Source organism: Onychostruthus taczanowskii, unplaced genomic scaffold (genome assembly GCF_017590055.1).
Source record: "Onychostruthus taczanowskii isolate IOZ18803 unplaced genomic scaffold, ASM1759005v1 scaffold74, whole genome shotgun sequence".
Taxonomy (NCBI): domain Eukaryota; kingdom Metazoa; phylum Chordata; class Aves; order Passeriformes; family Passeridae; genus Onychostruthus; species Onychostruthus taczanowskii.
In genome coordinates this window covers 1009837-1290251 of record NW_024505229.1, presented here as the reverse complement: position 1 = coordinate 1290251, position 280415 = coordinate 1009837, and the positions used below count along the sequence as shown (strand labels likewise).

Genomic DNA, 280415 nt, shown 5'->3' with positions numbered 1-280415 from the left:
GATAATTCTCCAGATAAATCTCAAGCTCGTGTCATGGCTTGTGTTATCAAATGAGCACAGCCAAGATTTTAGATGTTCAGCTGCCTGTGAATCCCCCAGATAATGCTGGGAAGGAATATTTTGAACCTCTCAAGACAGCTTTTGAGGCTTTAATTCTTTGAATGGTGCCAGCTCACCCCACTGCAGCTGGAGCCACGACAACAAACTCCCATTTCCCCCTCAACAGGGGCAGCCACACCAGGGGGATGGAGCCCTGCTGCCCTGGCAGAGAGGCTGGGGGGCTGCCAGGGGCTGCCAGGGCTCTGCCACCCCTCTGGAGAGCTTTGCAGTCTGCAGCAGCACCCTCAGACAGCACCACCCCTGCAGCTCAGCCCGAGGAGTTTCACTAGGACAAACCCAGTGGCACCAAAGGCTGTGATTTAATTTTCTTGCTGGCCTGATCCAGCAGTCCTTGTGCTGCCAGGTTGTGGAGCAGTGACCCCTCTGCCTGGTGCCCCCGTGCTCTGTCCACACCTGCACTGGGTGCCCTTTGCCTCTGCTGCAGGGACACCCTAAATGCAAACAAGAGAAGGATCATTTGTTAGGAAATGGAAAGAGTGAAAAGCTCATTTTTCAATTCCATCCTCCCCCAGCAATCACAAGATGACGACCTGAGCATCCAGCTGCTCAGCTCCGACCTGCTGGAGGAAATCAAGGTAAGAATCTCATTCCCTTGTGGGTTCCTCCTCCTTCCCCATCCTGGGGCAGGCGTTTCATTAGAAGGAAAGCCAGCTGGAAAGGGGGACATATGCTGCTGCCACACCAGGCTGGCCCTGCCACGCTGCAGGGCCACATGTGGCTGTGGCAGGGCTGGCACGAGGTTGCCCCATGGCCAGCGTGGCTCCCACACCCTGCTCTGGTTTGGACAAACCCACCCCTGGTGCTGGTGGCCGTCCCCAAGCAGGTGCCCCTCGTGTCCCCAGGGGAGCCTCGGCTGCCAGTCGGTGTCGGAGATGATGGGGTTCTACGTGGACGAGGTGCTGCCCAGCGCCATGAGGAGCAGCACCCAGCACCAGCACAGCATGGGCGACCTGGGCAACCTCCTGCTCAGCCTGAGAGCCATGATGAGGCGCTGTGTGAGTGGGGCTCAGCAGCACGGGGACACTGCTGGGAGCAGGGCAGCTCCGGGCGTGGCGTGGGGTGGAGGAGCAGGGGTCCAGGCAGGCAGGGTTTGTGGGGTCCAGGATGGGGTTTGTGGGGTCCAGGATGGGGTTTGTGGGATCCAGGTGTCCAGGCAGGCAGGATCTGTGGGTCCAGAATGGGATTTGTGGGATCCAGGAGTCCAGGCAGGCAGGGTTTGTGGGATCCAGGATGGGGTTTGTGGGGTCCAGGATGGAGTTTGTGGGATCCAGGGGTCCAGGATGGGATTTGTGGGATCCAGGGGTCCAGGCAGGCAGAGTTTGTGGGATCCAGGGGTCCAGGATGGGATTTGTGGGATCCAGGGGTCCAGGCAGGCAGAGTTTGTGGGATCCAGGGGTCCAGGCAGGGAGAGTTTGTGGGATCCAGGGGTCCAGGCAGGCAGGGTTTGTGGGGTCCAGGATGGAGTTTGTGGGGTCCAGGAGTCCAGGATGGGGTTTGTGGGGTCCAGGATGGGGTTTGTGGGATCCAGGATGGGGTTTGTGGGGTCCAGGGGTCCAGGATGGGGTTTGTGGGATCCAGGTGTCCAGGCAGGCAGGATCTGTGGGTCCAGAATGGGATTTGTGGGATCCAGGAGTCCAGGCAGGCAGGATTTGTGGGGTCCAGGATGGGATTTGTGGGATCCAGCAGTCCAGGATGGGATTTGTGGGATCCAGGGGTCCAGGCAGGCAGGGTTTGTGGGGTCCAGGATGGAGTTTGTGGGGTCCAGGAGTCCAGGATGGGGTTTGTGGGGTCCAGGGGTCCAGGATGGGGTTTGTGGGATCCAGGATGGGGTTTGTGCTCACAGCAGTTCAGGGATGATGGTGTAGCCAGCCCTGCACCAGCCTGGCAGCAGACGCAAAGGGAGGGCAGGAGGGGATCTGTCCCTTACCTGGACGCTGGAGCTGCTGAAATCACTCCTGGTGTGGCCATGAGCCCAGCATGGGGGCAGGTGGGACAAACCCTGTCCCACACAGGGAGCTGCTGTCCCCAGGGACTGGCAGCAGGGACACAGGGCTGGGGACAGGCTGGGAGCCCGGGCTGGGTCACTCCAGGCTCCTTCCAGCTGGAATTGCTGCCTGCGGGCACACAGGGCAGGGAAGGTGGGGAGCAGCAGTGACAAGGGACAGGAGGAGGGGACAGCCACCAGTGAGCCCTGGGGAGGGACTCCTGGGGCTGAGGCCGTGCTGGTGTCCCTTTGCAGCACAGATTCTTCACCTGTGAGGAGAGGAGCAGGAGCATGAAGCACGTCAAGGAGACCTTCAGCAGGGTAAGGAAAGGGGGGAAGCTGCTGCCACGGCAGGGCAGAGGCTGAGAGGGGGAACAGAACCCAAAAAAAGTCTGGAATCACACAAATTCTTGCAGCAGAGAGCAAGAATCTGGTGGGAATTCTGGAGCAAGGGTGGGAATTCTGGAATTCCCAGGGGATTGGGCAGAGAAGCTGGAGGTGTCCATGGAAGGAGAATTTGTCCAGGCATTGGACATCCCATATCTGTGCCAGCCACACTGAACACCCCTGGCTTTCCCTGCAGATGAAGAAGAATGGAATCTACAAGGCCATGGGAGAGTTTGACATCTTCATCAACTACATTGAAAAATATTTAACAATGAAGAGAAGGAGCTGAGAGCGCCCCTGGGTCTGCATTTTCCACACCAAATCCTGTTTAAAAATCACTTCAGGCTGCAAGAGCTCAAATTAAGTTATCTCAAGGTTCAGGTTAAGAGTTACAATAACTTCCAGCTTAATATTGTATTTAAGAGCTATTTTTGTAATAGTTGAATTTATTATTTATTACTTCTAATACCTCAGTGTTGATGTTTACAGTATGTTTTGAAGAAAGGAGTGATGAGCTTGTAAATTACTATTTATTGTTCAATATTTTAATATTGTTTATCATAGTGCTATTTTATTCATAGCTTCAAAACATCCAAAGCAGTGTTTTTCTGGAGGGCAGACAATGAGCTGAGCTTATCCCGAGTGAATTAGGAGCAAGGCCAGCTCCGAGTTCAACAAAATTTCATTTGAGGCAAATGACCCTCTCCTCATATCCTATATCTCTGTTTATTTATGCAATCAGATGGTTTTATGTTTAGGAGGAGAAAAAGCCACAGCAACAGCTTGGCTGACTCCACTTTAGACTTCAGCCTGTAGATTAGTCCAGACTAATTTAAAAAAAAAATTAATAATAGGAATGAAACGTTTGGTTCTAATAGAACTTGGCTTAAATATTGCTCACTATCTGCCTTCCAGAGCTGCTGGAACCCTGCACTTTCCAAAGTTAACCTTACTGTTTTCCAGTCTCTGACTGGGTTTTCCTCACTGTTTTACTGCTGTTCGTTTTCTTTTAGAAGTTAGAAGATAATTAATTAACCACCATTTTAAGGTGGCTAGGGTAATTTGCATTCAAATCCGTGGGCCTGCTCCCAGCACTGCTGGGATTGGATTTTGGATCCCCACCAGCACTGGGAGCAGCTTCAGTGCCCCCAAAAGTGGCTGATTTTAGGGCTCAGCTTCCTCCAGTGGACCCTGAGCCAGAGGAAAATGCCACAACCCCAGGAGAGGCTTTTACTTCTAATATTTAGAAGTTTAAAGGCCCCCAGCTGATGAAACACTGCCAGTTTGGTGTTTGCTGCGCAAGTTCCAGCTGAGGAGAGGTTATTTATATGGGATTTATTCTGTGTGGACATTTCTGGTAGCAGCAGGGGATTGCCTGCATGAAAATTGGATATTCCAGAGCAGGGCAGGAATGCTGCTCCATGGGTCGCTCCTCCTGCTGAAATCTCAGGCTCAAGGGCAGCCAAAGACTGTAAAACTTAAATTAAGCTTCTTACAAAGCACATTAAGCTCCCGTTGAGCCAATTCTGAGCTTGTGTTTCCCTCCAAACACCTTCGATGTTGTGGGAGAAGCAAGGACAGCCCTGGAGCCAAGGACAACATCAGCACGGCTTGTCACTGGGTGAACTGCCACCTATTTATCTGAAATGATATGACAAGAAATCCTTTATGTTTGCTAATAAAGACTCTCTAATGAAGGCAGCCTCTGTCCTGTCCTTGTGGGCTCTTAGCAGGGCTGTCAATCAGCTCCAGCCCGGTGTCACCAGTGTCACCAGTGTCACCAGGCTGGGACAGAGCCCAGCGGGCACAGAGCCAGGTGGGAAGGAACCTCAGGGACACCTTGCTTGTGTTAACACCAGAGAAGTGAGAAAACCCGAGGCCACCACATTTAAAAGCAAATTTCTCACCAAATTCCTGGCATCGATCCCTTAGAGCAGGGAAACACCAGGGGAGGAGCAATCCCATCAATCATGCAATGCTCCAGCAGCATTTTCCAGCGCTGGAGCTCTGTCCACAGAATGCACTGCTTAAAAAAAACAAAACAGGGGAAAAAGCCCAAATGGCAGCTTGGAAAGCTGGGAGATCCAGGGCATCATCACAAGTCATCCAGGTGACCTAATTCCAGCTGGAATCCTGGCACCAGCATCACCCAGCATCCCTCCAGGCTGCACCTGACCTGTGCTGGGTGTGGGCAGCAGCTCTGCAGATCCCTCAGGTCCAGCATCAACTAAGCCCAAAACATCAGTGTTTGGGGAGAAAAAAACCACCACAAACCCAGCTTTTTGCTCCTCCTGCCTCCCCAAAAGCTGCTGTGAGTCCCAGCAGGGCTCCTTAGCCCCGGTGCTGATGCAGTTCCTGCCAATCTCAGTGGCAGTCTGGGTGTTACAGTAAGAGCACGAAGCCGTGGCAGAGATCAAAGGTGGTGGTTTCTGGTTTTGTTATCCCACAGAAGTTGGGTTTCCTTGCTGGGTGTCCTCTCCCTGAGAGCGCTGCCTGCTCAGCAGCCCCAGAACTGAGAGCCTCAATCACCTCCTGACCTCGCTGCTCCTGCTCGCCACTCAGCTCAAATTCTGCATCTCCACCTGGGGCTGCCTCGGAGCTTTCTGCTGCTGCTTCTGCTTTTGCTTTTTCTCTCTTTAGACACTTTCCTTAAAGCCCTACTGTGCTGTACTTGCTTCCAGGGAAGCAATTAACTTTCTTCATCATCTCCCCTTGGCCAACATGAGGAGGGCAAATCCCAGCTGAACACCAGGGTGGAAGTGTGTCCTGAGCACAGCAGGACAGACAGACAGACACCTCCTGTCATGTGCTGGGACTGAGGAACCAAACCTCCCTTGGAGCAGTGAAAAAAATTGTCTCTTGTCACGAGGAAGATGAGCATGACCCTTCAGCCTCCCAGGGTGCCACAAAGCCCAGGGACAAGCCTTGAGGTGAAATGAGGGACCTTAAGCACAAAAGGGGCAAAATTAAAAGAAGTAAACTCTGCTGTAACTCCATTTGAATTGCAAAGCTTTCAGAACTTTCCTCATTTTGTTGTGGTTGTAGTTTTAACGCTTGTTATTTAACTCAAACCGGCGGCACCACTCAGGCCCACGCAGCTCCTGCCTCTCTGTGTCCTAGATTTTGGCAGCACGTGACTGAATTTGGGGCTTTTGCTGTGAAAGAGGCCAGGGGGAGCAACAAAAACAGGGCTGAGAACCCCAGCTAGGCACGTAGGTCATGGAGGGGAGTGGAGGGCACAGCCCTGACTTTGCAGAGCTGCCAATTCCTTCCCTCTGAAGGAATTGCTGAGTAATTACCAGAGCTGGGTGCTAAAAACGGGACCACACTCCCGGTAATAAAGTGATTTCAGCATTTATTATAATAAAAAGAAAGGCCTAAAGCCAGGGGTACTAAAGGTGATTTCAGCATTTATTTTAATAAAAGAAAGGCCTGAAGCCAGGGGTACTAAAGGTGATTTCAGCATTTATTTTAATAAAAGAAAGGCCTGAAGCCAGGGGCCCGGGCCGGGCAGGAGCGCTCCCGTCCAGGATGCTGCAGCGCCGGCGCCGGGGCTGCCTCAGCAGCGATGTCCCCGAAGTCCCAGGGGAATGGCACAGCTTCCCTGGGTCAGATGCCCCTTTTTATCCTGTTTTTTGTCCCTCTGGGTTGGTTTCTGTTTGGATCCTTCATTTGCATGAAGGTTTAGGCGCTCGATGGGCCCATGACAGCTCAGTCCAGGCTGGCTCGTTTCGTTGGTGTGGTGCACTTTGCTATGGTGCCATTTCTTATAACGACCCTTTTAGCCCTTTTTACATGGAAAACCGAACTAACAGCACACGCTTAACAATTATCAACTATTTTACAATAGTTTCTAAGCTATTTTTAGCACTGGGATTGCTAAAGATGCCACAGCCCAGTGATGCTCACCTTCACCCCCGGGGCCAGCAGCCCAGCGCGGGGCTCTGCAGGCACCCAGCTGCTGCTCCAGGGGATGGAGAGGGGAAGCTGGAGCTCAGGAGCACTGGGATGGCACCCAGAGCTCCCCAGGGACTGCACCGCCAGCACCCCAGGGATGGCACCCAGAGCTCCCAGGGACTGCACCCAGAGCTCCTCAAGGACTGCACCCCCAGATCCCCAGGGACTGTACCCAGAGCTCCTCAAGGACTGCACCCCCAGATCCCCAGGGACTGCACCCCCAGATCCCCGGGGACTGCACCCAGAGCTCCCCAGGGAGTGCACCCAGAGCTCCTCAAGGACTGCACCTCCAGATCCCAAGGACTGCACCCCCAGCTCCCCTGTACTAAACCCCCATATTGTAAAAGCAAGGTGCCCCCGAGCAGGAAGAATGATGCCTCTGGCTCCATGATAATTAATTACTTTATTATACTATATTACACCATATTACACTACATCTACACTGAAACTTCACAAGCACTGAACTCCACAAAATCTCGTGACTGTCTCCCGACAGTCCTGACACACACACGTAGATGCAGTTGGTCACCTCAGGTAGACAATCTCCAGAACACGATCCACATGAGCACAACAAGAGGAGCAGCAATTGAGCTGAGAATTGTTTTTAATTTCTCTGAGGTTCCTGGCTGCAATTCCCAGAAAACATCCTTGGGAAGTTGTGCCTTGCTTTTTTCTGTGAAGAGAAATGAGGCCAGACCCTGGGGTTCCCCCACCGGCAGTGGGGGTTCATCCCAGCAGGAGCATCCCAGGGAGGAAGGGATTCAATCCTGCCACATCAACCTGGCAGAAGCCTTGCCCCATCCCTGCTGCTGCCAGAGCCTGCTCAGAGCAGAAAAATAACAGATGAATGGTGGTTATGGGGCAAGCAAGGCCACACAATCCTCCAGGCTGGCTGGCAGACAGGGCAGGGGCTGTGCGGGGCCGGTGGGAGCCGTGTGCAGGTTCCCTGCAGGTTCTCAGCAGGCTCTCACCAAGTTCTCAGCATGTTCCCAGCAGGTTCTCAGCAAGGTGCCAGATTCCCAGCAGGTTCCCAGCAGGTTCTCACCAGGTTCTCAGCACAGGGCTGGGCCGTGCCACAGCTGAGCCCCTGGCAGCCCTGCAGCCCCAGAGCTGAGGGTTTCACAATGACTCAGGGCTGAGAGAAGAGGAGCCCAGGCAGGCTGGTAGAGCAGCACCCCCAGGGGCAGCACCCCCAGGGGCAGGCACTGCTCGCTGTCCCCTCTGTGCTGTCGCTGCATCCCCACACAGCCTGGGGCTCCACAGAGGACTCCCATCCAAACCTGAGCCCCAGGGAGGCTCCTGATCACAGAATGGTTTGGGTTGGAAGGGACTTTATTGATCAAATTGTTCTCACCTCGTGCCATGGGCCAGGACACCTTCCAGTATCCCAGATTGTTCCAAGCCACATCCAATCTGGCCTTGAATGTTTCCAGGGACAGATCAGGCACCACCTCTCCCAGCAGCCTATTTCAATGCTTTACCACCTTCCTTTTAAAAGTATATAAAGGATGCTTATAGAAGGCTAAAAAGCTAATAGTGGAAACTTGTAGCCTTGACACAGCTTGGCACTGATGGCCAGAGAGTCAAAACAACTCACAGCAGAATCCAATGAAACAACCACCTGTGGGTCAATAATCCCAAAACACCTTCCAAAGGAGCAAAACACAGGAGAAGCAAATCAGATAATTACTATTTTCCTTTTTCTCTGAGGCTTCTTAGCTTCCCAGGAGAAAATCCTGGCCAAAGGGATTTTCCAGAAAATGTGAATGTGACAAGCCCCTTTAGGTACCAAAAGCCCAGGCAGCAGCAGTGGCAAGGTGAGGGCACAGAGGTGGCACCCTGGGACATTTCTGAGTGCCATCCCAGCCAGCAGTGCACTCCTGTGTAACATTAACTAACGTGTTAACTAACATGCATATGGGACAGGCACTGCCCCTCCTGGGGCTCTTGGAGGGTGGTGCAGAGCGAGGGAGGGAGTGGAACTGCTCCCCATCCCTGCCCCACTCCAGGTGCTTCAATCAGAGACTGCTCTGGGCTTTCCAATGGAAAAGGAGCTGGAGATTCCAGCCCACGGTGCAGGGAGAGCACCTCAGCTGCTCAGGGGTGATGATTTAGAGGCTTAACATCACCAGTTCTCATTTTCTGCCTTGTGACCTGTTGCCTTTGGCCTCTTGGCAGGGTCTCTCCATCATTTCATCACACCCTGAAGCAACCAAACCATCTCCTTTGCTCCAGAGCTGGACTACAAAGTTCCTTTCCTGGCAGCAGCACCAAATTTACTTTTTTCCGAGCTGAAATTCGGTTTCCTGACTCTTTTGCAATGCTGAGCCCAGCTGCTGTGACTGGCACATCTCACACACCCCCTCCACAACCTGCTGGCTCTGATTTTCAGAGCACTGAGGAACAGCTTTGCCTTTCCTGGTTGGAAAAGGCGCTGCAAAAGCCTAGAGCAGGATTCCTGTGGACCTGTTACAATTTGATGGAGCAACGTCTGAAGAGAACTTCACTCTGAGTGAAAATCACATCTCCTTCTTCTGCTTTTCACACCAGATTTCCATCGCCAGCTGTCCTTTTACAGCCAGCCCTCAGCAGGATCCCTGCAGCCCCAGGTCTGAACAAGCTGATGCCAATGGATTTTCAAAAATGCTGGATTTTCTGACCATTAAGATATTTAGCCATGAGCAGGCCAAGCCTCACTCCAGGAAATCCTGACATTCCCCCAATGTGCCTGTTCTAATCCTTAGAAAAATACAGCCATCAGCTGATTTTGCACAGAATTTTTGCCTTTTTGAGTTGTCCAGCTTATCAGGAATTATTCCCAGGGTACAAACCAAGCCAGGGCAGAAAGGCAACCAAGCCAAAGCCTCCTTGGCCAACAGAAGGAGGCAGCTGGCTGCAGAGCAGCTCTGCCAGTCCTGAGAGCCCAGGCATGGAAAAACAGCCACCCTCAGAGGTAAATTAGGGCAATAAACGGTAAATAACCCCCATCCTCACAAAACAAAGGGCAGGAGTGAAACAGCAACCAGCTGAGGGCTCCTCAGTGCCATTGCACAACGCTCCTTCCTCCTGCACATCCACACCAGCCGCAGGACATTTTGTCCTCCTGGGGCTGTCCAGAGTTGACCAACACCAAGGGAGCACAGCAAACCACGGCTGGAGGAAGGGGCTTCACCCCCATCCTTGCAAGAGCAGCAGACACTTCTTGTGTGGACAGATGAGAACAGAGATCTTTGTGATTCATCCCTCCCCAGTGATTGGCCTGGAGCAGAGCCAGACTTTTGATCAAAATCACCTCAAAAGCAAGAAATATATTTTTTTTTAATTTTTTTTTTCCTTAGCAGGAAGCTGGCTGCTAAAAATAATGCAGGTGGGGTGAGGAGAGAGGGGTTATTTTTCTACTAACTACTAAAAATTTCAGATGTTGCGCTGAATTGTTCACTAATTCCTTTGCAGTCAGCAGGTCACAGGTCCCCCCAGGTTTCCATGCCCTGCTCCCATTGCAGCTGACTCCTGCAAATAATTGTGGCCATCACCCCCCACAGATCCCAGACCAAGATTTTGGTCCTCAATCCAAGATTTTATATCCTGGCTGCCCTTGGGTTGTTTTTCCCAAAGGTGATGGAACCCCGGAATGAGTCTGGAAGGGACCTTGAATCTCATCTCCTTCCAGCCATGACGTGTGAATCCATCTCACCTTCCCCAGCACAAAAACTGGATTCCTCCCTGCTGCTTTTCCCATCCTTACCTGCTCCCAGGGGGCACAGAGCCCCCAGAATTCCAGCACCTCTCCTCTGCCCTCTCCGCTGCTCTCCAGCCAATTCATTCACAGCTCCCTGTGAGCAGATCTGCCCCAAAATTTGGGTTTCAAACCTAAAAGCAACAAAACACGGCCCCGTGTGAGTAAGCCCGTTCTCACCCCCACCCACACTGCCCCAGCTATTCCTCTTAGCATCAACAGCTTCACAGAAAGCAGCCCGGGGTTTCATCCACCCAGGCACCGAAAGCTGTGACAGAAAGAGAGAGCCTGGGGCCAAAACCCCTCCAGAGGGACAATTCTGCTGGGGAGGGAGGGACAGTGAAGGCTGGAGGGGGTGACACCATGGGCAGCCTTCTTCTCCAGGGGTGGGGATGTTCAGGAAAGCCTGGGAAGCTCCAGGACCACCCTGGGAAGCTCCAGGGCCACCATGGGAAGCTCCACGACCACCCTGGGAAGCTCCACGACCACCCTGGGAAGCTCCAGGACCATCCTGGGAAGCTCCAGGACCACCCTGGGAAGCTCCAGGACCATCCTGGAAGCTTCAGGACCATCCTGGGAAGCTCCAGGACCAACCTGGGAAGCTCCAGGACCATCCTGGAAGCTTCAGGACTACTCTGGGAAGCTCCAGGACCCATGGGAAGCTTCAGAGCCACCCTGGGAAGCTCCAGAGCCACCCTGGGAAGCTCCAGGACCATCCTGGAGACCTGGTGTCCCCTGCTGGCTTCAATCCCAGTGCCCAGCTGAGGGGAATGGAGCGGGGAATCAGCCATGGGTGCCGCTCTGCTCTTCCCTCCCCAAACACACACAGAAAACATTTCAAGCCACATTTCAGCTCTTCCCACAGGGGCTGAGGTTTGTGTCAGTGAGCACCGTAATTTCTAGAGCAGGATCTCTGTAACGAAAGGAGCCTGAACCTCATCCTGCCCGAGGCAAGCTGGGGGTTTATTGCCAGGACTCGCGTTTGTTTAGAGAATCTTTGTTGTTTTTTTCCAAAACGTGGAACCTGCGCAAGCCCGCGAGACCTCGGGGGATGGAAACTGCTGCCCGTGCTTCACGCCTCTGCCGGCGTCTCACACCTCTGCCGGGCTGCAGCAGCCACGCTTCCTCTCCTGAGGACAGCGGGCACGGAGCACGGCCCGGGGCAGTGCCAGGGATGAGCTCCCTGCTGGAGTGCCAGGGATGAGCTCCCTGCTGGAGTGCCAGGGATGAGCTCCCTGCTGGAGTGCCAGGGATGAGCTCCCTGCTGGAGTGCCAGGGATGAGCTCCCTGCTGGAGTGCCAGGGATGAGCTCCCTGCTGGAGTGCCAGGGATGAGCTCCCTGCTGGAGTGCCAGGGATGAGCTCCCTGCTGGAGTGCCAGGGATGAGCTCCCTGCTGGAGTGCCAGGGATGAGCTCCCTGCTGGAGTGCCAGGGATGAGCTCCCTGCTGGAGTGCCAGGGATGAGCTCCCTGCTGGAGTGCCAGGGATGAGCTCCCTGCTGGAGTGCCAGGGATGAGCTCCCTGCTGGAGTGCCAGGGATGAGCTCCCTGCTGGAGTGCCAGGGATGAGCTCCCTGCTGGAGTGCCAGGGATGAGCTCCCTGCTGGAGTGCCAGGGATGAGCTCCCTGCTGGAGTGCCAGGGATGAGCTCCCTGCTGGAGTGCCAGGGATGAGCTCCCTGCTGGAGTGCCAGGGATGAGCTCCCTGCTGGAGTGCCAGGGATGAGCTCCCTGCTGGAGTGCCAGGGATGAGCTCCCTGCTGGAGTGCCAGGGATGAGCTCCCTGCTGGAGTGCCAGGGATGAGCTCCCTGCTGGAGTGCCAGGGATGACAGGGATGAGCTCCCTGCTGCTGCCTAAGGGGCTCCTCCTGGCAAGGGAGGCTGGAGGAGGCAGCTGGAGCTCCTCCGGCTGCTCCCACCTCGCAGCATCTCTGTGGGGTTGGATCCCCTGCAGCCCCTCTGTGCTTAGGAACACAGGCACGGACTGGTTTGGGTGGGAAGGGACCGCAAAGACACCCAGTGCCACTCCTGCCATGGCAGGGTCACCTCCCACTGTCCCAGGTGCTCCAAGCCCTGTCCAGCCTGGCCTTGGGCACTGCCAGGGATCCAGGGACAGCCACAGCTGCTCTGGGCACCCTGTGCCAGGCCCTGCCACCCTCCCAGGGAAGGATTTCTGCCCAATATCCCGTCTATCCCTGCTATTTTCCTGTTTAAAGCCGCTCCCCTGCTCTGCTCCTGCAGCAGGGATGCTCAGAGCACGGCAGGACCACAGGAGGAGAGGAGGGTGAGGAAGGCACCTGGGGACCTCCCCCCTCTCCTCTCCTGCAGCAGGGACAGGGCACAGCCCCGGGGTGACAGCGGCGACCGGGCACATCCCCGGGGTGACAGCAGGGACCGGACACAGCCCCGGGGTGACAGCGGGGACAGGGCACAGCCCCGGGGTGACAGCGGGGACAGGGCACATCCCCGGGGTGACAGCGGGGACAGGGCACAGCCCCGGGGTGACAACGGGGACAGGGCACAGCCCCGGGGTGACAGCGGGGACAGGGCACAGCCCCGGGGTGAGAGCGGGGACCGGGCACAGCCCCGGGGTGACAGCAGGGACAGGGCACAGCCCCGGGGTGACAGCGGCGACCGGGCACATCCCCGGGGTGACAGCAGGGACCGGACACAGCCCCGGGGTGACAGCGGGGACAGGGCACAGCCCCGGGGTGACAGCGGGGACAGGGCACAGCCCCGGGGTGAGAGCGGGGACAGGGCACAGCCCCGGGGTGACAACGGGGACAGGGCACAGCCCCGGCGGGCCCGACACCAGGCAGGCAGCCTCTGCCTGTCTGTCTGTCCCCTGCCGGCACCCGCAGCCCCGTGTGCCACAGCATCATCCACAGCACCCCACAGCAGCATCCCCAGTATCATCCACATCACCCCACATCATCCCACAGCATCATCCACAGCACCCCACAGCAGCATCCACAGCATCATCCACATCCTCCACAGCACCCCACAGCAGCATCCACAGTTTCCACAGCACCCCCACCATCCTCCATCACCCCACACCCTCCCACAGCATCCCACAATACCCCACAGCACTCCATACCTTCCCAAAGCACCCCACATCACCATCCTCCATCACCCCACAGCACCCCACAGCCCCCGAGCCCCAGCCCAGGGGGACACGTGCTGGGCAGGGAAGTCCCTGTGCAGCTGTCCCCATGCAAAGGGATGCTGTGTCCCCAGAGAACAGCCAGGGGAGCTCAGCCTTTCTGGTGGAAAAAAGAGCAATTTTAGGACACAGGGAGAGCAGCTGGAGCACTGGGGGGGGGTTCTTCACAGCCACACAAGCAATAGGAGAGACTGGGTGACTCTTTAAGTGTCTTTAATCCAAAGGACTGAAGAGCAGACTGGGAAGATTAGTATAAGCCAACAGACAAAAATAATTAAAAAAAATTTAAAAAAAAAAAAAAAGGGGGGGGGGATAAAAACCAGTTTTCAAAACAAATTAAAATTCCATACAGTGTCTAAAAAGATCACCTAAAAACTAAACATCGCTTTAAAAAATTGTTTTTCCCCATTCAAACACATTTAACGAAGTGAAACATCGTGACAAATAATAATAATAATCATCATCATCATCATCATCCGTGGACTAAAGACTTCAGAGCAGCTGCAGGAGCCACACTGGGGGCACAGCAGGGAGGGGTCAGTGCTGTGCCACCTCCACCCCTGCCCTGGCACCCCCTGTGCCCAGGGACCCCCCGGGGCAGCAGCACCTCACTGGGGACGGGGTGAGGGGGGGACACATCCCTGCAGAGCTGGGGGGACAGCACAGCCCCCCCTGCCCCCCCTGAGGTCAGAGCTGCATTCCAGGCCACGCCGGGGCAGCCAGAGCAGCTGCAGGCCCACGGACAGACACACACCCCACACGGACAGACAGACGGCGCTGCCAGGCAGAGCCCCAGGGAGGGCTGGGGCGCTGCTTTTTTGGCTCCTGTGCTCGATTTGGTGGCCACAGGGACCCCCCCCCACCCAGGGCAGCAGGACAGGGGGGAGGGCAGCTCTCCTTCCCTGGAGCCTGTCTCTAGCCAGCATCCACACAGGGTTCAGCTCTACAGTAGTTTTTAAAAAATATTTATATGTTATATACCCTAAAAAGGTCACCACAGGAGTTTCCATGTCTTTGGAAGGAAGGAGGAGGGAAAAGAGAAAAAAATATATATATATAAATCAAAACGGTTTCACAAAAGAAAAATAAAAATCCAATTATTGGCGGCGTTCACCTACAGGACAAAAAAATTCCTGGCTGCAGGTGTGGATCTGAGGGGGCATCTCACCACCTGCTCCAGAAAGGTCAGAAACACAGGTGAGTAGCTAAAAATAACTAGTCTGGTATAAATGTCTGAATTCCATGCGCTCGATAGAACAGTCTGTTTCTTTTTGTCTTTTTTTTTCCTTAAAAAATATATATATATAGTTATTGCTTTCTGGAGGGCTGGCGGGCAGGGCCCTCAGTGGGGCAGCGTGGTGGGCTCAGGGGGGTTGGCTTTCTTCCTCCTCTTCATCAGCAGAGGGTTCGAGGAATCCTCGATTTTCTTGATCTTGATTTGTTCGTAGTCCACTCGCATGGTGGCCAGGGCACTGGTCATCTCCTCCTGTGGGCAGGGGGCACAGAGCCATCAGCAAAGCCCCCCCAGGGTGGAACAGGGGTCTCCTCGAGCCAGGGCTCAAAGCTCTTGGAGATCTATTTCACACCCAAGATAGCCCAGCTACCTTAGAAGGCATAAGATCAGAAGGATGTCTTCTGTGTCGGTGTTGGAACCAGAAGAATTTCAATAAAAGGCAAAATAACCAAACTCTTTACAGAGAAAAAACGAGCCAGGTGCAAGAGGTTTTGCTCCTGGTAAAACACCTCACAAAAGCAATTAGTTTCTTTGTTCTCTTATTTTTCTATTGCTTAGGTGGGATTTTTTGGCTCCTGTCCAATTAGCTACCCTTAAGTTTGAGGTGAAGTCCCCCAGGTCCTATGAGGTATCTTTTCACTAACCGAGGAGAAACTTCTGGGCTCTTTTCCTTTTTGAGGAGACTAAGGACAGTTTTGTCACTCCATCAAGCAGGGGCACATTCCTATACCAGGGTCCCCAGAGCAGCTGGAATAAACTGCAGCAGGGCCTGAGTTTTGTCCCACTGCCACATTTTCCAGCTCCCTCCCAAGCACAGCTCTGCCCCAGAGCCAGCACGCCCACACCAAACTGGAATCATGGAATTGTTCAGGCTGAAAAAGCTCTCCAAGATGATGGAGGCCAAGCACGCTCTGCCCTGTGAGGTGGGGAGGGGCTGGGATGGGATTCCCAGAGCAGCTGTGGCCACCCCATCCCTGGCAGTGCCAAGGCCAGGCTGGCTTGGAGCAGCCTGGGACACTGGAAGGTGTCCCTGCCCTGACATTTGAGGTCCCTTCCCACCCAAACCATTCTCTGATTCCATGGTTAACCCAACACAGCCACTCCACACCACATCATGTCCCCAAGTGCCACATCTATGCAGTTTTTGAACACTCTTAGGGACAGTGAACAAGCCTGGTCTGCCACACCGCAGGAGAGGACATTCCCCAGATGACAGAGGGGTGCAGAGCTTGCAGACAGGGACACAGAGAGGTTTTACCTTCACGTCCTCCCACAGGTCCTTCTCCTCCTTCAGCACACGGCTGGTGTGCAGCGGGGTCTGGGGCACCTGCATGGATTGCTGCCAGGAGAGGGGAGGAGCGTGAGCTGGGAGCCACAGGCATCCAGCCCATGGATCCCATCCCCATGGATCCCGTCCCATTATCCCATCCCATCCCATGGATCCCGTCCCATTATCCCATCCCATCCCAAGGATCCCATCCCATCCCATGGATCCCATCCCATCCCATCCATGGATCCCATCCCATCCCATCCCATTCCATGGATCCCATCCATCCCATGGATCCCATCCCATGGATCCCATGGATCCCATCCCATGGATCCCATGGATCCCATCCCATCCCACCCCATGGATCCCATCCCATCCCATGGATCCCATCCCATGGATCCCATCCATCCCATGCCATCGAACCCATCCCATCCCACGGATCCCATGGATCCCATCCCACCCACCATGATCCAGGGGTGGTTCATGAACTCCGTTATTGTCATGCGCTGGGTCGGGTCTGTCTTCAGCAGGTTTCGGATCAGCTGCTTCACTGCGGGGGTTGGGGCAGGGTCAGGGGCCAGCAGCTCCTGGGGGGCTCTCCTGAGCTCCAGCCCCAGCCCCAAAACCCCAGTGTGCCCTCCCGAGTGCCCCACACCCGACCCTGCACAAACCCTTCAGCAAAAGCCTCTCCAGCAGAGGTGGAGATGCTGAGAGGTGACCCCTGACACTCCCAAGCTCCTCCCAGCCCCCAAAAGGAGACCTCAGCCTGGGCACAGCACCCCAGGCACCACGTTTACCTTCCTCTGACACCTCGGACCACTCGGGATTGGGAAACTCGTACTGGCCCATTCGGATCCGCTTCTTCATGCCAGGAGAGATGGCCAGCCCGTGGTTGGAGTAGAAGGGGGGGTACCCACACAGCCTGCACCAGGAGGGGGAACAGAGTCAATGTGCCACCCCAAAAACCTCCCCAGGAGCACCAAAAGGCACAAGGCAGGGCCAGGAGCAGGAGCTGAGCCTGGCAGGAGGGAGAGGAACCCTCAGACTTACAGAATATACATGATGACACCCAGGGACCACATGTCACAGGACTTGTCGTACTTCTCTGGGCCCAGCACTTCTGGGGCTGGTAAAAACAGACAGAAAATCCTAAATCTGAGTGTCAGCACCGGGTGAGAGGGCTCTGACAGCCCATGGAGACACCAAGAGCCACTGTGGGAAGTGCTGCTGGAGCACCCCCCAGCTCCTTGCTGCAGCCTCCAGGCTGGATGCAGAGGTGATGGGCTGCTCCAAACCCCCAGCTCTGCCCCCCAAACCCTGCACACCCCCAAGCCCAGCCCCCCAGGCACTCACCCACGTAGTAGGGCGTGTAGCAGGGCGTGGCCAGGGAGTTGTGCGTGGTGGTTTCCTTGGCGAAGCCGAAGTCGGTGAGTTTCAGCACGGCGTTGGGCCGCTTGGAGGTGTACAGGAGGTTCTCTGGCTGGGAACACGCAGGGGGCAAGGAGTGAGCTATCCATGCCCACAGGGAGGGGAGTAATGTGCTCTGACTCCATGATTTCAGGAGGCTGAACAAATGCTTTATTATATAATTATATAATGCTTTATATGCATTATAATTACATAATGCTTTATTATTACACTAATACTATATATTAAAACTATACTAAAGAGATACTGTATGTGAAAAATGCGTATTTTATGATTGGCTTTTCGCAAATATTAAAATTAATATTATATATATTATATAATTATATAATGCTTTATATGCATTATAATTACATAATGCTTTATTATTACACTAATACTATATATTAAAACTATACTAAAGAGATACTGTATGTGAAAAATGCGTATTTTATGATTGGCTTTTCGCAAATATTAAAATTAATATTATATATATTATATAATTATATAATGCTTTATATGCATTATAATTACATAATGCTTTATTATTACACTAATACTATATATTAAAACTATACTAAAGAGATACTGTATGTGAAAAATGCGTATTTTATGATTGGCTTTTCGCAAATATTAAAATTAATATTATATATATTATATAATTATATAATGCTTTATATGCATTATAATTACATAATGCTTTATTATTACACTAATACTATATATTAAAACTATACTAAAGAGATACTGTATGTGAAAAATGCGTATTTTATGATTGGCTTTTCGCAAATATTAAAATTAATATTATATATATTATATAATTATATAATGCTTTATATGCATTATAATTACATAATGCTTTATTATTACACTAATACTATATATTAAAACTATACTAAAGAGATACTGTATGTGAAAAATGCGTATTTTATGATTGGCTTTTCGCAAATATTAAAATTAATATTATATATATTATATAATTATATAATGCTTTATATGCATTATAATTACATAATGCTTTATTATTACACTAATACTATATATTAAAACTATACTAAAGAGATACTGTATGTGAAAAATGCGTATTTTATGATTGGCTTTTCGCAAATATTAAAATTAATATTATATATATTATATAATTATATAATAAATATATAATTTTATATATTTTATATAAAATATATAAAATTATATATTTATTATATAATTATATAATGCTTTATATGCATTATAATTATATAATGCTTTATTATTACACTAATACTGTATATTAAAACTATACTAAAGAGATACTGTACGTGAAAAATGCATATCTTATGATTGGCTTTTCGCAAATATTAAAATTAATATTACATGTGTTATATTAGGAAGTTAGGCTGTATTAATTTTCTTAAGTAGTGTGTGAAATATAGTTTTAGGTTATGACATAATGTTAAAATAGAAACTATGCTATGTAAGGTACTTCTTTTAAGAAAAGACTGGCACTGGGATAGCAGCCACAGGACACCTAAATCTTTCAGAAAAAAAGAATTTATTGCTCTCTTATCAAGTTCTTCCCACCTTGCTCAGCCCTGAAGATGCCGTTAGGATTCAGAGGAAGAAGCTGACACTGACCAGACAGAATCCTTTGTTTGAATGGAATTTATGCATCACGTATGAGGTGTATGAATATGCAACAGGCTGTTGTTTTTAAGGGTTAATCCTCTGTAAACGTGGGTCCTTTTTTGGGCTTATTTTGCCCAGAAAGAGGTACCCAGACTGTCCCTAACTCTTTGTTTTTATTGTCTCGTATTGTCCTAAATCCTAATTGTCCAAATTTTTATCACTCTAATCATATTACTATTTTTATAACCATTTTATTACTATTAAGCTTTTAAAATTATAAAAGTGATCGGCGTTTTTCACACTACACTAAAATGATACTACACTAAAAGGACACTACACTAAAGAGATGCTACAGAAAAACCCGTGACTGTAGAGATGCTACAGAAACAACACCTGACTGTCTCCAGACAGCCACAACACAGCTTTTTCCTAATCACTCAGTCATTCTAAACAACCATCTTCTTCAGTAAACAATCTCCGTAACACATTCCACATGTGCCACACAACAGGAGCAGCAAGCAGAGGTAAGAATTGTCTTCCTCTGAGCTCCTCACTGCCTTCCCCAGGAAAAACGCTGGGAGAGGGAATGATTCTCTCTCTGTTGAGAGAATGGGAATGCCGCGTGGAGCAGCAGGGCTGGCGCTGCCAGGGCGGTACCTTCACGTCCCGGTGCGCGATGTTGATCGAGTGCAGGTACTGGATGGCTTCCCCAATGCTCTTCATGATCTCCGAAGCCTCTGAAGCAGCAAAGAAACCACCAGGAGCAAGTTAAAAAAGGGCACGGCACCCTGGGGAGCTCTACAAACCAGGAGCCAAAGAAGCTGGCTGAGGTCAAAGGGGTTTGCTCTGCTTGAAGATTCCCTTTCCGTGGTGTCTCTGCCACTCCCCATCCCTGGGTAAGCAGCCTGCAGCTCCCAGAAACTCCAGAGGAAGGGATGGGGCAGAGTCCAGCCCCTGGCCCTAATGGCCAGAGGGGCTTGCACTGTTTAGGACACTCAAGCACCAAGGAATCCAGCTGGGAAAGGTTTTCCCTTAGGATGGGAAGTCAAGGGGGCAATGGGTCAGAGTTTGGGTTGTGTGGTTGCTTTTCCTGGCCAGAGGAGTAGAGGGAATGAGATTAATGAGATCTACAAGACCCACAGCCCATGGACTTAATTTTTTGAGGGAGGTGGGTGTTTTTGACAGGAGTGGAATGGACAGAGTGTGGGAGCAGCTGATAAAATACCCCCTAACCCTATTCTCAAGTAAACATGAAAAGCAGGGCCCCTTGCACCCACATCCTCTTTCCCTGAGTGCAGAACTCTGCTGGGGATTCAGAAGAGTCCCTGAGGGGATGGAGGGGATGGAAAGGCCAGCAGGAGGTGGGCTCCATACCCCGTTCTGTGAAGGCCTGGTCTCCCCTGTCCTGAATGCGGCTGAAGAGCTCCCCGCCATCCAAGCTGGAAGAGAAGAGCGGCTGTCACACACCGTGGGTCTATCTCACACCGCCCCAAGCTGCACCAAACCCTCTGCTGCTGGGCAGGAAACAATCCCCTTGGCCATCCCAGTCTTTGGTTGGTGCTTCTGGGGCGTTTCAGAGCCTCCTCCTTCCCGAAAGGAGCAGAGCTCTGTGCGGGTGTGGCCGCCCCAGCAGCCCACAGAAACACATTTACAGTAAAGGCAGCAAGTGTGGCTTGAAATTGGTGAGAGCACTCCCAGCACACGTGGCCTCCTTTTGCTCACAAGCCAACTGCCTCAGCAGCACCATGACCCAGCACAAAGTGCTGAGCAAAGCTCAGGGCACGGTGAGATATCAGCAGTGTCACAGCGGGCTCCCCAGGCTGGGACACAGAGGCTGGACCCCACTGCAGCACGGCCAGGTCCCATGGGAGGTGCTGCAGAACCTGGTGGGGTTCCCTCCCCAGGTACCCTCAGGGAAAAAGCAGCTCCCACAGAGATCAGGACTGAGGTATGGGATAATTCTCCATGAGAGCAGGGATAATGGCACTTCCTGCCCTTGCCTTATCTGCCTGAAGCAGATAAGCAGGAACAGTTTGGCTTTCCCAGAGCTGATAGCATCTCTGTGACATTCACTGACATCTGCAGTAGCAATAGCCTGCAGCCCTTGGGACCCTCTGCTGCACAGAGCCTGTCAGGAGGGATCCAGAGCAGTCAGGAGGGATCCAGAGCCTGAGAGGAGGGATCCAGAGCCTGTCAGGATGGATCCAGAGCCTGGAAAGATGGATCCAGAGCCTGTCAGGAGGGATCCAGAGCCTGAGAGGAGGGATTCAGAGCCTGGGAGGATGGATCCAAAGCCTGGGAGGATGGATCCAGAGCCTGGGAGGATGGATCCAGAGCCTGCCAGGAGGGATCCAGAGCCTGCCAGGAGGGATCCAGAGCCTTGGAGGATGGGAAGGCAAATCCTGCCTTGCGATGGGTGTTATCCCAGAGCATCCCTCAGTCACACAGACGGTCCTGGGGACTCTCCTCCTACCCCTCAGCCATTCTTTCTTTCCCCACTGCCCCCCCTTGCCCATCCCTGGCTGCCCAGAGTGCCAGGGCTGTTCTCAGTTGCCTGTTTCCCCACAGGAGCTGCTCTGGGGGCTGCCGTGCCACGTGCCCTGGCACTGCTCCTGCACCCGCTGCCCCCCCGGGCGATCTACCAGCTTGCCAGAGGAGAGGTTTTGGCAAGGAAGCTGCATCAAATCACAGCTGCGGTTGGGATGTGGTTTCAATACTTTCCCCTTCATCCCTCCTCCTCGTCCCCAGGTTAATACCAAGCTCTTACCCAAAGCAGAGCCGCTCAGCCGCTGCTGCAGGCGCTGCCAGGGCAGCACCAGTACTGCCAGCTCGGTCACTGCCCCACCGCAGCCTGCCAGGAACCCGCTGCCTACCCCAGCTTTTGGTGGCCAAAGGCAGTTTGGTTATGACCCACCTGTGAGAACCACAGGCCCCGAGCTGAGCGTTTTCAGGATGACTCAGAGGCAGCAGCCCTCGCTGTCCCCGTCCCTCCAACGCCAGCGCTGCCGCTCCTCTGCCATCCCCACAGCTGCATCCCCCTGGCATCCCCAGGGCTGGAAGGTGCCCACCCCACTCCTGGCAGCCCCCCAGCAGCCTGCAGTGCTCCCGGGCCGGGCGCTCACCACTCCATGACGATGAGCAGACACTTCCTCCCCTGGTAGAGGTTCTCGTAGACGTCCATGATGCGCACGATGTGCGCGCACTGCGACGCTCGCCAGTGCAGCTCCACTTCCCTGCGGGCCTTGGGGCAGTCCTGCAGCATCTGCGGGAGAAGGGACACCCTGTCAGCCCCGAGACATCCCCGGGCAGCTGGGTCATGACCCCCGGCTGGCACCGTGGCCACCAGAGAGGACGCGGGGGCGAGGGCCGGGTGCTCCCTGCGGGCGCAGCGAGCGCTCTGGCAATGCCTCCATCCCCATCTAGTGGGAACTCTGAGAAGCCGCTTGCCCTCGGCTTGCCCTTCCTCCCGAGGTTCATAAAAGCTTATTCGGTCTGCCTGCCACCTCCCAGTGCCCCACCAGCAAGATCTGCTGCACTTATGAGCCATTCTGCACCCCTGGGTGCCACCGAGCATCCTCACCCTCAACTTTGCTTTGCTGCCCCCATCATTTCCCAGCCTGCTGCTCCACGGGACCCTCCAGACCACAAAAGCTCCCTCACCACAAATTCAGAGCCCACCAGCACCCGTGCCTAGGGAGGGAACACAGCAAACATCCATATGTTCCCTAAATTACAGCTCTTTAATGAGCCCCCTGCCCTTCCCAAAGACAGCTCAGAGTTCCCAGGTGCAGGAAGGATTTGTTTGTCTGCCATAGACTATTAGTTATGATGTTTGTCAGGGTAAACAGCCAGCCTTAATTATTGTGTTCCTAAATATAGAACAACAAACGTGTCTATCTTGAGCACAGTTCATTTTCCTTCCTCTCTCCAGCAGCCTTTGGGGCCGGGCTCAGCCTCTGGAGCAGCTCTGCCCCTTGGAGCAGAGTGAGCAGGGGGATGTGGAAACACACCCCCACCCTGCAGGAAACAGCAGGTTTGGTCATTTTACCAAGATTTAGACAGAAAAGTCCTTCTGACCCCTCTGAGCTCTCCCCAGGAGCAGAGGAGCACCAGCCCTGGGATGCTCTGCAGGACCAGGGGGGCTCTCAGCACAGTGGGGTGTAGTGTTTTCTGAGACCCCGTCAAAGGGAGGAAAATGATGGTCTGACTCCATGTTCTTAGAAGGCTAATTTATTATTTTATGATCTATATTATGTTAAAGAATGCTATACTAAAACTATACTAAAGAACAGAGAAAGGATCCAGACAGAAGGCTAAAGGACACTAAAGAAAAACCCGTGACTCTCTCTTCAGAGAATCCGACACAGCTGGCTGGAGTTGGCCAATAAGTAAAAACAATTCACATGAAACTAATGAAACAATCACCTGTTGGATAAACAATCTCCAACCACATCCCAAAACAGCAAAACACAGGAGAAGCAAATGAGATAATATTGTTTTCATTTTTCTTTGAGGCTTCTCAGCTTCCCAGGAGAGAAATCCTGGGCAAGGGATTTTTCCAGAAAATATGACGGTGACAGTGGGGATCTCACAGAAACAATAATTAACTCCCAAAACCCACACAGTGCCCGTTTCCAGATGAAACACTCACTGATGGTGCTGCCCTGGCAGAGTAGCCCTGCCTAGAGCAGCAGCTGTCCTTTGCCACGGGGAAAGGCACAGACAGGCTGTGCCCTTCAGCCACCCACCCGTAACACCATCCCCAGCTCTGGTCACACCTCTCCCACCTCCCCAGGCAGAGGAAACCTGTGGGAACCTGTGGGAGGCTGCTGGCACCCAACCACCAGAAGCTCTGCAAGGAGCAAAGTGCCCAAAGCCAACCTTTGCACAACTTGACATCGCTCACACCGGCAGCCTCAGGGCAAAGGAAGACAGGGCAGGAGGTTGGACACCCTCTCCTTGTTCCTCTATTGCTTAATTACCCTAAAAACTACATCCTGCAGAAGCCAAAACCATAAGCAAGAGCAACACCAGCCCCCCGAGGAGCCATGCAGAGGGCACTGCAGAAAAGCCTGGCTATTTGCAGCCCCACTCTGAAGAGCCTGGCGTGGGGAGCCAGGAAGCTGAAGAGAAAAGAGAAAAACAAAACAATTTGTAATTATGCACCGGGAAAATGGACCAGCAGGAAGCAGCTAGTTAACATCATCCTGCACAAAGACAAACAGCAGAGGTACAGCAAAATACATCCCATTTTTAGAGGTCACTCTGAGTGCTTTTATAGGAGATTAATTGGATTTCTAATGAAGTAGGAGGCAGCAGCCTCCATTACCTGCACCAGCAGGGCCCTGACGTTTGTTTTTGTACCCAGACAAGCCCTGGGAGCAAAGAGCTGCCCCGGGGTTCTCAGAACACCCAGCTGTGATCCAGCTGCTCCCTCCATCCCCTGCTGGCTTTGCATGGACAGGTGATGGAGAGGCTTCCAGAGGAGCAGATTAGGCCTCATTAAGGCAATGATTTGGTTAATTTAGGAAATGTTCCCAGTGGCAGCGGTGTGAGGGGGAGCTGAAGGCCAGATGCACTCCCCGCTGCTGCTGCAGGAAGGAGGTGGAAAGTATAATTGACTCTTATGACCTAACACTGTCAGGTTGTAAGAATATTTCCTCTATGATTTTAATGAACTCTCAATATATTTAATGCCATTAAGAAAGCTGATAAGCCAAGAAACACTTATAGTGTATTGTAATCAGGAAATAGTTGGCTTCTGATTGTGATGGTGTGAATTGTAACACATGTGCTGTCTCACCCTTCACGTGAGACTGAAAATGGAATAAAAGTTTTTAAAACACCTCTCAGTTGCCCCATCTCTGGGTCAGAAAAGAGCATAATCCGACAGGCAAGCCATGGCAGAGGCAGCCCACAGCCCCAGCAGCACCCCAAAGCTCCTGCCCTGGGGTGCCAGGAATGTGCCAAGCATGGCACAGCAGTGGGGCAAGAGCAGCACTGCCCCAGTCTGTCCTCTTCAGGTGGGAGCCAGCAGCTCCCAGAGCTGCCAACCTTCCCTCCCACTCCCCAGCCAGCGGTGAAAGCTGGGGTGGGTGATGTCCTGTCCGTATCCAAGGTGTTTGGGGTGTGACAACGCTGCCCATGTCCCCAGTTCAGCCTCTGGCTGAGGCAGGATTTGTATTTCCTGGCTCCCAACAAGGAGGCTGGGATGGGAAAATCACCTCGTGTTTCCCCTGAGCTTCAGCAAGGATGAATGCCCCCATCCCACCCCAGCTGATTTTGCAACTCGGTAATCTGGAGCACAGCCAGGGTTAACCCTTCAATGGCCAAGCTGCTGAACTGCAGCAGACAGCTGCTCTCAGTTCGGCTTTTCCAGCTCTTACCTCCTGCTCCCCTTCCAAAGAAGGGCTTCTTGGGGATCCAACTGTTCATTATTTCAGAGGGAAAACGCTGCCCTTCCTGCCTGCTCCTGCCGGAGAGGAGGGCTCCCAGCCCGAGGGCAGTAACCGGATCCCGAGTTACACAAGTGTCCCCGGCAGGGCACAAGGGCAGCGCCGTGGAGAAGCTCTGCCACCACCTCCGAGCAGATCCGGGCAGCAGTCAGGCAGGAGGAGCTGCATCCCTCTGCTGGGTGCTCCAGGTGCTCAGATCTGCAGCCACTGCACATCTCCAGACATCAGCTCACTGTCACAGAGCACCCCAGGGTCCCTTCGGCATCGCAGGGGACAGGGGACAGCCAGGAGAGCTGTGCCAGCCCAGAGCTCTGCCCCATCCCATCCCTGCTTCCCACTGGGGCACCTCCCTGCAGGAAAGGAGCGGGAGCAAGGAAAGAGCCACTCCACCCTGCTGGCAATTAGGGAGGAAATTCAGCTTTCAGCCGCATTCCAGCTCCCCTCCCAGCAGTCTGACACCTCTGAGATTTGGGCAGACAGCGTTTGCTGCCATCCTGTGCCTTGGCTCAGCCCAGCTCCCCCAGGAGCCTTTCCATGCTGCGAGAGAAATTAGTTCTGTGCTCCTCTAAACGCCCTCATTAGCTTCATTAGAGCCCCCACACTGCTGCCATCAGAGGATGGCACAGCCCAGCCTGATGTGCTCAGGACCCCGAGAGCAGCAAAGGCTCCTCACGAGCTCCAGCAGCACCTCTGGGCTCTTCCCCACCTTGGAAACACAAACCCTAGAAGCAGCTCCTGAAAACAAAACAGCTCATCAGGGCTTCTGCAGGGGAACAGCACCTCTCTGAGCAAAGCCAAACCCAAATCCAGGCTCCAGCAGGCATCAAAAATCAGCTCAGCACCACACGCAGCAGAATTTGGCCCCCATCAGCTCAGGACAAGCACAGCACAGGTGGGTGGGCACGGGGAAGGAAGGAAGGAAAGCTCTGGAGCAAAGCAGGGGCTGGAGCCACCCACGCTCACGTTCCTCTCCCAGCGTGTCCTCAGGCACCACTGATTCAGTCTCGCCGCCTCCTCCTGGGATGGTGCTCCATGAGTCACGACAGGTTGGAAAAGGAAGCTCCCTCCTCCCCTGGCATGGCAGGAGGTCGCTGAGGACACTGTCCCACTGTCCCTCCTGTCCCACTGTCCCTCCTGGCTGTGGGTGCCACCCCAGCCCCAAACTCTGCTGCCCCTCGGCGAGCCAAGCACACTCAGACGGGCAAGACATCCCTGCAGGAGGGAAAACTCACCTCCCACGGGCAATTTCCATGGAAAGTGAGGATCAGGCTCCCACTGGGGTGTTGAGCTGTCCATTTTCCAGGGCTGCCCCACGCTCACCCCGGGCTCTCCAGCTGCCCTTGCGGGCAGGGTGGTTTTATTTCCATGTGTATTTTGATCCCACTCTATTCTCCTCAGTCCCCAGCAGAACAGCACAGGCCTTGCAGCACCCACCCCTTCAACAGGGCGTTGTACCCAGGCCCCAAACCACCCCCAGCAGCCCCCCTCAGAACCTGTCTGCACCACAGGGGTTAAAAGAAACTCTTCTTGAGTTGCAGTAAGAATAAACCTACAGCGAAGAGAGGCAGGCTGTCATCCCCCAAATTATCAGCAGGGAAGCAAAGCAGAGCTTCCCCCTGCCTGGAACACACACGCAGGCTTTGGATTCCCCTGACCCGGCTAGCACAGGGCAAGGAGCATTTTTTCCTAATAAAGCAAAAGGGTTTCTCTTCAAAGGATTTTCCTCTTCTAATCTTCCCCTGCAAACTCGCTGCCAACTGGCGTCAGCTGCTTTACACATTTGTAGGGCCAGTGCTGGATGCTTTGCACAGGCTGTTCCCAGCTCTCCCTGCATTGAGCTGAGCCTGTAATGCCAGAATATTTGGGGAGCCCACAGGTAATGAGCCCAAAGCCACCCCAGACACGGCTGGGAGGGAGAGGGCAGCAGAAGGACGTGGAAGCAGCAAAGCTTGGTTCCGCTTTTGCTGTTTATGAGCTACAAAAGAGAAATAAAATCACGAGTCCCAGAGCCCCTGAGAGGAATTGTGTTACCAAACAGAGGGAAATTCATGGCTGAACCACAAGGCAGTAACAATTAAACGTGCAGCTCAGGAAGCCTCCCCCACATCATCGTGGCTCTTACATAAATCTTTACATTAACCCCATCCCCGCTGCTTACACCCACCACAACCTGCCCCGCTGCCCTGGTGACGGGACTTTCCCAAGCTGGGCTTCATTTCTGCTCTGCCCACGCCCAAAGAGCCACAGAAAGAGTCTGAAGCCCTAACAGAAGAGGTGAAAGCCTCATCCTCACGTTTGTTTTGCCCGGGGAAAGCCAGCAGCTGAGGTGACGTGTCCGGAGGAGGAGCAGAGTGGGTCCAGCAGCATCCTGCCCGCAGCGTGCCCCGTCCTGCCAGCCCAGGATGGCTCTGGGAGGGTGGCTCTGCTCCTGCCTTCAGCCAAGGTGGTTTGCCAGGTGACAGCAGCAGGCAGCAGCTACCCACCTTGCAGAGGGATGGGGCAGTGCCACCAGAGCCGGGTGGATGCTGAGTCTCCGACCCACACGATCGGCTCCATCCTCGAACGGAAAGGTTGGAGAAAGGATCCCATCAAGAGAAGATTGTTTAGATGAGAAAGAGCTAGACAGGAGAGGCAAGCGAGGCCGAGCAGAGGCAAGCACACACACACACACACACACACACACACACACACAGACACACACACAGAGCTGGAGCTGCTCGGCTGCATTCTCCCAGCCTGAATGATCGCAGCGCTCCGAGGAACACCCGGAGCTGGGGAGAGCCTCCCGACTGACTGCACAGCCCAGCCGAGCAGCCAGCCAGGCGTGAAGAGGCTGCGAGAGCCAGGGGACAGCTAAAAACCCTGCCAGGAGCGGCGCGGAGGGAGGCAGATGTGGCAGCAGGGGCAGATGCGGAGGGGGCAGATGTGGAGGGAGGCAGATGTGGCAGGAGGAGCAGATGTTGCAACGGGGACAGATGTGGCAGAAGGGGCAGTGGAGGCAGATGTGGCAGCGGGGCAGATGTGGCAGCAGGAGCAGATGTGGCAGAGGGAGGCAGATGTGGCAGCGGGGGCAGATGTGGCAGCAGATGTGGGGCAGATGTCACAGCAGGGGCAGATGTGGCAGAGGGGGCAGATGTGGCAGCGGGGGCAGATGTGGCAGCGCGCTCTTGCCACTCCTGCGGCCGGTGTCGCAACGGGGCGGAGATGCAGACTGGCCGAGGAAGAGGCAGCCCTCACACGGCGCTTTCACAAGAGCCTCGCTCGCCCGCCAGCGTTGCACAAGCCCCGGGTCCCCTCCTGTGCTCCCCTCCTCGTGGGGTCCCTGCCCGGTGGGCGATGCTCGGCACCCCCCGCCCCGCAGCCCCCCGGCCCGGGGCATCTGCTGAGCATTTCTCTCCCCCTGCGACAGATGCAGCAGCCATTGAGCCTTTTCAGGCGGCAACAAAAGCCTCTCGAGGCACACAAAGGCGAGGAGCAGAAGAGAGGCCTGGGTTTAAATAAGAGCCACCTGCCAGGGGCCCGTGCCCCCCGCCCGGCCAGCCCCATTTCCCAGCAGCAGAAATGTTCTCGGCACGTCCTGGAGATGAAATGTCCAAGTGGGGATCCAGGAGCAGCACCCTGGATGCTGAGGGAAGGGTCCCAGCGTGGTGGAGGCGTTGGGGATGTGGCTGGAGGGAGGAGATGGAGGTGGGTGGGAAGGGGCTGTAAAACTCACAGGAAAAAGTCAGAGCAGGTAAATGGCAACAAGGCAGCAGCACGAAGCATCCCCGCTGACTCACACCCAGCAACAGGCTGGGGCTGGTGTTTAAAGGAGACAAATAAAGAGTGTCGGCTTCATTTATCTGAGAAAAACAAAATTAGGGGCCTATTCAGTCCCATGTTTTTGTTTTGGGAGCCTCCCCTTCCTTCCAGCCCTCAGCAGCAGCCAGTGCTGGGTTTGGCTGACTCACCCCATGCTCATCTCTCCAGGAGTGAGGAGCAGGAGCAGCCCAGGCACGAGCCACGGTCACGAGGTCCCATGTCCTGCTGTGCTGGAGTGACAGAGCCACCACCCTGCCAGGACCTCCCCGTGAACCCCACAGGGACAAACGGGGTCACAATGGCCAAAACGCTCCAACCCAGCCCATCCCATCCCATCCCTGTCTAAAGACCAACAAATGTCACTGCCCACCAGGAGCCACCACAGCAGGGCTGGAGCAGGGAAGGGGCCTTGGGGCCAGAAGAAGGCACAGCCCAGCTCTGAATGGAGCCATTCAGGGCACGGATGCTCAGATGCTCTCTGCAAACCAAACCCCTGATCCCACACAGCTCTTCTGCCTCTGCCAGGGCCTTCCATCCACACAACACAAAGTGAAAGGGAAATGAGGAGCCATGGGAAGGGCAGAGATCTTCCCAGCCACACACAGCACCTCCACCTTCCCCCTCTGTGAGGAGCTGAGGGCCGGGGTCAGCTCCTCCTCCCCACCCCTCTCCTTGCCAGGTTTGCTCTCGGAGCTTACAGCAGCACGAACGGAAAAGCACACATGTGCTTTTATGATAGGAAGTGGTTGATATTCGCAGGTGTGATTAATACCCAAGTAAACACTGATGTAAACCATTAACTCAGGGCTGACCTATGGCCTCTGTGCTTCCCTCCCACAGGCAGAGCTTGAAAAAACCCCTTATCAGCAGCACTGCATGGTGCTGCTCCAGCAGCCCCAGACCCACAGCCAGGGGCTTCCCCTCACGTCAGAGGGACCCCAGAGCATCTCTCTGGGTCCTGGCCCCACCAGCCTGCCACCAACCTGGGGACAACCCTGCCTGACCTTCCCGCTACCTCTGATCCCAGGGACAGCTCTGGATCCCCCACACCTACATCCCAGAACTGCTCTTATTTCTGGATGTGCACACCCATTCCCTAAACGTTTCAGCTGGAAGTGATTTTGGGGAGAGGCCCAGACCCACGCCTGCAAGCAGAGCAGCTGTGAGGCCCTGCCAGAAGAAGCCCCACAACACTCACTGCTTCCCAGCAGCTCCTGGGCTTGAGCTCTGCCCAAAAATGAGATTTCTCAGGGTTCAGCCCATGGGCAGGACAGAAGAGAGGCTGCCACCAACCCCCCAGCACGGGGATCCTGCCTGCGCCCTCTCAACACAGATCTTTGTGCAGCATAAATACATGTATATTTAAAGAAAGACAAAAAAAAAAAACAACTGAAACACAAAGCTGCATCAAGGCCAGCCCCTCCTGAAGTGCCACTCACCCCTGGCACTGGGAGCAGGATGGCCTTGGGACGTGTTTCCTCCACCAGTGCCAAGCCTGAGGAGGGTTTCATTTACGCAGCCCCGAAGCTCGGTGACGACAGCCCCGTTTTGCATCATCCTATCTTCCTCAGCTGTTTGTTTAACACAGTTTCACCCCTGCCATGGCTCTGTCAACACCAGGGCACAGCAAACACCTTGCTGAGATCAGCCCGGTTTGTGCAGCTCGGCAGGGACGCAGAGCAGAGCATCCCCCCGGCTGCAGGGACCCACCTTGGCAGTGCCAGGGGGCTGGGCTCACAGAGCCCACAGCAGGCACCGTGCCCACGCCGGCCTGGAGGCTGCCAGAGTGCTGGGAGCAGGAAAAGGCTGGGCCAGGAGCAGCTCAGGGGTTTCATAACAGGGCTTTGTGTGCGCAGGTGCTCAGAGAGGCAGGGGCCCCACGGCCACCAACAGCCCTCCTCCTCCTCCTCCTCCTCCTGCTCCCCTCACATGGCACAGCAGCCACAAACCTCTGTCACCACCAGCCCCCATGCTGTCAGGAGGGGGGATGGCAGTGAAGGGGCAGAGGGACAAGAGGGGACTGAACCCCGCTGGGTGATCCAGAGCTGGCCAGGGGCACACATCCCCCTCAGCCTCTCCTCTGCCATCTCCCCAGCGCTCTCAGTGCAGTCTCCAGGCTGTCCCTGCCCCACAGGCCTCCCTCCTCATCCTGCTCCCATCACACTGTTTGTACAGCCCCAGCAGCCAGCAGGAGCTGCAGAGAGCTGGTGGAAACCCCCGTTTGCCACCAACCCACGCGGGTGAAGAGCCAAGCAACACCCCAGGCTCGAGACCCAGCACTGCCTAAGGCTGTGCACTCCCACTTTACCTACAGCAGGCAGCATTTTAGGGGAAATCCTGGGCTCTGAAGCAATGCAGTGAAAACCTGAGAGCCTCCTGCCAACCCAGGAGCCAAGCAGGGCTCTCCTCCTCCAGCAGCCACCCCGAGACTCCTTCAGCCAGCAGGAAAACACAGTTGTGTTTCTATTTTTAAAAAAGCCCTTCTCTGCATCCTGCTGGCACCACATTAAAGCTCTCAGGACATGGTGGCTATTCTCAGCTCCCTGCAGGCTTCTGGCAGCCCCAGGAGCCTCCACAGCACCTGTTGGCAGCAGCAGCCGTGTGGCCCCAGGGCTGGGGAGGTTTGGTGGAGCTGGGACAGAGCCTGGACCAGCAGGGTACCAGTCAGCACCATCACCTCGAAACACCTCGGCCAACAAGTGTGAAAAACTCACTACAAAGTGCCTGGGGGCACAAACTTCTAAAAATACCAGGGGGGAAATCTCCCCGCTGTTGGTGTTACGGAGGCTGGGCTCAAGGCAGAGCAATGAGTCACTGAACCATGGAGTGGTTTGGGTTAAAAGGAACCCTAAAGATCATCTCATTCCAACTCCTGCCATGGGCAGGGACACCTTCCACCAGACCAGGCTGCTCAGAGCCCCATCAAAACCTGATCCAGTTTTGTACTCTTACTTTTTCAATATACAGCAAAAACACGTGTGGAGAAGTCACAGGAAAGAGTCACTGATCCTCCCACGGATGCTCAGTACCCCACTGCTTGACAGTGTTTACCAGCAGGCTATTTGATTTCCTATCAAATCCCACAGGCAGCAAGTGGTTTGCACTCATTCTGCCTGCTAGATTAAAACGGAGACGCGATAAAAGGATAAACGCACGGACATTTAAACAAACCAACAGAAAAATCTCCTCCTGCAGCTACTGCTGCTCCCTTGGCAAACAGCCTGCTCTCCTTGGGCAGCTTTTAAGAGGAACCCCTGCTCCCAGCCAGCCTCACACACTCCCTCATCCCAGGGCAGTTACCCGGGATCCCCGGCTGCGGGGTGAGCAGGGGGCAGCTGCTCCCTCCGGGTCAGCCGGGGGCTCCTGGGCCCTGCTTTGCATGAATTTAAGCTTTTTCAATCCCACTTATTCACGAGAAGAGCTCAGGGCTGGGGGAAGCCGAAGAGCAGACAGGGCAGCCTTTGTGTGGCTCTGGTGGGCTCGCAGCCCCCGCGCCCCCCACGCCAGCCCTGCAGCAGAGCCCGGGGCACTGCGGGGGCAGCGGGGCTGGCACGGCCCCACAGCAGCACCTCAGGCAGCACAGCCTTCTTTCCTTACAGAAATGGGGCCTTGAGGAGCACCCTCACTGCACTGCCCCCACCTCCCACACAGGGCAAGGCTTAAAAAAAAACAACCAAGCCTGGATGTGGCACTGGGTGCCAGGGTTTAGTTGGGGTGCTGGGGCTGGGTTGGACTTGATGATCTTGAAGGTCTCTTCCAACCTGGTCATTCTGTAAATTGTTTTTCCAGGGCTGCATTCGAGGTGGGTACAAGATCCAGATGTGATGGTCAGCAGCTCAGTCACTAAAACCCTCCAAGCATCAGCACCATGGCCCAGGCCAACCCTGCTGCAGTGACGTGTGCCTGGTTGTTCCAGGACAATCTTTGAGGAGAAGGAAACATGAAAGGTCAAACCAGAGGTGCCTGACCTGCTAAGAACACGCTGCCCTTACTGCCAGAGCCTGGCAAAACTGAGCTAAAGGGATGTGCTGAGCTTCCTAAACCCTCTCCTTGCTCTCATTAGCTGGACCCACAGGGCCATGCCTGACCTGCAGCTCCTCCAGGCAAGGCCCAGGAGTGGGAATATCCCCCCAAAGCACTGCACTGAGGCACTCAAACATCACCTCCCACAGCCACCCCAGACTGAGGCAGAACCTCAGAGCTGCTCCCAGGAAAAAGCAGCTCTGGCTCCCACCCAGCCCGAGCTGCTGCTCGGTGGCACCCAACCCATTTTAACCCATTCAGAATCTCCTCATCATCTTCCTCACTCAGCTTTCATCAGCCCAGCATCGCAGGGCTGGCTGTCTCCTCCAGCAGCAAGCAGCTGGGGAATGGGACCACCAGGACATTCAAAACTCCCAGGGACCTGGAGCTGAATTCTACCAGCCAGGGAACATCTCATGTCCTGGCAGAGCTGTTCTTTACAGCAACTCTTCCTCACCACAAGAGACTGGGAGTCTGAGCTCTGAGGTGGAGTGAGCAGGGTGGGAGGAGATGGAGAGGAGATGTCAGTGTGCTGCTCCACTACAGCAGGGTCATTCCTCCTGGGAAACACTGAGGACAAAAGCAAAAGGCTTCCCAAACCTCTTCCAAGCTCCTGGGCCACCAAGGGGCAGGTGTTCTCTCCAGGAGCCCAGCAGGACTGCAACACCTCCAGGCTCTCCAAAACAGCCCTGTCCCCGTGCCAGCACTGCTCTGCCGGAGGCATGGGAGGTAGCATGCCAAAAATGCCAAATTCACAGCTCTGATCACTTCCAGGAGATAACCTGAGTTTAAACTTCCTGGCAAGCCCGCCCTTCCCAGAGCCTCTTGCGCAAGAACCGCCTGCCCGGGGCTCCCTCGGCAAATCTGCCAGGCACAGCCAGGCTGGGAAATGGCCCAAGAGGAAGAGAGAGGCACAGCAGAGCCCCAGGGGATCCGGAGGAGGCTGCTCCAGGTGACAGAGGCTCCTTCAGCCCGGCTCTGGGGGCCACACTGAGTCGTGGTGACAGCTCAGTGACACCCACAGTGGGCTGCTCACTGGAACAAGTGGGGACAGAACAAGTTTGAGCTGTTCCTAACACCGAGCTGGGAGATGCCACAAGGCTCACTGCCGCTGGAATTCAAAACCATCCCTGCTGCCACACACCTCCCCTGCTCTTGATTTTATTTACTGCTCTTGTTAGACTAAGCTGAGCATAACACGCATACTTTCGGGTTTGTTTGGGCCTGATTGCATCTGCTTTTCACCCGGCCCGGTGCAGATAGCCGGGATTCCAGCCCCATTCCCCCGGAGCTCCCGCCGGCACCAAGGGGCACGGGAGGAGAGGAGCTGCCGCTACTGGAACTGCAGCCCGAAGGGGACACGCTGCCAAATTTCCACAGCGGTCCCGGCCTGTGTTCCAGCCACATTTCCCTGAAAACACACACTTGGCAGGACATGCGAGGAGCCTTTGGAGAGGCTGGCCCAGCTTGGTGCAGGGCAGCGGGCAGGGCTGTTCAGGCTGCTCCAGCTCAGAAGATGCTCCCAGTCCAGGAGATGCTTCCCTGGGAAAGGGACAGCACTAAGGGCCCCAGTCCCTGAGTGCTGCTGTGTCACCTTGATTTTTTAAGATTTTCTAAGCCTTCTGATGTTTACATTCTTGTAACGAACTTTCTCACACACTTTCTGTAAATAACTTATTGTTTTACATTCTTTTATGGAAGAAGAGAAATTTGATGGATTGTTGGTTTGCCCAGTGTCATTAGAGAAGTGACACTTTCACCTTCCAATCCACTGTCACTTTTAGAAATCTATAAATGTTGGAATCAGAAAATAAACTACCCCTTTTTGCCTCAAAAACAGCAGCATGTTAGCATTGTGTTTTTTCGTGTCTTATAGTGACACTGCTGGACCTGAGATGACCTGAAACAAAAAGTTTTGCTGGAGGTGCTGTGAGGCACAAAAATGTCACGTGGAGAGTGTCACTGGGAGGGGGACACAGGATTTACTCTGGGAGTCCCAGCCTGCTGTGACAGAGGTTTAGCCTGACTCAGAGTGTGAGGCACAGAGTGACCCCAAAGCTGCCTGAGCCCCATCTTCTGGGGCCAGCAGAGCTGGAAAGGATGTTGGAATCAGAAAATAAACTACCCCTTTTTACCTCAAAAACAGCAGCGTGTTCACGTTGTGTTTTTTCGTGTCTTATAGTGACACTGCTGGACCTGAGACAACCTGAAACAGAAAGTTTTGCTGGAGGTGCTGTGAGGCACAAAAATGTCACGTGGAGAGTGTCACTGGGAGGGGGACACAGGATCTACTCTGGGAGTCCCAGCCTGCTGTGACAGAGGTTTAGCCTGACTCAGAGTGTGAGGCACAGAGTGACCCCAAAGCTGCCTGAGCCCCATCTTCTGGGGCCAGCAGAGCTGGAAAGGCTGAGCTCAAAACGGGCACCCACCTGCAGCCAAGGGCACAAAGCAGCAAACTTAATTATGGTGACAAAGGAAATTAATCCGTGCCTCCCCTGATCCCCAGTCTATAGGCCAAACCAGACAAGGACACCAAGAGCAGAGCAGCAAAGCCCCAGCCTGGCTGGGAGCCCCAGGAACATTCAGATCTGGGTTTGTATTTTGGACTTTATCTCTGGTTTAGGCTGCAGGGCAGCCAGGCACGGAACCACGTGCGGCCCTGACGCCAAGGGCCTGAATAATCTCATTACATATGACAGCAAAGGCTGTGCCAGCTGCACAACTGCTGAGCCACAGAGCTCACCTGCCCTCCCCACTGGGACAGGGCACGTTGGCACAGCACTGAGGGAAGGTCCTCACCCACAAGAAGATGCCACCATCCTTCCTGAAAGGTGGCTGTGCTCAGCTGGGGCTGGGCGCTTTCTCCAGGAACTGACACAACCAGGGCACACAGCCTCAAGCTGCACCAAGAGAAATTTAGGCTGGATATTAGGAAAAAGTTTTTCACACAAAGGGTGATAAAGTTCTGGAATGGCTGCCTGGGGAGGTGGTGCAGTCACCATCCCTGGGTGTGTTTAACAAAGCCTGGATGTGGCACTCAGTGCCAGGGTTCAGTTGAGGTGTTGGGGCTGGGCTGGACTCAATGATCTTGAAGATCTCTTCCAACCCAGTGATTCTGTGAATCCTCCTTGGCAGTACCAGAGTGAAGATGGAGCCACAGGGGAACTCCCAGAGTGCTCAGAGTAGATCCTGTGTCCCCCTCCCAGTGACACTCTCCACGTGACATTTTTGTGCCTCACAGCACCTCCAGCAAAACTTTCTGTTTCAGGTCATCTCAGGTCCAGCAGCACTCGGGGACTGGGTGCCTCAGTCCCCTCCCCAGGCCACAAAGGAGCAGAGTTAATGCAGCCATTAAACCTGCCAGCCCCTGTAACCCCCACCTCAGATTGGTAGGATCTTAAAAGGCTGAAATCTCTGAAATGACTCAGCCACGGGGTACAAAGGAAGAACAGTTTAAAAGGCTGTTAAAGCTCTCTGCTTTCAGAGCTGCTCTTGCTCCAAGCCCTGCACGCTGCTCCCCATCCATCTCCTTTGGGGAAGGGCCACAGAGCTGAGAGCTCTCCCCAAAATGAGGCCCCAGGCACTGGGCACACTCACAGCCCCTGTGCCAGCCAGAGCTGAAAGGAAAAGATATTTTCAGAGAGCAAGAGAGTCACAAATGGTTTGGTTGGAAGGGACCTTGAGGGTCACCTCCTTCCAATCCCCCTACCATGGGCAGGGACACCTTCCACCAAACCTGGCAGGTTTTTTTCACCTTGCAGCAATGAGGATGGGACCCACTTTCAGTGGGATACAGACCTCAGGGTTATGTTAAATTCCACACTGGCACCCCCAGACATGACCACGATCCTGACTCAGTGGGACTGCCAAGGCTCCAAACTGGTTTTTTGGGGAGTGGTCAGGCCAAGCTACATTCCCATGCCAGCCTTGGAGGTGGTGGAGGGATTTCTCTGGTCCTGCTTCAAACTCTCCCTTCTCCAAAATCAGCCTGCAAGATCAGCCAGGTCCTGAAGACCCTCCCCAGCTGCTGTCTCACCTCTGCAGCCCAGAGAGGAACTGAGCAGCCTGGGGTGGGCAGGGGGCTACCTGGGACACCTGGCACAAGCCAGAGCCCTGGAGCTGGCCTGGGGTGGGCAGGGGGCTAACTGGCACACCTGGCACCAGCCATAGCCCTGGAGCAGGTTTGGGGTGGGCATGGGGCTACCTGGGACACCTGGCACAAACCAGAGCCATGGAGCTGGCCCATGCCAGGCTGTGGCAGCTGCCCTGGCCCCACAGGCAATCCCAGCACAGCACAGGGGAGGCAGAAAGGGAGGCAGAAAGGGAGGCAGAAAGGGATTCTTGGAAACCAGGAGGTGAGGTCATGCTGCCTGAATGCTGCAACTTGAGGCCAGACGAGCGGGGCCAGTTGTGCTTGGAGAGGAGCCTGCCTGCTGCAGCGAGGCCGTCTGCAGGTCGGGAGGCTGCCTGTGCTCCCAGCAGGAGGAAAGGGTTTCTGAAGGAAGGAGGGCTCTTCCCTGGGACACCTGGCACAAGCCAGGGCCATGGAGCTGGCCCATGCCAGGCTGTGGCAGCCGCTCTGGCCCCACAGGCAACCCCAGCACAGCACAGGGGAGGCAGGCAGAAAGGGAGGCAGAAAGGGAGGCAGAAAGGGAGGCAGAAAGGGAGGCAGCACGTTATTCTTGGAAACCAGGAGGTGAGGTCATGCTGCCTGAATGCTGCAACTTGAGGCCAGACGAGCGGGGCCAGTTGTGCTTGGAGAGGAGCCTGCCTGCTGCAGCGAGGCCGTCTGCAGGTCGGGAGGCTGCCTGTGCTCCCAGCAGGAGGAAAGGGTTTCTGAAGGAAGGAGGGCTCTTCCCACTCAGTTTCTCAGCAGACAGCAAAACCACAGCAAAAGGATGGGTTTGGAAAGAGGCAAGCTCTCGGAGCACCCTGGCGTGGGGCTCAGGAGCCCAGCAGGAAGGCTGAGGAGATGGCAGACCATAAAGCTGGAGTGATGCTGCTCCTGTGCCACAGCATCAGCCCAATGGCCACTCCTGAGCCCGCCGCTCCTCCAGGTGCCTCCCACGTACCTGCACCGCCCTGCAGCCCAGCAACAGCTCTTCCATCTCATCACATACCACAGCACATCCCACAGCTGTCTGTGAAGACAGAAGTCGCCAACCTGATCCTTCAGGCTTCCTCACCAGGAACCTTCCAGGAGTTTTCACCACCTGAAAATGCTCCAAACATGCCAGGAGACCTGGCTCTCAGGCTGCACAGCTTCAGCTATTATTTCAGTATTATTTCAGGTATTATTTCAGGTATTCTGCCCCATCTGTTTTGGTTGTTTCAGAGTATGGCAAAGCCCAGCCTCTGTGCTCCATCACTCACTACCCAAGGCACACACATCACCTCCACAGCCCCGTGAACCAACACTGCCCTGTAACGAGGCTTTCCTGCTCTGTGTGTGGAAGTGATGGCACACACAGCACTAATCCTGCCAAAGGCCAGCAGGGCTCAGTGTGAATGGCAAAACCATGGTTTTACCTGGTGCTATCTGGCTGTTAAATCACACATGCAGGGGCTGTGTTCCCACCCTGCGTGCCACAGGCAGCTCAGCTCCCCAGCCCGGTGCCGCCTCTGACGTTCAGTAAATCACTGCATCTCAGCTCCCCGCCTCTGAAAACATGGGAAACATCTTTTGCAAGACCCACGGCTGATGGCATTAGATCATTATGGAGAGGAAGAGCCCTGCCACTTCCTGAGCACGTACCAAAGAGAAAGCCCCTGCTCCCGGCCTTATCAGTCCATCACAGTCCTAGCTCTGACTGCTCAGAATGTGTGAAGTGTTTAACAGAGATTATGGCAAATCCTAAATCGTTTAAACAAACTCAAACCCCAAGTCAGTAGACTCCTTTGGTCAATGAGATAATAAACCACAGCTTTGGAAAAGTCCCAGTGATATCACTGCAGTTTCCACAGCTTTTCAACCACATCTCGCACAGAAGGCCACAGCGAAGACATTTCTGATTATATAAAATACATGGCAGAGCTAATTAAAAAAACATCTCTCCACTGAGAGAGGGACAGAAGAACAGCAGACACAGCAAGCTGTTTCCCATGAGCACGAGCCCAGGATCTCCATTTCCTCCCTCACTTCAGGGATGTTTTTCCAGATGGATTTTTGGAGGGACACAGGGTGCTTTGGCTGCACCAACTCACTCAGCCATCAGCTCCGAGCTGCCTGCCCTAATTCCACACCAGGCACCTTCCCAGAACGGCAAACCACAAGCACCATCCTCCTTCCTCCTTCTCCACCAGGGGAACCATCACTCATGGGTTATCAGATGAGGCCAAGAGCGAGACCGAGAGTTTCGCAAACACGCCCCAAAGCACCAAGGATGCTGCAGAAAAAATCCACGAGCAGCCTTCACAGCCCTGAGCTCCCCAACCCTTCTAAAGCTCACCAGTCCAGGTGAGGCTCTCCTGCTTTGAAGGTGAAGTCAGCAGCCAGGTCTGTTAATTTATTTTAGAGGAAACCTGCTCCACAAAGAGCTCCATCATGCAATGCATACAATAGAGAAAAACTCATCACCTGAAACACCAGTCCCCACTCTCCAGCCTGGCTTAGCTGCCATTTCCTCGTAAAATTAAGGCAGCCAGCCCAAAGATTAGTCTTAAAAGTGGAATTTGCAGCAGGCAAAGAGCCCTCACTCCCAGCCCCACCACTGCAGCCTGACCACAGCCAGCCCTGCCAAGTCAGGCCAGCAGTGACCTACATACAGCAGCCTCCACAGAAATTACAAGCCTAATTTTGCCTAATAATAAATCACACCAAGGTACAAGGAAGAAGGGGATAAGGAACCAGGCGTTTCAGCTCCATTCATCACCTCTCCCCAGGCTTTCTGCTCCCACCCTGCAGCAGATCATCGAGCTTCAAACAGGGTCAGGTCATGGGTGACTGGGACCATCCGTGGCTGCTTCACACCAGATAATTCAGGGATGCCATGCTTCAGGTACCAAAAAAATACAATAAAATTGGGGGTTGGAAACAGAAAGATCAACAAGAATCTATATGAAATGTAGAGGAATCTCTTGTTTTCACCCAGGTACAACACAGCAAGCAGAACTACCATCCATTAACTCTCACACAGCATCATTTTGTTTAATGATGTGTCTCTGCCATGGACTATTGCTCTGGAACGAGAAGAAAATTGGCCCTTATGTTTTCACTGCTGCTAGAACACTTTCCCCAAGCTCAAACTCTCCTGGAGCACTGAAAAGTTCTCTTCAGCAAAGTGGCTCTAAGCAAAACCCTTACCAAAAGCACCTCTTGATTTGGGAGGAAGAGCTTTAACAACACAACAGTTGCTCGTGACCCAAGAGGAAGCACAAGATGACCAGAAGACACCGTTCACATCAGGGAGGGACACAACCATGTCTCACCCTCCAGTGAAGGATTGCATTGTTATACAAGATTTTGGAACAGCAAACCTAAAGAATGACACTTCAAATGGAAAGGTTCACTGCACAACCAAAGCAGGCAGCAGACAGATTTCAGCTGTGGCTCCTGGCGATGGGCCATCAGGATTCTTTTAAGCATCATCTGAAACATGACAACTCGATGCAATCACTTCTGTGGATCCTGCTTTAGGTCATCTTTCCACTCTGCTGCAGCCCATGAGTAATTTGGACCCAAATACCTCTCCACAGGTCTGTAGCAGAGACGTCAGCCCGGCTGTGTACCCGAGGAGGGAATGAAGTCAGCACACATCATGTCTAGGGCAGTCACCCACACCAAGTTTGGGCTCTGCAGCTCAGTCCAAACATCCCAATGGAGTAAGGCAGTGCAGCTCACACTCCTGAGGGCAGGAGGAGTACCCACGGGCTCGTCCCAGAGCCAAACTCCCAGCAGAGCAGTTTGGAAGGTGCTGGAGGGAATCACTTACAGTAGCAGCTGTGCTGCTCTTTGAGAAGCCAGGGACACGTCCAACCACTCAGCTGAACTCGTCCCTCCCCATCAGGGACGCCAGGAGAGGCCAGGACAGGGGACAGGCAAGACAATCCCTTTTCCTACAAGAGACTGGGTGTCAAATATTCCTCACCCCGCAAGAGCCACATGGACACTCTGTGTCACCCTCCTACATCCCAGCCCTGCACTCCAGGAGGTTTTCAGAAGCCAAGGGACCCGTGTGACACGTGACAAACCCTGACCCTCTCTCTGGCACGGGCAGGGTGACAGCAGCGGTCCCGTGCCCCAGCCACGGCGGGCAGAGGAACCTCCGGCCTCGGCCTCCTCCTCCTCCATCCTTCCTCTTTCAGGGCTGCGAGAGGGAAGTGCTGGGATCTGTGCTTTAAATATGTGACTCAACTTCAGAGGCGAGGAGGAGCCCGTCTGTCAAAACAGAAGAGGATTTCGCTAATTTTCAACCCGACGAGATGACAACACAATGTCACCCCGGAGTACGACGCGGGGCGGCTCATGAGCAATGTCTTCGGCATTTCTGAAGGAAAAGCCAAACTTCTATCACCTAACTGACCCCACTTCCTCAACCACAGACATTCAGCACCATACCCTGCCCACCCCACCACCCCTGCAGCACAACTTGTACCCCTAAAGCCCCACCTCTGTTCCCTCGCTCGGGTTAGGAACCCCAGACACCAACAGAGGGGCAACTCTAAACACAAAAGAAGTGGGGTTACGGGTTTAGGTGGGAGTTACAGGTTTAGGTGAGGGTTATGGCTTTAAGTGGGGTGTTTTTAGCCTTCCCAGTTCTCGGGGTGACGCCAAGGATTGGAACAGCTCATGTGTGGGCGCAAATTGCACGGATGCTGGAGAACACGGCGCTCCCAGCCAGCAGCCAGCCTTGCTCCCGCGTCACCCGGCGTGTCAGGAGCCATTCAAACTTCCCCGAGCCTGGCTGACAGGGAGACACGCTCCCCTCTTTGCCCAAAAACCTCGTTTGAAAACAAGGGGAAGGGCCGCATCACCCAGAGCGGGCTCAAACACACCCTGTAGCACTGTTTATCCACGCCTGTCAAAGAGAAGCAAGTTAGGGACAAGGGGTAACATCGTAACGCTGAAATATTCCCGGTGGGAAGCGGGGCACGACAGTCGCCGCTTTTAGAGCCGGCGACTCTAGACAGGCTTTTAGAGCCGGGAGGGGACACGGAACGGGGACAGCGAGCAGCTGGGGGTGCTCACACCACACACCACGAACGCCCCACGGAGGGAACCCCAGATCCCCCGGAGTGCCCCCCACCCTCGGGGATGCATTCCAAGATGTGCATCCCCCGGGGGGATCCCAGCCAGGCCACGGTCTCCTCTCCACTCCTGCTCCCCCTAAACCCCCTCGGGCTACGAAGATGTCATTTCGCTTGGTTTCCCACTACAAAGCTGGAAAGCCGCGTCTCGCTGCTCGTAATGGGGGGAAAAAGACGAGATTAAAGCGCGGCCGGAGGGGCGGGCGGCAGCTCATTGTCCGGCCGGCCCCGCTGCCGCCGATGCCCCCCCCGGGACCCCCTTCCCCGGCAGCAGACACCTTCCATCACTGTCAGCAGCGCCGCTGCCGCTGCCCGGCCCCTCCCGGCCCCGCGCCCGCGCGGTCCCCGCGTCCCCCCCGGTCCCCGGCGCGGGGTCCCCGCGCACCTTGAGCGCGAACTTCTCGCCGCTCTTCTTACTGAAGATCTCCAAAACTTTCCCGTTGATGCCGAGCCCCAGCACTTGCGTGGTGACCTTGTAGTCGTCCGTGATGGCATTCTTCCGGATCTGCAGGCCGCCCTTCCCCGGGAACGGCGGCGGCCCGTGCGGGGGAGCGGCGGGCGGCGGCGGCGGCGGCGGCTGCGGCGGCGGCTCCTCCTCCGCCTCCTCCTCCTCCCGCCGGCCCGGCTCTGATGTCAGCGCCCCGGCCGCCGGGGGAGGGACGGGGCGGGGCGGCCCCGGGGCTGAGTCTGCGCCCGCCGGACCGGCCCCGCCGCTGCCCGAGGGGCGCCGGGGGGGGTTGGTCCCCCAGGGGTACGGGAGACCCCCGGCCCCGCCACCGCCTGTGTCCCCGGTGTCCTGGAGGCGGAGGTGGGATGGCAACAGGTCGCGGTGTTGCCGGTGACGCTCCGGTGACAACAGGAAAGACTGCTGGAAAAAGCGTGGAGCGACAGGACGGGGGGAATGGGCTCAGGTTTGAAGAGAGAAGGGTTAGGCTGGATATTAAGAAAAAAAAATCTTCTCTGTGAGCCTGGGGATGCCCCGGCACAGGATGCCCAGAGAAGCTGTGGCTGCCCCATCCCTGGCAGTGTCCCAGGCTAGGCTGGAGCAAGCTGGGACAGTAGAAAGTGTCCCTGGCCATGGCAGGGGTGGAGTGAGATGATCTTCCACGTTCCCTCCAACCCAAACCATTCTGTGATTGCACTTTTCAACCAGTAACAGTGTCCCATCCATGCCTGGCATCTCCTCTCTGCCCTGAGAGCATCCTGAGGTGACAAAGGGCTGCTCTGGGGATGGGTGACTGCTGGTGCCCAACACCTCATCCACCATCGCTCCCTCTACAGCCACTTCCCAGGAAGGCAAGAGGTGTAACCAGCACCACAGCACAGAGAGCACCAGGGCATGGGAAGCAAGTCCAAAAAGAGAAAAGCCTGATATCAGCCTGATATCTTCAGCCATGTCCTGATGGTAACAAATTAACTCCTATGTCCCTGTTCATCCCAGAATCCAGCAAAGGTGAGTCTAAAAGAGAAGAGATCTACACTGAGGTGCAACCTGCCCTTGAGCTGCCTGACATCCAGTGAGCATTCCTTCTGCTAGAGCGTCACAGGAAATCAAGGTATTTCATTTATGGATATAAAAGGCACCCTGATAATCCCTGTTTTCTAAGTAAAGAGCATGTGTTTTCTGACATCCATCCCTCTCGCCCAGCTGTCCCACAAAAGGCAGGGAGTGTGCCCTGAGGAAGGGATGAAGGAACATCATGGTACACAGGATCTACACCACGTCCTCCACAAGCAGCTGCCACCACAAGAAAGAAGAATCCAGGTCCTAAAAAGGGACAGGACAGTGAAGGGCAGGACAGGGAAGGGCACGCTGTGGCCTCTGCGTGTCCCTACACACAGGCAAGGCCACCCTGCAGCAGGAGCCATCTGCTCCACCTCTGCCACCTCAGCACCTTCTGAGATCAATAAAATCCTCTCAGGTTTTTTAATCAAGCCAATAAAACTGCTCCCAGTTTTACATAGGCAGTTCTTCCCCCGTGGCTGATCAATAGCTGGGTGAAGCAGCGGATCCAGCTAATCAAAGTACGTCATTAGCAGCAAGAGACTGAGCGTCTGTCAGGAGGTGGCAGTGACAGTCACCAGATGGGAGAGTGAGTAAACCTACACCAGGCGCTGGCAGCTTTATAAATAAAACTCTTGTCGAGCTCCCCGTGCCTCTCCCTGAGTCCTGAGTTTCCCTGAGAAACCTGGAGAGCAGCAGAGGCCTTCCCCCGCTCCTGGCTGAGCGTTGGCTGTGAGATTTCCCTCTTGGAGAATGGATTCATTCTGGGCCTTGCAGCATCTCCCAGAATCTGATCCTGCACCCTCCACCCCAGCTAACAAGGCGTTTTTGGGGTGGGAGTTAAATCCTACAGACCCTGTAAGCACAGATCAAAGCTGCTTCAAAGCTGCTGCTGCTCGGTGGGGTTTTCCCAGCTTTGGCGTCCCCTGGCTTGGGCTGGTCTCAGCACGTCTGGGGAAAGGAGCCTTTCAAGCCAAGTTTTTCTCCACAGAGGAATCTGGTCAAAGGAAAATGACTGACCCATTTCGTTGCTCCGTTTCCTTTAGTTTCATTCATATTTGCTTTGTAACCCGACCCTGCAGCTATTTCAAAGATAAACAGCAGTCCAGAGGAGGCACAGTTTGGGAGCCTCGGGTCCTGGGTTTCCCATGGAGTCCTCCTTGGTTACTCACCCGAGGCGAGGGCTGGGCTGGCTCCTGCTCACAGCCTGGGCCCCCTGGAGCTGGGACAGCAGAGCCCCACTTCCCTCTGCCTGCAGACTTGGGGGAGTCAGGAAACCACATCAATTAATCACAGAATTGTGGCAAGGTTTGGGTTGGATGACTTTAAAGCTCATCCAGTCCCACCCCTGCCATGGCAGGGACAGCTTCCACTGTTCCAGCTTCCACCACTTCCACTGGTGGCTCCAGCCTGGCCTGGGACACTCCTCCTCTGTGACAGGGCCTCCCCACCCTCACAAGGAAGAATTTCCTCCTATACCCAATCTAAACATCCCATCTTTTAATTTAAAACCGTTCCCCCTGTCCTATCACCAAGCCTCTTCAGGACCTTTTCATTCTCCTTAATTTCTAAGGTAAATCTGATGCTTGCAGGGAGTTTGTCCTTGCTCTGTTTCAAGTCGTGCTTGTTGATAAACTTAAGCTTTCTCCTATAAATTCATGTCATGGGGACAGATGTTTCTCTCCATCATTGCACCTTTCACAAGGTAAATGCAATGACAATCTTCTGCTGGAGCCAGTGGGAAGCAGTGAGCCAGTCGGTGTGAATTTATTAAGAAATAAAGAATTTATTAAAGAAATAACCGTGGAGGGGCAGGCAAGAGAAAGCCCAGTGTGACCATAAATATTTAATTTGCAATTCTCTGCCCCTTAGAGCGAACCTGAGCAGCGGAGCCTCGGGGAGACAGAATTAGCGAGATTTCCCCAAAATGATCCAATCTCTGCTACAGACGGGACAGAGGGGTGCCGGCTCCGTGCTCCGGGGTGTCGGGACTCCCTGCCCGGCCCGGAGCTCATCGCCCCGAGCCACCACGAGGTGGCCCCCGGGCCCCGCCGGGCCCCGCTGCGCCCGGGGCCGCGGGACGGGAGCGGCGCGGAGGCTCCGGGGGTGTCACGGGACACGAAATAAAACGACGCGGATGCAGGAATGGTAAGGTAAGAAGAAGGGAAGTTTATTTTATGATTCTAATATTTATAGACTGTCAAAAGTGACAGTGGATTGGAGGATGAAAGTGCCACTTCTCCAATGACGCTGGACAAACTAACAGTCCATTAAATTTCTCCTCCTCTAGAGGGGAATGTAAAAACAATAATTATTTACATAAAAGTGCGTGAAAGACCTCATTACAAGAATGTAAACATCAGAAGGCTTAGAAGAACTTTGAAGCGACACTCCGGGGTCCCCAGCCCTGCTCGGGGTGGGGACCCTGAGGTGCCACCTCTCCCCTGGCTCAAAGGAACTGTCCTGGTTCTCCCCACAGCACGTGTTCCCGCGGGAATGGGGTCAGAGGAGGGTCAGGCTGAACCTTCTGAACTTTCTGAACCTTCTGGATATCAGAAGGTTCTTCCTCCCGAGGGTGGTGGGGGCCCACGTCCACCCAGTGCCCTCCCCACACACCCCACGGATTTACACAGCAGAGGAAGAGCCACCATGTGGGGTCCAGCATGGGAAAAACCCATCAGATTTTACTCCCTTTTTGTCAAAAAACAAACAAACAAACAAAAAAAAACCCCCCCCCCCCAAAAAAAAAAAACCTAAAAAAAAAAAAAAAAAAAAAAAAAAACAATAACAAAACAACAAAAATCCCCAAACAAACCAACTAAAAAAACCCTCTATGAACACCAAACCCAGTGGCAGTGACCTCCAGTTCTCAGCCAGGAGAAAAATCATCCAGATGAGAATGGAAACTGATTTTTCCCTCCTTGCACTCCCATTTCCACTGGGGAACAATCACTGGCTGGCAGCAGGCTCAGCCTTTACGTGACAGAAGTGGCTGATCCATGAACGTGCTCTCCATGGCAAGTAATAAACCAGACTGTTATTTAATTTTAGCAGAGTTACCAGGAAAAATACACCACGAAGATGAGGGTAATGATCATTAAGGCTCTGTGCATCCTGTTCTCCCTGGGTGGATTTGTGGGAGCACGAAGCTGGTGAAAAGTTATCCCACCTAAAAAATGATAATTCCTTTAAATAATCTTTTTAAGAGAGGGGTAATAGAGTTGAAAAGACGCTGTTAATCACCATTACAACTATCAATGCCACCTGTAAAGCAACGGAAGGATGGAAATAAGCACAGGAGGCAGCACTTGAAGTTGCACCGAGGTTTTTTTCCAGCGTTCCCGGAGCTCCAGCTCAGCTCCCGGCAGCTGCTCCGCTCTCCCAGGAAGCGGCTGCATCCCCGTGCCTGGAAGTGATCCTTGTGCCTGGCTTGCAAATCTATTTATAAAGCACTGTGGGATCCTTCAGGATGAAAGGAGCTATTCTAACTGGCGTTTATTTCCCAAAAATGCAACCACAAACTTTCTCACGCTGCTCCACCCAGGACGAGTCTGAGAAATCACATTTTTATGGAGACCCTCTCTCCCACCGGGGCACGGGGTGGGTCTGGCTGGCAGCACCAGCCCCTTGCCAGGGATATTTACCCCGGGCAGCACCTTTCTGCGGCAGCAGGAGATGGAGCGATGCCCCTTGGCACGCGGTGGGAAGAGGCAGCAGCTCCAGGGCCGGGATTCCCGTCGGGGATTATCACCCCCGGGCTCCGGCGTTGCTGACATTCCCGAGCGGGACGGCTCCCCAGCCCCTTCCCGCTGGGCATTCCCGAGCTGAGCCCATGATTGCGAGACATGTCAGGAAATACTGCTCGGGATTAGAGCTGTCTGCCTGCTGGGGATGAGGATTTTCCTGCCCCTTTCCCGGCCAGCCCGGTGCCAGGCACAGGGCACAGGACAGGGGACACAGCACGGTCCCTGGACTCAGCAAGGCCTAAGGGACAAACCAGCATGTCCTGGGTGTCCACCTCAATCAGTAACGCCCCCATCCAGGGAGGGTTTAGCACAGGGCAGGAGAACACTAAAAGCACAAAAAATCCCCCAGCACTGACCCCTTGCTCTGCTTTTCCCAACACAAGGATTTTTCCAGCTGGAAACTGGATGCTGATTCATTGCCAAATGATGCCAAATGTACTTCCCCAAGTGACAGTCACAAAAACCACCACTCACAAATACAGAAATGTACAGGCCCTGAAATAATTGGCTTTTAAAGGGATGGAGCCCAGCTGACAGGTGAAACCACAGAACCCACACCAGGAAAAACCCAAGGCACAGGCTGGGGCAAAGGGAGCTGGCTTTAAGGCCAGCACCGCTGTCCCTGGATGGCAGGTCCCCCCCTGCCACAGAGGGGTGACAAGGTAACACCCTGGAGCAGGAGGAGGATTTTACCACCTCCTGAACTCAGCCTGGCACAGCCCCTGAGCCCTGCATGTGCCTCCTGTCCGTGCCACCTCCCAGAGCCCTTCTATCTGCTGCCATCCACACATAACCCGAATCCCCCTGCTCTGCCAGCTCAGAGGAGGCATTTGAGTGACAAGATTATGGAGATTAGCCCCATTAGCATAAGCATCTCCTGGGCTGGCCCTAATCCAGAGGGACATATGCAGCCCATGCTGCTGCTGCTGCCCTGGCTGGCCAGAAGGACTTGTGGCAGCTGGGGGACACGACTGTCACCCATGTCCCCGTGCCAGGGTGGGCACTGTGCGCCGGCAGGGAGACACAGACCCTCCCAGCTCAGCCCAGCCCCTGCAACGGGCTGGCCACACTGGGACAGGGGTTGGGGACAGTCTGAGAGGTGGCAGTGACCCCACCCCAGCAGCACAGCCCTGGGTGAGGGGTTGGGGACAATCCCAGAGATGGCAGTGACCCCACCCCACCAGCACAGCCCTGGGTCAGGGTTTGGGGACAATCCCAGAGGTGGCAGTGACCCCACCCCAGAACAGCCTTGGGTCGGGGTTTGGGGACAATCCGAGGTGGCAGTGACCCACCCCAGCAGCGCAGCGCTCCCCCCACGCACAGGTGCTGGGGACAGCGGGGCTGTGTCGGGGTTGGCGAGGCTGTATCGGGGCTGGTTGGACTGTCTCGGGGCTGGCTGGGCTGTGCACCCCACCAGCATAGCCCTGGGTGAGGGTTTGGGGACAATCTGAGAGGTGGCAGTGACCCCACCCCACCAGCATAGCCCTGGGTGAAGGATTTGGGGACAATCCGAGGGGTGGCAGTGACCCCACCCCAGCAGCGCAGCACTCCCGCCCCGCACAGGTGCTGGGGACAGCGGGGCTGTGTCGGGGCTGGCGAGGCTGTATCGGGGCTGTGTCGGGGCTGGCCGGGCTGTGTCGGGGCTGGCCGGGCTGTGTCGGGGCTGTATCGGGGCTGGCCGGGCTGTGTCGGGGCTGTGTCGGGGCTGTGTCGGGGCTGGCCGGGCTGTGTCGGGGCTGTGTCGGGGCTGTGTCGGGGCTATGTCGGGGCTGGCTGGGCTGTATCGGGGCTCCTGCGCAGGCTGAAAAACCCTTGGGCCACCGAGCGAGGCTAAAAGCGGCCGGGTCAGGGCCAGCAGCTGCCGGGGCCGGGCCGGGGGGACCGAGCTCGGCGGGGCCGGAGCCCCCCGTGCCCGGCGCAGCGGGGATTGCATTGCACAGCCCGGAGCTGGCATGCGGGCCGGCCAGAAATAAACCTGTGTGTGTAGCAACTGCAAACACAGCAACGGCACGAGGTGAGATGGGACTCTGGTTTGGGTGTGTGTTTGGGGGGTTTTTTTGGTTGGTTTCTTTTTTGGGTGGGAGAGATTTGTTGTAAAAGGTTTTTGCCTGGGATGTGAGCTCCTAAAGCATCCACAGGTTGGCGGTGGCAGCAGGATGGCTCCACGGGGGTATGGGGCTCCCAGCAGCATCTTCACTGTCTTTTCATGTACCAAGGTGGAGCTCTCTCTTTTGGGTGTTTGTTCGGGGGTTTTTTTTCGTTGGTTTCTTTTTTGGGTGGGAGAGATTTGTTGTAAAAGGTTTTTGCCTGGGATGTGAGCTCCTAAAGCATCCACAGGTTGGCGGTGGCAGCAGGATGGCTCCACGGGGGTATGGGGCTCCCAGCAGCATCTTCACTGTCTTTTCATGTACCAAGGTGGAGCTCTCTCTTTTGGGTGTTTGTTCGGGGGTTTTTTTTCGTTGGTTTCTTTTTTGGGTGGGAGAGATTTGTTGTAAAAGGTTTTTGCCTGGGATGTGAGCTCCTAAAGCATCCACAGGTTGGCAGTGGCAGCAGGATGGCTCCATGGGGGTCTGGGGCTCCCAGCAGCATCCTCACTGCCCTTTATGTACCACAGGCTTTGAGATGCTGGGGTGAGTGGAGAAATGCTGGATACAGCACAGAGCAGAGCCAGCAGGATGCAGGGACAGGCTGGAACCAGGTGTATCCCAATATTTGGGAGACATCACTGGCCTTGCTCTGTTCTATTCCCTTTCCAGCTGTTACTGCACCTTGTGGACAGGGAAAGGGAGTCAGGAATGATTTGGGCTGCTTCAGATGGAGTCAGGAGCCAGGACTGTGCCCACAGAGCCCTGCAGTGGCACGATGCAGGAGGACAGAGCAAGCTCCAAGGTCAGCAGACAGAAAACAGGGAAGATGGCCTGACTGAAGTGTCCAAATGAGTTATGTATAAAATATCCTTCCTGCAAGCACAGGATGAAGCACAAGGTCACCCCATGGCTGGGACAGAGCAGTGACAAAGCTCCCACCTCTCACACCTGCCAGCCCTGCTGCTGGTGGCACTTAATCCCCTGGCAGTGCCCTGTGGGAAGAGCTCTGCAAATGGCATCAGGGAGACAGGGAAAGGACTGAAACTGAGCCTACCAAAAGCTGCATTTGTTGTGGCCCTGTGGGAAGGTAAAACATCTTTCTGTAACGCTGCCAGAAAGGGCCGTGGAACAAGACCAGAACCTGAGAAAGCAGCTCAAAAAGGCCAATTTGTCCAGACCCAGAAGTGCAGGTGATGCATGAAGCTCCAGTTTAGTTTAATAGGGGAAGAAAAATCATCAAGGAATATTTAGAAAGGTTTGTGTCACTCTGGTGCATTTCCCATCACATGAGGATATGTCAAAGGACCACGCTCAGTCCTGCCAGTGCTGAAGAGGAGCCTGGAAATAGTTACACCAAAGCATGTGATCCATTAGACAGGGGGAAAAAAGAAGAAAAGGCAGCTTGGAGATTCTCTCTTACCTCTCCTGTCACCTTTTTGCTCCTCCTGGAAGCACAGCCAGTGTCCCTGATGAGGAATGAGGTGGCCAGGGAGGTGAAACGCTGCGGCCAGGCCGTGTCACCAAGGCCTCGTCAGCTCAGCTCCACGCAGCTGGCACTGCTAAAACCTCCTGAATCAGCACCAGCTGGCTGGAAAATGAAAGCTGGCCTGTTTGCTCCCCTCTTGCACCTCCCAAAATAACCAGCAGCTTCCCTCTCCTCGTCCCCTCTGACCACACACACCCCCAGCAATCAGCGGGCACTGCCAGCCTGTCCGACCTCCTGCTCCCTGTGCCCCACCAGTGACCACCTAAAGTGGGCATTTTTGAAGATCACCAGGCTGCAAATGTCTGAGAAGTGCTGGAGAACACAGCTCCCCCCTCCCAGGGCCCAGGGTCCCGTGGGGAGGTCGTGAGGTGCTGTGGGGCACATCTAGCAAGGAGGAAAATCATCTCAAACCACCCTCATTGTTTCCACTTTTATCTCATCCAAAGAAGAAACAGAGCATAAAAAGGTGGGCAGCACATTTCTCCAGGCTCCTTCAGAAGTCTGAGGAGTTGCAGGAGCTACCCAGCTCCAGCTTCTTTCTGTCCTGGGTCAGACAGGACTCGACAGCATCCAGCCCAAACCATGCCAGAGGCTGAGCTCCACACAGGACAACAGCAGTGAAGGGAATTGTGCAGGGGATCTGCAGCTCCTGTCTCAGAGAGTCAGCCTCAGACAAAAAAAATCATCCCCCTGTGCTTGCCTGCCTGTATTTATCCGTGCTCGTGGCTTTGGGAGCAGAGGAGCTCTGGTGTAAATCACTTGCACGACCTTTCCTGTTTGATGACTTTACAGCTGGCTGCTCACACCTCACATATAATTCCATTTATGCCATCCATCATTAGCACCTGCTGGAGAGCCTGGCAGCTCCTGTGGCTGCTGCTGCTGTCACAGGGGGCTGTGGCAGTGGCAGGACACAGGACGGGGTCACAGGGAGGTGGCACTGCCCTGCAGAGCCCCGGGCAGGGCAGGACACGGCCAAGGACCTCGGGCATTCTTGGTCAGACCTGGCACAGGATTAAATTAAATCCCTCTTTTGTCTTCTCCTCATTTTCCACCCACTTTGAGCTCTGAGGCTCTTGCTGAGTGTGGCAGGGAAATAATTTTCCCAACTCCCTACGAGATCATCCTCACGTGGGTGCCCACCACAAAGCCCTTGGAGGCCACAGCAGCTGAGCTCCACTCTGCCAGCAGCTTCTTGGTTCTGAGCTCTGGCATTTCCATGTCCTCAGCCTCACAGCCAAAAACCACGCAGGGCAAGACCTGGCTGTGTCATTTCTCATCTGGAGAGCCCCTCGCTCACAACCCCCCTACCCAACACACTGCAGGTGAGGTGTTCCCGCAATTAAAACGAAATAAATTCCTATTAAGTCCAGCCCGGATTGTGTCACAGCAGCCCTTTCTGTGGGCTAATCAGGCATGCGCTTTATTGCTCTCAACCCCTTCTCGGCTATGCTTAATTACATTTAATTGTTATAATCCCGCTCTGTGCCTTCCTAGCTTGCAGCCCGGCAGCCAGCGCAGCAATCCCGGCGATAGCGCAGTGCTTGTGGAGCCGAATTCCGGAGCTTCCGAGCCGGCAGCAGGAATGCAAACCCTTACATGGCTCTGCTCCTCTGCCAGCGGCTGCCTCTCCCCGGGCTTTAGAAAGCTCCTCTCAGCGTTTAAGAATGGACAGACTTAATTCGGGCAGCTATTCCATCCCCGCAGACAAAGGGAACGAGCCGGAGAGCGCTTAAGGAGCAATTATTTAAATCCCCGCGTCTGCGAGAGGCGGGGGAAGCTGCCCGTGCCAGCAGTCCCCTCTCCCGACAGCCACAAACCAAACTCTCCTGCCACTCCTTATAAGTTCAGCTTTCCCCAGATGTCTCTGTCTGCATCTGCACCCAGGAAATCACATTTGTCATTCCTCTATAAACTCTGCAGAGAGAGGGATGGGACCACAGGAAGAAAATCCGGTCAGAATATGAGTTTATTCCTGGGTTTTACACCCAAAATCAAAGTGAAGAGAGCAGTCTTCACAGGGAAAGGCGTTTCTGAGCATCTGTGCACGTGGCTGTCCCAAGAAGTGTTTGCAAAGCTCATTAGGGCAATTTGACAAGAGGAAAGAAAACAAACCCCGAGCTGCCACCACTCCCTCCTTGCCTGAGCCGCTGAGCTTACAAAAACCATCAGATTTCTGTAATCATCCCAGCACCAGCACTCCGAGCCTGCTCGCTGGTGCTTAAAGAAAACATGATTAGGGGCAAAATTCTCCCCTTTTGTTCACACAGCCATGGGCAGGGACACATTCCCCTGTCCCAGGAGGCTCCAAGCTCCATCAGCCTGTCCTGGGACACTTCAGGGATCCCGGGGCAGCCACAGCTGTGCCAGGGCCTCCCCACCCTCAGTGAAGAATTTTTCCCTAATACCCAATCTAACCCTTCTCTCTTCCAGTTTGAAGCTCTTCCCTCCTGTCCTGTCACTACAATAATTAACAATAATTGGAATACACCACAGGAGTAACAAACTCCAGGCTTCTGCTCCCATAATGAGGGGTTTGGAACACAAACCGTGTGAGGAACCACCGAGGGAACTGGGGGTGCTCACCTGGAGCAAAGGAGACTCAGGGGTGCCCTCCTCCCCCTGCACAGCTCTGAAAGGTGCCTGTGCTCAGCTGGGCTGGGCTCTTTCTGCAGGAACTGACAGAGCCAGAGCACACAGCCTGCAGCTGTGCCAAGGGAAATACAGGCTGGATATTAGGAAAAAGTTTTTTACAGAAAGGGTAATGAAGTTCTGGAATGTTCTGCCCGGGGAGGGGGTGCAGTCACCATCCCTGGTGTGTTTAACCAAGCCTGGATGTGGCACTGGGTGCCAGGGTTCAGTTGGGGTGTTGGGGCTGGGCTGGACTCAGTGATCTTTGAGGTCTCTTCCAACCTGGTCATTCTGTGATTCTGTGAATCTTTGTGCAGATTCAGGTTTTTACCAACATCCCTCAGCAGGATTTTGCCAGGCAGAAAGACACGGGCTCAGCTTTGGTGTTGGATTTCCCAGCCCTCCACTGGCACCAAACGTTATTTCCCCTCCCAGCTCCCGGTGTAGCTCAGACAGCAGAATTTGGGAGACAATCCCTTATCATGTTACATCAACAAGCATTACAGCAGGGCAGATAAGCTTATTTTTTTAATCTGAGGTGCTGTGCTTGAGAAAATGCCACTCAGAGAGTGTCCTGTGGACTCATGGCAGGCTGAACACAGAGCTACACATTTATATACATATACCACAAACTAAGACATCTAAATCTCTACATATATATTTTTTTACTGTTTTCAGCTTGCAAACTTTTTAACAATCAGGTATTTGTTGTTCACTTCATTTAAATGAAGTAAAAATTCACTGTGTTGTCTGCACACTCTGTGTGTGTAACACACATGGTTTAATCACCCAGGTTGTAGCTGGAGACCTTTTATTGGAGCATGATTTCATCTTCAAACCATCCCAATATCCACTTGTGTACAGTAAGTTACCCATTTATAGGTTTCTAATAAAAGCAAATCTTCCCTAAGTGGCTATTACTGGATTTCTCCTCTCAGCCTGGGGATAAGCAGGATTCTGGGCTTTAAAAAGCTCTCTAGTGGGCTGAATAAGAAAGTGACAACTGAAGAATGTCATGGCAAAACTCTGGTGTGTTCTAATTACAGCACTGTTAACGAGGGGAACATTTGTCAGACCAGAGCTTCATCACGTTTAGCACAGACACAGAAACCTCCCACTCACAGTGACAATTTTCTCTCCTCTCTAGGCAGATGCCACAGGAGGTGGTGTCTGCCAGCACAAGGTAACTTCCACCATCTGGAAATAATTATTATTTTCCTTTTTAATCAAGGACTTTAAGGAATTCGCACACTCGATTGCTAAAGAAAATGATGCATTTATTTTCTTTCAAAAATGACCCAAAGTACAACTTCAAGAAATCTGCTCATTACATTTAGATACATAGTTTGAGACTGAGTGATTTCCAGAATGTTCCTCCACAGTTATATCCACATGCACCTCCAATGTTTTCCACATTCCCCACCCTATCACACCTCATCACAATATTTCTAATAAAAAGGCAAACCTGCAGATTCTGAGCACGCTGACATTTAGCTGGAACATCTGCAATGTGTAAGAGCCCCTGAACAGGAACGTGGCTGAAGTGAGGCAGATGGAGGCTGCTAAAACCCTGAGTGCTGTGTGTGGGGAGGCTCTGGGACAGCACAGGCTGCCTGACCCTGCCAGCCCCTCTGATATGGAATAAAAAAACGAGGTGGGGATCAGGCACAGGGTGGAACTGATGATCCTGGAGGGCTTTTCCAGCCTCACGATTCCAGGATTCTGGGAAGCACCAAACATAAAATCACAGTGCCCAGCACCAAAGCTGCCAGGTACCCACAGCTCTGAGCACGCAGCACGTGCAGAAGCCCCAGGATTTTTCATTAAAGTCTCTGAGCACAGTTTGTTTTCAGCCTCAGCTGGTGCTGCACACAAGGCCCACAGATCTTTCCATATTATTTCGGCTCTCCACTTCCACAACGGAATTAAACTTTGGCAGGCAGGGGATTTGTATCATTTCAGCAGAGATCTCTGGGTGCAGCATCAGCCTTTTGCTTGTGTGCCTGGGATTAGCAAGACATTGCTGAGATCATCATATATATGTTTCACAGCCAGGACAGCTTTCGGTATTAAACAAGAAAAAAACCCAGGAGAGCTGCAGCCTGCAGCCCTTTAGAAAGGACCCTGTGTTTGTTTGAGAGGTAGTTCTGAAGATGACCATCACTGCAAAGAAGTTCTGCAACTGCTTAAAAAGTTTTCAATTGCAAGAGGTAAAAAAGATTGTAAGCAATCACTCACTCTTCTACAAACATTATATTAAATCTGTCCCATTAATCTGCTGTGAATTCTTGAATTCTGTCACTGGTCAACCAGGATTGCCATTCCAGCAGGCTGTGAGGATAAAAAACACCAGTGAGGAGCCTGTGGTACCCAGAAAATCTCTAGATTTAGATTTGTGTCTTTTAGATGTGCTGCTCGTGCATTGTCATTGATTTATATAAAAATATTGCTGAGCCAAACAGCTGGAACTGCAGCCAAAGAACATTTGTTATTTGCACCTCTCACAGGGCAGTAAAACACTCTAAGGAGTGTTTTAAAACAGGTTTGGGTGACTTTTAGAAATGCAGTGCCTGATTTGCTGTAAACACAAGTGATTTGCATGTGTGCTGAGGGAACTCCTGAGAACAGGACTGAGGTGCCAGTGCTGGCAGCTCAACAAAGCAAAGCTCCCTCAAAACCAAAACCTGCTCTTTATCTATTCAGACATTGCTCATTTTAGGCTACTTCCAACATTCTCAGCAGTAGCACAGCTAACGATGTGATGGTTTCTGGTGATTTCAGAGCTCACCAGGGTTTGGCTTTCCCAAAAACAAGTGTGGCTGTGAGGTTTGGCCGTATCTGGTGAGCACAGGCACCGTGACTGCCCCTGATAAATGACAGTGACACAGCCCAGGGTCCCCACGTGGGGCTGGGACAACTCCTGCTCCACTTCACAGGGAACTCAACCACTCCAGAGTTTGCAGGGATGATTCCTCAGAGGATATTTACTGGCTCACCTGGAGGGCTCTCCCAGTTTGGGAATCTTCATCAAACAATTCACCAAAAGCAAATGTTTTATGAAGAAATTGGGGATTAGTGACTGGAAACAAGACTCCAATATTCTCAGCTGTGTTTCCTGGGTTAGGAAGAAACTTCCAGCCCAGTAAATATCTGCTGAGGCTGCTTTTCCTTCTCACCCAAATTAGCAATTCACTTAACTACATATTTGATTTTCAAATATGGCAGTACCAAGTAAGTGAGAGCAAGTCTTAAACAAACACCTTCTGCAGTCAGGCCTTGCTGAACACACTTTCTAGATGAAAAGCCACAGCTTTGCCAGTTAATTGCTTTATCTGCAGCTTCACAGCCCCAGCCTTAAGCAAAATTACTGAGTGTGCACCAGAGGCTGCCACAGGAGGAGTTCCCTCACAGCCACCTCTCCCCAAGAGTCACAGAATTATCAATATTATTCTACATTTCTATAGAGAGAATGGTTTTGAACCAGGACCCTGCTGTTCCTGAGCCCTGTTTGTGCAGCTCCCAGCACACCACCACTGCTCCTTCTGCCAGGCTCCAGCACCACCACCACCTTATCTTCTCTATAAAATCCTTTTCCATGCATCTTTCCTACCAAGATATTGCTCCTGAAAGGTTCCTTCTCCTCTCTCACCTGGTGTGTTTTGTTAAAAAGAAATGTAAAGGGCAGAAAAGGAAGAAGAAGATTTCTGGCTTCTGAAAATGTGCCAAATCTATTAGAGATTCTACTAAAATCAATGGTATCTTCTGCCTCTTCCCTCCAGAATCCACTTCCCTGGTTCTTCATTCAAATAAAACTCCACTCAGCCTAGCAAAATAAAAAATACCAGCCATGTGTTGTTGTAAGTGACCCATGGCCAGCCCATCCATGCTGGCTGCTGCACGGATAAGGGCCAGACTGTTATTTTAATATCATTACTAAGCTCACTGAATTGACACTTGCTCAACAAAACAACTCAGAAAAGCCCCACACACGAGAACCTCCATTTCAGCTCCTGGAACCTCAGTTTAAAGTCCTTTGGAGCTTTGGCTGAGTCTTTCTGAGGTTTTCTGCAGGCTCCACCCAGTGCTGTGATGACCCAGAGGGGCCAGAGCAGCCCCATCTCCTCAGGGGAAGGGTCTCCTACTGAACATTTGCTCACTTATCTTTAAAATCACCCTGGTGACTCCTTTGTTTGCATACTGAGAGTCTCCTTCCTTCAGCATTCAAAACCTGCTGCAGAGAAAGTCATTACACTTAAAACTTCTGCTCATAAAAGCTCTAAATTGCATTTAAAGTCCTGTTCAGGCACCTGGCAAGGGATCAGATGGGTCTGGAGATGGACTCAGGCCATGAGGCTGCAAGAAGGAACAACCCCAACAAGCTGTGCTGTGGCTGTGACAGGTCACACCACCCTGGCATGTTCTGGGAAGATAAAGGAAGAGGAAATACAAGCTCATGGAGTTCAAGAATGAAAAAATGTAGGCACCCAAAGGCCTGAAGGAAGGCAATTAGAAACAAAGCAGCTCTTCCCATAAAATATTTCCATTTGGATCCGCCAGTTCTTGCACTTTATCAGTCCTTCCTGGTTATGTTTCCAGAGATCTTGCTGAGATTTCAGAGCACACTCCCAACTATTAACGTGTGTTTCCACCCTCCCTCATTTTCCAATCACAGCCCTGGGCCTGAAAAAGTTCTACTTGTCTGACAGGGGTGGCATGTTTGCATTTTTATTAAAAGAGCTTCATGTAATTCAATGGAATTCACTCTACACAAAGAGATAATTTTTTGCAATTACCAGAATCTCAAACATGAATATAAACCAGCTCTTGAAGTTCAACATTTTTGTTTTAGAAACACAGGAAAAACAAAGACACACACCTGGCAGAACTGATGATGGAAATCTGAGCTCCAAAGAAACAGATAATTCAATCATTACCTGAACAAACTGGCCCACACTTGTGATGGACCAGACCTGATCCCAAATTCCCCTACAAGCTTCCCATAGATTTTTAGGGGGAAATAGCAAGTGTTACAGAAATTAGTAGTTTTATTTAGATATATCCTGTGTTTCATGGCATTTCCATGCTGCTTTGAAATTTTAACATCTGAGTATTTTCTTTTCCAATAACAAATTCCTTTGGTGTCTACATCCCATCACAGTTTTTAAAATCCCAGGATAGATAAGGGAAAAGCAAGGCAGAGAAATAAAATTCTTCAAACTTAAGCAATTTGCAAGTAAGTTCCTAATGCATTACATTAATGCATTTGTGCTTTTGACAAGAAATTTAAAAACTTTCCCCTGGAACAGAAAAGAGTTCAGTTAGAGATAACTGAAAACGTGGTATAACAAAGTTTAAATCAAGTTCCTTTCCTGCCTTAAGCAACAGAACCTGTTGAACCATGATAAATGGTTTGATTTCTAAACTAGCATTTTTAAACAGCACATCAGCCAAACTGTCTCTGTACTCCCCAGCCGAGCTGAACCCTCAGCAGTGGAGTATGCACCAGGTGTGAGTGAAGCAACTGGATAAAATCAGCCCTTTAATGTGCACATTTCTGACTGATCTTCCAATATTCCAGGCTGAGCCCCTAACAAAAAGTAAATCCATTAAAACCCCCTGCAACTGATGTCGTCCCACAGCATGAACAGACAGTTAACACGCACGGGGTGCGTCCTGGGAAGCCACCTCTCCCCACTAGCTGACCAGTTTGGGGAGCACAGCACACAGAGGGATGTTGCCACTGGGCTCAGCGGCCAGACTGGCCCTCAGCTTGCTGGGGACTGCAGCCACAGGAGGCAACTTGTTAGCAATTCCTTGGAAGGAACCCGAATAGCTGGAAAGCCGCCTGCCGGAGCTTTTCTCCAAGCCGGCTGCTTTGGGCACCCGTTTGCAGATCCAGGGGTGCCGCAGGGCCTGGCTGGGAATCATGCGCGTGGAAGGATCCCAGCTGAGGCAGTCCTTCAGGAAACCAGTGAACAAGGGGTCATCACAGCCCTTCAGAGCTGTCACCCAGTCCTTGTTCCCTGGGGCACCCCGGACCTTGCCCCGGCGCGAGCGGCTCCCGCTCAGGGTCACCTTCCCGTCCGGCTGCGTCAGCACCGTGCAGTAACGGGGGTGACCCTTGGAGTTGATGAAGTTCTTGGCTCGCTTGGATTGATCCAAAAGCTTCTGAGGTGGCATTCCAAGAAGTTCCATGATACAGGCTAGTTGGTCTGCCTCGTCCTCTCCAGGGAAAAGAGGGTAGCCAGTCAAAAGCTCCACCAGAATACAGCCAAAACTCCACATGTCTATGGGCATCCCATAGCGGCTCCCCAGGATCACCTCTGGCGCCCGATAAAACCGGGACTGGATGTAGGTGTAGACTCTTTGGTGCTCAAAGCAGCTGGACCCAAAATCTATAACCTTGATTCCACTCCTCCCTTGCTGTTTTAGGAGGATATTTTCTGGCTTCAAGTCACAGTGGATGATTTTGTTTCTATAAAGGGCATCCAAACACTGCAGGATGGAGTGAGCGAACTTCCGAACCAGCTGGAGACTGAAACCCTGAAACTTATTCCTTTTAATCAGCTCATACAGGTTCATACTCAAGAGTTCAAAGGTCATGCAGATGTGGTTCCGAAAGGTGAAGCTTTCCAGCATGTGGATCACATTCATGCTGCCTGTTTTATCCTGCTTCTTCAGGTGCTCCAGGATCCTGATCTCCTCAGCAGCTTGGCGATGGAACCTCTTCTCATTGCGAACCATCTTTAAGGCCAGGTGTTGGTGGAGTTTGTGATCATAGACTTTAGCAACTTGTCCAAAACTGCCCTTGCCAATGATTTTGAGCACCTCATACCTGTAAGCCAGGTGGTCATGGGGCACGTGGATGTAGCTGCCTTGGTCGTCGTCGTAGCCGCTGTTGTTGGGGCCACCGACCACCCCCTGCCTCTTTTTGGCAGATGGCCCCACAAAGTAAATCTCAGAGAAGCTGAAGATCTCCTGCTGCTCATAAGCTGATAGCAGATGTTTGAATTGTTTAACAGCTTCCTCTGGAGCTTGGGAGGCAGATTTATATGATTTCAAGGAGCTTCCATTGCTTCTAGCACCCAGGCTCTCTAGGGTTTTCTCTTTTGTCAGGGAAGGGAGAGATCTTTCTGGAGTAAGGCCTGCAGACTGAAGAGCACTGCTCCTTCTGTTGCCAGAGTCCTCAAATAACTGCTCCACTTTGACCTGATTTGCAGCCAGAGAGTGATCCTTCATTATAAGTTTGTTGATAGAAACCTACAAGGGGAAAAGAAGTTTAGTTTATCTTTTAAAACACAGATTAAAAATAAAATCACTACCAAAAGAAAATCAGTAACACGGATGAGTTTGGCATTTATTAGGAACAAATATAAAATGCTGGGCTAAATTAAGTCACAAGCATAGTTATAGAAGGGTACACAAAGAGAAAGCAACTCCCTGAAAAAGCACACGTGCTTTTAAATCCAGAAAGGGAAACCCTAGCCAGCCAAAGACTCAAACAACCACAAAATACCTATCTCCAGTCTGTGGAGGGCCAGGGAACAGCTATGTTTAGCTTCAAACGTGGGTGCAGCAGCACAACCACCAACAGATGCAACTTGCACCTGTCTGGAGCACGGAATGGAACGTGGATGTGCAGAGAAGTGGCAGGAAGATTGCACAGCCAGGCTGCCAAAGGAAGACAAAGCAACACCAGCAGGTGACATATGGCTGGTGTGAGGCAGCTGCACGAGGAACAGAAGGGCAGGGCAAGGCAAGGTAAACCACCCTTTAGAAAAAATTAATTGTGGGGTTTTGATTCCAAGGGGAAAACATCATCATATCCACACCTCCCTTTGATATCATGGTGGAATTACAGGATATCCTGAGCTGGAAGGGACCCACAAAAATCATCAAGTCCAGCTCCTGGCCCTGCACAGGACACCCCAAAATCCCTCCCAGTCCCTGAGAGCGTTGTTCTGGAGCTCTGGCAGCCTTGGGGCTGTGCCCACGCCCTGGGCAGCCTGTTCTGTGCCCCACCACCCGCTGGGGGTAGAACCTTTATCCAACCTAAACCTCCCTGACACTGCTCCAGCCATTCTCTTGGGTCCTGGCATTGTCACAGAGGGAAGAGAGAGCTGCACAACTATTTTACACAGACTCGAATAACCAGGAACAACTCCCACTCCAACTCAGCTGAGAGCAGTCTGCAAGCACTCCCTCTTACCGCCATGTGCTAAAATATTTACTTCTGAAACAAACCCATACAAGGTGAGAAAAACACTGTGAAATTTTCCAGGCTTGTCAATTTTACTGTTTGGTAAATGCTGAACACCCCGGAGGTCAGTTCCCCACCAGCACTGCAGTTTTTCCTTTTCCTGCTTGCTGGCACTCCTTGCTGAGAGGCAGCACAGAGGTGTTGTCCCATCCCGGGCAGAACTGAAGAAGCCCTGACTAAAGCAGCAACATCTGTTTTCCATTTTGTCCTTTAATCTAAAAATAAAGATCTCAGACACATGCCAAACCAAATCCCTGAAAACCAAAATAACTACACAGGAATCAAACAAAAAATATAAATAAACCTGCCGCCCCACGGCAGTAAAACTAAATTCCTTTTTAGTTACATCCAGTCCAACATCTCAGCAGGGTCAGCACATAAGGGAAGTCAATGTTCTCCCCAAAGCCAACTACACACAGCTCATAAAAGACTCTCTTGGTGCCGCCCTGAAATGCTAGTTCTTGCTTACAAGCCCCAAAAAATGGGCATTTCCCTGCAGAAGTCAGCTCTTATCAACATGGAGAGATCCTACCAAGTTCCACTCCTCCTATCAACCCCAAAATGCAGTGTGCTGGGAGGGACACGCCTAGCCAGAGGCTGAAATAAAAACAACAGAGCCCAGCCCTGGTAACTCGGAATAAACGCCTTTTTCTTGGAGCCTGGCTGAACCTCCCAGATAAGAATGACATTTTTTTCAGAGCTGGCTCAAAGACTCCTCAGTCCAGCAGACCCAAAGAGAAAGTTTACAAATAAACAGAAGACATAAACACAGAACTAGGGTCATGCTTGTTTAAATATTCCCTACCTAAGAGCAGAAGCAGCTCTGCTTGTGCTGCTGCTCATAGCAAACATTTTGTACCTTTGAATCCCTAAATAAACCAGCAATTCATGATTCCATTTATCCTGGAACGATTTCTTAATGAAGGAATTATGGCTTTGGATTTCAAACCTGACTCAACGGTAGTAAGGTCTCAATTTTCATTCTTAGAGGACTCCCAAAATCAGTTGCCACATGATGGTGAGACACAAATATAGCTCCATCTTCCCCTGAACTCAGGAGAGCTGCACTCAGATGACTCCTGGGTAACACCAGCTTTCTTTCAACAGCTTTATTTCACAAATCCCAGCCTCCACAAGTTTTTGGTTTTATTGCTGAAGTGCAGGCAAGAAATGAGGCTGACAACACCAGTGGCACCCTGTTGAAAACTCTCCCTGACAAAACTTCATTTTCACTGACAAGGAAACAGTTACTGCAATTCCTACACAAAGTGGCTTGCAGAGATGCTCTGAACACTGAATTAAACAGACTGAATCCAGCCCATGTGTTCTCAAAGCAGAGAGACTTTGTGTTCTCCTGCAGGCTCAAGAGAAGGAATGGGCAGCTGCAGTCACCAAGACTCCTCAATTCTCATGTAACATTATGTAATAATAAAACATCTTGTAAGAAAACTAAAACTCCAGGTATTTTCCCATTAAAACTCAGCATCACCATTTTCAGCCTCAGCTCCTGCTTGCCTGATTCCACTGAGGTTGGATTTTATTGATACATTACCATGCAAACTGCAATAAATCCTTAATCTTGCCCTAAGAAGTTAACAGGCTTTAAGGAAAAAACACAGATGAAGACAAATCAAACAAAATATTCATGGCTTTATATTTGTATTTCGCTGGATAGTTCCACTCTACTGACTTGTATTCAGTTATGAACAAATGAAGTCACAGTACAGCTTAAAACATTGCAGCTGAAATGTTTCCATATCCCTGCACACAAAAACCCCCAACCCACTACTCTTCAAACCCTACTGCTCAACAGAACTCCAAATTCCTTCTGTTCCCCCTCAACATTTCCAAAAAGGGAAAAAAAAACCCAGACACACGCCCCTGAGTTTGCACAGACCGAATTTGTTACAACAAAATCCCACAAGGTGATGATTTTCAAATGCATCTTACTCAGGGTAATGTCTATTTTCACTTTTTAGAAAGTGAGAGGGGCTTTTTTTAAGCTTAAGCTCCTTCCCTTCTGCCAGAACTCAACAAGAGCCAGAACACATTTAAAACCCATCTAAAGGACAGATCAGTGGACAAAAGTACAGCTGAACATGAGCACTACTGAACCAATTAAAGGGGAAAAAAAAACCTCCCAGCTCCACATCTGCTGAGGGAACAGAGCCCTGATGAAAGAGCCCAGCAACACTTTCAGTTCATAAGGACTATTTTGGTAGCAAAAGAAATGACAGATAATGCCCAAGTTTTCAGAGCAGAAAGATACTTTTGTGAGCTGTTTGGCAGCCACAGAGATTCACACTGCTCCTTCTGCTGCTCCACCAGTACTCACCCGAATTTTCATGAGGGAAACTAAAATGGAAACGTGCAGGAGGAGGCAGAGCAGAGCGTGTGCGGCTTGACTTATCAGAGTACAAGGTGACACGGCAGAACGCTTCAACCCTTTGTGAAGTAACTTTTTTTTTTATTAAAACACGAGCTGAGGGCAGTAAGATGGGATTCCTGAGGCTGCCAGCAAGCTCTGCACCGAGCGCAGCACATCATTTTCATGCTCAGAGAAAACAATAATGTCAAGAAGCCTCCACAAAGCTGCAAAATCCCACTTTTAAAATCTATTCTCTGTAGGGAGGTATCAGACCCCAGCACAGTTCTCACTCCCACACAGCACAATGTAAAGACACAGATGATTTAAAATACTCACATGAGGTCTTGAGAGGGAAGGAAGTCCCGAAGGGCTCCGTTCTTCATTTGTAGGCTCTGGGTATCTACACTCATCTATCCTCATATAGGAGTCGTATAATCCATCTCCAATCCTGCCTGGAACGGTCCCACACACAAACCAGTTATTCACAACAATTCACACCGACAGAGACACAGCCAAAAGCTTAAGTGCACATTTTAGTCCGCAAAATCATTGATTCTCTTTCATTCATTAAATGATCTTTGGAATTCAACTGAATTTTCAAACCGCAGGAGTGCGATGCTTCTGGGAAATCTTAATTCGAGATACTTTTAATTTAGAGGGTCTTTTTTGTTAATCAACTTCTGCACTGCAAAAAAAAATACATCCCTGAGAATCACTGACCACCATTCTCCCCCCTTCCCCTTAATCAGGATAATCCCAAACGAGCAGAAAACGAGCAATCACTTGATAGGACTACCCTTTAAAGCAGGTTATCCCTTAAAAATGAGATGTGCGAATTACAGCTGCAAAAGCGTGGGGAAGGAAAAAAAAAAAAAAAAAAAAGGCGGCCCCCCCCCCTTTCGGCCCCCAAAAAAAAAAAAAAAAAAGGCGGCGTCTCTCGCTGTCGGCTGCTCAAGAACTTAAAATCGCGACGCCTATCGCGACAGACCCGACGGACGGCTGGGACCACGCGGGGGGCTCGGCGGCCGCCGACCCAAACCGCATCCCCGCCTTTCCCCCAACCCCGCGGGACCCCAGCACAGTTCTCACTCCCACACAGCACAATGTAAAGACACAGATGATTTAAAATACTCACATGAGGTCTTGAGAGGGAAGGAAGTCCCGAAGGGCTCCGTTCTTCATTTGTAGGCTCTGGGTATCTACACTCATCTATCCTCATATAGGAGTCGTATAATCCATCTCCAATCCTGCCTGGAACGGTCCCACACACAAACCAGTTATTCACAACAATTCACACCGACAGAGACACAGCCAAAAGCTTAAGTGCACATTTTAGTCCGCAAAATCATTGATTCTCTTTCATTCATTAAATGATCTTTGGAATTTAACTGAATTTTCAAACCGCAGGAGTGCGATGCTTCTGGGAAATCTTAATTCGAGATACTTTTAATTTAGAGGGTCTTTTTTGTTAATCAACTTCTGCACTGCAAAAAAAAAAAATACATCCCTAAGAATCATTGACCACCATTCTCCCCCCTTCCCCTTAATCAGGATAATCCCAAACGAGCAGAAAACGAGCAATCACTTAAACACTTGATAGGACTACCCTTTAAAGCAGGTTATCCCTTAAAAATGAGATGTGCGAATTACAGCTGCAAAAGCGTGGGGAAGGAAAAAAAAAAAAAAAAAAAAGGCGGCGTCTCTCGCTGTCGGCTGCTCAAGAACTTAAAATCGCGACGCCTATCGCGACAGACCCGACGGACGGCTGGGACCACGCGGGGGGCTCGGCGGCCGCCGACCCAAACCGCATCCCCGCCTTTCCCCCAACCCCGCGGGACCCCCGCTCCTCCTCACCCGCCGCGAGAGGCCCGTCCGGCTTCCTGCCGAGCAGCATCGTGTCGGGGGGGCCCCGGCGCGGGCCCCATTCCCGGCGGGTGCCGCTGCCCAGCGCGGCCGCTCGGCCCCGGCCCGGCCCGGCCGTCCCTCAGGGAAACCCGCCCTACGGGACCCCCCTCCCGGGGCTGCGGAGCTCCAGCGCTCCCTCGCTTCTCCCCCCAGCTGAACCCGCCCTAGGGGACCCCCGCCCCCGGGGCTGCGGAGCTCCAGCGCTCCCTCGCTTCTCCCCTGAGCTAATCCCGCCCTACGAGATCCCCTCACCCGAGGCTGCGGAGCTCCGGCGCTCCCTCGTTTCTCCCCTCAGGGAAACCCCCGCACACCGCGGAGTGCTCGGCCTGGGGGAGAGAAGGCCGCCGGGGCGGGATCGCGCCCGAGGCTGCGGAGCTCCAGCGGTCGCCTCGCTTCTCCCCTGAGCCAAACCCCACACCCGAGGCTGCGGAGCTCCAGCGATCGCCTCGCTTCTCCCCTCAGCCAAGCTCCACACCCGAGGCTGCGGAGCTCCAGCGCTCCGTCGCTTTTCCCCTCATCCGAACCCGCCCCGCGGGGCCTCCACACTCCGCGGAGTGCTCGGCATGGAGGAAAGGAGGCTCCTCGCACAGAGGTGTGGAAGGAACGCTCAGTAGTAAAGCAGTTGCAAAGAGGCGGATGGAGGCAAAAGGCTGAGTGCTGCATGTGGGGGGATCTGGCACAGCGCAGGCTGCCTGACCCTCCCAGCCGCTCTGCAGGCAATTTATTCCAAATTGATTTGGAATAAAAAGTCCAGGGCAACGTTCTGCTCCCCACGAGCAGCCATGGATTTCCCCTGGTACGGAGGGAGTTACAGAGCTGGAGGCATCGGTGGCGTTTTGGAACATGAGAGCTCTCTCTAATGAGATGTAGGAGGTGTATTTATTTCCACAAACTGCCCTTAAATTAATAAAAAAATAAAAATCAAGTGGAGTCTGACTTTCTGGCTCTGCACAACTCCCTGCGAGGAGGGGACAGCCAGGGGGAATTTGGGATCTTATCCCAGGGAACAGGGACAGGAGGAGAGGGAACATCTCTGGTTCCTCAGGCAGGGTTGGGGAGGCTCGGGTTGGACATCAGCAGGAATTTCCTCATGGAAAGGGCTGGAAGGGGCTGCCCAGGGGGGTTTGGAGTGCCCATCCCTGGAGGGGTCTAAGGAAGGATGGCTGTGGCACTCAGTGCTCTGGGCTAAGGACAGCTTGGACATGGGGCACAGATTGGACTTGATCCTGGAGGGATTTTCCAGTCTCCATAACTCTGTGATCCTGGGAAGGCTGCTACAGTACTCCAGTAATACTCCTAGCCATGCCACACTCCTCAATCTCCAGCTAGAAATCGATCAGGCACACTCGAGCAAATGTATAAATCACAGCAAGAATGCCCCAGCTGCCAGGGCACATTAACCAGAAAACAGCTCAGAAATTTAAGCACAAAATAAACCCCACATTTCTGAGAACCCCTCGTGTGGAGGAGCCCGGGGGGCGCCATGGCAGGACCCCAGACCCTGGCAGGGAGACCAAGACCCCCTCAGTCAGCCGGCGTTTGGGAGACCGGGACCCCCGTCAAGGAGCTGGGGCGGGGGTACCGGGATCCCCTCAAGGAGCTGGGGCGGGGGTACCGGGATCCCCTCAAGGAGCTGGGGTGGGGGGACCGGGACCCCCTCAGGAAGCCGGGGTAGGGAGACGGGGATCCCCTCATGGAGCCGGGGCAGGGTGAGCAGGACCCCTCAGGGAACCGGCGTCGGGGGGACCGGGACCCCCTCAAGGAGCTGAGGTGGGGAGACCAAGACCCCCTCAAGGAGATGGGGTGGAGGTCTCCAACGCGGGCGGGGGGGACCGAGACCCCCTCAAGGAGTCGGGGCAGGGGAGGCCGAGACCCCCTCCAGGAGCTGGGGCGGGGGGACCGGGACTCCCTCAAGGAGTTGCGGCACGGAGACCGGGACCTCTGAGGGAGCGAGCGCTGGGGGGACCGGGACCCCCTCAAGGAACCGGAGCTGGGGGACCGGGGCCCTTCAGGAAGCTGGGGCGGGGGTCCCCAAGCGGGCGAGAGGGTCCGGGAGCCCTGAGGGCAGCGGGGCGAGGGTCGCGGGGGCTCGGCGCGTCCGGGCGCCGTTTCCAGCCGGACGCTTTATGGGCGCGGACGGCGCCATGGCGGCCGCCGCGGGCTGAGGGGACGGCGCGGGCCCGCCATGTTCGCCAGGGCGTTCCGCGTGAGGGCCAACACCAACATCAAGGGCTCGGACCGGTGAGTGCCGCGCCGGGACCCCGCAGGGACCCCCGCCGGGCCGGGGGGGCGCGCGGGGCTCGGCCCCGGGGTCGCGGTCGGGGGCGGCGATGCCCCGGGAGTAGCTGCTTTCACCCCCTGCTTGTGATACACTCCCGGCCTGAGCACGGAGTGTGCGTTTCGCTGGAAGGTGCTGCCGTAATTAAGCCAGGCTTAATTGAAATGTTATGCCGAGGCCTGGATGAGGCCTTCTGTGCTTATTTATAGCAGCGTTCAGTGTCTAACGGGGCTGTAAGTGAGCTGAAGAGGGGTTTTGGATAAGAGCATGGAGTGACAGGACTAGGGGGAATGGCTTTAAGCTGGAGGAGGGTAGGTTTATATTGGATATTAGGAAGAAATAATTCCCTGTGAGGGTGGAGAGGTGCTGGCACAGGGTGCCCAGAGCGGCTGTGGCTGCCCCATCTCTGGAAGTGTCCAAGGCCAAGCTGGATGGGGCTTGGAGCCACCTGGGATAGTGGAAGGTGTCCCCACCATGGCAGGGGTGGGACTGAATGGGATTTAAAGTCTCTTTGAACCCTAACCATCTGTAATTCTCTAATTCTTTATGTTCCTGAGCAGCACTGCTGGGCTGACCTCGTGATTGTTCAGGTTCACTGAACACTGCTGTGAATGACCACAAACCCCTGTGCTGGTCACTGGGGCTTAAACTTCAATTACAACTGTGGGACAGGGAAATCTGGCTGTCCCCTGCTCCAGCTGTGTGTGACAGGCTGGGCAGAGCCAGTGTGGCACTCCCGGGTTGAAATCACAGCACAAAACAGAGGCACAGGCAGCAAACAGAAGCTGAGAGCAGATGTTTAAAGAAGATAGGAGCAGGGCAAGTGTATTTAGCCCTTTCATGGTATTCTTACGTGATTTGTAAACCCAGACACAAATGCTTCAAATTATCACCTGTGAAGAGGTGGGAATCTGAGGAACAGCCGACAAAACAGTAACAGCAGATGTAGGAATTAGTTTGAGGGATGGCTAGGCAGCTTTGTAACACATCTGGGATTTTGTCATTGCAGGAGGAAGCTACGGAGTGATGTGGCAGCAGCTTTTCCCAGCCTGAGCACTGAACAACTGGCTGAGTTGGTTCCAAACAAGGAAGAGCTCAATGTCATCAAAATATACTCTCACAAAGGGGAGGCCATCACTGTTTACATGAACCACAGGAACCCAATACTGTTTGAAGTTGAGAAAGTTCTGTATCCAACAGGTAGGGGGAAGGGATTGGAGTAATCCTCCCTCTTTGCTTACCTTCCCAGTTAATTATTGTGGCGTTGTTTTGATTTCACATTTCTTTATTGTCCAATTAAGTGTTTTATTATCTAATTAATTTTAATCTCCTTGATCATCCGATGAGAGTTTAGTCTTAAATATGAAAAGAAACAGCATCTAGAGGTGTTCTTAATGATGCATTTTTAAATGTACTTCTGTTTTGGCACAGTGTACACTCTGTGGGTCTACCCAGACCTTCTCCCTGCCTTTGCAACATGGCCCCCAGTGCTACAGAAACTTGCAGGAGGTGCAGGTAAGAGCACCAGAACTTTGCACTGCAAAAAGGATTTGCCTTCAGGGCTTTTTAGGTGTTTTCCTTCAAAGTTGCAAAAAATGTACCTGAAACAAGTAGAAGGAACAAATACTCAAAAACAGTTTGTGGTAGTGGTGCCCTAGAAAGTAAATAAGTCAGCTGTAAAAAGAGTTAGTGGATGAAGGAAAGTAGGTGAAGGTGTTTAAGGGCAGTAACCTGCTCTGTGTGGGAGGCTTGGGTTTGGAAATCCCTTCTCAGGGTGATGAGCAGCCCTGAACTGGGACACAGAGCTGCCCGTGCCATTGCTCTGTCCCTTTTGAATGTTCCTTTGCTGCCACCCTGCCTCCTGTCAGTGCCCAGGTGAACAAGCTCGTCCTGTGGATAGGAAGGAAATTTATTTTGGAAGCTGCAGTGCAATCACTGTCAGCCAGGCTGTGGATTGTGCAGGTGGGTTGGAGCTGAATTCCTGGGTTACTGGCTCTACCACCTCATTATGGATCAAGACTAACTGGAAAGGAGTCTGTTTTCTGGAACCTGCTTTGGATGTAGTTCAGACTCAAGAGAATCAGCCCATTATAAACTTTAAATTGCTGAACTGCTCAAGCAGAAAAAGATTAAATTTGAGCTGCTGCAGCCTTGGTCTCTACCTGGACGTGCTCACGTAGGAAGGGCTGTCTTTTTCCATGACACAGCATCCAAAGTGGAACTCAGGTCTCTGCTTTGTTTGCTTTTGGGGAAAATAAAGTGCTCGAGTGTGGAGCTGTGATAGACATCTGAGAGAGCCTTGCTGCTGACTTGTAATGACCCAGTTTCTGGGGAAAAAGACTTGCTAATGGGGCAGGACATTGATGAAAGAGGCCTGCGGGTCATTCATCGCCCCTGGCAACCAGGCTACCTCTGTGCAGGATCCCAAGATAAGGAGCTGGCCAGGAGACAATGGCCACAAAGGCAGGGGGAGAGGTAGAGCCGGTCCTCAGGAGGGAGAGGAAAGGCACCGGGCTCTCCAGCGATGCACACTGGAGCACTGGAGGAGATTCAGTTCCTAAAACAGCATGTTTTGGGATATCTCTTCCATAAATTCAAATACCTGCTGTCTGCCCTGGTAATTTACATAATTTAATGCTGCTTATTTCGTCACATTAAGGCCTTGATGTGGTTTCTGTCCCCAGCCATGTGGAGCTCTAGTGGCAGTTGCAGAGTTCATTCTAAACTTGATAAAAATAGTTGTGACAATGATCAGGGGGAAGAATCTTGGCTTTCTTCAGGCTCCACATTAAATCAGGGATGCTGAGAAAAATGTGAGATGCCTGCAAAGCCAAGGCATGGAACAGCTCAGACTGGAGGCTGCAGAGAGCTGCAGTGAGGGAGAGCAGCTGCTGTTCCCATCCCTTGGTGAGGACATCGTGCCACGCCTGCAGCGTGGAAAGCTCTGCCTTGCTCACATTCCAGTCTGCTCATCCCAGGTGTGGGAAGCTGAAGGAAGCAGGGGTGTAGTTTCTGTCCAAAACAGCAAGGAGGCAGCTCCCTGAGAATTCCCAGCTGGCTGCAGCTGATGTGGCACATTCAGGAGGGATGGAGCAGCAGTGGCAACTTTGAGGCAATGCTCTCTCCTGGGAAAACTGCTGGGGTAACCTTCCCTTGGGAAGGGTAAATGGGTTATTCTTGATACATCTCCTTGTCCATTTCCCTTTCCATGCCGTTAATGAAGAGCCTTGCTTGGAGCTTGTTAAAAACAGACCCTCAGGTCTGACAGGGCTGAACAAGCTTCACTGCTTTGCAGTTTTTTAGGATGTGCCCAGCAGCCTTATGGATTGGATCCCGCACTCCACGGGGAAGAAGCGGTGCTTTAGGAGGAGAAACAGAGAATCCTGTTCTCCCTGGCGTGTGCTCGGCTCGTGTTTTTGCTGAGTAACGGGAGGGAGCGGGGCGGAGGAGGCGGTGCCTGAGCGTTTCATTGAGAAATGGATGCGCTTCATTCTTCCCGCAGACCTGATGCTGCCAGGAGTTGTGGTGCCACCTTCTGGCCTCCCTCAAGTGCAACGGGGCACGCTCTGTGCTGTCACCCTGCTGGGAAACAGGTACAGAGGATTCTGCGATCCACAGCCTGTCCAGAAACTACAAATGGAGTGAAGGACTTTGGGGAAAACAAAGCAGGAGTGTTGTCGTGCATATGATGCACCGGGAACCTCAGCAGTGGAAGATACAGCAGGAAAAAAACCTTAATTTTTTGGGTTAGGATATGTTTGAACTGAAGTGGGAAGCTTTGTAAATTGGTTCTTTTGGACCAGTTTGGACCAATATTTTTAACAAAATGTTGTATTCTGCACAATTGTCTTTGAGTGTATGTGGAAATTCTGAGTTGAGGGAGTGTTAAAGCCATAGGTTTCCTCTCACTGCTGGTCTCTTCTGGCAGTGCATGTGCTTCTTGTAATTTATTAAAAGCAAGAATGTGTTACTGCACAACCTTCATTTCATCCAGGCTTGGGATTCTTTGGAAAACCTTATATACCAGAAGGACAACAAAAAAATATGTAGATGCTTGAAAAAACCCCACATTGTAAAGAACAAGGAGGTTGTAAAATAAATTCAGTCTGACACATTAACACACCCTATGTGCAGTAGCACAACATGTTTGTGTTGTCCTGCTCCAACATTCCCTTCTTTTTCCAGAGCTCCCGTGGCAGTTGGAGTTGCCACCATGTCCACAGAGGAGATGCTGGCTGCTGGAATGAAAGGGAAGGGCTTTGCTGTGCTGCACACTCACCTGGATCACCTCTGGTGGGTAATCTTGGGGAAAATGTGCAACTGGTCTCATGTGTTTACTGAAATCCAAATCTCTGCCCCACTAAGATGAATCTGTCAGGACAACTTAGTGAATGGTTTGGTACAGCTTAGATAGGACCTTTATTTAGAATTTATGGAAGAAGATGAGTTCAAAGTAAATTTTACAGTTCAGAGATTACATAAAAAGACCCCTGCAGGTGCCCGTTCCTTTATTCAAAATGACATCTGTTCACTGTCCTGTGGTTGCAAGCAGCAAAAGGAAAGCTGTGTTCTGCTTTTTCTTCCTTTTGTAGGGAATATGGTGACAAATCTTCTCCTCCTACCTTAGCTCCCTTGGTAACAGATTCTGCTGCAATGGAGAGCGCTGGAGACAAGGAGGAGCTGCAGGGGAAGGAGCCTGGCAGCAGCTGCTCCCCTGAGCCAGAGCAGCACGTGGACATCAGGGATTTGAGCCTGAGGGACAGAGACACTTGTGCAGAACTGCTGGGGAAGGAGGAGCTCCATGAGAACAGAGCTGCAGAACCAGCTGAGGATGCCAGCACAGAGGACCAGCAGGAGGCTGAGGACAGCAGGACCCCACAAGGTATTTTTGGATCCCAGTGAAACCAAACCATGCCCCTTTGGTTTGCTGAAGCCCACAGACAACTCACTGCCTGCCTGTCCTTTTTTCTCCCTGCAGAGCAAATGGATGCATTGTTTAATCAGTGCTTTTTCCATGCCTTAAAATGCAGAGTAAAGAAGTCAGATCTCCCTCTGCTCACCAGCACATTTCTAGGCAGCCACATGGTCTCCTGCTGGTACGTGGGAAGGAGATGGAATTGGGATTTGCATGCTGGGATTTGGTCTTTAAAACGTGGAGAGTGTGTGGGATATTTAGGAAGAAGGTTTTAAGTAAAATATAAAATCCAGTTCTTTAATAAGGTTATGCTCACTTCTGCCCTCAAGTACTTTGATCAAATACAATCCTTATATTAAATACTTGGATGTAAGGATTGTCCAGACCTGGATTTGCACTTGGGAGCCAACTTGACTTGGCTGAGATTGGTTTCACCATGTTTTAGTCACCTGAGTGGCTGCTTGCCTGCCCACAAGATCATCAGCACTAATTTCACTCATCACATTCTGTTTATCAGCTTCTTTGGAGTAGTTCTTCCTCTGTGTGATTTGTATTCCTGCTGTTAAGAAACTTCTAGCATAAGTAGCAAGATTTAAGAAGAAATGAAGGGTGACTTATAACTAAAGAACTTTAAAAAAATCCATTTACAGCCCTGCTGGAAAACAACTGGACATAAAGAAATCAAGCTATAAGAAGGTGAGATTTTTCTGTTGGTTTGGGTATTTTTTTAAAATTAATTTTAATAAGTAACAGAAGAAGAGAAAAAGTTTAAAACACAAGAGAATGAGATTAAAATGCTTGACTCCACATTTCTGATTTTTGCTTCCTTCAGTTCTCTAAATTCCTGCAATGCATGCAGCACCAGAGGATCTTACAAGTGAAGGAGCTGAGCAAAGGTGTGGAGAGCATCGTGGACGTGGACTGGAAACACCCAGAGTACGTAGAATGTCACAGTCTTTAAAAGAGCTGGGGGGCTCTGAAAGAAGGGAGTGGAATCTGCTGCCTCCAGCTCTGTTTCCATCCCTTCTACTCACTCCAAACAATTCTTGTGGCAGTGTTAAAGCATTTGCAGTGCCTGAAGGATTTTCCTCAGCCTCTACTGCCCAAGACAGCAAAAGTGAAGACAGAGAACAAGTGTACCATGCTCCTGAAATCATTCCACTCTATGGGGTCTCCACAAAAATGATCCCACTCTTTCAGGAGTCTGGACACAGGTAAGCACAAAAAAAAAAAAAAAGAAGAGAGAAACTAACAAAACTGCAGTTGCTGTTTCTCTCTTACTGCCAGAACCCAACACCCAAATACTTTGAAGTTAAAAATTCTCTTTGTCTTCAGAAAAGGCAGCGTCCTCTCAAGCAGTGAGGTGAGAAACATCATCATTAACTACGTGAAGAGTAATGAGTTGGTTGATGAAACAAACAAAAAGTGAGTACAGGTGGAAGTTTTCCTCCCCTGCTTCCACAGGAGAGGCTGAAATGAGAGGAAAAAAAGTGACCTGGTTTGCTCCTGTGTGCTTTTGTTTTGCAGCTTTGTAAAGGTGAATGCCATTCTGTGTGACTGCCTGTTGGATAAATCAGAACACGATGAGATCTCACACCTTAAATGGGATGAACTCTTGAGCAGGTGATTGTTCTCTCAATATCCCTTCCCAGAACTGCACAGATTTATTGCCTGCAACTCAAACCCCGTGGTGGGAGCTGCCTGAGCTGTAATTTCCTGGAGATAAATGGGAACAAGATGAGATCTCACACCTTAATTGAGACAAGCTTTTGAGCAGGTGCTTGTTCTCAATATCCATTCCCAGAATAACAGATTATTGCTTTGTCCAGGTGCCTGGAACGACTGCAGCCCTTACACCAGGTGACATTTTCTGGACAAGAACCTGTGGTGAGGAAAGGAAACATTGAGCCCATCGACATCAGCATAGCACAGAGATCATCAAACAAGAAGGTGAAAAAAGACAATTAATTGAGCAGATGAGATCCCAGATCCTGAGGGATCTTTGGCAATCATTTTTAAACCCTCAGCAGTGATACTTCCAGTCCTTACTAGTTTCCAATCATTATTTAACCCTTCAGCAGTGATGTTTCCAATCATTATTGATCCCTCAGCAGTGATGTTTCCAATCATTATTAACCCTTCATCAGTGATGTTTCCAATCATTATTAATCCCCACAGGTGACAATTATCAAGAACCTTGAGCTGTATGGTCTGGACCCACAGTGTGTGGCCAACACTCTCCAACAGAAGGTCCAAGCCAGTGCCACCATCAGCCCAGCACCAGGAACAAAGGACAGAGTCCAGGTCCAGATCCAAGGCAACCAAATCCATCATCTTGCCAAGATGCTGCTCGGTAAGAAGATTCTGGAACTGGGCTGGTTGCAGCAAAACAGATTTTAATTCTTCTTTAACTCTTCCTTACCTGAAGTGAGCTCTTGGTTGTGTTGCAGAAGAATATCAGCTACCTCGGAAATACATCCAAGGCCTGGAGAAGGCTCCAAAGCTTGGCCGTAAGAAGTAGGAGAAAAATCGACTGTCAGGATTGCTCAGCTCTCATTATTTATAGAAGTGTTTGCTGCCAGCAAATCAAGAATCATGCACAGGCCCTGCTCATTCCACAATGAGTCCTGGACGTTTACAAGGTCTGGAATTCACCCAAATAATAATAGTGCTCCAGGTGTTCATTTTTCATAAAAAATAAAAAGCTCAGTAAACCTCTTGGCATTATCCTCTTGTGATTTTTTTAATGGAAATTGATACTGAAGCACTGGATGCTACCGTGGCTTTTGGGTAGTTTAACATTCTTGCTTTGCATCTTTGATCAAGGATGTGGAATAAACCTCCTCTGAAATATGAGAAAAATACATTCCAGCACAATCCTGGGGCAGTGCAGTGTGTTCTGCCATTGAGTAAAACCCACTGTGGCTTAGATTTTATCCTTTTAAACATTGCCAGATACTGAATTCAGACATTTCAGCACTGAGAATTAACTGCATTAGCTGCACTTCTGTAGTTTATATTATTTTTATATAAAAATACATTTTAATGTATGACATGAGCTGTAATTTATCACAGGTAACAGTTCTGTCAGCCCCAGCTAAAAGATTAAATGAATGGAACACTTTGGTCAGGTCTTACAGATGTGGATGTTCTTTAGCTCTTTAACAGTAGGTTAGGAAATTTAAATTCACTTCTAGGAAGGATTCCTGTATTTCCCTTTAGACTAAATGCATTAAAGTTCCATAGGAGGGCACCAGAAAAAGAAGGTCAAGAGATTTCTTTAATTACTGACCGTTTTATTGTTATTGTCTCTTACACTGTCTGCATATGAACAAATAGTTCCAGAACCTTCAAAAAAAGCTGAGAGTGAGACATTTTGTAAAAATGCCATAGAATCACTAGGGAGTAGTAAAAATAAATTACAGCATTGCAAAAATGCATTTCACTTTGCCATAGAAGCTCTACTATTCCATCCTGTACACATTATTTTACAGGTTTTACAGTAGCCATGGAAAATAAACTCACACGACCTAGGCGAGACAATTGCTAACCAAAGGCACTGCCAACAGGATTTGCGCTTAAAGAAGGGGCAAATACTTCTAAAAACAGCTCAACTGACCCATGAGAATTTGAGTTTCAACACCCACCAACTCTTCAAATGCCCCTCATGTTGAAAAAAAAACCCAAAAGAACGAGCCCTGCTGGTGGCAGGAGGTTTTCAGCAGCATCCACAGTGATTGCATACGAAGCCATGCCTTCTACAAACTGTCAAAGACATGCTGGGGCCAGGAAGGGAGAGGGGACACTCACCAAAACAAAAACAAAAATAAAAAAAGAAAAAAGGAAACCTGCACAACTTTCAGCCAGAAAGAAAAGGGATTTCAAACCAAGCGTGTGGCTCTTCCCTCTGAGCCACCGGCAGTTTTTACAGCGCTCTTCCCCACAGGTGGAACTGAAGTATTTATACGGTGCTGTCAAGGCTCAAAGCACCAGATAAACGGTATTTAAATGACTCCACAAGTGAATAGTGAAGTGCTAAGTCTGCTTGTAGCTGGACAAACAGCCCCAGAGCACGGCAAGTGCTGCTCTGGGGCTGCCAGCACTTGTTAAAGGTCGTTGGGTGTAGAGTACAGTACAGCTGGAGGCTCCTCTGCACCAGAGCCCTGCGAGCAAACCCTCACTGCTGACCAGAACAGGAGCTGCAACTGAGCTTGGCAGAAAGTGGCTTTCACACCAACCGAGGGCTCCAAGTGATGCAGTTACTCTCATAAGGTTTAGAAACAAACATACTCAAAATCTGGAAAAAAAAAAATCCCAAGCAATCACCTTCCAGAAAGAAACAAAGCAGTTCCTCATCCCTCCCCGGACACATCACACCAGTGCTGTGGGGACAGGAGGGACAAGGCCTCTGCACAGCTTCCTCCTTAGCCCAAATGCAAAGTTTTCACACTTGAGGGAAAAAAAAGGCACTGAGGTAAATTTGAACTCCTCCCCGTTCCCCAAGAACTCGCTGGCTCCCCTCCCACGGGGTGCAGGTGGGATCCCAGCAGCCACAGTGAGCTCCATGGAGCCCACACCATCCCCTGTCCCTGCTCCATCCCAACCCAGGGCTGACATTCCCTGGTCCCTGGGCTGTGAACAGAGGGAGGGCTGGCCCTGGTGTGTGCAGTGTGCTCAGTATGGAGCACTGAGGGTAAACATGGGGCCCATCCCCTCCCCTGGGATCCCTGGAGCATTCCCAGCCTGGCAGAGATCCTGGCATGGCCTCAGCACCAGGAGCAAGGGCAGGGATGAGCATTCCCAGCCTGCAGCTCGAGGACTTTGCTGAGGGATGCTCAGGATGGCGTGGTGGCAGCCCTGAGACAGGCAGAGAGAGACTTGCTGTCCTCTCCTGGCTCCACAGAGAGAGCAAATCCTGGGAAGCTTCCTGGACGGGCAGGACAGCACCAGTTGAGAGTGGGGAGGGAGAACAGGGCACAGGGACAGCAGGGCTGGGACAGCAGGAGAAGGAGGAAGCCCAGGTGGGGTGAGCAGAAAGCATCCAAGGACAGTAATTCCCTTCCTTGGTGCCACCTCCATACCCCAGCCCTGGATGGGGCTCCTCTCCCTGGGGGCCAGGCGTGTTCACAGCTCAAAATCTGATTTGTGAAGGGGTTTTGAGCTTTCCTGGGTTCCTCTGATGGACACATATTGCTAAGCCTTCAACACTGAACCCTCAGCCTGTGCCCCAACCATCACCTTTACACTTTTCAAACAGAATTTCTGGAAACATAGGTCCCAATTCCTACCGAGTAGAGAACTGGTGAAACCCTGGCTAACTTGGCTAAGCATCAGGGACAGTTACTGTAATTCAGCTCTTTCCAAAATTAGAAGTCAAATAGAATCAAAATGAATTATTTTCCTGGGAATTACTATCACCAAGTTGCAATAATATTTACTAACAGACTGTTGGGGTGTTGCAGCTGCCTTGGTGTCCTAACCTGGCATTTCCCTGGCTGCCTCAGCCCTGAACAAGTCCAGGGCTTGGTCAGAGCTGCAACACCCACGTGGTTTGGTGCAACAACCTCCTCCCCTTTCCCTGCTGTTTCCTGTGCTCTCCTTACGAAACCAGAACTGGGCCACGAGGGCACTGTGGGCCACAGCACCTCCAAACAGGAACAAGCAGCTCGCTGGGAGGAGCAGGAGCAGCAAGAGCTGCCCTGCTCCAAACTTCAGCCAGCAGAGGGGTCCTGTTGGGTGTCACACCGAGAATTTTCCACGCAGCCTCTCCAGAGGACGGCACAGCTGGAAAGCCAACCAGCAGCTGTGTTTGCTTTGTTGAAGCTGTTTTAAAAACAGGCTTCCCGTTCTTGGACCAGCTCTGGTCCTGGGAGAAGAGGTTTCAGAAGAAGAAAATGAAATAGGATCATTTTAGGGGTGCTGGGAGCCAGTCCTTATGGAAGGTTGAAGAGGGAGAATGACTACTAAGGTGTCCTGAGAAGTCTTTTCATTAAAAACAGTCTCTAGCTTAGTCTAATGCCCAGTGCCTCCTGAAGGTTATCCAGGTTTGCCTCTGGCCTCTTTCAGGGTCTGTTGCAGTCTCTGTTTGAACCTCTCGTACTTCTTGTGCACTTGCTGGATTTTGTCCTTCTCCTCTTTCTCCAGGATCATCAGGAAGTTCTGCAGCTCTGGGATGGAGAAGGCGTCCCACTGCAAAACCAGCAAGAGGCAAAGTGAGCACTGGGCTTTGTGGGTTCTTACCTCTGAATCTGTGAGGAGGAGCAATAAAATACATTGAAATGTATCTGATCTCCAGGGATTTAACCTCGAGTGGTGAGGGATGGGATGAGGGACTACAGCATGAAGGACCATCCCAATCCTCCCACCCTACATGGGAAGCAGAATCCTGCAGGATGCAGCAGCTCCCAGCATTAGCTTCACTGTGGTGGGGAGCAATATTTCAACCAAAAACTGACTGTGAATTTATTACCTGAGTGTCCCTGGCTTTTACTTAAATTAGTGGATTACTTATAACAGTGCTCAGCTAATCTAATTAGTGAGGATTAACCCTGGGGTGGCACTGCCGGGTTCCATAAACAGATTATGGAGTGGCCATCAAAACTGGCCTCAGCATTTTCACAGCTCAAGTCTGAATTGTTGTAAAAACCCAGATCATTTAGGAGCAATAAAAGACCTCTTAGAGGGAAACAGCCCTTTTTGTGGTGCCTCTGCTACGCCTCTCCCAGCTCTGCCATGTGCTCCACATCCATGTGAAAACCAAGTCACCAAGGTACCTCAACTTCCCCGGTTTCGTTTTCCTTCAGCACAAAGCTCAGCACATCGGTGTCAGGGCCTGCCAGCAGCCGCAGGTACAGCGGGTACTCGGTGAGAGGGAGCTTCTGGAAGAGCACTGCAAGGACAGCAGATACCCCCCGTGAGATCAGGGCTGCCAGGGCAGAGGGAAGCTCAGGGGATCTGCTGGGGCATGGAAAAGGATGCTCAGGATCACAGGGCTGAGTCTTTATCACAGATTTACAACGATCCCCGTAAGGTTTCAGGTGGTTTCACCCCCTCAGAAATCATAACTCCCTGTTAACCCAAGCACCATCACCTCCTGCCGAGGTCTGGCCTTTGATTCACCTGGATTTAGGCTCTGCCTGCCTGACACCCCAGTGAGTCCTCCAGCACACCAACCAAAAGCCAAACTCCCCACCCCAGGCAGAGCTGCCAGGCCCTGAACTCACCTTGCCCATCTTTCCTCATCTCCTTGAAAAGTGCAAACTTCTGGGGGTTATCCACCACCATGAACTTCTTCAGCAGCGCCTGGATCACCTGGCCCACCGTGGTGGTGCTGCTGATGTGCAGCTGCTTGACGGCATCCAGGGGCAGGTAGAAGGAGGTCCTCTTGTCTGTCATCTCAGCCAGGTTCACCTCGTGGAGGGCATCGTAGATGGACTGGGCGCGGATCCCGGCCGGCACCGTCACCGGGCGCCGCAGCTTCAGGTGCACCTTGATGAACCCCGTGTAGGTCCCGTCGTCGTTCTGGGGCAAAGCACACAGGGATCAGGCTCCAGGCAGCTCTTCCAGCACATTTCCCACCAAAAGAAGCTGGGCTGCAGCGTGGGGTGACAGCAGGAGCTGCCCCTGCTCCGGGAGTTCCAGCGTTTCTCATTAATCATGTCAAAAATACCCAGTAATTTCGGGACAGTCACTGCTGGTTTTCTCTTGGTAATGACTCATCCCTTCCTCTCGCCTGTGGGATCTTGTTTTATTTCAAACCAGCCTTGCTACGAGGCAGTTATGGAAATTCCATTGCATGGAATTTGTAGTTGCACTTAATATGGATTTGAAACCCCTGGTTCAGCAGGATCTCCCAAACTTATTCCTTATGTTTTACTCCCCATGTAAGGGATTCTCACATCTCCACCTAACAGATCATCCCTGAATATCAGCTGATCCCACCACAGGTCTCTTACCCCACCCTCAGCTCCACAAGTTCAGGAATCAGGAGAAGAGCTGGTTCTGCACAGTGCACCCAGGAAACCCGGCAGTGGTGAGGGCAGAGCTTCTCCCTCTAGAAAGGTTTTGTGCTCCTGAAGCCACTTCCAACAGCTCACAGCCCCAGTTCCCCCGACTCAGCCCCACTGGGACAAGGCTTTGTGGCAGCTCCTTGCCAGAGATCAGTGCCAGCAGGAAGGGATGGAGGCAGGGAAGGGTTCCCTGGAGTGCCAGGGACACTGCAAAGCCCAGCAGCAGGAAAAGCAGCTTGCCAGCCACCCTCACCCCAGTGACACCTTCCCCAGCCACCCTCACCCCAGTGACACCTTTCCCACAGGCTGGCCCCGTGCAGGGCCCACAGGAGCCAGCACCAGGCTGTGTGTGTGAGGGGAAACCGGCCCAGGACGTACCAGTTTCATCACAAGGCAGTTGGTGACCTTTGCATTGTACTTTTCAATCTTCTGTTTGATCTCCTGGATGGTTGGAGGCTCAGGTTTTTCTTCTTCTACCGTTTGTGTCACATTCTGCAATCAGAAGAGTGGGGCTTTAGCTGCTTTGTGTGTTGGGTAATGCTCCATCTGTTCAGCCCCTGAAAGCAGGAACGGATCCTGCTCAGATCCTGAGCAGTGATGACGCAGGTGGGGAAGGTCCCAAATGTGCAGGATGCCACATCCCAACCCCAAATCACCTCTGACACCAGTGACAGGCAGTGGAGGGCAACACAAAATGCACCAGTTAGTGGCATGGAGCAGTAAAGCATCCCACTACAACCAGGGCAAAAAAAATCCAACCTTTAAAACCCACTTTCAAAGCAAAGCCACCTCCAGCTGCAAGCACTTATTTCCTTTTTGTAATGCAAGAAGAAAAAAATCCCATCCTATTTCCAGTATTCACGGCTCTGACTCCCCAAAACTCAAGCAGTGGGTTCACCCAGGCAGAACCTGGAGTTAAATCTCTCACTGCTCTTGTCCAAAGCTTGGGAAATTACAGCTCAGAGCAACAAAAGCACACGAGCAGCAGGCTGCCTGTGTGACTGATGATAAATCAGGCACTGCAACCCAGTCCAGGCATCCCAGCCCGTGGCAGGAACTGCTCGGTTCCCAGAGGGGAACAGAGGCTGCTGCTCGCCCAGCTTTGGGGGAATTTCCTCCAAAACCAACGGGTCTGACCTGTAGGTGGGTTCTGCCTGAAGGCCAGCATGGAAATGTCACTAATGAATAATCACAGAGTCATTGAGGTCAGAAAAGATCTCTGAGATGGAGTCCAGCTGTCAACACAGCACCATGAAGCCATATCCCCAAGTGTCACATTCAAAGCCTTTTGAACACTTCCAGGGATGGTGATTCCACCACTTCCCCCTTCCATGAAGAAATTTTCATTCCTATCCAGTCCAAACCTCCCCAGGCTCCCCTCCAGCCAGGAGGGCAGGTCTGCTCCACAGCCCTGCCTGCTTTATCTGCTCAATCTGCAGCAAACAAGCCTCTGTGTGTCTTGGGCAATGCTCAGCGGGCTGGATCTCCCTGCTCAGAGCTCTGCTGCCTCCTCAGAACTCACCACCTCCCCTGGTGACAGCCTGGAAATGCATTTTGCCCAGATTTTATGTGGGCTTGCTCAGAAGTTGGCATTAGCAAGGAGCAGGAAGCGTGAAGGGATGTGCCATCAAGGCTGGGAAGGCTCAGAATGAAAACTGTAACCTCTGAGAAGGAAAAAAAAGGGGAAAAAAGGCAGCTTGGGGAGCAGAGCTTGTTTCTTCTCAGGCAGCCCCAGAGCACAGAGGACAAAGACAAAGCAGGCTGTGAATAAGCCAATATTGCCCAAGGCTACCCATGGTATTTCTTTCAGGAGGAGAATCAAGCAGAGGACAATCTGAAACCATGGCTGCAATCTGGCAAGGCAGCTGCACTGCTGGGACTGGGCAGCCCTGGATTCACCGAGGCCATTCCCCAGTGACAGCTCAGCATTCCTGCATTTCCACCCCAGAGCAGCAAACAGCTCCAGACCTCTGGGTCCCCTCCATGGAGCAGGCACCCAGGGGACAGCAGTGACACTGGGGTGGCACCCAGGGGACAGCAGTGACACTGGGGTGCAGCCCAGGGGACAGCAGTGACACTGGGCTGGCACCCAGGGGACAGCAGTGACACTGAGGTGGCACCCAGGGGACAGCTGTGACATTGGGGTGGCACCCAGGGGACAGCTGTGACATTGGGGTGGCACCCAGGGGACAGTGGTGACACTGGGGTGCAGCCCAGCCTCCTCGGTCACTCCAAGAGAGGGAGAGGGGCTTTAAACAGGGGCATGGAGTGACAGGACAAGGGGTGATGGCTTTGAACCAAAAGAGGGGAGATTTACATGAGATATGGGGAGAAATCGTTCCGTGGGAGGGTGGCAGGCCCTGGCACAGGGTGCCCTGAGAAGCTGTGGCTGCCCCATGCCTGGAAATGTCCAAGGCCAGGTTGGAGCACCCTGGGATAGTGGAGGGTGTCCCTGCACATGGCAGGGGTGGGACTGGATGAGGTCCCTTCCCCCTAAGCACTGAAGGTTCTTTCCAACCCAAAGCATTCTATGACAATAAAAGCAAAGCTTTCCTGGGTTATTTGAGAACTGCACATAAAGTTTTTTTCCAGCAAGGTGATAAAGTTCTGGAATGTTCTGCCCGGGGAGGTGGTGCAGTCACCATCCCTGGTGTGTTTAACAAAGCCTGGATGTGGCACTGGGGGCCAGGGTTCAGTTGAGGTGTTGGGGCTGGGCTGGACTCGATGATCTTGAAGGTCTCTTCCAACCTGGTCATTCTGTGAATTCCCTGAATTCTGTGAAATATCCCTTTATCAGAACTCCCCAGTCTGTCAGAGTCCTTTGGCTCACACTATGCCAAGTCTTGGCCACACAAAGGTGCTGGGCTGGCAGGGCAGTCTTTAAAAATCATCTTTAGAAACCATGTTGAGGGTTGAGATTTTGAAAGTAGTATGATGGAAAAAGAAAAAAAAAAAAAAAAAGAAAAGCAACAAAACCCCCACATCCCTTCCCTATAAGTTAGCAGAAGATGAACTCTCAGAAAGCCTGCACTTCCTCATGTCACCCATGTCGCAGCACTGAGCCAGGCACAGCTGTGCTGCCCCTCACAGCGCTGGCCCCACCCCAACCACGCAGGGAGGGAGGGCAGGGGACCCCCAGGACTGTCCCCTCCTGCACACAGAGGGCTGGAGCTGCAGAGATGAGGGCACCATAGCATCATCCCTGGCACAAACACAGCCCAGCACAGAGAGCATCCATCCATCCATCCATCTATGGATCCATCATCCAATATCCATCCATCCATCATCCATCATCCATCCATCCCCCATCCATCCATCCTATAAGTTAGCAGAAGATGAACTCTCAGAAAGCCTGCACTTCCTCATGTCACCCATGTCACAGCACTGAGCCAGGCACAGCTGTGCTGCCCCTCACAGCGCTGGCCCCACCCCAACCACGCAGGGAGGGAGGGCAGGGGACCCCCAGGACTGTCCCCTCCTGCACACAGAGGGCTGGAGCTGCAGAGATGAGGGCACCATAGCATCATCCCTGGCACAAACACAGCCCAGCACAGAGAGTATCCATCCATCATCCATCCATCCATCCATCCATCCATCCATCCATCCATGGATTCATCATCAAATATCCATCCATCCATCCCCCATCCATCCATCCATCCATCATCCATCCATCCATCTATCCATCCCTCCCTCCCTCCCTCCATGGCAAAAGCAAGCCCAGCAGCTCTGCCTGTCCCTGTCACTGCAGATTTTCTCTCCCCAGGAGGGCAGGTCCCTCTCCTGGTGACATTCCCAGCAGAGGGACAGTGCCAGCGGTTCAGAGCAGCTCGGTTTCCATGGAGGGACACGGCACAGCAGGGCAGGAGGAGCCCCAGGGCCTCACAGCAGGCACACAGCACACGAGGAGAGTTTTGGCTTCCAAGAAACCCAAAGCACTCCCAGCAGGAGGAGGCCTGGCTCAGGAGCGCGTCACCGGTGTCACACGATGTCACCGATGTCACCGCACACTCCAGCACTGCCCAGCTGTGCCATCCTGCCTTCCCCACACTGGGCAGCTCAGGGGTACCTGCAGCCTGCCCAGCCCCCTCCAGCTCCCCCTCCTCCCACACCCTCCCGCTCCAGGGAAAGAAAGTTCTGATGATTTCCTTCATGCATCCATCCCACCATGGGCACAGTGACAGGACAGTGTCCTGATGAAACCTGGGGACACGCAGTGAAGTCAGGGGAGAAAAATGAAGGTAAACTCCAGCCAGCTGTCCCAGAGGATCCAGAGTGGGGCTACCCCAGCTCCAGGAGCTGTTTAGGGATGGGGGAGCCCTTAAGGGCACTGGGGATCCAAGGGTTCAACCCTTCACCTCTTCTTGCCACTCAAGTGATGCTCAGGCCAGGCAACACCACAAGCCCCCAGGCAGGGACCACCCATCCATTCCAGTCCTGCACACCTAAATATTCTGCTTTTCTGCTTCCAGACCCAAACCAGCCCAGCAGCACCGGTCCTGTGGTGCAGGAGCCCTGGGAAGAGCAGCCACAGGCTGGGAAGAGAAGCACTGCTCTTCCTGAGTGCACGACCAGATCAGCTCCTCACAAACCCCAACCTCCGGTTGTGCAAAGTTTCTGGTGCACAATCTGCAATTCTGCCTAAAGGAAGAAAAACAGAAGCTTTTAACCATAAACCGTTGCCACACTTCCTGTTGTACAGGGACAGGATGAAACGAGCTGGTAACAAAACCTCATCTCTGCTCTGCACCTCAGCCCTGCTGGGCCTGCAGCTTTCCTGGAAAACAGGGATGGGCCAGCTCAGGCAGCTGGGGGACCACCTGGGCAGTGGCCTCAGCACAGGGCATTGATGTGGCAGCCAGAGGATGGACACAGGACATTGGTGTGGCAGCCAGAGGATGGACACAGGACATTGGTGTGGCAGCCAGTGGAAAGGGGACAGGACATTGGTGTGGCAGCCAGAGGAACCAGCACAGGACATTGGTGTGGCAGCCAGAGGATGGACACAGGACATCGGTGTGGCAGCCAGTGGAAAGGGGACAGGACATTGGTGTGGCAGCCAGAGGATGGCCACAGGACATTGGTGTGGCAGCCAGAGGATGGAGACAGGTGTGGCAGCCAGAGGAACCAGCACAGGACATTGGTGTGGCAGCCAGAGGATGGCCACAGGACATTGGTGTGGCAGCCAGAGGATGGACACAGGTGTGGCAGCCAGAGGAACCAGCACAGGACATTGGTGTGGCAGCCAGAAAGGGCACATACCCTGTGCCACCCTCCTGTGTGAGCAGCAGGAAAGCCACGGGCAGCCCGAGCTGCCAGGAGAGCCCCACGCCTGCCCACGGAAATCCCGCACCAGCACTTGGACAGGAGTGAAGCACTGGCAGCTCGCTGGCCTCGCCCAGACTCCAGGTGGAGGCTTTGCCAGCCTGGGACACTGCCATGAACCAGCTGGAGAGCAGTGGTGGCTGCAGTGACACAGGGACACACAGGCTGCCAAGACAGTCTGGGCACGGGGATTTGGGACATCCAGACCCGCTGTGCCCTCCCCTGTCCTCCAGAAGCCACACTGCTGCTCAGCTGTAAGAAATCCCGATTGTAAGGAATGACTGCAGCCGCAGCTGGCACACGGGCTAATGCTCCACGGGACAAAGGCTGCCCGGGACCAGGGCAGGACCGTGGCACACAAAGCCCATGGCCCGGGGCTGGGCAGGATTCACCACCCGGCCCCCTCTGTGCAAGCCAGCACTCAGCTAATGAGCTGTAAACTCCTGCCAGGCTTTTATGGACAGCCCAGGGACCATCGAGATGATGGTGACAGCTCTCAAAGGAGTTCTAAGCCAAGAGAGGCAACAAGGAAACCTCCTGTGACAGATATTGCCATTTACAAGGATGCCAGGAGAAACACACCCCACATTCAAAGAGCACACTCCCTACAACCTCTCACCTTCTCAAGTCAACTCCCAACTTAAAAACCTTTAAAAACCTTTAAAGTGCAGCAGCTCTGCACCATGCTGGACCCTGTTTTTGGGAATACCAGCTCCAGGTGGGACCCAGGAGCTGTCCCACCTCAGTCCCACTCCAGGAGCTGCTGTGTGGTCCCAGCCTGGAGGACCAGCAGCTCAGGAACTGGGGCTTCACCAGCAAACCAGGCATGGGAAAGCAGCAGAGGCAGAAAGTCTGAGTGTGGGGGACACTCCCTGGAGCCAGGGCCACCTCCCTGCAGCCCCAGGGTCACCATCCCTGCAGCCCCAGGGTCATCATCCCTGCAGCCCCAGGGTCACCATCCCTGCAGCCCCTGGAACACCATCCCTGCAGCCCCAGGGACACCATCCCTGCAGCCCCAGGGACACCATCCCTGCAGCCCCAGGAACACCATCCCTGCAGCCCCAGGGACACCATTCCTGCAGCCCCAGGGACACCATCCCTGCCCTTCATCCCCAGTCAGTTCTCCTCCCCAGCTCTCTCATTAATGAATTTGCAGAGCAGAGCTCTGGGGATGGATCTGGCCCAGCATCACCACATTCTTGGCAGTCTGATCTCAGGCAGGAGTGGCCAAGTCCTCCCTGGTGTGCTTGGGCACAGCTCCATCCCTGTTTCCACCAGCCAGGCTGGGACAACTCGCATTCCCAAACCCAAGCTCTCCCTTTGGCTCCTTGTTCAGACTGCAGGAGCAATTCAGAGACCTCCTCTGAAGGGATTTTATGAGCTGGGCCATCAATCCTCAATTTTTCTGCTTATTAAGGAAAGATTTGTCTTAAAACACCAGAAAACAAAGCCTGGAGAAGCACATCTGAGTGTCCCTGGCTGTGGGGCTGCAGCTCAGAGCAGCATCACCTGTGACCACAAACACAGCCCAGCACAAGGACTGGAAATAAATGTGAATGCTCCAGATTTGAGTCAGAAATGTGAGAACCAACAGCTCAGATCTGTAAATCCAGCTGCAGCAGGGAGTGGTGACAGCTTGGGGACACGGGGGACAGGGTTGTCACCAGAGCTGGGACATCTCTGCTCTCACAGAGCTCTCCATCCCTGCACAACACCCAACACTTCCCCTTCAACACCCACTCCCAGGGTTCACAGCACTAAATTGGAAAAGGCTCCACTGCTCCAGCACAGACAGGCAGGGGAGAGAATCATACAGGAGATCTGGACTGAAAAAAAAACCCAAAAAACCTTAAATACCCCAAACATTTCCCTCCCTTTGAGAAATTCAGAAGAGGTGCTGTGGTTTGCTTTGGGGTTCAGAGGAAAAGGCAGCAGACAGGGGAAAGGGATGGCTTCTGCATTTCAGAGAGGTTACAGCAAGTGAAGACGGGCTCAGTGTTTTGATTGCCATGGAGATTTCACTTAGAAACCGATTTTCCTGCCACATCTCAGCTCAGCACTGAGAGCTGACAAGGTCCTCACAGGGAGCTTCATCTCAGGGGGCTCCAGGCTGGAGCTCCTCTGCATTGCAGCAGCCTGGCCATGCCCAGGCTGCCCACCCAGCCCCAGCTGATTCCCTGCACCCCACAAACCCACCCTGGGCACCAGCAGCTCTGGGACTGTGGGCAAGGCTGGGTGGGATCTTGGAGATGCCTTCATCCAGCCCTTGCTTGGGTTCTGCCCCTCCTGTGCTTCCCAGCCCTGGACATTCCCTTGCCCCCTTCCCTCTCTCTCATCAGCCACTAATGCAGGACTCCAAAGGCAATTCTGCAGAGTTTTAAGCAATCAGGCTTCAGGCAGAAACCACTGAAGCCATTCAGCTGGAGAGACCCAAAAAATGCAAAGTAATGGATCTCCAGGGATGGGGTCACATCTGAGATCTAAACCAGCTCTCTGCTAATGAAGAATGATTTCCCTGATGGTTCTGAAAATAAAAAGGAATTACAGCATTCCTAGAAAGAGGCTCTTCAGACTAATACAGTTGTTTCAATCACAAAAATGGTTTCTGTAATCCTACAGATCAAATCCCACTCCCTTAAGTGCCATGCAGTGGCCTGCGTGTCCCCTCCTACCCACCCACACCTCGTTTCCTCCCCAGAGATGCTTCCTGTGTCTTTCAGGACATGTTATCCATATTCATCCCTAAGTTATCCATATTTATCTTCCTCCTGCCCAGAGCAGGCCCTGCCCTGCTGCCAGCCTGCCCTGGGCTCAGGAATCACCCCTGGCACCCCAGGATGGACAATCAGCACCACCCCAAACACATCCACCAGGAAAACTCACTCTGGGGTCTCAGCTGATGTTTCCACCCTGCGGCCAGGAGCAGGTGGTGAAAAACAGAGCTGTTGTCACACACAGCTCTTGCAGGGGTGGAAATGTTCCACATTCAATAATTACCACTTTAATAAGGTGCCAAGTTGAAAAGAGAGGACATGGAGTGAATCAAAACCCAAGAAAGATGTCAACCACCTCCTCCGTGTCCACCAGCACCTCTTCCTCCTGCAGAACCTGCACCACCACCAACCCCAGACAAGCCATGAACCCCCCAAAATCTTCCTCCACCAAGGCCTGAGCACAGTTTCCACTCTTGAGAATCCACCTCCTCACGCAGCCCCATTACACAACACCAGCTGGGCTCAGGTTAGTGCGTGTGGGGTTGTTTTTCTCATGCACAGGAACCATTTCCTCCCCACAACACCAAACCCCTGAAAGGCTCCATCTTCTGTGGCAGCCTGAGCTCTGCCACCCACGCTGGTCACATCCAGGTGAGGGCAAAAAGGGGCTGCAGCAGCTCCTGACCCCTCTGGGAGGGAGAAATCCCAAAGAGCAACAGCCCCAGGCTGATTTCCAGAGGTGCCCCAGGATCTGCAGTGCCCTGGCTCAAACAGAGCAGCTCTGGCTGCACCAGCACCCCAATCTCCTCCATCTCCTACACAAATGAATCATCAAATGACATTTAAAAACCAGCAGTACGTGTCTGTTAATCATAGCGAGAGGGAGCTGCTGGCTAGCGGGGAATATCCCATCTTAAATCATTTCTGCAGAGAAATTCAATAAAATTCCCAGCTGACTGAAGCAGCCCCCCCTGCCCCAGCAGAGCCCTTGGAGCTGCTGCAGGAAGCTGAACCCCAGAGCACCTGCTGAGGGCTGCAGCTCTGCAGCCTCAGGTGCAAATACAGCAGAGGCTGAACAGGAACACGCCGGTGCTGGTGGTTTACGGGAGGATTTTAAGTGAAAAAGCTGCTCCCTGGGCCAGATTTGATCTCTGGGTGCTGCAGGGCTCTTGTTCCCGTGTGAAACTCCCACTTCTGCAGCAGCACCTTCTCCTTTTATGCTCAGCTCTAGTCGGGGCCCCAAAGTTCATGACAGGGATTTTTAATTTTTTTTTTATAGACATTTAAAAACTGTGAAGCAGCGTCGTTAATGCTGCTGAGACACAAACCTCATCCTGGGTGAAACACTGCCCAGCCAAACCCTCTGTCCTTCTCCGAGGCAGGCACACACAGCCCCAGGCTCCCAGAAAAGGACCACATTCACCACCGCGTTGATCAGTTCACAGATCAATTCCGCCCTGAACTTTCCTATCCACCCCACAGGTGCAATTTTCACCCACGGTGCAGATTCTGCAGGGCCAGACCCGCCGGGGAGCCGGACCCGCGGCTGCCAGCTGCCTAAAAAGGATTTCACCTAACGCTGAACCAACACACACACCAGAGCCGGCTCCTCCGGGAACGGGGAACCCGGCGTGGAAAAGGCTGAGAAAAATCCCCAGCGGGGCAAACCCCGCAGAGGAAAGGGCAGGAACCCCTCCTGGCCGGCAGCTGTGCCCTGAGCCCTGTCCCAGCTCCTTTTTGGCAGCCCCGCAGCCAAACGTGCGGCAGCCGCGCATCCCCGGCCCTGCGCACGAGTTGCGTTACCTTGGCAGGGACCTTGCTCTGCGCGCTGCGGAAGAAGGAGGTTTTGGCCGTGAAAAAGCAATCCTCGAGGTCTTCATCCAAGCTGCAGTAGCCGCTGCTCATGCTGCTGCCGATGGTCATGGGAGCCGGGCAGAGGCGAGGGGCTGCGGGCGAGCCGGGGGGCTCGGGGGGCCGGCGAGCATCGAGCCCCGCGCTCACATCCCCGGCTCGCCGCTCATCTGCGACAGCTCCTTCTGCTCATCCTGCCCAGCTATTCCCGCTTGCCAGGCAGCCCTGCCGGGTAACCCTTCCCTCGCCTCGCCTCCCGCTCCCGCCTCCCTGCGCAGCGGCGCTGGAGCAGCATGGAAGGGGCAGAGCTCCCAGTTCGCTCCCAGTTCGCTCCCAGTTCGCTGCCGCCCCGCTCGCCGCTCCCGGGGGTGCCCGCGCAGCAGCAGCAGCAGCATCGCCTCCCCTTCCTGCCCTCGCCTCGCACTGCCGCAGCCCGGCCACTTCCTCTTGCAGAATTTGTGGCCCCGCTCGCAGCAGAGGTGCTGGGCTTGGCCCCGGCCCCTGGGGAGCCCTGGCAGCGCCTTGGAGAGCCGAAACGCGGTGCCACGGAGGGTTGCGGGGTGCTCCGTGCCTGCTCGAGCATCCCCGGGAGTGCCGTGGTTCCACCGGGGGGAATCGGGGTGGTGGGGATGCAGCTCAGACCCCCTCGGGGTGCCGGAGCCCCTGGCCATCACCAGTGGGTGCCTCTCCATCCTGCAGCTGATTTCAGAGCAGCAGGAGCAATTTCAGCTTTGACTGCAGCCCAGGACAAAGCTTCAGCTCCTGGCTCCTGCTTTTAGAGCAGCCGTGACCTTCCTGCTTGGTGGAGATCACAGGGGTTTGTGGGGCTGGGCAGGGGAAGGGCTCTGCTCCCCACAGGATGCCACGGACAGGGACAATTCCATGTCCAGCCTGGCCTTGGGCGCTCACAGGGATCCAGGGGCAGCCACAGCTGCTCTGGGCACCCTGTGCCAGGGCCTCCCACCCTCACAGGGAGGAATTTCATCCCAATATCTCATCTCAACTTGCTCCTCCAGGGCTCCAAGACCTTCCCACAAGCCACCACCCAGCACCAAAACCTCTCCTCCTGACAGATTGCAGATGTTGCTCCAAACCCTTCCAGCTGTATCTGCTGAAGAACTTCAATTACTCCAAGGCTTTGAGAGCTCCGTGCCCACCCCAGCAGCATCCCCTGAATACCAATGGGAATGTAGATGGAGAGACTGGCAACATCTGCATCTCAGACAGAGGAAGGCAAGGATCCAAGGGCCTTATTTACAGAGGGAATAAATAAGCCACGTTCTTATGGCAGCAGTGCATCCCTGCAGCAGCACAGCCCCCTCTGCTCCACAGAGATAAATTTAGAGGAGAAAGAGGCTTAAATTGAGCATGTGCAACACCAGCAGAAAGTGAGGGTTGGGAGAAGCAGCACTGGGGTCTTCTATGAAGCCTCAGCCCAGAAGTTTCCCAGGGATAAATTTAGAGAAAGAGGCTTAAATTGAGCATGTGCAACACCAGCAGAAAGTGAGGGTTGGGAGAAGCAGCACTGGGGTCTTCTATGAAGCCTCAGCCCAGAAGTTTCCCAGTGGAACCAGGGTGCAATCTCTGGATTCTCCAAGAATCCCTCATTTATTCCCTGCAGTCCACATGCTTGGGACAGATCCATCAGAAATACAACAAAGCCAAATAAACCCAATGACTTTGAGCCCTTTGTTCAGCAGCAGCTCCATGTAGTGGTTACCTGCACATCAGCCCCCCAAATCCCAGTGCCTGTGGAGCCCTGCACCAGCTCTCAGGGTCACAGCACACAGTGACCCTGCCAGACCCTGAGGAGACTCCTGGTGCTCCTGGAGACCAGCAGAGGCTTTGGGCAGCTTCAGCTGAGCATGCATGTCACCTTGGGAGGCTGCTCTGGGACCCAAATGTAAACCACTCCTAAGTACTGAACTGTATCAAAGCCCAAATTATTAATGCCTGGTATTACCTGGTAACAGTCTTTAAATAGGTGATATTAAAATAGTTATTTCTCTGATGCTTCCGCTTTGCTTAATTTTGATAATATGATTTAATGACTTCCAATTATGCCAGCTATTTAATTTTTTCAGGTGTTTTCAGGTCTCTTCCCCTCCTGCCAGTGTATTCAGGCATCCTGTTAGTCTCCTACTGGAATATTGACATTATTTTCCCTCCATCCTCCTCCTTTCCAGCAGCAAAACCTGCCTGATGAACAGAAACCCTCCAGGAACGTGGCTGCGTGCTCAGATCAAGCAAACCTGCCAATTTTTTCCCCTGATTATCCATAAGGAATAATGGAGTTTCACTGCAGCCATTTACCCTCATTAACCCTCAAATCAGCCCCCACAGGCCAGGGAGCCCAGGCAGGGCTTTGCTGCCCTGAGGATTCCGAGGTGCAATCCCCAGCCAGGCCTTTGGGATGGGCTGATGGATTTCTGTCTGCTGCTGGAATTGCAGAGACACTTTTGTTTCCTTGGCCCAGGATGGCCCCCTCTCCCCAGGGTGACACCAGGGTGATGGATGGCCACGAAGCACAGGCTCCCTGTTTGTTATTAGGCCCATCAATAACCCTGGCTGAGCTGATGGCCCTGAAGATGAAACGAGCTTTTCTCATTTTTCCAAGAGCCCAGCATTGCTGGGGGAAGCCCAGTGACATCCAGAGGAGGTGGAACCACACACAAATTTAGCTTCAGACACCTGGAGTGGAGATCCCACTCTGAGCCCTTCTGTAATGCGTTATTAAAGGAAGATCACTCCCATCCCACTTCAGATCCCTCCTGATCATTTTATTCTGAGCAGCAGCTGCCCAGCAAAGGATGGATGAAAACCAAACCCCACACACCAAACAGAAACCCTATGTTTGCCTTTGGAAAAGTGCAAAACGTTCCCATCTCCAGCTCTGCACCAGCACATCAGGGTCCTCCACAAAGAGAGGAATAAACAGGGGGTTGTAACAAGGGAGAGAACACAGAACCACGAAATCATCAAGGCTGGAAAACCCTTTGACTGAATCCCACCAAGGCAGGTCACAAAGAGCCACATCCACTCATGTTCTGAACCCTTGGAAGCACGGTGACTCCACCACGTCCCTGCAGAGCTGTCCCAAACATTTCCCAAAAGCACAGAGAGCCTGCAAAGGCTCCATCCCAGCCACATCCACTCCAGGAAGGTCTCCCAGCCGTGCCTTAAGCTTCTTCCATCCCATCCTCCCTGGTGAGAGCCTCCCTGGCCCTGCAGCCCGCACCACCCACGCAGGAGCCCCAGACACGGCAGGATTAAAGCAAAGCTGAGCCTTCCGGAGTAAGCCTGGGATTACTGCACTTCCTAACAGGGATTGAAGAGTCTCCATCCCCCGGGACTACTGAAACTCTCAAAACAAGGCTGGCAGCCAGCACTCCTTGCAGATCCACGCTCCCATGTGTGCACCCGTGCTGGGACAGTCCCCAGCCCATCCCAGTACGGATCCTCCCTCGCAGGCACTGCTGTCACTGTCATATTTTCTGGAAAAATCCCTTTGCCCAGGATTTCTCTCCTGGGAAGCTGAGAAGCCTCAGAGAAAAATGAAAACAATATTATCTCATTTGCTTCTCCAGTGTTTTGCTGCTTTGGAATGGGTTTGGACATTGTTTAGGGTTACCAACAGGCGATTGTTTCATTGGTTTCATGTGAATTGTTTTGACTTATTGGCCAATCGGGGCCAAGCTCTGTCAAGGTTCTGGAAAGAGTCACGAGTTTTCATTATTATCTTTTTAGCCTTCTGTCTGTATCCTTTCTGTGTTCTTTAGTATAGTTTAGTTTAGTATTCTTTTATATAATATAGATCATAAAATAATAAATTAGCCTTCTGAGAACACGGAGTCAGATTCATCATTCCTTCCTTCATCTGGGAACCCCACAAACACAATACCCTAGCACTTGGGCCATGTGGGGGTTGGTGTCCCTGCACAGCAGGTGACAGCAGCTCAGGTGACAGCGGCGTTTTAAACAGCACAGAGCTCCACACACCCCTCTGCAGGGAGGAGGGAGGGAGGGCGATGCCCACATTCCCAACCTCCATCCCACACCACACCCAGGCAGGGCACGACACTCAGGGCTGCAGGTGACACCTCAGTGACACTCAGGGCTGCAGGTTGTGGAAACCCAGGGCACAGGGAATATTTCTCTGCCTTGGCAGCAGGTGACACCTCGGTGACACCTCGGTGACACTCCTGGGCTCTGATGAGCCCTCCCTCCTGGAAACCCCTTGGGAGCAGGAAATCAGCTCTCTGCAGGTCACCAGGGGCTGTGCCCCCCCAGAGCCCCCTCCCCACGTACCTGGCAGCAGGGTGGCACGAGGGTGCTCTCTGGGGACAGCTGGCTCTGGCACTGGCCCGGCCGGCGACAATCCAGCTGGATGAGGCTGCGGCACTCCTGGTGACACGTGTACCTGCAGTCTGCAGGGACAGAAGGGACAGCGTCAGGCACCCCGGGCTGCCCTGGGGCTGGGGACACTGCGGGGGCAGCGGAAGGGACTGCATTGCAGCACAGGGACTGCAGCAGGGCCAGAGCTGGAGCGGGCACGTGTCCCTGCTCAGGCACACGTCCCTTTTAACACACAGGTCCCCTTTAACACACATGTCCCATTTAACACATGTCCCTGCTCAGGCACATGTCCCTGTTCAGCCACCTGTCCCTTTTAGCACAAATGTCCCTTTTAACACACAGGCTCCTGTTCAGGAACATGGTCCCTTTTAGCACACATGTCCCTATTCAGGCACAGGTCCCTCTTAACACACATGTGCCTTTAACACGTCCCTGTTTAGCCACATGTCCCTTTTAGCACACACGTCCCTTTAACACACATATCCCTGTTCAGGCACAGGTCTGTTTTAACACACATGTCCCTGTTAACACACATGTCCCTTCTAGCACACATATCCCTTTAACACACATGTCCCTGTTCAGCCACATGTCACTTTTAACACACATGTCCCCATTATTCAGGCAGATGTCCTTTTAAACACACATGTCCCTTTTAACACACATGTCCCTTTTAACACATGTCCCTGTTCAGGCACATGTCCCTGTTCAGCCACCTGTCCCTTTTAGCACAAATGTCCCTTTTAACACACAGGCTCCTGTTCAGGCACATGGTCCCTTTTAGCACACACGTCCCTTTAACACACATATCCCTGTTCAGGCACAGGTCTGTTTTAACACACATGTCCCTGTTTAGCTACATGTCCCTTTTAGCACACATATCCCTTTAACACACATGTCCCTGTTCAGCCACATGTCACTTTTAACACACGTCTCCATTATTCAGGCACATGTCCTTTTAAACACACATGTCCCTTTTAGCACACATGTCCCTTTTAACACACGTTCCCCATTCAGGCACATGTCCTTTTTAACACACATGTCCCTTTTAACACATGTCCATGTTTAGCCACATGTCCTTTTTAGCACACATGTCCCTTTTAACACATGTCCCTGTTTAGCCACATGGCCCTTTTAGCACACATGTCCCTTTAACACACATATCCCTGTTCAGGCACAGGTCTCTTTTAACACGCATGTCCCTTTTAACACACGTCCCCATTCAGGCACATGTCCCTTTTAACACACATGTCCCTTTTAACACACGTCTCTGTTTAGCCACATGTCCCTTTTAGCACACATGTCCCTTTTAACACACATCCCCATTCCGGCACGTGTCCCTTTTAACACGTCCCTGTTCAAGCACATGCCCCCTTTAACACACAGGTCCCCATTATTCAGGCACATGTCCCTTTTAACATACATGTCCCTTTAACACACAGGTCCCCATTATTCAGCCGAATGTCCCTTTTAACATACATGACCCTTTTAACACACATATCCCTGTTCAGGCACATGTCCCTTTTAGCACACATGTCCCTGCTCAGCCACATGTCCCATTTAATACACGTCCCCATTATTCAGGCACATGTCCTTTTTAACACACATGTCCCTTTTAGCACACATGTCCCTTTTGGCACACATGTCCCTTTTAGCACACATGTCCCATTTAGCACACATGTCCCATTTAGCACACATGTCCCCATTATTCAGGCACTTGTCCCATTTAGCACACATGTCCCTGTTAACACACGTGACCCCGTTATTCAGGGACACTCCTGCAGGTGAGGAGAGGCACCAGAAGAGCTCATCCAGAGCAAACCCGGCTCCCACACGTGTGCCCAGACCTCTGCTCTGTGCCTGCTGCCCCACTGAGGTGTAAAGGATGGGAAGAGCCCCAGATCCCCCCAGCCCAGGGAAGCCCACGCCAGCTCTGCTCCTGGAGGTGTCACCTGCAGCACAGCCTGGCCAGGGCTCAGGGAAGGGATCCTTCAGCTCCTGTCAGACAGTGCCCTTTGCTGACCGAGATGGGATAACTGAGGGGTGTTTTAAAAGCTTTTATTCCATTTTCAGTCTCATGAGAAGGGTGAGACAATACGTGTTACAATTCACACCATCGCAATCAGAAGCTATTTCCTGATTACAAAGCACTATAAGCATTTCTTGGCCTCTCAGCTTTTACATTGTTATAAATACCTTAAAACTAATTATCTAAAATTATAACTCCTCATAACTCTTACTACAATTATAGTTCTGTTTCTGTAAAATATCTAGTCTTATTTGTAAAGCTATCCTTTGAAACTTATTTCTAGTTCAATTTCTCTCTCAACAATGTTTGTCTTATTCTGTGACATTTCTAAGTCAACATTTTTTACCTCAGAGTTTACATACAGATACACACTATGTGAACTTTTTGCTAAAGTTAAAAAATTTTCAATAAATCCATTTCCCACAACCTCCCACCATTGGGAAGTACCTTTGTACTGAACAGACATCAGACTATTTAAGGTCACTAAATTTTTTACCTCAGAGTTTACATACAGATACACACTACGTGAACTTTTTGTTAAAGTTTAAAAATTTTCAATAAATCCATTTCCCACAACCTCCCACCATTGGGAAGTACCTTTGTACTGAACAGACATCAGACTATTTAAGGTCACTAAATGTCACACAAGGGTTTGGGTTGGAAGGGACATTAAAGATCAGCCAGTTCCACCATCCCAGGCTGCTCCAAGCCCCGTCCAACCTGCCTGGGACACTGCCAGGGATCCAGGGGCAGCCACAGCTGCTCTGTGCCAGGGCCTAAACACGAAAACTTCAAGGGCCAGCTGTGGTGACAGAGGTGGGGACGTGCCACCAGCAGCTCTAAATCCAGCTTGGAGAGGGCAGGGACATGGTGCCACCAGCACTCAAAATCCACCCTGCAGAGGGCAGGGACACAGTGCCACCACAGCTCTAAATGCACCCTGGAGAGGGCAGGGGGACAGTGCCACCACAGCTCTAAATCCAGCTTGGAGAGGGCAGGGACATGGTGCCACCAGCACTCAAAATCCACCCTGCAGAGGGCAGGGACACGGGGCCACCACAGCCCCAAATGCTCCCCTGGAGAGGGCAGGGACACGGGGCCACCACAGCCCCAAATGCTCCCCTGGAGAGGGCAGGGACACGGGGCCACCACAGCCCCAAATGCTCCCCTGGAGAGGGCAGGGACACGGGGCCACCACAGCCCCAAATGCTCCCCTGGAGAGGGCAGGGACACGGGGCCACCACAGCCCCAAATGCTCCCCTGGAGAGGGCAGGGACACGGGGCCACCACAGCCCCAAATCCACCCTGGAGAGGGCAGGGGCAGTCCCAGCCCAGCAGAGGCTCAGACCTCCTGCCCCCAGGTGCAGCAGGGCATTTCTGTAGCTGTTTTCTTTGGATGCTGACCCAATGCCAGACATTAACCCTTTCCTGCACGGGTGATCTGCACAGAGCAGCTTTAACCCTTCAGGCACAGGGTCCTGCCCACCCCCAGCTGCAGAGGGCACGGTTGGCACAGCCAGCTCCAGTTACCCCAAATTTGTGGCCATCACTCCTGCAACCCCCAACTCCCCTGAACCTTCCTGGCTGCAGTGACCAGCCTGCTTCCACTTTAACAGCCCACCTGAGCCTTTTAATTTTTAACTGCTGCACAAACAGCCTTACATTTACTTTTTACACTGCCCAAAATTCCAGAGCGGTCACCAACCTGGAAAAAAATAATTATATCCTAAAAGGGATGTGAGTGCCTGTCCCTGCACCAGCCCCATGACCTTGCTAAGAGCCACTGAACTTTTATTTTAAATACACATCTCTCTTTTTCCTTTTTCTCGCTTTTCCTTTTTTTCCTTTTTTTTTCCCCCTTTAGCATTTGGGTCATTGGTTTTGAATGTCTGGGGCCTGCAGGAAAGCAAAGGAATATCCCATGTTTGCTCTGGAAACTGATTTCTGCTCAGCTCTGGTGAATTCTGCAGTGCCTGAGAATGAATGAGAGGAGCTGAAGCACTGCTGGGAGCTGGTGCCTGAGGGGGGAAACATCAATCTCCAGGGGAAACAGGGAAATCATTTATCATTTCACATTCATCTGGCGTGAGCTGTCTGTCATTCTCCCATTCCAAGCCAGTTGTCTCAAGTAAGCCTGAGGGAAAAGCAAGGAGATTCAGCTTTTTTTTTTTTTTTTTTTTTTTTTGGGAGATTCAGTTTTTTTTTTTTTAATTTTTTTTTAATTTTTTAATTAGAGATGAGCTGCAGTTACACAGTAATTTAATGCATGACCTTTCCAGCAACTGGAACAGCCTTTCAATGGGGAACATTGGCCAAGTCTTTGCTGGAGCTGCCAGCTGGAGAATGCTCCAGCTGTGGGCTCACCTGAGCATCTGCCACCACCACAATGTCCCCTGTGCCCACGTGGGCCCAGATTTTCACATTTGGGCAGCTCCAGCAGGAGGGGCAAAGGCAGCCAAAGGTGTGCCACGGGTAATTTGCACCACAAATGTCAATTGCCAGGCACTTCCTCCGGATCAGGCCCATTGTGGCATTTCTTTGTGGGATTAAAGTGTGACACCATCACCTATTAACAGACCTAATCACTGGGGATCCGCTGGGGAACACTAATTTTAGAAACCCTGCACAGCTTTAGGAAGCAGCCACGTGACCAGTTTGCCAAGAGGAGCAGGATGCCTCCACTTAAGGCTTTAAGATAATTTCCATTCCAGTCAAACAATGGAACACTTGGAAATGGAGTTTCTTTTTAAAAAAAAGAGAGAAAGTCATGATACTGAGAAAAGCTTTGGTGGCTGAAGGGAATTTCCCTTTCTGCAACGGTGAAGTCACTCAGGGGGGTAAAATGGGCAAACCAGTCCCAGATAAATGCCCATTTCAGTGCCTAAATATAAGATTGCAGTCACAGAATGGTTTGGGTGGGAAGAGACCCTCTGCCAAGGGGAACCTTCACCTACCCCAGGTGGCCCCTGGGACACTTCCAGGGATGGGGCAGCCACAGCTGCTCTGTGCCAGGGCCTCCCCATCCTCCTAGGGAAGAGTTTCTCCAAGTTTCTGCCCACCCCAGTCCTCCCCTTCCCACCCCCAGGACACCACAGACCCCACGGGGCACCTTCCAGCCCCACCTGACCCGGGGGGAATGGGGACAGAAGGACAAGGAGGCTCCACAGGTGTCTGAGAGCTGGGACAACGTGGCAGGAGGGAGATTTCCTCCACGCAGACTCTGGAATCCTCCAGGGGCTCACACAGCTCCAGGGGCAGGTTGGATTTTGCAAGCCTGAGGAGCTCCTCCCGTGCCCGACGTCACTGGGGTGACCTCAGGGGTGGCAGCAGGATGTGGCCCTGTGGCACCAGGGCAGTGGGAGGCTCCCAAGGGATGGGGACCTGTGGCACCAGGGCAGTGGGAGGCTCCCAAGGGATGGGGACCTGTGGCACCAGCAGCCCAGGGAAGGTCTCAGTCCCCCTGCCACCCCCAGGGCGCTGCCCCAGCCCTGCAGCTCCATCACCGCAGTGTCACCTTTTAGCTCCACACCAAATGCTTTGGGTTCATTTATTTGCAAACACTGATAAGCCCCAGGGATGTTTCTGTCTGCCCACAGCAGGCAGGGTCCCCTCAGTGCCAGCCACCCCTCTGTGAGGTCCCTGTGTCACTGCAGCCTCCGGCAGTGACAGAGCTGTCACCCCAGCTGCTGGCAGGTGCTCTGGAGCCATCATTTAACAAAGCCCAAATTCCCCTTTGGGGTGGCAGCTGGGACAGCAGCCCTGCCCTGTGCTCCTGCCACAGGAGAAGGAAGGTGAAGCCACCTGGTGCCACAGGGGTGGTGCCAGCCCCGTGCCCACCCAGGCAGGATCCCTGTGCCCAGGCCGGGCTCAGCAGCGCCAAGGCAAACCCCACACCCCAAAAAAGCAGCAGCAAACCCAGCCAAAAACCCCAAAGCCCAGCAGCACCTACCTGGAAGCAGCAACACCTCCCTGCTGGGCCTCCGGGGCGGGCACAGCTTGAAGCAGGGCTTGCCCTTGGGGAAAAGCCTGAAGATTTTAGGGATTCTCTTTGTTACAAGCCCGAAACAAGAGGCTGCTCCTGCCTTCCCCTCCGTCATCCTGGGCAGGGGAGGCCAGGAGCTCTCCAGGCACGTTCCAAGCCCAAATGCTCTGGGACAGAGCAGGCACTGGAGCAAGTTGTGTCTGCTCCCACGAGAGGCCTTTTCCCCCATGGAGATAAAGCGCTGACATTGGCCATTTACAACCTGCTGCCATCTGAAGGGTTATTTATTTATTTTTTCTGAGCAGCTCAGGGCTTGTGCATCTCCTGTAAGCCATGGAAAACTTTCTATTTCTGGGGCTTTTTGCTTGATAAGATAAAATAACCCGACGGAAGAGATTAGAGAGAGAAAGCACAGGACTCGGCCGTGTGCTGGGAGGTCTCTTCCCGGCATCCCCTCTTCTCTCTTTGCTGCTTTTCACCACAGCCTTTTAAAGTTTAAAACAGGGATAAAGTTTTAAAGAGGGACAAAAAAGTCCCCAGTGTTTAATCAGAGGTTAAAGGAATCCACTGAGATTAACTCTATTTATAATATTGATTTAAACTCTGCACATGGTTAAGAGAGGCTCAAAGAGCCTTTCACAGCATCCACGAAAATCAGGATCAGTGTTTTAAAAAGGGAGAGTGACCTTTTAGTGATGGGACAAGGGAGATGGTTTTAAAATAAAGGAAGACAGATTTAAATGAGATATTGGGAAGGAATTGTTCCCTGGGAGGGTGGGCAGGCCCTGGCACAGCTGTGGCTGCCCCTGGATCCCTGGCAGTGCCAAGGCCAGGCTGGACAGGCTGGGAGCAGCCTGGGACAGTGGAAGGTGTCCCTGCCATGGCAGGGCTGGGGTGGGATGAGTTCTGAGGTCCTTCCCACCCAAACCATTCCATGGTGGATCAGTTACAGCTGTACCAGGCGTCCAGTGACGGGGTGGGACACAAACACCAGTTTAACAACGCCCCTGAACTCTGCCACTTTGTACCCAAAGTGCCCTCCCTGCTCAGGACAAACAGCGCCCAGCACCCTGCACCACACAGGCAGCGACAAAGATGGAATTCAGCCAGTCCAAACCCCACCCTGAGCAGCAAAAGCACGGAGTTCTCTCAGGGGCTTTCTCAGCCACCTCCCTCCTTCCCACAGCCAGACCAGCAAACTCCACCGAGCTCCGCTGGGATGAAGCAGAGGGAGAAGCCCAAAAACCAACCTGCAGGGCGAGAGCTGCAGCCTCGGCTGGCGTCTCTCTCCATCAACCCTTCGCAAGGCACCGAGGTGGAACGCAGCAGGAAACATGACCCCGGGAGACCTGGGGCACGGCTCCGGGCAGGTCCCTGTCCCCGTCCCTCCCCACGGCTCCATCTCCTCCCGGGGAGGAGCACACCCTGCCTGCGGGAGCAGGGTGGGCGGGAGGCACCCCCGGACCCCACCCTGTCCTCAGCCAACCCCGCCATCCGCACCTGCAGAGTCACCTGGCAGCAGGAATCTGCCCGGGTCAGCTAAACGGGACAGAAATGCAAAGTGGCGTGGGTCCTGTCGGCGATTGTGGCTTGCAGTGGCGAGACTGAGCGTGGGAGGAGAGACACAAAAGCCACCAGGGCAGCAGAGTGTGAGCAGAGCCTGGGCCAGGCGGGGCCGGGCTCGCTAAAGGACTCGGTAAAGAACTCGTTATCTTAAACAAATAGCTCCTGGAGAAGCAGCAGTGTTAGAACTGCAGTTTGCTCTATAAATCAGAAAGAGAAATGGTGTTTTTTACCAGCTGCCTCCTTAAGGAAGCAGGGGCTGATTCAGCACAGGAGCTGCTGGGGAGATCAGGGCGGCTCCAGAGCAGAGGCACAAGCCCCATTTGGATGCCGAGGTGCTTTGCTGAGCTGGCTCTGTGTGGCAAGACCTGCAGATCAAAAGCTGGCTGCAGCTTTGCAGAGGTGCTGGACACGCTCTGAGGTTTCCCTCCAGGGCTGCCCCACGCCAGCCCTGCACACAGGGAACCACCTGGGGTGGTGTCCTTGCAAAGAAAACCTTCAGCCAGTCACTATTTTATCAACACAAATATCAAAATAGTTGATTTTTGGTTATCAGAGACACCAGGGGAAGGTCTTGGGCCATTCCCAGTGGATGTTCACCCAACCCTTCCCAGCAGGAACTGCCCCAGCTCCGAGCCCAGCCTGGTTCCTGCACTGTGGAACACACAGAGGGCTTTGGAGCTGCATGAGTCACCAGGACACCCAAAAACTGCACCCAGACACCCACAGCACCTCTGCACCCTGCTGGGAGAAGCTGGCAGGGAAAGCTGTGCCCCAGCAGCAGGACAGACACTTACACCCCACAAAGATGATTTACTTCACTACAGACGGCTCTGAGAGCTGACAACACTCACAAAGCCACACACATCAGACAGGAGCTGCTCGAGGCACAGCTGCTCCTCCTGCCCAGCTCCCCCCAAGGCTGGAAATGAGGATTTTCAGGGAATTCCAGTAGGATTTGCTCCCAAGCTCCCACCTCCCCCATCCTTTCACGCTGACACCAGCGGGAGCAGGATGCTGGATGTGTGTCCTGCACAGAGCCTGGAACATTCCAAATAAAAGCAGGGAAAAAAGGCTCCCGTGTCTCAGGCAACATCTGCATCAGCCCCAGGTGCAGCACCCATGGGCAGGACATGGGTTAAAATCAGAAAAGATCCCCCTGAGTCTCCTTTTCTCCAGAGTGAACTGTAAATAATTACAATAAATAAATAAATAAATAAAAGTTAAATAAATAAATAAATAAATGTCACATTCCCATTTCACTAAATACAGCCAGATCTGACGTAAATAAAAATAGGCCAGAACTGTACAAACAAAAACCTGAGTATCCTCAGGCTGCAAGTCAAAAGCAAACAAGCAGCAACTCTGCATCAGAAAGGAAAAAAAATAAATGCTCACCGAAGGGGGAGAGCACGCCCCGTCTGCAGCTCTCAGGCATTTTTAATGGGAATCACTATTGGGATGACAGGGAATGCAGATATGAGTGTCCCTCCCCCCCCCATCCCGGTTGTTTGGGGAGTTTTTGAGGCAGAACTACTCCCACAGTCTGCATAATTCTCCGAAATGAAAAGGGAAATGGAGTTATATAAAATCTGTTTCAATATAAGTATGGAAAACATCCTGCCAGAGGAGAAGTCTCTCAAAACAGCTATTTATGTAGCATTTCACAACACCACACAATTCTGTGAGTTTCTACTTAAAGTCAGGATTTCAAAGCACACAAACCAGGACCTCACCTCTCACCTGACCCCAGCTTCCAGGGGCTGGTAAAAGAGCCTCAGCAAAGATTTTTCCCCTTAAATAAACCTTATTTCTCCTAAAGTCGGTATTTCTTTAAGCACACTCATTCATGCCAGGAGCTCCCAGCCCCGAGGAATCACCTGGCTCTGAGCAACTTTTGAGGGAATTAAACAGGAAAGATTAATCAGGAAAGATTTCTACCAGGCAGAAAGCAAAGGTGCACCCTAATAATCAGATTTACATCCCCCTCCTTCCACCAAGGTGCCAGCCCCGCCGTGTCCCCGTGTCACGTTGTGGCGGCGGCTGGGTGACATTTAATTATCAGCAGTCATTAGGGCTAAACCCTAATGAGCTGCAGCAGGGCCATATGGTGCTGCTACTGCCCTTCATCCCAAACAGCACCGGGAGGCACCGGCGAGAGCCCTGCCCGCCCCTCAAATCCCCCCAGGAACATTCATTGGGTTCGTGCTCTTGGAAAGCCGAGCTGGGCACCAGAACTGGCTGAGCCAGGCACTGATTGCCCCGGTGGGGCCGGTGCCTGGCACAGCCCTCCCAAACAACCCCAAAAATGAGCAGCGACGCTTCCCCGCCCCCAGTGGGACGCGGCTCAGTCCCAAATTAGCAGCGGCACCACCTCGCTGCCCTCCACACCCACACCGAGGGCACCCTCACAGGTACAGGTGATGCTGTGGGCACAAACCTGCAGGGAACGGCATCGGCATTGACACCTTCTGCCAAAAATCAAGGGGCTCAGCTGACCCCGACCAGGGGATTTTCAATCCCCCAAGCCCCAGCAGCTGCATCCCAAAAGTTTCCCCCAGCCTGAGGGGCTGGGCTGGGCAGGAGCGGTTTCACAGCTCAAATCCCAAAGTTATCAGCGACACAGCTTTGCTAAAACCTCTTCGTTTCCCCTCCCGCCACACTTAACACGGGTCAGGGAGCGGGAGCAGCACCCGGGACAGGCGACACGGCGCGGGTGTCACCGCACAGCCCCAGCCGGGTCCCCTCGGGCCTCTTCCCACGAAGGGGAGGATGAATCTCTCCTGCAGAGCACCGACAGCACCAGCGCAGCACGGATCCCACATCAGGAACATCGGCACAAGCTCCCTCACCCGGGGTTTGGGCAGAGCTTCAGGCACAAATTCGAGAGGACTTTAACCCTCGCTGTAAAGCTTTACATACGCGAACCCTCCCTGCTCACCGCCGGCTGCTGATGCCAACCCCGCCCATGAGCCGATCATCTCTTCTTTCCTGGAAAAGCTTCATTTTCCAAACCCGCCCGGCAGCACCGCGCCCACGCCCGCAGACCCCGGCCCGGTCCGTCCCGGGGCTCCCCGGGGGAGCGGGGGGACCCGGCAGGTCCCAAACCGGACCCGAGGGGCGCAGAGCTGGGGCGAGGGGGAGGGAGAGGGTCCGGGGGGAGAGTCCGGGCAGGGTAAAGGGATGCGGGGAGGGCAGGGGTGCGGGACAGCGAGGGCAGGGGCGAGCACTCACAGTCGCAGCGCAGGGCGCGCTCCCGCACCGCCTCCCCGCACAGGTCGCACCATCCCCGGCGCGGCAGGCGCGGGGCGAAGCGGTGGCCGCGGCCGCGCTCGGGGGGCTCCCGCGGAGCCGCGAAGATGCTCCGCACGTCGGGCAGCAGCCGCGGGGCTCCCCCGAGGAGACACGGCGGGGGGGGCACCGGGAGCGGCCCCGCGGGGCGCCCCTCCCGTGGGGACCCCCCCGAGGATCGGGAGGCGCGGCACCCCGCGATGTTCGCCCGTGGACGCGCTCCCCGCCCTGGCATTTTGGCACCCGCGGCACCCGCGATGTTCGCCCGTGGACGCGCTCCCCGCCCTGGCATTCCCCGTGCGCGCCCCGGGAGTGTCCCCGCTGCTCTCTCGCCGGGAATCCCCGCTCCGGGGGGCTCTCCCCGCCGGACAGTCTGGGGTTCCCCGCGGGGGTCTGTGCATCCCCCGGGGGGTCCCAAGAAGCACAGGCAGCGTTTTTCCCCAGCGCCTTCCGGGCAGCGCAGCCCGTCGCAGGCGCTCTGTCGCGGCTCTGTCCCCGCGGGAGCAGCACGGTCCCGCCCGGGGCAGCGGGGAAAAGCCCCTGTCCCCTCTGCGGGGACAGCCGCGGTCCGAGGGCTGCGACACGCAGGAATTCCCTCCCCACGGAGCTGAGGCTCCCGTGCTTGTGGGAAACGCGAAAGGGAAAATACCGCGGCCAAACCTGGAAGCGCAGCAGCTCGGGGGACAGCGGTGACGGGGGGACAGCGGTGTCGGGGGCAGCGGTGACGGGGACAGCGGTGACCGGGGACAGCTGTGACAGGGGACAGCGGTGCCCATGGCGCTGCTGGCACACCTTCCCCCTGGCACGGCTGGGGTGGCCGCACCTGGAGCTGCGTGTCCCCTGCCACTGCCAGTGACCCCCCTTCCAGCGCCGGGGGTGTCACAGGGCGTGGGAAGGTCCCTGTCCCCCCCTCCCTGCTGGCCCGAGGGCGATTGCTCCTTTGGCGTGCGTGGCTGGAGGGTGACACAGCCCTGAGCCATGCAGGGGTGACAGCACAGGCCCTGCTCTGCTGCTCTCACTCCTCCTGGTTTGAAACGCGTTCATTCCGACAGAATTATCCCGAATTTCGGCCGGGGATGTCCTCCACGAACTGTGAATTCTATCAGGAATCACCTACAAAAAAGGAAATTTCTGAGGGTGAAGTTCTACCTGGCACCTGGCTGGGAACCTCCTAAAACCATTCTGGACTTTCATTTTCCCAATACCATCATGGAGACAGCTCCATGAAAATCAGGGTCAGCATTTTAAAGGAGAGGGAGAGTGACTTTTTAGTGATAGGACAAGGGGGATGGCTTTAAAGTAAAAGAGGAGAGATTTAGGTGAGATGTTGGGAAGGAATTGTACATATGCCCATTGTCCATCTGCATTCAGGTTTTTGGAAGAAGAGGGAGGGGAGAGCGGCTGCAGGGAGGGCAGAGCTGGGCTGGGTGAATCCGGGTTTATGGGAAGCTAAATTTGACGTCCCCATGTACTCCTGGGGACAGGATAAGCTGAGGATATCTAAATCCTTTTCAAGGATTCTAATTTGAAGGATGGATTAAAACACTGGCTCTGAATCACAGCAGCCTAGTAACCCCCTAATAACAGCTTCAAACTGAAAGAGGAATAATGCAGCTGGGAAAATCAGAGTTTTGTTGCGTGCTAAGCAGCAAGATTAATTTTTGGAAGGTCTTTTCCTTCCCAATTCAGGATCCTGCTTTGCTTTCATACCTCCTCTGCTTCTGCTTGAAAACAGCAGCAGATTTATTCCTCAGTAAATTGTTCCACAAAAGTTTGGTGGCTTGTCCTATGTCCTCCACAAACTGTTAATTGTATCAGAAATCACCTACAATGAAGGAAATTTCTGGCTGGGAACCTCCTAAAACCATTCTGGGCTTTCATTTTCTCAACACCATCCTAGGAGACAGCTCCAGTCTCTGTTCTGCAGCCTCAGGACACAAAAATACGAAATAAATGTAATATTTTCTCTCCCCACAGCAAGCTCTGGCTCAGCCTGCACAAGGGGCTCATGACAGTCATTATCCTTCCCTTCAGGTATTCAGAGCTGACAGCACAGGGAGCTCTTTTAGGCCACAGGTTAAAACATTTTTGGGGAAAAAGAAAACTCCAAGTAATTAACATTGGCAGGAAAATTCTTGTTTCATTTGGATTCCAGAAGTCCCCTCTGCAGCTGCTGTGTTACAGCAGTTAAAGCATGACAAGGGCTATTAGCAAAAACTCTTTTTTCTGTTTGCCAAGAAATAAATCCCTTTTAGTTGAAGCCAAACATGTTCCAGGTCAAACGCTCAGCTGGTGCGAGTCAGTGCAGCTCCTGTGAATGCCAGGAGGTGCAGCAGGGACCCTGCCTGGGCTCCCTGCCCTGCTCCTTTGGGAATACCAGAGAATTCTGCCCGCATTCAAAATAATGTCCATTAGAAAACCCAGCGAACACCAGAAAAAAATTCTTAGGAGAAAAGAAGGGATGGATTAGCTCCACCTCTGCACAGCAAACAGTTGGGTTTGACATTCAGGATGTTGGTTTTTATAATTAAAATGAATGGGGAGCTCTGGTGCCAAATTCCACTGGGGAAAGGCTTCCTGGGCGGGGGAGGCTCCTGGGCACCCTTGGCATGTTCCTACAAGAAAGTCAGGCTGGGCACAGCCCTGCAGCTGCTCCTCCCTCCTTCTGCTGCCTTTGCAGGGATGGATGGATGTGCCCTGGCACTGGGATGTGCCAGGATGGGTGGGGTGGGCCCAGCAGGGTGGGGTCTGTCACCCTGCCCAGCTCTGGATGCTGCTCCCTGGGATGGGGACGTGGGATGAGCCCAGCAGAGTGGGATTTGTCACCCTGCTGCTCTCTGGGATGGGGAGGTGAGATGGACCCAGCAAGGTGGGATTTGTCACCCTGCCCAGCTCTGGATACTGCTCCCTGGGGTGGTGATGTAGGATGAGCCCAGCAGGGTGGGATCTGTCACCCCGCTGCTCCCTGGGATGGGGAGGTGGGATGGACCCAGCAGGGTGGGATTTGTCACCCTGCTGCTCCCTGGGATGGGGAGGTGGGATGGACCCAGCAGGGTGGGGTCTGTCACCCTGCCCAGCTCTGGATGCTGCTCCCTGGGATGGGGACGTGGGATGAGCCCAGCAGAGTGGGATTTGTCACCCTGCTGCTCTCTGGGATGGGGAGGTGGGATGATCCCAGTAGGGTGAGGTTTGTCACCCTGCCCTGCTGCTCCCTGGATAGGGTGTGGGATGAGCCCAGCAAGGTGGGATCTGTCACCCTGCTGCTCCCTGGGATGGGGAGGTGGGATGGACCCAGCAGGGTGGGATTTGTCACCCTGCCCAGCTCTGGATGCTGCTCCCTGGCTTAAAAGAAAAATATGAACCCAGCAAGGTGGGATCTGTCACCCTGCTGCTCCCTGGGATGGGGTGTGGGATGTGGGGACAGCCCATAAATCACTCTGGGGACAGTCAGGGTGGGTGGCTGAAGGGCAGTGTGGCTGAGCCTTCCCACAACCACCTCCTGCTCCCATCTCCCACTCCCAGCCCCTGGCAGTCCCTGTGGCTGCCCTGGCTGACACTCAGGGAATTGCGGCTCCTCATCAACCCCGAGGTCAAAAATCAGTTGGGACACTGAGCAGAACGATTGTCCCCAACAAAGGCTGGGTCAGCAGGGCCCTCCCGCAGCTCTCTGTGCCATTCCCGAGGGACAGCAAGGTCCAGGGATGTGTTCCCCCTCCATCCTGTCCCTCTGGAGCAGGGAAGGGCTGGGAATGCCTTCCCAGGGCAGCTCTCAGCCACCAGCGCCCCCCTGCCCCACTCCAGCACATTGAAAGTGGGAATAATTCCTAAATAAGCAAGAGGATGAAAGACTAAAGCTCTTCTTCTTCCTCATCTGACACAGTGATGCAGAGAAACCACGAAAACACCAAGTCCTTCAAGCATTTTTTTTTTTTTAAAAGAAAAATATAAAACCCCACTCGATTTTCTGGCCAAACTTCCAGAGGCTCAGGGCACTCGGGGCTGATGGGGGAGAACGTGCAAAGTGCTGGGGCACAGAGGTAGGACACGGAGAGCTCCCAGGACACGGAAATCCAACAGCTCTGTGGCTCCAGGTGCTGTGAATTCCCTCTGCTGGGAAGTTTTGCTTCAGCAGCTGCACCTTCACCATGTCCCTCAAACGCTGGGAGCAGGAGCAGCCCCACCCAACCTGCAGGGACAAAAGGATTTAGGGAAGATGAGGTCCTAAAAACAGGGCTGAATTCCCAATTCCTTGGGTTTTGTCTTTTAAAACTCCTGGATGTGCTGATCCATGAAAACCAGGACCAACATTTCAAAGAAGAGGGAGAGTGACTTTTTAATGATAGGGCAAGGGGGATGGCTTTAAAGTAAAAGAGGAGAGATTTAGGTGAGATGTTGGGAAGGAATTGTACATATTCCCATTGTCCATTTGCATTCAGAGCCTCAAGGAAAGGATGCAGAGGAGGAAAATCACAGGGGTGATTCCCAGCTCTTCCCAGTCTGAATAAATGGACAACCACACCAACACCTCTTCTGTCTGCACACCCAGAGGTTTTCTTTCATTTGGGGGCTGGAAAACTCATCCTGTGAGGAGCAACTGAAGGAGCTGGAGGTGTTTACCTGGGAGAAAAAGATGTGGTATTCCCATTCTCTGAACAGAGAGAGACATCATTCTCTCTCCCAGGATTTTTCCTGGGGAAGGCAGTGAGAAAGCAGAGAAAACAGAGAGAGCAGAGAAAACATTTCTTATCTGTATTTGCTTTCTCACTGCCTTCCCCAGGAAAAATCCTGGGAGAGAGAATGATGTCTCTCTCTGTTCAGAGAATGGGAATACCACAAAAGGAAGCTCAGGAGGAAACTTATGGCTCCTTACAACTCCCTGGAAGGAGGCTGAGGTGAGGTGGGGTTGGTGTCTTCTCCCAGGTAACAACTGACAGCATAAGAGGCTTCAAGTTGCACCAGGGGAGGTTTAAATTGGATATTAGGGGGAAAAAAATCACAGACTTTGGGTTTTGCAGAGATTTTCATACAGAAAAATCCATATCTAGTTCCCCATGGCAGTGAGCAGCAGTCAGTGCTGGGCAGCACAGGGAAAAGGCTGGAAAGAGGGGGATGAAACGATGGGGAAGTTCTTGGCTAAAACTCCAAGAAAGAGAAATTCAGCTGCTGCCAGCCCATGATGCAAACACGGGGAGGTTAAAAACCCCACGGGGAGGTGACTGTGGCTGTGCTGCTCCCAGGGAGCCCACCCGGCCCGGCTGGAGGAGCAGGGTCACTCACCGCTCGATGATGCTGTTGTTGAGCTGCAGATCGCAGGAGACCGACCTCAGCTGCTGCAGCAGCTCCTGCATCCTGCGGGACACAGCCAGCATCCTTTAGGGGCAGATACAGCCCTAATTCCTGCATCCTTTAGGGGCAGATCCAGCCCTAACTCCTGCATCCTTTAGGGGCACATCCAGCCCTAACTCCTGCATCCTTTAGGAGCAGATCCAGCCCTAACTCCTGCATCCACTAGGGGCAAATCCAGCCCTAATTCCTGCATCCTTTAGGGGCAAATCCAGCCCTAACTCCTGCATCCTTTAGGAGCAGATCCAGCCCTAACTCCTGCATCCACTAGGGGCAAATCCAGCCCTAATTCCTGCATCCTTTAGGGGCAGATCCAGCCCTAATTCCTGCATCTCATCCTTCAGGGGCAGATACAGCCCTAACTCCTGCATCCTTCAGGGGGAAATCCAACCCTAACTCCTGTATCCTTTAGGGGCAGATACAGCCCTAACTCCTGCATCCTTTAGGGGCAGATCCAGCCCTAATTCCTGCATCCTGCAGGGACACAGCCAGCATCCTTTAGGGACAAATCCAGCCCTAATTCCTGCACTCTTCAGGGGCAAATCCAGCCCTAATTCCTGCATCCTTTAGGAGGAAATCTAGCCCCAATTTCTGCATCCTTTAGGGGCAGATCCAGCCCTAACGCCTTCATCCTTTAGGAGGAAATCTAGCCCCAATTCCTGCATCCTTTAGGAGGAAATCTAGCCCCAATTCCTGCATCCTTTAGGAGGAAATCTAGCCCCAATTCCTGCATCCTTTAGGAGGAAATCTAGCCCCAATTCCTGCATCCTTTAGGAGGAAATCTAGCCCCAATTCCTGCATCCTTTAGGAGGAAATCTAGCCCCAATTCCTGCATCCTTTAGGAGGAAATCTAGCCCCAATTCCTGCATCCTTTAGGAGGAAATCTAGCCCCAATTCCTGCATCCTTTAGGAGGAAATCTAGCCCCAATTCCTGCATCCTTTAGGAGGAAATCTAGCCCCAATTCCTGCATCCTTTAGGAGCAGATACAGCCCTAACTCCTGCATCCTTCAGGGGCAAATCCAGCCCTAATTCAAATGAGACTGAAAATGGAATAGAAGCTTTTAACTCTCAGTTACCCCACCTCTGAGCCAATAAAAGGTGTTATCCAACACCATGGACTCACCGCAGAGCCATCTCCTGGCAGGCCTGGCTCAGGGGCCCGGGGGAAGGCACAGGAGGGGCCAAATTCCATTGCTCCACCTGGAGAAGCCTGTCCAGAGCCTGTGGAGATGGAGATGGAGCAGGGGCTGTCCGTGGGGCTGACCCAGAGCCAAACACTCAGCAGCACCCACGGGATCACACCCAGCCCTGCTCCAGGACAAATGAGTCAATAAAATAACCCAAGCACACTACCAGGGGGTTGCTGTGGCAGCTGGAGGTGAAGCAGCACTTTCCTCCTGCTCAAATTCCCATTTATTTGGCACACATCCCCCCTGTCAGGCAATCCTTGGCACCAGCAGTGCCTGTGCCAAAGGTTTCCCCACTCCCTGCTCACACAGTGGGACAAAACACCACCTCCAGCTTGGGTCACCCACAAAAACCTGCAGCAAAGGGGTTAAAAAACCCTGCGGGGCTCCCCTGAGGAGCCCGGGGAGGGAGCAGGAGGAGCTGCAGCCCTGGACACCCACGCCCTGCAGGCAGTCCTGGCACTCCATCATCTCCACGCTGCAGGCACTGATGCGGTTGCTGAGCCTCTTCAGGTGCTTCTTGATCTCACAAACTTTCCTGGAAAGAGAAAGTGATGTCAAAACTCCCAGGCAAACAACGCTTGGCATCGTTAATTTTTAATTTTTTTTGCGTGTTTTAATTGCACGCTGCTTTCTGCGGAGCTGGCTGGATTCAAAATCCTGAAGGGAAGCAAATGAGTCAGGGCATGTTGTAATTGCAGCTGCAACAGCCACCGTAGGCCAGGTTATCCAAACAGCACTAACAGCTAATTAATCAGGGAAAGTTGATTGTAAATGAGGCAGCTCAGGCTTGTCACTTCACCCAGCACAGGCTGGGCCTCTTGTTCCTACCTAAAAAAAGCTCCTCACGCCCAGCAGGCACATCGGGAGCTGTATAAAAAAAATAAAAATGTTTGGTTTGGGTTTAAAAAAAAACAAAGGAAAGAATATTTCAGGTGAATGATCTACCTCAAGTCCCCAGAAAAAACAACCACCACCCCACAAACTCTGGCAGGAAACAAAACAGGACAATTAAAACTGAAGTAATGAGAAATTAAAAATATCCAGCTGTGACTCATGGAGCTCTCTCCATAAGGACAGGAAAACAGGTACAAAAATACCCCAGGAAAACGTGGAGAAGGATTTTTCCTCCCTGTGAGCAGAGGTAAAACCCTGCTTTGGTGTCCTGCACTGCAAACATTCTGTGGGGCTCCTGTGAAAAATGTGTATTTTATGATTGCCTTTCACAAATATTAACATGAATATTATATGTGTTATGTTACAAAGTTATGCTGTGTTAATTTTCTTAAGTAGTGTGTGAAATATAGTTTTATGTTATAACATAATGTTAAAATAGAAGCTATGCTATGTAAGATACTTGCACTGAGATGGCAGCCACAGGACACCTAAATCTTTCAGAGAAAATTAATTTATTGCTCCATTACCGAGTTCTTCCCACCTTGCTCAGCCCTGAAGATTCAGAGGAAGAAGCTGACACTGACCAGACAGAATCCTTTGTTTGAATGAAATTTATGCATCACGTATGAGGTGTATGAATATGCAACAGGCTGTTGTTTTTAAGGGTTAATCCTCTGTGTCCTTTTTTGGGCTTATTTTGCCCAGAAAGAGGTACCTGAACTGTCCCTAACTCTTTGTTTTTATTGCCTCGTATTGTCCTAATCCAAATTGTCCAAATTATTGTTACCCTAATTATATTGTTAATTTTATAACCATTTTATTACTATTAAACTTTTAACATTTTAAAACAAGTGACTGGCGTTTTTTGCACTCCACATCCGGGGGGAATCCCAATCCAAGAGAGAATTCCCACAGAAACTGGGGCAGATTTCATTGCCTGTGTGTGATGAGGGACACTGGGTGAGGGTTGGCAGCACAGAAACCCCTGGTGGGACCAGCAGGGAACGGGAGAAGGATGGGGAAAGACTGGGAAAAATCTGGGATAGGGCAGGGAAAAGGCAAGGAGAGCACAGACCCTGCCCTCAGCTCCTGGAGAAATCCTGAGCATCCAAATCCAACTTCCAGCCTAAAAATCCCCTTCACCTGTAAATCCAGCCCGCCAGAAACAGGATCAAAAATTGGGTTTAATTGTCAGATATTCCAGAAACTCCTCCTCCCTCCAGCCACGGGCAGCCCAGGGGGGGCTGCTCCTGCCCTTGCCATGAAAATCCAATTTTTGCACCATCCTCTGCCCCTTCCTCCTGCTGCCACAGGCCGTGGGTTGCCCCCAGTCCCGGGGTGATTTGCTCCGGGGGTAATTTGCTCTTTGCATTGTTCCCCAAGCACCGTTTAGCAGAAATTCATTCCCAGCAGTAAATCTCCGTTTCAATGGCAATTCTGTGCTGATAAAATCACCTCTCCCCCCTCGCCAGAGCTGCTTCAACTCCAGCTGCAAGTTTAGGGGCTTTGGGGGCTTTTAAAAATATAAACTTAAAGTAGCAGGGCGGAATTATGGGATAGGAGCCAGCTGGGGTTTCCAGTGGGGTCACAGAGGGTGTGTCACCCTGCGCTTCCCCTCAGCACTTCCCAAAATCCCCATTTCCATCTCCATGCTCAATCCACAGCAGAGAGCACTTGGAAGGCCAGATCCTTGGTGGAGGGCTAACAGAAGATTATTATTATTATTATTATTATTATTATTATTATTATTACTACTATTATTATTATTATCATTAATAATAATATATTAAAATGTCAATATATTGGTTTGTCACTCTGCGCTTCCCCTCAGCACTTCCCAAAATCCCCATTTCCATCTCCATGCTCAATCCACAGCAGAGAGCACTTGGAAGGCCAGATCCTTGGTGGAGGGCTATCAGAAGATTATTATTATTATTACTATTATTAGTAGTATTATTATCATTAATAATAATAAATAATACATTAAAATGTCAATATATTTATATATATTATATATATCACTATATATATATAGATAATATACATATAATTTCTGCTCTTTTCCACTACAAAGTGGCCTGTCCCAAATCCCTGTGGGTGGTACCTCATCCTGCTGCTGTGCAGGGCCAGGGCCTCCTGGTACTGCTGGACACAGTCGTTCTGGAAAATGGACAGAACCTTCCTGGCCAGGTTCCCCAAATTCAGCCTAAAGCCGGGAATAAGAGAGAAAACAGCATTATTTCCTTCAGGGTGTGAAAAGGAACATCACAGGAGGCCTGAAGCTGCCTCCTGGATGGAAAAAGAGGGGCTGGAGGCTCAGAAAGGAGTTACAGGGAAAATAAACCCTGGCTGTGATGGAGAGGGAGGTTTGGGGATACAAAAATGCAAAATACAAAGAGCATTTTGGTTTTGGAGGTTTTGGGGGACACAAAAATATAAAATATAAAGAGCATTTTTGTTTTGGAGGTTTTGGGGGATACAAAAAGCATTTGATACAAAAAATCATAATACAAAGAGTATTTTGGTTTTGGAGGTTTAGGGGGTTTTGGGGGATATAAAAAGCATTTGATAACAAAAATACAAAACACAAAGAGCATTTCTCAAAATCCCCATTTCCAGCTCCACACTCGATCCACAGCAGAGAGCACTTGGAAGCCCTGGCTGCTCAGAAACGAGTTACAGAGAAGACAAAATACCCCTGGAGAGGGATATTTTGGGGGATTCAGTGCCTGTCCCCCCTCAGGGCACCGCTGAGAAGTCTCTGCCTTGGAGTTGAAGGCAAATGCTCAAGGTTAGGCTGAGCAACAAGTGAGTCTGTGGAATTTCACCCTCCCTGCTGCAGGCTGAAGTGGGAATTTTATTTCTTGCCTGTGCTGAATTCCCCTGGTTTGGGTGGAAACTGAAACCTCTCAAAGGTACCAAACCCATCAGCACTTGAAGCACACAGGGAGGCAGGGACACTTCCTAAATCACCATTTCAGTGCGAAAAAAATGGTTTCAGAACAATTCCTGTGGGAGCAGCAGCCTGGAATGGATTTGTCCCCTCCTCCAGCAGGGGATGTGTCCTCAGAGCAGCTCCCTGTCCCAGGGCAAGTCCCTGGCCCCAAGCAGCTCCCTGTCCCCGAGCAGCTCCCTGTCCCCGAGCAGCTCCCTGTCCCCGAGCAGCTCCCTGTCCCCGAGCAGCTCCCTGTCCCCGAGCAGCTCCCTGTCCCCGAGCAGCTCCCTGTCCCCGAGCAGCTCCCTGTCCCCGAGCAGCTCCCTGTCCCCGAGCAGCTCCCTGTCCCCGAGCAGCTCCCTGTCCCCGAGCAGCTCCCTGTCCCCGAGCAGCTCCCTGTCCCCGAGCAGCTCCCTGTCCCCGAGCAGCTCCCTGTCCCCGAGCAGCTCCCTGTCCCCGAGCAGCTCCCTGTCCCCGAGCAGCTCCCTGTCCCCGAGCAGCTCCCTGTCCCCGAGCAGCTCCCTGTCCCCGAGCAGCTCCCTGTCCCCGAGCAGCTCCCTGTCCCCGAGCAGCTCCCTGTCCCCGAGCAGCTCCCTGTCCCCGAGCAGCTCCCTGTCCCCGAGCAGCTCCCTGTCCCCGAGCAGCTCCCTGTCCCCGAGCAGCTCCCTGTCCCCGAGCAGCTCCCTGTCCCCGAGCAGCTCCCTGTCCCCGAGCAGCTCCCTGTCCCCGAGCAGCTCCCTGTCCCCGAGCAGCTCCCTGTCCCCGAGCAGCTCCCTGTCCCCGAGCAGCTCCCTGTCCCCGAGCAGCTCCCTGTCCCCGAGCAGCTCCCTGTCCCCGAGCAGCTCCCTGTCCCCGAGCAGCTCCCTGTCCCCGAGCAGCTCCCTGTCCCCGAGCAGCTCCCTGTCCCCGAGCAGCTCCCTGTCCCCGAGCAGCTCCCTGTCCCCGAGCAGCTCCCTGTCCCCGAGCAGCTCCCTGTCCCCGAGCAGCTCCCTGTCCCCGAGCAGCTCCCTGTCCCCGAGCAGCTCCCTGTCCCCGAGCAGCTCCCTGTCCCCGAGCAGCTCCCTGTCCCCGAGCAGCTCCCTGTCCCCGAGCAGCTCCCTGTCCCCGAGCAGCTCCCTGTCCCCGAGCAGCTCCCTGTCCCCGAGCAGCTCCCTGTCCCCGAGCAGCTCCCTGTCCCCGAGCAGCTCCCTGTCCCCGAGCAGCTCCCTGTCCCCGAGCAGCTCCCTGTCCCCGAGCAGCTCCCTGTCCCCGAGCAGCTCCCTGTCCCCGAGCAGCTCCCTGTCCCCGAGCAGCTCCCTGTCCCCGAGCAGCTCCCTGTCCCCGAGCAGCTCCCTGTCCCCGAGCAGCTCCCTGTCCCCAGCACAGCTCCCTGTCCCAGCACAGCATCCTGTCCCCAAAGCAGCTCCCTGTCCCAGCACAGCTCCCTGTCCCAGCACAGCTCCCTGTCCCCAGCTCTGCTGAAGGAGCTCATGGCTTGAAACCTTCCCTGGGAGAGCTCCTGCAAGGAGGAATCACACAGGAGCCTCCAGCTGCTCTCTGACAGCATCAGGATCAATTTTTAACCCTTTGGGACCCAGTCAGAGCCACCAAGCACCGGCCTGTCCCCAGCAAGGGGCAGCTCCTGGGGAGGGGACAGGGTGGGACTCACTTATCCAGCTTGTGGATTTGTTCCTCGTTGTAGCTGAGCCCTGGGGAAGAAAAACAGAGTCACCACACATTTCCTGCTGACAGCTCAAGAAATGGGCAATTTCACAAGCTGAAGGGGATTTTCCTGGCTCAGCCTCCCAGGCACTGTCAGGACACAGAAACAGGAGCTCTGCAAGGTCCCTTCCAGCCCAAACCCTTCTGTGGGCTCCACGAAGTCACTGCTGATCCAGCAAAGCCAAATCACCCATTTTCCCACGGGGACAGTGCAGGGACATTCCTGCCCAGTGTCCCCAGCACTCACTCAGACTCGTCCTGGCCTTCTTGAACTGCTTGTGGATCATCTGCATCTTCTCCAGGCAGCACTCCATCTGCTGGATGCTGCAAAGGGGCAGGGGAGGGGGGTCAGGCTGGGCTGAAATCAGCATTTTGGAGTCAGGTTGTCCCTCTGGGGTGGAATGTGAACCTGCTGCCCGTGCCTGTGAGCAGGGACACCAGGGGTGGCACCAGGGGCTGTGCCTGGCACGGAAAGTGCTCCATGCCCCGGGTGGGGACAGCCAGGTGGCACCAGGGATTGCCCCACACACCTTTTGTCCTCGTGCACTTGCTGCCTGTCCTTCACCAGCTCGGCCAAAATCCCATCCAGTGCCCCCTGGAAGTCAAAGATGCTGTGGGAGCACTGGGAGAGCTCCTCATCCACCTGCAGAGGAATAGAGAGGTTGGGAGCAGCTGCTCTGAGAGCCGTGGGGGCTCTGGGGGCTGGGGATGCTCCTCACCCTCTGCAGCCTTGTCTTCACCACATCCACCCCAGCTGGGCCCCTGCTGCCTGCAGGAACAGCCTCGTACCTGGGGGAAGAGAGAAAATAAATAAAATGAATATTCCTGAAGGAGATTGTTGTTGGCAAACAATCAGCACAGGAATCCACCTTGTGCTGGGCTCCTGGGGGGCTGCAAGGTGATTTCCTCGGGCAGCAACCCAGATTTCACAGTGCCAGATCTGAGCCACGAGATGCAAAGTGCTGACCTGGTAAAAACTCGCCCTGTTGCGTCCAATTTGTTCCAAAATTGTTGGTTTTACACCCACTGGCTTCAGGCCAGCTGGGAGGTGGCTGTGTGCCTGCAGCTGGCACGGGAGCGCCAGGCTGAGCGTGGCACAGGGGCAAAGTCAGCAGAAATATTCCTGCTGCAGAGATGGAAGGGCTGGGAGAGCCAGAGCACCCAGCTGCAGCTCTGCTGCTCCTGGCACTCCAGCCCTGAGGGCTGCACTCAATGGGAACCATGTGTCCCAATTTTTATTTTTTTTTTCAGATGAAATGGAAATTAAGAGACTTTGTTAAATGGCAAAGAATGAAAGAACAGCAACCCAGCGGCAAAGAATTTTCCACTACAACAACAAGAAGAAGAAAAAAGCAGCAGAAAAGCAAAATATCCGTGGGTTGCTTGAGATAAAATAGGTTCAGCTTGGCCCAGGGCAAGGTGGGAAGGAGGGTGTGGGGAAGGGGAAGGCTGAGGGCAGCCCAGGGTTTCTCCATAATTCAGTAGAGACCCTTGGAAGGAAATGGGGTCTCTCCCCATGGCTGGTGGGATGCTGGATCCCTGGGAATGCAGCCCAGCTCTCCAGGGTTGGTAATAGGGGCCAGACCCCCACGGGGTCGTGGAGCTGGTGCCATCCTGCTCTTTATTTTATCCCAATTTTCTCAGTTTTCCTTTCCCTGGAGCTGGCAGCAGCCCTGGCTCCTTCCTGCTCGAGGGCTGTAACAGAAAACCCCAGAGCAGGAGGCAGTCAGGACTGACTCTGGCCTCCTGTGAAATCATCAAAAACTGAAGCAAAGAGGGAGGAACAGCCAGAGTGGCTCATTTCCCAGACAGTAAAAAATCCTCGTACCTCCAAAATATCAGCTTATTCCTGGCATTTTCCTTATTCCTGCTTATCCAGGCACCTCTGAGAGCCCCTTATCTCACCAGGCACAGCCCAGCTCACTTACAGCACGTGTGTCTTCCCCTGGGTGAGCTGCAGGCAGGTGAGCACGGAGTGAGCTCCCCTCCTCTGCTCCAAAATCCTGCAGCACTCTGTCCTCAGGTTCCCACTGCCAAGAGAGAAAACAGCCCCTCCAAGATGTGCTCCACAGCTCCATCCCGGGGTGGGCGTGGAGCTGGTGGCTTCTCTCAGGCTGCTCTGAGACTGGGGGGGCTGGATGAACCTAAAATTGGGTGTGGCTGCTGCTTTTAGGGTCTCTCACCCTCTGTCCTGCCCCAAAAGGAGTGGGTAGAGCAGTGAAATTCATCATGGAATGGTTTGGGTTGGAAGGGACCTTAAAGCTTAAATTCCAAATCCCTGCCTTGGGCAGGAACACTTCCAATAGATGCACACAGTGATAATAACAATAACAATACTACTGCTACTACTGCTACTAATAATAATAATAATAATAATTCTGCTTTTTTCCTCAGCCTCTCCTAAACTGAAGAAAGTGACCCAAAAGGAACAAAAAAGGACAGCAGCATCCTCCCAGCACCGAGGAGTTTTTCCTCCAGGCGCAGCCCCTTGGGGACACAGTGCCCCTCCTGCCCTGCTCCCTCCAAGTCCCCCAGGACCCTACCCCACCATCCCACTGGTCTGCACTAGCAGGAAGAGGCTGGAAACCCTTGACCCAACAAATCCCAGGGTGCTGTGTGCCCGCTGTGCCCTGCCCAGCCGTGGCTCTGGCACTCACATCACCCAGTGGAGGCCCCTGGCCAGCAGCTCCCGGCCCCTCCGCAGCGCCTGCCCCACGCGCAGGGTCTGGTGAGCAGCACCCACGGCACTCTGCAAGGCAAAGGGCACTGCCAGGGCCCGTGCCAGGCACAGGGCACTGCCAGCACGCTGCCAGGGGCTGCCCTGGCACACACACCCACCTTGGCTGCACTGCAGTCGGCCACCACGTCCACCCTGGGCACGAACTTTGGGAATTCCAGCGCCGCTGCAAAGACAGGCAGGGTCGGGGTGTTTGTCACCAGCTGGTGGCTGTGGGCAGCTGCCACCCACCAGATAAACCCTGTGGCCACTCAGGATTTCAGCCTCAGTGCTGGAGGCTCAGTGCAGCCCTCCAAGATATTTTGGGAGCATGGATGAAGGCAGGAATTCCCTGCAAATCCCAGTGTGGTGTGTGCCCGTGGAGCAGCAGCACATGGCAGGGGAAAACTGACCCTGAGATCCCCTAATCCTGCCCCAGGGACCAGAAACAGGATTGGGAGCTGGCACTGGGAACTGGCATCAGGATTGAGAGTTGGCACTGGGAACCAGTACTCCTGCTGCTGGGAATGGGGACTGGCACAACCTGGCAGGGGGAAAAGAGACCAGTCTGGAGAACTGGGAACCCCAGTGGCAACTGGGATCCAGGTCAAACAGTGCCCAGGCCCCAAGAGCTAGGATCATGCAGGAAATGGGAAATCTCTCAGGATAATAGCTGGAACAAATCCCTCTTCCAGCAGCCACTCTCCTGCCGTGCCACATCTCCAGCCCCACACTCACGGTCTCGGTAGCGGACCCCCACCACGTCCTCGGGCTGCTCTGAGGTGCTCAGCAAAGTCAGGGGGCTGCTCTCTGTGGTTTTGCAGAAATGATGAGCTTGTAGATTGGGATCCAGCTCATACAGGTGTCCTTCGAAATAATATTCTTGATGGTGAGGGACTATATTTGTCTGTTTGAAGACAGCATCTAAAAACTTGGTGGTACTGAAATGGAGAAAGAAGGGAAAGGATGGGGATAAGCAAAGAGGTGAGCACACAGAATTCCATCCCTTTAGCAGCCTGCTGCCCTCAGAATACCAAGATACTTTCTCTTAGCAAAATGTCAGACATGGTCAGCAAAGCCCCCTAGACCTCTCTGTGTGCCCACAGCTGCGTTAGTGCACTCCCAGCAAAGGCTGATTTGAGCCTGGTGTGTTTCAGCCTGGTCTGGGAGCAGTGCAAAGGGCACGGTGGTGCCCCCAGGTTCCCCTCTTGAAGTGAGGGGAACTCACAGCTCCATTCCCACACGGATCTCTGACCCAGCCTCACGTGTTGTAGGAGTGGATGTAGATGCGGTGGGAGGACGCCTGCTGCAGGGAGAACACGTCCACCACGATCCTGTGCAAAATGTCATTGGTTCCCGCAAAAAACTGGTCGAATCCCCAGCATTTCTCCTGATCCACCTCCAGGATATTCGCCAAGATGGGGATCAGCTGGTCCTTCAGGCCCCTGCAGCAGCAAGGGAAGTATTGTATTGGGGTTGCCCCAAGAGGAAGGAAGGAATGATGAACCTGACTCCATGTTCTCAGAAGGCTAATTTATTATTTTATAATTCTATATTATATTAAAGAATACTAAAGTAAACTATATTAAAGAATACAGAAAGGATATTTACAGAAGGCTAAAAAGATAATAATGAAACTCCTGACTCCTTCCAGAGTCCCAACACAGCTTGGCCCTGATTGGCCAAGGAGTAAAAACAATTCACACGAAACCAATGAAACAAGCCCCTGTTGGTAAACCATCCCCAACCACATTCCAAAGGAGCAAAACACAGGAGAAGCAAATCAGATAATTATTGTTTTCCTTTTTCTTTGAGGCTTCTCAACTTCCCAGGAGAGGAATACTGGACAAAGGGATTTTTCCAGAAAATATGAACGCCACAGGGAAGAGGAGAGGTTTGCATGGGCTGGTGTAACCCTGAGTCACAAACACTGCCCTGCACCCCCTTTTCCTGTCTGGAAAGCAAAGATCAGGTCTGAGAGCTGTGACACCTGAAGATGAAAAGTTTATCTGCCTGGTTAACCCCTCCTGTGCTGTCTGAGGACATGGGAGCTGCAGCCCCAGCACGGGACACTCACGTGGAGAGGCGGCAGGTGATGGGTAGCTCGTAGCTCCACTCGATGTTCCCATTCTCCTGCCTCTGGATCCCTGCAATGGCCCCACGAGGCTTCTCCGTGGTGATTTTGTACCTGTGGGAAGGGAATTGTTTGCTGCTGGCCTGAGCCAAGCGAGCTCCGTTTGGGCACTGTGTCCCTTGGGTGGATGTGCTGGGAAAAACATGATTCACTGAGGGAAAAGGAAGTGCCCAGAGGGAAAATACTTGCAAGGAACAGTCCAAACCTTCCAAGTGAGCATTAACCCTGCCTCCCCTTCCAGCTGTTTAGCCAGGAGGTCATGGGAATTTCACAGAATCCCAGAATTATCTGTGTTGGAAGGAACCCTAAATATCACCTGGTTCCAACCCCCTGCTATGAGCAGGGATGCCACCCATGCTCAGTGCCCCACCCAAGCATCCCATTTGGAGGGAAAACGTGGCAGCTGGGACATGGATTCTTCCCCACACTGCACACACACCACCCCCCACAGGCCCCTTGGCAGGGCTCTGGGGCCATGTGGGGTTAAACCAGCAGTGAGCCAGCCCCAGCACGGTCCCAGCTCCCCAGCCCAGCTGGGCACGGCACCCACATGATCTCCTTGTTCCTGCGGGGTCCCCCGAAGGGCACGAAGGGCAGGCTGCCGGTGGCAGCGTGGTAGAAGGTGACACCAATGCTCCAGAGGTCCACGGTGACACCAAACGCCTTCTGCTGCGGCTTGCGCAGCACCGCTCGCTCGTACACGTCAGGGTGCTGGGGGGAAGACAGAGAAACGGGGCCTGACTGGAAAACATCACCTGGAACACAGCTCTGGGGCCTCCCAAAAACATCTAACAGAGCCCTGGGTCCTCCCAAAAATCTCTAACACAGCTCTGGGTCCTACCAAAAATCATCACCTGGAACAGAGCTCTGGATCCTCCCCAAAAATCAGCATCTGGAACACAGCTCTGGGTCCTGATTGAAAAACATCACCTGGAACACAGCTCTGGGGCCTCCCAAAAACATCTAACACAGCTCTGGGTCCTGACTGGAAAACATCACCTGGAACACAGTTCTGGGTCCTGACCAAAATCATCACCTGTAACAGAGCTCTGGGTCCTCCCCAAAAAAAAATCACCTCTGACAGAGCTCTGGGTCCTCCCATAAAAACATCATCTACAACAGCTCCGGGTCCTTCCAAAAACCTCTAACAGAGCTCTGGGTCCTCCCCAAAATCATCACCTGTAACAGAGCTCTTGGTCCTCCCAAAAAAAAATCACCTGGAACAGAGCTCTGGGTCCTCCCAAAAACCACCACCAGCAACCCTGCCACAAAGCACTGATCCCCTCCCCTTCCAAAACCAGGGATCAGGCTCTCCAAGTGCCTTTGCTGCAGGATGGAGGGGCAGGGCCCAGCCTCCCCCAGGACTCCCAGCCTGGGACATGCCCTACTCACGAGGTACTCCTCTGTCCCGTAGACAGACACAAACTTCTCATCATCCTCCAGCTCTCGGGCGGCTCCGAAATCCGTCAGTTTGTAGATGCTCTGCCCGTCCTCTCCCACCAGCCTCATGATGTTGCCGGGTTTGATGTCCCTGTGCACGACGCCGTTCTCACGGAGGTGGTTCATCCCTGCCACTGGCACAGGAGGAGGCAGAATTCCCGTGTGGGGCTGGGCCACTGGGCTCCAGGGGACCAGTTTGAGTCGAAAAACTCAAAACACAAAACTGCTGTCACCCAAGCCATCCCCCCCTTTTGCCACAGAGATGGGTTTGCTCAATAAGAGCTGCTGGTAAGTAGCTCGATTGGGTTTCGGGATGGCAAACTTAAATTCTTTTTGCTTGGTTTTTCTTGCTAGACCATGATGCAAAAGGTACAAGGGTTGATCTTTGCTGTTTATAGCTTGGCTTATTCATTGTTATTTCATCCTTCCCTCACGGTATGTAGTCTCTATCGCTCCAATGGTGTCTTTTCTATTGCTTATACTGGGACTATAAATGCTTTAGTTGGGTGTAGGAAGTAGCTTTGTTATTCCAGGTCATGTTGATTGGGCTAGAGTTTGGCATCAAGACAATCTGATGTTAGCAAACATCTTTCAGGTGTAAGCTGAATGCTTTTGTTAAGCTACGTCTTGGTAGTCTAAGTGTACCTTCCAGTGCCCTGGGATTTGAGTTGAGAAGAGGGCTGGACAGGGGGTAAATCCCACTTAGATGGGGATCAGTGTGACTGGGGGGATGGAGACAATGAGGACATGGCAGGGCACAGCCCCTTGCCACAGCAGCTTTCCAGAGCAAGGAGAATCCCTCAACACAGAGCTCAACCCCACCCCGTTCAGGGCTGCAAGTCCTGACCCCTCACTCCTCTGCCCAGGGCTGGTGCCCGCAGGGACCCCCAGCACCGTGGGGTCCCCAGCTGGAGGGTCCCAGTCCCTGCTGGTGGCAGGGGCTGATGGCCCCTGACCCCCACACTCACCCACACACTGCAGCACGATGAGGAACTCGGACTCAGCCAGGCCAAAAGCATTCGCTGGGTCTTCCAGCACGTTCAGCAGGCTGCCACTGGAGCAATATTCCATCACCAGCACCTTCTGCTTGCTGCTGCCCTGCAGGGGAGATGGGGAGGGCTCAGCCAGCCCCGTGTCCCCCCAGCCAGGCAGGACCAGGTGCCCTCCCTCGGCTAGTGAGCCCCAGGGTTTCCCAGAGGGGTTCCCACTCACCGTCTCCTCCACGGCGAATAATTTGACAATGTTTTTGTGGTTCAGCTTCCGCAGCATCTCGAACTCTCTCATCTGCACCTCCTGGGGCCGCAGGTAGCTGGCACTGTTAAACACCTTCACAGCAACCAGCTCCCCCGATTTCTGGGAAAAGAGCAAAAAGAGGGAATGAACACACCAGGCGATGCCATTCACGCGCAAAGCAGCTCCAGGAGCTCTGTCCCGGCTCCCACACCCCACTCGGGACGCAAACGATGAGATGATGCCTCTGCAGCGCGTCTGCCCGGCTGCACAAACAGACCGCTGTTCTCACCTCCCTGCCCTTCCTGTCCCGGCCCCACGTGCCGTGTGCGGCTGTGTTTATGCGGCCCCACGAAAAGTTCCCGTGCGCAGCCGAGGCTGGCAGCTCCCCGCGGCACGGCGATGCTCCCAGCCCGCTCTCGCAGCCGCCGCTGCTGCACTTGCTCAATAAACCTCAAAGGCTGCTGAGGAGGAGAGCCCGCTCCAAGCCCGGCAAGTGTTTGCATGAAGTATGCAAATGTCCAAGGATGGGGTTTCCAAAACCTCTGGGCATTCCCCGGGAAACAGCAGCTTCTTCCCCCTGCGCCGCGGCCAGCAGAGCCGACTGTGAGCGCCCCAAAGCCGCCCTCGACCAACAGAGAGGGGAAGAAGCTCAGAAGAAAATGAAAATAAAACGGAAAGCAGCGCCTGAGCTGCTCCACAGGCAAGGATCTCCCGGCAGGGCGAGCGGAGCTCGGGCATCCCGAGCAGGGACGGGGGGCACCGGGGCTCTGCATTCGGGGTTCCTCCCCCCAGCTGCCCCCGCTCACCTTGTTGCGAGCTTTGTAGACAGAGGCCGTGGCCCCCTGGCCCAGGAGGTCCTCGGTGCTCCACAGGTAGTTGGGGGTGCTCTGCATGTCCACCCCGCGCGGGTGGGATTTACCCCGCCGAGCCCCAGCCTTTACCCCGCCGGCAATCGCGGCCGCTCCCCTGGGCAGCCCCGGGGCCGAGGCCAAGCATGGAGCGAGCCCCAGCAGCCCGGGGCTGGCAGCAGAAGGCCGGCGGATGCCAGAGCTCGGGAGCGGAGCGGGGCCAGAGGCGCCTCCCCGGCCGGGAACCGAAACCGCGGATTGCAAAACCCGCCCGGCGAGCACGGCCGCGCTGCAGGAGGAAACGCCTCAGCTTCCTGCTCGAGAGAAAACTTCCCAGCCGGGCTGCAGTCTCCCAGCACACCGGGCAACCATCCTCCGGGACCCGGGCAGCAATCCCCGGGCACGCCGAGCAGCCATCCCCGGGACCCGAGCTGCCATTCCCCGGAGTGCCCGGGCAACCATCCCCCGGAGCACCCGGGCAGCCATCCCTGGGCACACCGGGCAGCCATGCCTGGGCACACCGGGCTGCTACCCCCGGCAGGCCGGGCGGCAATCTCCGGGCACACTGGGCTGCTGTACCCCGGCAGGCCGGGCAGCAATCCCCTGAGCAGCTGGGCAGCAATCCCCCGGAGTACCCGGGCTGCCATCCCTGGGCACACCGGGCAGCAATGCCCCGGGCACACCAGGCTGCCATCCCCGGGCACACCGGGCAGCAATCCCCGGGCACACCGGGCAGCAATGCCCCGGGCCCACCAGGCTGCCATCCCCGGGCCCCCCGGGCAGCAATCCCCGGGCACACCGGGCAGCAATCCCCGGGCACACCGGGCAGCAATGCCCCGGGCACACCGGGCTGCCATCCTGGCCACACGGGGTTGCCATCCCCCGACCCCGGGCTGCCATCCCCCGGCACGCCGGGCTGCTCCGGGACAGCTCCGCTGGTGGCTGAAGCTGCTGAGCTCCGGCTGCCATCGGCACTGCCGGGGATTTGGGAAGCGGAGCCGGATCAGGATTGGTGCCCAGGGTCGGTGTCCGGCCCTTGTTATCTGTGCCAGCACGGGGTCAGTGCTCGAGCACTGGCACGGACACAGCATCGCCGGGCAAGGCTGGCACTGAGCTGTTGGGGCTCTCTGTCAGGGATGTGGGACAGGGAGGAGAGTGGGATGCAGGTGACATACAGGGTGCAGAGCAGGATGTGGGATGCAGGATGCAGAGTGGAATATGTAATGTGGGCCAGGGTGGGGTGCAGGATGTGGGATGCAGGATGGGATGTAGGACAGGGTGGGATGTGGGATGCAGGGTGAGATGTGGGATGCAGGTGACATACAGGGTGCAGAGCAGGATGTGGAATGCAGGACAGGGTGGAATGCAGGATGTGGGATGCAGGATGGGATGCAGGACAGGGTGGGATGCAGAATACAGGGTGCAATATGTACTGTGGGCCAGGGTGGGATGCAGGGCAGGATGTGGGATTCAGGGCACTCTGCTGCCTGCACAGGGCAGAGCAGTGCAGAGTGGAATATGTAATGTGGGCCAGGGTGGGGTGCAGGATGTGGGATGCAGGATGGGATGTAGGACAGGGTGGGATGTGGGATGCAGGGTGAGATGTGGGATGCAGGTGACATACAGGGTGCAGAGCAGGATGTGGGATGCAGGACAGGGTGGGATGCAGGATGTGGGATGCAGGATGTGGGATGCAGGACAGGCTGGGATGCAGAATACAGGGTGCAATATGTAATGTGGGCCAGGGTGGGATGCAGGATGTGGGGTTCAGGGTGGGATGCAGGGCAGGATGTGGGATTCAGGGCACTCTGCTGCCTGCACAGGGCAGAGCAGGGCTGCTCCTGTCCCTGCTCACTCTGTTTTCACCGTGACCAGCCCAGCATCAGGGTCCCACTGTCAGGAATTATTCCAGGCTGGTGTGGATGCCTCTAAAGGCTCCATCCTCACCAATAAATCCTCCAAAGGTCTGAGAGTTCATCAGCCTGTGGGGCATCCAAACCTTGACACTGCTTCACCAGCCTGCACACAAACCCCACCCCTAATTAGTTCCTTAATTCCTGCTGAGCTTCATTTTCCCATCCAGGGGTGAGTGCCTGGAGCAGCCTCCAGAGAGCTGGCAGAGGGCACAGCCTGGCCCTCTCCCTGAGGTTATCCAGGGATGCCAGGGCTGGAAGGGGTGGCACAGTCTCGGTTTAACCACACAAAAGCTGAAATCACTTTGAATGAAGTAATTTTGCTGCAGCTCAGCTGACAGGAAGGGAAAGGGCTGGGGCTGGGGTGACTTCTTGAAATTGTGTCTGGTTTTATTTTCTACGCATGTGAAACAGGAGAAAGGGCAGGGGTGACTTCTTGAAATTGTGACTGGTTTTATTTTCTACGCATGTGAAACAGGAGCATCAGTCTGTCCCCACGCTGCTGGCCAAGCTTGTGGCTGGGAGTGCAGGGAACTCACCCCCAACACCTGCCTGGTTCTTCCAGCCCCCTTATGCTTTCTTCTGCTATCCTTTTAAAATTCCCAGCTCATTTCCTTTCCCTGGTTGCCCCATCAGCAGGATTTCCTCCACAATCCCATCTGAACCCCAGGACTGGATGTGCCCACAGGGGACAAACCCTGGAGTGGTGGGAGAGCGCATCTGGCACGGGCTAGGAGGGAAAAAAACCCGACCTTGAAAGCAATTTGTGACAAGAATTAATTGTTCCAGCTGGTGGCAGCAAAGCCCGAAGAATGAAGGACGAGCAGCGAGCTCTGTGTGCAGCAGGGACCTCGTCCTTGGGGTCAGAAAACCCGAGAGTCCCACGAGCCCAGTGCTGTCCCCTCGGTGTCACTGTGACAAACCTGTGACACGTCCCTGAGAGCTGAACCCTCCCAGCACTCACCAGGGTGTTTCTTTGTTAAAAACCACCAAAACCCATTTCTTTGTTAAAAACCATGGGGTTTGTGAGGGAGGGTTGGCCCCACCTGTGGTTTGATGAGGGTTTAGGAGATAATCACAGTGTCTTCTGCTGGGCAGCGACCAAGGGAAAATCAGAAATCCCTTGTTATCTGTGCCACCCCATTGCTGTCTGGCTCCTGTTTCATGTTTTAAAAACAAAAAGCCATGAGCAGCGTGCCCAGCTGGCTCTGGGTGGTGCCACAGGGGCTGCTGTGATTTTGGAATTAAAACATCCTGAATTTCCTGAGGAGATGTGGGACAGGGAGCACAGGGATGCTCAACCCAGGGACAAGGGGGAAAAAATGCCTCAATTCAACATCAAACCTCACTGAAAGTAATTCCTTCGAATCTTAAGAAGCCAAAATGAACAGCCCTGCCACGTTCCCCCTCCATGCTCTGAAAAAGGCCCATGGAAAAACCGAGATGGGGGCAAGCTGGTAATGATAAAATAATGATCCAATCCATAATCTCGATCTTAAATCCTCTTTCCTGAGCCAGTTGGGGGTCCATCCTCCACAGGACAATGATGAAGATTAAGCATTTTTAAATCAGGTCACTGCCAGGGAAGTGTTTGCCCCAGGGAATCCTGCTGTGGTGGCTGCGTGCGAGCCCGGGGTGGGGGAACACAGGGCTGGAATCAGGAATCAGTGGGCTCACAGGAAGAAGGGTTTGGGTTGGGAGAGACCTTTCAAATCTTATCATTCCACAGCAGGGACACCTTCCACTCTCTCAGGGTGCTCCAGCCTGGCCAGAGACACTCCCAGGGATCCAGGGGCAGCCACAGCTGCTCTGGGCACCCTGTGCCAGAGCCTCCCACCCTCCCAGGGAACAATTCCTTCCCAATATCCCATCTAAACCTGCTCTCCTTCCGCTTCAGGCCATTCCCTTGTTTTATCACCACATCCTCAGTGTCCCCCTTCTCTCTGTGCCACCAGGCTGCCCCTGCCATCGAGTGTCCCCAGGATGGCACCAGGAGCTCCTGGCTCCTGCAGATCCTTCCTCACCCACTCTCCAGCACCTCCAGCAACATTCCTGAGCATTCCAGCAGCCCCCCAGGCCATGCTCTCCCTCTGTCCCACTCAACCCCAGGACATCACACACCGGCACCCTCAGGTCAGTGTTTCCACCATACCCAAAACATTTATTTCTCCAAAACTATTGCTAATGACAATGGATACATTTTGTTGCCCCAGTATGGATTTAACACTTCCAACACATCGACTCCTAATACTGTACAAGACTGTACCAAAAGGGGGGGGGGGGAAATAAACCAAAACAAAAAAAAGGCTGTACCTCCATATTGTACAGAGTTCTATGTACAAAGTACAATTTTACACAGTTTAATATATACACCATATATATATTGGTGTAGAAGACATGAAACAGTGGAAACTTGTTTTAGCAAGAACATTCCATCCCACCATGAAACAACTGCTGCTGACAACCCCAGGTTCAGACAGAAAAACACAATTCCTACACTTTGCAACCCGATTTTCCTGCCTTCCAGCAGGACCACTGGAAATCAGAGATGGATTTCAGCAATTGCCCTGTTTGAGCTACATCGAGCTGGGCTTTCAGAGAAGCTGCTGCTCACAAGTATTGCTCCAGCAGTTTGGCACACTCACGAGTCCAACCCCTCGGGCTTGGGTTGTTCTTCACACCTCAGGGCTGTGCCTGGAGGAAAGGCTGGTGAAGTCCACTTCAGGAGTAAGGTTACTACAGTGCCTCAAAAAGGACAGGCCCACCTACGATTCCCGCTGCAAACTGCTGAATATTTACCCTGTGTGAAGCTTGGCAGATCAAGTACTAGCACGGCAGGGAGCTGCCTTCCCTCTCCACCTTCCCTTCTTTTTGGCCCATCGTTGAAAAACACTTTCATCCCAAACTACGTTAGAGGAAGCACAAAATTTAACAGAAAAAAAAAAACCAACAAACCCCAAACCAACAAAACTCTTGCATTTTCCAGGCCTTGAACTGCTGTTTTTGCATCTCTAGATCCACCCAAATAGATGGTTTGCTGCTAGAACAGCCTGGAAAAGAATTCATCTGCCTTGTGGTGGGCGGTCGGCGGAACCGCTTGTGCGCGACACAGCCGGGGCCATCCCGGCCCCGCAGGCACAGGGTCAAGTATTTCTATTTTTGTTTCTTATTTTCAAGTAGCAGGTTGTCACACAGACACAGAGACATGCAGAGAGCCGATGTGGAAGGAGCTCAAACCCCAAAGTTCAGTCCACGAAGCGCTTGGTGATTCCCCAGAGCTGGTGCTGGAGCATTCCTGGGGGAAGGACGCTCCCTCCTTTCCACCTCTTGTGCCACTAGCCCACTAAAGGAACAGCTTTATGTCCCCACCTGCATTTGTGGGGCATTAGCCAAGGCCAGACAAACCCACAAAAAGGCTGGGTTTTTTTTTTTTGTGAAAGCTAAAAATCTCAAAATAAATAAATCCCCAGCTTGTTAAACTCAATTTCCTGTCCTGGACAGGCCCATGAGCAATGGAAATGCCCCAATGCTCCTCTTTTCTGTGGGTTTTGAAGCAGTTTTTGAAGCAGTTCCCTACCCAGGGGAGTGCAGTGTGTTTGCACTTTGGGGCACATCCCTCTACACCCAGGGCTTGGTCCTGCCAAGCACAGGTGCCCCTGAGCAGTGCCACACCTGGGGGGACAGGGGCACCTCCTTGCTCTGCCTCCTGTGCTCAGGGATGTGCTGGACAAGGGGGTGAGCTCAGCCTCTCCTGGGATCCATCCAACTGGCTCAGCAGGGATTTTTGGGGCATTTTCCCACCATTCCTGATTGCTCAATGAGGGCAACACCTCCTGGAAGTGTCCCCTCCACACGGATCCCACCGAGGGAGCGTTCCCACGCCCCCGGGGAGGATCTGAAGTGCTGAGAATCAGAGGCGTCGATTTTTGCAGAAGAACATCTCCCAAAAGCTCCATAAATCCCCAAAGCTACGCCACACTCCGCTGAATGTGAGGTTTTTGACACAGAGAAGAAGAGAAATAAGGCAGCAAACTCCACCTGCAATGAGCTTCTCCTGTCCCAGTATTGCTGGAGCTCTTCCAAGTGCGCCGGGTCGGCCCCGTACCAAGTGCAAGGTGGGGAGCTACAACAGATGGGATTTCTTGCCAAGCTGAAGTGTTTTGATTCAGTAAATAAATTTATGAGAACTCGGTTATCTTAACCTACTTTTGTGCAAGAACAATCTTGCCTTAAAAAAGAAAAAAAAAACCAACAAAAAAAACCTAAAAAGAAAAAAAATCAACAAAAACTCCCAAAACCCAACACATGAGGTATTCAGCACAGGAAACCCAAAGACTCCTTTTGAACAGGTATCAAAATACAGACAATATACAACAACTTTTTTTTTTTTTTTTGTTCTGCTGTCACAGTGCACTCTAATTATTTACTCATTTTTGTTGCAATAAAATACCCAATACAGATAAAATGAGAGGGTTTGATCGTGTCTCACTGCTCGGACACGAAGGACAAATTTACAATTCATAAACTTTGGACGACCTCAGAGAGGCAGAAATTAAGCAATGGTTAAAGCACACTGCTCCATTCCCAACTAGGGAAATAACCCAGAAAAGGTCTGAGCTTCAGAAACCATTCAGATTGATCACCTAAAACCGTGTTTCATTTTAAAAGTTTTTAGGGTTGTTTTTTTTTTTTTGCTTTGGATTATTTCAATCCAACACCTGATGAACAAGGTTCATACAAAGCACTATCCAACAGACAGACGTCATTCCAGTTATCAAACACTTCTTTTGTCTTCATTATTCGACACAAACGTTACAGGAAAAGTCATGAAAAGAGGAATTTCCTTGGAAGAGCTAAAATTTCTTCGGGATATGAAGATGTGGAGTGACATTGGTACCTCCCCAAGCAAACCACTGAGTCAGACCTGTCCTCAGGGAGGGAACATTTCCAGTTCCTCCTTCCCACCTTTCCGGCAGCCGCTGCTCACAAAACACTCGTGGCAAACGTCCTCTCAGCCTTGTGTGTTCAGAGTGAGGAGGACAAGCTGAAAATCTCCTTTTTCCCCCATGATTTTGTGTGTGATTTTCTTGTTTCATCCCTCCCACGTGTGATTTTTCCGCCCGAGGAAGAGGAAGGAGGAGCTTCAGCCTGTCCTATTGCTTGTTGTCAATCACAGTGCACACCAGAATTCCAGTTGAGTTGCTCCATATCCAGGTGATCCTGCCAAGCACCTTGCCCTTGGCAGCAGGATTGTCCCAGAGCTGTGGATGCTAGAGAAGCACAGTAATAATTCAGATACAGACAGTTGCTGTTACAGTAACCTGAAGTCTTTTTTAAAATTTTTTTTTGTTTTTTTGTTTTTGTTTTCCATCTAATTCCACACTTCAGACCTTGAAGCTGGAAAAGAGCAGCTCCTCCAATGTGCTGTGCGTGGCTGAACACTTATTCTTAGGAATATTGAATGCTAGGCATAAAAATATAAAAAAGAAAATAAGGCATTAAAATGAGGCAAAGTCAATTTACAGAGATCCTGCTCTTGACACAGATTAACTTTGGTCATTTGAGACCAAAAAAAAAAAAAAAAATAGAAATGAAATAAAAAAACCCAAAAATTCTTACTAAAAAGGAAATGCCAGAAAGTTCTGCCTGAGCAAAAAACTACAAGTTTAATCATTCTTTTTTTTTTTTTTTTTTCCCCAAAAGAACAAGTGATTCCTTGGTGGTAGAAGTCCATCAGAACCTGAGAGCAAAGGTGGCTGGTGGCACTGGTGGCATCTCCTGGAGGGGCAGGGACAGTCACACTCGTACCGTGGGGCTCCCCCAGGGAAGCTCAGGAGAAATGGGAAACGAGGGGTGTTCTCACCAAAACCTTCCCAGTGCTCCCCAGTTCTTGCATGCCCTTAACTCAGGGCCCAGAGGAAGCTGGCTTTTTGGAAAGTCATTAATTATGGATTGATTGCTTCTGTAGAAAGGGGGTTGTGCGTGTGGGGATGGACAGGGATGCAGGAAGACCCTGTTCCATATTTCCAAATATCATCCTAAATGCATGAGAAAAGGACATTTCAGCAACTCTTCTTTGTTTCTTCATTTTAAGTGCCAATTAAACTGACTTTGCAGTCACCAGGAACTCACAAACTGCAAGGAAACTCAGCTTAAATGGGTGAGAAAAATGACTTTTCTTATCTCGTCCTGAATTCATTATTTGATGGCAGCCTAAGATGTGCAGCTCGTTTGAAATCCCAGAAAAGCTGAGGAACGAGGCGAGCTCAGGGTCAGCCAGTCTCCACTGCTAAGTGGCACAAGCCTTTTAATTATTAAATTAAATAACTGTGGGCACTGTGGAGAATTCCCAGGGGAGTACAAAAGAGTCCGTGGATGCTGCTGGCTACGGATAAATACAAATAATACCAAAGGATTCATTCATTCACAGGTCAGCCCTGCATGGAGCAGGCATGGCAGGGAGCACGGGGGGCAGCCACTGCAGAGGCCACGTGCTGTCACACCCCTGTCCCCAGCAGCGGTCCCTGCTCTGCTCTATAAGAGCACAGAGGGACAAGGCAGGGAGCTGAGAACTCCTGAGCGAAGTTTTTACAGTGCTTGGTGCTGGGATGGGGGTCAGGATCTGTCCTGAGGAACGGGCAAACCAGCAGAGTGTGTCTTGGGGATGGGCTCCCAGCAGAGGATGCTTGTTTTCAAAATTATCTCTTTTTTTTTTTGTTTTACATTCAGTCTCCTGAGAGCAAACACCACATCAGAGCCCACGGGCTGAAAATGCCACTGGAAACAATAAAGCTGCTTTTAAATATGGGAGAGCAGAGGGGGAAACCAGTGAAGATTGTCCATAAGCAATGACTGGGCTCTTTCTTGTGCTCCCAGAGCTCAGGAAAACATGTTTGTTTCTATTTGCACAGACACGTCTCACGTAGAACTCCACAAAATCTACGAGTGTTCCAGAGTAAACTCATTTTCTCCATGACAAATAAAGCATGAGGCTGGATGGCCAAAGGCTCTGGCCCTGAGGGGGAGGAATGGGGAGCAAACAAACAAAACCAGAGGATGTGATGGAAGTCGAGACAGACCCTTAACCACCGTGGCACCAGCGGGCGACGGAATAATAATAATAATAATTATAATTATTATAATAATAATGCACAAGAAACAGGCATGTCCAAGCTCCACGTAACCAGTGGCACCAAAACATGCAATAGACTAAAATCTATCCTATTGTTTCCCTGTGGTAAATGAAACACAGAATACAGAAGTCACTACACCAGTATCCCAAAACAGGACACCACCAAATGTTCCTTCCAGCGGCCGAACGCTTGAACAAGGCATCAAAACCAAAATCCAACTCATCCCTTGGTGTTTTCCTGCTCAGCTTCACAGTGGCTCGTGGATTGTGGATTTCCCAAGCGTGGCAGGAGCTGTCCTGGGGACGTGGGATGAGGCTGTGGCCGCTCAGGAGCTCCCAGCAGCTCCCAGCAGCTCCCCTTCAATCCAAGGATTCGTTAAATAGGAATTTTAATGTCTTTGCCAGAGTCACTCCGTCTGGAACAGCAGGAGTTGTACCCAGAGAGCAGCAGGGGTGCATCAGACAGTACAGGACTTGTCAGGGGGCTGCTGGGCTGCAGAGGAGGCCACGCCGGGGGTGCTGGCGCTGGTTTTGGGGAACACGGCGGGCTTGGGGCGCGTGGCCGGCGGCTTCACCTGCGTGGCCATTTTGACAGACTTGACGGGCCTGAAGGTGCAGGGGATGTCCCCAGCCGTGCTGGCACTGCGCTGGAACGGGGGCTCAGTGTCCTTGAGGAGCTGGGTGTGCAGGGGGCTGGAGGGCTCCGAGGTGGGGGCCACCACCGGCGAGGTTTTCAGGGGCTCCAGGGTGTCCAGGACGACGTCGGGCGCGTGCTTGACGCTGCTCTGCCGCTCCAGCTCCCGCAGCTCGTTCAGGGCCGAGTTCATGGTGGCTTCAATGTCCTGCAAGCACAGCAGAGGAGCACAGTGAAGGCACGGCCCACACACACAAATCACCAGGTAAAAGCCAGGTTTTGAGCATGTTTTTTGTTTTCTAAACCGAACCGTGCAGCGCCACATCCTGCGGCCAATAATCACGAAAATTTTCCAGCAATAGGGAGCAAAATAATTGCTAGCACTGCCTTGATGCTAATCTGACCCTTCACGGCTCCTGATGCTGCCCAGACTTCAAAGTAAAGACCCAAATGGCAGCAAGGAACAGAAACCAAAGCACTGGTGCCCATTCTTGCAGTTTATTTGGCACGTGAGGTTCAGGAGAGTGAATTCCTGAAGGGAGCACTGATGGCTTGGACACTGGGCCACACACTGAATGCTGAAATCCTCGTGGGCTCCTGCTGCCTCACTGGTTTTCCTGCTGAGCTGTTCCCAGAAATGTATTTCACAGGACTCAGAATTTTAGAAAACACAGAAGATGCCAGAAACACGTGTAGCAACCAAAACTGGCCCTTCTCCTTCCTCTTAAAAGTCATTACAGTTGTTAACAAATAAATACAGAGAACATTTGAGCTAAAACCATGGGGGTTTTGCCTCAGGACCTACACGTTGTCTGCTGGAGAGTGCAGTGGTGCACAGAACTCCCTGGGGAGCAGGAGAGCTCAGCCTGGCTGTGACTCACACTTTTGGCTGCAGCTTTCCAGCTTCCTCAGAGCTTTTTCAGGGGGTGGGGAAGGTAAATCAGTCAAGGAATGGTGGAAGAAAGCAGAGGCAGAAATCTGACGCCTCCCACTCTATCTTGAGGCCAGGCAGATTTTTGTTATGAAGTTGGGGAAATATGTAAGATGGTTATTGCGTGGTGCTTGAGCAGATACTACAGAGAAAAACAGTGATTTAACACAGCTTGGGTTTTTCTCCTTCCTCTTTTTTATTTATTTTCCCCTCCTCTTTCCTTTTTGTCCCCAGACTCTTCTCCAGTGAAACAATGGAGTGAAGGTTCTGGCAGGGAGAGGAGACAGAACAACTTCAGTCAGAGCCTAACTGAAAAAACAAAGAATCTGATTTATATCAACCAAAGCCTCAGAAGGACAGGGAAGCACGAAGACAACAGGAGCTGTACACCACATTTCCACTTTAACAAATGGGCTTAAGGTAGTCAAAATGGCAAAATACAAATTCCCATCAGCATTAAGCCCATTGAGTTTTAATGTGCCCCTTATTTATTATGTGGAGCTGCTGTTTTGCCAATAAAAATTCAGTTTATTTTTCACATATTTCCCTCCTGCTCCTTAGGAACCTGCAGAGCCTGAGCCAGGCAGAGCAGTCAGGTCTCCAGGGCTGGCTTTGTAACCTGAGCCTGGAGCATTCCTTGGCTTCAGGCAGAGCCACCCATCCCACCCTGCAAACAGTGGGTACAGACAGATGCAAGTGCAGGCACATCCACCTGGGAAGAGCCCTCTGGAAGAGGGAAATCTGTAAATTCACATCTTTTATAGCCTGACTTCAATGCCCCTGTGTAAATAGCTAACTCCTGAAAGCCAGCAGGGTTGTGGTCAGAGCTGGTTGCTGATCACACTCTGAGCCCTGCAAGAAGATGAGGATGCCACTGGAGCACTGCACTCCCCTCACCCCAAGTCAGCAGCCTGCTTTTATTTGGGCTCTGCTGCTCCGTGTGCTTCCCACGTTGTGGGTTTGTGTGTGCTAAGTGTTTTAGTGGTGATACTAGTAGGAATACCTTGCATACTTCAGTGTGTACAACAAATAACAGGCAAAACTATCAAAAAAGTTTTTATCATACAAGAGAGATAAGTGGGAAATGGATTTGCAGAGAGTTCTCAAAATCTTGCAGAGATAGTAGATGAAAGTATAAACATGGATGTCACACCACAGGCAAGCCTGCACCAGTGACAGGAGAGAGTTAAATCCACAAGAAATACTTCATTTCTCTCATGTCTTGAAGTTATGGTTGCTTAATTCTCTGCTGGCAGCTTTGGAATCTGTGTCACTTTCTGAAATGGGTGTTTTCAGTGTTGAGATGAAATTCTGGGTAACCAAAAGGGCCAAGTTTTTATGAAGGAAGGACCTGACTCAAGCTGCACCAAGGGAAATTTAGGTTGGATATTAGGAAGAAGTTTTTTACAGAAAGGGTAATGGAATGGCTGCCCGGGGAGGTGGTGCAGTCACCATCCCTGGGTGTGTTTAACAAAGCCTGGATGTGGCACTGGGTGCCAGGGTTTAGTTGAGGTGTTGGGGGGCTGGGCTGGACTCAGTGATCTTGAAGGTCTCTTCCAACCCAGTGATTCTGTGATTCTGTGACTGTTTACCTTCCCTCAGGAAAGCAGCCTCAGTGCCTGCACACAGAGAGGATGAAAGCCCAGACTGGGGCTGTGTCCTAAGCTCATATTGCACTGAGAGAATCACAGAATGCTTGGGCTTGGAAGGGACCTCTGGAGTCCAACCCATTGTCCAGGCAGGGTCACCTGCAGCAGGTGACACAGAAACTCATCCAGGTGGCTTTGGGGTGTCTGCAGAGAGGGAGACTCCAGGACCTTCCTGGGCAGCAGTTCAGGGCTCTGCCACCCTCATGGACGGAAGCTCTTCCTCATGTTGAGGCTGAACTTTTTGTTTTAATCTATGGCTCCTTGCGCCGTTGCTGAACAGAGCGTGGCATCATCCTCACACTCACTGGGGACATTTTATCCCCAATTGTCTTGTTCTGTTTATACTGAATAGTAAGTTTTGCACCTCTAAGACTTGTTCCAGAGAGTGCAGGGGGAAGGAAGAAGCCGCAGTTTGCTTTCAGACACTGCACTCACTCCTCCACATTCCTGCTCCTGGACTGTGCTGTCTGCGGATGGACAGACAGCAGGACAGAGCTCTCCTTGGCTTTTAGTTAGTTTTAGCTAGCTGAGGCAAAGAAGTTCCCTGGACTGTGGTTTTTCTTTTTCTTGGAGCTGTTTAAACCTGCTCTGGACTGAACACCCAGCAGAGCACCGGCAGCTCCACCTGTGTCCCCTGGCCGGGCCTGGGCCGCGGCATTTCCAGCACCGAGGGACTGACCAGAGACTGAGTGAGCCAAACTGCAGCCCAGGGAGGGGACTTTGCCATCTCTTTTTGGAGCAGCAAGAGGTTTTATTGTTTAATATTGTTTGGGTTTTATTGTTTAATGAACAGGTTTTTTCCTCACTTTTCTCCAAGGAGGTATTTTCTCCCGAACCGGTTGCGGTTCGGGGCTGACTGAATCTGCTTTTCTAGAGGAGCCCCTTTGGGGGTTCTCTCCCAAATTTGCCCTGAACCAGGACACCTGGCAAAGGGATTTTCATAAAACACCAGTGCCACACCACAGTGCTGCCCACCTGTGCGATGACCTCGGGGTCCAGGGGCCGGTGGTTGTTGAAGCTCTTGGAGCGGCCGGCGGTGACGGCCTTGCGGATCTGCGGGCTGTCCATCCTGCTCTTCAGCGACGAGTGCCGGCTGATGGAATTCAGGCTGCCGTGCCCACTGATGGAGCATTTGTCTGGAACCTCCTTGGGAAGACTTTGGCTCATAATGGGCTGAGATGAGGGCCTGGAAGCGGCTATGGCCCCGGGGGAGGCTGGTTCTGCCAGGGAACTACCTAGGCCGTGGCTGTCACTTTGACGGAACGCTCTTCTGATGCTGCCTGACTCTGGTTTCTTTCTTTGCCTTCAGTCACAAAAGCAAAACAAGTCAATACAAGCAGGTACAGGGCTGTCATTTGAAGATATCCCCCCAAAACAACACACAGGACAACGGGGAGAGACACAGAGGTACCCAGCTTACAAAGAGACCCAGGGGTTGAGGGGTGATTGCGGTACAGTGAAATAATTTTAAATTATAAATCATTCCAGTTTCACGCTTCTAACAACAAGGCTGAGTCCTGGCAGCTGTGCACATTCATAGCAAAACCAGAAAACTTGGGTGGAACGTGATTAACTTGGTCAAGAGGAGAAGAACTTATACTGGAACAAAAAAAAAAAAACCAAAACAAAAAAACCCTCTGTGCCATCGACAGGTTTTGATGATGTGTTTTTATTACATTCCAAGAGCAGAGCTACAATCTTTGACTGGAGGACACAGTATAAGTCTACTAAGCTCCTGGCCCAAGGCATCAAGTTATTTTTTTCAGAGATCAGCAAGCAAAGACCCCCAGTTTGGGGTTAATGATCATTTCCAATGATTGCTGGTGGTAGGAGATGGTTCTTTTTCATGGCTTTGGCAGGACCACAAGGCATGGGCTACAGATAAACCAAGGGATGATGTCAAATGGATGAACTGGTCCAAAGAATTTAGTTTCTACCCCAGCACCATGAGGTCTGACAGCACGATTCCACTCAAATCATGGGAAGGCCAATGCAGCAGAATACTTTATGCCATAGGTCTGAAGCTTGGCATCCATTATACAGGGAAGGATCCATTTATATATAGCACCAGCCCCATGAATAACTGCAAGAAAGTGTTAACTCCAGTAGGATTTTGGCATCCAAATAATAATTCAGTGGGTGGCACAACTGTCATTGCGAAACCATCTGATTTAATTTTGCTCAAGTCTGTTCACACATAGGTCAGAAGATTCATTCCTAAAGAAAAAACAACAAAATGAGTCTTATGCTACTTATTGCTAAATATCAGGTTCCCTAGTAAAGGGAAAAAAAAAAATCCCCAAAAACTAGGGTGGACATTCCCCAGGCTTCTAAAAACCACTACACACAACTGTACCAAAACCAGCAGATGGTGAAGCTCCAGCACAGGTCTGTTATTGCACAAATCTCTCCATAACTGGCAGAATGGCCACTCCAGTGGCTCAGACAGCAAATATCATAAAAGAAAGCCCAGATCCCAAGCTGATGCAGATTAACAGGGCTTCCCAGATATCAGTGGAGCTCTGCTGAATCCCATAAGGAAGGCCCAGGCACTCTAGGCCATGAGCAGGGTCCAAACCTTTTAAAAGGATGCATTTATGCTAATGCCTTTATAGACTACATTGTGTTAAATTAGCTGAAGGTTAAGAACATCCCCTCCCATCAAACTGTAATTATCACATAAAACCTTCACTGCACAATGGAGAGAGGTGGGGGTTTTTACCACAAAGGAAATAATCAGAAATATACGGGGATAAATCTGTCTAGAAAAACTATTTAACAGATCATGGAATTTAGTCTGCTACTAGCTTGATTTTCCAGCTTTTTATTATGTTGAGTGTTGGCTAAAGCAACAATTTCTGGTGGAGGAGGCAAGGTTAGAGCAACAGGGGGTTGTGCTGTTCCACTGCAAGCATATGGTTAGTAACCCGAGGTGAGGAGTGCTGCAGAAACAAAGGAGTGCTCCAGGCAGTGCCAGCTGGTGGGACTGCAGGTATGGCATTTATCACAAACTGGGACACAGCTTCCTGGAGGAACTGTCCCCCCAGCCCATCAAACAGCACGTGGCAAACGTGGGGGAGACGTGACAGATCACACAACACGAGGAGGGATGGGGACAACGACACGAGATCTCAGCCCAGCACTCCCCTCCCTTCCTCTGTCTGCTCAAGGCATAGAACAGGGCACATTTGGGAAAACAGGACCAGATGGCACCTTGGAGACAGGGAAGAGAGGCCAGTGGGGTTTCAAATGAGTGATGGCCACGCTGGTGACAGAGAGGGGACAGCAAAATGCGAGTGAGTTAAAAGAGGGGGAGGCAGAGAGAAAGGGTGGCAGTGCTGGTTAATGAATCATTTTCAGGGAAGGAAGCATTTCACTGGACTCATCACCAAGCTCTTTACAGGCAGGGGAAACAATGCAAGGCTGCTCTTACTTGTTGATGTTTGCAAGGTAAATGTCTGCGACGTGGCCCCCGCTCGGGCAGCTGGCACCAGCTCTGGCTGTCACCTTTTCCTCCGGTGGCTCAGAATTGATTTCTATTTCCGACTTGGGGCTGGACCTTTCCGACATCCCATCCTCACTAGGAAGGAGGAGGGGAGGGTATCACAACCACAACAGCAGCAGCAGTGCTGGGTTTCCAGTCCAGCACTGTGCAAGTGTACAGCAGCACGGTGTGAGGGTCCCGAGAATCACCAGTGTCCTTCAAATCACTGAATGGTTTGGCTGGAAGTGATCTTAATCATCTTCTTCCACCCCCTGCCATGGACAGGGACATCTTATGCTGCCCCAGGCTGCTCCAAGCCCTGCCCAGCCTGGCCTTGGGCACTTCCAGGGATTAAGGGCAGCCACAGCTGCTCTGGGCACCGTGTGCCAGGGCCTGCCCACCCTCCTAGGGAACAATTCCTTCCAATACACCCATTCTAATCCTGCATCCTACAGCTATTCCCCCTCCTCCTGAGCACCTGATTCCTGTGAACACCCTGGAGAGCCCAGCTGTGCCAGACACCAGAACAATTCTTTCATCACCCCTCCACCTCTGCGATCTCCCCTGTGTGAAAACCTGAACTCTCCCGTGGCGTGTGGCCACAAAGCCCCATGCCAGGGTGGCACCACCCTGCCACTCCTTGGGGACATTTGTGTGGATTAGTGGGCTCCCCTATCAGCCTTCCCCTCTCCAGACTGACCAGGCCCAACTCCCAGAGCCTCTCCTCATCCAGAGCTGCCCTGCAGAGCCACTTCCCCCAGGAGGGAAGGGACACGAGATTAAATCCCACCTTGCACTCAAACACCTCTTGTATCCCACTGCAGCTTCTTAGCTGGGTAACAATTAGAACTCTATTATATTAGCACACTGCCTGCTCTGCAGGCAGCCCAGGTGAGGGGTGGCACCTACGTGTCCTGCACCACGATGTACTGGTGGGGGATGAGGCCGTCGATGCCGTTGTGCCGTCCCTCCCACCAGTCGTCCGAGGCGCGCTGGTAGAGCAGCAGAGAGGCTCCTTTCTTGAAGGACAGCTCCCGTGCAGTCCTGCCCAGGTAGTCAAACTTGGCTATGGCCTCTATGGGCTCACACTCTAGGAGATAGAAGGGAATAAAGAGCATTTCAATCAGCACCTGGGCTCGGGGGAGCAGTCAGCAGGTTAAACCTGCCACAGAGCAGAGCGTGAAGAGGAGCAAGTGTTCCTTCTTCAGGCAGCAGAGGGCTGGAAGCAGGAAGATTCACAGGGGAACCTCTAAACTCAAGGATGTTGCCCTTTCATCCTTTACCCTCAGGTTTAGCTTTTCTATTTTTCAGATTCTGTGCTGCTTTAGTGTGTGGGTCTGGGCTTCACATTAAGGGATGGTGAGCTCTCTGCACAGAGCAGGGAGACAAAACAATTCCTGCTCTAGCTGGGACCAAGGACAAATGATCCAAATCTCAGGCCCAAGAGCACAAACAACGTGGGCTGAAGAAAGAAAAACAAGAAGGATGGGCTAAAGCTGGAATTGGACAATTAACTCCAATATGCAAATGGACCAAAACTTATAAAAGTGAGAGACCCTGTGACCAGTTGTGCATTTTTGTGACCATTTTGGGTTGTGCTGCCCAAGGTGGATCTATTGAGACCTCTTAATAAATCCCTGCTTTATTCTTTAGCTCTGTCTGGTCTCTGTTGTAGCTCAGCCTTCCCAAGGCATTAACCTCATCCCCACACAGAGGGCACAAAAAATTTTGTATTTTCCAAGCCCCAAATCCCCTCACAGCAATTCAAGCCAACACTGATGGAAAAGACAAGGGCAGAATTAGGGTTTCATTAAAATCAAAAGGGTTTCATTAAAATCAAAAGGCTCACACTCAGGAGATGGAAGGGAATAAACAGTTCACTGAACTCACTGGGCTCAGGTGAGCAGTCAGCAGTTTAAATCTGCCACAAACCTGAGTATGAAGAGGATAAAGTGCTCCTTCCCTCTTAAGGCAGCAAAATTCAGAGGGGAACCCCTAAACTTAAAGATGTTGCCCTTTCATCCTTTACCTCATCCCCACACAGAGGGCACATCTGTATTTTCCAAGCCCTAAACCCCCCCAAACCAATTCAAGCCAACAATAATGGAAGTGGCAAGGGCAGAATTAGTGTTTCATTAAAATCAAAAGTCTTTCAGAGGTGGGAAGCAGTCAGGTACATTCCAGACAAAAGTCTGCCCAGGGTTCTCTTCCTTAAAAGCAGCTGAAGTGAATCCCCTGGGCAGGCAGGGGAGGGAAACATCCTCTCATTCCAGGCTGCTTCAAAAATAAAGCATCAATTCAGAAGGAAATTTCTGCTGCCTGTGAGGCTCACCTGAGCCAGGAGAGAGGAATTCTGGCACGGTGGGAGGCCCTGCTCTTCATCAAGTGTCATGGAAGCAAAGGAAAACAGGCAGTGCCTCCAGAGCTGGGCTTGGTGCAGGGGTGAGGACACAGAAGATGCTCTGTGCCCACTCCTGCAGAGCTCACACAGCAGCTCCAGCCATGCCCTGCCACTAATCCAGGTCCCTGCAGGACTCTGGTATTATACAGAGGCACAATAAGGGCATTTAAGACACTCAGGAAAATCAATGTGGAATTCCCCTGGATTATTTTTAAGGCTCTGAAAAAAATCTGCCACTGTTTGAGTGTAAATGTGTATTCAGGCAGCTGCTGGTTCTGGGCAGGGATCAGGGGAATGGAGATGAGCTCAACCACACAGCCCCAGTGGGCTCTCTCTAATTACTTTAAAGGAGCTTTAATGCAGCCAAGCAATCCATGGAAATTGAGTTCTTTCCTGGAGAAAGAGATTTGTGGTTCCTCTGCCCTGATCAAAGAGAGATCTGCCACTCCACACAGAGATCTCTGCACCACAGGAAGCCTCTGCAGTGCAAGAGGAAGCTCAAATGGGCTGAGAGACCAAACATGAGGCACAGCTTTTCCAGTTATTCCTTGGGAGAGGATATGCTCCAGGGGCTGGAGCTGCCTCTAGGCTGCAAGGAGGTAGCAGGGCTTGAGAAAATAATGGTGTGAATCCATCTGAGCCAGCTGGAGCTCCTCAGCCAGGCTGAGGGAGCAGAGCACAAGCATCAGCCCCCAAAAAGCCCCACCAGCACCTGAAATTACCCAGCACCAAGTGAGTGAGGGCAACCAGCAGCAGGATCTGAGATCCACCCCAACAACCCCACCCTGCCACACCTGACAGCTCAGAACCCTCTCAAACCACCCACTCCAGCTAAGCCTGTGCTCAGACTCACACAAATGCCATTTATCAGTCCTCAGCAAGCAGCCAGGGACTGGGCAGGGTGGGAACAGCCTGGCCCATGCTGGCAGCTTGTGGCAGACCCCCCAGAGCACGTGGGTATCTGGGTTTGGCTCCTTCCTGCCTCCTGCTGGCTCTGCCAGCTTGTCCTGACAGTGAAAACCACAGCAATGCTGGTTTTGGTGTCCCCCTCCACTGAGGAAGGGGATGGAGTGTGCTTTGGTGAATTCCATCTGCTTCATTAAGAAGTGTTTATTGTTCCAGATGAGCGTGGCACTCAGGTTTCTTATGGTTCCAATTTGCTTTTTAGGACTCTGGCTTTTCTCCAGAGGACTGATTTTAGACTTTAATTTCCAGTAGCTTTTTCCTACTTACACTTATGCTCAGAGCAGAAAACTGTGTGAATGAAGAGCAAAAAGGCTAAGCCAAACAATTCCCCCTGCCAGTCTGACAGCTTGGGCAGACAAGCAGCAGATTAAAGCATTTCCACTCGTATTTATAATTTAACAAACACACAATCTGCTTGCCTTTAAGCAGCCCTGACCTCTCATACCTGTCTCAAATCGGTTCAGGGAGGCTGATGAAGTGCACAGATGCTCTCCCCTCACCCCCAAATTCCTCCCTGCAGTGGAGGTGGCTGGGATGACAGCTTTACTTTGGGAAGGTTAATCCCAGCCTCCCCAAAGAATTTTGGGAGGTTTGGTCCCATCTGAAGGCAGGAGGAGGGAAAAACCCCAGGAAGATCTGTGGTGGAGCTGTACCTGCTGAGAGGTGTGACCAGGGTGTGACACTGCACAGCACAATTAGCATGAGGCTCCTTAATTAACCACACGCTGCTGCTCCCTCAAAGAGACCCAGCCCCAGCTCCTCAGTGCCAAGGGCTCCCTCCCAAAAGCCTCCTATGGAATATTCCACAGAGGCTGCAGGACTCCATCCAAAACACCTCCCAGCCTCACCTTGCCCAGGGGCCCCAGCTCCAGAGGCTGCAGGGCAGTGGCCTTCTCTGATCTCTGCTCCTCTGGCCCTCCCAGTCACCAAAAATACCTAAAACCCCCCCACAAACAGCACAGGCTGGCAGCAGGCTGCAGGCCTGATGCCAGGATTCCCTCCCAGCTGTGGGATCAGGGCCTGTCCTTCCTTACAGCTATTAAACTCCCGTTTCTCAGAGATCCAAGCTCCTTACAGCCACTAAAATTCCTGTTTCTCAGAGATCCAAGCTCCTCACAGCCACTAAATTCCTGTTTCTCAGAGGTCCAGGCTCCAGGAGGACACATTCCCAGGCATTTTCAGAGCTCCCACTCGTCAAGCACACCACTCAGCTGAAGGCAGGCAGTGCCCACTGCTGAGGCAGAACTGATTTCCTTTCCCTTCTCACTGCTGTGTGAACACCAGAGGGTCACACAGAAGGGACAGAGCTGCAAGATCAGAGCCCTGGGAGCCAGGGATGCCAGGGGAGGTTTGTAGGCAGCTGCTGGAGCAGAGAGGCAGCACAGGAGCACCTGGCAGGGCCACTGAGCAAATTGCTCAAGGCCAGCTCAAAAAGGAGGATGCCTGATTTGAAGGGAATTCTGCTTCCCACCTCTGCAACTGAGACCATCCAAGTAAAACCACCCCAGAGCTGCAAAGGGTCTGAAGACAGCATCAAAACCCTGTCCTGCCCTGGTGGTCAGCCTGCTCAGCATGCCAGGGATCATCATTTCACATCAGTCACTTCATCCTTCCTCTGCTCTGGAGGGGTCTCACAGGATGTTCCCCATCCCAGGAGGAACCTTTGGGAGCAGCAAGGACACTCATGACTGCAGTGTCACCTTTTCCTTAGGAAATATCCTGGAATTATCAGCTTTGGTGCCTCTTTTCACTGATCAGACAATAAATGTAACTGAGCTTCCTTAAGGAAATCCAAATCTCTGAGAGGCCCTCAGGATTGCTCTAAAACCCAGCTCTCAGAGAAGACAAGCAGCTTTGGGGGTTGTTTTGCTCCCTTAAAGGGCTTTGAGCACCCAGAGCTCTCCTTCCTGAGCCACTGACAGCAGAAATGCCAGGAACAGGCAGAGGGGAGAGGGAGAGGACACTGAAACACACCCAGCCTCCTGCTGAGACCCCGTAAGAAGCAGGGACACGTTCAAAAATTTCAGATAATTCTGGAGATTCCCACGCTGATCCTCCACCTTTGTACCTTCAGCCACCAAATGCTGCCACGTGATGCTTCCAGGGAGTGTTGTGATTCAAACTCCACTTTGGATGTGTCAACAAGCACAGCCTTCCCTGCCTCCCCCAAGGCAGGCTGCACCAGTTTCCCCAGTAAACACCAGACTTCCCATACCATCATCACTGGTGTGGTGCTCAGCTGTGACATCCTGCACTGAATCTTCTGCCAGGGCTCTCTCTCCGTGAGGGCTTTCACTGAAACAGAAGGAAACAGGGACAGCTGTAACTGCTGGGAATGGAGATCCCTCATGGCCAGCCAGCAGACAGAACTGGGAACATGCTGGAAAGCAATCAGACAGAACTGGGAACATCCTGGAGAACAACCAGACAGAACTGGGAATCCCCCCATCAGGAGTCAATATTTAGGTTGTGCTGCTACAGACACTTTGCGGATGCATCTGCTGAAGTGGCTGTGGGTAAAAATCAAGCTGAATTCTTTGTGATCAGCCAAACCAAACATCTTGGTGACTCCTTCTGAGTGCTATTAGCAAAATCCAACTTCACATCTCACAGCCTGGACCTCTGGAGACACTGAGCACTCACACAGCAGTGCCAGGCTGGGTCCAGCTCCTCCCTGCCATGCCAGGACTATTCCCCTGGCTGCATTCTCCACTGCTCTAATTAGCTCATTAGATGGCTGATGAGAAAGCTGCAACTTCCTGGGGGAAATCATTCCTTGATTTATAACTTGGTATTTCCAGGTCTGTGTTTGTCATCTCCCTCCACCCCTTTTATCACCACCTTAAATGTCCCATTCATTTCCCTCAGCAACTCCCACAGCCCAATTAGCTGCCTGTAAATAAAGATTCCAGAGCACCTAAACTACCAAGAGGACTCATTTATGTTTGGCATGAAGAAAAGCTTTGAAAGGATCAAGAGACAACAAGTGGCAACCAAAGGTTATGTTTTTGTAAGAAGCTCCACGAGCAGCTCCCTCTGGACAGGAGCAGAAAGGAAACTGGAAGAGGATCCATTGCCTCTCCCAAGCAGCTCCACAGAGCTGCTGCCAGCTGGCAGCCCTGCCTGCCTGCCCTGCCTGCTCCTCTCAGGAGGAAAAAAAAGGGCTAAAAACCAGTGCTGGCTCTTCATCTTACACCAGAAAACTCCTTTGCTGCCTTCTGTGACTCCTTAAAAATGATTTTTCATCTCCTTCACACAGGAGGAACTTCATCCCTCATTTTGGCCCTGCAGTGGTTAAAATAAGTGATGATGGTTGGACAGTGCTCTCCCCCTGGCAATCTACCTCCTGTGCTCTTTTAAATATGAGGAAAACAGAAAAAGGAGAAGAGCTGAAATGTCTGAACAATTCTGGCGCCTTGCTCTGCTCAATCCACAGGACACCAGGCTGCCCAACATCTCCTGAGCCAGCACCTCAGCAATCAACCCTCCCCATCCTTTGCAAAGCCTTTATGCTCTTTAATAAAGTTTACAGAAGCCTCTGAAGCCAGCTGGAGGCCCCAGGAGGAAGCAGCATTGAGGGCTAAAGTTTCACCCAGACTGTGAAGTCATGTCGAGCACAGCTGCGGCTCCAAGCCCTGCACGGGGCCACGTGCCTCTCCCCAGCCCTGCCTCCTAAAAAGCAGCATTTTCCACCTAAAAAAAATGTCCCTGTTGCATTTTTCACCTCAAATCCTGTCCTGGCTGAGCCCTGGATGCTGCTTTGGGGAGCAGTGGTGACACCCTGAGAGCACCCTGCACGGGGGCCACATGCCTCTCTCCAGCCCTGCCTCCTAAAAAGCAGCATTTTCCACCTTAAAAAATGGTCCTTGATGCATTTTCCACCTAAAAAAATTGTCCTTGCTGCATTTTCCACCTTAAAAAATGACCCTTGCTGCATTTTCCAACTAAAAAATGGTCCTTGCTGCATTTTCTACCTAAAAGATTGTCCTTGCTGCATTTTCCAACTAAAAAATGGTCCTTGCTGCATTTTCCACCTAAAATCCTGTCCTGGCTGCGGCCTGGGTGCTGCTTTGGGGAGCAGTGGTGGCACCCTGAGAGCCCTGAAGGTGACAGCAATAAATCCTGCCAGGGGAATGGGGTGGAGGGATTGCCAGCAGGGAATGGAGGGGCAGCTCTGGTCTCTGCTGCCTGTGACAGTGACAGGACCAGGGAAGGGCTGGAGCTGTGCCAGGGGAGGTTTGGGGTGGAGATCAGGGAGAGGTTTCCCCCCCAGGCTCCCCAGGGAATGGGAATAGCCCCCAGGCTGCCAGAGCTCCCAGGGATGCTCAGGGTGGGATTTTGGGGTGTCTGGGCAGGGCCAGGGGCTGGATCAGTGATCCCTGTGGGTCCCATCCATCCCTTATCTCCTTCCCTGATATCAGCCCAAGGCAAAAGCAGGAGAGAAAAAAAAAAAAAAAAAGGAAAAAAAAACCCAACAAAAAGAGATTGATTTTGGCAGCTACCAAACCAGAACATCCAAGAAAATCCCTCCACAACCTTGCCCTTCAAGATAAGTGAGTGAGGTTTGACAACTGAATAGCTACTTTATACCAGCTTATTTCTTTAAAGCTGATGACTCTCCAGAGAGACCAGAGCCATCTTTGCTGCTACAAAACAGATTTTTGAAAGGCTGCACCAGATGCTGCAATCCTGAATTAGCCAACACAACTGCAGCATCCTAACCCATGGCTAAGCACCCACCCATGGCTCTGCTCAGAGCATCCAGCATACCAGTAATCCTCTGTGGTTCCACCTCTGCTGTAGACTGGGCCCTCCAGCTCCCTGGGCCCTGGGAAGATGTTCTCATGTTGGATGATGATGGTTTTGATCAGTTCATTGACGTGAGCCTGGCAAGAGACCTGGTCGTGGCCCTCGGGCACAGACATCAGCGTGGGCCCGAAGCAGATGGCCAGGTTGTAGGGATCCATCATGTTCTCTTCACTGAACTGAGATAAACTGCAAAGAACACGGGTGGGAAGGAGGGTGAACAGCAGAAATCACCAGCACCATCATCATCCTCTGCTCAGAACACGCAGCTGAGCTCAGAAGGTTTGTTTTGGGCTTTTATGGGATACAAATGGATCCAGGTGAAAAATGGGACACTGATGGTATTTACTGAGAGATGAAATAGAAACTGCAAGGGGAGTTTGAAAGCTCTGGGTGCTGATTTTACGTTTGAAAGCTCTGGGTGCTGATTTTAATATTTGACTTTATTTCTTCTCTGCTATTGCTGTTCTGAGCCCACCTGCAGCCCAACTCAAGACCAGTGTTACAGCAGGATTAAAACTGAATGGATTTACACTGAAAGAGAGGAGGCTAAATGAGATATAGGGAAGAAATCCTTCCTGTGAGGGTGGGCAGGCCCTGGCAGGGGTGCCCAGAGCAGCTGTGGCTGCCCCTGGATCCCTGGCAGTGCCCAAGGCCAGCCTGGGATGGAGGAAGGTGTCCCTGCCCTGTCCATCCTCAATAATTCCATGTTTACCCCAGGCCCTGCAGCAGAGCCCTGGGAGCCAGGGATGCCAGGGGAGGTTTGTAGGCAGCTGCTGGAGCAGAGAGGCAGCACAGGAGCACCTGGCAGGGCCACTGAGCAAACTGCTCAAGGCCAGCTCAAAAAAGAGGATGCCTGATTTGAAGGGAATGCTGCTTGCCACCTCTGCAACTGAGACCATCCAAGTAAAACCACCCCAGAGCTGCAAAGGGTCTGAAGGGGTCTGAAGGTGCTCCCAGGGGTACTCACTGATTGAGGAATGCAAAGAGGTATCTCATGACAATCAGGGTGGTCTTGGGCAGGTTCAGCAGCACCTTCCGGACGTGCAGCGCTCGCTCCTGCAAGTTATCCATGGCTGCAAGAGAGAGAGAGAGAGCACACAGAGAGAGTCACCCTGCTGCCACAGCCCCAGTGCCACCAGGACACCCTGCACACTGGGCAGCCAGCAGGGCACCAGCAGGAGGGGATTTGGCTGCAGAACCTGCTGGCAAAGCCTCTGCCAGAGAAGGTGCCCGAGCACGTGGGAGCCTCCCTGCGAGCGTGGGAGCTCTGGATGTCACCTGCTCCAGGGGCTCTGGCACAAGGGCTCATTCAGGGCAGCTGGGAAAGGTGGGTGTTTGAAAAGGAAAAGCTGGAACACTCAAATTAACATAGTTAAAGGGTGAGGCAAAGGGCTCTGTGTGCAGCAGCCTGCTGAGAAAGAAGTGGGCAGCATAAATCAGCTCAGAAGGGAGAGCTCCTTCGGGGGAAAGAGGATTTTGTTTCTCAACATAACACAAATCCAAGTCTGGAAATGCATTTATCAGGAGCAGAAAAGCACAGGCCATTTCTGAAGCTGTCTCCTCAGTGATCCTCTGCCTCTCTTCAGAGGCTGTCCCTGCAAAGGCCATTTCTCTGCTTGGACAATGGAATCATTCTTCATTTCTGGGGGACATAGCAAGAGCCAGGCCACTTAAAAACAATACAGAAGCCACAGACAACCCTCTGCCTGGCAGAAACACCTTTAGTAACCATGAAAAACGTTACCAGTGAGTGCCCTGATGATTGATATGCTGGAGCAGGAGGCAGTGGATGGTCCCTTGTGGGTATGAAGCTAAAAGGAGTATGAATAAAAACGACCTTGTCAGCTGAGGCCAGCACACAGGAGCATGCAGCAGATATCCAGGGCAAGCAGATATCCAGGGAACCCTGCTGGTGATCCCTGCCTCAGAGAGGGCATTTCTGACATCCTCTGATGACAGCTCTTCAAGATGGTTTTACACAAAAGAAGGTTTTTTGCTTTATTCTCTTTTAAAAGAATCCTGTCACCAAGCACTGGCTCACAAAACTCCATCACACAGCCCTTACAATCTATGAATTTCCATCTCCCTGTTCATTCCTGTCAGAGCAAGGATGGCTGTGAAAAGGTGACTGCTCAGACTGGATACCACAGACCAGCCCAGCAGCACAAACCCAGCCAGAGAAACCCAAAAACTCACCCTGGAGGCAGGAAAAACGGGGAAAAGGAGGGAAGAGAAGTGGGGGGATGAGGAAAATGAATCCTATTTCTTTCCAGTTCTTCATGTACTTACTGACACAGGCAATCAGGTCATGGAAGATGTCCTTGGGGAAGAGGGGGTGCTCCAGGCCTCTGAAATAGAGCTTGAGGACTCCTGCTATGGAATCCATGTCGTGGTCATTCTGGTCCCCAGCCAAGGGATCTTCCCCTTAGGAGCAAGGAGAGAAAAATCAGAATACTGGAGGAAATCCAACACTGGAAGAGAAGGATTTGTGTTCAGGCCACCCAGCCCAGCTGCACTGCAAGGGTGAGACACAGAGAGAGCCCCAGGTGGGAACCCTGCCAGGAATCCCAGGACACCTGGGCAGCTCCTGTCACCCAAATGCCACCCTGGCACCCACGGGGGGTGTGGTGGTGCTGCTGCAGCAGGGACACCCCAGGTGTTTTGGGCAGGGGAGAACATCACAGCTCCAGCACCTGACAGGAGGCTTTAGGCAGACCCAAAACTGCAGCTCAGGTGACAGAAGGGACCACTGAGCATCACACACCTGGCCCAGGTGATGCAGGGGACACACAGACATCACACACCTGGCCCAGGTGACACAGGAGCATCACACACCTGGCCCAGGTGACGCAGGGGACACACAGACATCACACACCTGGCCCAGGTGTGTGCAGACACAGGCAATGGGGTGGGGGAAGTGTTTCTGGGACAATTTGTTGCTGCAGATCCACCACAGTTTGTCTGCATTACCAAAGGGAAGATGCTCACTCAAGGAGTTGTTCCCTGGGGAAAACTCCCTATCAGACATAATTAGATTTAATGATGGGGCAATCCTCAAATTGAAGCTATATATATCCATTATGTGACTGAAATTACCAAAGCTTGCCTATTATCTTAATAACACACGAGATAATAAATGGGCCACTCCAAACCTGAGCATTATCCCTGATATTAACTGCCACCAAGGGCTCTGGATGAAGTAATAAACTGCAGGGACCTTATTGTTAACTTTGGCAGTCCTCTACATCACAGATTTTACACAGACAAGCAAGATGAAGGGGGGAAAAAATCCTCTTTTTTATTTCTGCATGGCACAAGTGGGTATTTCCCCAAGCTGGTATTTCTTTATACAAAAATCTGATTCTAATCAAGTGGGTACTTCCCCAAGCTGGTATTTCTTTATATAAAAATTTATTGACTAAAAAAAATTCTGATTCTGATGCTTTTCCTGACTAGGACACACATTCCTGCTTCCTCTGCTGCTGAGGGTTTTCACTCTCAGGTAGATGGAGCTGAGGACAGGTGACATCACCACCCCACACTGCTCATTAAACTTCCCTCTCTCCCCAAAAGCAAAATAAACTCACTGTGCCTAATTAATGACTGCCCTTCTCCTGCAGCAGCAAGCAGGGAAAAACACTGATCCTATTCTTTGGGAACACAGATTCCAGGGATTAACACAAGCCCTGTTGTTCCCAGTGACCCAGGGACTGCCTGAGGAGCAGCTCCTCTGAACCTGCTCTGCCAGGGAGAACAGCCCAGCAAGGAGCTGATGAGTCAGGAGGCTCCCAACTGCTCCCTGCCTTTGTATGGAATGGCTCTTCCCAGAGGAAAAAAAAATCCAATCTATTAAAAGCTACCTCAAATTAACACTCTCTTGAAATTTCCCTCTTTCCCTCGCTGGTATTTGGAATAAATGTGGCCAAGCTGTGCCTCAACAACAGAGAAAAAAACCATGGAAATTCATCCTCCAGCACACAAAGAGCTGGGGGAGAGGGGAGGAAACTGCAGTTACACCTCATAATGAAATCCTCCACGTCCTTTAGTGTTGCAAACAATCAATAAGCTATCAGACATGAGAGGAGATTGAATTCAGAATATTTATTATACAGCCACTCCACAGGGTGCAAAGCACAACAGCAAACAAGTGAGAACTCAAGGTTAATGAGCACCAGGGAGGTGTTGGGAGAGCCTCACTCAGGAAACACAGAAATCAAAGGGACAAAAAGAAGTGAGCTGCACCCAGGGCAGTTCTGAGTGCTCACAAATTCCCACACTTGGCAATAATTCCTGGGCTTTGGAAGAGCTCTTCCTTACCTCTCTCAAATGCATTTTTGATGTCGTTCACTTCAACCTGGGACCCAGACACTCTGAATATTCCTTCATGCTGCAAACCTGCAGGAAAACAAGAGATGCTGATGACAAGATAAGATGGATTAGATAAAAGAAGACAGCACCTTCAGCAGCTACAGCTCCTGTAAGAAAGGAGAAATAAGAACAAAGGCAGAGGATGCTGGTTAAAAACCACCTTTCTCTGAGATGTCCAGAATACGAAAAAACAGAACTCAGCACAGACAGAAAATTTATTAACCCTTCTAAACTGCTGGAGTAACAGGGCTCTGACAGCCATTCATGTCATCTCTCACCCTGGAGCATCCCCAGAGGATTTTACAACCCAGAGGAAGTCATAAACCAGCAGTGGAGCAGCAGGAGTAAAATATGACCAATGCCAGGAGGAAAATGTTTAAAACATTTAAAAAGGACTCAGTTGAGTCTGTTGGAAAATCAAAGCCAGCTCTGGAATCTGAGTGAAATCAGCATCTCCTGATGCTGAAATCAGCATCATCCTGAAGGATTTATCCCCCATCAGCTCCCATTTCAATGTGGTCTCAAGGATTTTTCCAGCAAATATCCAAATATGGCCTTAAAGAAGATTCTAGATTGATTCTAGAACTTTAACTTGTTTATTTCAAGTGCTGATGAGAATGGGACTCCAGATTATGGTTTCTAAAATAGTAATGGAACAAGGGAAACAAGCAGGACCTGCATCTTGGCTAATGAAGATGGATTCCACCTCTTCCACACGTGTTAATTAACAGCTGCTTCACACGCTACTAACAAATGATATCAATTAAAAATGAAAACAAATTGCAATAAATGTACAGCATTCAAGGCTGGGAGAGGTCAACCTTCCAAACAGGAATAAATCATCTCTCTGTGGCAGTAAATGAACAATTAATTCACTGCTTGACCTCCTACATTCAAACACTCGGAGTGCTCCTCCTCCTCCTCCTCCTCATGAAGAGGATGATTGTTGCTGCTGAAGGCCACATTTCAGGGCTCAAAGGAAGGTGAGTGCAGGGGAGGGATGGGCAGCTTATTTTGCAAGGAATAAAGGGATATTGTTGGCAAAACAACATTTGCAAGGTCAGTTATTTGGAGCTGTCATTGCACACACAACACCAGCAGTGCAGGCAAAAAATCAGAGCCATTTTCCTCCTGTGGCAGCTTCTGCACAAGCACCTGAGCCACTCTGAACATCCCTCATAAGGTTTATTTTATAGGTTTAACCTATAAAATATAGGTTATTTTATTTTATCTTATCCTATCTTATTTTATAATAAAATCTTTATTACATTTTATAATAAAATATTTATAATAATATATTACTATTTTATAATATTACAATATTATTTTATAATTTTATTATAAAATTATTATGTATTATAAGATAATACAAGATTATTTTATAATTTTATTTTATTTTTATATTTTATTTTATTTTACTTTATTATATTTTGTTTTATTTTATTGGAATGTCCCACAAACTCACCATGCCTGCTGATGAATCGGATGCAGCTCTCCACCACCAGGGGAATGGCTTGGGAAGAATCCTGCCCAGAGAGGAATTCCAGCAAGAGCAGACAGAATGTAGAGTGAAGAGGGGAAAAAAAAAAAAATAGAAATGTTTGACTCTGCACACCAAGATCACACCTTGCTCTCTTTATTCCAAAACTCCAAAGCAGCAGCCCAAGACTGTGTGAGCTGGAATTCCCAAACTTTATCCTTAAAGTATCAACAAGGGATTTTTTGGGCCCTCCCCATCTCAAAAAACCCCATTTTAGCTCACTTGGGTACCAAAAAGCAGCAGATCATCCCCAAGGCCAGGGACACAAAGCCTGGCTTTGTAAGTCTTTATTCCAGGAAGGCACCACAAGAGAGCAGCTCCAGGTTTAACAGAGATTCCAGGGAAAATGAAGGGATGGAGACAAAGAAACAACAGCGTGGATCACATAAACCAGGAGTGCCCCAGCAGCTCCAGGCAGCCTGGGATTTCTGAGTCCAGGTCTGTCCAAACACAGAGTAATTTGAAATTTTGTCATGGAAAATGAATGAGGTTTTGGATTTCTGATTCCAGCTATGTCCAAACACAGAGTAATTTGAAATTTTGTCATGGAAAATGAACGAAGTTTTTGATTTTTGGTTCCAGGTCTCTCGGAACATAGAATAAAAGCAATTTTAAATTTTGCCATGGAAAATGAAAGAGGTTTTGGATTTCTGATTCCAGGTCTCTCAGAACACAGAGTAAAGGCAATTTTAAATTTTGTCATGGAAAACGAATGAGGTTCTGGATCCAGGTTTGAGGGATTTCTCCAACAAGACTGAAAAGGTCCATGGAAGACGGGGAGGGACAGATAAAAATTTGTTTTCTAGCACTCCTCCTCTTTCCCCACCCCATCCCTGCCTCGTTACTGAAATGTTAATTGTTAATTACCTGCTTCCTCACGGTGGAGCTGCGCCTGCCACTGGTCCAGGGGTGCAGGAGGGAAAAACAGAAGAGAAAATCAGGATAATCCTCCCCCATCACCAGCTCATCCCTCCAGTGCTCCCAGGCTCGTGCTGGAGCAGGGAAGGAGCAGAAATCCCAGTCAGTCACAATTCCAGAGCCTCACTCCAGTTATGGAACCCCAGAAAAATTCTAAGTGACTTTAAATCACTCAAAACCTGCACGAGGCAGCCCTGACAAAAAAATCACCCCTGACATCTTAATTCTGAGCAGACAGAATGCTGGGATCCAGGGCTGCTTGCTGCAGATGGAGTTTGATATAAATTGAACAGGGAAGAGCAGGTGGGTCCCCCCGTGCCACTGTGGAGCCTTTATGATGGTTTTGATAAGATTTCAAATAAATAAATAACATAAAACCCCCCTGGAACAGCAGCACACAGCAGCCAGGCTAAGCCTTGTCTGTCTGCTCTCATTTGCTGATGTTGATAGACATTAATGGCAGAAAAATAGGAAAAAAGCCTTGCTCTGCCAGGGTTTTCCCCTCAAAATTTATTACTGGGGTTTAAAATTCCTTTAGTTTCTTGTAGAAATGAAAGCAAGGGAGATGATAGCAGAGAGGCCCTAATGTATCATTCCAGCCAATTCCCTGCCAGGGCAGATGGCTGCTGAATTATAAATGAGGGGATTAGAAGTGTGATTTTTTAAAAGCCTGTACAACGTGTTAATTTGGAGGAAATTCCTTTTGTAAAACAATCAAAAACACAGAATGAAAATAAAAAACAATTTAAAAAATCCAATTCCACGGGCTGTCACAGACAATGAGGTGGGTTTTAAACTGTTAGCCAGCACGATTCTTTGATATTTAAAATTGTTTCATGATGAATAATATTTTATTATTACAGATGTCAGGGTCTAATTAGGACCTGTCAGTTTTGCTTTGCAGTGAGGAATGGGAACAGCAGTAATGAGTCCACGCTGGTGGTAATCACCTTGCTTTTCTTAACGAGGCAGAATGAAGCACAGCCCCAGAGCCCCCTGAATCCCCAGTTTGGAGATGGAGTTTGTGTTTTACTAAAGTCCCACCACAACCTTAGGGCTGGTTCTAGGATTGGCCCTAATTAAATTAAAATTTTTTTTTTCCCCGTGCCCTCTGTCCTTCTGGAATCCAGGCACAGCAGAGCAGCACTGGGATCAGCTGGATTCCCATAAACTGGGAAATCTGGGCTCCCAAATTTCCCAATTTATGGTCCTCAAGCCTGTGGATAAGCCCTGCACAGCCCCTGGGCCCACCTCTCTCCCAGGACCAGGGATTTGCTTGTAAAAACCTAAATCTGGAGAATGTTCTCCAGGTGACAGCACCAAATTAAGGAATTTCTCTTCTCCATCCTGCTCTAGATCTGCTCTAAATACACCAGGGCAAGAAAAGGAATTTGTTCATATTAATTTTATATATATATATAAGCCATATATATAAAAATATTGATTATTATATATATATTATATTATTATATATTATATACTATATCTAATATATATAATTATATATTATATTATAATTTTATTTGTGTATATATACATATAAATAAAATTATTACTATTTACATACTGCATTTATTATAATTAAACTTATTACAAATTTAATTGAAACAAATGATATATAATATATATAATATATATAAAAATAGAAATTTAATTTATAATAAATGACTACATTTAACTAAATTTATTAAATTCCTGCCCCATCTCTGGAAGAGTCCCAGGCCAGGCTGGATGGGATTTGGAGCATCTGACACAGTGAAAGGTGGCACTGGATGAGCTTTAATGTCCCTTCCCACCCAAACCACTCCATGATTCCATTCTGTGGCTCTAAATCAGTGTATTTTCTAACAGACACATATCCTGGGCTGGGAACTGATCTGGAATGACCAATTTGCATCAGATTTTCCCTAAAAACCACAATTCCCTGAGCCACACCTACCTGGCCAGGGCACAGTCCGTCCGCTGACCTGTGGAGGAGACAAAGAAATGCAGAGTGAGGAGGGAGGGATGGGAAAATGCTTTCAGCGTTTCTGTACACAGAATTTTGGAAGAAGATGGAGGAAAGCAGAGGAGAGAGGAGGGGAAGCTCCAAGGACAGCACCAAACCCATCCCTGCCAGCTCAGCTCCACCAAATCCAACCAGGAGCCAGCTCAGGCTGTCCAAGCACTCCTATCCCTGGGAATTCTTGTTTTTAAACAGAAATTACCTCCCTGAGCATTCTAATTGTTGACTTCTGCCAAAAAAATGGGCTTGTCAGTCCCTCCCTCCCTCCCTCTTCCCAGGGGAACTGGTGGGGCAAGAGATTCTACTTCCCACAGCCCCTCAGGAGGAGTGCAAACATTCCCAGATCTGTCAGCCCACAGCCTGAACGTGCTGGCACCAGAGCTATTTTGGGAGACAGACGTTCAGTGGTGTTTTTTATAAACATATTTATAAAAAAACCACTCCATTAACTTGTGCTGAGTTTTCGAGGAAGCAGCAGCCAAGCTCAGGACTTGCTAATTCAGCATCACCTAAAACATCACGACAGAGGAGAAAGGAGGATGCGCTGTGGGAGTGGGACAGGCCCATTTTTTTTTGGTGAAAAAATCAGTGAAACCACACAGATTCAGTGCTTTTCACACTGATTCCCACCAGCTGAAAATCCACCTTCCCTCCTGTAGTCTTCCTGCTCCTGGGGAGATGGAAGGAGGAGTGAGGGAAGCAGCTAATTGCTGATGGCTGACAATTAGTCGAGCACATCTTGATAGCCACTTTTGCTCTCCCCACGTCAAGCCAAAACAGTGCATAATTTACATGAAAATGTTATTCTGCAGCAGAATTTCCAGCCATCTGTCCCCTTTTCATCATGGAATATTCATACAGAGAAATTACACGGCTGTGGCAGCATCAAGGGGCTCCTGCATTAGGGTGACAAATGGGGACAGGAGGCAGGGACATAATTACTCGCAGAGAGGAGGACTTGCTGCTACTTTTATTGCTGGAACTTGTCATCTTCAGATTAAGGCAATTTGCACCACGACTAAAAAATGTCACCTGAGGATGGGGCAGGGAGGAGAATAAAAAATAACAACCCCCTGAAGCTCCCAGGCACTGAAGACACACAGCTGGAGGCACATTTACCTGCAAAGCTCCTAACCATGCTCTGGGGACGTGTGGAGGGAATTTTATTTGCCCATTTCCCAATTAAGTGACATTTTATGGATAAATCTAGGCATGGTCCCCAGTTTGTAGCATCAACCTGCTCCTGTGGGTTGGGAAATGGGGTGTTCCTCCCTTTCCCAGCTCCTTCTGATCTCACAGATGACAGGAGGAGTTTTTTGGGGCTCACCCTGACACTCACTGGCTCCCTTCAGAGAGCCACTACAAAAGCTCTGGTTTGCAAAAAGCAAACGAAGAAAACAGAAGCAGCCTTTAAATCCCCACAGCAGTACAGAAATCACATTTAATTTCCTCTCCTCTCCCCCCTAGCACAGCTTGAGCTGGGGTCAGGGGCAGGCAGGTTAAGAGGAAACAGGGCTGGAATGCAGAGGTCAGCCAGGACCCAGGAATGTCACCAGTCAGGGGCAGCACTCTGCCACTCACACATCTTCAGAGGCACAAGAAAAATGCCCTGAGGACACAAAACTTTGCCTTCAGCCACCTTTCTTACAGGACAGCTGAAACTTTGCCTTCAGCCACCTTTCTTACAGGAGAGCTGAACTTTAACCAACCCAAACGAGGCACATCTTCCCCTCATCTCTGATAAACACAAAACTCTGAATTACTGCAGCAAGAAAAACTTCAGTTTTTCAGTGCATTCTCGAACTGGAAACAAAGCACTTCAAAGCCCACATGCTGGCTGAGTTTTCATGCAGCAGATTTGCACACCAGGAGCTGTGGGGAGCTCAGCTCAGCCACAGAGCCCCAGACTGAGCCAGGACTGAGCTGAGCCACTCTTTGACCTGACATTTCCACTGCTCAAACCTTCTCCTCTGCAAATACAAGGCAGGTTTCTATGGAAACTTGGATGCATAGTTGAAGTGTTTTTGGCCAACAGGATTTGCCCATACCATGAAGGAAAAGAAATCTGCCTTTGTTCTGACTCTAACAGCAAATGAATATTCAGTTCTGGCTGCTGCCCCCTGACTGATGCCCTCTAGACAGGCAACATATTTCACATGCTCTGAAATTTGTTTGTGCTTCTCCTAACAAAAGCCTGGGCTCAACATTGGGTTGAACCCACAGAGGTGAGGAGCAGCTGGACTGCCACAGAAATGAAGGCTAAAAATTCTGAATTATGAGTAGATCAGCAGGTTTGGCCTAAGAGAGATCATGAAGAGCTCACCAGGATGGGTGTGAAGGAGGGGAACACAAACGAAGGCTAAAAATTCTGACTCATGAGTAAATCAGCATGTTTGACCCAACCGAAATCATGAAGAGCTCACCAGGATGGGTGTGAAGGAGGGGAACACAAACGAAGGCTAAAAATTCTGACTTATGAGTAAATCAGCATGTTTGACCCAAAAGAAATCATGAAGAGCTCACCAAGATGGTTGTGAAGGAGAGGAACACAAACAAAGGCTGAAAATTCTGAATTATGAATAAATCAGCAGGTTTGGCCCAAAAGAAATCATGAAGAGCTCACCAGGATGGTTGTGAAGGGGGGGGAACACAAACAAAGGCTAAAAATTCTGACTTATGAGTAAATCAGCATGTTTGGCCCAAAAGAGATCATGAAGAGCTCCCCAAGATGGTTGTGAAGGAGGGGAACACAAACAAAGGCTGAAAATTTGGAACTGATGAGTAAATCAGCAGATCTGGCCCCAGAAAGATCATGAAGAGCTCACCAGGATGGGTGTGAAGGAGGGGGCAGCACACAAATGCACATTAGTGCCACACTCAGCACTTTGGTGTTCACCATCCATCCCCCTCATGCAGATCAGAGGAATCAATTAATAAAACATCAGCAAGGCCACTGCATCACCAATCCAGGGCTGCCCCTCAGCTGGGGAACTCCACAATGCCCAGCCTGGCTGGGAGCAGTGCTGGGGCACACTCACTTTCTCCCAGGGTCTTCTGCAGGAGGTCGTGCTTGGCCTGGAGCTTCGTGATCAGGTTCCTGCCCTCCAGGTACTCCTTCATTTTCTGTGGAGAAAACAGCACGGTGAGGGGACAATTCACCTCTCTGGTCAAGTCTTGGGGGTGCTGGATTGTCAACATGAGGGCAGTGACATTGAATTTACAGAGTAACACTGAATTTACAGTTATAGCATGACACTGAATTTACAGTTATTGAATGACACTGAATTTACACTTATAGAATGACACTGAATTTACAGTTACTGAATGACACGGAATTTAGTGTGACACTGAATTTGCAGTTATTGAATGACACTGAATTTAGAGTGACACTGAATTTACAGTTAGAGAATGACACTGAATTTAGTGTGACACTGAATTTACAGTTAGAGAATGACACTGAATTTAGAGTGACACTGAATTTACAGTTATTGAATGACACTGAATTTAGTGTGACACTGAATGTAGTTATAGCATGACACTGAATTTAGTGTGACACTGAATTTACAGTTAGAGGGACACTGAACTTGCAGAGTTACACTGAATTTACAGTTACAGAGCGACAATGAGTTTAGTTAGAGGGACACTGAATTTACAGAGTGACACTGAATTTGTAGTTAGAGGGAATCTGAATTTACAGCTATAGAATGACCCTGAATTTAGTGTGACACTGAATTTACTTATTGAATGACACTGAATTTACAGAGTGACACTGAATTTACAGTTAGAGTGACACTGATTTTGCAGTTATAGAATGACACTGAATTTACAGTTAGAGGGACACTGAATTTACAGAGTGACACTATTTACAGTGACAAAATAACTCTGAAATTCATGGTAAAAGCATGAACTAAGTCCTGGCTTAAGGATCTGGGCATTTAGGATTAAGCCTAAAGCTCAGGCCACTCATATTTTGAGCCCAGCCAAGCTTGGATCAATGCTCTCAGAGGCCTTTTCCAACCTTAACAATTCCGAAATTCTGTTTATTCTCCATCTGCAGGGCAATTTCCATTGTCCCACTGTGGGATCAGCTGAATGTTTGGCATCTCTGGAGCCATCAGAGGAGCTGTCATCATCCCTGGGCAGGCAGGGTGGGATGCCCTGAATGAGCAATCTGTTTAACCAACTAAAAGGCTGCTACTGTGCTTATTCTCTCACTTAACCTCTCTCACCCCACTTTACTTGTCAAACCCTGCGTGCTGGATGATCCACAGGGCTGCACAGGACAAAACAAATAAAGATATTATTGAAGTTCAGATGGACTCTGGCAGTGGAATATTGCACAGCCACGCAGGCTTTTTCCCACTGCTCCCTGATTTTCTACAGCTTTGCAAATGCTGATTTATATATATATATATTTTTCAGTTCTTTCATGTCTTATCTTGCAGCTCAGAGCAGTTTTATTTATCTTCACTGAGCTGCAGCATGTGAAATACTCTGTGTACAGGGGCTGTCCACGTTATAAATGGGACATGCTTGCATTCAAACCACAAACTCTGCAAATATCACAGAGCACTCTCTGGAATCCTGAGAGATCTTAAAAATTCAGGCAGCAGGATGAGCACAGAGAGAGGATCCTTATCTAATAATGAAATGTTCTTGTTATAAATAAATCCTCAAATGGTTTCAGGTAGGCAGGGACCTCAAAGCTCATCCAGTTCCATGGGCAGGGACATTTTTCAGCACCCAGGTGCTCCAAGCCCTGTCCAGCTTTCCTCAGTTTAATCCACTTCCCTTCAGGTCTGATCTGCACAATAAGACAGCAAATCCTTGAGGAAAAAATGGATATTTTTAACAACACGAGAACCTGGACCCTGCTTGGCCTTTGCAGGAGCAGCTTTTGTGCAGGGTGGAAAGAGTCAAGTAGAAATACGTACATAAATAAAGAAATATCTATATATAAAACATATACTATAGATATTTTAAATATTTTATAGATTAATATATAACCTCTAATATTTAATACATTTTAAATAGTTGAAATATTTATATAAAATATATAATCGATATTAACAATAATTATAAAGATTATATATAAATACATAAAATTTCTATTATATTTACAAATATTATATATGTACAGTAATATAGTATATATATATAGTATATATAATATATAAAATCTATATTAATATATATTAATATAATATATTAATAATATCTATAAAGAAATATACACACTGAGGCAGTAGTGAGGATGAGGGAAAACCTTCCAGGAACTAAGGAAGCTTCCCCTGAGGGCTCCCCAGCCCTGGTGTGCACTGACACAACAAACAAAAATGGCTTTAATTAACTGCCAAAAGCCCGTGTTTCATGTCCCCTCGCTTGACAACATTGAAAGAAACATTTCACAAGAATTAAGTCCCTTTGGAAAGTCTCAGCATTTCCTGCTTCCTTTATTAATATTTCAATTTTTTTTGTTGTTTTGGAAGAAAACAGGAAGCGCCCTCGAAAAATGAATTACATTTTTTTGGGGGGGAATTTCCCTGTAGAGTTTTTGCCAAGCCCTAACTATATTTTGCTCAATCAGTGAAATTTTAGAGAAAAAAATATGATGAAAATAAAAATAATAAAATAAAACTACAATAAATAACTATACTAATATAATATAAACTATATAAACTAGAATAATACAAACTAAATAATAATGAAAATGATAATTATAATAATGATGACAATAATAATAAAAACAACTGCAAAAATAACCAGTCTGAAGGGGGGCAGCTGAGGATAAATCTGGTTCTGGGGGGGCCTCAGAGTCACAGGTGAAAGGACAGGAGGGTTGGAAGGCTCAGCTGCAAACAGAAGCTTAAAGACCAGCAGATCAACTCCTCTTGGCAGAGTTAAGCTCCCCTTTGAAGCAGATCTAAACACTTAAGCCCAGCCTAAGGTGGGTCAGGCAGGGCAGGGCACAGGCACTCGCTGGGACTTGCAAGGCTCCAGCTTTGAGGGCATTAAAAACATCAACAGGTACCAGGGCTTGCTTTAAAGGAGAAAAAATGTTCCCAGCCACTGCAGAATTTAATTTTTTTTTACTGTTTCCTCATGGCTAACATTCTGTTCCCTGCTTGTAGCAAGGATGCTGATGAAAAAAAAAATTAATTACAAAATAAAGCTTCAGGCTTTTCTCAGTGAATTACAAAGATCCATTAACCCTGGATTTTCGGTGTAATAAAAACAGACGAAGGAAAATAAAATCATCAAACTACAGGAGAACTCCCGAGGATTTCATTTGGGGCAGAGCACAGCTGGAGCTGGGCTGAGTGCAGCCAGAACAACGCAGCAGAAAGGTCTCTGGGTGCCCTCCTTTGTGCACAGGACAATTCAGAGGTGAAGATCAGCTGGGAGGCAGAGCCAGGAGCATTCTGCACCTCCAAATCCTGCAGGATTCCCAGGCAGAGCCCAACCAGACCCTGCCTTCCTCCCTGTCTGGGACACAGAAAAACCATTTCTGCCCCTGCTCCACATCCTGACCCATCTCCTGTCAGGAAAACTGTGATTTTCCTCCATCACCTCTCCAAGAATAATTCCAAACCAAGCACTCGACTGAAGGATGGGGGGACTGGATCCACCTCCCAGGATCAGCACCCAGCTGCAGGATTTTATCCCCCATTTCCCCATCTCTTCCTAGAGCAGCAGGATTTTATCCCCCATTTTCCCATCCCTTCCAAGAGCAGCAGGATTTTATCCCCCATGTCCACATTTCTTTATAGAGCAGCAGGATTTTATCCCCCATTTCCCCATCTCTTGTTAGAGCAGCAGGATTTTATCCCCCATTTCCCAATCTCTTCCTAGTGCAGCAGGATTTTATCCCCCATTTCCCAATCTCTTCCTAGACCAGCAGGATTTTATCCCCCATTTCCCCATGTCTCAAGTCAAAAACAAACCCCCATTAATCCTAAAGAACTTCACCCAATCAGCATTGCTCTGCTTCCTCCTCTTCCCAGGGATAAAACCCCAACATTTTGCCCAAGAACTCAAATTATGCAGGTTTAGAGGTGGAAGAACAGAACCATTCCCCCTTTCCCAGTGCCCAGGTGGGGCTGGTGCCAGCTGTGCCCTGCTGGGCAGCTGTGCCAGGGTCCCTGGCTGGGGAAGCAGGGCTGTAACCATGGCAGCAGCAGCACATCCCTGCATTTTGGCTGGATTTTGGCTCCCTGAAGTGACTGCTGCTCCCCTGCCTCAGCCACCTGCAGCAGCTCAGGGCTGGGGCCATCCTCCCCTGCACACTGGGAAGTTGGAATTAGCCTGAATACCAATTAAATTACCCTGAATTCACATCTCCCTTCAAGCCAAACAAGGGATCCATCAGCACTGGCATGTGCTTCCAGTGGAAAGAGAGATTATTCCAGTCTGGAGACACTCCAGTGTAGTAGGCATATTTTTTTTGAAAAATCCTTTTGCTCAGGATTCTTCTCCTGGGAAGCTGAGAAGCCTCAGAGAAAAAGGAAAACAATATTATCTCATTTGCTTCTCCTGTGTTTTGCTGCTTTGGAATGTGTTTGGAGATTGTTTACCAACAGGTGAATTGTTTCATTGGTTGCATGTGAATTATTTTGATTATTGGCCAATCACTGTCAGGCTGTGTCAGGACTCTGGAAGGAGTCACAATTTTCATTATTATCTTTTAGCCTTCTGTAAGTATCCTTTCTGTATTCTTTAGTATAATATAATATAATATAATATAATATAATATAATATAATATAATAATAAATTAGCCTTTTAAAAACATAAAGTCAAATTCATTATTTCTTCCTTCATCTAAAAACCCCACAAATACAAGACTCCAGTGAGTATCCTTCCACTAAATTCCCATCACTGTATTTACCCAAGAGCTCTGCCTGGGAACGCAGCACATGGAATTTCTTCCTTGAGTCACACTAATATGAAATATTCTTTTAAATCAGCATTTTTGTTAAAGTTCCTATCCCCCAGCACTCAGCACATCACGAGGTAAAAGGGAATTAAATCTCAATTCTGCAATGCACTTTGTTTTTTATCCCCTACACAAAGCTCTGCCCTCAAGCCTCATTAATACCCATCAGAGGGTTTTATGAGACACTGAAAAAGCTCCTCCTCAGAGATTCAGAGCTGGAAATCCTTATCAAGGCTATTTATAAGCCTGGTCAATAGCAGATCAATCCAGCATCTGATCAGGCTGCTTAGAGAGGGTCTCTCTCTAACACCACATCCAAAGTGAGCCTGGATTCCTCCTCCTCCTGTTTGAACTCAAAACAGCTCTCTCTAGAGAGGAAATGCTCAGAGTTCAATTAAAAATCACTTTTTAGTTCCATAACCCTGGGCAGGGTGGTCAATCCTGCCTTAATTGAAGCAGCTTCTCCACTCACTTCTCTCAGATTCACCTTTAGTGGAGGATTTTGGATTTTTCTAAGTCAAGGCCTAATGATCCATGCTGCCAAGTTAGTGCCATTTGCACTGAAAATTCAGATTTGTAACAAGCAGCATCATTCTGGGAAGAAGGTGAAAGATGCCCTAAGGAATGACAAATTAACCAGGGTAAGATCCATGATTTTCATCTGCTACTCTGAAATCTTTTGAAACTGGAAACAAATTCAATGGTTTAACATAAATCTGATGTAGGAAAAAAGACACACAGTCTGGCATTAAATTCAATAGCAAAAAGCTCTTAGCATCTTGTAAAAAACACTGACTCAATGAAAAGCTTATGCAGGCTGAAATTGTAAGATGATAACAAAAAATGAAAGAGATAAACATGCTTTCAGTTTGCACTAGTTTTGAAATTTCATGTTTACAAGCTATTAAGTTCTTTCTCTGAAAACTCCTTTTCAGATGCAGAAGAAATAAAATTTGACATGATTTACCCACAGACTATGTTTGAATCAACAGAGATATCCCAAAATATTCCCAGAGAATTGACAGCACACATTTCTAAACCCAACATGATTCCTCTGCTTGCCCAAAATCTGTGAGAGAAGCATTTTTTGTAGGACAGAAGCATCATTTTGCACTCTGTTGTGAGGATAATTCTGAGTAGATCTCACTGAAAATTACAGAATCATGGAATGGGCTGGGTTGGGGAGGATCCTGAAGATCATCCAGGGGATGGGCAGGGACACTTTCACTACCCCAGGCTGCTCCAAGCCTCTCCTGGCCTTGGACACTTCCAGGGATGGGGCAGCCACAGCTGTACCAGGGCCTTACCACCCTCACATGGGAGAATTTCCCAAAAGAGAAAAAAAACCACCTCTTAAAACCCTAGGAATCAGCCCCTTACAGTGAAGTAGAACTGCTCAGTCTCCTGCTGGTTTGCCCTCCTCTTGGCAATGCTGGGTTTGCTCATGAACGTCTCTGACACCGTGGATTTCACAGATTCCATGGAGTTGCTGTACTGGAAGCAGTCAGAGACATCGAAGTCCTCGATGGTGACAATGTCCTGGATTGTCTGCAGCGTGGCCTCCATCGTCTTCTTCACCTGCCCAGCAAGAAGCAGAGAACTCAAAACCTCCAGGTTTTCTGTTGTGAGTAAACAACAGAGGCAGGGGAGTCCCCTGGAGCACTTTGCTAACAAACACATATTACTGGTTTCACACCCTGGGTGCTGTAATTAATTCTGGCTCATTAGCAGCACAGTCCATGCAAGCACAGAGCTGGCAGCACCCTGAGCCCGCCAGGACTCCGTGCCAGGATCTCAGTTGTGATCTCAGGGAGATGGAAAGAAATTTAACCTCAAAGCAAAGAAAGCTGGAACCAAGATTCTCTAATTGTCTTCTGCAACTGCATCTACTGGGCATCAAATGTTAATTACAAACAGGACTCTGCTGCACTGTGCATTTTTACTGAAGGCCAGAATCAACTTTCAAGACATAAAAGGGGTTGCAAATTTTGCCCCAAAGCTCCTGAACACAGAGGTGCAGAGATCAGATCCCCATCCCTGTCATCTTCTCATCCTGGATAGCCAATTAAACAAAAATCACTTTAACTCAGGTTATGCAAACTCACTTCAAAACATTAAATTCCTCCTTTTCCCTTTGCTATCCAAATTCAACCTTGGCAACACAGCCAGTCTTATCAAGGTAAGGATGGGAAGAGAGATATGGGGGGGTATTTTAAAGGATTCTCTCCACACACCCAACTCTCCTGTGAGATCACACCATAATTAATGCACAAGATGCTTTGGCCTTGAATTTTACCACAAATGTTCAAACAAAAGGCCCACAACAACCAGATTCTTCCATAATCAGTGCCCAATAACCACTGGAAGTGGCTGAAAGGGGATGCTGAGCTTTGGTTATTAACTGACCTCTTCATTTTCAATCTTCAGCGTGGACAAGCGGGACTGCAGCTGCTGACACCTCTGCACCAGCTCACTCTGGACTGGCTGCTGGGCACAGAGCTGAGACTCCTGCAGCAGAAACAGCACAGCAGAGCACTGCAATTACTCCTTTATTTATCAGACACAAACATTCTCTGAAGTGCTGAGCTTTAAAACCAAACCCAGTTTTAAAATCCAGGTTGAAACCTGGATTTCAAGCAGAGGAGAAGGTTCTGCCAAACTGCAGCTCCCTGCCTGAGAGGAATGACAGCAAGCAGATGATGGCAACATCAAAGAGGAGCTAGGAAACATCAGCTGCTTTCAGTGGTGTCAGCTCAAAGTGTGCTTTGGAAGTCTGGAGGTGCTTTATCCCACCTATTTGGATAAACCACACCAAAAATCAAGAATTTAGTTCAGTGCTTCAGCCAGGCATCCTGGGGTAGGGGCTCAAGGGGCTGGGATGGCTCAGCTGAACCCCCTGCACAGCACAGCAACAGGCACAGGTCACTCTTGAATGAATCCAGGGCAGCTGAAATCAAAAAGCTCAGGCTGGGGACCTGTCCCAGGCACCAGAACACCGAGGTTCCCTGAGCTGCTCAGAAAGACTCTCACTCCACAGCACGAGGCAGCTCCTCCCTTTCGTTTTGTTCTGGGTTTTGTGTGGGTTTTCTACATAAAACACTGACCTCACTGCCTGAGGCTGTTTCTTCAGAGACAGCATTGAAAATGGGAGTTTTATCCCACCCATGCACACACAGGATGACATATTCTGATTTAATCTGCTGTGTGCAGCACCATTGCAACAAGACCATCAGCTGCATTCCTAAACACTCCTCCAGCTTTGAGAAGCAGCAAGATAAATGATTCAGTGAATGGGAGCTGCTCCTGAATGAGACTCTGCAGGTAATTCCTTTTCTTCCCACGATTTTACAGCACCAGAAGCACAGAAAAATCCAGGGAAGGCAATTTGCAGTCTGAAGTTTTCACTTAAAAGGAGAGAGACAAAGAAAAGCCTGGAGCAGGAGCTGTAATTCCCAGCCCACGAGAAGAGGCTGCCTGCAAGAGACCATCCTGCAGTCTGGAAATGCAACCAAGTGACCTAAATTGTCACACTGTGCATGCGCTCCCATCCAGAAGCAGTTTCAGCTTGTGTGACTTTCAACAGCTCCCAGCTGAGCAACCACATCTTGATAAACCCATAAAAGAGAGGGGGTTTGCCCTGCCAAAAATGAGGAGTGCTCTGACAGCCCTGGCTCACAAACAGGATGCAAAAAGCAGCATTTGTGCTCTCAGGATGCACACTCAGATGCTGCACAAAACCAGCATTTAGGTTTCTCATATTGGCCCCTCCAATCTCAAAATTCAGAGATTGTCTTGGGGATTAACCTCTAGGTTCAAGGAAACCTAATAGGTCTCCTACACACATTTAGGAAACCTAGTAGGTTTCCTACTCATATTTAATATTAAACTTAATTAAGCATTTTCACCTCCAGTGAAGGGCCAAGGATCAGGATCAGCTCAGATTTAACAGCAGCACCTGTTCCTTTTCACAGAATCTTTGGGGTTGCAAGGGACCTCTGGAGACCATCCAGCTCTGACAGCCAAAAAAGTAAAATTTAGATACCTCTGCCAGGAACCTCTGCTCAATCTTTACATCATCTCCCACCTCTCAGGCTCCCAAAAGAGCCAAACAGGGACCAAATAACCAAAAACGAGGCTGCTGAACAGGCAGAGCTGCAGGAGGGACCCACACTGACCATGTCCCCCATGTGTGGCTGGAACTCGAACTTCATGGGAGGGCAGAAGACGTTGTTGTACATCTCCATCAGCCTCTGCTTGTCACTGTTGGCATCCAGGTTCTCCACAGCATTCTCAATGGCATCCAGCCCCTCGTGCTTGGACTGCTCCAGGTTCAGCTCGGCCGACAGGAACGTCCTCAGGGCTCTGTTGAGGCTGGCGTGGTAGCCCAGGTCACAGCACTGCTGGAAAAACACACACAATCCCAGGTGAATGAAGCTCCCAGGATGGGAATGTGGATGCTTCCAAAGGGCAGGAGCTGTGTAAACAGGGAATGAGTTGTGGGGTTTTTGTCATCTGCTGGGTGGCAGGGAGGTCCCACGCCTCTCACTGTCTGCACAGAGCACCTCAGCCTGTAACCTCACGCAAATTTTATCACCATGTTGTAATTATGTAGCTTAAATTATAAACTGTAATAGAAGCTTAAATTATTGTAAATTTGTGGGGTTTTCTTGGAGATTTACAGACTTATTTTTCATGGAGTACTAGAGACCCATTTCATCCAAAAATGAACGGGTGAATTTCAACAGCAGGGCAGTAGATTTCCTTAAATTCTACCCTGGCTTTTTTTAGGGGTGTTGTTCCTATGAAAGCACTCCAAAATCCTTAAATAACATCATTCAAAGGAAGAGAAAAGCAAGGCACTGAAGTGCTACTGGAGAGACAAGACACAGGATTTGGATCATCTATAAAAGCCAATCTGCACCCAAATAATTCCATAATTGCAGCAAACTGCTTCATTCCATGTACTTCAGGCAGGAGGAGCATGACCTGGACATGAAAACAGAGTCATCCAAAACCCAGCAGCCAGCAGTTGGGATGATTTCATTGCTGGGGTGAAACAGAAGAGCAAAAAACTTTGAAGCAAGAAGTGGTTATGGTCAAGAATTTCCTGGCTGTGGCTGACACTGGGATGATGTCACTGGGAGACAATCAAGCAGCTTCATTTCCACCACGGCTGCAGAGCCAAGTTTTCATGTTTCAGAAGGGGGAAAAAAAAGGAGCTTTTCATTAGCATGAGATCAGAACCAGCCTGGGTTTTTCAGCCATCTCATAAAGTGAGCAAGAAGGAGCCCACCTTGTTGGAATTACAAGCAAGATTACATCCACTAGGAGAATATCCAAAAAGGAAAGAAAGAGACCATCTGCTTGATTGCTGTGCTGCTCTGTAAGCAAAATTCACATGAAAACTCCTCCCAGCCCATCATTTGGGTCTCATCACTGTCATTGTTTGCTAACACAGAGGGGAAAAGGGGGGCAAAAAAAGGAGGAGGGGTGTGGGGAGAGGGAAGAGAAACTGCTGCAGCAGTCCCTGCTCCCACAGAATTCCTGCCACCCAGTGCTGGAAGCCTGGCTCTGGTGCCAAACAAGCTGTGGCAGGTGTGAAGCCTTGGAAAAAGAGCTGCAGTTGCTGGTTGGGCTGCAGGCAGAGAATTAAGGGATTTTACATTCAATCAGAAAAGAACAAAACCAGCCAAGCAAAAAAAAAAAAAAAAAATACCCACAACAACCCAAAAGCAAAACAAAAAGCAAAATAAAAGAGGCTTGATTGAGAATCTGCATGTGTGGAGGCAGCCTTGGATCAAGAGGCACTTCCAGCTACTGCTCACTCTGCAGGGCTGGTCCTGCAGCCATGGGGGGAAGATGGGACTGGGACCAGGGCCAGGATCAGCTCAGATTTAACAGCAGAACTCTCTCCTTTTCACTTAAGTTTTGGGATTATAATTTTTGGGATGATCTGGAGATCACCCAGGCCAAGGCAGGGTCACCTGGAGGTGACACAGGGACATGTCCAGGTGGCTTTGGGGTGTCTGCAGAGAGGGAAACTCCAGCACCTCCCTGGGCAGCAGTTCCAGGGCTCTGCCACCCTCATGGACAGAAGCTCTTCCTCACATTGAGGTGGAAGTTTTTGTGTTGTAGTTTATTGCTCCTTGTCCTGAACAGAGCCTGGCATTCCTTGGGGAGATGGGCAGGGATTGATGGGATATTTTATGGATTGATGGGCTATTTTATGGATTGATGGGATATTTTATGGATTAATGGGAGACTGGTATGGACTGATGGGAGTTTTTGTGCTGTAGTTTATTGCTCCTTGTCCTGAACAGAGCCTGGCATTCCTTGGGGAGATGGGCAGGGATTGATGGGATATTTTATGGATTGATGGGCTATTTTATGGATTAATGGGAGACTGGTATGGACTGATGGGATATTGGTATGGACTGATGGAAGATTGGCATGGATTGATGGGAGATTGGTATAGATTGATGGGAGATTGGTATGGACATATGGGAGATTGGCATGGACTGATGGGAGATTTTATGGATTCATGGAGTATTTTATGGATTCATGGGAGATTGGCATGGACTGATGGGAGATTGGCATGGATTGATGAGAGACTGGTATGGATTGGTGGGATATTTTACAGATCGATGGCATATTGGCAAGGATTGATGGGATGTTTTATGGATTGATGGAACCCCCTCTCAGCCTTCCCTTCTCCAGCCCCCCAGTCTCTCCTCACCAGGGAGATGCTCCAGACCCCAAATCATCTTTGTGGGTTCTGCTGGACCCTCTCCAGCAGCTCCTTGTCATCCCTCAGCTGCAGAGCCCAGAACTGGACACAATTCCTGCTGTGGGACAGGTGCTTGTGCACCCTCCCAGTGTGAGCAGTTTGTCCTCCCAGTGTCCCCAAAAATGCACTGGGAGGACTGGGAATCCACAGGGGAGTTAATGTGGCACACCCCACCTGGCTCAGGCAGAATGTGTTGGCTCTTTGCTATTGAAGCCACTGACAGAAAACATTTCCCCCACTTAAAAGGATTTTTTTTTTTTAAGTCCAGTGTTCCATGTTTATAAATGCACCAGTCCTGCCATCCCTTTTCTGGGTTATATAAATGTTTGATGGAGCCATTCTCGAAGGAAATCAATTTTTTATAAGAATTTAATGATAACTCATTCAAATTCACTTCCCAACATGACAGCTGATTAACCCTTTGTCAGTCAGCTTTCAAACAGGCCTCAAAAGTAGAAGATTTAAGGGGGAAAAGCCCTTTGTTTTAAAATGCAATTCACATTTGGAAGGGGAAAGATGAGATCCTGGAGTAACACCTACTCCTAGAGGAGCAAAGCAGGCTCTGGCACTCACACACACATTTTAATCTTTTTTTTTTCTTTTTCCAATACTGTCCTAGTGACCCTTTTATAAATATCAGTTAATGCAAACTTCCCCATTACTGTAATATTTCATTAGCATCAAAGAGCTGTCTCAGTCCCCAAAGTCAGGAAATTCAAAACTACTGGGCTATGGCAGAAACAATTTATTGCTCTTAACTCTCAACAAAGAATTAACTCCCTGTTATCCTTCTCTGCAAACTGCAGAGGGAACAATGTGCTGGATAAACATGACATTAAACATAAAGTTTAATGCTGTTTGGCCTAACAATCTCCTTGTAAGTAACTTTGAAGATTACTTTTATATTCTGTTTCAAAATTCAATATCACCAAATTATTAGATCGAGGGAAGGCATTACAGCCTGGCTTAAAAATCACATTTTTATTCAAGTCAGATGACTCAGATAACCATCACTGGTTATAATTGTTAATTTTCAATCCTTCAGGATCAAAGGCATTAATAAATCTATTTTCCCTGTGTCTTAACAATGAGATAACTGAACTCCATCCTGTGCTCCCAGACAAGCCCCACATTTTTCCATGCCTGAACACAGAGCAGATAACACTTTTATTCTGAAGATGATGGGAACTTGTAGAGTTAAACTGAATGCTCCAAGGGCAGGGACTCACCCAGAGCCACCAGGGCTCCTCTCTAGGAACACACAAATCCCTGGAATTCAGAACTTGGGGTTCTTGTTCTGCCATACCCCAGACACAGCTGGGACTGCCCAGGGAGAGCAGCTCTTCCTTCCAGGCTGGGCAGCCCAGATTTGTCCTGTCCTGCTGCAAACAGCCCTGTGCTTACAAATTATTCTGGGATGTGAAACCCAAATGGACTCTTTGCTACCTGTGATTAATTAAAATACATCAAAAACAGGCAACTGGACCAGGCAGCATTTGGGGGAAGACTTGAGAGACAGGGCTTTAGATGAAAAAAATCAAAACAATTAAATCAGGCTGATGCTGGTGAAGTTAATCCCAATCTTGTGGCTTTGATATAAATATATACAGAGTTCTAATTTCTTAAAAACCCAGGGCCACGCAATTAAGGTTGAGCAAATGTTAACCAAAACAGGGCTCCTAAAAAGGCAGCAGGAATAAACAAACCAGGCCTCTCCAGTGCAGCAATCCTGCAAACCATGACATTTGGAAATAACAGCATTTTTCAAGCCCACTCTCAGTGACAGCCCTGACCTCCAAAGGACAGGTTTAAATCAACACCTGGCACAAGAGCACTCCAGAAGAGTTCATCATCAGCTGAATAAATGTATCCTATAGACTGCTGCTTATTCTAATAGCTGAGTAATTAATAGAGATCTGAGTGCTCTTTATTGCCTGTGTCTAGAGACTCTTGTGCTCAGCACTCCCTGCTCCTCCTCAGCAGCTCCCTCCAGGCTCTGCAGTGCTTCCAGCAGGGATGGCCTTGGAAAGGAGCAGGATCCACAGAGCCACTGCCCCACTCTCAGCATGTCCAGGCTCAAGGGGTGGCTCCATCCTTGGCAATAGCATCAGGGTTCCTCACTGGCTTTGCTGAGTTCTCAAAAATCAGAATTTTGGGGTTTTTTTGGGTTTTTCTTTGCGGTGCGTTTTACCAAAAGCAGAATTGCTGCTCCCTGAATGATGGGGAGACTGAAATATGTCCTGGTGGGCAGGGAAAGGATCAGAGGGAAGGGCTGGAGCTGTGTCAGGGAGGTTTGGGATGGAGATCAGGGAAAGGTTCTTCCCCCAGAGGTGCTGGGCACTGCCCAGGGAATGGGCACTGCTGAAACCTTCCAGAGCTCCAGGAGTGCTTGGACAGCGCCCTCAGGCACAGGGTGGGATTTTGGGGTGTCTGGGCAGGGCCAGGAGCTGGACTGGATGATCCCTGTGGGATCCAACTCAGAGTATTCCATAATTCAATTTGGACTTTCCCAAAGTTAAAAGCAGCTTTAGGAAACACCTCTGAACTCCCTCCCTTCTACCAAATTCCTTCAACTGTTTCTATAAACATCTTTTTTTTTTCAAACGTGCTGCTGACTTCAAATCTGGTGGCTTTGCTTAAAATAGCCCACTGAAAATGTCAGGCAGCAGTGTGACACTGAAGCTGGGCCCCCCTTTAACTCTGCAGCTCCTCCTTTTCCCCCTGCCAGTGAGAGAAAAGCTCCTTGTCTGTCTAACAGAGGTGGCCACCTGACAAAAGCTCTTGGGACAGCTTCAGGACCAATTATCAGCCCACTGTCACCCCCAGGCTGCCCAGGCCAGCTGTGCAGAGGTTTCCAGCTGTGCAGAGGTTTCCAGCTGTGCAGAGGGAGGAGAGGGCTGTGGGAGGCTCCTGGCCCCAGCAGCAGCACTTACATCAATGAGATCAGACAGGTCATGGATGTAGTACTTGAACACAGAGGCATTGGTGGCTTCCAGGGCCAGCAGATACTCATTCCTTGCCTTAATTGCCTTCAGTCTATTTTCTGTGTACTTTGCTTGGCGCTGAAAGACAACAAAAACCAGAATACAGCATTAAAAGAGGTGAGCAGCACTCTGAGTAACACCAGAGAGCAATGAACAAACCTTACTCTGCTCACACACATTTTGCCCCATTTGATTTCCAGTTTTGCCAGGACTCCAAGACTTAAAATGCAAATGAGTTATTTAGATGTGTTTAAGCATTGCTACCCTGGATTCAAAGTCTTGAGGTTGTGGGATGGGGAAGATTGAAAGAGGAATGAAGGGACAAGGGGGTTTAGGAGGTGATGGCCCAGCTCCAGCACCACCAGAGAACCCCATGAGGGTCTCAGGGCTGCTACAGACACCCCACCTCTTCCAAGGCCTGAACTTGGTCCTTCCAGAGCCCAAATCCATCCAAAAATAACCCCTTCCCTTCCATGGGCTTGAACCTTAGAGCTGCACTGCTGGAGTCACCATTGAGGCCACTGGTTCTGCCCTCAAAGCCAGTCTGGGGTTGCTGGGCTCCCTGGACAACAGAAATAACCAGATCAACCAGGAATTCCAGCAGGCAACTGCTGCTCTCCCACTCTAACCTGGTTTCAGCTTTTTGTGCCATGCACATCCCACTTTTTTTGTGCACATCCCATTTTTGTGCACATCCCATTCGCTGGGATAACACAAACTGCCTGTCCTAGAGGAATCTGCTGCTGGTTTTGCCTTCCCTTCAGCTGGCTGTTAACAAAACCTGCACCAAGAGTGAGATTTGGCTCTGAGGAGGGAACCAGAGGCTCCTGTGCAACTGCTGCTTTCCCACTCTAACCTGGTTTCAGCTTTTTGTCCATGCCTATCCCATATTTGTGAATACCCCATTTTTATGCACATCCCACTTTTGTGCACATCCCACTTTTGTGCAGATCCCACTTTTGTGCCATGCACATCCCATTTTTGTGCCCATCCCATTCACTGGGATAACACAAACTGCCTGTCCTAGAGGAATCTGCTGCTGGTTTTGCCTTCCCTTCAGCTGGCTGTTAACAAAACGTGCACCAAGAGTGAGATTTGCCTCTGAGGAGGGAGCCAGAGGCTCCTGCCAGTACCTTCTCCTTCATCTTCTCGATTTTTTTGACAGAGCTCCTCCGGACGTGTTTCTCCTCAAACTTGACATTGGAGGTGGAGTCAGGGGAGCGCGGGGTCTGCTTGTCCTCCTGCTTCACTGACTTCCCAATCTGCTTCTCCTCCTGCTTCTCTGCCTCCTTCAGCTTGCTCTGGGCACTGATGCTGTCGGCGTTGTACATGTGGTAGGTTTTCATCACCTGCAGAACCAAACCCAACACTCAGTGCCCGGCTGTTGGTCTGCAACACCTGAACCAGGAAAAAAACCCACTCAGGGGAACTCCCCAGGTCAGAAAAGCAGGGCAGTGTCACTGTCATATTTTCTAAAAAAAAATCCCTTTGCCAGGATTTCTTCTCCTGGGAAGCTGAGAAGCCTCAGAGAAAAATGTAAACAATAATTATCTGATTTGCTTCTCCCGTGTTTTGCTGCTTTGGAATGTAGCCTAGAGATTGTTTATCCAACAGGTGGTTGCTTGATTAGTTTCATGTGAATTGTTTTAACTTAATGACCAATCACAGTCCAGCAGGACTCTGGAAGGAGTCACGAGTTTTCATTATCATTCTTGTTAAGCCTTCTGTCTGTATCTTTTATTCTTTGGTATAATTTTAGGATAGCATTCTATAATATAATAGAATAGAACAGACATAATAATATAATATTAAATAATATAATATAATAAATAATAGAAATAATAATACAATATTAAACAATAGAATAAATAATAGAATAAATAATATTATATTATAGTATATTATATATAAATAATATAATATTAAGTATGTAATATTACAATATATAATATAATATAATATAATATAATATAATATAATATAATATAAATGAACCTTCTAAGAACATAGAATCAAATTCACTCATCTCTCCCCTCATCAGGGTTGTCTGCAAGTTCAGCAGGGCAGGAGGTGCCTGAGAGAGTAGGGCTCTCAAAATGGGTCTGAAATCCAAGAGGGTGATTTGGTGTGTGCCTTCTTGCACCAGGCAGAAAAGGAGGCACAAAAACAACAAAAAAATAGGCTGCAGACTAATCCAGCCTCCTTGACTGTTCAAAGGATGTGATATGGCAGGAAAATGAGAGCTTTTCATCAGCAGGTAAGGTTTCTGAAGGGAGCCCTACCAGCCTTTCATCTGGGTGGATCAGAGCTTTGAACAGCACAGCATGGAAATCCAGTCTCAGCACAGGGGGCTGCAAGAGCCACTCAGGTGGCACTTGTTCAAATCAAATCTGGGGCATAAAAGTACTTCTGGGTATCTTATGTAATAAAAAAAATTATATAATAAAATAAAATTATAAATGATGAGTAAATTATTAATTGTATATTATGAATAAATTATAAAAGTATAAATAAAATAAACAAAAATAATAATAAACAAGTGTAGTTCTTGGCTTTAGGGAAACCTGGACCTCGTGCTGTATGGACAACTTGTATTATAGCACATTTTTATTAGTAAATATAGATAAATATCCCACCCCCAGTCACAAAAATCCCATTTGTTTCATGTGATATTAATGTCTAGATTTGTGTTAAGCAAATAGAACCAAAGGACAGGAGGTCTAAATCAGTTTTTTATCCATAAATGCAAAGCAATTTGAATCCCTCACCTAAACAAACAAGATACAACACTCACAGGGGGCAAAAAAAAAAAAGCACAATTGCATGAAGCCACCCATTCCAGCAGCAATAAAGGCTCCACTTGTGAATAATTTGATTTATTTCGGATGAAAACCCGTTTACAGCTATTTTGCAGCAGAACATAACACAATTTTACCTAAGTGGGCTGCGTGCTCCCCCTCTGCAGCCATCAGCAGAGGTCCCAGATTCAAAGAGACTCTGGATTTAAACATGAAAGGGAATGTGACTGCAGCCAGTGCTAAAGAACATCCTGAATAATTCACACCCTGCACTCCCAGCCCCTGCAGATGCTCAGACTATAAAGCAGGCGTTTATAATTACAATAATAGATGCAAAGGAGTTGCCTTTCCTCTCTTGCTCAGAGCAGAGCTGGCAGAGAGCAAAAGCAGAGGGAGAAATCCCAGTTTTGGTGGGTTTTTAATGGTTTTGTGCCACGCTGGCAGCCACAGGCTCTGGTGTGGGGACACTGCTGAGGGCACAGGACAAAAAAATTCCAGGCTGGGACATCCCTCTGTGTGTTATTTGTGTAGAGAAAGTAAAGATTTCATCATTTTGCCCAAAAGCAGGGATTCTGCCAATCCTCTGGATATGGAATTAGGGAATTATTGAGGTTGGGAGAGACCTGCAGGATCATCCAACCTTTGGGTGATCCCCACCTTGTCACCCAGGCCAGAGCCCTCAGTGCCAAATCCAGGAGAAAAAGAGGTGGAATTATTTCTAAAAGTCCCAGTAAATTCAATCACTGGTGGAGTGGCTTTAATTCCTGCAAAAAAAGCATCTTTTAGCACCATCAGAAGTGGCTTTTTGCCATGGCAAAGCTTTTCTGGTGAAGGGACAATTTAGATCTCTGCAGCAGGAGGAATGAATAAATAAACAGATTTCAGATTCCCAGCACTGCCATTAAAAACATCAATACCTTACTTCACTTTGTTTAGCAAATTCTGGAAGCTCTTCCCTCCAGGGGTAATTAGCAGAATTCATTATTTGGCTCAAAAAATGACCTGTCAGAGCCTGGCACCCAAAAATGACCCCCAGTCCACGAAGCTCCACTCCAGAGCCACTCCAGATCAGAAATTGTTCCTAAAATCTGTTTTTTAGCAGATTCATGTCCTACCTTAGGATCCCATCCATGACAGGACTCAAAAATTGAGCCAATTATGCCCTCAAATAGAAAACCGTTTCTGGAGTGCTGATTTGCCTGAATATTTGGCTTTGAGGCTCTAATTTTAGCAAATTGTAATGAGACAATTCCCTCTATACATTTTACTGATACAGGAAATTTCAGGGAAGCCCCTGAAACTCTGTAAAACTGATTTTTACCCCAAATTTCACCACAGGGTCAATATGTCACAGCCTGAGAAACAACCCTGGGTCACCTTTTGGAAGGAGGAAGGGCAGGATATAAACCTCAGTGTCATGACCCAACAGATCACTGAGGAAGGACAAAATAAAAGACATTTTGAGCCACTGAACACTGAGTTCTGCTTTTAAAGAAGAGAACTTGCTCAGCAACAGCAAAATTTTCTTTAAGCAAGAGGTTTTTCCATTCAGTAATGTGAGGAGAAGAAAAATCCCCACGCAGCACATGAGCCCTTGGGGACAAATCCTCCCTCCTCTTCCTCCTCCTCTTTGAGGTCTCAAGTGGATTTACTGAGAAATAAAAAGCAGAGATAGAAAATCTCCCTCTAAAAGGAGCTCTTCTGCTGAGAGCTGAGGGACAAATAATCTCAGTGGGTGCCTCTGAAGGCTCACACCACACAAAGACCACGATTTTTGGCATATTTGGAAATAATTCTCCTATTTCTGGCTCTCATCACTGCAGCAAAGTGTGTGAAGGTGAGACAACACTTAGAGAGCTGAAACCACACGGGGACAGAGGGGAAAAAAATGGGATTTATGGAGCTTCAGAGCAGGGATTGCAGCCTTTTCTCAGGCAGAAGTCAAACACTTCTCCCTTCTGCCTGAGGAGATGCCAAGAAATCAGTTTGATTTACCGTGTAGAGTTCATTCAAAACCTTCATCAAGTCCTCCTGGAGCTGCAGTCCCACTTCCTTGCTCTGCAACAGAAGAGAGAAATGAAAGTTAATTGAGGAAGATGCTGCAGAGGAAGTGAGCAAGGGGCATCCACAAATGATTTAGGCACAATTAAGCACCACTGGTAAATCCAATCAGTGCCCAGCCCAGGGGCACTCAGTGTTATGCTGAAGCAGGGGTGTTAATAAACTGAAATCTCAGGTGGGCACAGTCAGGGAGAAAAAAAAAAAGAAAAAAAAAAGGGGGAAAAAAAGGAAAAAAGGAAAAAAAAAAGGAAAATAAAAGAAAAAAGGAAAAAGAAAAAAAAAAGAAAAAAAGAAAAAGAAAGCTCGATGGAACATAGATGGAAATTTCCAGAGAACATGAGATTTTCAATTTTCAAGTCTGAAAATACAGAATTTTCCCATTTTCACAGGATCAAGCAAGACTGTGGATGCAGGACAGCTTGGTGTGAAAGCTGAAGAAAAGCAGGACAAGGAAACCACCACGTAACAGGAATAACTTAATTCAGTTTATAGATTTTATTCATTCACGGCAGCATTTGCATGCTCGAAGCCTCGTGTTACAAGTGTTCCATATCTACTGGGGCAAGCAAATTTGATAAACTCAAGATTATTTATGCCTACAACATTCAGGAAAAGAAACAGATAAAGAGGCAGTGCAGCCAAACCCAGGCTTAAACCAACATTTCTGCCCAGGAAGTCGAGATAGTGCTAAGCCATGAGGAAAAAACCCAACAACACTGAGAAATTGGAAAGCCAGAAGAGAAAGATTATCTGATTGAAATTTAAATTATTCTTTGCCCCACACTGTCCAGTTCAGCAGTGCTTGGAGCTTCTGAGATTAAAAAAATTGCTTTATTAGAGACTTTTAAAAATTATTTTGGGGTGTTGTGGTTCAGACCAGCCTGGCATTGCTCTGTTGGGATTCACAGGTATCCAATGCCCAATCCTTTGGATTTTCCACATGTTCCAATCACATATTCCTCACCCTGCTGCCCAGGTGCTACAGGAAAAAAGAGCATCAGACACAAACACTGACAAAGAAAAGCTTTTCCTGAGGAGTCTCTAATTTAGAGAGACTTTCCTGATTCCAAACAGGGTTTTCTCCCCACAAATATCCTCAATTAAGTGGATATGGCAGGGAAAGGTCCCTGCTCCAGCAGCCCAGGGAACCTCCCAGCTAAAAGCAGAGCAGAAAACGTGTTTTAAACCCAGCAGGGCAGGCAGATGCTGAGCTGGTACCTGGCTCAGCTCAGAGGCACAGCCTGTCCTGAGGCCCCTCTGCCCACAGAATAAATCTGCTTTTCTGCCCATTAACATTTGCCCATCACTTCACAATAGCCATATGTAAAAATCTGTCAGACTGAAAAGAATCAGTTTGTTCAGATACTGCTCTAATTTAGAGAAAATCACAGAGCTGGTGATTCCCAACCTCCAGGGGAGTTTGAGGAACAAACCCAGAGGATTTCACCTCTGGAAGCAGCAGGAGCTGAAGCTGCCCTGAGGTGATCTGGGATGCTCTGGCTGCCTGTCTTGGATTGCCAAGTGAATTGTGTTCTCTTTGCCATCTGTATGGCAGCTGTCTTCTGTTAATTAGGCAGTTTTCTTTATCTCTTCCACACCCACTCCTCTCTCAGCGGGGGACATCTGCTGATAACAGGCTGTGGAATGTCCCTGCATGGCTGATAAGAACTACAGCATCCACTGGGAGATGTGAGCCCAGGGGAGGAGCCAAGCATTCCTACCTGGATAGAATCTGAGATTCTGGAACACCAGCACGGCTTCTCCACTGGATTTCCCAGAGGAACAGCAGCTGCCTCTTCCACTGGATCTTCAGAGGAAGACTCCACCCTTCTACAGGATCCCTGCTCCAGCAGAACCACCCCTGGCACTGCAGGAGGGCTGCAGCCACAATTCCAATGGAACTGCTGCCAGCACCCTGACCCACAGGGTGTCAGGTGTGTTCTGACTCTGGCAGTGTTGTTTTAATTTACTGCATTGTTTATTTTTTTTCCCCTAACAAATAACTGTTATTCTTGCTCCCATATTTTTGCCTGAGAGCCCTTAATTTCAAATTTATAACAATTCAGAGGGAGAAGGTTTACATTTCCCATTTCAGGGGAGGCTCCTGCCTTCCTTAGCACACATCTGTCTTTCCAAACCAAGACACAGCCTTTTCCTCCTCGTGGAGGTGATTAATGGAAGGGACTACCTGGAATGCCCTGAGCACTGAACTTTTCACACAGAAGGAGCTTTCCACACACAACCCCAGTGATGCTGCAACTGCCTGGCCTGGCCCCATCATCTGCCTCTCATCCCTGCTCTTTCCAGCCCATTTTGTTCATTTCTTGCACTGAAAAATTGCTCATTTGCTGCACAAATTGCTGAAGCGTCAATTATATGACAGATTAAAATGAATGTTTTAATGCTGGCTGGGGTTGAAGGGGTAAAGATGATGCCACATTGTCAAAACACAAAATTCTCTGTGCTTCCAAATGAGCTCTCAAGAAAGGAGCTGCTGGATTGCTGGGCTGGAAAAAACCCTTCTATTAGGGTGAAGGTAAGACAGATCACAGGGGACATCAGAACAAGGGCTGTGCAATGAGCACTGTTAATGTAAAACTGTTCCCTGCACTGATTCCACAAAAAAAAAAAAAAAAATGTATAGGAGAAAAAAAGCTGAGCTGGCTGACCCTGATAAATGAAAATATATTGGAGGAAGCAGAAGGGCTTGCTTAGGAAAGTCAGAGGAAAATGGATTGGATGTCAGGAAAAAGTTGTTGCTTGAGTGCCGTGGAGGGAGGTGGAGGTGCACAAAGAGAATTTCCCTGAATTCCCACAGAAGTCCAAGTGCAGATTAAAGGCTGCTGACCCCACTGCCATCCAAGCATGAGAGATTCCAGCATCATGCCAGAATGTGCCACGGAATTATGAATAAAATCCATGCCAAGGAAAGACAACAAAGTGCTGGCAGTTGTGAATGTCTTGGTATCAATGGCTATTGCAGCAGCCAATTCTGTATTGTTCTGTATTTTCTCTATTATTCTGTGTGTTTTGCAAAGGCAGAACAATTCATTTTGTAAACAAGGCAATAAATAATAGATATTCTGATCAGCTTTACTGTGATCTACTCCTGGCTGTACCTGCAACCAAGTCTATCTATGCCTCCCTTAACATGAGGAAGGGCTTGGGCAACAAAACCTTAATTAATTGGCTCCCCTAATGAGTGGGTGTGTGTGGGGCGGGGGTGTCCCCACAAACTGTGAGTCCTTCTCATCTGACCAGGCTAAACCCTTCTCTGTAGATCTGGGAGATGTTCTGCCTGGAGGAGCATCCTTGGGACACGGCACGGAGCTCCCTGCACACCTGAGGATGCAGAGCGGGGCAGCTGCTCACCTGGGCTGGGCAGGGAGAGGTCACAGAGACCTCAAAGATCATCGAGTCCAACCAGCCCCAACACCTCAACTGAACCCTGGCCCCCAGTGCCACATCCAGGCTTTGTTAAACACACCAGGGATGGTGACTGCACCACCTCCCCGGGCAGCCATGCCAGAACTTTATTGTTGGATTATGCTCTTTCCTGACTCAGAGATGGGGCAACTGAGAGGGGTTTTAAAAACTTTTATTCCATTTTCAGTCTCATGTGAAGGGTGAGACAATACAGGTGTTATAATTCACACCATCACAATCAGAGATTAACTATTTCTTAATTACAATACATTATAAGTGTTTCTTGGCCTATCAGCTTTTGCCACTCCATGCTGTAAATGCCTAATTCTCTACAAATTCATTTCCCACACTTTATCACTCTTTCTGTAAAAAACTTCTTCCTAACATCCAGCCTGTATTTCATTGGCACAGCTGCAGGCTGTGTGCTCTGGCTCTGTCAGTTCCTGCAGAAAGAGCCCAGCCCAGCTGAGCACAGGCACCTTTCAGGAGCTGTGCAGGGTGAGGAGGGCACCCCTGAGTCTCCTTTTCTCCAGGTGAGCACCCCCAGCTCCCTCAGGGGTTCCTCTCACGGTTTGTGTTCCAAACCCATCACCAGCCTCGTTGCCTCCTCTGGATGAGGAGGAGGAGGAGGAGGATGATGATTTCTTTCCTCTCAAACCAGGGAGGTGATGAGCACCCCTTCCCTGCACACCAGGGAGGTGATGAGCACCCCTTCCCCTCCCTGCACACCAGGAGAGCACCAGCAGCACCCAGGGAAGCCCAGCAGGATGTGGCAGGAAGGCCAGGCTGGGGATGCAGGTTTTCCCCAGCCCAGGAGGCTGCTGTGAGCACACACACACTCCTTTGTTACTCCAGGGTGTATCTGCACCATGTGCAGGGCTGGAGGTTCTGCCACCCCTGGCTGGAACATAAATTCCCAGCACGGGCTGTGCCAGCTCCTCAACAGCCTCTTTGTTCCAGCCCTCCTCCCCTCCACCTCCCCTCTAATTTAATCAAGATGTTTTTGGGATCTACTGCGGGGCTGTTCCGCATTCCACCCGACATTAACGACTTCAGCTTCCAAATATTTGGGGGGATAATAAAGAGGAGAGCCCAGGAATGCTGTCAGCATTCTCTGCCCTGATCTCCAGCCCCAGCAAGGTCCTGCCAAGCCTGACAGAAAGATGGGATGGCTTCAAAATCAACATTTCCTCAGGTGTGTTCCCCATAAACCCAACAACAGCTCAAGCCACGGGAGGGTGAATGTGTAACACACCAAGATAAGAGATTTTTATCTAATTTGCTGCCTCAAATTATGTCAGAGAGTGACAGCTGGAGCTGGAGTCCAAATCTGCTGATTCTGGAACCACTCTGGAACAATATCGGGTCTCTGCATCTTTTTAAAAGTAACAATTAAATATGCCCAAGTGGAGAATAAACATGAAATATTCCCATGTTGTTTGAGTGAGGGTAAGGATGCCAGGAGGGGAGCAGGGATGTAGCACAGAGGCACCAACTCTGCACCTCAGTGACAGCTTCACCCATGGCATTTGCACATTTACAAATTTACACCGTGATGGAAACATATTTGTACAAATGCCCAGCTTTTTAACCATTACACTCGTGTCATGTGGTGGCTTTTCCATGTGTGGGGTGCTTTAAAATTTGTCATTTTCTGGTACCAGAGCAGCAAGAGGCACAGTGCAGCTGTAAAGTAGGTCATGCCAGACCCCTTCAGTGAATTAATAATTCCTTTTCCTTGATTACTGCAAGGCTTTTAACCAACTCATTGTGGATTTTTTATTTCACATCAAACACCCTGCAGTGTACCAGGAGATAAACTGGGGGGTTTTCCCACCATCAAAGTTCTAAACAGGAGAATTTCAAATCCTCAGATTGGTTTTCTTGATTCCAGCCAGGGTTTTCTCCCCATAAATATCCTCAATTAAGTGGATATGGCAGGGAAAGGTCCCTGCTCCAGCAGCCCAAGGAACCTCCCAGCTAAAAGCAGAGCAGAAAATGTGTTTTAAACCCAGCAGGGCAGGCAGATGCTGAGCTGGTACCTGGCTCAGCTCAGAGGCACAGCCTGTCCTGAGGCCCCTCTGCCCACAGAATAAATCTGCTTTTCTGCCCATTAACATTTACCCATCACTTCACAACAGCCATATGTAAAAATCTGTCAGACTGAAAAGAATCAGTTTGTTCAGACACGGCTCAAAGTGAGGCTTCCACAGTCCATTCTTTTAAAAAAAGTAATTTTCTTTTTTTTTCCCCCTTAAATTTGAACAAGATTATCAGGCTGTTTCTAGGAAAATTTCAAAGAGACAACACAGAAAGAGTGATTAAAGAGACCAAATTAAAGAGGCTGCTGCTCAAAGGTCTATACATGTATAAATAATCCCAAGGGATCCCACTCAAAAGATACATCTGGAGGCAAGAAAACCTGATAACCATGCAAGGAACAGGAATGTTGTTCCATGCAGAGAAATGAAGGGTCACATTAAATAGAGAGGGTGACAGGGGGATAGAGGGAAAAAGGGAAATCAAAGCAGGAATCAGCACAAGTAGAAGAATATTTTGTGTGGAAAAAAATACATATATAAATATAAAAACAGAGAGGGCAATAGGGATAGAGGGAAAAGGTGAAATCAAAGCAGGAATCAGCTCAAACAGAAGAGTATTTTGGGTGGGAAAAATCCCAGATATATAAATATAAAAACATACACAGATATAGATATGTAGAAATAAATAAATAAATGGGCTGTGCTGAAGGAGGACGAGCAGGAGGAATCAAAGGGAGATGAAGGAATGAAAAGGAGCAGACATCAAAGCAGGATGATTTTCCAGGAGAGGGAGAGGTGACCAGAATAGCAACGCTGGTGGCATCAGGGCTGGGAACTGCAGCCCTGTACCAGAGCCAGCCCTAAATCATTAACCCTGCCCAAACAAGAAAACATCACCTCCTCCCCAAGGTGGAACTATTTGTCACTAGGACAACCCACAGTTTTATTTGCTGGAAATGTGGTTATTTCACCATTTATCTTCCACAGAATCGCACTGACACCACCCCTGGGGGCAGAGAAATCCCAGAGTCCCACTGACAGCACCAGGATTCATCTTCAGGACTGTCAGAGCAGCCAGACCCTGAGCAGCAGCATCTCCCACCAACACCTAAAAGTGAGAAACCAAAACAAGGGCATGGAAAAGCACAGTGCTCCAAAATTCCTTCACCTCAGCTGAGAGCTTCCAATCGAAACCCACATTTGGGGCACGCAGCTCAGACATGGCAAGGCCCTGCAGGAAAAGGGACTCAGGGAAGTAAACAAAGCCCAGAGGCAGGGGACAAGGGGCTGACACACCGTGTTCATCCAGCAGCACGCAGGGCTGGCTCTGGCAAAAAGCACAGCTGCTCTTATCAGCATAGATAGCTTTGAAGTGGCTGGCAGGCTCCCATCCATCCATCCATCCATCCATCCATCCATCCATCCCTCAGCAGATGAGGATCTATATCACCCTCCTCTCCACATTCCATGGAATTATTTGCAACCTGAGCAGTTCCCAAATTTCCATTTGTAGATTCCCCATCAACACCCACAGCAAGGCAGCCTGGCTCTGCCAGCAGCTTGTCCCTGTTTTTAACCCAGGAAAAGGTAAAAAAGGTGGAAAAAGTCCCTTTTTTCTTTGCTTAAAGTTCAGAGATACTCTGCCATCCTCTGTGCTGCTTTGGGGATATTTTACAATGTCACTAAGTGGGGGTTATAAATGGGTAACATTTCTTTAAACCCATGGACTGCAAAGCTGCTTTGCAATATTTTAATCACACACCTCATCTGTTTTCTAGCCTGCAGTACCTTTTGTACCAATTCAAGCTGCTTCTTGCAGCTCAGGAAGGGAAGAGACTCCAGTGAAAAAGCACAAATAGGTCCATGTCAGCCAAATTTCTCTATTTATCAGCTGCTACCAGATAACAGAGGATGCAATTTTTGGTTTTAACCACCCAGCACAAGCGGAGTTGTAATCAAACACCTGATCTGGCCTTCAGCCAAGCTGGTATTCCTGGCAAACAGCCAAAGAAGTAGTTGGGGATTTAACAACAAGTGCCTTTTGTTTGCACAAATTAATGTGGAGTTTGCCCTTGGCCTGTGAGAAACAAACCAGAGAGGGCATTTTGCTGCTAATTGGTTATTTATTTGTTTTTATTCTAGTCCTGCTGCCCAAAATGAAGTATAAACATGGGTTTGCCCCGCTTTATAAGGGGCTGAAGATAAAGTTGCCATTTCCAGCCAAACTGGGACAATATCAATTTCCAAGTAATGCTTTGCCAAGGCATTTTCCAGGCCACCTTGCTCCAGCACAGCCCTCGTTGAAATTCAACAGGGAGATTACTCCTCCTTTGGAGGGATTAGAGGAATTGAAGAGTAACTGCCATTCAATAATCCCATGTAAGTATCTAATCAACCATAATGTAATTACCAGAAAGTTTTAAAAGGTCAAAGAGGCCTCAGTGTGACATAACTTGAAAAGGAGAAGATTGCTCCTCTGCTCAGACAATGACTTAGGGAAAAGAAGAAGTCAAAGAGAAACAGAATGTGAAAGTGGAACGTATTTCTCATTCTCCATTAAAAACTCAAGAAACAGGCAGGAGAGAGGGAACAGAACAGATTTTGTTCTGCTGATGCCTCAGGTTTTAGATTTTTTATTTTTCAGGTTCTGGGCTCTAGACGTCACTCCCAGAGAAATCATAGAAAAAACACAAAGCCCTGCTGGAACAGGGAACCTGCTCTCCAGGTAACACACAACAACTGCTGCTCCTTCAAGTGCATCTTGACATGAAACTTCACAATATTGAGCATTGTTCATTTCCCAACAGCCTAAACAAGCTGCTTTTTATAGGGTTCTTTTTACACCTAAAGCAACAGAGAGAAAATAAGAAATATCTGAACAATCCCACCCTTCTCCAGGCCTTGCAAGAACAGAAATAACTCCACATGCTCAGGACAGGTTGCAGAGGGTGGGAGAGGGGGAAGAAGAATAATTGGCTTTTCAAAGTAATTTATTTTATTTTAAATTTTTTATTTTAAAGACTTCCAGCACGTGAAGCAGCAGATGTTGCAGCCATCTCTGCAGGGACCAGGCATCACCCTGACCAGCACTTCCAAAGCCTCCAGATCATGTTTCTTTAACTGCAAAACCAGATTCCTAACAGGAAAACCCTCCCACACTGTCCCACCTTCCTGCCCAGGTGGAAATCAAGGGGACAAGGCAAACAAGAGACCCCAGCTGCGTTTTCTCCTTTTCCCAGATAAAGACAATCCATCCTTTTATCGTCTAGCACAGTATGAATTCTCCCTAATTTTTCTTTTAACAGCAATTCCTCCATGGCAGATACAATTCTGTCTTTAAAGAGTTGTTCTTGACTAATGCTCAGACTTGAAGAACTTTCTGCTTATTTAATTACATTTTCAACATCCATTCAAAACTGTGGAGCAGGATAAGAAGAGAAAAAACTCACTTTAGACCAACAAATCTCAACTGGCTGCACTGGGGAAAATGCCTGAAAAAATCCAAGTCAAGTCAAGCACAAAGAGGAAAAAAAACCTCAATAAATGGATTCACCACAAGTAATAGCTGGAGTGGTATTTATATATATATATATATTTATGTATGCATATATATATATATCTGTGTGTGTGTGTGTATGTGTGTGTATATATATGTGTATATACACACACACATATATATAACATATTATATATATTTAAAAATATATAATACATATAATATTATATATATATATTATATATTTTATACATGTATTACTCCACAAGTAATAGGTGGAGTGGTATTTTTCATATATATATATATATATATATATATATATATATATATATATATATATATATATATATATATATATATATATATATATATATATATATATATATATATATATATATATATATATATATATATATATATATATATATATATATATATATATATATATATATATATATATATATATATATATATATATATATATATATATAAAAAATATATATTTGACATATATATATATTTTATATATATATATATATATTACTCCAAAAGTAATAGGTGGAGTGGTATTTTATATATACATATATATTTAAAATATTATTTGTAATATATATATAAAATATATATATATGTCAAATATATATTTTTTATATATATATATATTACTCCACAAGTAATAGGTGGAGTGGTATTTTTCATATATATATATATATATGTATATATATATACATACCAAATTAAAAAAAAGAAAAATATATAGAAGAACCACAGTGAAATTCCATGCTGGAACACACAGTTACCTTCTTGAAGAGGCGTCCTGAGTCCTCGCTGACCTGGACAAAGCGTGGGATGATGTTGTTGAGATAAATGTCGCTGAGGGTGGTGTGGTCCCTGCTCTCCCTCTTCACCTGGTTGAGCAGCAGGTTCCAGCAGTTCACTGGTGACAGCACGTTCTGATCCTTCCTGCAAGGACACAAAACAGGAACAACTGGACAGGATTCTACCACGACTCTGGAGCTGTGGGGTGGGTGGGATGCTGAGAAGGATACAGAAAATACACGCTCAGTTCTATTTCCTTACATTGCCATGAGCTTTTATCCCCCAACAAACAGATCCTGCAAATGCAAGCTGCAATGTGCCAAGTGCAGGCTTCATTTTTTCCCTCTGAATGCAGGATTTTGTGCATAAATCAGAGCCTGAGGGAGGGAGGGCGATGGCTCCAGTGTCTGACAGGAGGTTTCACAGCCCTGTCTCAAGCATTTGGGTCTTAACCACAATAAAAAAGATTTCAAGCACTCAGTGTGCCAAACAGCATCTGCATAGGGAACAAAATGCTGTGTCTCCTGTGCAAAGCTCATTATGTGAAGGCTTCTCTATCTGTCCCCAGCCACAGACAGCAGCACTCCTAAAAGTTGCTTCATTTTCTCATCTTTGAACTTTCCCCACCTTCTTTCAGCAAATGAGCAGTGCAAAGGGCAGCAGGGGAGAGGAGAGGAGCCTTGGTTTATTTGGGTCAGCATTTCATTTATTGGAATTATTAAGTTGTCTCTCAGGGCAGCATTTCACCCCAGATGAAAGCTGGGGGTGCTCCAGCAGCAGATCCAGGTGGAACCTCAATGACAGCATTTCCTTCTCTGCAGCTCTGTACACCATTCATTCACAGCACAATATTTATCTAGAAAAGAGTAAAACCTGCGGTGCAAAGCCCTGATTACTGTACAAGACTCTTATCAGATTTCTTTCCTCCTGAAAGAAATGCAGTTTAATTCCCACTGAAAAAGGAATAGTCTGCACTTGAAAGGACAGCAATCTCTGCTGCAAGAAACATTGGGAAAATGGGAAAACTGACCCAGGGCAGAGTTTCATTACCCTTCTCGTGACACCAGCAGTTGGATTTGTGCAATATGGATAATTTTAGATAAAGAGTTTCAGAACAGCTGATCTTGATTTTTTTTTTTTTCAAAGAAAAACATTTAAAAAATTGGAAAGCTCAGGACTGACTGCAGCTTGTGATCCGGACTGCTTCACCCACTGACTCCATCTCTGCCCTCCAAAGCTGGCAGAGCCACAAGTGAGAATTACCCAGCTACCATGAAGAGTTTGGGAACCAAATGTAGCAAGAAAAAATGCCCAGACTCTCCACCAGCTGACCAAAATCCTCTCTCAAAATCCCCTCAGAGCCCCATGAGCACCAGGAGCTCTGTATAGAGGAGCTTGACAGCTAGTTGGCAAGCAAAGCTGAGTTAATAGAAGAAATAACAATTGATGATTTTCAAGTGTATCCATAGCAAAGAAAAAGACAAGGCCATCAGCATCAAAACAGATTAGAAAAGATACATGAAAATTTTTGTAAGCTAAACTATGTGCATAAGTAAATGTGCATACATACCTTATTAAATTTCTCTAAAACTTTTGCCAATTATATTAACACTAATTGCTTTGCACCAATAAATACAATAAATTATTGTCATGTAGTAAATGACTTAAAATCACACTTTTGTTAAGAGTATATAAGCTGGAAAACACACAGAATAAAAACTTTTTTCTCCTTGGACCCTGATCACGTGTATGTCACACCCCACCTAACAGTGACAGTTCTGGCTGCCAGAACCCACGGGAAGGAGCAGGGAGCAGCAGGAGAGCCCTGATTCCCCAGGGAAAGGAGAGTTAAAACTGGGAATTTGTCAGAACCCAGGACACCCCTCTGGGTGCCCCTGGCAGGGGGCTGGGGAGTCCTGGCAGGAAGCCAAAGACACTTGGGAATTCCATCTTAACCCGTGGAGCAAATGACCAACCTTGTATGAAGAATCACAAGTCACAGAAGTTTAAGTAGAGTAATAGTGAATTAATCACTGGGTGAAAAATGGAATTTGGGGGATTTTATTATATGGGATCTAAGAGGCAAGATGGAGGGATCTGGGTGTTGTCCTATTCTTCTTCCTTGCCTCCATCTTCTGGGTGATGGTGGCACATTTGGATTGGTTTAGAATAGAAGTAGACAGTCTAACACAGGTGATAGGTATTGGAAAACAATGATAAATAAAGCACACGTAGTTCATAGTATAAAATGCAGACACCAGCCCAGGGGTGGGCAGCGTGCCCTTGACAGACCTGCAGATCAGACCCCTGCGGGTCTGAGAAAAAATATTTCAGATAATCAACAATAAACAACCTTGTGAACCAGAGCCAAAGAATCCCGACTCTTTCTTTGACCATTGGGCTGGGAAAAAGGGACTCTCAGGTCATCTTGGACACAGGAAACCCGAGAGGAATTAAAGCCCAGCTGTCCCAGCCACAGCAGCCCTGGCTATTCCAAGGCAGCGAATAGCAGGAATAGCAGGAGCCTGGGGAAGGCTGGGGAGGGAGAGCACTGGGGTTTGCTGGCGCCACACGGGTGTTGACACGCTCCGTGTGGTTACACATGAAAGGCAGGAAAAGTCACCCCAAACCCCACAGCTCCCACTGCACAGCTGGGATTGTCACCTTCAGGATGCTCAAGCCACGCACAGGCAGATTGTCATTTTAAATTCCTTTAATTTCTTGCTGTTGTTGCTGTTTTAATAACTTCTTCAGTGCCTTGCTTTTGTACAGATCCAGCGTTTCCATGCCAAGGAAGGGAGGCAAAAGCTCTCCTTAATTATTTGCTGTCAGCAAAAAGCTGATTTTCAAGGCAGAAAAAAGACAGAAAAGGAAAGAGTTGCTTCAAACCTCCCAAGCATCGTTTAAAACTTCACACACATTAACTTTTAAAGCACCTCTGGAGCTGCAGCTTCTCCTGGAGTGGGGTGCAGTTTTCCCAAGAGGGAGCAGGAGTTCTACAACTGCTCACAACAGAACCTCCTCATCCTCACCACAGCAGATGGCAGGGAGCAAACTGGGATTCCCATTAACCATTTCAACCCTCAAAGGAGCTGGCAAAGGCACTCTGCTCCCAGTTCCATGTCACCACAGAGGAGGGAAAAGGGAAGGGAAATATCACTGGGGGCTGGTGGTGTAACCATCCCCAGCTCCATCCCCACACATTCTGCACAGTGACAGAGTCCCCCTTCACCCTAGAGAGGAAAAACTGATGAGATCAACCCAAAAACTTTTAGGATGTGAATATGAACTTCTCCACAGTGCTGGTGCCTTCACACTGACAACTTTTTGATTCAAACCTCCCCCACGAGCAGGAGGAGGAGGAAGAGGAAGAAGATGCCAAGATCCAGGTTTATTTCAAGCACTGTTTCTTCTGGTGTAAAGATGGTGGGGAGAGTTTATTTAGGTTAGCCCAAATTACAGCAGATCACAGCCATGGGGAATGGCTGGGAGCAGGAAAAGGAAGCTGTGCACGGATTTTTGGGAACCACAAACGATAAAGCCCTGTGGTTTCTCGGGTGTTATCTCGATCAGGTCCTGTACAGCTTCCACTTCAAAGGTTTCAGTTGGGTCTCAAAAAGATCATAAGGGAAGATTGAGTCTCAAGTATCTTAATTAAATTTCTCATTCATACAAGGGACTCGCAGGCAATCCAAGATTGATCTGCTTCAAGGCAAGCAGGGCAGAGACAGATGCCAGAGACACTGAGTTGGGCATTGCAAGGAAATAGGAGAGAAGTCATCTTACACAACAGATTCTAATAAAAAATAACCAATAACAAAACAAATAATAAATTTTAAAAATAACCTAAAACCACACCCACAAACCAGGAATAGGAACCCTGTGTTTCCATAAGGAGCACAAAGTGAAGGAATGAATTAGATGAGAATGAAAATATTACTGAAGAGAAAGGCCCTGTCCAGCCTGGCCTTGGACACTTCCAGGCATGGGGCAGCCACAGCTGCTCTGGGCACCCTGTGCCAGGCCTGCCCACTCTCACAGGGAGGAATTCCTTCCCAACATCTCACCTGAATTCCCCTCTCATTTGAACCCATCACTCCTGTCCTGTCCTGATGAAGGGTCCAAGGGATGTCCCACTGGCCACGGCAACAGAAAACTCCCTGACCATAATTGCTGTGAATGAAGTGTTTAAAATAACACCCGAAGTCTCCTGTTCCACCTCCTGATCTCCCCAAAATACTCAGATTTTCCCTGATGTGTCCTACAGGCTTTTCCAAAGCTGGTGCATCCCAGGACAGCCAACTCTGCAAACCCTCAGAGCTGGAGCCAGGCCAAGTGTGAGAGCAGAGATTTAATTGTTCCTCTAAATACTTCTGCAACCCTCTCTGAATTTTGTCCTCTGCAGTGTGCTCTGGCAAGAGAGGCCACAATCACAGCAATGTGGTGTGAGACTGGCATCAGTGATGATGAAAAACAGCACAAAAATCCTCCCTGAGGTTTTCCATCCATTTCTGCTGGTCATGTATCCCTGTCTCTCTGCAGTCACACAGGTCATTGAATCAAGGAATGTTTAATGCTTACAAAAAGCTTCCAAATGGGGTTATTTGACAGCCTCAGAATAAAATGTGCAGGACTCTGTTTCAGCAAAAAGTGCCACAAAAAAATGACAATGTTTATTATTACTAATAATAATAATGTAAGTGAAGCCCACGTGACCCAAATGCTTTTGTCAATTCCTCCCTCACAATCTGTATCAACTCTGCTTTACAGAAATCATTTTACTTTTAGGAAAATTAAAGCTGAACTTCTCTGCAAGCTGCTCATTCAAACCCCCATTTGATTTTCCCTGACACAGCTCAGTGTTAACTGCAAATTTTGAGAATTACAAGCATGGACATCCATGCTGCTCCCTGCCCTTCTCTTCCAAAAGATTCCAGTTATGAACATCTGTTGTTTACAAGTGCTCAGCCTGAAGGTTGCCAGACTTATTCTTCATCTTCTACTTCAAGGCAAAGGCTGCCAGAAAGGCATCTGAATTTCATGCTGGGATATCCTGGACATTCAGCTCTCCAGCTGACAATTGCTACTCAGGATCCTGCTTCCAAAGATTATCTTGAATTAAAATGTGGCCTTAAAATAGCATTGTCTTTTCTTTTTTTTTTTTTTCCATATTCTCCCTCAAAAGCAATCACTCAAGATTTGCCATGGTTTTCATATTGTTGACTGATGATCTGAATAGGCAAATGCCTCCAGGACAAAAATTACACAAAAGAAGAGAACTGAAGGCTGGGGTTGGAGGTCCTAGGGTCTGAGTGCAGGGGAGCAGAGTCTTTTTTGGGGGCTAGAAGTCACCCCCAGACCCAAGAGCCACCTGTGAGATGGATGTTCTGATTTACACCTCAGGTACCAAACCTGGGACAAACAAGCTCCTGTAGCAACCACAGTTACAAGACGTGGGCTATCATCAGATGCTGAAGAATTTATATAATCTATACACCAAATAATGTGTATGACTATTCCCTTTAATAGCCTAATTGATAAAAAAAAAACATTAACAGAGAAGAGGCACAGTGAGGTCTAACAGCCGTGGCAGAGCAGTTGAAAGCAAGTAAAACCTGGGCTTTATCCAACTGCCATCACCTCCTGCGTCACCCTGGCTAAATCAATCTGTTCCCCTTCTTCAGAGACATCAGGTGAGGATAACACACACCTACCCCTGTAAATCATTTTAAGATGCTCCAGTGAAGCTTCAAACTGAGCAGTGTAGGGCACCCTTTCAGGCCAGACCCAGCCACCTCCAGCTCAAAACCCATGTGGGAAATTCTCCTGCAGGAGAGGCTGAGAGATCTGGGTTTGCAGAACCTGAGAGATCTGGGTTTGCAGAACCTGAGAGATCTGGGTTTGCAGAGGCTGGAGACAATAAGTTTTGGGGTGACCTCACTGTGCCCTTCCAGCACCTGAAGGAGCTGATGAAAGAAGGAGAAGGAACTGAAGGGACAGGACAAGAGAAATGGCTTCAGACTGACAGAGGTCAGGTTTAGAAGGGAAATTGGGAATAAATTATTTCCTGTGAAGAACTGGCACAGGTGGCCCTGGGAAGCTGTGGCTGCCTCATCCCTGGAAGGGTCCAAGGCTGGGTTTGGAGCAACCTGGGATGGTGGAAAATGTCCTGGATGAGATTTAAGGTCCCATCCAACTCAAACCATCCTGAGATTCAATACAAATGTGGCCACCTGATCAACTCTTAGCCATTTGGCTGGCATTTGATGGCTTTGTCCATCAAATCTGGCACACAGCTTTGCCCACCTTTCCCAAAAAAATGACTCCTTCTTTGCACATTCCAGTTCTTACATCCCATTCCCTATTAACAACACACAACCTACCAGGAATTACTGACATGAATGAGCACCCAGAAGCAAGGAATGGCTTCTGTGTCCAACACAAACTTGGGGAATGTTTGGCTCTGGATTTCAGAGCAGTGCTGGTGCCTACATTCACTCAAAGAACTCTCTTTTCCATTCCTATCCTTGCAATCAGATCCACAAAAGGGGGGGAAAAATAAATAAAAAATAAATAAATAAATAAAGAACAATAAACCTCCCTGGGCTCTGGGAAGCATTCAGAGCAGTGCTGCTGCCTACATTTACTCAAAGAACTCTATTTTCCATTCCTGTCCTTGCAATCAGATCTACAGCAGGAAAAAAAAAAAAGGCAGAAACAAAAGGCAAATACTCTACTTGAATTGCTGGTCTTTGGTGCTCCTAGTTTTAGCCAGGAATCTCTCAGCCAACTTCTCCAAATTCCTGGAGTAATCCATCTCAATCTCTGCCTTCTTGCGGAAGAAATCCTGCAGGTCCTGCAGTAACTGGACCCGGAGCTCACACTGCTGGTCAAGGCATTTCAGCTGCTCTACCAACTGGGCACGGATCTCTGCAACAAATAAAAGCACTGCAGATTAAACACAGTCCCATCACAGAAAACACCATCACAACTCTCCAGCAAACATCATTAAAAAATATGTTCCCTCATTGGGGTCAGCCAGGCTCCCTTGTGGTGATTATGTGCAGGCAGAAAATGACTGGGGGTGCAACTTGGACACAGCAATCGCAGGAAATCCATCCAAAAACCCTGCAGGCTGGTGCACAGCAAAGCTTTGTTGCTGAAAAGTGCATCAGTTACAAGTGTCAAGTGCATTTTTGGCATGGGGAACGAGTGGTCACTGCCTAAAAATGTACTGAATCTCAGTCTGGAAAAAGGACTGAATGCTACAATCCCCCACGTCAGCTCAGCAAACCACTTCAGGGAATTTCTATCAAATTCCTCTGCAAACTACTCCTGATGCAGAAACAAGACATTGCACATTCTGGGGCACTCCCCAAAGGCACCAAATTCAGATTATTCAGTTTGTTCCTGAGTCTCCAGCTGTGCAGCTCATTATAAACCAAGCCATGAAAGAGATGAAGAAACCCCCCTGGAGAGTCAACACCAGAGCACTTCCCATTAGGGAATCATCTCCAGGAAGGCTCCTTTTCCTTTTACAATATCTGCAAGTAACATATTTCCATCTAAGGACCCCATAAAGCACACAGATATAGGTGTTAATATTATAATTAATTATTAATGCACATTCATAATAATCACTGCATAATTATTATGAATGTCTCTATGTTAGCACAGTATTTTACAAACCGTTTTCAAGCATTTTACAAACATGAAAGCTGCTCCCATCAGCCACGTGTTCTCCTTATCCCACTAATCCTGAATTTGAGGGACAGAATAGTAAAATGACTCACTCACAGTCAAACAGGGCAAGAAAACACAGCAGAAGTGTGTCAGTCGCAGCCTAAAAATGCAGAAATATTCAGTGATGCAGCCAGCAAAGGCTATTTGGCTTTTACACAGGCAATAAACTCAACATGAAATCAATAAAATATGCCCTTTCATCTAAAGGTCTTTGAGCAGTGAAACTGGAGAGATTTGCCATGGCCTGACTGCGAGCGCTGCTCCCTCCAAAGCTTTTCCAAGATTTGTTCCAGGCTGAACCCAGAACCAGCAATAAAATTTCAGGTTTCACAGCTTCCCTCACACCTCCAGACTGCGACTGCAGGCGCCCACAACGCCATCACTGCAAGGGAAGGCGAGGAGGGAGCGTTTCCCAAACCCAATTTTTTTAGAAATCAACGACTTCACCACTGATTCCTGAAATACAGACAATCACAGAGAGCAGCTTGGCTCCTCCGTGAGTTTGTCCCTTTGCCCAGGAAGAAAAAAAAAACATCTGGACCTCCATGGTTTCATTCCTGCCATGCACTCCCAGGATCAGTTGCCTCAGATCGTGCTCACATCTGCGGGAACAGTTTTAAGGAATTTGGGATTTGCCGTGAACAAAATCCCGCATCTTTATTTTAGGGACTCCAAAACCCAAACCACATGTAGGAAAACACAGCTCCCAGTCAAGCTTGCCAAAAAGGAAAAAAAAGAAAAAAAAAATCATCTGCACAAATGTGGGTTTTTCAAGCTTGAAGATAACCTTGACTAGCACTGAATTTGGTCATTCCAAACTTCTCAAAGCCTGTGGTACCCAAGGGCTTTTGCTGCAGGGAGGAAATACAGCCAGCAAAGTTGTTGAACAGGAGGAGTCAACACTGTAATGTGAGGGCAAAGCTGGTCAGGTTTATTTTTTTCCCCCCAGGAGAGAATCTTAAAAACCAGAAAACCTGTGTTTCTTCATCAGGATACACAGCTACAGGCAAATACATCAACCTGAGCTGCCTGTGCACTTCTTTAACCAAAACCAGCTCTGCTGCTTCCCCGGGCTCAGGGATGCCCCAGCTCAGGTGGGAAGAGTGTGGGGTCACCCCAGGAAGAGACAAATCCACCAGGAACCCGAGCCTTGATGTGCAGGGAAGCACAAGCCGCAGCAGGTGAAATCTGCACGCTGCTTTTATTTACCCCAACATCAGAGATCCCTTTGCTTTTGAGCTGCCTTTGTTGTTTGCCATCCCAGCTGGCGTTTCAGGACTGGCAGGGCCTGGGAGGGCCACTGGGATGCTCACACACATCAGACCCGCCAGCACTTATGTAAAACTTTGCTGCTGATGCTCAACATGTGCTGCACACACTCAGCTCGAGCCCCAGCCACAAACCCTCCCAAGGATTTGCAGGGCTCTGCACCAGTGACAGGTTTAACCAGAGAAATGCAAACCAGACACCCCCATCCCACCTGAGGCTTTGCCTTTTAAGATTTTTTAAAGCAAAGAAGATGATAACAGCACCAAAACTGCCAGGGAGGTGGTGTTTCCTTGCTGCAATCACTCAGGTCTCCTGATCCTTAACCTGACACTCACCTGCAGGTCTGACACCCAAAAAGGAACATCCTTCAACACAAGAACCATTAGAAAGCTCTTCCTCCCTTTGGGTTTTCTCCTCCACCCTTTCATCACCAAAAGGGATGTTCCCAACACAAAAACAACTCTGTGACCTTTTCAGATGCTAGTGGACAAAAGACATTAATTTTAGTAAGTTGAGGACTCATTGAAAGGGATCCCACAAAGAAAACACCTGAGCAGAGCTGGTGTCTTCTGCTAAGCACATTAAGAAAGAGAGTAAAGAATTCAAATGCAGCAAATTTTGCTGCAAAATTTTGATGTTCTCATTTGTGCATTTAGGGATTGCTCATCTGCAATTTTTTGGAAGTCTGCAACCTTCTTAGCATGGATGAGCAGTAGACACCTTGTTAGAGAAGAGGACTGGGGTAGGGATGGCAAATACCAGATTCAGGCAGATCATGATGGTAGGGTGGACCACCCACCCTCCTTGGTGCTTCAATTGATGGATTTTTATGAGGGCAACAACCCAGCAAAACTGGACATTGACCATGATATTCACAGTTGGAAAACCATCTTCTGGAGCAAAAGTAGGACTAGAAAGGACCACTTCCAAAAACCCAGCAGCTCTCAAGGACAAGAAGATCAGAGCACGATCATTTTAATTAGAAAATCACAAGGCAGCTCAAGCTCTTGGCTCTCGAGGTGGGACACTCCACACACAGCTCTCTGACTGAACAGCACAGAGAACCAGCAACTTCTCCTCCAGTGTGAAATGCGATATCAGCACTTTTCTTTATAAATAAAGGCAGTGTTTGGGAGGGGAGCAGTGACAGCTGATCGGGCTCCCGCAGGGAACAATGAGCCATTCAGCCCCGGCTTATCGAGGCCGCGGCGCTAGGCCCGAGCGAGGCAACCTTGCTCATCTTTCAAACACACACCCCGCAGCCCTCTGCCACAAAATAAAATCAAGAATGCAGGAATTTCCTGAGGCTTACTGGGCCTTCCAGAGTATAAAGTGACTGCTTGTTTTCCCACTGCTTACACAAGCAGAAGGTATTTTTTTTCAGCCCTGCTCCGAGCACATCCCCCGGCGGAGTCGGGGCCGTGCGTGCTCTAACCCGAGGGTCACCGAATTACACGGGACCTTTTCATGTCTCCAGTCACAACAACCACTCCAGCCCTGAATCCACTGCTTCTGCATCTTTTAATTTGCACAGGTTATTAGGTTAACAGCCACTTTAAACACCAAAAAAGCCTTTCCCCCTCCTTTCCTTTAGAGCTTGGCAATCCCACCCACTGTGATCACGGAAAACAAGGAACAACCTCCCGAAGACTCTGTTCAAGGGCCTGAAGGTGAAAAAGCACACGTTGAATTCAAGGTCAAGATGCCAGTGGCAAAATTAGGATTAAACACCAGGTATTCTTACTGTAAGCCTTGCCCTGTATCACTGAATTCTGTCAACTGCATTTCAAACTCGTGTGGCTGACAAGTACACAATGCAAACATCCTCAGTGGCCACAGAAAGTTTTCCATCCACTTTGAACAAACCATTTATTCATTTCCATCACCAGATCATAAAGTCACCTGGGTCACCGAGGGACAGACCGTTGTATAATCCTGGGCAGTTGCATGACTTGACTTTGATCCTTTTCAACATTCCATGTAGCACACAGGAGGCAGGTCCAGTTTATAATGAATTCAGAGAGTAAGGAAGGATCTTCTGCCTTCTGTATTTTAGTCCCATTTGCCATTCCCCACCCAGAGGCTGTGGTTGCCCATCCCTGGAAGCGTTCAAGGCCAGGCTGGATGGAGCTTGGAGCAACCTGGAAGGTGCCCTTGCACAGGGGAATGAGAGGAGCTTTAAGGCCCCTTCCATCCCAAAGCATTCCATGATCCTCAAACTCCAGCAAACACAGCAGAGTTCTGCAGAGCTCCTGGCAAGAATTTGTGTTTTCATCGAACAATTCCACCTGGAGCAGGGGGATATCCCACAGTGCCTGGGACTGAACCACGCTCTGCTACAGCACCCAGTGTCCACCTTCTGAAAGAGAATTTCCCAAATTTGACTTTTTAAGGCTTGAACATCCTATAAAGTTGCAATATGGAACCAAATCTTCTGTACCAACTTTTATTCTCATTTATTCTCCACACAGTGACCTAAGAAAGGATAACCTCAGAGCCCTCCTTCACAGACTCCAACAACGCTCCTGCTCTGAGCAGGATCACGTCCCTCCCTGGGAAGGGTTTCAGCTCTTCCCAGGGATAAGCTGGCACTGCTCTAGCTGGATGGCAGTAGGGTGAATCACAGGCTGGCAGCACAGGGCACCAGGAGCAGGCACGAGCAGCCCCAGCTGTGCTCAGTATCTCACCCATCTCCTGCATCCCTGGCTTGCCCAAGGAGTCCCCGCCCCATGCCGAGTGCCACGCCGCATAAAAAGATGACAAGCTTGGGAAAGGAGTGGGATGGCAGCAAAACAGAACCACCAAGCCCCAGATGAAAGAGCAAGGCTCTCACCCACACGGATCTGCTGCACCAGGCAGAGCCCAGCTCCAAAGCCAGCTGTGTGCCTGGTGGCCCTGCAGCTGTCCCCATCCCATGGCACTGCCACGGGACCTCAGCATGGGCAGGAGACAAGGGACAGCCCAGGGAAGGTAGCAGCCAGCACGGGTGTGTGGCTCAGTTAGACCTGACTAAGAAGGAGCCACACCAAACTGCACACCCAGCCTAACACAAGCTGATCTTTCAGGCTCCTCGCAGCACAGGAAAGGCAAGAAAAGGCAAAATGAATTAAATCTCCACTTCAAAGCTGGAGCTGTGATTTTAGATCTTGTTCCTCGTCCTTTTTCAGCCCCCATCTCCTGGAAGCTGCCACACACTCGGGTGCTGAACATCAGGATGAGATGTCTGGGCATCCACATCTGGAGATTCCATGGAAGTCAAACTAAAAACTACAGCTGAGTTTAAAGCCAACACTTCATTCAGCTTCCAAAAGTTAAAACCATCCAACACAACTTGTGAGTAAAAGCAATAACTGTTTAAATATACAAGTAACTTTCAGAGAATGCACTGAATCACATATTTTGACATGTTCTTACCACAGCACTAAATTATTCACATTTCTCCTGCCATCACATATGAGAGGCTGTACTCCAAGAGTGAAGGACTTGGTACTTCTGACTATTTTTATTGGTACATGATTACAAACAGGGCTGTGACTAATGACAGGCCCAGCCCAGCCACCCCAACGTGGCTGGGAGGTTTAATGACTTCGAAAAGCCTTTATATATTAACAGCCAGAATTCCAGGGAACAAGCTGTGTCACCAGCCAAAAGCTGTTGATCATCACAGCCTTAAAAATCTCCCTGGTAATCTAAAAGCTTGGCTTTGAAGTGAAAATGATATAAGAGGAGGAAATACAGCCTTTTGTTTAAAGAGCCAGGAGGGAGATTCAGGTTCACAACCACTGTAAGCCCTGGAAAAGGTAAATATTCTTTCTACAGCCAGATATTCCATTTGAGAAATAAGAACAACAGGTAACACAAACTGACAAGAATCCCTTTGTAGTTATAAATATATAAACAGAGCTGGAGGTGTTGGGAGCTGAAATTCTTTCCAGCAGAGATTGATGAAATTGTTTTGAGGTGCAAGACGAGTGCTCAGAGATTTGCATTAATGAAGTGAAAGGACGCCAGACATGCTTAAAAGCAAAAATTAAGGCTGGTCTTGGTCTCAGGGAAGAACTGAGGACATTTAGCTTTTATTTCCTCACCTACACCTTAATATATGTGCATCACTAATTACCTGGGGCTCCCAGCTTTTCCAGGCACCACACAAGTGCCACTTGCAGGAGCGTGGCAGCTGCTGGGTGATGCCTCCAGCACAGCTGGCACCTGGAAAACTTAAAACTTTAAAGAATCCCACTGACCACAGCCAGCCTGGACATTGGTTTTTCATATCCACACCAAAAAACCCCCAAACACACCGCTCATCTGATATTCCCAGACTGCAAACTGATGTGAGGCTTCAGACCTGCAAAGCTTTTAAGTAAATGCTCAAAATTCTGCAATTAACCACGCTGACAAAGCTGCCAAGGTATTTAATCCATCCAGTACTCAAATTAAATATTTTTTTTCTGTCTAATGAAGGTCCCCTTTGCTATCATCAAAACACAGCCCATGCTGTTGACTTTGGGGGAGGATGTTTAAAACCAGAACTCAGATTAAATTCCCCTGGGCAGGGATTCATGGCCCTAATTCCAACAGCAAAACGTGAGCAACTCCTCCAAACAAGCCTGATAAGGGGAATGTGTTTGAGTACATGAGGTAATAATAATCTATTTTTAGCTTTTACAACTGTTTATTCAAAAGAAATAAAAGTTGATCAATACATTTCAAATACCCACGTGCAAACAGCAGGAGCATTGCAGCTCCTCCTCTCCAGGAAGTTTCACAGCTATTTTAGGATTGTCTGTACTCAGTTAAAGGTTTTCCCCCCAACTGACACCAAGCCAAAATTAAAAAAACCTCAGGCAAAGCTTTGCTTATGCTTTCCCAATTTTTGAATGCTGGAAAAAACACCATGGGCAAGTAGTAAAACTACATTTTATCACTGTTTTGCAGCATGGAATTACAGAACAAACAATTTAAAAGTCATTTTGACACATGGACTATTATTGCAATCAAAGATGACACACACGCACACATCCCCCAGTTCATATTTTCAAAATTCAGAGAATAATTTGAACTAAAAAACTCTTTGTAACTCTTTGCTCCTGTAATGAGCACCCTGAGTGTTGTGTGGCCCTGGGAGGCAGGAATTGCTTTGGGCCCACTAAACAACCCGGAATAATATTTTCTCCAAACAACTTTTTCATAGTTATTTCAATGGTTTACCTCTCCTGCAGGATGAAAATGCCAACACTGTATAGATGGCAAAAAAAAATTGTGAATATTTTTAATATAAAGGAGGTTTTTTCCTGCTTTAGTTCCTTTTCTGCTTCTGGCCAGGGCAAACCAAGTCTCCCTGAAGCACCAAACTCAAAAGGTATTTTCCATCACACTCCCTACTGCTCAGAAAGAAAAGATTCTTTCCTCAAATCCTGTGTTAATCACAAAAAAAAAGAAAAAAAAAAAAAGGAATAAAAAGGTGTCATCAGTGCAAGGAGCTGGAGATGTGCTCCCAGTTACTCACAACAACAGGGAGTAAACACAGCAAGGCGTGAAGCTAAGCATGTGCTGGACACATTTTCCACCAAATTCCTCCTGATTTCTCACAAAACCAAGTCTGCTTATGACTAAAATGTAAAAAAGTGAAACGTTTCTGGATCCTGTCTGGCAGGGAGGGCAGGAGTGGGGATTTCCAGCGGGTGTTGCACAAGGGTCACGCTCCAAGGAAGGGAAGTTTAACTCCTGCTGCTCCACCAGCCCCTGGACCACCCCAACCCCACCACCCTCCACTGACACCACTCTTTTAACACCTTAAACATCACCAAAAAAACCCGAAAATTATGAAGGAATAATAAAAAGTTCTCCAGTTTATGGAAGGTTCCTGAGCACTGATCAATCCCATGGAGCGTCAGAGCGCAAGAATGAATCCAAGTGCCCCAAAAGTGTGGGAAATGCACAGAAACACCCTGCAGGAACCACGGGAATAATTCATTTGCAAGCCATGAGCTGCCTGGGCGTGGGGAGGGAGGCAGCCAGGGCTCTTCCCTCACAACAGGAGGAGATTTGAATGAAGAATGCGGTGCTGCCCTGCTCACAAAGCACCTCAGGTTCCTTTGCACAGGGAGAGGCTGCACTTGCTCTCAACAGAAAAAATCTGTTTGTTCTAGAATAAACCCGGCAGGACGAGGCAGCAGAACAGGTCCAGGAGACAAAAGCTGAGTGAAGATGCTGCTGACCCCGTGCAGCTCCAGCTCCTCTGCTGGGAACATCCCAGGGGACAGCTCTGGATCCGTCTGCAGCAGGGTCAGGGGGGTTTGGATGGCAGCAGGACAAGGTTCTTCCCCACAGGGTGCTCAGGCACTTCCCTCTCTCCAAAACACAGCCCTGCAGCCAGCCAGGGGTGCCAAAACTCTTTGCAAAACAGCCCAAAAATATTTGGTTGTTGTTTTCTTTCACCCCAAATTTCCGCTGCAGAAAGGTGGATTTTAGGGTTAAGAGAAAGAAAAAAGCAATTCTTTCTTATTTTAAAAATAATTCTGGCACATTTCTCCCAACTCCTGCTTCTGGCAGCTTCTGCTGTGCTTTCCTGGCTTGTTTTAGAGAGAGTTTCTGTCTGCAGCCCTTTACCTCCCCATCCTTCCCTTTGCTCCACAGTGCAGTAGCTGTTTAGTAGCCACAGCTCCATCCTAAAACCTTACACATGCCTTCCTCCTAAGTGTTAAGATTTCCTCTGCTGCTGCTGATTAAAACAGAAGTTAAACAAGGGCTCCTTTTGCCTTCCAAAACTTCTCCTCCAAGTGTTTCAGCTGTGCTGTGTCAAATATTGTGAGGGGTTTGTTTTAAGGGTGAAACAAGCCCTAAACTGAATTGAATTATTCATCACAAACGTGTAATGTGCTCATTATTTCTGGCATTTCCCATATGCTCTCAGTGCCTCAGTTCACTGCAGGAATCCCAATTTCAGCTCCCTGCACATCCCCAGAGTGCCACATTCCAGTGCTGCACACACAGGCACATCCAGAGGTGAGAACACAGCACCCACACTCACACAGATTAAATCCTCCACACTCCTAATTATTTCTTCAAGAAAACAGTCCAGGGATGGATCAAATTCCCCAGACCCAATTCCCAGCTGCCTCTGCAAAAATTCAGTTAATTTGATGTTCTAATTTTTTATTTATCTGTCAAGGGTGCTCAAAGTTTGGAAGTGCTAAAGAATCTGGGATGCAAGAACCCAGAAACAGCATTAAAATGAAAAAAATCACTTTTTCTTCCCAATTCACAATACCTGAAGAGTTATTCTCTTACACACCATTATTTCATGCAAAGTAACATCAAGTATATTTGTCAAATGAATAAAATTGCTAGAACAGAAGTGGCAATTTACAACTTACATGCCTTAATCTCTTCAATTAAAGGAAAATCCTTTGGTGAATTATGTCAGATATTTAGAGATACAAACAGAATGATTAATGCCGGTGTCTAATTGAATTTCACCTCAGGATTTCTCTGCCTCCCTCTCCCCTCTGGTACCTAACACGTTAACATGAATAAATGATTGAGAAAGAAATGAAGACAGGAACAAAAGGGGACATGTAAACACTCCTCAAGCACAGCACAGCAAACTCAATTTCAAAATCACTTCCAGCAGGCTGCCAAATTCCAGGGCTGTCTCAGGCAGCCAGGGGAAAGTCAGACACACGTGGGGTTGGTTTTTAATCACATAGACAATTTTCATCCTTGCTTTGTGCTAAAAAGAACCAACACCAACTTACCTGCTGTTGAAAAATAAAATTACCAACTGAAAAATAAACTTACCAATTTATTCTTTAGGAATATTTCCTAAAGATGCAGGGGAAAAAAAAAAAAAAGGAGAATAGGATGAGGCTCCATTTTAAAATCCAGTTATAGAAGAATGGATAACCTTGGGGTAGTCCCACTATTCCAGTGGCATCCTGTAATGGAATCCTGGGATTGAAGCCCCTTCCCTGGGTCCTGTTCAGGTAAACCCACCTGGTCTGTCCTGAGCAGCCCAACAGCCACTGGGCTATTTTAAAATCCAGTAATTATATAATAAGAGAGGAAAATAACCTTGGGTTAGCTCCACCATTCCAGAGGCTTCCTGCAATGCAATCCTGGGATCGATCCCCTTCCCTGGTGCCACCTGGGTCCCTTCCAGGTAAACTCACCTGGTCTGTCCTGAGCAGCCCAGCAGCCCCTGGATCATTTTAAAATCCAGTTATTACATAAGAGGGGAAGACAACCTTGGGTTAGCTCCACCATTCCAGAGGCATCCTGCAATGCAATCCTGGGATTGATCCCCTTCCCTGGTGCCACCAGGACACCCCTGGGTCCTGCTGAGGTGAACCCACCTGGTCTGTCCCGAGCAGCCCAGCCTGGGGCAGGCCAGCAGCCCCTGGACCTGGCCAGCTGAACCATGGAGGATCTCCTGGGGCTCCTCCTTGCCTTCCTTCCCTCTGGAGCAGCAGGAAAAGCTCTCAGCCCATGGAGGAGGAGGACAGTGACTGTCCCCAGGAGTCAACAAGGTGAGTCAAATATACAGAGCCTCCCTGCCTGGACCTGTGTGTGTTTCTGGGAGGATTTCAGGGCTATTAATTAACCCTGAGCATTCCAGGGGAGCTGAATAATGAGCATCATTACAGACACTTCACAGCTGACTTGAACAACATCAAAAAGGGCCAGGCTGTTTGCCCAGGGTACCAGTGGACAATGATGACAGAGCTGGTTTCCTCCAGAGCAGCCTCTCATTTTCCCCACCAACACCTGCCATTAAAACACCCCATAAAATCAAAGTAATGCCTCTTTCAGCTGGCAGGAGAGTCCCTGATAAATCAGTCTTAACTGTTTGCATAAAAAATCAAATTGAAGCATTGTTTTAATTCAGATGTTAACACACCTAAAAGCCAGACAGGAGCCTAACTGAAAACCACAAAACACATTTATGTTAAAAAAAAAAAAAAAAAAAAAAGTGCTTCAGTCTCCCTGTTGCTCTCTGGCTCAGTCTGTTCACATTCAAAGGGAGTTTACAGCAGGAATACTCAAGGAAAACAAAGTTCTCCCAAGCAGGATTTTCCTATTGAATCCACAGCATTAATTCCTTCAGGTATAAATATTCAGCTGTGTAAGTGCAGCACTGCTGTCTCTAAAGGAACTCACATTTTACTCCCAAGCACCTCTTGTAAAGGAAGAAATGAATATTTGACAGAGCCTGCAAAGCTCGAATTATGTGAATCATCGTTTTTCTATCAGTTCATTGTCAGCTACAGCAACACCCATTAATCAGCACAGCTTAGACCAGAGCAAGAACAAGGAGATGCTGATTTTTCATAAGCCTTTGTCAGAGAACTGACATTAAAATTCAGGTCCTCCTTTTTACACACACACGCGTGTGCTTTATCATTTAGAAACCATTTCCATTGCTCCAGCATTTACAATAAATGACTCAAGGTTCAATAAAAGGCTTTACTACATACACTGCTTGAAGATACTACTGTACAAAGACTGGGCAGAACTCTGTGTAACTTCTACAATAAAATTAAAATCTTCATCTGAATTTTTTTCTTTTCCTCTCTGATCCCATCCTAGGTTCCCTGAGGAAAAATCACCTAGTTTCCAAAAAAAGCTCTTTCCAAGGAAACTCAGGTGCAACCCACCACACAAATTGCAGCCATGCACTAGGTGTGAAAAGGGAAAAAATCCCCATATTTTAAACATATTTGTATAAATAAAAGTTAGAATAATTTGAAGCCAGAGTATGAGACAGATCCAGGCATTAATCTGAATTCCCAGCATCAGCTGGATAACAGAATTAACAGAGTATTCCCTGAAATTAAGCACCATGTAATGCATTTCCAAGCAGGCTGAGCCTGGCAGGAAAAGCACTGGTTTGGGTCTGCTCTGCACAGTTCAAGCTTGACCTGAGCCCTGATTAACTCCATTTTTCACTGCTTGGTGCCACTCCACCAGCACAGTTCAGTCCCTAGAAAACACCACTAAAAATAAATAAAAATTCCAAAATTCATAGAGTCACAGAACCCCAGACTGGTTTGGGTTGGAAGGGACCTTGAAGCCCATCTTGCTCATGGGCAGGGGTTTAAATTGACATTTCAGGTTTAAACTGGGGTTTCTCAAAGCCACTGGGACAGGAGGAAATTCAAGCACACGTAACCCACTGAGTGCAAAGGGTGTGACTTATTTACCCTGAGCATTTGAAGCCCCAGCCATGTGGCACAGGAGCCCCTGAACCAGCTGGGGACAACCCCAGCCAAAACCAACATCAAACAGCAGCACAGGCTCCTCGGGAATGTTTGTGCTGCTTCACTGAGCAGGGACTGAAAACAACACACCCAAAAAAACCAAGCAGCTCCAGAGCCCAGCACAGAGAGAGCAGAAACCACCAGGAGGCTTTGGAAAACCCAGGGATGGATCCTGGATCAGCCAGTGCAGCCCCAGTGCAAAGGCAGGGTCAGCTTAGGGAGGGAAGCTTCTCCATCCTCCTTGAGAAAAAACCACTGAGGTAAAGAAAGGAAACTTCTATCAGAGATCCAACCAACCCTGGAATATCCATGTTTCTCAATCTTATTAATACACCAAAAATAAGACAGCATTTTGTTTAGGTGTTCTGTTGGAAATATCTATGCTTAGCAAAAGCTGTGTCAGGAAGGTCTGCAAATATTATCTTAACAATACGGAGCACACAAATAAATGGTGTAGTAAAACCTCCATTGATAAAGTTACAAGGGTAACTTTCAATAAAACTTACTTAAATTTGATTTATAAACTGACAACATCTCAGATGACTTAGGAAATCCAGTTATTGGCATGGCTGAATTATGAATTATCAATACACGACATTTCATTAGCTCTTATTGCTCGTTAGGTGCATAAATCACTGATGCCATTAAGCTGTGACTGACATTTGTAAATTCTCGTGGTGGTGGACCTTTACTGTGGGAGACATTCCTGTGAAGAGCCAGGACAGATGGATTTGTTATCACCAGTTAAAATCCAACACTTTCACAGGAACATCAGAATAACTTACAGAGGGAAATGAGCAGTGAAAGCTTCAGCTGCTCTGGTCCTATTTTTGTTTTTTTAAAAGCCTGAATGGTTAATTTCCCATTAACATGAGAGATCTGGTTTTTCACTCCTATAAAGCCATCAACTCTCCAAACAGAGCGAGTAACCTTATCAAAGCAAGCCACTGCACCTTCCAGTCTGACTCACACTGAGACCATCTGGACAAAACATTCAGACAAGAGCTTTAAAAAAAAAAACAACATCTTGAAACAAATTGCCAGACAGGATTACACAAAATGATCTGTAGAACGTGTTAGAGACAGCCAGAAAAATGTTTAAAAGCAGACAGAGGGGAGGAAACGTGGATCCTTCTGGGATCCACTTATGGCTTATCTTTTCACCTTCCAGCTTTTCCAGCTATAAAATCCCACATTCACTGGGGGTTCCAGGCAGTCTCAATTCCTGCAGTGTCTCCAGAGGAGCCAAAGGAGCTCTGAGAGCTGCTCCTGTCCCCCCCTTCAGCCACTTGTGGACCTTCACCAGCTGCTTTTCCCAGTGACACCAGCAATCCCCCAGCACTAACACCGTGCCACTGCTCCCTCCTACCAACCAGAAAGAGAAAAATACCCAGATGTGGATATTGCTCATTTCTACCTCAATTTGCCCCGACAGCAATCAGCAATGGCTCCAGCTATGAAATAACCCCCCAAATCTTGGACTTGATTATGCAGGGTAGTTTTTATCCTTTATCTGCCAGAGCAGACACGCTGATCCAGCCAAGCACTGCATCCAGCTCACTGCACATTTGCCTTTCCCATTAACGAGCCCAGAGGTCATTTGCCAAAGGACACGCAGATAAAGCAGACGAACTTTCCACTACTCCCCGACAGCTTAATTACTACCCAGAATCTGGAGCAAGCCATGACAACTCTGCATTCGTTTCCACATCTCATTTTTATGACACTCCAACATCTGCAGAGGATGCTGTAATTAAAAAGGAATAAAATTATGGTTAAAAAAAAAAAAAAAAACACCAACAAAGCCTGGACATAGTCATCTGCTTAAAGAACATGGATTACACAGCAAGTACAGATGCTCTGCAGCAGGACAGAGTTGGTGTACAAGCTCTAAAGTCCTGAATTACACACTCTGCAGCAAGATAGGGTCAGTGTGCAAGGTTTAAAGTCCCAAATTACACACACTGGAGCAGCCAGGGGAGACTCCAATGAATTTGAAGGAAAGCCCTTGCATTTCAGAGCACGCTGTTGACGTTACACTTGGCTGTGCCACAGCGGGGCTGGAAGTGTGCCCTGTGCTGGACTGGGAATTAACGAGATAAGCACCAGGCAGCCATCCTTGCAGCATTCCTGCATCCAAGTAACCCAGACTGCAAGCCAGAGGGGCAAAACCTCCCCAGAACAGGATGTCCAGCTTTTAATCTCCTGAAGTGTAGCTAAGAAACCACTGCATGGGAAGGAAGTCAAGCCAATCAAGCTGAAGACAGCCTGATCCTCCTCAGTTCCCCACCTCAGCCCAACTTGAAAATCTTCATTTTTAGGCACGGTGACACTGAGCTGCCTTGCAGATGACGGACAGAAGGACTGGGCTCACACAAACAGCTCCACACTTGCAGTTTGCATCAGCCACACCACTCAGAAATGCAAATTATCTTCCTCAAACTCGAGAGGCTGCAGAGGAAGAGTGGAGGTGCCTGGTGACAGCAGCTGCTTCCCCTGTGGCAGCCACTGGAAGCAGAAGCGTGTGGCAGCTTCCTTGCAGAAAGCTCTGCTCTTAAAAATAAAGTTGGAAGAGAAACTGCTTCTCCCACCTGTCCTTTGTAGAGAGGATTTCAGATATCCTCCTCCAAGAGGAGAGCTCCAACCCAAACTGCCCGATGGACGCACTCCCCACACCACCACACACACTCAGCATTAATTCCTGCCGCAGCATCCACAACCACCTCCGTTTCCATTTAATATCAGCTTGTCCTTTCCTTGATTTCACAACACACTCAAAATAGAACAAACAGAAAATTCTTTCCCCGGGAGCTTTCAGTTCCCTCTTTTCAAAATTGCGTCAACAACTGACAAGGCCGCTCCTCGTGTGGCATGCTGGGGTCTCCTCTCAGGAGCCATTTCCCTTCAGAACCTCCACTCTCCCCAGGAAAGAAAAACAGTGAGAGGTCTCCAATAAGAGGAGAAGATCCTGAAGGGCCCCGAATTAAAAACATCACAGCACACAATGGCCCCGACGTGCTGCAGCGGCCGCGGCTTTTCATTCCGGCCATTGTCCGCTAAGAATAGCCCAGAGCCCCACGGCCACATTGTGTGCTCCTGTCCACCTCCCTGCCAGAGCTATTTAAAGCCTAAAACAGCTTCTCCTCAGATGTCAGCTCTGGCTGGGAAGTAAGAGCCAAGGCAGTCTTGAGATTGTGGATGGAGAAGCACTCCCCACTGGGTGCGGGGTGGAGTTTGTGATTAAAAACAACAGGAGAGGAAAAGTTGCTGAGGGAAAACACCAGGGCAGGTGTGGAGAGCTGCAGAGGACAACAGCACATCCATGAGCCAGCTCCCCCACAGGATCACACAGCATTCAGCTTGGAAAAGACCTCCATGATCATCGAGCCCAGGCTGTGAACGATCCCCACCGTGTCACCCAGACCGTGAAGTGCCACCTTCCCTACAGGAGCTGGGTGGTGTTCCCTCCAGGAGACCTCGATTTCCAACCTGGCTAAGGTTTTAAAGACAATCCCTGACAGATAAAAGCACAGAGATTCACAGGACAGAGATGCACAGTGAAGTTATCCTCTCACAGTTATGCTGCTCCAAGTGTGCCTGCACTGAGCCACAGTCCAGTGATTTTCCACTGAATTATCTGAATTTTCCATTGAATTACCTGGCCAGGGGCTGTACAGAGCTCATTCAGGTGCTCCTCTGGCATATTGCTGGGGCTTGAAATAATGAGGGGTCAATTTTCCATTGAATTCCTGAATTACCTGGAATTATTAAAATCCCACTGATCCAGCATCATTCCTACACTGACACAGACAACAGGTACTGCATGAATCACAAAACCACACAGCAAATTTCACAGAAGCTGAAATCAGCAGCCACTCTGCTTTCTAAGAACAAAACAACACCAGCTAACCTCTGTGACTTGCAAAGAAATCCAAATATATCAAAACCCAGGCACACGCTGGGAATAAATGCCAATGCCCAGGGATGCTGCTCATCTCAGCACGACTCCTTAATTCTTTGTGAATGATACCCCATTGACAAAAATAAAGCCACGGGCTCAGGCTATGCCTATAAACATTAATTGTTGTGATTTGTAATTGTCACACAAATATCAGCCTTTAAAAAACCCCACGAGCCCCATCAGCACCTCAGTGCTCCTGAGACATCTGCAACTTCAAGGCAGGATTTCTCCTCCTGTCTGCAGCTGTGCAGAGCCCAAAGCTCCTCTCCAGCTCCAGTTTGGGTCCAAAAGGAGCAGGAAAGTGATTCATCCTCCCACTCTGCATCCAGGCTCCCATTTTTCTGCCAGAGCCCACCACCTTTGGCAGCCTGGAGCACTCCAGCACCGAGGCAGGAGTCACTCCCAGCCCTCCCAACAGTGGGAACATTTGGTGACATTTCCACTGCTACCAACAGGGAATGAATTTGAATCAGGACCTATAAAAGATGGAGGTTGAGTCATCCAACTTCTCGTGCACCACACTGGGTTTTGCTTCTTCCCCCTTTTGCTGTATGTGAACAGTGCATTAAAGAAAATGTAATTAAGGAACCTCTTAGCAAGCAAAGGGAAAAAACAGCCTCAAAAATGAACTCACTGATCAATTCTCTTCTACTTGCTGTGTTCACTGGACTTCTAACTTCATCTACAACAACCCTGCCAACAGGAGAAAACTGAAAATAACCTCTACCCAAATCAAAATGACAGCAATTAAGCCATTAACAAGCAGCTTGGTGAGTTCAAGCCATGAGCCGGGAGTATTAAATGGCATTTTAAGCCTTTCTAGGAAAGAACCACTGCTTGCTGTAACAACTCTCCAAAGGCTTGATTGGATGGTTACATAGCTGATGCTCAAAAAAGCTGAATTTAACTGAGCAAGAGAACTAAAATTAACCAAAAAATAAAATCCCCACACCAGCAAGTTAATTGTAGGTGTAGAAAAACTATTAAGCCAGCCAGTATGCAGTATTAGTTTATTTAGAGTAACCACATTATTAACCAATTTGCCATCAGTAATAGAAGCCATCCCCAGTGTCACCACTAGCACAGAATTCCCGGTATGCAGGAAATGCTGGGATGAGCAGCCTGACCTCACACAGAAAATGAAATCACCATGGAACCAGGCACTCAATGAATTTCAAGTCCAGCCTAATTACTGCCAGGGCAAAGCTGATTTCTCTCTGCTCCTGACACACTTTTCTCCTTCCTCCAAGATTGCTGTGCAGCGTTTTCCTGGTGTGGGATGGCAACACAAGGCAGGTGAACACCTGAACAAAATCTGGGTTCACAACCTATGGGAGCACTGAGACAAGACCAGAGCAGCCTCCTGCCCCTCCTCCTGCTGGGCCAAACAGGTCAGAAAGCAGGAGGGAATTCCCAGCACCAGGCACTAAAAAGAAGGAGAAGGTTTCTGCAGCACGGGGAATCCTCTGTTTGCTCTGGCACCAACCCCTCTTCCCCACACACCCCCCAAAAATCCATCCCCAGCAATGAGGGAGTCCGCTGCAAGGAAACAAGAGTTTGTTCTACACAGAAAGAACAAGGAATCAGCCCACAAACAGTTTGCTCTACCCCCAAAAAATTCATTTAACATTCCCAAACTTCCTCCTGTTTGCTTCCCAAGGCTCAGTGGGAACAGGGAAGGTTGGTTTCAACACCAAGGGTTCCTCACAGATGTGGGGAAGTGGCAACACAGTCCCAGTACAGGAGGTGGCAAAATGAGCATCCTTCACATTCTCACCTGGCTTCTCTTCTTGGCAGCTTGAAAGATTTCAAGATTTTAAAATATAAATTTGCCTGGCAAACCAGTATCTCTGCCAGCACTGAAGTTCACACAAACCTCCCACTCCTAAAAATAAAACTTAAAGAAAACAGCCATTCAAACTCAATCCCAGTGGAGCAAAAAGAACTTTGGGAGAATCACAAAAAACTACTTAAAAATAGCAAACCTGATTGTTTGTGTTGGGAGATTTCAGGGGAGTGTTTATTTCCTTCTTAATCCCCAAAACAGCAGGAATCAGAGGGAGGGAAAAAGTGAAGGGAGAAAGGAATGAAAGCAAGGGATAACTGCAGACACATTTCAGCTTCCTGACAACTGATTCCAGACTGTACAAAGTTCTGACTCATCCCTGGAGTTGTTTTTGATTGTTCTTTGCAGCTCAGTTTTATTTGAGGGATGAGCTGCATCCCCCTCTCTCTGTTCCCAGCTGATGCAGGGAGCACCCTTGGCTGGACAGACACCTCATTCAGCATCACCCTGGGATTTGTCCTTCTGTCCCCTCCAAAAAACCAAAAAGGGAAAAAAAAAAAAAAAAAAGAATCACAAAGTAAAAAAGTAAAAGCACTGTGCAGTTATCTCCTCTGTCCAAGTAATTTTCTTGAAAAGAAGAGGCACATCCTGTCCAGCCACGCAGGCTGCACTGCCAGACAAAAAACGAGATATAAAAAAGCTCAGTGTTCTCTCAGCATGTTTCAAGATGTGTAACTGAATCCCATAAATCTCACCAGAGACCTTGATTTAGGTCATTTGGAGTAATTCACTACCATTTAATCTCCTCACCTACTTTCAGGCTGCTTGGAACACAATGGCTGAGCAAGATGTGCTGAAAGCCCCAATTCAGGGACCCAGGGAACACGGACTCCCAAAAAAAGATCTGGATCAAGGGCAGGAGGATCCCTGTCCTCAGCCAAGGCAAAGAACAGCTCTGACACCGGCACACCACACACAAAGGCTGGTTTCAACTGGATGCTCTCTCAATGATCATAAATAATCTTTTCCAAATGAAAAAGCATTTAATTTTAAAGGAAAAAAAAAGTTTTTTAGTGCATGCATGTTATAATACACGTGCAGTTGTGTATTTGATAATAAATCAAATAATATCAAATACAATAATTTGATTATTTAGTTTAAGGCAGTTGATAAATAACGTAACATTTAAAATGTGCTACAGGAAGTTTCAGAATCAGAATTCTCTGAAAGACAGCCCTGGCTTTTGGGTTTCTTGGGTTTTTCAGGCATCAAAGATGCAGGAGTTCTCAATTATAATTATTATATATGGTGTACAAACTCCCGCATTTACACTAAGAGGCAAGGGAGACCAAAATCTAAGCAGAGATAAGAAGCTGAGGGAAATTTAGAAGTGATGCAGTAACAAAATATAAACTTCAAGAAATCTGTGATACAGCTGAAGAGCTCTTTAGTGTATTGAAAAGAACATTGTGTTTGGGCTACTTCAAACAAATCCAGATAAATAAATACTTCATACACTTTTTGATGAAAACACAAAACCAAAAGTGCTTTCCTATCGTCTGAAAAAAAAACCCACTCTCTGTAAGAGAAATGAGCTCTAAAAAAAGTGAATGTCAACAAGTTTTGGTGTTACTGCCATAAGCAATGAGACTTCAGGGGGTCTTTGCTTTATTGACAAAATCAGCTTTTAGAGAGGCACAGACAAGAAGCAATGAAAAAGAAGGAGGTGAGAAGGAAAAGGAACCTGTTTTCCTTGTACTTCTCAGAGCTGGATTTGCTCTCCCTATCGCTGCCAAAGGCTCAAAGTCATTCTGCAAACACAGCACAACCTCCCCACAAGACAGCCCAGGCAGGGCTGGCTGGATGCTGATGGCTTTCATTAAAAAAAAATAATAAATAAATACAAATCTACTTACTCTTCCCATCCCCTGCACACACCTTTCCATGCAGGATCTCAAAGCAACCTCCTCCTGGCAAGGAGAGGCATCGATCTTTTGGGACTGATAAATGTGTTTAAAGAGTCAACAAATAAATAACTTCTTACAGAGAGCCTTCCCCAAGCTGCAGAATCCTTAAATTAAAGGTAACAGCAAATTAGCAGCACTTTCATCCCAACCATAGCAGCTGGTGGAGCTGCTCTGGGTTTGGGACAGGGTGGGGTGCAATGGGAACTATTTGCATGAAGCCTGATCCTAAAACCACTGCAAACCATGTGAGGGAGCTGGGAGAAAATTATAGCTGCTCCTCCAGCTCCCAGCCAGTGTTTATTGTGGAATTCACAATTCAAGGAACCTCCAGCAGTACAAAAACAACATCAGTGCTCCTCCCTCCATATGGGATGCTGGATATTGTGGAATTTCTCAAACCCCCATATGGGTTTGTCTTGTTCCTCCCCAAAATTCTGATGGGAGCCTTGAGTCTGAGTTGAATTCTGAGCCCCTCACTTCAGCAAGGACAAGAAAATCAAGGAGTCAGGAGCAGCCAAGCAGCAAATGGATAAATCACAGCAAGAATGCCCAACTGTTCCAGGGTGTTTACCAGAAAATAGCTTGGTGTTCCAGAACAAAATAAAACAAAAAGCCCCAACAAAACCAAACCAAAATATTTCCTTTGCTGCCAAAAGCTGTCACTGCTTTCAAGGCATAAAAGAAAGCTCTACCTGCAGGGATTTTCCAGAGAGGGCAGTGCCAGAATTTCTTCCCAATTTAAATCTGAAACCGAATCACCACCTGAATTTCCACGGACAGTTTTGGTGGGGAGTGCTTTCAGCCAAGATTTTCAGGGAGAAAGTGTGAAAAGTGGAAATTAATGGATGCAAGGAGCCCTTCACAGCTTTATTCTATGAAGTTCACTGTGATGGGGGAAATAATCTGACATAAAGCCTAAATTAAGATTAATTCCTTAAGTATGAAAACAATGGTCATAAATGTGTTTGGCATTAGGCAACTGGCCTAAATAAAAGGACTTCTTTTACAGTTATGTGTAAATTAATTTATCATTACAGTCAGAAATTAATCATATCATGGAAGGTAACACCAGCATATGGATTGATAAAAGTTCAAACCAACCTCAGAGCAAACACAAGCAATCTGGATGGCATAAGGAGGGAGAAATGGCAATTTAGCAACCAGCAACAAGCCTTCACACACACACAGGAAATAAAATCAACACTTGAGGGGTCCAAAAGTCTGCTCCAAGGGGTGCTCAGCCCAAGTTCTGAGTTTATCCAACAACGCTGGTCAGCAGAGCTGAAATCTTTGCCAACACAAGCTCCCTGCTAAGGAACCTCACACATTTAATACAGACAAAATTTTGCCTTGCAAATAACCAGAACCCAAGAATGTCACAGCTCTGATGAACCTGGCAGAGCTCAGACTGTTTAAGCCTCTCCCAGCCTGTCTGTGGGTGCTGTCCATCCTCCCTTTTTCCTTTTTTTTATTTTTTTATTTCTACAGCACAACCTACAAGCACCGAAAAAAAGAAAAGGGAAAAAAAAAAAAAAGAACAAGGAGTATCCAGAGTTTTTAGACATTCAGCTCCAGGGGGAAAACACAAGAGCACAATTTCATTCATAGCAAGTTGAGTTTCCATCCAAACATCATCAGTGTATCCTGTGACCTTTGTAGCGCTGCATTTCTCCCTCCTTTCCCCCTCCCTTTTCCAGCTGCACACTTTAAAGTCCTTTACAGGCACAGCCTTTTGTTCCTTTTTCAGCATCTTTCTGCAGCTCTGGGTTCCTCCCCGGGGAGCTGGGACACCCAGCCCTCCCTGCAGCACAAATACTGGGGGTTACTGGTGTTTTTGAAAGGGGTAACTGGGATGAAGCCTCTTCCTCCTTCACCAGATGGAGAGAAGACAGAAAAGTTAGGAAGGGTTCCATTCATGAAAGAGACCAAAGCAAAGCCAGGCTCCTTTCCAAAACCACTTCACAGGGATGTTCATTTATTAAATTTCTGAGTGGCTGCTTATCAAACACTGGGGAAAAACCTCCATGGGCCTGCTCAGGGATCTGCACCTCCACACTCTGCTTTGTCACTGTCATTCATTCATTCATCCCCTGCACAGATGAAGGAAAATTCAGACTTTTTTCCTTCTCACAGCAACAATGGCTGCTTCTTATTAATTATATTCTTATTAGTGCTTTTCTGTCCTCAGATTTTGATGTATTTCAAACACACCCCTGATAATTTGCTTTATAGGTCACAGATCTGAATTTACATTTTCCCATAACCAAAAGAATACATAGATAAATTAATAGATAAATAGGGAGCTAAATAGGACTTTGACAGTGGATTTGCCCAATGCTCCAGCCAGGAAAGCAGCCCTGCCAGAGAGAAGGGATGTCAGCATCTTGGCACATCCAAACAATTCCCTGATTCTGCTTTACAGGCACTTGATCCTGCTCTGGCTTCCCAGGAAGGTGGGAGAGCATCAGCTTTGCAGCAAGCTTCATTTCCACTCAGGGATGGATATTCACAGTGCCACCATGGCCTGGGGAGGAGCTCACTCCTCACAGCTGTCATTTCCCAGGAAAACACTTGAGACAGCCTCCTGCAGCCCTTCCCAGAGGAACTGGGGTGGAAGAAGGAGAATTGTCACACCCCAGCAGCCACCAGCTGGCCGTGGTGGCCACAGCCCTGCCCACACTGAGGAATTACACCTGGTGGATGAGTGCAAGTTTCTTGGATTCATAATCCTATCCCAAAATATTCCCCATATTTTACCACAAACAGTGCTAATGAAATACGTGAATATCCCCTATTTTTATTTTTTCCTAGAAGCAGCAGAATCACATAAAATGTGTTTTAGAACCACACATTCGGAGCTGTAGGACAGCAAGAGCCCTGCTCCAGTGTGAACCTGCATGAAGAAAAGGATGCCGTGGAATTTCCCCATTTTCCCACCTAAATTCACAAACTTTGAGCATGCCCTGCAGTGGGACTGGACTGCTGGCCCAAGACACACTCAGGGACTTTTTCCCAGGCAACAACTGTCGTTATTTTAAGTAGATTCAATTTGCAAGCACTCCCCATCTATAAATTGCATCGTTCCATGGTTTCCTCCCTGCAGGAAAACCATCATCCAATGACAGCGGTACAAAAACAAACCAAAAATCCTTCCCTACTTGCAAGAAGCCAAGAAGCTCTTCCTGGAAAGTCCTATGATTTAAGAAAAAAATAAAAATAAAAACAACAAAGCCAACATCAGATGTGGCAGGACCAACTAACTCGCCCTGCTGCAGCAGTTGAGGGCTGGAGATTGAAATCCACTCTGGGTTTGGATTAATCTGGTTATTTGGCTCCTTCTCAAGAGTCAAAAAGGAGGAGCTGCTCATGTGGCACAGGGTAAGGCAGCTCCCCTGGCCTAATTCAGCTCATTTCACACAAATCAATGTGAAGCATTGCTGGAAACCCTTGAAGACCTAAGAATTTCTGCAGCACATTTAGCAACACCTTCAGAGAAGCTGTGATTAACTCTAAACTCAAAGCAAAACAACTGGGTCAGAAGATTTCCAGTTTAACAACAGCAAATAGTTACTTTGATGGCAAAAAATTACAACGTTTTAAATGGTTCCAATCCATTTACAGCATCTTCTTGGAAAAACAGCAGTTGAGCTTCCTCACATTACATCCATATGGTTTCTGACTTCAAACACACCAAGAGTTTCAATGACCACTGCCCAGGGATTTCACAGAAAGAAGGCCCTGTTTTGTCTACTAGAGCGCTGCAATTTGGGAAGAAAAGGGGAGAGAGAAAGTAAAAATGGAGACTGGTCTCTACTGATGGAATTACTGCAAGGTCAAGACCCTTTCTCCCATTTTCTTCCACACTTTTATCCCACAATAAATCCCATAATTGCATTTGCCTCCCTCGCCTACAAAGCACTGACAGCATTCCAAGAGCAGGACACCCGTGATGTTGCAGGAATTCTCAGAGAGAAACCATGAAATCTGTGAAAGTCATACCAAAAAATGAACTAAATAAAGTTGTGAGTAATGAATATCAACTGTGCATGGCGCAGCGAAAGCCATTCAAGGGAACATGTGTTTGAACATACTTTCCATCTCAACAAAGGTTCAGATTTTTCACTCTTCATAGCGACAGCTGAAAAAAAAGTTGACCAGGCAAAGAGATTCTTCCAAGTAAATCCCCAAAATGGCCAAAAAAAAATTAGTAAGGATTTAAAAAAAGAATAAAAGAGGAGTCGAGCCTTTTAACTGACAGGAAAAGGGAAAGATACTAATTTGTAACTTTACCACGAAAGGAAATCATTTAGAGCTGAGGAAAAACGTCCTGTCCCTTAGCTGGGAGTCAGGGAAAACTGGCTATTACCAGTAAACTTTTTATAGAATCCTACTGGAGTTACACTGGCAATTCCCTCTGCTTTTGGAGGGAACTGCAGCACTTAAGAGGATGGAGTGGTTTGGTCAGCTTTGCTCTCCAGCCTTCCAACACCTGATGAAACTGAAAAAAATAAAAAAGTATTTTGGAGCTGGAGAGGAAAGAAGACAGACTCTGCATTCCTTCACCTCTTTCCATCCTCATTAATAATCCATTAGCAGGAGTTGGACACAAAAACACAAACTATTGCTGGAAGATCAAGGCAGTCTCCCAACGCCCCCTTCCCCCTTTTCTGGCACCAAGGCTGCTTGGCTGGCCCAATCCAGCTCCAAAACTCAAGGGATTATTAGCACTATCAGGAACTGCAGAAAACCAGATGATTCCACAGCAATTCCAGAGTTTGGAGCAAGTCATTGTTGCAAACAAATGGAATCACTTACAGGCACAGAGCCCTGATTAACTGCAAAAACCCCTTAAAAGGTAGTTTTACATTTTAAATGGGAACGTTAATCCAACGCATGCAGAGTTAAAATATCAGAATTCAGGATTGTTGCACTCAACCACGCCGGGGTGAGTGGTTGAAAAGTCTCTTTATAGGGTGTATTAAAAACTCTGGGAATCCCACCCAAGGATCAGTCACAGTGGGCAGTGACCAACCTGGTGACCTGAACAGGTGGTGAACACAAAAGAGAAATCAACATTTATGTGCAACATCAACACCACTGAAAAATCCCAAAGTGCACGGGTTCAGCAGTAAAATAAATGACAGTGAGCTCAGCTCATTGATCTAAAAATCTGAAGGCTATTCTGTAAAAAAACCCTGCAACCGTTGAGAGAAATGCCAATTTTTGCTTCAATTCATCACCAAAAGCATCACACTTCCCTTCCAGCCCCCACATTAGAGCTGCTGGCCCCATCACAGCTACTTTTGCCATCTTTCACACCCAGAAGGGCTGGACCAGTTGGGAGAGCTCACCGGGATTAAAAACCGCCGAGCATCCCTCAGGAAGATGGACCATACAAATGAGATTTCCACACAGCATTTAAGGCAAAAAATCACAATCAGGTCAGACACACTCTCAGATGTTCAACACAGAGAAGGAAAAGGGACTTATCCAAAATTTATCAGCCATTTTGGGGAGGTTTAAGGGAAAGTTTGAGATATTTCAGTAGCCTGAGTGTGATGGCAGCTGGGAGGTTGCCTGAACCTTATTTTCTTATTTCTTATCAGGATTTCTTATCAGGAATCTTCCCTTAGCAAAGACAAACTCAGCTCAGCAACCACACAGCCACCTCTGGGCTCTGCTTGCTTCTGCTGTAAATTACCTCATCCATTTGTCATATTTTTAGCACTTTTTGGGCTGGGCTGCAAGATCTGCAAGAGATGCATTTTAACCTTTGCTAGCAACCACTCAAGGACAGAAGTGGTTTATGAGGCCTCGCTGTGTAAAAAAATGTCAGTATTAAATTTCTGCAGCTCAAACCATGGAGCTATTTACTGAAGCTTTATACAAACTAATTAAATATAAGGCTCTCGTGGGACATGAGGAGAAAGAAAAGGAGAATTAAGAGATAAATCACTGGCTTTTCTTTCCTCAGCAAGTGTACACTCCAATTTAATATATTAAACCAAAAAACACCCTGACAGTGCTCGCTCGGGCACACAGAGGCAGCATCCCAACCTCACATGGAACACACTGCACAGCATAAATTAATTATCTCTGCCTCACCACAACTTGCACAAAGGAATTGGGAGAGACAATCCAGACAAGGGGATGAGCTTGAGATATCAAAGGCTCCATATGGAGTGAGGGAATCTCACTCTGCAGCTTCACAGGGCTCCCAGGCTTTGTGAGCACATGGCACGGGGAGGTATCAAAGCAGCTCTTCCCTCCCCTGCCGGCCCTGGGTCATCCTGGCAGGAGAATTCTGACTGCTTGACATGGATTCCTGTTGGAATTTCCTCAGAAAAGGCACTCCAAGGAGTCCCTGTCCAAGAGCAGGGAGGACAAACCATGGAACCAACGGAGGAAGGCTGGAGGTCAGGGCAGGTGTTGGGGAAAATCAGCGTGTCTGGGCACCTCTGTGGGTTAATTCTCCTCTGCAGAGTGGGTTTGGAGCTGAACCTCCAGATGTTGGAGACCATGGGGTCACTGGGCAATCCAGCACATCCTCTGGTGGTCAGTCAGAGGGTCAGACCAAGAACTCAAGGCTGTGTCCAGCCTGGTTCCAGCCACCTCCACAGATGTACAAGCAGAGTGCACAGGTCACCAGGAAGGAGCTCCTCGTTCCCTCCACGCCCCCTGATCGCTGCACGGTAACTTTGGTTAAAAAAATCTTCAGTTCAGAAATTGCTTTCATTCAAATGTTTATCTCACCACACGCACAAACCACAGGAAGAGCCAGCTCCAACCCAAAAGAGGCACAGAAATGGCTGTGGGGAGACAACAAATACCTACAGCTCGTGGTTACAGGAGAACAGAGTGTCACCCATCCACACCCCATCCCTGGACGTGCCCAAGGCCAGGCTGGACACTTGGAGCAGCCTGGGATGGTGGAAGGTGTCCCTGCCCGTGAGATGAGCTTTAAGATCCTTCCCATCCCAAACCATTCCATATCCTTTGCCCTGCTGCCACTTTTTCAATAAAAACCACCGAGCTCATTCAGCAACAGAAAATCAAAAATTTTGCCTCCTGATGATCTATTAATCAAGCCATTCTTTAAATGGTTTCTGATTAACCACTTAAGGCTATTAAATTTTTAAACAAAGCTCCATCATTCCATTAGCAATCATTTAAAGTGCTTAAGGAGGTGTTTGTGGATTAAGGGTTTTAAAGGAAGCCTCTAAACACGGCTCCCAGCGCAGAGCAAAGCACAAAAAACACCGCAAGTTTCTAAATGCCAGCAAAAAATATCCGAGTTTTCTCATCAGAGGAGCAGATGCCACCTCACAATTCGTGTAGCACGCCAACACGTGATTCATCTCACCCCCACAGCCCCTGCTCCCCTTCCCAGCTCAGGGAAAGCATTTCAGAGTTAACATTTCCATGCTGTTCCCACAACTGAGGGAGCAGGACACCAAAATCACTCTGTAAGAACCTTGGTGCGCTTGGTGAGGAGGCAGCACCACCACACTTGTGGGTTTCAATGGATTCAGCACCATCCCATCCTGCCACTGGGATGGAGAGAGCTGCACGTGCCTGGAATTGGAGCTGAGAGATTCCCTAAGGAACCACAGCAGTGCCCAGCTCAGCACTCAGCTACCTGTGGGACTGTCATGAGAGAAATTTTGGGGAGTGATGTAAAGCACAAAACAAGCAAAGGTTTGTGGTGTTTTCAAAGGAGCAAAGTCTCCCTCCAAAGCTGGTACCTAAAGGCAGGGAGACAAGGATCCCCATTGTCAAAGCTGCTCCTGAAATCAGTGCTGGGCGGAAAAGGGAAAGGAAAAGCTCTAAAATAAACCAGGGGATGTAGGACAGGGTTGCTGCAGGACTGTCCTGTGCATTTCTGAGCTGTCTGGTCCCTCTACACCTCCCTCCAAGGAGGGGCAGGAGATGGATCAGCACCTCCTTCCCCAGAGCCAAGCTGGGAGAGGAGACAAACATGCCGAGGTGAAGGCATCCCTGCCCTCACCCCAATTCAGGAAGGAAACCCCCTTCTCCCAGCTCCTCCTGACCCCTTCACACGCTTCCGGCCTCCTTAACCTCCTGCATCGCAGACAGCAATGCTTTATGAGGCCAAAAAGCAAAAAAACAAATAAAAATCCATGTGCCATTACTGCAATCCACTTTTGGGAGGACATTTCCAGGTCAATCGACAGCCCCAGAGATGAGCTGAGCTCTGGCAGCAGCAAGGAAGGCTCCTTCCCATTTTCCTGGTCTCTTGTCTGAAAAGGAAGGGAAGGATTTCTAATTCATGCAAGAGCTGAGAGGTGAGAGGATGTGCTTTGCTAATTCTAAAGCCTCCTTTCCGTGTTATTCCCAAATATTGTGACTGTGAGCTCGCATCCATCACGCACATTTTGATGGGGTAAATAATGAAAGAGCCTCCAAGCCTCTAATTTGATGCTGACTGCAATTCCCAGTTCCAAAGACAGCAAGAAAACAGGAATAGAAACTAAACCAGTAAAAGAGAAACACGCCCTTCTCCATTTCTAACTTTAAGAACCTCAATATTAAAGGGAAAAAAATCAAAATAAACTCTCAACACAGCTTCATATTTGCTCAAATAAGCATTTTTCAACATAAGTACCCAAACTGCTTTTAGGTGCAGGGCACTGGGGTCAGGGTAGGACACGTCTTGTAGGACAAAATGTTGTAATGATTTGCAACCAACAAGCAGACCCTCCTCCCCAGCAGGAAAAATAACTGAGCACCTAATTGCAAAACAATATCTTAATTGTCAATTTGAATCTAGGTTTCCTACTCAGATTTAAATCTGGCTTTTTTTTTTTTTTCAAATTGCATTGATTTAACTCAATCAGCCCTGCCCGAAGGCCATCTTTCCTGCATGCTCTGAGCATACCAAGCAAGTTTCAACCAATTAGATAAATCACTGAATCTCAGAACTTCCTAGCAGCGACGTATCAAGCCATGCACAAGCCCTAATTATCCTTTTAAATACGTCTTATCCCGAAAACTTCACAAAAATAAGCAGCTCAGGGGGTAATTCCACCTTTTTTTTTTTTTTTTAACCTAGGGCACATGATGGCCAGCTGAATTCTGCAGGAGACCTTCATGGTCATTGCAAAGCCCACTGTTTAAATCTGTATATTATTCCCTGTGCTGATGGGAATAACGCTGCTGCACGAGTTTTATTCATTTATTCATTTTTCACTCTGTGTGTGTGTGTGTACACCCACACCCACACTGCAGCCTCGAGGTGTTACACTCCAGCACGGCAAGGAAAAGCAGGGAATTATGATGGACTCACCCCGAGGAAAATCCTGAATAATGGAAGTTTCTAGCACAAACAGCTTCCCAGGGACCCTGGAGCACAGTCCCCCATCAGCAGCAGTGGAAATATGCTCCTGTGACACTGCACAGATTGTTCAAAGATTCCCATGACAGGCAGAGGATTAAAAAGCAATTCCCTGCCTCTCATATTTCACATGCAAAGCCGTCTCTGGGAACGGCAGGCAGGAAAAGATGGATCGCCCCGAACTCAAAAATGTGGGTATTCCATAAAAAACCCCTCGCTGTGGTACCCTAAAAACAGCAGCACCAAAGCACGAACTGCCCCATGGGGACGGACACAGCACTGCAAACCCGACCCAGCTTTGTATTCCCAAAAAAAACCCTGCAAATTCCAGGCAATCTGCAAATGATTTCCCTCTTCCCCACCCAAACATCCACTGTAAACTCCTACAATCGCCAGGCAGGCTTGCAGTGAAGGGATGGAAATAAAACCGTTCCTTACCTTTCACTTGAGTGTCATATTCAGCTATGATCTCCTTATCCTTTTTGAATTTTGCTGGCGACGTCATGTTTTCTTTTCCAAAAAGCTGAATAACCTCGAAAGAGATCCACCAGAACACGAGACAGAAAGGGAATTTTCGCTCCTCTCAGCACGATGCCTTGGCTTTCTGCTCGTCCTTCCCTCCCCCCCCCGCAAAAAGGGAAAAAAATCAAAAAATCAGTCCATGGAGAGAGGGTGTGAGAGGGAGCACAGCAGCAGGAAAATGCAGATGTTGAGATCAGCGGATGGAAGAGGCAGCAGTTTTGTCTCCCTGCACCAAATCCTTGAGCAGCAGCATCAGCCTGGCGAGATCCTGCAGCCCCAAAGGCTCTTCCTGATCCTCAATAGCACAGCCAGGGAGTGGAAGTCCTTCCGCACATGTTTTGTGTGGGTTTGGTTTGCCCTTTTTTATTTTTTTTTCCTCTCTTCTCCTCTTTTTTTTTTTATTTATTTATTTTAATGGGCTCAGAGATGATGCAAATCAAATCCCAAACGAGAGCAGCAGCAGAGGAGAAGCAGCTTTGGTTTGCTTGCCTGCAAATACAAAAAAAAAATAACAATAATATATATATATTTAGAAAATTACTCCTCGCAGCCCAAATTTGTGACGGGAAGCAAAGCTGCCCTGACACCCTGACATTGCAAATCGTCCTTTGAGCAGAGCAGTGTGAGGCTGAAACTGCAGCCCGGCCAGGTGACCAGGGAACACGCCTACACCGGGGACCGGCGGTGGCTGGGGCACAGCGGCTCCCTGGGGACATCCCGGGGACATTTGGGGTGCAGCTCCCAGGGAACCGGGGGGGAATTGGGGAGCGACTCCCGGGGGGGGATTTGGGGTGCGGCTCCCGGTGGAAGAGGGGATGGTTTGGGGAGCAGGGATCCTTTGGGATGCGGCTCCGGTGGGAGCTGGGGTTGATGTGGGGTGCAGGGCCCGGGGGAGAATTTGGGGCTCATTTGGGGTGCAGGTCCCGGGGCAAAATTTGGGATTCAGGTCCTGGGGGAGAATTTGGGGTTGATTTAGGATGCAGATCCCAGGAGAGAATTTGGGGCTCAGGTCCCGGGGGAGAAGCTGGGGTTGATGTGGGGTTCAGATCCCGGGAGAGAATTTGGGGTTCATTTGCGGTGCATGTCCCAGAAGAGAATTTGGGGAGCGGCTCCCGGTGGAATGGGGCTCCTTTGGGATGCGGCTCTGGTGGGAGCTAGGGTTGATTTGGGGTGCAGGTCCTGGGGGGAAATTTGAGGTTGATTTGGGGTGCAGGTCCCGGGAGGGAATTTGGGGTTGAATTGGGGCGCAGATCCTGGGAGAGAATTTGGGGTTCAGGTCCCGGGGGAGAATTTGGGGAGCGGCTTTTGGGGCGCAGATCCCGGGAATTTGGGGTTCAGGTCCCGGGGGAGAATTTGGGGAGCGGCTGCCGGGGGTCCCGGGGCCGTGGGGGCTCGCCGGGCCCCGCAGCATCCCCGCCGAGCGCGGGCTCGGCCCCGCCGGCAGCCCCGGGCACACCGGGCGCGCCCCCGCCGGGCGGCTCCGCCCGCAGCTTCTCCCTTTTCGGCTTTTTTTCTGGGGGGTGATTTAGGGTTTCTTCCAGCGCCCGCTGCGCTGGGCAGGGCGGGACACAACTTTTCCCCCGGCTTTTCTTTTCCATTTGGATTCCTTCCCTCTTTTTTTGGGAGGGGGGAGGAGGGAGGGCGCGCTGCCGCAGCCCCCGCGGGAGATGCGCGTACGGGAGGAAGAAATAAATAAACACGGCACCCGCCGGATCCGCATCCCGCCCGGGAAGAACAATGCGGGCGGCGGGGAGAGGAAGCGTGGGGGGGTCCCGCGGGCGGCCGGGCGGGGCCATTACCTGGGCGCTGCGGAGCCGCCTCCCGCAGCCGGGCGTCCTCCGGCCGCTGGCACCCGCCGCCCGGTCCCCCGAACCGGCCCGCCACCGCCCCGCCCCGCCCAGCGCCTCGGCCAATGGGCGCGGAGCGCTGGGTATGAGCGACGGGTGTTCCAACCAATCAGACATGGCCGTCCCCAAGATGAGCCCGCCCCCTCTTCCCGCCGCTTGGCGCCCGTGGCACCGCCCCGTCGGCGGAGCGTGGCGCAGGGGCGGGACGAGAATGTGAGTGACAACAGATATGGCCAATAGAATGGAGGCACGGCGCGCCTTTCCACCAATAGCCAGGCGGGAGGGGTGGTGCCACCGGATTTTTCAATGAGGGTGGGCGTGGCCTGCGGCACCCAATGGGAGGGCGCGGTCGGGAATTCAAACTGACAGGTGGGAGCGTGGCTGTTGGCGCCGGAGCGGGACCGGGACCGGGACCGGACAGGACAGGACAGGACAGGGACAGGACCGGGACAAGGACAAGGACAGGGACAGGCACCGGGACCGGAGCGGGCTCGCAGCCATGTCGTCCAGCGGCGGCCCGTTCGAGGAGCGCTCCGTGAGCGTGCTGTGCTGCCGGTTCTGCCGGCAGGTGCTGAGCTGGCGGGGCATGCGGGCGGTGCTGCTGGCCGACACCGACACCGACCTCTACTCCACCGACATCCCGCCCTCGGGGTAAGCGCCGGGAGCGGGGAAGGGCGGGTCCCACCGGGGCACGGGGACACGGATCCCGCTGAGCCCTGCAGACCCGGGTCACCCCATCCCTGCATCCCCAGCCCCGCGAATCCACGGCAGGGCACAAAAAACGAGGATGTGCAGGGCAAACCCACACTCCAATTTTTTTTTTTTAGGGGTGACACGGGCTCAGCAGGCACGGGAAGCTCCTCCCGCTCGTTCCCGGAGCGAGGATTAGAATTTGAAATAAAGGCCCGCAAACAGAACAAACCTGATCTGTCGCTGCTGCCAGCACTCTCCCCCGGTTCGGCTCTGTGCTGCTTTCCCATAGCCAGATTTGAATAGTAAGGAAATCAGGTTGTGAAATGACATGGTAATCAGAAAGTATGGGTTGGAGAGGAGATAAGGAATCACAGGTTTGGGTTTAAACATCCCGGAGATTCGAATTGTTCTGTTTCTGAGCTGGGATTTGGCAGCAATGTCCCAAATCAGGGCTTTCAGTGACAGTGCCACACTGAGCCCGAGAGCCCCTGAGCACAGAGCAAACTCTGCTTTTCTGGGCTATTTTAAGAGGATTTTTGATACTCATGCAATGTCACATGGGTCTCTTATTAAAGTTTCCATATGAGTGGGGCTGAGAGTCAAAAGGAAAGTAGAACCTTGTGGTTTAAACCACCCAGGGCCAATGGCAGCATCATTTTGTGGTGACTTCAGCCCGGTGTTATTGTGACCCTGAGGTTGTGATCACCACAGCTCCACACCTGTGTTCATTTCCTTCCTGCAGAACCGTGGATTTCATCGGGAGCTGCTACTTCACTGAGATCTGCAAGTGCAAACTGAAGAACATCGCCTGCTTGAAGTGGTGAGCTCACAGCTGGTGTCCCTGCCGTGTCCCAGCCCCGTGTCCCCTCCTCGCTGTCACCTCCTGCAGCACAGGAGCTGTGCCTGGAGGAACAGCTTGCCTTCCCTGCAGCAAATTTAATGCTGCTGGGGAGAAACTCGGCCTGAGCAAGGGTGTTTCTGTGAGTCCCCAGTGGAAATGTGACAGTATTTTCAGGAGGCTGAGTCTCCTGAAAGCTTGTGTGCCACCTGCCCGATGAAATGTGTGCCTCAACAGTGAGATTTCTCTGTGAATAAGGCCCCAGCAAGAAGCAGTTACTCATACTCTAATTAATAGAACATCCTCTTGGCAGATTGGGTTGTTGGGAGCAGATGGAACATGCTGTCGCTAAAGTTCTTGGAGTTCTTTTATCCTCCTTATTAATGCCTGATATTTAAGGGTGAAAACAACAACTCTCAAATAGCTCACAGTTATCTGAGAGAATTCTTTCAGCTCCCTGATCAAGATTTTTACCTTTCTCAGACTTGAACAGGAGGGGCTTGTGATAGGGACACAATATTTTGGTTTATAGATAGAAATAGAGAAACAGAAATATCTCATTGGAGCACATAAAAATGGATAAATGGTTGTTATGGTTTCAGTCTAGGAGAGTTGATAAAGTCAATAATCTGGCCCAGAGAAGCTGTGGCTGCCCCATCCCCATCCTGAAGTGTCCAAGGCCAGGTTGGAGCACCCTGGGACAGTGGAAGATGTCCCTGCCCATGGCAGGGGTGGAACTCAATGAGATTTAAGGTCCTTTCCATCCCAAATCATTCCATAATTCTCAGTTGCATCATTCCTGCTGCTGGTAGCCTCCTGTGCAGGGTGCTTGTGTACAGGTGGGTTTTGGGTGTGAGGAACTTCTCTCCTGAAGTGTCCCAGGCCAGGTTGGAGCACCCTGGGACAGTGGAAGATGTCCCTGCCCATGGCAGGGGTGGAACTCAATGAGATTTAAGGTCCTTTCCATCCCAAATCATTCCATAATTCTCAGTTGCATCATTCCTGCTGCTGGTAGCCTCCTGTGCAGGGTGCTTGTGTACAGGTGAGTTTTGGGTGTGAGGAACTTCTCTGCTGGTTGGAATCACTGCCCTTCCTAAGGAAAACAAATAAAGAAATCCACCAGCATTTGTTGGTATGTAAACTAATCTGGGTTACACAATTTAGGTTACTAAACGCTTCTCTGTGTGCCAAAGATCTAAAACTCAGATATTCTGTAACTCCCAGCAGATGTTCCCTAAATATTTAAGATACTTGTTTCACCCCATTCCCTTAACTCTATCAAAACACCAGCATTACATAATGCTCTGCCACTGGGGCTCTTTAACTGGAGCTGCAAAAAGCCACCCAGATCCACCTTTTCCCCAGGCTCACTCTTTCCCTTGCCTTCCCAGTGGGAATGTCGTTGGCTACCACGTGACCTGTCCCTGCAAGCCCTGCCTGCTGTCCTGCAACAACGGCCACCTCTGGATGTTCCACAGCCAGGCAGTGTTTGGCATCAACAGGCTGGACCCTTCTGGTGAGGGACACCTTGGTTTCCTTCCCTTTCCCTAAAATCCTCATCCCATCACAGAATCACCAGGTTGGGAGAGACCTCAAAGATCACTGAGTCCAGCCCAGCCCCAACACCCCAACTGAACCCTGGCCCCCAGTGCCACATCCAGGCTTGGTTAAACACACCAGGGATGGTGACTGCACCACCTCCCCGGGCAGAACATTCCAGAACTTTATCACCTTTCTGTAAAACACTTTTTCCTAACATCCAGCCTGAATTTCTCTTGGCACAGCTGCAGGCTGTGTGCTCTGGCTCTGTCAGTTCCTGCAGAAAGAGCCCAGCCCAGCTGAGCACAGGCACCTTTCAGGAGCTGTGCAGGGTGAGGAGGGCACCCCTGAGTCTCCTTTTCTCCAGGTGAGCACCCCCAGCTCCCTCGGTGGTTCCTCACAGGGTTTGTGTTCCACACCCATCCCCAGCCTCGTTGCCTCCTCTGGATGAGGAGGAGGAGGATGATTTCCTTCCTCTCAAACCATGGAGGTGATGAACACACCTTCCCTTCCTCAAACCAGCGAGGTGATGAGGCCACCTTCCCTTCTCTTCCATCCAAACCAGGGAGGTGATGAACACCTCTTCCCTTCCTCTCAAACCAGGAGGGTGGTGAGCACACCTTCTCTTTCCCTTTCTCTGCAAGCCATGGAGGTGATGAGCACCCCTTCCCTTCCCTTCCCTTCCCTCCCCTCCCCTCCAGGGAGGTGATGAGCAGCCCTTCCTTACCCAAACCACCCCAGTTTAGCCCCAGCAGATGGAGCAGGCTGGCATGTGGAGGAAGTGTTGCTAATCTAGAAAAGCACTCTTTGGGGGGCAGGCAGCTGTGGATGGAAATTTCGGTGTAAATCTCTCTGCAGCTCCCCCTCTGCGGGCACCAGTCAGGGTTTTCTGCAGCAAGGCCACCACCAGGATAAAAGCAGGGGCATTTATAGTGGTGGGGATGGCTTTACTGGGGGATTTTTGGAGGAATTTTGAATGAGTTAGAGGTGGAACTTTTGAGTTTTTTAGATTATGAGATTTATTTTGCTTTTTTTTTTTTACATAGACAGGAAGGGTGAGTTTGGCTTCCATCTTTACTGCATGGTTCAGAAGGTTAAAAGATCCTTAATTACAAGGCTTTTTAAAGAGTGATTAACAAAACACTGCTAACAAAAATATTTATGTTTTTAACTTAATTTTTAAATATTTTGTCTTATAGACTTATGCTACAGTGTAAGTTTTCTTAGCTAGTCATGTTATAGCACACAAACTTACAGTTCTGCATTCTCAACTCCTTGTTTACCTTTGCAACCACTTTTATTTTTTTCTGTCTTAAATCTATTTTTTCTCTTGTATCTTAAAATCTAAGACTTTAAACTTTCTTTCTCTTAACATGTTAACATAAATAATATTTCTGTTATATTATATTTATATAATTGGTTGTATAAATATTTATCCTCTGAATTGGGCTGAAAAAAAAATAAACAGTAACACTCCCAAGATCACTTTGAAGGAAGATAGAAAATAGATTTATTCACCCTGAACGTGACTTCCTGGGCTTTGCAGGGATTATTTTCTCTCAAAATAGACAGTTGTGCAACTTCAAAATAAAGTCACGATCCAAAAATATCTTTTTCCATCCCCCCCTTTGTCTTCTTCCCACCAGGTGTGAATGTGTTGCAGTGGGGCAACCTGCCAGCTCTGGAGGAAAGCACAGAAGAAGACACGTCCTGCACCTCTGAGGAGGAGTTCATCAGATAAATGTCACCTGCAGGATCTTCCCTCCACCTGGCTCTTTGCTTTGGATTTATTTAATTTCACCTGCTGGCCCATCAGAGCTTAAACAACAGAAAAAAAAACAGGAAATCTGGAGAAAAAAAATCCAAAGAAATGGAATTCTTCTTGTTCTTTCCCTGTAACCTTCCCTGAATCTGCCTGAGCAGATACACCTTGGAACTGCCAACACCAAGTGCATTTACTGAGCTCTATTTTGCTTTTTATTCTTAACCCTCTACAGCTGATAATCCTTCTTTTCTTCTTCCCTAAAGCACTTTTCACAGAGCAAAACCTCTCAGCTGCTCTCAGTTCAAAAGAATTTTCAGGAATAATCAGCCAGGTCTGGCAGAGCTCAGCTCTGTGCTCAAAACTCAAAGTTTTCTGCTCTGGCTCTGGGATCTCCTGCTCTTTGCAGCTTCTCTGCACCTGAAGATGCTCCTGAATATGCACTGGGAAGCCTCTTAGAGCCTTTCCATCTATATTTTTTAATACTTTCAGGGTTTTGTCTCTACAGAGATCAAGTTCATGTTTTTTCTCCTTGATAAAACCTAAATTCTTAGTAGAACTTCAAGGCTACACTGGAGTTTTTCTTCAGGGCAGTAATAAAACCCATCCACTTTCATATATATATATATATATATTTTCCCCATCTACAAAACAAAACAAAATGAAATATGGTCTTTTTAGAGAAACAAAGAAAAAAAAAAGTTAAATATTTGGTGTTCATGCCTAATTTTCCATCCTGAGATGCACAGACAATCTGGTTCCTGTAGGTAATGAATTCAAAGGTCATTTTCTGAGTTGTTAACAAACCATGATATTTAATTTCTGAACCAAATGCTGTCCCCTTCAGCTACTCACCTGAAGGCCACCAATAAAAAATTCCAGATAAAATCATGTCAGAGAACAGAGGACACTTTTAAATTTGGATTACTGCTGAATAAATCACTCTGTAGGCTCCTGTGATACTTGAAAGGGGTGCAATGAATTGTCTCAGTATTTTTACTGTTCATTATATATTTCTTAATTAATGGTACTACCTCTTCTGCACTGTTTAAGTGTATATTTTTATGTGTGTGTCTTGTTTTGAATTCCTGTGTTGTGTCTGCCCAGGAAATAAAAGCTTTGGACTCTGGAGTCTTCAGGGCTGTCATAAATATGGATGTGTAATGATATCAGATAATCAAAACAATGAAATAGCAGCTTGGATTAAAAGAGTAGAATAATTAGGGTTTTAGTGGTATGAATTTGTTTTAGACAACCCAAAAATAGAATCACTTTAGGCTGACAGACCTGACAGTTTCTCATTCTCAGTTAACCCTTTTGTAACTCAATATCCCAATTTCTGCCAGGTTTCTGTGATCACTGCAGCATCAAGCTGCCAGGGTGACACCTCAATTTTTTATTTTTTTTTCCAGCAGAATTCATGAGCTAAAGATAAATCAGATTGGTTTTGCATAAGCACCACAATAGTTCAAACCTAATTGTGCCTGTTGCTCCTCCAGCACTTGTCATTTTTAACCTTCACCATTCTGAGTCAGCAGCTCCTCTCCCACAGGGAAGCAGAGGGTGAATTCCTCCCCATCAAATCCATAATTCTGGGCTTTTTTGCTCCCCATCTGTACACACAGAACTGGAAGTTCTACCACGAACTCGCTCAAACAGGCCTGTGTAATTAAAGCAGCTCACCTCATCAGCTGGAAATTAAGAATGGGGCAGCTTTTGAAGGAGTTCAGTCCTTTCTTGTTGACAATAAAGAAGTTGTAGGTATTGTGTACAAAGTATGCAAACATCCCCTATTGCCCCAGCTGCCATGAATGTCACCAAGGTAATCAATCATGTCAGGGCTGCTCCTTCCTGTCTGAAATTAAGAAAAGAACTGACTGAGCAGTTTGTGTCAAAGCCACAGCAGCTCATTCACGGAGCCCCAGAGTTTGGGGTTCTTTCCAAGGATCACCACGGTTATGGACAGGTTTAACCCCAAACTGGCACAAAACCAGATCAGAAACGCTCCCAGGTCCTTCACCCCACCCAAAGCTGTGTTTGCAATAAACAGCTCGGCTCTCTGCTTTGTTTTCTCTCGGGTTTTTGGCACATCAAAGGTGTTGGTGCTGTGGCTCAGCCCTGCAGTCTGCCGTGGATGGCTTGGAGGGGTGGCAGTGTCCAAACCGTGGAGATACCCAGGACGGACACACCAGCAGGATTCAGTGGCAGATCTGTGACCCAGCAGGAGCTGGGCAGGTGCTGCTCCTTCTGCTGAGGATTCCCAGGGAAATGGGATCTGATCTTTGCTGTGCAGCCCCTGAATCACAAGGCTGAAAAACAAGAACTGCGTCCTAAGGCCTTTCCTGCTGCTCCGGGAGGCACCCAAGGCTCAGAGCAATTAAAGTGCCTCTAATCAGATGTGGGTTTGTTTAGGAGAGACTGAACACCAGGCAAAAGGTCCCAAATTTTAGAGTCCAAGTCAGGGTTTCTGCAAGGCTCTGGAGTCCTGGCAGCAGGAGCTCTGCTGGATCCCATCCCTGTGTGCCCACGGGCTGCAGCTCCTGGGTCACTCCTGGTCCCAAACCAGCAGCTTTGAACATCTTGTGCAACACAGACTTGTAGGCTCAGGGTCACAGACTTGTTTGGGTGGATGATTTGGAGCTGGGGTGCCAGAAGGCACTGATGATCACTAACTTCAGTTTGGTTTTTGAGTCGCGGGGAGCTGGGTGATCACTGGTGTTGATGGCCAAGCATTTTCTTCCCTGCAGTGCACAAAATCAGCTGGAGGAGCAAGGGAAACTCAGAGCAAGACAGTGAAAAAATGACCCCCCTCCATATTAAAGACTTACTGGGAGAAAAAGCCCATTTAAATCTTCTTCCTTATTCCAGCACAGCCTAAAGCCTCATCACAGCCTCACATTTATACCACATTTATTCATCCCAGAGTGCTTTACAATGACAAACAGCTAGGAATTCTCCTGCCACTGACCTGCAGCCAAGTGCAGGCTGCAGAGCAGCTGCCAGGCAGGCAGAGAGTGGCCAGGAGTGCTGAGGCATCACCCTGGGATGAAGTTCAGAGTGTGATCTCCACCAGCACAAACTGTTACAGGGATCACCCTGGGATGAAGCTCAGTGTGATCTCCACCAGCACAAACTGTTACAGGGATCACCCTGGGGTGAAGAAGCTCACAGTGGGATCTCCACCAGGACAAACTGATACAGGGATCACCCTGTGATCTCCATCACCACAAAGCCATCAGTGATCACCAGCCAGGCTCAGCTGGGGATTCACCCTCTTCTCCCACCGCCTGGGAAGCAGCTCAGCCCCTCCCAGCAGATGACAGCTGGGTCCCCACTCCTGGCACAGGACCTGCAGTCCCAGGCTTTGAATGTGAGACAGAGCCCTACCATGAGAGACAGAAACCACTGAGTTATCTTTTATTTGCTGCTGCCTCTCTGTGTGGAGAGAGAACTGAAATGGCATTTGCTCCCAAGCCCCGCTGAGTTTGCAGTGAGAGGAGGCTCTTGCACCTTTGCTCACGTCTGCAGTGTGTGTGGCTGCTGGAAGCAGAGCCCAGGAGCAGCCTGGCTGCTGAATAAACAACCTTTATGTGCTGTTCTTGGTTCAGGGAGGGTCCCCAGGCCAGCCCAGCACTGCCAAGCCGTGCTGTTGTGCAAGGAGCTGTGAGCATGGGGATTTGGGGCTTGGGGGAGCTGCTGTGGAAACAGGGCAGCCAAGGGGGGCAAGGAGAGGCACCAGGGACTGTCAGAGATCAGAGCTGAAGCCTCAAGGGGCGACTCCTGAGCTCCAACACCCCAAAGACAGCGGGGCTGTACCTGTTCCTGCTGCTGTGCATCCCTTCTCCCTGTTCCAGCAGGAATTTCTGAGCTAGGTCAGCTCTTCCAGCACACACCCTCAGCCACAGAATCACACCAAGGCTTGGAAGGCACCTTAAAGTTCATCTCAAACCCAAACCATCCATACCTAAATCAAGGATCCTTCCATCTGCCAGCACTTTTGGCTCTCCACTGCTTTATTAGCTCTTCCTCTTGCCGTGGCACACACAACGGATGCAGCCTCCAGGAAAATATCCCTTAAAATCCTACAACCAACCCAGGTTATTCCAAACCTGTGCAGATCCAGCATTTCTAGAGGTGGGCTGGGATTTCAGCTCATGCAGGACCCAGGAACAGCCAGAGAGTGAAGCTGCCCTGAGCATCTCCATGGAATTAACTCCAGGCTGTTGATGCACCGCCCAAAATTCCATTTTCTCAACAGAGGAAATATCAACACGCTGCTGTCCCAAGGAGTGCTTTAGCCAGAGGGACATTCCAGCTGCTCTGCAGTGTCCCTTGTCATCTCCCTGTGTGACACCAGCCCAGCCCAGAGAGCTGCACTCTTGATTTCTCATTAGGAAGCAGGGATCACATCTTGGACAGCAACAAGGGGTCACAGCCACATTTTCTGGGAAAATCCATTTGCCAGGATTCTTCTCCTGGGAAGCTGAGAAGCCTCAGAGAAAAAGGAAAACAATTCTTATCTCATTTGCTCCTTCTGTGTTTTCCTGCTTTGGGATGTGGTTGGAGATTGTTTATCCAACAGGTGATTGTTTCATTGGTTGCACTGAAATTGGTGAATTGAAATGGTGAATTGTTTTTGGCTTATTGGCCAACTGGGGCCAAGCTGTGTGGGTCTCTCTGGAGAGAGTCACGAGTTGTGTTTAGTGTCTTTCTAGCCTTCTGCCTGTATCCTTTCTGGATTCTTTAGTCTAGTTTAGTATGGCGTTCTTTAATATAATATAGATCATAAAATAATAAATTAGCCTTCTGAGAACATGGAGTCAGATTCATCATTCCTGCCTTTGTCTGAGAGCCCTGCAAATACAAGACAAGGAGGAGGGTTAAAAAAAAAAAAACCCAAAGAACCAAGAGGGAACAAACAGAAGCCAGCTCAAGTCTCTGTGCCTCACTTGTGATGCCACCCGAGCTCTGCCAGCTCGATGGCTCAGGGTGGTGGCACACAGGGGACATGAGCCCCAGGGCACTCTGCAGCACTGCCATCTGCATGGCAGCCTGGGGACAGCTTTGTGCAGCCTCACAGGAGCCAGGCTGGGTTTAAAAAGTCCTGATCTCTTGCTTTTCCGTGCCTGCACTTCTTTCCTGGAGGGAAGTGCTAATTAAAACGAAGGCGGCGCGGCAGCCACGCTGGGATCCCTCCCTGCTGGGCCGTGGCAGGAGCTGATGAGTTCATCCCTCTCCAGCATATGGCCTGCTTTGGAAGGGGAAATTTCCACTAGAACAGGAGATAACAGCAGAAATGCAGGTGTTCTGGGGCCCTCACCCCTGCTTCCCCAAAGAAAAGCTGCTCCTGGTTCTGCTGTGCACGTCCCGCAGCTCCTGACACAAAGGCAAGTTAATGAGAGTTAATTTTAAAGAGATTCACCTGATTTTACCTCATCATCTGTCTTGCTCTCAGAGCCAACACCACACTCCAGCAACAGAGGGGTTTTAGCACCAAAGCACAAGGGTACAAAGCTCTCACCCCTTTTGTTTTGGGGGTTTCACAGAGCTGTTCCTTCACCACCGATTTATTTCATTTTAAAAAGCACAGATTTCATTCTGGGGCTGGCCAGGCTTCGACAGGAACGAGTCTGCTCTGTGATTCCTGCTGTGCTTGCAGAATGCACCCAGAAAGCTCCTCCAGCAAGGCTGGCAAGGGAAGAGCGAGGAGCTCGTGTGCCACAAGCTGCCTCGGATGTGAGCAGTGCCAGCCCTCCTTGGGCACCATAAAAACAGCAGAAAAAACACCCAAAGCACTTGGAGACAGCAGAGGATCTATATCTGGGATCTACTCCCAAACCTGCACCTCCAAACCCCACACATTCAATAAAAAGTGCGTGTCCAGCTACTCTGCTAAACACAAAATCCTTACAGTTATTAACATTTTTAAATCTCTTTAGAGCTTTGAGCGATTCGTTGGTTCTCTTGCAGGAGGGCACAGAGCAGTGGAGGGTTTTGAACCCCCACAACACCAAAGCTGCAATAATTTTTCTCCCAGGGTGCTCCCCGAAGCCAACAGGATCAGAGAATTATTTGGTTAAAAATGCAGATGGAATGGCACAGTCCCAGCTGAGGGGAGGTTGTGAAAGCTCCTGCAGATTCAGTCTCATGTTTGATGAGAGCCTAAAATGTTGGGAAAAAATGAAGCAATCTGCTCTTGTGCAAAGCCCACCACAAGACTTTCCACAATGTTGCTCCATTCTTTCTTGGAGCCCAGGTTGGATGTGAATTTTACTCTGCAAAGTGGATTTTACCCTGCTTCAAATTTTACCCAGAGTCCAAATTGCTTTCTTTGTAGCTGAGAATTTAAAATTCAGATGAATACATTTTTTCCTCTCTCCTGCTAGCAGAAGGCAGCATTCCTAAGTGGCAGGAAGTCTTTATTCAGCAGAATATGTCCAATTTTTTAATTCCAGTCCTTATGGGAAATCAAAATTTAAAAACTGCTTAAAAGCAGCTGGCACTGGCCTTGATAAGAACCCTTTTTACTTTATTAACTGGATCGAATTTTGATTTGATACAAACATGCCAGTGAGGCATGAGCCTGAATTGCAGCTTCCCTTGGCACAAAACCCTTCCCAGCAAGCTGAGCTGCAAGGCAGCCCCAAAACCCACAGGATTTTATAACCAGCAGCTTTTGGGGAGCTTCAGGTGCTCTGAGAATACCTCCTGCAGCTCCAGAGCCTCCTCCTGCTCCTGACAGGGCTCAGAGCTGGGCACTGATGGCTTTGGCTTTAATTGCAGTGGGCACTGATGGCTTTGGCTTTAATTGCAGTGGGCACTGATGGCTTTGGCTTTAACTGCAGTGGGCACTGATTGCTTTGCCGTGGGAGTGTCCCTGGCCATGGATGAGATGATTTTTAAGGTTTTTTCCAACCCAAAACCATTCTGCAGCTGTCTGTGAGCAGGACACCTCCACCTACCCAAGGCAGGAGAAGGGGGAAGCCCCCCAAAAAGGGGCTGGGGATGCAGCACCCCCACTCCTGTGCACATTCCATGGGGATCCTGCACCTCCCAGCTCCAGGTCTGTGCCCAGGAGCTGCCACACGGTGAGAGACACCAGCAGGATACAGCCTCTAGCAAAACATCCATGAAAACCCTACAAGAAACCCAGGTTTTTCCCAAACCTGTGCAGATCCAGCATTTCTAGAGCTGAGCTGAGCCAGGCCATGGAGTAAGAGACACCAGCAGGATACAGCCTCTAGCAAAATATCCATTAAAAACCTACAACAAAGCCAGGTTTTCCCAAACCTGTGCAGATCCAGCATTCTAGAGTTGAGATGAACAGCATTTAACAAAACATCCATGAAAAACCTACAAGAACCCCAGGTTATTCCAAACCTGTGCAGATCCAGCTTTTCTAGAGTAGAGCTGAACAAGGCCATGGAGTAAGAGACACCAGCAGGATACAGCCTCTAGCAAAATATCCATTAAAAACCTACAAGAAACCCAGGTTTTTCCCAAACCTGTGCAGATCCAGCTTTTCTAGAGTAGAGCTGAACAAGGCCATGGAGTAAGAGACACCAGCAGGATACAGCCTCTAGCAAAATATCCATTAAAAACCTACAAGAAACCCAGGTTTTTCCCAAACCTGTGCAGATCCAGCTTTTCTAGAGTAGAGCTGAACAAGGCCATGGAGTAAGAGACACCAGCAGGATACAGCCTCTAGCAAAATATCCATTAAAAACCTACAAGAAACCCAGGTTTTTCCCAAACCTGTGCAGATCCAGCTTTTCTAGAGTAGAGCTGAACAAGGCCATGGAGTAAGAGACACCAGCAGGATACAGCCTCTAGCAAAATATCCATTAAAAACCTACAAGAAACCCAGATTCATCCAAACCTGTGCAGACCCAGCATTTCTAGAGCTGAGCTGAACAGGATACAGCCTCTAACAAAATATCCATTATAAACCTACAAGAAACCCAGGTTTTTCCAAACCTGTGCAGATCCAGCATTTCTAGAGCTGAGCTGAACAGGATACAGCCTCTAACAAAATATCCATTATAAACCTACAAGAAACCCAGGTTTTTCCAAACCTGTGCAGATCCAGCATTTCTAGAGCTGAGCTGAACAGGATACAGCCTCTAACAAAATATCCATTATAAACCTACAAGAAACCCAGGTTTTTCCCAAACCTGTGCAGACCCAGCATTTCTAGAGCAGGCCATGGAATAAGAGACACTGTGCTCAAGAAATCTGCATCAGGAATGATAACAGGAAAAGCTGGATTTAGAACCTCAGCCAGTTGTGAGGACAGAAAGGTTCCCCAGCAGAGCACAGAGGGTTTCATTCTCTGCTGGCAGAGAAATGAGGATAGCAGGGGAAGCAGGAGCTCACTGTCGAGGGGAGACAGAAAGGGACACTGATATTTTAAGGCATTCACCTTTAGGTTATAAGCAGCTTATCTCAGGCTGCTCCATATGTGGTCTCCTTGGGAACAGAGTCAGACAATAAATCAGATGTGCCAGCTTTTATCAGAAGTTCCAGGCAGCCAAAAGCATCAGCTCCCTCCCGGTGCCAAATGGGCTCTGCAGGATGCAGGGCCAGGCCTGGAGTCACACACCACATCAAACCCCACACGAGAAACCCTGGAAAGCTCCAAATAATGCTCATATTGCTGCTCCTCATTGCTCCGTCCTCCTGCAGCCACGGGCTCTGTCAGAACCTTCAGAAAAAGGGAAAAAAGAACAAAATCAGCCTGGCATTTTGTGGGCACGGCTGCTGCACACATCAGGGCAGCATCTGCATATCGTGCCCAGTCAGCCACAAAAATGAGCCAACCCACTCTGCTCATAGTCTGGGGCATGGAAGAGATTATTTTTGTCTTAGTCTGAGCAGGCAGGGGGGGAAAAAAAGCAATGTATGGGTAGAGTGGTGGTAGGAATAAAAACAGCTTGAGGAAAGGCAGCAAGATCGGTGCATGAATATTCTCAGAGTGCAGAAATCCTGCCAGACACAGGGGGAAAAAAATCCAGACATTTCACATGTCAGGAATAAAACCATCCCCACAAAAAAAAAAAAAAAAAAAAAAAAAAGTCGTGAAAACCTTTTTTAAACTGGTGAAAATTTCCCAACCAGTTCCTTGTGCATGACCAGAAGAATGTCATGGCAGGAGTGGTGGGGACAAAGACCTCAGTCACAGGGATCAGGCCAGGGAAAAGCCCCAGCAGAGACATCAGTGAGTCCCATTTATCCCCAAATCCCCACTCTGGTGGCTTCAGACACAGGAGGGGTTGGGAGTTGGGAGCAGATGGGGACATGGGTGGGGACAGAGCCAAGGTCTGGGCACAGCTCCACTCGTGGCCCTGCAGAGGGAATTGTCACCTTTTCCCAAGAGGAAAAGTCCCCCTGGAGTCTGTGAATGGCTCAATCAGTAAAAAACCCCAGAGTGAAGCAGGTTACAGAGCGCTGGCCCCTGTGACTGCCGGGGTGACAGCAGTGACAGCCACTGCCCGGCTGTGCCACCCCCGGCTGGCACAGACCCCTCGGGCAGCGAGGTCTGCAGCCCGGCTGAGCTGACCTCAGGCACAAGGGGTGCCCCCCTCCCCATCCCTGCCGGCCCCCAAACTGCCCCTGCCCCCCCACATCGCTGCCTGGACTGCATCACTGCCCAAACCTCCCTCCTCACCCACTGCCACACCCCAAATCCTGTCAGTGCCCCCCAAACTGCCCGCGCCCCCTCCCCAAGCACTCCCAGACCCCAACTCCGCCCGAGCCCCTTCCCCACTCCCTGCCGGACCCCAGTACTGCCTGTGCCCCCCAGCTGTCCCCGTGCCCCCCCAGTTATCCCCATGTCCCCCCATTCCCTGCCCGTATCCCCAGTTGTCCCCGTGTCCCCCAGTTCTTCTGTGTCCCCAATTCTCCCCGTATCCCCCGTTTATCCCCGTGTCCCCAGTTGTCCCTGTCCCCCCAGCTCTCCCCGTGTCCCCAATATTCCCCGTGTCCCCCCATTTGTCCCCGTGTCCCCAGCTCTCCCGATGTCCCCCCGCCCTGTCCCCCCGTCTGTCCCCGTGTCCCCAGCCCAGCGCAGCCGGACCCGCAGCGCCCCCTCCCGGCCCTGCTGGGAAGCGCAGCCTCCTTAGAGCCGCCTTCAATTTCCCATTTTTTCCTTTGTTTCCCTTCCTTTCGGGCGGGTTTGGTTTGGTTTGGGGGTGTTGTGTATTTTTCCCTACGAGGTGAGGCACAAGCAGGGCCGGGTCCCACATCCCAGCTGGATTTCTGCACAAAACACGGCCCCGGCCTCTGAGGCTGCTCCCATCAGCCCATCCCATCAGTTTGGGATTTCCATCCTCCCTTTCTCCCTGAATTGGGGCTCGAGCCCTTCTGAGGTCATTCCCCATCAGCGAACTAGAAAGTCAGGAGGAAAATAGTCGGCAGAGCACCAAAAATGGGTCATTTAAGGCTTTTGCTGAAGTGTTCTGGTTGGTATTTTCATTGAGTTTACAAAGTTTTTGCAGCTGTGTTTGAACTTGGTGGCTGTGGAAAATCCTTCACCGAAACAAATATAAAATACTCTAAAAGTGCCATTATCTGTCCGTCCCTGGCCAAACTGAGACAACCCCTGGAGACCCCAGTCTCTGGAATTTGGCTTCCCATTGGCAAAGCTCTGCTTTTGGCCCTTGTGCTGGAGCTCAGTGGATGCTTCCAGGCCTGTTGTGCTGCAGAAGGGGATAAAAGGTAATGAAAGGCCATCTAAATGAAATTAAAGAACTCCTTTCCCACCTGGCTCTATAAAGAAAAAGAAGGAGCAGCTCTGGAGGGGTCACCCAGGGGAAGGGCCTTTAGCAGAGACAACCACGGGCACCAGGGTTTGGAGCACCCCAAAGCAGAGCTCAGAATTTAACAGGATTTAAATCTGCGGCACTCCGAGACCTCAGGACCTCACGGGCTGCACTCCCTCCCTCCAGCCAGCCCCACAGAGCAGAACTGAGCTGATTGTCTTTGATTCCCTCCCAGCCTGCCTGAAGCGAGGCAAAACCAGGCAAATGAGGGCAAGGATGAGATTTTCAGAGGCAGCAGAGTCAGCTCCTGTTCATTAACACTCAGGGAGCTTTAAACATTTCCCAGCAGTGCCATTGCTGCTCTCTCTCTCTCTCTCTCTGCTGCTCCACTGTCTCCAAGCTGAAGTCCAAGACAAAACAACAATAAAATCCTACACGGATCCTCACACAGGCTCCCAGCAGTGCACACTTTGCTGGGACTTATTAACCAGCTCCCAGCTTGTTCCCTGCATAATCGGTTTGCACTTCAAAGCCTCTGCCAGCAGACAGAGCTAAACGATGGTGTTCAGCTCAATCATGCATAAAATTAATTAGTTTGGGGGCAGGACAGTGGATATTGGTTGTCAAAAGTTGGGATATTTAACACTGGATGGGGTTGCTCAGGGCTCTGGGGACCTTTAACTTCCCAAGCAAATCCTGGTGCTCTGATATTCTGGATGTGGCTTTTGAAGTGGGGTGGGTGGGAACAGAAGTGGTGGTTTCCTGCAGGGAATGGTTCAGGAATGGCAGAATTATCCCTGGAGGAGCAGGAGGCTGTGCTGGCTCCTGATGAAGGCAGAGGGGTTGCTCCCACACTCGGATAAATGCACGTTTGCAAAATTATACACAGATTAGGTCAGATATCAACAGATGCTGCAGAAAACCCCCAGCATTATAAAATTATAGAATTCCAGAATGGTTTGGGTTGGGACAGACCTTAAAGCCCATCCAGTTCCACCTCCTGCCAAGGGCAGGGACACCTCCCACTGTCCCAGATTGTCCAGCCTGGCCTGGGGCCCTTCCAGGGACGGGACAGCCACGGCTTCTCTGGACAAACTGATAATAATTCCTTTTAATTCCCCCCAAAGACCTGCTCTGCACCTCCAGCTGTGGCTGAAACATCTGGCCAAGGTGTCTCGAGGCCGAGGTTCCTAAGAGGTGACCAGAGGAGCCCAGGGATCCCTGAGCCCCCAGCCTGGATCCCTGTTTCCAGGAGAGAAAACAGCATCTGGCTCATCCCCCAGCACAGGTCACTCCAGGGAACGGCCCCTTGTCCCCAGCATCTCTGGTTTCCTCCCGGGATAATCCTGTCCCAATTAGCTTTGAGGCTTTAAGAATTAATTTCATTATTTTTAAGTCTCCCCATCAACAATCACAGCCCCCGGGGCTGGGGGGCACCGGGGCTGCTGGAGCCTCTCCTGGCTGAGCACGAGGGGTTTAGCAGCGATTTTCACATCTCATCTTAATCCAACACTGAGCTGTAAATCTGCTCCTCTCCAGGGCAGGGCTGGCTCTCACCTCAGTGTGACAGCAGCAGGGTTCAATCAGCCCCAGGGTGGCATTTGATGCCCTGGATGGATGGGAATTGTCTGTGAGGAAGGGCAGCAGCTCCAGGAGCTGTCCCAGGCTCGGGGCTGAGCTCTTTGGGCTCCTTAGGAAGGGCAGAGCTCCCCAGACAGAGCCAGGCACGGGATATCCACCAAAGCCAGGGATCTGAATGGGCCGAGGCAGAACCACACACAAACCCCAGCCAGTCTGGAAGCAGAGCTATCATCAGAATATGGGCTCTCTGAGTTTTGGGGTTTTTTGGGGTTTTTTTTGTTCCTTTGCCAATAAACCTGTGTAAAACCTCAAACACACATAAAACCTGAAGGCACAGACCCCCAGGCATCTCTCTGTGCCATCCCCACCTAAACCAGGCTGGGACCCCCACACTCCCCACTCCAGGAGAGCCCAGGCTGCAGGAACCAGGACCTTGCTGCTCCACAGCAATTCCCTGTTGTAGAAACAGGAGATGCCCCAGCCAGGGAATAATGTGCTCTGACTCCGTGATTCAGGAGGCTGAACAAAAACTTTATTGAGCTAGGTTATATTACACTAATACTATACTAAAGAATACTACACTAAAAAGATACTAAAGAAAAACCCATGGCTGTCTGGAGACACTCACAACACAGCTTTGACCCAACTGGCCAAGGAAACAAAAAACAACCTTCACCAATAGCTGTCCAATAACCAAATCACTCTCAGTAAACAATCTCCATAACACATTCCACGTGTGCCAAACAGGAGCAGCAAGCAGAGATAAGAATTGTTTTCTCTTCTTCTCTGAGCTTCTCACTGCCTTCCCCAGGAAAAATCCTTGGAGAAGCTGTGCCTGCTGCTCTCTGTGAAGAGAGCTGGGCCACAAAATCCCCACACCCAGAAACCCCAGGGACAAATCACCCGGGCATGGCCCCCTGAGTGAGGATTTTGTTCCTTTTCCTCCCCCAGTGGAGGAAGCATGGGCTGGGGTGTATTGATGCAGGGCAACCCCAACGTGGGAGCAATGTGTTCTGACTCCATGATTCAGAAGGCTGAACAAAAGCTTTATTAAACCATTTATATTACACTAATACTATACTATATGATAACTATACTAAAGAATACTACACTAAAAAATACTAAAGAAAAACTCGTGACTGTCTGGAGACATCCAGAAACCCCAGGGACAAATCACCAGGGCATGCCCCCCGCCTTGTGAGGATTTTGTTCCTTTTCCTCCACCAGTGGAGGAATCTTTGGGCTGGGTGAGGGAGGGATGATCCACCACAGCCACAAATGCAGGTGTGGGCACTTCCAGGGATGGGGCAGCCACATCTTCTCTGGGCAAGCTGATAAGAATTCCTTTTAATTCCCCCCAAAGAGCTGCTCTGCACCTCCAGCTGTGGCTGAGACATCTGGCCAAGGTGTCTCGAGGTGCCCAGAGGAGCTCAGGGATCCCTGAGCCCAGCTGAGCTACAGCTGACAAGCCCGTGCACTCGGCAGGCTCCAAAATGCCATTTTTCTGCCACACAGGGTAACAATTGTGGCTTGCAGCAGTGCTAAACACATCCCCGCTGCCTCTCAGATGCGCTGTGCAAACGCGCATGGAAATCGCTCCGAGAGATGCTCGGCAATTAACGCCGAGCACAGAGACAAAGCCATTGTCTGGCGCTGTTAAACGATTTTTTTTTTTTTTTTTTTTTTTTTGGAGGCTCAAAACCGACTGCCACAGCCTGATGCAGCCTTTGGCTAAAAGAATCCTCTCGTCTATGATCTGCCTGGAAAATAGGGGTTGCACTCCCCTTGGTTCAGCGTTATCAGGCACTGAGAGGCACCGAGCCAGGTCGTTAAAATCAGATTTTGAGGAGGATTCAGCACTCCTATTCCGTGCTGCTGGAATTTCTCGGCGGGCAATGAGGATGAGGTGAAAGGATTTGCTTTTATCAGGGCTCTGCCATCAGCCACCATTCCCTCTTCTCCCAGCTGAGAAATCCTGCTCTGCAAGAGGCTCCTCAGAGAATCTGCTTCGTGATAAAATACCAAAAGCAAATCAGACCTTCAGCTTCACAAGGAAAAGTTAAAAATGGAGATGAGAAGTTTATTCAGCTCTTGGGAGTTTTAAACCTGATTTCCCTCAGAGCTGAGCCCTGGAGCACCCCCGAGCTGGGCCATCCCTGCCTGTCCCACCGACAGGAGCGGGAATTATCCCAAACCCCAGCAGAGCCCGCTCAGCATCCCAGAGCATGGGAATTGTGTCCAGGGGGACTTCAGAGCACCCAGGGCAGGGCAGGGACAGCAGAGCTCGGGGCTGGGCGCTCCCAGGGGCAGAATCCATCCCGAGAGCTGCTCCCACATGTTCCTGACACCTTTGTCCCACACATTCCTAACGCCTTTCCTTTCCCCAGAGCTGCTCCCACATGTTCCTAACCCCCTTCCCCAAGTCTGGTCCCACATGTTCCTAACCTCTTTCCTTTCCCCAGACTTGGTCCAACACCTTTCTGACCCTTTTCTTTCCCCAGGGCTGGTCCCACACATTCCTGATCCCTTACCCAGAGCTGGTCCCACACATTTCTGCCCTTGACCCCACAGGTTCCTGCCCCTTTCCTTTCCCCGGAGCTGCTCCCACATGCTCCTAACCTTTTTCCTTTTCCTCCCACATGTTCCTAATGCCTTTGTCCCACACGTCCCTAACACCTTCCTCTTCCCCAGTGCTGTTCCCACACGTTCCTGCCCTTGACCCCACATGTTCCTAACCCTTTTTCTTTTCCCCAGAACTGGTCCCACACGTTCCTGCTCTTGACCCCACAGGTTACTAACCCTTTTTCTTTCCCCAGAGCTGTCCCCACAGGTTCCTGCCTTTGACCCCACATGTTCCTAACCCTTTTTCTTTTCCCCAGAACTGGTCCCACACGTTCCTGCCCTTGACCCCACAGGTTCCTAACCTTTTTCTTTCCCCAGAGCTGTCCCCACAGGTTCCTGCCCCTTCCCTGTCCCCTGTGCAGCTGGCCCAGCCCCGCAGGACATGCTGTGCCACCGCTGTACTTTGTCACCTTCTGCTCAGACACCTCAGCCTGGCAGGGGATTAAGGAGCATTAACTGCCCTGGCCGAGGCTCGCAGCCCCTCGTTCCGCCTGCCAGGCAGCCCAGATGGGAGCAGATTGGGGATTAACTCCTCTCCCTCTCCCCGAGGGACAGGGAGGGGAGCAGGGAAGGGCTCCCTGGAGCTGCTGCCCATTGCCAGACAAAACCTTGGCACAGCAGCTTGGGGGGTGGGGGAGGACTTTGGGGAGGTGTCACCTGTCCCCAAAACCACGGGGGTTCTCCAGAGGGCTGAGAACTGGGATCTCCTGGCTCCCTGCAGGGAGATCTGCTCCCCACAACACATCTGGGGATCTGCTCCCTCAGAACACATCTGGGGGTCTGCTGTCACAGAACTCACCTGGGGATCTGCTCCCATAGAACACACCTGGGGATCTGCTCCCATAGAACACATCTGGGGATCTGCTCCCCCAGAACACATCTGGGGATCTGCTCCCCCAGAACACATCTGGGGATCTGCTCCCCCAGAACACATCTGGGGATCTGCTCCCCCAGAACACATCTGGCCTTTTTGGGGTGCACAGCTGTGCTGCTCCACATCTGGAACCTCCACCCCAGCAGTCCCCACCACAGCAGCACCACCAGAGCAGGGGAATCCCAAATGCAGGGACCGTCCCGGTGCCAGTGCCCCGCGCCCAGTGCCAGCCCCTCCTGCCCTGGCATTCACCGAGGGGCACAGGCAGCGCTCGGGCTCCGCTCTCTGCTGCACAGCCCACACCACAGGGCTCTGTTTCCAAGGAGATTTTCACACACTCAGATGGGGAGGAGAAAAAAAAATATATCCAACACATTTGGTGCGAGCTGAAGGTAACAATTCTGCTGGTACTTCTCGGTTGAGCACAGAGAGTGGTGGAACTACAAAAATGAGTGTTAATTTAGCTTATTGTGACAAATCATAGCTCATTTCCAATATTCATTTTAATAATTTCGATATTTATTCTAATAAAGAAATTATTTTTCATTTATTTATTTATAATATCTTATTCTTTTAAATTATTATAATAAGTATTATTTAATAAGTATTCATATATTATTTAATAAGTATTCTTAATAAGTATTAATATAATATTATTTCAATAAGTATTGTAATAAGTATTAGTATAATTTTAATACATTATTTATAATTATTAATAATTTTAATAAGTATTTATATAATTAATATTATATGGATTAATGCATATTGGTATTATTAATATAATTTATTTTAATAACTTATTTTTAATATTTGAAAAAGGTAGCAAGAAAAGCAAAGCTCAAAGCCTGGAGGGAAGCAGCACTCCAGTGACCAAGCCTTGATTCTGTGAATTTGTCTCTCTGCACCCTGAAGTCTCTCAGCTTGGCACTCCGAAGGCTTCCAGGATAAAAATATCAGGGCAGGTGTGGAATTCCCAGTGTTTTAATTACTTAACCCCCTCACTGGGAGCTGCACAAGCCCTGCTGAGTTTGGCTGGGTTTTCTCTGGCCTCGATCCTCAGAGGTGAGAGCAACTATTGTACTTGCAGGGATCTCCATGGCAGGCAGGAGTGATGAACCTGACTCCGTGTTCTCAGAAGGCTAATTTATTATTTTATAATGCTATATTATATTAAAGAATGCCATACTAAACTATGCTAAAGAATACAGAAAGGATACTTACTGAATGCTAAAAAAATAATAGTGAAAACTCATGACTCTTTCCAGAGTTTGACACAGCTTGGCCCTGATTGGCCAAAGAGTCAAATTAATTCACAGCAGAACCCAATGAAACAATCACCTGTGTGTGAACCATCCCCAAACACATTCCACATGTGAGCACAACACAGGAGAAGCAAATGAGACAAGAATGGTTTTCCTTTTCTCTGAAGCTTCTCAGCTTCCCAGGAGAAAAATCCTGGGAGAAGGGATTATTTCAGAGAACGTGAATGTGACAAACAACCTCTCTTCAGTGAGCCTTGAACACTGCAGCAGAGCAAGCCCAGATTCCTGCAGAGGCTTTCCCCACCGTTCATCATCCCCAAATCCACTGTCCCAAACTACCTGCTCCTCTCTTCTCCTCGACTGATGCCTCTGCCACCTGCAGGGTGGTGGGATCTGAATAACCACAGAATTTCCACCAGGGAAGGAGGGGAAGGGGAGGCAGAGCAGAGCTGGGGTCATGGCAAGTTTTGCTCTTGCTGTTGACCTGTCTTTTGTCCTTTTTTCCCCCCTCTCAAATTTGGACAATTTGGATGCTGAAAACTTGATGTAATTCTGATTTTTGTTTGTGGCTCGCAATGTTTGTGAAGTCAGGAAAGTCACTTTGTAGAGTCTATCTGGGGAAACAAATTTTGTAGACCAGGGAGTGTGAGACTTGGGGGTCTGAAAGGATTCAACCCAGTCCTGGTCCACTCTAAAACCTCAGGAATTGCCCCCAAAAATGTCAAACTGCCTCTAAATGTTCACCTGGGACTGAAGAGGAGCTTCTAGCATTTAAAGCCAGAAGTGAAACCTTTTCCAGCCTCACCTTTTCCAGCCTCCCCCTGTTCTCTCATTCAGATTTGGGAGGAGTCGAATTCACTCCTCCTGTACTGAGATATTCAATTAATTCAGATTTTAAATCCTGTGCCCTCCTTTGTCTGCACGAGGGAGGGAGGGAGGTTCTCCTCCCACTCCAGAGCTCTCCAGTCCCTGGTGAGATGATTCCAGCCCCAATTCCAGCTGCAGGTGCTGATCCCTGGAGCATCCCAGGCTCCCACCCTGCCCTGAGCTGCCCCTGGGGCTCAGCTCTGCCAAACTCATCCCCAAACTCATGACCAGGGAGTCCTCCCTGCCACCAACTCAAATTTCCTAGCAGGGATTTATTTTAAAAAATCACAAACCAACCCATCTCTCCAGGCTGTAGGGCCTGAACATCTCATGTACAAATCAGATTTTCACTGAACTGAACATCTCATGTACAAATCAGATTCTCATTTAAACTGAACATTTCATGTACAAATCAGATTCTCATTTAAACTGAACATTTCATGTGCAAATCAGATTTTCATTGCATATTTTTATACCTGCCGGGGTGTAAAACCCAGCCCAGGGGACACGCTCACCTGGCTGCTCTCCTTGGGATGAAAAGCCAAAGGGATGTAGAATTTTCTGCTGCTTTTAAGGAGAATTTCTCTTTGCCCTCAGATTTACCTGCAATTTTCAGGTCCTAAACAGCTTTTCAGCCTGGCCACTGTAGCTGGGTGGGAATTCTGGCCCAGGTGAATCCTCCTTTCCCCTCTGTCACACCACAGCTAACACACACACAAATTACCCCCACAGCAGAGGACAGGAAAAAGCCATTTATTTCCAGCCTTGAAATGTAATTCTGGTTGTTGCACTCTTTTTTTTTTTTTTCTTCATTATTGATTTTAAGGTTGTAAAGCTGTGTCTGGTTTTTAAATGCTAATGTCGGTAACAGCGAAGGGAGATGAGGGAGCAGGGGAGGAAATTGAAGCATTTCACAGCTACCAAAGTCTTTAAACATCCCTGGCTACACAAGGAAACCAACAGGGAGAGCTTAAGGATGATAAACAAGTAATTTGCTATCTTGAATGCCTGTAGCTTCAATTTTACCTCTGGCAGTTGCCTCTCTTTGAGCACACGTGGGTCAAAATGAAAATACCCAGCAAAACAAGAAGGAAAGGTGAAATCTGCTGGAGCCATCAGCAGCCTGGGATTGGAGCTGGTTTATTCAGCAGGAAGCTCCTGATGCTCTTTTCCAGCCTGGGAGGCTTTTCTGGATCATCACAGACTGTGCCAGGCACAGGAGCTGCTCCAAACCCCACTGCTCTGGGGTCTGTGGGTTTCACCTGTAATTTTGGGGGTGATTTTGGGAGATTTGGGAGTTTGGGTGGCCAGGGCTGTCCCAAACATCAGGAGCAGCAGGCAGGATGAGAGAGGGATGTTTTAAATCCCCATTTCCTGAGATTTTAGAATGGACCAGGACTGGCCTCTGTGGGGTTTCAGCTGTGATTTTGGGGGTGATTTTTGGGGTGATTTTGGGAGATTTGGGGTGTTTGGGTGGCCAGGGCTGTCCCAAACCTCAGGAAGAGCAAGCAGGATGAGGGGAGGGATGTTTTAAACCCCCACCATGGGCACAGCCCCTCCAGCTCAGCTGATGTTCAAGGCAACATTTTGGGCCCTGGTCCTTTAAAATGCAATTTTTGGCACAACCCCGTCAGCTTTTGTTGCTCTGCTTGCCAATTTTCACAGCTTCCCATGGATTTTCCATGAAAATTCTCCTTCTGCCCAGCAGGCCCCGCTCTGGGGCACTCCCCATGTGCTCAGCAGATTTATTTATCCTCTCTAATATATTAATAAGGAGCAGGGCTTTTAATTAAGTGGAAAAAACCCAAATCTGAATGAGGGAACAGGGGGAAGCTGGAAAAGGTGAGGCTGGAAAAGGTTTCACTTCTGCCTTTAAATGTTAGGAGCTCCTCTTCAGTCCCAGGTGAACAGTTAGAGGCAGTTTAACATTTTTGGGGCATTTCCTGAAATTTTAGGATGGACCAGGGCTGGTTTGAATCCTTTCAGACTCCCAAATCTCACATTCCCTGGTCCACAAAATTTGTTTCCCCAGACAGAATCTACAAAGTGATTTTCCTGACTTCACAAACATTGTGAGCCACAAACAAAAATCAGAATTACATCAAGTTTTCAGCACCCAAATTGTCCAAATTTGAGAGGGGAAAAAAGGACAAAAGACAGGTCAACAGCAAGAGCCAGTTTGTGTTTTCAGGAGGTGGAGGGGGAGCCCATTCATGGCTTCATTTTGACAGGAATTGGCATTTCATACAACAGGAGATAGCAGGAATTCCCAGCCCTCATTACTGCCCTCAGCCTTTCCAAGGAGACAACCCCAGGATGCTCTGAAGCAGTTGCAACACCATTAATTTTATGGCATCTGAAGCAGCAGAAAATGACCAAATCTGGCTTTTCCTGACCTGAACCACAGAAAACATGTCAGTGATTAAATGCTAAAGACAGCCCGAGCCTTCTCCGTGCTGTCAGCAATAAAATCTAACAGCATCACATACCACAAATGAAATATTTGTGTTGAGAAGGCGGCCAGAGCAGCACATAAACCCGAGCCAGCACATTTTATTTATTTAACCAGCAAGATGCCCACAAAACAAAGGCAGCAGGTGCTGTGCCAAATGATTTAGCAATCACAACCCCTGCCTGTGCTGCCCAGACGAGCACGGGGTGCCAGCTGCAGCAGGAGCAGCATTTGCTGTGACCTAGAGCTGCCCAAAACGAGCAGTGCAATGCCCTGTCATCCTGATAAACCGAATTTAGGAGCTTAGAAATGCAGTGCTGTGGTGCCTGAGCATCTCCCAGGGGGAAGGGAGGGCTCCCAGCAGTTTTTCCCCCCATTTCAGGGCTCACCCTGCAGCAGGAATATCCAGGAGCACGGGGCTGGAATTTACCCCAACCCTGCCCAGGTGCTCTCCCTGGACATCAAAAATGCATTGCCCAAAACCTGCAGGGTTTTTCCTCATCCCACAGCTCCTCCAGCCTCTGCTGCCAAGGCCTGGCTTAGGGAGAACAGCCTAAGCTGGGCTGCCCAGGCTGCGCTGAGCCATCTCTCACCTGGGACAATTCCTCAGGCAGGAATTCCATGCTGGAAATCCCAGCCCTGGTGTTGCTGAAGCCCAGGAGCTGCTGCTGGTGCCTCAAAATGTTCAGCAAACCCACAGATGAAAATGAGTTTATTTCCATTCCATCTGCTCAAAAAGAAAAAAAAAAATTCTTTCCTGTGGTGACATCTCTCCCCCTAAAGAAAATTGAATTTCCAGGTTCCAAGGGGGTGGTTTAGTTGTGAATTAGCTCCATTTTCCTCTAAACACCCTTGGAGAAGAATTCTCCTTGTAACTAAACTCAGGAAAATCTGGAGTAAAAGCTCTGACTGCAAGGGAATTCCTCCCAAATCAAAATGCTGCCAGAAAAATAAAAAAAAAAAAAAAAAAAAACTTTGCCCTCAAAACCCTCTCAGTGTTTCTTTCTCTCTGCAGACTCTGCCCTTCCATCTCTGCCTTCATCTCAGCTTTTCACTGCTTTGTAAGGTTGGTTTTTTTTTTTTCACACTGCACTCTATTAATCTTCCTGAAAATCAGACAGCTGATCACAAACACAGCAAATCAAATTATCCACCAACCCCCTTCCCATCCCCAGCACCTCCACCAGGCACCCTCTGATGGGTACTTTACATCCACAGGGCCTCATAAGGATGAATGTCTTTTAATTAGACACAAACTGAGCTCATTTAGGGTTATTAGAGGTGATCTGCAAATTTATTCAGCAAATAACAGCTTTTTGAACAGGGAATTTCCATGGACTATCAGCAGCCAGAGAAGCAGAGCCGCGTCCAGCACACACCTGGTGGGACAAAACCACACCAGGTGATTTTTGGATCATCTTTTCCTCACAGAGAAAGGGGGGAAAGGGCTGAAAATAGATTAATTTCACTTTTTCTTGTCATAATTTAGAAACCAGCAGGGAAAACAAAGCCTGGGTGTTGCCAAACAGAAGTGGAATTGTGTGGGCAGAAGGGAAGGTGAGGAGATGCCCAGACTCTCAGGAAGGTGAAATCCAAGAGCCTTTCAGCTCCAGACTCACCCGGATTTTTCCCACTGGAAAAAAAACATTTCCCATTTACTCACTGGAAAAAAAAAAATCCAACTTTTTTTACACCACTTACCCTCACCCCACTGTCCAGCCCCTTTCCCTCAGCGCACAGCCTTGAACAGAACCTGAGACATCTCCAGCTCCTTTCTCCCCACCAGTTTTGTCTTTCCCAAGGACTTTTTTTCCAGATTTTGGAAAAAAAAAAAATGGGAAAAAATAGATTTTTTTTTTTCCCCAGGCTTTGGGAAAAAAAAAATGGAAGAAAAACCCTGGATTTTTTTCCCCAGGTTTTGGGGAAAAAATGGGGAAAAAAACCTTGGATTTTTTCCTCCAGGTTTTGGGGGGGGGGGGGGGCTTTGGGGAAAAAATGGAAGAAAAACCCTGGATTTTTTTTTACAGGTTTGGGGGAAAAAATGGGAAAAAGAACCTTGGATTTTTTCCCCCAGGTTTTGCGGGGGGAAAAAGGATTTTTTTTTCAGGTTTTGGAATTTGGTTTTTGATTTTTTTTTTCCAGCCAGGGGACACCAGCAGGGACCTGCTGGGATAAAACCCAGCTCAGGGCAGAGCTCACACACGGGGACGTGGGGGAGGGACCTGGCAGGGTATAAAACCCAGCCCCGGGGACACCGAGAGGCAGGGCTGGGACACGCTCACCTGGCTGCTCTCCTCGGGATGAAAAGCCAAAGGGATGTAGAGTTTTCTGCTGCTTTTAAGGAGAATTCCTCTTTCCCCTCGGATTTACCCGCGCAGGAGATGCACGAGGTGAGCAGTGCAGGGAGAAACAGGGATTTGGGAAGGCTTTGGGGAAAAGAGAGGAATATCAAGGGCTGAACCAGGGATTTGGGAATGTTTTGTAAAGAGAAGAATCAAGGACTGAATCAGCAGTTTGGGAATGTTTAATGCAGAGAAGCATCAAGGACTGAACCAGGGATTTGGGAATGTTTAGTGCAGGGAAGCATCAAGGACTGAACCAGGGATTTGGGAATGTTCAGTGCAGAGAAGTATCAAGGACTGAACCAGGGATTTGGGAATGTTTTGTGAAGAGAAGCATCAAGGACTGAATCAGCAATTTGGGAATGTTTTGTGCAGGGAAGCATCAAGGACTGAACTAGAGATTTGGGAATTCTCAGTGCAGAGAACAGAAGCATCAAGGACTGAACCAGGGATTTGGGAATGTTCAGTGCAGAGAAGCATCAAGGCTCAACCAGGGGCTCTTGCACCTCTGCTCCACAGGAATATTTTCAGCCCAGGCAGAGAGGGAATTGCAGCTGCCTAACGCAGGGTTAGTGTGACAGGTGACGGTGACAACCTGCCCTGCTCTTGGGGACTGCTGGAGAAGGCACACCCAGCCCCAAGCCAGGGGCAGAGCAGCTCAGGAGAAACAGAGAAGAGGCCAACAGGACATCAGAGAGGAGCCGTGGAGCTCTGTGCTCCTGCATCCAGAGGGATGGAGCCCGGCTGGGGCTGGAACAGCTCCCACCAGAGCCCACCTGGGCACGGCCAGGGGCTGCCGAGCCCCAACCTGACGGAGCTGCACACCCGGGACGAGGAGCTGGCCAAGGCCGAGGTCGGGGTGCTGGGCACCATCCTGGCCGTGGCCACCGTGGGCAACGCGGGCGTGCTGCTGGCCATGTACCGGCTGAGGAGGAAGATGAGCCGCATGCACCTCTTCATCCTGCACCTGGGGCTGAGCGACCTGGGCGTGGCCCTGTTCCAGGTGCTGCCGCAGCTCCTCTGGAAGGTCACCTACCGCTTCCTGGGGCCCGACCCCCTCTGCAGGGCCGTCAAGTACCTGCAGGTACTCAGCATGTTCGCCTCCACCTACATGCTGATGGTGATGACCCTGGACCGCTACCTGGCCGTGTGCCACCCGCTGCAGTCGCTGCAGCAGCCCGGCCGCCAGGCTTACACCATGATCGGGGCCACCTGGCTGCTCAGCTGCCTGCTCAGCCTGCCCCAGGTGTTCATCTTCTCGCTGCGGGAGGTGCGCCCGGGCTCGGGGGTGCTGGACTGCTGGGCGGATTTCGGGTACCCGTGGGGAGCGCGCGCCTACGTCACCTGGACCACGCTGTGCATCTTCGTGCTGCCCGTGGGCGTCCTCAGCGTCTGCTACAGCCTCATCTGCCACGAGATCTGCAAGAACCTCAAGGGCAAGACCCAGAGCGGCGCCCCTGGCACGGGGGCGGCGGCGGTGGGTGCCCCTGCCAGGCCTGGCTCCGGAGGGAAGGGCGGGCAGCCCTCGCGGGTGAGCAGCGTGCGCACCATCTCCCGCGCCAAGATCCGCACGGTGAAGATGACCTTCGTCATCGTGGCCGCCTATGTCACCTGCTGGGCGCCCTTCTTCAGCGTGCAGATGTGGTCAGTGTGGGACCGCGATGCTCCTGATGATGGTGAGTGGTGAGGGGAGTGGGGCACAGAGCCCCGGGAATGCCAGGAATGCAGCTGGGTTTTTAATAAATAAGAGCTGTCTGTTGTCTTGTCGTTTAAAAATAAAAATCATGGGGAAGGCTACAGGTTTCCTCCCCTGTAATGCACAAAATTTCCTCTCCTGTAAATGTATAAAATACAAAACAGGTTTCCTCCCCTGTAATGCACAAAATTTCCTCTCCTGTAAATGTATAAAATACAAAACAGGTTTCCTCCCCTGTAATGCATAAAATTTCCTCTCTTGTAAATGTATAAAAGACAATACAGGTTTCCTCCTCTGTAATGCATAAAATTGCCTCCCCTGTAAATGTATAAAATACAATTTTCACAGTCAGGTCATTCCTTTCAGAAAAAAAACACTGAGAAGTGATGATTTCTGGCCATCATCCATAGGGATGTGCTAAGACATCTTTGCCTCATGTATGTCTTTCCTCTCCTCCCAGGGATTTCAGAGGTTTCAGAAGTGGATTTCTGAGTTCATACGTTGAATTTTTTTCCCCTGTAAATCTTCAGTAGTTTTCCTAACTACTGAAGTAGTACTATAGTATACTCCTAGAAAAGGGGACTTCACCCAAGATTGAAAGTGCTCTGGGAGATGCTTTGGGCAGCAGAGAGGTTGAAGGAAAGCCCAGAAGCTGCTGGGTCTCACCTCCCAGAGGATGTGCTCCAGCACACTGGCACTGCAGAACCTGGAGGGTTCAGGCTCTGCCAGCTTTCCATCCCCCAGGAATGCCAGCGGGATGGGAATGTGAGCCAGGAGAGCCCCCAGCTCTGCCCAGTGCCCAGCCTGACCTTGCCCAGCCCCTGGGGATGTTTCACCTCTCTCTTTCCTCTGCAGAGTCCACCAACGTGGCTTTCAGCATCACCATGCTGCTGGCCAGCCTCAGCAGCTGCTGCAACCCCTGGATCTACCTGTTCTTCAGCGGGCACCTCCTGCAGGACGCCGGGCGCTGCCGGGGCTGCTGGGGCCGCCCCCGGGCCGGGCTGCGCAGACCCAACTCCACCGGGAGCCTGTGCAGCAGGAAAACCACGATCTTGAGCCACAGCCACCAGGCCGGGCTCCCCCTGCGCGGGGACAGCGCCAGGGAGCTGTACCCGCCCTGCGACGAGGCCCTGACGGAGTCGGGCACGCTCTAGGCTGCGGAGGTGGCAGCTGTGACACTGCTAGGTGTGACACGGCCAGGTGTGACACAGCCGGTGTGACACGGAGAGGTGTGACATGGCCAGGTGTGACACGGCCAGGTGTGACACAGCCGGTGTGAAACTGCCAGGTGTGACACGGCCAGTGTGACACGGCCAGGTGTGACACGGAGAGGTGTGACACTGCCAGGTGTGACACTGCCAGGTGTGACACAGCCGGTATGACACTGCCAGGTGTGAAACTGCCAGTGTGACTCTGCCAGGTGTGACTCTGCCAGGTGTGACTCGGCCAGGTGTGACACGGCCAGGTGTGACACAGCCAGTGTGACACTGCCAGGTGTGAAACTGCCAGGTGTGACGCTGCCAGGTGTGACACGGCCAGGTGTGACAAGGCCAGGTGTGACATGGACGGTGTGACACGGCCAGGTGTGACACAGCCAGGTGTGACACAGCCAGGTGTGACATGGCTGGTGTGACATGGCTGGTGTGACACTGCCAGGTGTGACACGGCCAGGTGTGACACGGCCAGGTGTGACACAGCCAGTGTGACACGGCCAGGTGTGACAGTGCCAGGTGTGACTCCGCCAGATGTGACACCGCTCGCTCTCGCTGCAGAGCGCGCTCTCCCCACCTGGTGGCTCCGCGTTTTGCAGAAACCGCGCTGTTTCACCCCGAAAAGCGTCGCGTCCGCCTTGTCCTCGCTGCCCTGTGTGCCGGGGATGGACAGAGCCCCTCCGGCCGCTGAGCACAGCATCCACCCCCACCCGTGTTTAGGGAAACCTCTAAAGCCTCCGGGGAGGGATCCTGCAACCTCTGGGATCAGGGGATCCTGCATCCTCTGGGAGCAGGGGATCCTGCAACCTCTGAGAAGGGATCCTGCATCCTCCGGGATCAGGGAATCCTGAACCCTCCAGGAAGGGATCCTGCATCCTTCAGGATCAGGGGATCCTGCAATCTCCGGGAAGGGATGCTGCAGCCTCTGGGAAGAGGTCCTGCACCCTTCGGGAACAGGGGATCCTGCACCCTTCGGGAACAGGGGTCCTGCATCCACAAAATCCTCCTGGAGGGAGCGGACTTTTGTGTTCCCAGCTGCCAGCAGAGCAGCCGGAGCACGGCGGGCGGCACCGCGGCTCCATCTGCCCCAGAGTCGCCGCCGCTTCCTCCTCTCGCATCCTCGGGGCGTTGCTGGCCGAGCGGACAGCGGGGACAGAGCTGTCCCCCCGCGGGGCTGCACAGCTCCTGTGACCTGGAACTGCTCCCCTGCCACCTCCCCCGGGCCAGGCACGGGGCTGTCGCGTCCCCTGGTGCTGGGCACAGCTGTCCTGCACCACGCTGTGCCCGCTGGAGCGCCCCAAATGCGGCACTGGCACCCCCGAGGAGCTGCTGGGAGCAGCCCTGGCCCTGCTCCAGCTCAGCCGGGCACATCCTGCTCCCCCCGTGCCCTCTTCCCATCAGCTCTGCTCCAGCCCCATCCTGTGCTCAACATCTGCTGCATCCCAGGGAGCTGCTCTCACCCTGCTGCTGCTTTTGGCTGATTTTGCAGGGATCAGGGGCCACCCGGGGCTCGGGGAGCAGGGAACTCGGTTCTCCTGCAGTCTCAGCCTGGCCCCTGCCCTACTCCTAGGAGCTGTTTTGTGCAGGAATAAATCATGGATGAGGCAGGAAAGAGCATCCATTAGCTCAGTCGAGCTCAAAAGCTGCTGAGGGTGATGCACAGGTGGCCCAGCAAAGGTTCCAAATTCCCTGCGAGCCATGGGCACTATTCCTTCCACTATCACAGGCTAAAGCTGTAAAAATAAAACATTAAGAGTAAAATATTTTGAAATCTTCAATATTTTCGCTTTTTAATCGCCAGGCATTTGAATCAGATTTCTCAGAAGCTTCCACTCACTGGTTTTGGCCTCACCTCCAGTCCCACAATCATACCTCTCCCGGGTTTTCCAATGTTACCCAGGAATTGTTGGGGTTTTTGGAACATTTTCCTTCACGTGCCCTTCGAGCTGGGCCAGATTTGCACCACAAGGTCATGAAAGCAGGAGTGCCTGGCTCCCCGTGCCACTGATCAATCCCAAATCAATTATCTCACAACCTTTCATTAAATCACAGCACTACTGAGCCCGTTTAAAATGCACTTGTGGGGCAGCTCCAGCCCTGAGGAAGAGGAGGCAGCAGCTCCATCCCTCCCTGTGCTGGGAGGCAGCAGCTCCATCTCCCTCCCAGAGCTCCCACTGGGCATTGTTCTCATTCCCAAGAACTTTGGAAGTTTATTTCTGGAAAATTCAGAAGTAACAAAATGCAGAGTGAGGAGCAGGGACATGGCCCAGGTGGGGAGAGACAAACCCCAGCAGCTGGAGTGGGGACAAAGCAGGGAAAGCAAAAGGTGGGAGACAGGGAGAGGAAAAAGGCAGTGGAAAAACTGTATTTAAAAGGATTTTATGAGGCTGATGAGCAAAACAACAACACTGAGAGGAGCTGCCAGCCAGCTCAGTGCAGGTTTGAGGATCTCTGCATCTCCCTCCCTGAACTGCCCATTTTGAGAGGCGAGGAGGGAATGTTTCTTTTGCTTTCATGAAACGAGGGAAAAAGGGCCATGACACAGAAGTGGAGAGCTGATTGCAGCCTGGCTGGGAGGAGCCCTCCCCTGCCCCACCCCGCAGCCCTCAGGAACAGTGGAGCCTTTAAGGAAAAGCCAAGGAAGCTGTGCCCGCAGGCTGGGGTGGTACAAGTGCTGCAGCCTGTGCCAGGCAGTGCCCCAGGGGAAGGGGACAGTGCCAGCTGTGCAGCTGCTGGGGGCTCTGGGCACCTCTGAGCAGCAGCACCCTGGTGTGGCAGCTTCACCCTGGTGTGGCAGCTCCACATCAGTGTCACAGCTCCACATCAGTGTCACAGCTCCACCCTGGTGTCACAGCTTCACCCTGGTGTCACAGCTCCATATCAGTGTCACAGCTCCACATCAGTGTCACAGCTTCACCCTGGTGTCACAGCTTCACCTCGGTGTCACAGCTTCACCTCGGTGTACTCCACACCCTTGGATGCCCTGGGGCTGGAGAAGGGCCAGAAATGTGTTTTCCTCTTCTTTGGGTCCACGTTGACATAATCCATCCCAGTCTTCACGTTCTCGTAGTCCTGGGCAGAGCCTGGCTCGTGGCTTTTCCCTGGGAACACCAGGGATGTGTAATTGATGGTTTCCCCTGAGCCAGGGCCCTGCAGGAGCAAAATAAAGCCCAGGTCAGGCCCCAGCACCCACTCAGGAGCCTTTGCCCTCGAGCCCATGCACCAGTTCAGGGAATCATGGAATGGGTTGGGTCGGAAGGGACTTTATGTGCATCCCCTTCCCCCTGCCATGGTAGGGACACCTTCCACCATCCCAGGCTGCTCTAAGCCCCATCCAGCCTGACCTTGGACACTGCCAGGGATCCAGGGGCAGCCACAGCTGCTCTGGGCACCCTCAGAGAGAAGATTTTGTTTCCTAATTTTCCTAAAGTGCCCAGGAATGCTTCCCTCTGAATGGGGGACACTGGAACGCTGCGTGTGACAGGGGACAAGAACCACCCCAGCCCTTATCTATGGAATTTCAGTGTGGTTTGATGGATTTGCCCCTCCTGATGCTGCTCCAGAGCTGGACACAGCACCAGGTGGGCTGGGGATGATTTGCCTGTGGTACCTGAGGGCAGGAAGGGTTGTCTGAGTCCTCCGAGGTGTCTGAGGATGTGTCACTGCTCCCTTAAAAACAGGAAACATTTACCATCCCAGCACTTCCCAGAGGGTTACAGGGAAAAAAAGGATCAAGGGAGAAAAAGCAAACATGCTCAGAAGTGAAATTGTGATCCACAAAGCATCAGTTTGATCCCTCCCAGCCTCACTTCCCTGGGAGAAACTGGCAGGGAGAGCCCAGCTGGGTGGGAACAATGGGAACAGGAGGCAGCTCCTGCTTGGCCCTTCTCCCACCCCGGGGGTGTCCAGAGCTCATAAGGAAGAGACATCACACAAATGCCACCCAAAAATTCCCATCCCTGTGCCAGGAAAACACCCCATTGCTGCAGAGCCCCTTACCTTCATAGGCTGGTGATGGTTTGTGTGTCCCAGGCTGTTTTTGTGTCCCGGGGTGTTTTTGTGCCCTGAGGTGTTTTTGTGCCGCGTCCCCTCCTGGCTCTGAGGCTGGAGCTGGGGTGGGGTGAGGGCTGGGATGCTCCCCAGGGCTGCTGCTCTCCTGCATCCTGCAGGAATGCTGGGCTGTGACCAAGAGGAGAGTTAGCCCTGGTCCCTGCTGTGCCCAGAGCACCCCACCCTGCTCCAGCAGCCCCAGTGCAAACCAGTCCACCCCAAAAGAATGATTGCTGTGCACTGGAGCAGGCTCATATCCATCAATTCAATTACTGAGATGATCCAGAGCCCTGTTCTCCCCCCAGGAGAGGTTCCAGTGACAAATCACAGTGTCAGGGCCTCGTCTTGCAAGTTTGGAATGATTTTGACCCAAAGCAGAGCTGGGCTCTGTGCAAATGTGAGCAGCAGTTGGTGTGAAAGAATTCCCTGCTAGAAATTGCAGCTTCATCTGAATTAATACTGTGAGCTGATACTTGGTATTTTCCCAGCACTTTGCTAAAATAGCAATAAAAGAAAACGGTTTAGAAGCAACACAAGGTTGTACCACGCTCACTGATGTGTACAACCATGTCACCCACGTCACCACAGCTCACAGGCAGCCCAGCCCTGCCCTGCCCTGCCCCTTTCCCATCCCACACCCACCCCAAACCAGGAAATCACCAGGGAAAGACATTTTTAATTACCAATCTTCCTGCTGAGCATGGTGTAAAGGGCCAGCAGGAGGAGAGGGTAGAGGATCAAGGTGACAAGTGAGGTGACAGCAGGAATCCAGCTGAACAAGAGAAAACCATTCAGTCTCACTGAAATCATCAAATTCTTTTCAATCCCCCCATGGCTTCAAGGCACATTTTAGACTCAGATTTGCTGGTAGCTTTCAGTTTTGCTTTTTGGTTTTGGGGTGATGTGGCCCAAAATGAGGAGCTTGGTTTTCAAGAATTATTTGAGTTCTTTGCCCCTCGTTTTTGGGGCCTGTCCCCAGAAGGGTTTTCAAAAGCCTCCAGGGAGGGCATGTGGTGCTGGAGGGGAGAGAGACATGACAGAAATGATGGAATTATAGAACTGTGGAATGATGGAATAGGTTGGACCTTTGAAGCTCAGCCCCTGCCATGAGCAGGGACATTTTCAGGCAGACCAGGCTGCTCAGAGCCCCGTCCAGCCTGGCCTGGGGCGGTCCCAGGGGTGCTGTGAAGGGCTCTGTGCCCCAGGGTGCTGCACTCACCACGCACAAAGGCTCATCCTCCTGCTGAGGCGTCTCCAGGGCCTGAGGGGACACAGACAGCAGCAGGACCTGCTGGCAACCAAAAAAATGGTCCCACTGAGCTTCCCGCTGCTCCACAGGAGCTGGAGATCAGGCTCAGCACTTGGAAGCAGCGGTTGGATGTGGCAGATGTGAAATAAAGGGTTTTTATTTTATCCCAGCCCTCCCCCTGTGAGAGTCCCTCTGGTTCACACCCTCACAGAGCCACGGGCTGGCCCTTATCACTGAATTCATGGCTTTATACATGCTCATATCTGAGACTTGTCTGGACTTTCTGGGCTCCACCACAACAGAATTGAAATTTGTTCTTGCTTTAATTGTCCCTCATGGTTTGTTTTGTTTTATTTTCTTTTTCTCTTCTTAATCCACCAAAAAGAAAAAAAAAGGAAGAAAACTACAAGAAGCAGAAAAAAAATCCATGGAAAAAGTAACCAAAGGAAGGTCATGGGTTGGTGTAAGGCTCTTGTATCAGAGAAGGTCCAGACAGAAATATCAGAGGCCCTCCAACACCTCAGTGTCTGAAACACCTCGGATTTAATACTGTGAGAGCTTCAATCCCGCTGAGGTTAAGAGGGTTTAAGGCAGAAAATCAGAAAACACCAATGCCTGGGCTGGGCCCCTTGGCCTGGGACTTCTGGACATAAGAGATTTTTAAAAAAAGATAGGGGTGTTCATTTCGTAAAAATAGCAGTGGCCTGTTCCTTTTGTGAGCTTTCACTTGCAAAAAAAGCACTTTAAATCCTCTCTCAGTGTTATACACTTGCTATTTATAAATGGCTGATAGGGAGAGATCTTCAGCTGAGGCTTTGATACAGTGATTAAAGCAGCCATGATAATTTGATTGATAGGCTGATGGATAAATTGATAGAGCAAAGGCATTATCCATCCTGTGGAACAGATTCTATCATTTCCTCTATGACACATTTCTGAGCCTAATTCATCAAAAGCTTGTCTGATAACCACCAATCTCCTGCAAAATACCACTCAGGCAAACAGTTTGATGACTGCCAAGCTGAAAGTTCATTTTTTGCAGAAATGTTCCCCCTCCCTTACTGAATAAATCTGTCCCCAAATATCCTTCTCAAAGGGCTGCCACTCTTGAAAGGCTCATTTCCTACTGTGGGGCAGGAGACGCTGCTGCAGCAGCAGATAAGGATCTGAAAAATGAGCTGTTCAAAAGGAAATTGCAAAATAAGCCCCAAATCCAACTATCAGCAGCTTCTGTGCCGAGGTGGGCACGGCGAGATGGAGGCACAGATATCGGGTGGGTACCGAAAAATCTGATTTGAGACAGCAGCCAGTGAGAGCCTGGCACCAAATGTGCTTTTTTGGGGGCCTCAGGGAACTTCTGTGAGCCTGCAGCCTGCAGGACTTCAACCCTTTCTCAAGAAAATGCTGAAATCAAGGCTGGCAGGGAGCTGCTCCTTGGCCGGGCAGCGAGGGTCAACCTGAGGCATCTGCGCTCAGCTAAACATGAGTGAAAGCTCCAGAACAACCAAAATTACTTTAATCCCACTTGAGCCAGGCCCAGCTGGCTCACTGGAGCTCAGGATGGCACCAACACGTGCCCAGGGGGATTCCCAGCCCAGCTCTGCTCCCGCTGTGCCACCCTCTGCTTCGCGCGCCATCGCGCCCAGAGCGCGGTGCCCAACGCGGGCTTACCTGGGCTCAGAGCCTTCCAACCTTCCCTTCCCCACGGCTCAGGGCAGCTGGGGCCCTGCAGGCAGCAGGGTTTGGGGCCGTTTCAGCAGGGTTTGGGGCCGTTTCAGCAGGGTTTGGGGCCGTTTCAGCAGGATTTGGGTGCAGAGCGGGGTCTGGCAGCGCGGCCGTGCCGGATGCGGTCTCGCTCTACCCCCAGGTCGGAGACACCAAGGAGCTCACACGAGTTCCATGACACCTCCCCTCTGTCAGCAGCCTCATTTAAATATATTGGGGTGTTTCTCTGCTGTTCTGCAGCTGTTTTGCTGCTGCACCCCTCCATCAATTCTCTGTCTTTCAGCAGCTTTGTAACAAAATTCAGCTGAGCTTCCTTGGAGTCAAGAGGTGCTGGGGGAGCTGTGCTCAGCTCAACTCAGCTGCCACCCAAAACGAGCTCTGGGTGCTTCCAAGCAAACATTTTCCACAGGGATGAAGCATTTTACACCACCTGGCTCCATGGCTGCTGGGGGTGGCTGGGCCTCCACCTGCCCACACTCTGGAAAATGTTCTGCAAGCTTTGGGGTGCAAGCAGCAGCCTGGCAGATCCCATCCTGAGAGTTCCCAGGAGGTTTGGGGAATGCTGGCTGCTGGTTTATAGGAACTGTGGGGTTTGTGCCCTGGCAGAAAGGAACAAGAAATTCCCTTTTTTTCAAGGTGCCTGACTCACGGTGACGGTGCCTGCTCGCCTTTCAACATCCCCACCAGCCCACAGCAATCCTGTCCCAGGGACATAACATCCCAAAGAATCCCCCTGGATTATCTAAAAGCAAAAGGAAGATTTCAAAAAGCATCACCTACCCCCGGAGCAGCATCACAAGTTGGGGTCACTTCACAAATTCCCCTTCATCCCTGGAGCTGCTCCCACCAGCTGCATCATCAGATGTTGGTCCTGCTCCCCTCACAGCTGCTGCACCCCAGGTAAATATTTTGGGGTTTATTTAACTGAAACTTGCTTTTTTGTTGATTTTTTTTCAGGTGAGAGTTTGCTGCTGCAGCGCTTTCAAGTGCTCGGTGGTGGATAAACAGATTAACAGGTGGGAGAAGTGTCTGATAAAGGCAGGAAAAAAGGGTTTTTTACAAAACACTGCTGGGGCACAGTGTGAATCAGCCAGGGCAGTGGCTCCACTAAAGGAAATGTGTAAGAAGGAACACAGATAACACATTTTTAGCCTAAGAACAGGTTTTTTAAATAAAGTGCTTCACACAGAGCTGGTGACAGGTATTTTTTCTACCCAAGGGGCAAAATCCATTTCTGATCCAACTGTGTGGCCCTGGAGGGGTGGGACACAGCTGGGGACAGCCCCTGCCTGGCAGAGGGGTTCCTTTCTCACCAGGCTGGGATGTTGCAGGAGCTGGGGTCACCTTTCCTCAATTTCTCCAGAGCAGCACAGGCTGGCCCTGCCAAGCTGAGCGACACCAAGGCTTGGAAATTGGGCATCTCCTCCCTCTGCATTCCACACATGGAGGTACAGCTGGAATATGTACAAAACAGAGCCTTTTTGACCCAATTTTCTGTGCAAATCCAGCCCAGTTGCTCCCAAAACACAGAGGGAAAAAAAAACCCTACCACTTTGTTCTACTTGAAATAACAATTTTGAAGTGCTCCTAAGAGTTGAGCTTTTAAAATTGCTTCTAAAATAACTCAAAAGTCGAAATAGATTTGCTTAGCTGCAAAAATTTCTAAATGAAAGGTCTGGCCTCGTTATGACTTTCATCTTCATATTTTAATGCTGAATCCGCTGCCAGGAGTTTGCAGATTATGATGATCCAATTGGGGGATCTTTTCCACAAAATAAACTATTTCTCTTAAAGTGTTTGGCGTGTCTGTGCTGCTGCTCACCCTCATGTTTATCTCCAAAGCCCAGTGACCCTTCAGGCTGGGTTTTCTGATAGGATTTTCGGGTTATAAACCATGTCTGGAACAATCCACTTGCTGTTTTCAGCTTATCTGGCACTTGCTGCAGCTGCTTTTGTTTTAGGAAGTTTCTTTCTAATCCATGAATATGTGATTAGGACAAGGAGGGAGGCTGGTACATTAAACTGCATCTCAAAAGGGAAATAGAGAATAAATTTGTATAAAAGCCACTCGTTAAAAAAAATACTGCAGCGTGGGGGAATGCAGGGAATTTTCATTTGTTTTGAAAAAACAGCTGCATTTGCCATCGGCATCAACTGTGCTGTGCCCAACATTTTCCTGCTCACATCGAGAAATATTTGGTGGATTTTTTAAAGCTTAATCTGCCCACAAAGCTGGGGGGAGAAGGGGCCTGGCAGCATCTCCAGGGATGGGGACACAAGATCCCGGAGACAGCAGGACGTGACTCAGCTGTCCCCAGCCACCCTCGGTACCTGTGCCTCACAGATGAGGACTTTAATTTCCTGGGCGAGGGCTTTAATGAGATAAAATTTAATTAGATAAAACAGACTCGCTGGGACAAACAGAAAATTGATTAGCACGGTGCTAAAGCCTGTTCATCACGTGAATGGGGCTCGCTGAGCACAACACCCCCTTTAGCACCCAAAACCATGCCAAAACCATGGAAAATAAGGACAGCATGGAAAATAAGGGCCTGGGAGATGGTGGCAGCAGGAAAACCCTCGCCTGCCCCTACTCGCTCCCCTCATGTCTGAAGGCTTTATTTGTTCATCAGCATTTTCTGTTTGCACTCGCTGAGGCTTTAATGAGACCCGTCCTGGGTGAAACAAAACTCCCAGGGGACGAGCCCATTAGTGCCTGCACAGCACCAGGGAGCTGTCTCCCTTGGAAAGCTGCTCCTTCCCAGCCTTTGGAAGGGAAAACTGAGGATTCACAAGCTGTTCATCATCACTAATTGGTCTTTGCCTTTTAAAATTAGATCGGTGACCGATGGTACAAACACATCCCTTTCCTGCACCTCCCTGCAGCTGCCGGGCTTTGGGGCACCCCACGGCCATGGCAGCTCCCCGGGGTGGGGCTGTGGGGTGAAGGAGAAGGGAAATGTTCCTCTAAAGCATTTTGGGGGGTTTCCACCGGTGAATAAGGAGCTGGTGCTGGGATGGGAACCGGTGCTGGGACGGAGAACCCGTTCTGCTCCCTCTGTGGGACCTCCACTGCCCCAAAATCAGCCAAACCTGCCCCTACCCAGCTCCCACAGGCCCCCCAGCGCCGTCCTCACCCAGAAAAGCAAACGTGACCCCGGAGTGCCCGCTCAGCCTCGCCTGGGCCGTGGTCTGTGATTCATCGTGGGAGCCCGAGCCTGGTGTTGACTCTGGCAGGGCTGTTATCAAGCTTGGCACCGTGGGTATAAGAGCGGCACCGCGGCGGGCACAGCACCGCGGCGGGCACTGCCACCATCCATGCCATGAGGCGCCTGCTGCTCCTCGCCACGCTCTGCCTGGCCCTGGCCAGTGCCCTGAGGAGGTAAGGGGGTCCCCAGTGTCCCCAGGGTCTGGGGGGTTCATTGCCAGGGCTGTGACGGGTGGCAGAGCTCAGCCTGTGCCGGAGCGGTGGCACCACGCTGGGATTTCTGGGTGCTCCGTCCCTCTGGGCAGAGCCTGGCAGCAGCAGGAGGGGCTGCGAAGGGGTTTGTGCAAGCAGGGAGGGCAGAAAGAACCAGTCTGGATTCCCCTTGGCTCTGCTCACCCTGCCCAGCCCCAAGGTCCTTTCCCTCTGTGGCATCGGGACAGTGACAGCCTGTGCTGTCACTGCCAGGGCCTGGGCGCTCTCCTGCCAGCTCTGGCCTTGATTTCCTGTGCCATAAAACACATCCAGTGCCCCTCTTCTGCTGTGCCTCGGCTGGAAATTGTTGCAGGGCGGGGATGTGAGCTCCGAACCTCCATCCTGGCAGTGCCTCGGGGTGGGGGCACAGGACATGGGCAGCATCCAGGGGAGTGACCAGGACCCTGAGGGTGGGCAAACAATCTGGGGTGGCACCCACAGGAGTGCCCAGGATCCTCAGGGTGGGCACAGCACCCACGGGTGGGCACAGCACCCGCAGCAGTGCCCAGGACCCTTAGGGTGGGCACAGCACGCACGGGTGGGCACAGCACCCGCGGCAGTGCCCAGCACCCTCAGGGTGGGCACAGCACCCAGGGCAGTGTCTAGAGCCCTCAGCGTGGTCACAGCACCCAGGGCAGTGCCCAGGGCCCTCAGGGTGGGCACAACACCTCCATGAGTGCCCAGCACCCTCAGGGTGGTCACAGCACCCAGGGCAGTGCCCAGCACCCTCAGAGTGGGCACAGCACACTGAGGGTGGGCACAGCACCCAGGGCAGTGCTCAGCGCCCTCAGGGTGGGCACAACACCTCCATGAGTGCCCAGCATCCTGAGGGTGGGCACAGCACCCTGAGGGTGAGCACAGCACCCAGGGCAGTGCTCAGCGCCCTCAGGGTGGGCACAACACCTCCATGAGTGCCCAGCACCCTCAGGGTGGTCACAGCACCCAGGGCAGTGCCCAGCACCCTCAGAGTGGGCACAGCACACTGAGGGTGGGCACAGCACCCAGGGCAGTGCTCAGCGCCCTCAGGGTGGGCACAACACCTCCATGAGTGCCCAGCACCCTGAGGGTGGGCACAGCACCCTCAGGGTGGGCACAGCAGCCAGGGCAGTGCCCAGGGCCCTCAGGGTGGGCACAGCACCCTCAGGGTGGGCACAGCACCCGCGGCAGTGACCGGCCCTTCCCCGCAGGGTGCCCCTGAGCCGGCGCCGCTCGCTGCGGAAGCTGCTGCGGGAGCGGGGGCAGCTCTCGCACCTCTGGAGGGCCCGGGGCGGGCCGGACGCCAGCAGCGAGGACTGCGCCGTCTTCGCGGAGACCAACGAGCCCCTCATCAACTACCTGGACGTGAGCAGGAGGCACAGCGGGCTGGCAGCACCCTCAGTTTACCCGAGCAGTGCCCGAGGCCCCAGCGCTGCCCAAACCCCACCGTTCCAGGCAGTGCCCGGCGTGCCAGGGCTCGCTGCCTGCCCGGCCCTTTGTCCCCGGGGATGTGAGGAGGAGGACAAGCGAGGGCATTCATGGCAGGCACTGCCAGCCCCTTCCCTCCCTGCCGCCTTTTGCCCGCCTCCCTGGGAACAGATTTACTCCAAAATTCAAGTTATTCAGGGCAGAGCCCCCCGCAGAGATGGAGGGAGCTCCCCAGGAGAATCCCATTCCCCAGTTCCCCTGTCCCCAAAGCCCTGCCTGGTGACAAGGGTTCCCTGGAAGAGGCAGAGGCCTGTACCCAACATGCTGCCTTTGTCCTCAGTCCCCACTGTTGTTCCTTAAATATTTGTCTCCTTTATTCCACCTGGCACGGCACAGATCAAACACTGAGCCCCATCCGTGCCCTGCAGACACCCCAGGCTCTGTTTTGCTGGCATTTCTGGCTGTGCTGGTGGCTCACGGTGTTCTCTGCCTCCCTCTTTGGCAGATGGAGTATTTTGGGCAGATCTCCATCGGGACACCCCCCCAGAATTTCACCGTGGTGTTCGACACAGGCTCCTCCAACCTCTGGGTGCCTTCTATCTACTGTGTCAGCAAAGCCTGTGGTGAGTGGGGAGCCCCTGACCCCAGAGAGGCCACGAGCCACCAGCCCCAAGGCCACGGGGTCCCTCCTAACAGAGGTGACAGAAATCCAGTGGTGAAAGCAGGGGTGACAGCTCAGCAGGGGACAAATGTGGCTTTTTGGGGCTGTCAGGGATCAGCTAGCCCCAGAAAGCCCAGAGGGACCAGAGCATCCCCAAGCAGCCCCAGGACTGTCCCTGAGCCCAGTGGGAATTCAGGAATGGGACTGAATCCTGCTGGGAAATGGGGAATGGACTGGATCCTGCAGGGACTTGGGGAATGGACTGGATCCCACAGGGAGTTGGGGAATGGGACTGGATCCTGCAGGGACTTGGGGAATGGACTGGATCCTGCAGGGAGTTGGGGAATGGACTGGATCCCACAGGGACTTGGGGAACGGACTGGATCCCGCAGCTCCATGGGAATGCTGCTGGCTGTAACCAGGGACAGCAGTGCTCATCTCAGGACTCATTAAATGCTGCTGATCCTGCTCCCCCTAACAGCCCTTGCACCCTTCATCAGACTGAAATGGGAGAGGTTTTCTCCCCCCTTCAAAACTCCAGCATGTACCTCAGCAGAGCCCCCCATAACCAGGAGTTTTGGTGACACTATGCTGTGCCATCATTTTGCCTCACTGGGGGCTCCTGTCACCTGTGGCAATGCAAAAAAATTACATTTCTGGTGAAGGATCCCATTTCCTTCCCCAGCTGAGCACAGCAGGTTCCAGCCAACCCAGTCCAGCACCTACCAGGTGATAGGGACCCCTTTCTCCATCCAGTACGGCACCGGGAGCCTGACGGGGATCATCGGATCCGACCAAGTAGCCGTGAGTGACCTTTGGGTTGCCCTGCTCTGGACAATGTGCCTGGGACTTGCCCACGGGCTCGGCCCCCCCCACAGAACCCCCTCCTCCCTGCAGGTCGAGGGTCTGGCCGTGAGCAACCAGCAGTTTGCAGAGAGCATCAGTGAGCCGGGAAAAACCTTCCTGGATGCTGAGTTCGATGGGATCCTGGGGCTGGCTTACCCCTCCCTGGCCGTGGATGGGGTCACCCCTGTCTTCGACAACATGATGGCCCAAAATTTGGTGGAGCTGCCCATTTTCTCTGTCTACATGAGCTCGTACGGACATGGCTTTGCTCTGGGATGTTGCTTGGGGTCTGGTATTGCTTTAGGGAGCAGGAGGAGCTGCTAAAATACAGATATTTTACTGAGATCATGAAGTGGGGTTTGGTACCAGATTGAGCATTGCAGACCTCTGGCCTTGCAGCACTTGTGGGGACAAAGTTGGGGTAAATTCATGCTGAATAGACAAAATCCCTCATGTGTCTTGCTCCTCCTCCCCCCTGCAGGAACCCTGACTCCCCCCAGGGAGGAGAGGTGCTTTTTGGGGGCTATGACACCTCCCACTTCACGGGCACCCTGAACTGGGTGCCAGTCACCCAGCAGGGCTACTGGCAGATCCAGGTGGACAAGTGAGTGGTGCTGGGCCGGGAGGGAGGGCAGGGCAGGGCTGGGCTGGCAGAGCATGACAAATCCCTCCTGCTCCTTCTCCCCTCTTCCAGCATCCAGCTGGGTGGGACAGTGACCTTCTGTGCCAATGGCTGCCAGGCCATCGTGGACACCGGGACGTCGCTCATCACGGGCCCCACCAAGGAGATCAAAAAACTGCAAAACCTCATTGGGGCTGTGTCTGTGGATGGAGAGGTGAGAGCCAGGGTGGGGACAGAAGGGGACAAAGCCTTGGGGACCCTTCCCTGCTGGAAGGGTCCCTCCTGGGCAGCCCCTTAGCCCCCGGTTCTGTTCCAGTACGCTGTGGAGTGCAACAACCTCAGCGTGATGCCTGACCTGACCTTCACCATCAACGGGCTGCCCTACACGCTCAGCGCCCAGGCTTACACCCTCGTGGTATGGCTGTGCCTCCCCCAATCCCAAATCCCAGCTGCTCCAGTGGCAAAGGCGGCCCAGCCCCGTGCCAGGAGCTGGCAGTGTGTCCCCAAGGGTGACAAACCCTGCCGGTTTCTGCTTTGCCACCGTTCCTGGGTGTTTCCATGTGCACGAGGCTCTCGGCTTCATCCCCAGCTTTGCACTTCCCCTCCCCCAGGAGTACGCTGATGGCATGGCCTTCTGCACCAGTGGCTTCCAGGGCAGCGACATCCCCCCTCCCACAGGACCCCTCTGGATTTTGGGAGATGTTTTCATCCGTCAGTTCTACTCTGTCTTTGACCGCGGGAATAACATGGTGGGGTTGGCCCCTGCTGTCCCTTAGGGCTGTGACATCCGTGGGGCAGGAGACGAACGGACCTTGGCAGGGCAGTGGATGTCACCATGTCCTCCTCAGTGTCTCCAGGGGGCTGAAGACACCCAGGGATGCAGTGAAGAGTCCAGCAGAGGTTCAGTCCACACCAGGACACTGTGATATAAAAATGTCTCGAGCAGCTCTGTGATCTGCTCTGCACATTCTCTTTTTGAATCCTGAGCCAATAAAAGTGTCAATAAACCCAAACTTCTCATGTTTCTGTCAGCAGCAGCCCAGCAGAAACGCTACACATCTCAAAGGGGGTAAAATCCTCCTTGCCCGTGTCCTGCTCTCCTCCCTGGGTGATCCGTGGCACTGCCAGGACTGCACTCCCAGCCTGGCTGCAGTTTCCCTGGGATATCCACAGGAGCAGAAAGAAGGGGATGCTTGGCCCAGGTAGAGCAGAAGTCCCTGGAGGTGGCTGTGGCCATTCCTGAGCATCCCAGGGCCAGGGCAGGGGCCGAGGGAGCACTGGGAATGCACCTTTCCTCAGCTGGGGCTGGTAAACAAGAAGATGACAAGGAGACAGGAAAGACCCTGGGGCTCTTTCTGTGCCACAAAACTCCTGGAGCCACCGGTGATTTCCAGTGAAATTCGCTTTGATTCCCTTGGGGAAATCACAACAAATGTGCTTGGTGGGTCCTTGAAGCAAAAAGGGCAAAGCAGCTGCTGAGCCCTGGGCTGGGCTGGCTCAAAGTGTGGGGGGCATGGGGGGCTGCACAGGGGCTGCTGGCCACGGGAGTCCCCAGGAGTCACAGTGGCACACGTGACTTGCTGACGGGAGTGTGACAACGCACGAGTGGCAGTGGCTCACGAGTGATGCACCCTGAGGCAGCAAGAAAGGGAAGCACAAAAAGGGTTATTTTTATCCAGGCCTTTGCTCTGTTTTCCCCACTGACCCTGAAGCAAGGCCGGCAGTGCCAAGGCTGAGCTGCTGGAGTGTCCGTGTCCCAGCCCAGCCTGGTGGCTGCTCCATCCCTCCCAGAGCAGAGCAGTCTTCAGGGCTGGCTCTGGGAGCTCTGGAATATTCAGATCTGGTTGTAAACTTTGTGGCTGAGCCCTGTGGTTTCCAATAAAGGGAGATATCTGCCTTATCCAGAGGTACTGATTGTGCTGCTGACCAGTGTGGGCTCTGTGACGTTTCCTGTGTTGACTTCACCCCTGCTGCAGTCCCAGATAAGGTGCTGGAGCTGCTGGACAAAGGTCTTCTGTCCCTTTTCCACCTTAACCCTTAGCATGCCAAGGTGCTGCTGAGCACGAGCCCAGGGGCTGGGGGGGAGCATCCAGCTCCCCCAGCATGACAGGGCCACCCAGTGTCCCCAGACAGCAGCTGGCAGTGAGAGTTGGTCTGGCCTGGAGTTGCCCAGGACTGCTCTGGTGCTGTGTTTTTGGGATTTCAGGGCATTCCATGCCCTCTTGACAGGTTTACGGGGGAAGTTGCTCAAACAAATACGAGCATCCCAATAAAGAGTGACCCTGTTGTCCCCCAAGGAGGCTGAACAGCACAGGGAACACTTGGATGCCCTTTGCTTCCTTCCCTTTCCCTCACTCCCACAGCCCTGCAGGGCACAGTCTGTCCTCTCCTTGTCCCCGTAAGCCTTTCCCCCAGCTGTGTCAGCCCCAGCCTGGGTTTCACCACCTTCCTCACAGTCACAGGCCACAAAACCCACGCCTTTTCCTCAGAACTGCTGATGTGGGGGAGCAGCCAGGACAGGAATGAAGCTGTGGTCGCTGGAGCTGCTGAGTGACGCCTTGGCCATCACCTCCTCCCCACCACTGCTCCCACTGCCCTCATCCAGGCAGAATCTCAGCCCTGGGGGGATTAGGAGAGCAGGAGCTTTGGGAAAATCCCTTTTCCTGTGAAATCAAACAAAAGCCAGAGATAAGGCTGATGTACCCTGGTGGGTACAGCCACCCTGGCTAAAAGCAGAAGTGGCCATGGGCATCAGCTGCAGTTTGGGATTGACCACAAACCCCAGCCCCAGCAGCATGGACAGGCTTCGATCATCTGATAGGGTGAGCAATCCCCTGTCCCACCAGGGACACGCGAGAGGAACGAGGGCAGAAGTTGTTGTGGGGGGAGGTTGAACAAGAAATTCTCTGTGCAGGAGCAAAGGTGAAGCAGGATGATGAAAAGGGGCTAAAAACGGGGATTAGGAGAGAGCTGCTGCAGGGAAATGTCAGCCTTTTACCCACCACTGGTGAGAACTGGCTCAGGTTGTCCTGCCTCAGCCCAGCTCCTCCCAGTGCCTGCCCTCTGGGGGAAAAAACAGATTTTTCTGGCCAGACAGGTCCCACAATTACACCTGGAGAAGAGGGGGAGGAAGATTTGTCCTGCTGGGTGCAGTGATCCTCCCTGAGATCCCATCAGGGTCTGCAAGGGAAAAAAAAAAATCTACAAAAATGCTGGCAGTAGAAAAGCAAAAGCCAGTGGTCTTGGAGGGATCCCAAAACCTGGCCATGGGGACCACCATCAGCTGGTTCAGGATGAGGGAGGGTTCACAGATGGGGGACACCCTGCTCCCACTGCACAGCCCAAATCCTACAGAATGCTTGGCAAAGGCACAGGACCTGCCCTTGCACGTTGGGAAGCAGAGCTCTCCCTTCACGGCCGTGGCCAAGCAGGTTCTCCCACTCCAAAGAGCCCTGGGCACCCGCCTGGTGCTGGGGTTGCTCCATGGGGGCAGCTGAGATCCCCAAAATCACATTTACTGATTGAACACATGCTCCTGCGGATGTCACCAGCTCTGTCCCCTCTTTTTGGGATGTCTCTGGGGTGCCCGTGCTGCTTGAGGGCTGTGTGGGACCCCTGCGGGCTGGGGGCTGCAGGGATGTGGCACCGAGGGGCTGGAAATGCTCGTGGTCCCCACCCCGCCCCTCTCCTCCCTGGAAAAGGAGACGAAGTCACACTGAGCTCCTCAGAGGGATCCCAGCCCCTCCTCACCCGTGTCCAGCTCCTAAATCCGCTTATCCCATCCCACGAGATCAGAGCAAAGTCCGGCTTGGCTCCAGGGATGCTGCCACAGCCCCGCCCGGCTTTTGTCCTCATCCCTCAACAATTCCCCAGCGGGGACGCAGATAAAAGGTCCCGGGGCGGTGGCAGAAAGGAACCGAGGGGATTCTGAGCCAGAGGAGAGGCCAGAAGTCAATCCCAAACTCCAGCAGCGCAGGAGAACCTTGTTCTCCTTCCCCATCGGACCCCGAGCCGGGGACACACGGCAGAGCCGGGAATCGAGGGCGAATCCATGGACATCCCAGCGCCCGCCCGCGGCTCCTCCAGCCCCGCCGGCATCTCGGCCCCTTTCTGCTGATGTCACGGAGCGGGGCCCCGCAGCCGCCTTCCCGGGGAGGGCAGGGATCGGCCCCTTCCCGGATCCTCCTCTCTCGCCTCTCCCCTCCCCGGGCCGGCTGCAGCGGAGCCGGGAGCCGCGGCTGCCCGGCAGGTGAGTGTCTGCAGGTGAGTCCTGGGGGCAGCCGAGACCCGCGGAGCAGCAGCGAGGGGAAACTCCATTTTGAGTTTAGAAACATCTGGCCTCCCAAAAAAGCTGGCGAAAACACTGGGAAGTTTGTGTGTGCTGAGACACGAGGCTGTGCCTGCGCCCAGGATGCTGCCCGCGGCTGGGCACGGCTGGCAGAGGGGGCAGGGGGGCTGGAGCCCACATCTGGGAGCTCCCCGCTGGTGTTCCAAGGGGAATGGCGAAGGGCTGGCCAGCGCATCAGGGAAAAATGCAGGGATGAGGCTGCCAGGGTTTCCATCCGTGTCTTGGCCGCCGGTGTCGGTGTCGGACGCTGCCGTGGGGATGGGGCTGCTGCGGCTGCTGGGGGATGCTGGTGCCACCTGACGAGGGGGTTTCAGGGGTTCTGGCCAGGCTCTGAGCATGTGGGGACACTGGGACATAATGGGGACACATCCTGGAGGGACATTTCAGGGTGCTCCTGGCCGGGGATGCTCCCTGGGCTGTGGTTGAGGCACCAAGGAATTCCTTCTGGCTGGGCTCTTCTTTAATAAATTTAATTTTCACCAGGACCCCAGGCTTGTGTGCCAGGCCTAGGGGGAGGGACTGCGCTGGAGAGGGGGTGGGAGAGGCAGGGAAGTGGCTCCCAGCAACTTTGGATGGTGATGCCCCGGCGAGTCTGGGCGTGCTGCGGCTCCTCGGGAGCGGGCGGGGACGTGG

The 280415-nt window shown here is 50.4% G+C and overlaps 12 protein-coding genes across 17 annotated transcripts in view; 6 read left to right on the top strand and 6 right to left on the bottom strand.

Annotated features, from left to right (window-relative positions):
- Positions 1-2780, top strand: part of IL10 (interleukin 10) — a 3543-nt gene extending 763 nt beyond the window's left edge. Inside the window, exons 2-5 of the mRNA XM_041422716.1 lie at positions 633-695; positions 963-1115; positions 2360-2425; positions 2688-2780. Coding sequence (XP_041278650.1) covers positions 633-695; positions 963-1115; positions 2360-2425; positions 2688-2780 — 375 coding nt within the window. The remainder of the gene's footprint in view (positions 1-632; positions 696-962; positions 1116-2359; positions 2426-2687) is intronic.
- A 10761-nt stretch (positions 2781-13541) lies between these two features.
- On the bottom strand, positions 13542-44908 carry MAPKAPK2 (MAPK activated protein kinase 2). The gene is made up of 11 exons (XM_041422522.1): positions 44905-44908; positions 42766-43286; positions 21978-22117; positions 20230-20294; positions 19513-19592; positions 17200-17326; positions 16897-16972; positions 16644-16768; positions 16311-16396; positions 15838-15918; positions 13542-14831 (listed from the first exon to the last, which is right to left on the bottom strand). Exons 1-11 carry the CDS (start codon positions 44906-44908, stop codon positions 14688-14690), a joined length of 1449 nt encoding a protein of 482 aa, XP_041278456.1. The 3' UTR covers positions 13542-14687.
- A 13637-nt stretch (positions 44909-58545) lies between these two features.
- Positions 58546-66448, bottom strand: DYRK3 (dual specificity tyrosine phosphorylation regulated kinase 3). Of its 2 annotated transcripts, XM_041422546.1 has the most exons (3): positions 66317-66448; positions 65598-65713; positions 58546-61094 (listed from the first exon to the last, which is right to left on the bottom strand). In XM_041422546.1, exons 1-3 carry the CDS (start codon positions 66354-66356, stop codon positions 59529-59531), a joined length of 1722 nt encoding a protein of 573 aa, XP_041278480.1. In that variant the 5' UTR covers positions 66357-66448; the 3' UTR covers positions 58546-59528. The 2 variants fall into 2 exon arrangements, with proteins under 2 accessions (XP_041278480.1, XP_041278481.1); XM_041422547.1 differs by lacking the exons at positions 65598-65713; positions 66317-66448 and adding an exon at positions 64799-64914.
- A 2003-nt stretch (positions 66449-68451) lies between these two features.
- On the top strand, positions 68452-76278 carry EIF2D (eukaryotic translation initiation factor 2D). Its single transcript, XM_041422738.1, has 15 exons — positions 68452-68608; positions 69655-69845; positions 70077-70160; positions 72148-72238; positions 72831-72938; positions 73238-73527; positions 73624-73741; positions 74211-74256; positions 74393-74496; positions 74616-74774; positions 74896-74985; positions 75088-75183; positions 75390-75510; positions 75739-75913; positions 76011-76278. The coding sequence occupies exons 1-15, from the start codon at positions 68553-68555 to the stop codon at positions 76079-76081; spliced, it is 1800 nt and encodes a 599-aa protein (XP_041278672.1). The 5' UTR covers positions 68452-68552; the 3' UTR covers positions 76082-76278.
- A 561-nt stretch (positions 76279-76839) lies between these two features.
- Positions 76840-91808, bottom strand: RASSF5 (Ras association domain family member 5). The gene is made up of 5 exons (XM_041422600.1): positions 91409-91808; positions 81948-82061; positions 80784-81081; positions 80334-80449; positions 76840-79749 (listed from the first exon to the last, which is right to left on the bottom strand). The coding sequence occupies exons 1-5, from the start codon at positions 91526-91528 to the stop codon at positions 79597-79599; spliced, it is 801 nt and encodes a 266-aa protein (XP_041278534.1). The 5' UTR covers positions 91529-91808; the 3' UTR covers positions 76840-79596.
- Positions 91809-110631: 18823 nt separating this feature from the next.
- IKBKE (inhibitor of nuclear factor kappa B kinase subunit epsilon) lies at positions 110632-127322 on the bottom strand. The gene is made up of 20 exons (XM_041422559.1): positions 127068-127322; positions 126241-126381; positions 125997-126126; positions 124981-125162; positions 124139-124299; positions 123532-123642; positions 122720-122899; positions 122193-122395; positions 121577-121641; positions 121396-121487; positions 120667-120768; positions 119458-119527; positions 119269-119381; positions 118986-119062; positions 118686-118725; positions 116207-116308; positions 113647-113743; positions 113142-113239; positions 111952-112023; positions 110632-110860 (listed from the first exon to the last, which is right to left on the bottom strand). Exons 1-20 carry the CDS (start codon positions 127152-127154, stop codon positions 110827-110829), a joined length of 2157 nt encoding a protein of 718 aa, XP_041278493.1. The 5' UTR covers positions 127155-127322; the 3' UTR covers positions 110632-110826.
- Positions 127323-131180: 3858 nt separating this feature from the next.
- Positions 131181-230951, bottom strand: SRGAP2 (SLIT-ROBO Rho GTPase activating protein 2). Of its 4 annotated transcripts, none has more exons than XM_041422596.1 (23): positions 230871-230951; positions 228988-229560; positions 198944-199136; positions 192188-192350; positions 182358-182420; positions 178698-178913; positions 177514-177642; positions 171969-172193; positions 170200-170301; positions 169174-169371; positions 162898-162982; positions 159794-159821; positions 157804-157834; positions 156862-156922; positions 155346-155423; positions 153318-153452; positions 151996-152101; positions 150990-151214; positions 148435-148514; positions 143762-143942; positions 142802-142948; positions 140344-140671; positions 131181-136996 (listed from the first exon to the last, which is right to left on the bottom strand). In XM_041422596.1, the coding sequence occupies exons 2-23, from the start codon at positions 229052-229054 to the stop codon at positions 136613-136615; spliced, it is 3225 nt and encodes a 1074-aa protein (XP_041278530.1). In that variant the 5' UTR covers positions 229055-229560; positions 230871-230951; the 3' UTR covers positions 131181-136612. The 4 variants fall into 4 exon arrangements, with proteins under 4 accessions (XP_041278530.1, XP_041278531.1, XP_041278532.1 ...); XM_041422597.1 differs by having other exon boundaries at positions 171969-172190; XM_041422598.1 differs by lacking the exons at positions 131181-136996; positions 140344-140671 and adding an exon at positions 140682-141585.
- A 410-nt stretch (positions 230952-231361) lies between these two features.
- FAM72A (family with sequence similarity 72 member A) lies at positions 231362-235920 on the top strand. The gene is made up of 4 exons (XM_041422707.1): positions 231362-231569; positions 232354-232431; positions 233841-233965; positions 235635-235920. Exons 1-4 carry the CDS (start codon positions 231418-231420, stop codon positions 235727-235729), a joined length of 450 nt encoding a protein of 149 aa, XP_041278641.1. The 5' UTR covers positions 231362-231417; the 3' UTR covers positions 235730-235920.
- Positions 235921-259243: 23323 nt separating this feature from the next.
- Positions 259244-261360, top strand: AVPR1B (arginine vasopressin receptor 1B). The gene is made up of 2 exons (XM_041422521.1): positions 259244-260186; positions 261062-261360. The coding sequence occupies exons 1-2, from the start codon at positions 259244-259246 to the stop codon at positions 261358-261360; spliced, it is 1242 nt and encodes a 413-aa protein (XP_041278455.1).
- A 3000-nt stretch (positions 261361-264360) lies between these two features.
- Positions 264361-268353, bottom strand: RHEX (regulator of hemoglobinization and erythroid cell expansion). Its single transcript, XM_041422520.1, has 6 exons — positions 268231-268353; positions 266694-266728; positions 266151-266239; positions 265417-265527; positions 265028-265086; positions 264361-264567 (listed from the first exon to the last, which is right to left on the bottom strand). The coding sequence occupies exons 1-6, from the start codon at positions 268351-268353 to the stop codon at positions 264361-264363; spliced, it is 624 nt and encodes a 207-aa protein (XP_041278454.1).
- Positions 268354-272387: 4034 nt separating this feature from the next.
- On the top strand, positions 272388-276210 carry CTSE (cathepsin E). Its single transcript, XM_041422691.1, has 9 exons — positions 272388-272439; positions 273057-273242; positions 273811-273928; positions 274652-274770; positions 274864-275063; positions 275294-275416; positions 275507-275648; positions 275751-275849; positions 276046-276210. The coding sequence occupies exons 3-9, from the start codon at positions 273811-273813 to the stop codon at positions 276208-276210; spliced, it is 966 nt and encodes a 321-aa protein (XP_041278625.1). The 5' UTR covers positions 272388-272439; positions 273057-273242.
- Positions 276211-279614: 3404 nt separating this feature from the next.
- The window catches only part of RAB7B (RAB7B, member RAS oncogene family), a 3483-nt gene continuing 2682 nt past the window's right edge, over positions 279615-280415 (top strand). The window contains exon 1 of one of the 2 annotated variants that reach the window (XM_041422700.1): positions 279615-279697. The gene's annotated coding sequence lies outside the window, so the exon portion shown is untranslated. The remainder of the gene's footprint in view (positions 279698-280415) is intronic. The other variant, XM_041422702.1, reaches the window with a different exon arrangement.

What these genes read in the sequence shown, in the direction of transcription:
- RASSF5 (XM_041422600.1), bottom strand. Translation starts at nt 91,528, where the DNA reads ATGACCATCGGCAGCAGCATGAGCAGCGGCTACTGCAGCTTGGATGAA. An exon ending in GATGAGGAAAGATGGGCAAG is followed by an intron (nt 80,450 to 80,783) that starts GTGAGTTCAGGG and finishes CTGTCCTTGCAG; the next exon opens with TGCTCTTCCAGAAGCTCCCT. An exon ending in ACGAAACCGGGGAAGTTGAG is followed by an intron (nt 79,750 to 80,333) that starts GTACCTTGGTGA and finishes CTGGTTTTGCAG; the next exon opens with TGGGACGCCTTCTCCATCCC.
- MAPKAPK2 (XM_041422522.1), bottom strand. An exon ending in CTACACGCCCTACTACGTGG is followed by an intron (nt 16,973 to 17,199) that starts GTGAGTGCCTGG and finishes TGTTTTTACCAG; the next exon opens with CCCCAGAAGTGCTGGGCCCA. An exon ending in GGTGTCATCATGTATATTCT is followed by an intron (nt 16,769 to 16,896) that starts GTAAGTCTGAGG and finishes CTCCTGGTGCAG; the next exon opens with GCTGTGTGGGTACCCCCCCT.
- AVPR1B (XM_041422521.1), top strand. Translation starts at nt 259,244, where the DNA reads ATGGAGCCCGGCTGGGGCTGGAACAGCTCCCACCAGAGCCCACCTGGG. An exon ending in CCGCGATGCTCCTGATGATG is followed by an intron (nt 260,187 to 261,061) that starts GTGAGTGGTGAG and finishes TTTCCTCTGCAG; the next exon opens with AGTCCACCAACGTGGCTTTC.
- RHEX (XM_041422520.1), bottom strand. Translation starts at nt 268,353, where the DNA reads ATGGCGCGCGAAGCAGAGGGTGGCACAGCGGGAGCAGAGCTGGGCTGG. An exon ending in CATGCTCAGCAGGAAGATTG is followed by an intron (nt 265,528 to 266,150) that starts GTAATTAAAAAT and finishes ACCCCACCCCAG; the next exon opens with CTCCAGCCTCAGAGCCAGGA. An exon ending in ACAACCCTTCCTGCCCTCAG is followed by an intron (nt 264,568 to 265,027) that starts GTACCACAGGCA and finishes TTGCTCCTGCAG; the next exon opens with GGCCCTGGCTCAGGGGAAAC.
- FAM72A (XM_041422707.1), top strand. Translation starts at nt 231,418, where the DNA reads ATGTCGTCCAGCGGCGGCCCGTTCGAGGAGCGCTCCGTGAGCGTGCTG. An exon ending in ACCGACATCCCGCCCTCGGG is followed by an intron (nt 231,570 to 232,353) that starts GTAAGCGCCGGG and finishes TCCTTCCTGCAG; the next exon opens with AACCGTGGATTTCATCGGGA. An exon ending in AACATCGCCTGCTTGAAGTG is followed by an intron (nt 232,432 to 233,840) that starts GTGAGCTCACAG and finishes TTGCCTTCCCAG; the next exon opens with TGGGAATGTCGTTGGCTACC.
- DYRK3 (XM_041422546.1), bottom strand. Translation starts at nt 66,356, where the DNA reads ATGCTGCTCGGCAGGAAGCCGGACGGGCCTCTCGCGGCGG. An exon ending in GGACGGGCCTCTCGCGGCGG is followed by an intron (nt 65,714 to 66,316) that starts GTGAGGAGGAGC and finishes GGACCGTTCCAG; the next exon opens with GCAGGATTGGAGATGGATTA. An exon ending in CTTCCCTCTCAAGACCTCAT is followed by an intron (nt 61,095 to 65,597) that starts GTGAGTATTTTA and finishes TTCCCCTTGTAG; the next exon opens with GTTTCTATCAACAAACTTAT.
- IKBKE (XM_041422559.1), bottom strand. Translation starts at nt 127,154, where the DNA reads ATGCAGAGCACCCCCAACTACCTGTGGAGCACCGAGGACCTCCTGGGC. An exon ending in TGAAGACAAGGCTGCAGAGG is followed by an intron (nt 119,382 to 119,457) that starts GTGAGGAGCATC and finishes ATTCCTCTGCAG; the next exon opens with GTGGATGAGGAGCTCTCCCA. An exon ending in CAAATCCACAAGCTGGATAA is followed by an intron (nt 116,309 to 118,685) that starts GTGAGTCCCACC and finishes TCCCGGCTTTAG; the next exon opens with GCTGAATTTGGGGAACCTGG.
- SRGAP2 (XM_041422596.1), bottom strand. Translation starts at nt 229,054, where the DNA reads ATGACGTCGCCAGCAAAATTCAAAAAGGATAAGGAGATCATAGCTGAA. An exon ending in ACCAAAGACCAGCAATTCAA is followed by an intron (nt 192,351 to 198,943) that starts GTAGAGTATTTG and finishes GTGTCCTTGCAG; the next exon opens with GAAGGATCAGAACGTGCTGT. An exon ending in CAAAAATGCATTTGAGAGAG is followed by an intron (nt 153,453 to 155,345) that starts GTAAGGAAGAGC and finishes CTTGCTCCTAAG; the next exon opens with GGGAAGATCCCTTGGCTGGG.
- CTSE (XM_041422691.1), top strand. Translation starts at nt 273,811, where the DNA reads ATGGAGTATTTTGGGCAGATCTCCATCGGGACACCCCCCCAGAATTTC. An exon ending in TGGCAGATCCAGGTGGACAA is followed by an intron (nt 275,417 to 275,506) that starts GTGAGTGGTGCT and finishes CCCCTCTTCCAG; the next exon opens with CATCCAGCTGGGTGGGACAG. An exon ending in CCCAGGCTTACACCCTCGTG is followed by an intron (nt 275,850 to 276,045) that starts GTATGGCTGTGC and finishes CCCCTCCCCCAG; the next exon opens with GAGTACGCTGATGGCATGGC.
- EIF2D (XM_041422738.1), top strand. Translation starts at nt 68,553, where the DNA reads ATGTTCGCCAGGGCGTTCCGCGTGAGGGCCAACACCAACATCAAGGGC. An exon ending in GAAACTTGCAGGAGGTGCAG is followed by an intron (nt 70,161 to 72,147) that starts GTAAGAGCACCA and finishes TTCTTCCCGCAG; the next exon opens with ACCTGATGCTGCCAGGAGTT. An exon ending in AGAGATCATCAAACAAGAAG is followed by an intron (nt 75,511 to 75,738) that starts GTGAAAAAAGAC and finishes TAATCCCCACAG; the next exon opens with GTGACAATTATCAAGAACCT.